This window comes from Pelecanus crispus, chromosome 11 (genome assembly GCF_030463565.1).
Source record: "Pelecanus crispus isolate bPelCri1 chromosome 11, bPelCri1.pri, whole genome shotgun sequence".
NCBI lineage: Eukaryota > Metazoa > Chordata > Aves > Pelecaniformes > Pelecanidae > Pelecanus > Pelecanus crispus.
In genome coordinates this window covers 20,112,100-20,400,457 of record NC_134653.1, presented here as the reverse complement: position 1 = coordinate 20,400,457, position 288,358 = coordinate 20,112,100, and the positions used below count along the sequence as shown (strand labels likewise).

General features: G+C 47.3%; 5 protein-coding genes across 9 annotated transcripts; 2 read left to right on the top strand and 3 right to left on the bottom strand.

Moving 5' to 3' along the window:
* Positions 1–95,301: 95,301 nt before the first annotated feature.
* Positions 95,302–121,267, top strand: LOC104037678 (uncharacterized). The gene is made up of 9 exons (XM_075718924.1): positions 95,302–95,447; positions 96,991–97,189; positions 98,514–98,585; positions 98,847–98,874; positions 101,357–101,831; positions 104,118–104,448; positions 116,491–116,620; positions 119,078–119,206; positions 121,242–121,267. Exons 1-9 carry the CDS (start codon positions 95,302–95,304, stop codon positions 121,265–121,267), a joined length of 1,536 nt encoding a protein of 511 aa, XP_075575039.1.
* A 4,128-nt stretch (positions 121,268–125,395) lies between these two features.
* On the bottom strand, positions 125,396–138,038 carry ROGDI (rogdi atypical leucine zipper). The gene is made up of 11 exons (XM_075719000.1): positions 137,997–138,038; positions 135,575–135,646; positions 134,133–134,215; positions 132,711–132,765; positions 132,089–132,169; positions 129,543–129,638; positions 128,138–128,236; positions 127,540–127,653; positions 126,735–126,784; positions 126,066–126,192; positions 125,396–125,503 (listed from the first exon to the last, which is right to left on the bottom strand). Exons 1-11 carry the CDS (start codon positions 138,036–138,038, stop codon positions 125,462–125,464), a joined length of 861 nt encoding a protein of 286 aa, XP_075575115.1. The 3' UTR covers positions 125,396–125,461.
* A 1,292-nt stretch (positions 138,039–139,330) lies between these two features.
* GLYR1 (glyoxylate reductase 1 homolog) lies at positions 139,331–166,663 on the bottom strand. 5 transcript variants are annotated; one of them, XM_075718284.1, is made up of 16 exons: positions 166,614–166,663; positions 164,376–164,412; positions 163,121–163,200; positions 155,390–155,528; positions 154,553–154,795; positions 151,442–151,528; positions 150,460–150,516; positions 149,305–149,355; positions 149,109–149,182; positions 147,202–147,301; positions 145,928–146,038; positions 145,527–145,628; positions 144,280–144,442; positions 143,675–143,854; positions 143,057–143,181; positions 139,331–142,743 (listed from the first exon to the last, which is right to left on the bottom strand). In XM_075718284.1, exons 1-16 carry the CDS (start codon positions 166,649–166,651, stop codon positions 142,669–142,671), a joined length of 1,662 nt encoding a protein of 553 aa, XP_075574399.1. In that variant the 5' UTR covers positions 166,652–166,663; the 3' UTR covers positions 139,331–142,668. The 5 variants fall into 5 exon arrangements, with proteins under 5 accessions (XP_075574399.1, XP_075574400.1, XP_075574401.1 ...); XM_075718285.1 differs by having other exon boundaries at positions 145,928–146,020; XM_075718286.1 differs by lacking the exon at positions 149,305–149,355.
* Positions 166,664–168,922: 2,259 nt separating this feature from the next.
* On the top strand, positions 168,923–171,009 carry MRPS34 (mitochondrial ribosomal protein S34). Its single transcript, XM_009491741.2, has 3 exons — positions 168,923–169,240; positions 169,368–169,410; positions 170,288–171,009. The coding sequence occupies exons 1-3, from the start codon at positions 168,923–168,925 to the stop codon at positions 170,563–170,565; spliced, it is 639 nt and encodes a 212-aa protein (XP_009490016.2). The 3' UTR covers positions 170,566–171,009.
* Positions 171,010–175,037: 4,028 nt separating this feature from the next.
* Positions 175,038–271,283, bottom strand: MAPK8IP3 (mitogen-activated protein kinase 8 interacting protein 3). Its single transcript, XM_075719241.1, is given in 32 exon segments — positions 175,038–176,653; positions 177,224–177,367; positions 177,655–177,834; positions 179,714–179,752; positions 181,167–181,280; positions 181,406–181,577; positions 182,422–182,570; positions 184,593–184,660; positions 185,203–185,283; positions 185,562–185,680; positions 186,448–186,641; positions 187,230–187,415; positions 187,823–187,988; positions 188,898–189,059; positions 190,535–190,630; positions 191,481–191,607; positions 193,232–193,402; positions 193,880–193,936; positions 194,551–194,681; positions 196,987–197,068; positions 198,637–198,789; positions 199,760–199,817; positions 202,347–202,364; positions 203,739–203,750; positions 207,975–208,093; positions 210,777–210,879; positions 213,599–213,845; positions 219,171–219,315; positions 230,946–231,037; positions 231,787–231,857; positions 232,771–232,891; positions 270,966–271,283. Coding segments are annotated over 32 exon segments (4,017 nt in total). The 3' UTR covers positions 175,038–176,531.
* Positions 271,284–288,358: the final 17,075 nt, after the last annotated feature.

The following is a 288,358-nucleotide window of genomic DNA, read 5'->3' as shown; positions in this document are numbered from 1 at the left end:
TTGTTGAAATCGTACATCGAAGTCTAATGTCTAAGTCACCTCCAGCGATTACTCCGCAGGCCTATGGTGCGGGAGAAATGCTGCAAGGTTTTTAATATTTGAGTGGGGCTCTGCCGACCCTGAGAGAGCGAAAGAGCGAGAGATTCTGGGGACCCTATAGGAGGTAAGGCAATAGGAGAGCGCCGGTGTAGGTGTGGCTGTGAAAGCTCAGCTATGGGAAGGTGAGGACCACCGACAGCTTTAGGCCCTGAGACCCATGGTGCGGGAGAAATCCCTCAACGTTCGTGAAGATTTCCGTGACGCTGAGGCAATTCTGAAAGAGATTGAGAGAGAAAGTATCGGGACCATATAGGAAGTATGGCCATGGCAGAGCCCCGATTTTTGTACCTGTGCAAGCTCAGCCAAGGGAAGGTGAGGACCACCAACAGCATTAGGCCCTTAGACCTATGGTGTGGGAGAAATCCCTCAACGTTTGTAGTATTTCAGTGGGGCCGTTCCGATCCTGACAGAAATAGAGAGAGCGTTTGGACCACAGAGGAAGTAGGGCCACGGCAGAGCCCCACTCGTTGTGCAGCTGTGAAAGCTCAGCCAAGGGAAGGTGAGGAAGAGTAACAGCTTGAGGCCCTCAGTCCTACTCTGTGGGAGGAATCCCTCAAAGTTTGTAATAGTGCCAGTGGGGCTGTGCCAACCTTGAGAGAGCGAGAGCAAGCGAGACTTTGGGGTCCCTGTAGTAAATAAGGCAATGGCAGTACGCCAGTGTTTGTGGGGCTGTGCAAGCTCAGCCAAGGGACGGTGAGGCCCACCAGCAGTGTGAAGCTCTTACAGCTGCTATATCGTGGGAGAAATCGGTCAGCGTTTGTCAGTGTTCTGAGGCAACCCTGAGAGAAATAGGAAGTATTGGCACCCGGACTCTGCCGAGTTGAGATACATTTTTCTACTCTTTACGCACTGGGCGAACACAGCGCGGATGTGTCAGTGGCGCTGTGAAAGCGCAGGCAAGGAGCGGTGAGGAGTGGCAAGAGCATTACGCCCTTCCATCTGTGGTGTGGTAGAAACCGCAGTATATTTGCGATTGCGGAGCGGAGCTCTGCTGAGTGTGAGCTCGGGAGACACGGTATTAGGACACTAAGGGACGGGGGGGGGGCAAGCACAGAGCTGGGGAGTTTTCCAGGCTACGAATGCGCAGTGAAGGGACCGTGATTACCAGCGACCACATTAAGAACTGACAACTACGGTGTGGGAGAAAGCGCAAGACGTTTGCAATTTCCGAGCAGGGCTCTTCCAAGAGTGAGACACGGTATTAGGACGGTTATGAGCAGAGGGAAGCGCAGAGCTGCGGTGTTTTCGAGGCTGTCAAAGCACAGCGCAGGGAATGTGATGATCACCAGGGACAACGTTAAGAACCTAACGCCTACGGTGTGGGAGAAGTTGCTGGGCGTTTGCGGTACGGGAATCAGAGCTCTGCCGAGACGGTGTTGCACTGGATAGACGCGGGGCAGGCGCAGAGCGGCAGTGGTAGTGGGGCTGTGAAAGCGCAGGCAAAGAGCGGTGAGGACTGGCAAGAGCATTAAGCGCTTACAGCTACGGTGCGGGAGTAATCGCGGGGCGATCGCAACTTTCTACCGGGGCCCTGCCAAGAGCGAGAGCGAGCTGTCACTGTAGTGGAGAGAAACAAGGCAATAGCAGAGAGCCTGTGTTGCAGGGGCACTGAACGCTCAGCTAAAGGAAAGTGAGGACCGGCAACAGCATTAAGCCCTTACTTCAGCTACGGTGTGGGAGAAGTGGCTGGGCTTTTCCGATTTGGGAGCAGGGCTCTGCCGAGTGTGAGATCGGGAGACACGCTGTTAGGACGCTTTGGAGCAGGGGCAAGCAGAGGGCCGCGTTGATTTCGAGGCTGTGAATGCGCGGAGCAGGGAGCGTAAGGGCCAGCGACAGCATTGAGAACACCTAACGTGTGGGAAGAAATTGCTGGACGTTGGCAATTTTCTAACGGGACTCTGCCGAGTGTAAGACACACTGCTCCTCTCGGTAGGCACAGGGCAACCTTCGAGCGCCAGTGTTAGTAGGGCTGCGAAAGCGCAGGCAAGTAGCGGTGAGAACTGGCAAGAGCAGTATCGGAGCTAAGCGCTAACAGCTGTGGTGTGGGGGGAGAGATCAGTGGACGGTTGCCATTTTCCACCAGGGCTCTTCCAATAGTGAGACAGAGAGACGGTATTAGGACTCTTCGGAGCAGGGGCTGCGGCGTTTTAGAGTCTGTGAAAGCGCAGCGGAGGGAAGGTGTCTATCAGCAACAAGATAAAGAGCAGTAACAGTGAGGATGTGGGAGAAATCGCTGGTCGTCTGCGTTTTCGGAGCAGGGCTCTGCCGAGTGGTGAGAGACGTTGTTGCACCAGGGTAGGCGCAGGGCAGGCGCAGAGCGGCAGCGTTAGCGCGGCTGTGAAAGCGCAGGCAAGGAGCGGTGAGGACTGGCAAGAGCGTTAAGCGCTTACAGCTACGGTGTGGGAGAAATGCCGGGACGTTTGCAATTATCTACCAGGGCACTGCCAAGAGTGAGACAGAGAGGCACAGCAAGCAGAGAGCTGCGGTGTTTTGGAGGCTGGGAATGCCCTTGGCGCTTAATGCTCCTGCCAGTCCTCACCGCTCCTCACTAGCAAGTAAGGAGCAAGTCAGTGTTTCACCGCCACGCTAACACTGCCGCTCTGCTCTCGCCCCGCGCCTACCCAGTGCAACGATGTCTCACTCTCGGCAGAGCCCTTCTCCGATACTGCTAGCGTCCAGCGATTTCTCCCACACCGTAGGTTTTAGTTCTTTATCTTGTCGCTGGTAATCACATTCCCTTCGCTGCGCCTCGGAAAGGCCGCTGCTCTGTGCTGCCCCTGCTCCTAAGAGACCTTCCAACGTGCCTCTCTGTCTCACTCTCGGCGGTGCCCTGGCAGAAAATTGCAAACGTCCCGGCATTTCTCCCACACCGTAGCTGTAAGCGCTTAACGCTCTTGCCAGTCTTCACCGCTCCTTGCCTGCGCTTTCACAGCCGCGCTAACACTGCCGCTCTGCGCCCGCCCTGCGCCTACCCAGTGCAACAATAGCTGTCACGCTCGGCAGAGCCCTACTCCGACACCACAAGTCCAGCGATTTTTTCCTAAACCGTAGGTGTCCGTTTCTAATATTATCGCTGATAAACACGCTCCCTTCGGTGTGCATTCTCTGCCTCGAAAACTCCGCAGCTCTCTGCCTTGCCCCTGCTCCTCCTTGGTGTCCTAATAGAGCGCCTCCCGATCTCACACTCGGCAGAGCCCTGCTCCCAAAGCGCAGCTGTCCGGCCTTTTCTCCTACCGCGTAGCTCTAAGGGCTTAATGCTGTCGCGGGTCCTCGCCTTCGTTTAGCTGAACATTCAGTGCCCCTGCAACACCGGCTTTCTGCTATTGCCTCGCCTCTCTTCACCGCAGTGATAGCTCGCTCTCGCTCTTGGCAGAGTCCTAGTAGACAATTGCAAACGCCCAGCGATTTCTCCCACGCCGTAGCTGTAAGCGCTTACTGTTCCTGCCAGTCCGCTCCGCTCCTCGCCTGCGCTTTCACCGCCCCACTACCGCTGCCGCTCTTACTCTTGCTCTGTGCCTACCCAGTGGAACAATGTGTCTTACAGTCGGCAGAGTCCTGGTAGAAAATTGCAAACGCCCAGCGATTTCTCCCACATGCTAGGTGTTAGTTCGTAATCTCCTCGCTGGTAATCACATTCCCTAAGCTGCGCATTCACAGCCTTGAAAACGCCGCACGCAGCTCTGCACTTGCCTCTGTTCCTAAGCGTCCTAACACCGGTGTCTCTCGATCTCACGCTCGGCAGAGCCCTGCTCCGAAATCGCAAATACCCAGCCTCTTCTCCTACACCACAGCTTTAGGGCTTAAAGCTGTGGCTGCTCCTCACGCTCCGCCGGTTGAGCTTTCTCAGCCCCAACAAACACTGGTGCTCTGCTATTACCTTAACGTCCTATAGGGTCCCCCAAAATCTCTCTCTCTCTTTCGCTCCGAGCACCGTCGCAGCACCACTCAAACGTTACAAAGGTTGAGGGATTTCTCCCACACCAGAGGTGTGAGGGCCTAATGCTGCTGCTTGTCCTCAGCTTCCCTTGGCTGAGCTTTCGCAGCCCCACAAACACCGGCGCTTTCCTATTCCCTTACCTCATACAAGGTCCCACGCGCTCTCTCTTCTCTCTCGCTCTGTCTCATGGTTGGCCACAGCCCCACAGAAATATTGCAAACCTTGAGGGATTTCTCCCACACAATAGCCTTGGCGACCTAATGCTCTTGCTCGTCCTCACCTTTCCGGTGGCTGGGATTTCACAGCCCCACAAGCACCGGCATTCTCCTGTTGACTTCCCTCCTATAGGGTCCCCGAAGAAGCTCGCTCTTTTGCTCTGAGGACCGTTACAGCCCCACTCCGGTCTCACAAACGTTTAAGGATTTCTCCCCCACCGCAGATCTAAGGACCTGGTGCTCTGCCCAATTTGCCTTGCCTCCTATATCGCCCCCACACCGTCTCTCTCTCTCTCTGTCTCTCTCTCTCTCTCTCTGTTTGTGGGTCTTGTCAAAGCTGAGCCAAGGGAAGGTGAGTACCAGCAACATCATTGCGCCCTTAGACCTTGTTGCGTCAAGAGGGCTTTGGAAGGTACCCGCTTCATCGTTGTAAGTCCGGTCGCGTTCAGTACACTGGACTACCACGATTACGGATGCACGGATAACGTAGGCACCTTTCGTCTAGTCGTGCTGCATGAACTACCACGGCCACACGTGAAGCGTCCGGTCGCGTTCAATGACCACTATCACGGCTAGACCAATAAATCAAAGCAATTTATTAAAGCAACAGGCACACAGGTTCTTTGGATTACCGGTGGTAAATACACTGACTGCAAGGCACATGCAAATACCAAAGCTTTGGGTCACACAGATGCATCAAAAGACATAAAGGCGCCTCTATGGAGGTTTCTACATTTCCCGGGGAGGCACTTGGTATAACCAAGTATTAGATTCTTACCCAAAGGCGTCCCGATGGGGGTAAGAGAGGCTCAGCCCGTCGACTGATCCCAGAGGTCAGAGTAGCACGCGATGGTATCTTCCCTAACATCCCCTCTCTCTTAGGCTAATTTATACTATTTTTTCCAATTTCCGGCGGAGCTTGAGGGACTCTAGTCATGCATACTTTGTTATGATTGGTGTAAAACTTTCTCGCTTCGTTTTAAAGGCTTGGAAAAAGTCAAAGCGCAGGCTCAGTGAGGAGTGGTCTCACCTTAGAGGCGGGTAGTTTTTGGGATGGAGGTGGGTTTTGGTATTATAATGATATTAACATGAGCAAAGTTCACCAAAAGGACAGCATCTTGTCAAAATCATGACAGCTCGTTGGCTCGGCGTAGCAATTACGCGGCTTATCGGTGCCGCGGCACTCCTCCGAGTTCCCTGATGGCAGAGCTTGGCCGCGATGTCTCCGCACCACTCCGCTCCCTGGGCAACTCCTCTTAGAGTCAGCACACCAGGCTCCCCTGGGGTTGCCGACACCCAAGGTTGCAGGCTTAGGGAACTTCCTGTGGAACAGATGCCGGCTGCATTCCACCTGGAAAGCTTCTTCAATGCTGTGCCTTTTGTTGAAATCGTACATCGAAGTCTAATGTCTAAGTCACCTCCAGCGATTACTCCGCAGGCCTATGGTGCGGGAGAAATGCTGCAAGGTTTTTAATATTTGAGTGGGGCTCTGCCGACCCTGAGAGAGCGAAAGAGCGAGAGATTCTGGGGACCCTATAGGAGGTAAGGCAATAGGAGAGCGCCGGTGTAGGTGTGGCTGTGAAAGCTCAGCTATGGGAAGGTGAGGACCACCGACAGCTTTAGGCCCTGAGACCCATGGTGCGGGAGAAATCCCTCAACGTTCGTGAAGATTTCCGTGACGCTGAGGCAATTCTGAAAGAGATTGAGAGAGAAAGTATCGGGACCATATAGGAAGTATGGCCATGGCAGAGCCCCGATTTTTGTACCTGTGCAAGCTCAGCCAAGGGAAGGTGAGGACCACCAACAGCATTAGGCCCTTAGACCTATGGTGTGGGAGAAATCCCTCAACGTTTGTAGTATTTCAGTGGGGCCGTTCCGATCCTGACAGAAATAGAGAGAGCGTTTGGACCACAGAGGAAGTAGGGCCACGGCAGAGCCCCACTCGTTGTGCAGCTGTGAAAGCTCAGCCAAGGGAAGGTGAGGAAGAGTAACAGCTTGAGGCCCTCAGTCCTACTCTGTGGGAGGAATCCCTCAAAGTTTGTAATAGTGCCAGTGGGGCTGTGCCAACCTTGAGAGAGCGAGAGCAAGCGAGACTTTGGGGTCCCTGTAGTAAATAAGGCAATGGCAGTACGCCAGTGTTTGTGGGGCTGTGCAAGCTCAGCCAAGGGACGGTGAGGCCCACCAGCAGTGTGAAGCTCTTACAGCTGCTATATCGTGGGAGAAATCGGTCAGCGTTTGTCAGTGTTCTGAGGCAACCCTGAGAGAAATAGGAAGTATTGGCACCCGGACTCTGCCGAGTTGAGATACATTTTTCTACTCTTTACGCACTGGGCGAACACAGCGCGGATGTGTCAGTGGCGCTGTGAAAGCGCAGGCAAGGAGCGGTGAGGAGTGGCAAGAGCATTACGCCCTTCCATCTGTGGTGTGGTAGAAACCGCAGTATATTTGCGATTGCGGAGCGGAGCTCTGCTGAGTGTGAGCTCGGGAGACACGGTATTAGGACACTAAGGGACGGGGGGGGGGCAAGCACAGAGCTGGGGAGTTTTCCAGGCTACGAATGCGCAGTGAAGGGACCGTGATTACCAGCGACCACATTAAGAACTGACAACTACGGTGTGGGAGAAAGCGCAAGACGTTTGCAATTTCCGAGCAGGGCTCTTCCAAGAGTGAGACACGGTATTAGGACGGTTATGAGCAGAGGGAAGCGCAGAGCTGCGGTGTTTTCGAGGCTGTCAAAGCACAGCGCAGGGAATGTGATGATCACCAGGGACAACGTTAAGAACCTAACGCCTACGGTGTGGGAGAAGTTGCTGGGCGTTTGCGGTACGGGAATCAGAGCTCTGCCGAGACGGTGTTGCACTGGATAGACGCGGGGCAGGCGCAGAGCGGCAGTGGTAGTGGGGCTGTGAAAGCGCAGGCAAAGAGCGGTGAGGACTGGCAAGAGCATTAAGCGCTTACAGCTACGGTGCGGGAGTAATCGCGGGGCGATCGCAACTTTCTACCGGGGCCCTGCCAAGAGCGAGAGCGAGCTGTCACTGTAGTGGAGAGAAACAAGGCAATAGCAGAGAGCCTGTGTTGCAGGGGCACTGAACGCTCAGCTAAAGGAAAGTGAGGACCGGCAACAGCATTAAGCCCTTACTTCAGCTACGGTGTGGGAGAAGTGGCTGGGCTTTTCCGATTTGGGAGCAGGGCTCTGCCGAGTGTGAGATCGGGAGACACGCTGTTAGGACGCTTTGGAGCAGGGGCAAGCAGAGGGCCGCGTTGATGTCGAGGCTGTGAATGCGCGGAGCAGGGAGCGTAAGGGCCAGCGACAGCATTGAGAACACCTAACGTGTGGGAAGAAATTGCTGGACGTTGGCAATTTTCTAACGGGACTCTGCCGAGTGTAAGACACACTGCTCCTCTCGGTAGGCACAGGGCAACCTTCGAGCGCCAGTGTTAGTAGGGCTGCGAAAGCGCAGGCAAGTAGCGGTGAGAACTGGCAAGAGCAGTATCGGAGCTAAGCGCTAACAGCTGTGGTGTGGGGGGAGAGATCAGTGGACGGTTGCCATTTTCCACCAGGGCTCTTCCAATAGTGAGACAGAGAGACGGTATTAGGACTCTTCGGAGCAGGGGCTGCGGCGTTTTAGAGTCTGTGAAAGCGCAGCGGAGGGAAGGTGTCTATCAGCAACAAGATAAAGAGCAGTAACAGTGAGGATGTGGGAGAAATCGCTGGTCGTCTGCGTTTTCGGAGCAGGGCTCTGCCGAGTGGTGAGAGACGTTGTTGCACCAGGGTAGGCGCAGGGCAGGCGCAGAGCGGCAGCGTTAGCGCGGCTGTGAAAGCGCAGGCAAGGAGCGGTGAGGACTGGCAAGAGCGTTAAGCGCTTACAGCTACGGTGTGGGAGAAATGCCGGGACGTTTGCAATTATCTACCAGGGCACTGCCAAGAGTGAGACAGAGAGGCACAGCAAGCAGAGAGCTGCGGTGTTTTGGAGGCTGGGAATGCCCTTGGCGCTTAATGCTCCTGCCAGTCCTCACCGCTCCTCACTAGCAAGTAAGGAGCAAGTCAGTGTTTCACCGCCACGCTAACACTGCCGCTCTGCTCTCGCCCCGCGCCTACCCAGTGCAACGATGTCTCACTCTCGGCAGAGCCCTTCTCCGATACTGCTAGCGTCCAGCGATTTCTCCCACACCGTAGGTTTTAGTTCTTTATCTTGTCGCTGGTAATCACATTCCCTTCGCTGCGCCTCGGAAAGGCCGCTGCTCTGTGCTGCCCCTGCTCCTAAGAGACCTTCCAACGTGCCTCTCTGTCTCACTCTCGGCGGTGCCCTGGCAGAAAATTGCAAACGTCCCGGCATTTCTCCCACACCGTAGCTGTAAGCGCTTAACGCTCTTGCCAGTCTTCACCGCTCCTTGCCTGCGCTTTCACAGCCGCGCTAACACTGCCGCTCTGCGCCCGCCCTGCGCCTACCCAGTGCAACAATAGCTGTCACGCTCGGCAGAGCCCTACTCCGACACCACAAGTCCAGCGATTTTTTCCTAAACCGTAGGTGTCCGTTTCTAATATTATCGCTGATAAACACGCTCCCTTCGGTGTGCATTCTCTGCCTCGAAAACTCCGCAGCTCTCTGCCTTGCCCCTGCTCCTCCTTGGTGTCCTAATAGAGCGCCTCCCGATCTCACACTCGGCAGAGCCCTGCTCCCAAAGCGCAGCTGTCCGGCCTTTTCTCCTACCGCGTAGCTCTAAGGGCTTAATGCTGTCGCGGGTCCTCGCCTTCGTTTAGCTGAACATTCAGTGCCCCTGCAACACCGGCTTTCTGCTATTGCCTCGCCTCTCTTCACCGCAGTGATAGCTCGCTCTCGCTCTTGGCAGAGTCCTAGTAGACAATTGCAAACGCCCAGCGATTTCTCCCACGCCGTAGCTGTAAGCGCTTACTGTTCCTGCCAGTCCGCTCCGCTCCTCGCCTGCGCTTTCACCGCCCCACTACCGCTGCCGCTCTTACTCTTGCTCTGTGCCTACCCAGTGGAACAATGTGTCTTACAGTCGGCAGAGTCCTGGTAGAAAATTGCAAACGCCCAGCGATTTCTCCCACATGCTAGGTGTTAGTTCGTAATCTCCTCGCTGGTAATCACATTCCCTAAGCTGCGCATTCACAGCCTTGAAAACGCCGCACGCAGCTCTGCACTTGCCTCTGTTCCTAAGCGTCCTAACACCGGTGTCTCTCGATCTCACGCTCGGCAGAGCCCTGCTCCGAAATCGCAAATACCCAGCCTCTTCTCCTACACCACAGCTTTAGGGCTTAAAGCTGTGGCTGCTCCTCACGCTCCGCCGGTTGAGCTTTCTCAGCCCCAACAAACACTGGTGCTCTGCTATTACCTTAACGTCCTATAGGGTCCCCCAAAATCTCTCTCTCTCTTTCGCTCCGAGCACCGTCGCAGCACCACTCAAACGTTACAAAGGTTGAGGGATTTCTCCCACACCAGAGGTGTGAGGGCCTAATGCTGCTGCTTGTCCTCAGCTTCCCTTGGCTGAGCTTTCGCAGCCCCACAAACACCGGCGCTTTCCTATTCCCTTACCTCATACAAGGTCCCACGCGCTCTCTCTTCTCTCTCGCTCTGTCTCATGGTTGGCCACAGCCCCACAGAAATATTGCAAACCTTGAGGGATTTCTCCCACACAATAGCCTTGGCGACCTAATGCTCTTGCTCGTCCTCACCTTTCCGGTGGCTGGGATTTCACAGCCCCACAAGCACCGGCATTCTCCTGTTGACTTCCCTCCTATAGGGTCCCCGAAGAAGCTCGCTCTTTTGCTCTGAGGACCGTTACAGCCCCACTCCGGTCTCACAAACGTTTAAGGATTTCTCCCCCACCGCAGATCTAAGGACCTGGTGCTCTGCCCAATTTGCCTTGCCTCCTATATCGCCCCCACACCGTCTCTCTCTCTCTCTGTCTCTCTCTCTCTCTCTCTGTTTGTGGGTCTTGTCAAAGCTGAGCCAAGGGAAGGTGAGTACCAGCAACATCATTGCGCCCTTAGACCTTGTTGCGTCAAGAGGGCTTTGGAAGGTACCCGCTTCATCGTTGTAAGTCCGGTCGCGTTCAGTACACTGGACTACCACGATTACGGATGCACGGATAACGTAGGCACCTTTCGTCTAGTCGTGCTGCATGAACTACCACGGCCACACGTGAAGCGTCCGGTCGCGTTCAATGACCACTATCACGGCTAGACCAATAAATCAAAGCAATTTATTAAAGCAACAGGCACACAGGTTCTTTGGATTACCGGTGGTAAATACACTGACTGCAAGGCACATGCAAATACCAAAGCTTTGGGTCACACAGATGCATCAAAAGACATAAAGGCGCCTCTATGGAGGTTTCTACATTTCCCGGGGAGGCACTTGGTATAACCAAGTATTAGATTCTTACCCAAAGGCGTCCCGATGGGGGTAAGAGAGGCTCAGCCCGTCGACTGATCCCAGAGGTCAGAGTAGCACGCGATGGTATCTTCCCTAACATCCCCTCTCTCTTAGGCTAATTTATACTATTTTTTCCAATTTCCGGCGGAGCTTGAGGGACTCTAGTCATGCATACTTTGTTATGATTGGTGTAAAACTTTCTCGCTTCGTTTTAAAGGCTTGGAAAAAGTCAAAGCGCAGGCTCAGTGAGGAGTGGTCTCACCTTAGAGGCGGGTAGTTTTTGGGATGGAGGTGGGTTTTGGTATTATAATGATATTAACATGAGCAAAGTTCACCAAAAGGACAGCATCTTGTCAAAATCATGACAGCTCGTTGGCTCGGCGTAGCAATTACGCGGCTTATCGGTGCCGCGGCACTCCTCCGAGTTCCCTGATGGCAGAGCTTGGCCGCGATGTCTCCGCACCACTCCGCTCCCTGGGCAACTCCTCTTAGAGTCAGCACACCAGGCTCCCCTGGGGTTGCCGACACCCAAGGTTGCAGGCTTAGGGAACTTCCTGTGGAACAGATGCCGGCTGCATTCCACCTGGAAAGCTTCTTCAATGCTGTGCCTTTTGTTGAAATCGTACATCGAAGTCTAATGTCTAAGTCACCTCCAGCGATTACTCCGCAGGCCTATGGTGCGGGAGAAATGCTGCAAGGTTTTTAATATTTGAGTGGGGCTCTGCCGACCCTGAGAGAGCGAAAGAGCGAGAGATTCTGGGGACCCTATAGGAGGTAAGGCAATAGGAGAGCGCCGGTGTAGGTGTGGCTGTGAAAGCTCAGCTATGGGAAGGTGAGGACCACCGACAGCTTTAGGCCCTGAGACCCATGGTGCGGGAGAAATCCCTCAACGTTCGTGAAGATTTCCGTGACGCTGAGGCAATTCTGAAAGAGATTGAGAGAGAAAGTATCGGGACCATATAGGAAGTATGGCCATGGCAGAGCCCCGATTTTTGTACCTGTGCAAGCTCAGCCAAGGGAAGGTGAGGACCACCAACAGCATTAGGCCCTTAGACCTATGGTGTGGGAGAAATCCCTCAACGTTTGTAGTATTTCAGTGGGGCCGTTCCGATCCTGACAGAAATAGAGAGAGCGTTTGGACCACAGAGGAAGTAGGGCCACGGCAGAGCCCCACTCGTTGTGCAGCTGTGAAAGCTCAGCCAAGGGAAGGTGAGGAAGAGTAACAGCTTGAGGCCCTCAGTCCTACTCTGTGGGAGGAATCCCTCAAAGTTTGTAATAGTGCCAGTGGGGCTGTGCCAACCTTGAGAGAGCGAGAGCAAGCGAGACTTTGGGGTCCCTGTAGTAAATAAGGCAATGGCAGTACGCCAGTGTTTGTGGGGCTGTGCAAGCTCAGCCAAGGGACGGTGAGGCCCACCAGCAGTGTGAAGCTCTTACAGCTGCTATATCGTGGGAGAAATCGGTCAGCGTTTGTCAGTGTTCTGAGGCAACCCTGAGAGAAATAGGAAGTATTGGCACCCGGACTCTGCCGAGTTGAGATACATTTTTCTACTCTTTACGCACTGGGCGAACACAGCGCGGATGTGTCAGTGGCGCTGTGAAAGCGCAGGCAAGGAGCGGTGAGGAGTGGCAAGAGCATTACGCCCTTCCATCTGTGGTGTGGTAGAAACCGCAGTATATTTGCGATTGCGGAGCGGAGCTCTGCTGAGTGTGAGCTCGGGAGACACGGTATTAGGACACTAAGGGACGGGGGGGGGGCAAGCACAGAGCTGGGGAGTTTTCCAGGCTACGAATGCGCAGTGAAGGGACCGTGATTACCAGCGACCACATTAAGAACTGACAACTACGGTGTGGGAGAAAGCGCAAGACGTTTGCAATTTCCGAGCAGGGCTCTTCCAAGAGTGAGACACGGTATTAGGACGGTTATGAGCAGAGGGAAGCGCAGAGCTGCGGTGTTTTCGAGGCTGTCAAAGCACAGCGCAGGGAATGTGATGATCACCAGGGACAACGTTAAGAACCTAACGCCTACGGTGTGGGAGAAGTTGCTGGGCGTTTGCGGTACGGGAATCAGAGCTCTGCCGAGACGGTGTTGCACTGGATAGACGCGGGGCAGGCGCAGAGCGGCAGTGGTAGTGGGGCTGTGAAAGCGCAGGCAAAGAGCGGTGAGGACTGGCAAGAGCATTAAGCGCTTACAGCTACGGTGCGGGAGTAATCGCGGGGCGATCGCAACTTTCTACCGGGGCCCTGCCAAGAGCGAGAGCGAGCTGTCACTGTAGTGGAGAGAAACAAGGCAATAGCAGAGAGCCTGTGTTGCAGGGGCACTGAACGCTCAGCTAAAGGAAAGTGAGGACCGGCAACAGCATTAAGCCCTTACTTCAGCTACGGTGTGGGAGAAGTGGCTGGGCTTTTCCGATTTGGGAGCAGGGCTCTGCCGAGTGTGAGATCGGGAGACACGCTGTTAGGACGCTTTGGAGCAGGGGCAAGCAGAGGGCCGCGTTGATTTCGAGGCTGTGAATGCGCGGAGCAGGGAGCGTAAGGGCCAGCGACAGCATTGAGAACACCTAACGTGTGGGAAGAAATTGCTGGACGTTGGCAATTTTCTAACGGGACTCTGCCGAGTGTAAGACACACTGCTCCTCTCGGTAGGCACAGGGCAACCTTCGAGCGCCAGTGTTAGTAGGGCTGCGAAAGCGCAGGCAAGTAGCGGTGAGAACTGGCAAGAGCAGTATCGGAGCTAAGCGCTAACAGCTGTGGTGTGGGGGGAGAGATCAGTGGACGGTTGCCATTTTCCACCAGGGCTCTTCCAATAGTGAGACAGAGAGACGGTATTAGGACTCTTCGGAGCAGGGGCTGCGGCGTTTTAGAGTCTGTGAAAGCGCAGCGGAGGGAAGGTGTCTATCAGCAACAAGATAAAGAGCAGTAACAGTGAGGATGTGGGAGAAATCGCTGGTCGTCTGCGTTTTCGGAGCAGGGCTCTGCTGAGTGGTGAGAGACGTTGTTGCACCAGGGTAGGCGCAGGGCAGGCGCAGAGCGGCAGCGTTAGCGCGGCTGTGAAAGCGCAGGCAAGGAGCGGTGAGGACTGGCAAGAGCGTTAAGCGCTTACAGCTACGGTGTGGGAGAAATGCCGGGACGTTTGCAATTATCTACCAGGGCACTGCCAAGAGTGAGACAGAGAGGCACAGCAAGCAGAGAGCTGCGGTGTTTTGGAGGCTGGGAATGCCCTTGGCGCTTAATGCTCCTGCCAGTCCTCACCGCTCCTCACTAGCAAGTAAGGAGCAAGTCAGTGTTTCACCGCCACGCTAACACTGCCGCTCTGCTCTCGCCCCGCGCCTACCCAGTGCAACGATGTCTCACTCTCGGCAGAGCCCTTCTCCGATACTGCTAGCGTCCAGCGATTTCTCCCACACCGTAGGTTTTAGTTCTTTATCTTGTCGCTGGTAATCACATTCCCTTCGCTGCGCCTCGGAAAGGCCGCTGCTCTGTGCTGCCCCTGCTCCTAAGAGACCTTCCAACGTGCCTCTCTGTCTCACTCTCGGCGGTGCCCTGGCAGAAAATTGCAAACGTCCCGGCATTTCTCCCACACCGTAGCTGTAAGCGCTTAACGCTCTTGCCAGTCTTCACCGCTCCTTGCCTGCGCTTTCACAGCCGCGCTAACACTGCCGCTCTGCGCCCGCCCTGCGCCTACCCAGTGCAACAATAGCTGTCACGCTCGGCAGAGCCCTACTCCGACACCACAAGTCCAGCGATTTTTTCCTAAACCGTAGGTGTCCGTTTCTAATATTATCGCTGATAAACACGCTCCCTTCGGTGTGCATTCTCTGCCTCGAAAACTCCGCAGCTCTCTGCCTTGCCCCTGCTCCTCCTTGGTGTCCTAATAGAGCGCCTCCCGATCTCACACTCGGCAGAGCCCTGCTCCCAAAGCGCAGCTGTCCGGCCTTTTCTCCTACCGCGTAGCTCTAAGGGCTTAATGCTGTCGCGGGTCCTCGCCTTCGTTTAGCTGAACATTCAGTGCCCCTGCAACACCGGCTTTCTGCTATTGCCTCGCCTCTCTTCACCGCAGTGATAGCTCGCTCTCGCTCTTGGCAGAGTCCTAGTAGACAATTGCAAACGCCCAGCGATTTCTCCCACGCCGTAGCTGTAAGCGCTTACTGTTCCTGCCAGTCCGCTCCGCTCCTCGCCTGCGCTTTCACCGCCCCACTACCGCTGCCGCTCTTACTCTTGCTCTGTGCCTACCCAGTGGAGCAATGTGTCTTACAGTCGGCAGAGTCCTGGTAGAAAATTGCAAACGCCCAGCGATTTCTCCCACATGCTAGGTGTTAGTTCGTAATCTCCTCGCTGGTAATCACATTCCCTAAGCTGCGCATTCACAGCCTTGAAAACGCCGCACGCAGCTCTGCACTTGCCTCTGTTCCTAAGCGTCCTAACACCGGTGTCTCTCGATCTCACGCTCGGCAGAGCCCTGCTCCGAAATCGCAAATACCCAGCCTCTTCTCCTACACCACAGCTTTAGGGCTTAAAGCTGTGGCTGCTCCTCACGCTCCGCCGGTTGAGCTTTCTCAGCCCCAACAAACACTGGTGCTCTGCTATTACCTTAACGTCCTATAGGGTCCCCCAAAATCTCTCTCTCTCTTTCGCTCCGAGCACCGTCGCAGCACCACTCAAACGTTACAAAGGTTGAGGGATTTCTCCCACACCAGAGGTGTGAGGGCCTAATGCTGCTGCTTGTCCTCAGCTTCCCTTGGCTGAGCTTTCGCAGCCCCACAAACACCGGCGCTTTCCTATTCCCTTACCTCATACAAGGTCCCACGCGCTCTCTCTTCTCTCTCGCTCTGTCTCATGGTTGGCCACAGCCCCACAGAAATATTGCAAACCTTGAGGGATTTCTCCCACACAATAGCCTTGGCGACCTAATGCTCTTGCTCGTCCTCACCTTTCCGGTGGCTGGGATTTCACAGCCCCACAAGCACCGGCATTCTCCTGTTGACTTCCCTCCTATAGGGTCCCCGAAGAAGCTCGCTCTTTTGCTCTGAGGACCGTTACAGCCCCACTCCGGTCTCACAAACGTTTAAGGATTTCTCCCCCACCGCAGATCTAAGGACCTGGTGCTCTGCCCAATTTGCCTTGCCTCCTATATCGCCCCCACACCGTCTCTCTCTCTCTCTGTCTCTCTCTCTCTCTCTCTGTTTGTGGGTCTTGTCAAAGCTGAGCCAAGGGAAGGTGAGTACCAGCAACATCATTGCGCCCTTAGACCTTGTTGCGTCAAGAGGGCTTTGGAAGGTACCCGCTTCATCGTTGTAAGTCCGGTCGCGTTCAGTACACTGGACTACCACGATTACGGATGCACGGATAACGTAGGCACCTTTCGTCTAGTCGTGCTGCATGAACTACCACGGCCACACGTGAAGCGTCCGGTCGCGTTCAATGACCACTATCACGGCTAGACCAATAAATCAAAGCAATTTATTAAAGCAACAGGCACACAGGTTCTTTGGATTACCGGTGGTAAATACACTGACTGCAAGGCACATGCAAATACCAAAGCTTTGGGTCACACAGATGCATCAAAAGACATAAAGGCGCCTCTATGGAGGTTTCTACATTTCCCGGGGAGGCACTTGGTATAACCAAGTATTAGATTCTTACCCAAAGGCGTCCCGATGGGGGTAAGAGAGGCTCAGCCCGTCGACTGATCCCAGAGGTCAGAGTAGCACGCGATGGTATCTTCCCTAACATCCCCTCTCTCTTAGGCTAATTTATACTATTTTTTCCAATTTCCGGCGGAGCTTGAGGGACTCTAGTCATGCATACTTTGTTATGATTGGTGTAAAACTTTCTCGCTTCGTTTTAAAGGCTTGGAAAAAGTCAAAGCGCAGGCTCAGTGAGGAGTGGTCTCACCTTAGAGGCGGGTAGTTTTTGGGATGGAGGTGGGTTTTGGTATTATAATGATATTAACATGAGCAAAGTTCACCAAAAGGACAGCATCTTGTCAAAATCATGACAGCTCGTTGGCTCGGCGTAGCAATTACGCGGCTTATCGGTGCCGCGGCACTCCTCCGAGTTCCCTGATGGCAGAGCTTGGCCGCGATGTCTCCGCACCACTCCGCTCCCTGGGCAACTCCTCTTAGAGTCAGCACACCAGGCTCCCCTGGGGTTGCCGACACCCAAGGTTGCAGGCTTAGGGAACTTCCTGTGGAACAGATGCCGGCTGCATTCCACCTGGAAAGCTTCTTCAATGCTGTGCCTTTTGTTGAAATCGTACATCGAAGTCTAATGTCTAAGTCACCTCCAGCGATTACTCCGCAGGCCTATGGTGCGGGAGAAATGCTGCAAGGTTTTTAATATTTGAGTGGGGCTCTGCCGACCCTGAGAGAGCGAAAGAGCGAGAGATTCTGGGGACCCTATAGGAGGTAAGGCAATAGGAGAGCGCCGGTGTAGGTGTGGCTGTGAAAGCTCAGCTATGGGAAGGTGAGGACCACCGACAGCTTTAGGCCCTGAGACCCATGGTGCGGGAGAAATCCCTCAACGTTCGTGAAGATTTCCGTGACGCTGAGGCAATTCTGAAAGAGATTGAGAGAGAAAGTATCGGGACCATATAGGAAGTATGGCCATGGCAGAGCCCCGATTTTTGTACCTGTGCAAGCTCAGCCAAGGGAAGGTGAGGACCACCAACAGCATTAGGCCCTTAGACCTATGGTGTGGGAGAAATCCCTCAACGTTTGTAGTATTTCAGTGGGGCCGTTCCGATCCTGACAGAAATAGAGAGAGCGTTTGGACCACAGAGGAAGTAGGGCCACGGCAGAGCCCCACTCGTTGTGCAGCTGTGAAAGCTCAGCCAAGGGAAGGTGAGGAAGAGTAACAGCTTGAGGCCCTCAGTCCTACTCTGTGGGAGGAATCCCTCAAAGTTTGTAATAGTGCCAGTGGGGCTGTGCCAACCTTGAGAGAGCGAGAGCAAGCGAGACTTTGGGGTCCCTGTAGTAAATAAGGCAATGGCAGTACGCCAGTGTTTGTGGGGCTGTGCAAGCTCAGCCAAGGGACGGTGAGGCCCACCAGCAGTGTGAAGCTCTTACAGCTGCTATATCGTGGGAGAAATCGGTCAGCGTTTGTCAGTGTTCTGAGGCAACCCTGAGAGAAATAGGAAGTATTGGCACCCGGACTCTGCCGAGTTGAGATACATTTTTCTACTCTTTACGCACTGGGCGAACACAGCGCGGATGTGTCAGTGGCGCTGTGAAAGCGCAGGCAAGGAGCGGTGAGGAGTGGCAAGAGCATTACGCCCTTCCATCTGTGGTGTGGTAGAAACCGCAGTATATTTGCGATTGCGGAGCGGAGCTCTGCTGAGTGTGAGCTCGGGAGACACGGTATTAGGACACTAAGGGACGGGGGGGGGGCAAGCACAGAGCTGGGGAGTTTTCCAGGCTACGAATGCGCAGTGAAGGGACCGTGATTACCAGCGACCACATTAAGAACTGACAACTACGGTGTGGGAGAAAGCGCAAGACGTTTGCAATTTCCGAGCAGGGCTCTTCCAAGAGTGAGACACGGTATTAGGACGGTTATGAGCAGAGGGAAGCGCAGAGCTGCGGTGTTTTCGAGGCTGTCAAAGCACAGCGCAGGGAATGTGATGATCACCAGGGACAACGTTAAGAACCTAACGCCTACGGTGTGGGAGAAGTTGCTGGGCGTTTGCGGTACGGGAATCAGAGCTCTGCCGAGACGGTGTTGCACTGGATAGACGCGGGGCAGGCGCAGAGCGGCAGTGGTAGTGGGGCTGTGAAAGCGCAGGCAAAGAGCGGTGAGGACTGGCAAGAGCATTAAGCGCTTACAGCTACGGTGCGGGAGTAATCGCGGGGCGATCGCAACTTTCTACCGGGGCCCTGCCAAGAGCGAGAGCGAGCTGTCACTGTAGTGGAGAGAAACAAGGCAATAGCAGAGAGCCTGTGTTGCAGGGGCACTGAACGCTCAGCTAAAGGAAAGTGAGGACCGGCAACAGCATTAAGCCCTTACTTCAGCTACGGTGTGGGAGAAGTGGCTGGGCTTTTCCGATTTGGGAGCAGGGCTCTGCCGAGTGTGAGATCGGGAGACACGCTGTTAGGACGCTTTGGAGCAGGGGCAAGCAGAGGGCCGCGTTGATGTCGAGGCTGTGAATGCGCGGAGCAGGGAGCGTAAGGGCCAGCGACAGCATTGAGAACACCTAACGTGTGGGAAGAAATTGCTGGACGTTGGCAATTTTCTAACGGGACTCTGCCGAGTGTAAGACACACTGCTCCTCTCGGTAGGCACAGGGCAACCTTCGAGCGCCAGTGTTAGTAGGGCTGCGAAAGCGCAGGCAAGTAGCAGTGAGAACTGGCAAGAGCAGTATCGGAGCTAAGCGCTAACAGCTGTGGTGTGGGGGGAGAGATCAGTGGACGGTTGCCATTTTCCACCAGGGCTCTTCCAATAGTGAGACAGAGAGACGGTATTAGGACTCTTCGGAGCAGGGGCTGCGGCGTTTTAGAGTCTGTGAAAGCGCAGCGGAGGGAAGGTGTCTATCAGCAACAAGATAAAGAGCAGTAACAGTGAGGATGTGGGAGAAATCGCTGGTCGTCTGCGTTTTCGGAGCAGGGCTCTGCCGAGTGGTGAGAGACGTTGTTGCACCAGGGTAGGCGCAGGGCAGGCGCAGAGCGGCAGCGTTAGCGCGGCTGTGAAAGCGCAGGCAAGGAGCGGTGAGGACTGGCAAGAGCGTTAAGCGCTTACAGCTACGGTGTGGGAGAAATGCCGGGACGTTTGCAATTATCTACCAGGGCACTGCCAAGAGTGAGACAGAGAGGCACAGCAAGCAGAGAGCTGCGGTGTTTTGGAGGCTGGGAATGCCCTTGGCGCTTAATGCTCCTGCCAGTCCTCACCGCTCCTCACTAGCAAGTAAGGAGCAAGTCAGTGTTTCACCGCCACGCTAACACTGCCGCTCTGCTCTCGCCCCGCGCCTACCCAGTGCAACGATGTCTCACTCTCGGCAGAGCCCTTCTCCGATACTGCTAGCGTCCAGCGATTTCTCCCACACCGTAGGTTTTAGTTCTTTATCTTGTCGCTGGTAATCACATTCCCTTCGCTGCGCCTCGGAAAGGCCGCTGCTCTGTGCTGCCCCTGCTCCTAAGAGACCTTCCAACGTGCCTCTCTGTCTCACTCTCGGCGGTGCCCTGGCAGAAAATTGCAAACGTCCCGGCATTTCTCCCACACCGTAGCTGTAAGCGCTTAACGCTCTTGCCAGTCTTCACCGCTCCTTGCCTGCGCTTTCACAGCCGCGCTAACACTGCCGCTCTGCGCCCGCCCTGCGCCTACCCAGTGCAACAATAGCTGTCACGCTCGGCAGAGCCCTACTCCGACACCACAAGTCCAGCGATTTTTTCCTAAACCGTAGGTGTCCGTTTCTAATATTATCGCTGATAAACACGCTCCCTTCGGTGTGCATTCTCTGCCTCGAAAACTCCACAGCTCTCTGCCTTGCCCCTGCTCCTCCTTGGTGTCCTAATAGAGCGCCTCCCGATCTCACACTCGGCAGAGCCCTGCTCCCAAAGCGCAGCTGTCCGGCCTTTTCTCCTACCGCGTAGCTCTAAGGGCTTAATGCTGTCGCGGGTCCTCGCCTTCGTTTAGCTGAACATTCAGTGCCCCTGCAACACCGGCTTTCTGCTATTGCCTCGCCTCTCTTCACCGCAGTGATAGCTCGCTCTCGCTCTTGGCAGAGTCCTAGTAGACAATTGCAAACGCCCAGCGATTTCTCCCACGCCGTAGCTGTAAGCGCTTACTGTTCCTGCCAGTCCGCTCCGCTCCTCGCCTGCGCTTTCACCGCCCCACTACCGCTGCCGCTCTTACTCTTGCTCTGTGCCTACCCAGTGGAACAATGTGTCTTACAGTCGGCAGAGTCCTGGTAGAAAATTGCAAACGCCCAGCGATTTCTCCCACATGCTAGGTGTTAGTTCGTAATCTCCTCGCTGGTAATCACATTCCCTAAGCTGCGCATTCACAGCCTTGAAAACGCCGCACGCAGCTCTGCACTTGCCTCTGTTCCTAAGCGTCCTAACACCGGTGTCTCTCGATCTCACGCTCGGCAGAGCCCTGCTCCGAAATCGCAAATACCCAGCCTCTTCTCCTACACCACAGCTTTAGGGCTTAAAGCTGTGGCTGCTCCTCACGCTCCGCCGGTTGAGCTTTCTCAGCCCCAACAAACACTGGTGCTCTGCTATTACCTTAACGTCCTATAGGGTCCCCCAAAATCTCTCTCTCTCTTTCGCTCCGAGCACCGTCGCAGCACCACTCAAACGTTACAAAGGTTGAGGGATTTCTCCCACACCAGAGGTGTGAGGGCCTAATGCTGCTGCTTGTCCTCAGCTTCCCTTGGCTGAGCTTTCGCAGCCCCACAAACACCGGCGCTTTCCTATTCCCTTACCTCATACAAGGTCCCACGCGCTCTCTCTTCTCTCTCGCTCTGTCTCATGGTTGGCCACAGCCCCACAGAAATATTGCAAACCTTGAGGGATTTCTCCCACACAATAGCCTTGGCGACCTAATGCTCTTGCTCGTCCTCACCTTTCCGGTGGCTGGGATTTCACAGCCCCACAAGCACCGGCATTCTCCTGTTGACTTCCCTCCTATAGGGTCCCCGAAGAAGCTCGCTCTTTTGCTCTGAGGACCGTTACAGCCCCACTCCGGTCTCACAAACGTTTAAGGATTTCTCCCCCACCGCAGATCTAAGGACCTGGTGCTCTGCCCAATTTGCCTTGCCTCCTATATCGCCCCCACACCGTCTCTCTCTCTCTCTCTCTCTCTGTTTGTGGGTCTTGTCAAAGCTGAGCCAAGGGAAGGTGAGTACCAGCAACATCATTGCGCCCTTAGACCTTGTTGCGTCAAGAGGGCTTTGGAAGGTACCCGCTTCATCGTTGTAAGTCCGGTCGCGTTCAGTACACTGGACTACCACGATTACGGATGCACGGATAACGTAGGCACCTTTCGTCTAGTCGTGCTGCATGAACTACCACGGCCACACGTGAAGCGTCCGGTCGCGTTCAATGACCACTATCACGGCTAGACCAATAAATCAAAGCAATTTATTAAAGCAACAGGCACACAGGTTCTTTGGATTACCGGTGGTAAATACACTGACTGCAAGGCACATGCAAATACCAAAGCTTTGGGTCACACAGATGCATCAAAAGACATAAAGGCGCCTCTATGGAGGTTTCTACATTTCCCGGGGAGGCACTTGGTATAACCAAGTATTAGATTCTTACCCAAAGGCGTCCCGATGGGGGTAAGAGAGGCTCAGCCCGTCGACTGATCCCAGAGGTCAGAGTAGCACGCGATGGTATCTTCCCTAACATCCCCTCTCTCTTAGGCTAATTTATACTATTTTTTCCAATTTCCGGCGGAGCTTGAGGGACTCTAGTCATGCATACTTTGTTATGATTGGTGTAAAACTTTCTCGCTTCGTTTTAAAGGCTTGGAAAAAGTCAAAGCGCAGGCTCAGAGTGAGGAGTGGTCTCACCTTAGAGGCGGGTAGTTTTTGGGATGGAGGTGGGTTTTGGTATTATAATGATATTAACATGAGCAAAGTTCACCAAAAGGACAGCATCTTGTCAAAATCATGACAGCTCGTTGGCTCGGCGTAGCAATTACGCGGCTTATCGGTGCCGCGGCACTCCTCCGAGTTCCCTGATGGCAGAGCTTGGCCGCGATGTCTCCGCACCACTCCGCTCCCTGGGCAACTCCTCTTAGAGTCAGCACACCAGGCTCCCCTGGGGTTGCCGACACCCAAGGTTGCAGGCTTAGGGAACTTCCTGTGGAACAGATGCCGGCTGCATTCCACCTGGAAAGCTTCTTCAATGCTGTGCCTTTTGTTGAAATCGTACATCGAAGTCTAATGTCTAAGTCACCTCCAGCGATTACTCCGCAGGCCTATGGTGCGGGAGAAATGCTGCAAGGTTTTTAATATTTGAGTGGGGCTCTGCCGACCCTGAGAGAGCGAAAGAGCGAGAGATTCTGGGGACCCTATAGGAGGTAAGGCAATAGGAGAGCGCCGGTGTAGGTGTGGCTGTGAAAGCTCAGCTATGGGAAGGTGAGGACCACCGACAGCTTTAGGCCCTGAGACCCATGGTGCGGGAGAAATCCCTCAACGTTCGTGAAGATTTCCGTGACGCTGAGGCAATTCTGAAAGAGATCGAGAGAGAAAGTATCGGGACCATATAGGAAGTATGGCCATGGCAGAGCCCCGATTTTTGTACCTGTGCAAGCTCAGCCAAGGGAAGGTGAGGACCACCAACAGCATTAGGCCCTTAGACCTATGGTGTGGGAGAAATCCCTCAACGTTTGTAGTATTTCAGTGGGGCCGTTCCGATCCTGACAGAAATAGAGAGAGCGTTTGGACCACAGAGGAAGTAGGGCCACGGCAGAGCCCCACTCGTTGTGCAGCTGTGAAAGCTCAGCCAAGGGAAGGTGAGGAAGAGTAACAGCTTGAGGCCCTCAGTCCTACTCTGTGGGAGGAATCCCTCAAAGTTTGTAATAGTGCCAGTGGGGCTGTGCCAACCTTGAGAGAGCGAGAGCAAGCGAGACTTTGGGGTCCCTGTAGTAAATAAGGCAATGGCAGTACGCCAGTGTTTGTGGGGCTGTGCAAGCTCAGCCAAGGGACGGTGAGGCCCACCAGCAGTGTGAAGCTCTTACAGCTGCTATATCGTGGGAGAAATCGGTCAGCGTTTGTCAGTGTTCTGAGGCAACCCTGAGAGAAATAGGAAGTATTGGCACCCGGACTCTGCCGAGTTGAGATACATTTTTCTACTCTTTACGCACTGGGCGAACACAGCGCGGATGTGTTAGTGGCGCTGTGAAAGCGCAGGCAAGGAGCGGTGAGGAGTGGCAAGAGCATTACGCCCTTCCATCTGTGGTGTGGTAGAAACCGCAGTATATTTGCGATTGCGGAGCGGAGCTCTGCTGAGTGTGAGCTCGGGAGACACGGTATTAGGACACCAAGGGACGGGGGGGGGGCAAGCACAGAGCTGGGGAGTTTTCCAGGCTACGAATGCGCAGTGAAGGGACCGTGATTACCAGCGACCACATTAAGAACTGACAACTACGGTGTGGGAGAAAGCGCAAGACGTTTGCAATTTCCGAGCAGGGCTCTTCCAAGAGTGAGACACGGTATTAGGACGGTTATGAGCAGAGGGAAGCGCAGAGCTGCGGTGTTTTCGAGGCTGTCAAAGCACAGCGCAGGGAATGTGATGATCACCAGGGACAACGTTAAGAACCTAACGCCTACGGTGTGGGAGAAGTTGCTGGGCGTTTGCGGTACGGGAATCAGAGCTCTGCCGAGACGGTGTTGCACTGGATAGACGCGGGGCAGGCGCAGAGCGGCAGTGGTAGTGGGGCTGTGAAAGCGCAGGCAAAGAGCGGTGAGGACTGGCAAGAGCATTAAGCGCTTACAGCTACGGTGCGGGAGTAATCGCGGGGCGATCGCAACTTTCTACCGGGGCCCTGCCAAGAGCGAGAGCGAGCTGTCACTGTAGTGGAGAGAAACAAGGCAATAGCAGAGAGCCTGTGTTGCAGGGGCACTGAACGCTCAGCTAAAGGAAAGTGAGGACCGGCAACAGCATTAAGCCCTTACTTCAGCTACGGTGTGGGAGAAGTGGCTGGGCTTTTCCGATTTGGGAGCAGGGCTCTGCCGAGTGTGAGATCGGGAGACACGCTGTTAGGACGCTTTGGAGCAGGGGCAAGCAGAGGGCCGCGTTGATGTCGAGGCTGTGAATGCGCGGAGCAGGGAGCGTAAGGGCCAGCGACAGCATTGAGAACACCTAACGTGTGGGAAGAAATTGCTGGACGTTGGCAATTTTCTAACGGGACTCTGCCGAGTGTAAGACACACTGCTCCTCTCGGTAGGCACAGGGCAACCTTCGAGCGCCAGTGTTAGTAGGGCTGCGAAAGCGCAGGCAAGTAGCGGTGAGAACTGGCAAGAGCAGTATCGGAGCTAAGCGCTAACAGCTGTGGTGTGGGGGGAGAGATCAGTGGACGGTTGCCATTTTCCACCAGGGCTCTTCCAATAGTGAGACAGAGAGACGGTATTAGGACTCTTCGGAGCAGGGGCTGCGGCGTTTTAGAGTCTGTGAAAGCGCAGCGGAGGGAAGGTGTCTATCAGCAACAAGATAAAGAGCAGTAACAGTGAGGATGTGGGAGAAATCGCTGGTCGTCTGCGTTTTCGGAGCAGGGCTCTGCCGAGTGGTGAGAGACGTTGTTGCACCAGGGTAGGCGCAGGGCAGGCGCAGAGCGGCAGCGTTAGCGCGGCTGTGAAAGCGCAGGCAAGGAGCGGTGAGGACTGGCAAGAGCGTTAAGCGCTTACAGCTACGGTGTGGGAGAAATGCCGGGACGTTTGCAATTATCTACCAGGGCACTGCCAAGAGTGAGACAGAGAGGCACAGCAAGCAGAGAGCTGCGGTGTTTTGGAGGCTGGGAATGCCCTTGGCGCTTAATGCTCCTGCCAGTCCTCACCGCTCCTCACTAGCAAGTAAGGAGCAAGTCACTGTTTCACCGCCACGCTAACACTGCCGCTCTGCTCTCGCCCCGCGCCTACCCAGTGCAACGATGTCTCACTCTCGGCAGAGCCCTTCTCCGATACTGCTAGCGTCCAGCGATTTCTCCCACACCGTAGGTTTTAGTTCTTTATCTTGTCGCTGGTAATCACATTCCCTTCGCTGCGCCTCGGAAAGGCCGCTGCTCTGTGCTGCCCCTGCTCCTAAGAGACCTTCCAACGTGCCTCTCTGTCTCACTCTCGGCGGTGCCCTGGCAGAAAATTGCAAACGTCCCGGCATTTCTCCCACACCGTAGCTGTAAGCGCTTAACGCTCTTGCCAGTCTTCACCGCTCCTTGCCTGCGCTTTCACAGCCGCGCTAACACTGCCGCTCTGCGCCCGCCCTGCGCCTACCCAGTGCAACAATAGCTGTCACGCTCGGCAGAGCCCTACTCCGACACCACAAGTCCAGCGATTTTTTCCTAAACCGTAGGTGTCCGTTTCTAATATTATCGCTGATAAACACGCTCCCTTCGGTGTGCATTCTCTGCCTCGAAAACTCCGCAGCTCTCTGCCTTGCCCCTGCTCCTCCTTGGTGTCCTAATAGAGCGCCTCCCGATCTCACACTCGGCAGAGCCCTGCTCCCAAAGCGCAGCTGTCCGGCCTTTTCTCCTACCGCGTAGCTCTAAGGGCTTAATGCTGTCGCGGGTCCTCGCCTTCGTTTAGCTGAACATTCAGTGCCCCTGCAACACCGGCTTTCTGCTATTGCCTCGCCTCTCTTCACCGCAGTGATAGCTCGCTCTCGCTCTTGGCAGAGTCCTAGTAGACAATTGCAAACGCCCAGCGATTTCTCCCACGCCGTAGCTGTAAGCGCTTACTGTTCCTGCCAGTCCGCTCCGCTCCTCGCCTGCGCTTTCACCGCCCCACTACCGCTGCCGCTCTTACTCTTGCTCTGTGCCTACCCAGTGGAACAATGTGTCTTACAGTCGGCAGAGTCCTGGTAGAAAATTGCAAACGCCCAGCGATTTCTCCCACATGCTAGGTGGTAGTTCGTAATCTCCTCGCTGGTAATCACATTCCCTAAGCTGCGCATTCACAGCCTTGAAAACGCCGCACGCAGCTCTGCACTTGCCTCTGTTCCTAAGCGTCCTAACACCGGTGTCTCTCGATCTCACGCTCGGCAGAGCCCTGCTCCGAAATCGCAAATACCCAGCCTCTTCTCCTACACCACAGCTTTAGGGCTTAAAGCTGTGGCTGCTCCTCACGCTCCGCCGGTTGAGCTTTCTCAGCCCCAACAAACACTGGTGCTCTGCTATTACCTTAACGTCCTATAGGGTCCCCCAAAATCTCTCTCTCTCTTTCGCTCCGAGCACCGTCGCAGCACCACTCAAACGTTACAAAGGTTGAGGGATTTCTCCCACACCAGAGGTGTGAGGGCCTAATGCTGCTGCTTGTCCTCAGCTTCCCTTGGCTGAGCTTTCGCAGCCCCACAAACACCGGCGCTTTCCTATTCCCTTACCTCATACAAGGTCCCACGCGCTCTCTCTTCTCTCTCGCTCTGTCTCATGGTTGGCCACAGCCCCACAGAAATATTGCAAACCTTGAGGGATTTCTCCCACACAATAGCCTTGGCGACCTAATGCTCTTGCTCGTCCTCACCTTTCCGGTGGCTGGGATTTCACAGCCCCACAAGCACCGGCATTCTCCTGTTGACTTCCCTCCTATAGGGTCCCCGAAGAAGCTCGCTCTTTTGCTCTGAGGACCGTTACAGCCCCACTCCGGTCTCACAAACGTTTAAGGATTTCTCCCCCACCGCAGATCTAAGGACCTGGTGCTCTGCCCAATTTGCCTTGCCTCCTATATCGCCCCCACACCGTCTCTCTCTCTCTCTCTCTCTCTCCGTTTGTGGGTCTTGTCAAAGCTGAGCCAAGGGAAGGTGAGTACCAGCAACATCATTGCGCCCTTAGACCTTGTTGCGTCAAGAGGGCTTTGGAAGGTACCCGCTTCATCGTTGTAAGTCCGGTCGCGTTCAGTACACTGGACTACCACGATTACGGATGCACGGATAACGTAGGCACCTTTCGTCTAGTCGTGCTGCATGAACTACCACGGCCACACGTGAAGCGTCCGGTCGCGTTCAATGACCACTATCACGGCTAGACCAATAAATCAAAGCAATTTATTAAAGCAACAGGCACACAGGTTCTTTGGATTACCGGTGGTAAATACACTGACTGCAAGGCACATGCAAATACCAAAGCTTTGGGTCACACAGATGCATCAAAAGACATAAAGGCGCCTCTATGGAGCTTTCTACATTTCCCGGGGAGGCACTTGGTATAACCAAGTATTAGATTCTTACCCAAAGGCGTCCCGATGGGGGTAAGAGAGGCTCAGCCCGTCGACTGATCCCAGAGGTCAGAGTAGCACGCGATGGTATCTTCCCTAACATCCCCTCTCTCTTAGGCTAATTTATACTATTTTTTCCAATTTCCGGCGGAGCTTGAGGGACTCTAGTCATGCATACTTTGTTATGATTGGTGTAAAACTTTCTCGCTTCGTTTTAAAGGCTTGGAAAAAGTCAAAGCGCAGGCTCAGTGAGGAGTGGTCTCACCTTAGAGGCGGGTAGTTTTTGGGATGGAGGTGGGTTTTGGTATTATAATGATATTAACATGAGCAAAGTTCACCAAAAGGACAGCATCTTGTCAAAATCATGACAGCTCGTTGGCTCGGCGTAGCAATTACGCGGCTTATCGGTGCCGCGGCACTCCTCCGAGTTCCCTGATGGCAGAGCTTGGCCGCGATGTCTCCGCACCACTCCGCTCCCTGGGCAACTCCTCTTAGAGTCAGCACACCAGGCTCCCCTGGGGTTGCCGACACCCAAGGTTGCAGGCTTAGGGAACTTCCTGTGGAACAGATGCCGGCTGCATTCCACCTGGAAAGCTTCTTCAATGCTGTGCCTTTTGTTGAAATCGTACATCGAAGTCTAATGTCTAAGTCACCTCCAGCGATTACTCCGCAGGCCTATGGTGCGGGAGAAATGCTGCAAGGTTTTTAATATTTGAGTGGGGCTCTGCCGACCCTGAGAGAGCGAAAGAGCGAGAGATTCTGGGGACCCTATAGGAGGTAAGGCAATAGGAGAGCGCCGGTGTAGGTGTGGCTGTGAAAGCTCAGCTATGGGAAGGTGAGGACCACCGACAGCTTTAGGCCCTGAGACCCATGGTGCGGGAGAAATCCCTCAACGTTCGTGAAGATTTCCGTGACGCTGAGGCAATTCTGAAAGAGATTGAGAGAGAAAGTATCGGGACCATATAGGAAGTATGGCCATGGCAGAGCCCCGATTTTTGTACCTGTGCAAGCTCAGCCAAGGGAAGGTGAGGACCACCAACAGCATTAGGCCCTTAGACCTATGGTGTGGGAGAAATCCCTCAACGTTTGTAGTATTTCAGTGGGGCCGTTCCGATCCTGACAGAAATAGAGAGAGCGTTTGGACCACAGAGGAAGTAGGGCCACGGCAGAGCCCCACTCGTTGTGCAGCTGTGAAAGCTCAGCCAAGGGAAGGTGAGGAAGAGTAACAGCTTGAGGCCCTCAGTCCTACTCTGTGGGAGGAATCCCTCAAAGTTTGTAATAGTGCCAGTGGGGCTGTGCCAACCTTGAGAGAGCGAGAGCAAGCGAGACTTTGGGGTCCCTGTAGTAAATAAGGCAATGGCAGTACGCCAGTGTTTGTGGGGCTGTGCAAGCTCAGCCAAGGGACGGTGAGGCCCACCAGCAGTGTGAAGCTCTTACAGCTGCTATATCGTGGGAGAAATCGGTCAGCGTTTGTCAGTGTTCTGAGGCAACCCTGAGAGAAATAGGAAGTATTGGCACCCGGACTCTGCCGAGTTGAGATACATTTTTCTACTCTTTACGCACTGGGCGAACACAGCGCGGATGTGTCAGTGGCGCTGTGAAAGCGCAGGCAAGGAGCGGTGAGGAGTGGCAAGAGCATTACGCCCTTCCATCTGTGGTGTGGTAGAAACCGCAGTATATTTGCGATTGCGGAGCGGAGCTCTGCTGAGTGTGAGCTCGGGAGACACGGTATTAGGACACCAAGGGACGGGGGGGGGGCAAGCACAGAGCTGGGGAGTTTTCCAGGCTACGAATGCGCAGTGAAGGGACCGTGATTACCAGCGACCACATTAAGAACTGACAACTACGGTGTGGGAGAAAGCGCAAGACGTTTGCAATTTCCGAGCAGGGCTCTTCCAAGAGTGAGACACGGTATTAGGACGGTTATGAGCAGAGGGAAGCGCAGAGCTGCGGTGTTTTCGAGGCTGTCAAAGCACAGCGCAGGGAATGTGATGATCACCAGGGACAACGTTAAGAACCTAACGCCTACGGTGTGGGAGAAGTTGCTGGGCGTTTGCGGTACGGGAATCAGAGCTCTGCCGAGACGGTGTTGCACTGGATAGACGCGGGGCAGGCGCAGAGCGGCAGTGGTAGTGGGGCTGTGAAAGCGCAGGCAAAGAGCGGTGAGGACTGGCAAGAGCATTAAGCGCTTACAGCTACGGTGCGGGAGTAATCGCGGGGCGATCGCAACTTTCTACCGGGGCCCTGCCAAGAGCGAGAGCGAGCTGTCACTGTAGTGGAGAGAAACAAGGCAATAGCAGAGAGCCTGTGTTGCAGGGGCACTGAACGCTCAGCTAAAGGAAAGTGAGGACCGGCAACAGCATTAAGCCCTTACTTCAGCTACGGTGTGGGAGAAGTGGCTGGGCTTTTCCGATTTGGGAGCAGGGCTCTGCCGAGTGTGAGATCGGGAGACACGCTGTTAGGACGCTTTGGAGCAGGGGCAAGCAGAGGGCCGCGTTGATGTCGAGGCTGTGAATGCGCGGAGCAGGGAGCGTAAGGGCCAGCGACAGCATTGAGAACACCTAACGTGTGGGAAGAAATTGCTGGACGTTGGCAATTTTCTAACGGGACTCTGCCGAGTGTAAGACACACTGCTCCTCTCGGTAGGCACAGGGCAACCTTCGAGCGCCAGTGTTAGTAGGGCTGCGAAAGCGCAGGCAAGTAGCGGTGAGAACTGGCAAGAGCAGTATCGGAGCTAAGCGCTAACAGCTGTGGTGTGGGGGGGAGAGATCAGTGGACGGTTGCCATTTTCCACCAGGGCTCTTCCAATAGTGAGACAGAGAGACGGTATTAGGACTCTTCGGAGCAGGGGCTGCGGCGTTTTAGAGTCTGTGAAAGCGCAGCGGAGGGAAGGTGTCTATCAGCAACAAGATAAAGAGCAGTAACAGTGAGGATGTGGGAGAAATCGCTGGTCGTCTGCGTTTTCGGAGCAGGGCTCTGCCGAGTGGTGAGAGACGTTGTTGCACCAGGGTAGGCGCAGGGCAGGCGCAGAGCGGCAGCGTTAGCGCGGCTGTGAAAGCGCAGGCAAGGAGCGGTGAGGACTGGCAAGAGCGTTAAGCGCTTACAGCTACGGTGTGGGAGAAATGCCGGGACGTTTGCAATTATCTACCAGGGCACTGCCAAGAGTGAGACAGAGAGGCACAGCAAGCAGAGAGCTGCGGTGTTTTGGAGGCTGGGAATGCCCTTGGCGCTTAATGCTCCTGCCAGTCCTCACCGCTCCTCACTAGCAAGTAAGGAGCAAGTCACTGTTTCACCGCCACGCTAACACTGCCGCTCTGCTCTCGCCCCGCGCCTACCCAGTGCAACGATGTCTCACTCTCGGCAGAGCCCTTCTCCGATACTGCTAGCGTCCAGCGATTTCTCCCACACCGTAGGTTTTAGTTCTTTATCTTGTCGCTGGTAATCACATTCCCTTCGCTGCGCCTCGGAAAGGCCGCTGCTCTGTGCTGCCCCTGCTCCTAAGAGACCTTCCAACGTGCCTCTCTGTCTCACTCTCGGCGGTGCCCTGGCAGAAAATTGCAAACGTCCCGGCATTTCTCCCACACCGTAGCTGTAAGCGCTTAACGCTCTTGCCAGTCTTCACCGCTCCTTGCCTGCGCTTTCACAGCCGCGCTAACACTGCCGCTCTGCGCCCGCCCTGCGCCTACCCAGTGCAACAATAGCTGTCACGCTCGGCAGAGCCCTACTCCGACACCACAAGTCCAGCGATTTTTTCCTAAACCGTAGGTGTCCGTTTCTAATATTATCGCTGATAAACACGCTCCCTTCGGTGTGCATTCTCTGCCTCGAAAACTCCGCAGCTCTCTGCCTTGCCCCTGCTCCTCCTTGGTGTCCTAATAGAGCGCCTCCCGATCTCACACTCGGCAGAGCCCTGCTCCCAAAGCGCAGCTGTCCGGCCTTTTCTCCTACCGCGTAGCTCTAAGGGCTTAATGCTGTCGCGGGTCCTCGCCTTCGTTTAGCTGAACATTCAGTGCCCCTGCAACACCGGCTTTCTGCTATTGCCTCGCCTCTCTTCACCGCAGTGATAGCTCGCTCTCGCTCTTGGCAGAGTCCTAGTAGACAATTGCAAACGCCCAGCGATTTCTCCCACGCCGTAGCTGTAAGCGCTTACTGTTCCTGCCAGTCCGCTCCGCTCCTCGCCTGCGCTTTCACCGCCCCACTACCGCTGCCGCTCTTACTCTTGCTCTGTGCCTACCCAGTGGAACAATGTGTCTTACAGTCGGCAGAGTCCTGGTAGAAAATTGCAAACGCCCAGCGATTTCTCCCACATGCTAGGTGGTAGTTCGTAATCTCCTCGCTGGTAATCACATTCCCTAAGCTGCGCATTCACAGCCTTGAAAACGCCGCACGCAGCTCTGCACTTGCCTCTGTTCCTAAGCGTCCTAACACCGGTGTCTCTCGATCTCACGCTCGGCAGAGCCCTGCTCCGAAATCGCAAATACCCAGCCTCTTCTCCTACACCACAGCTTTAGGGCTTAAAGCTGTGGCTGCTCCTCACGCTCCGCCGGTTGAGCTTTCTCAGCCCCAACAAACACTGGTGCTCTGCTATTACCTTAACGTCCTATAGGGTCCCCCAAAATCTCTCTCTCTCTTTCGCTCCGAGCACCGTCGCAGCACCACTCAAACGTTACAAAGGTTGAGGGATTTCTCCCACACCAGAGGTGTGAGGGCCTAATGCTGCTGCTTGTCCTCAGCTTCCCTTGGCTGAGCTTTCGCAGCCCCACAAACACCGGCGCTTTCCTATTCCCTTACCTCATACAAGGTCCCACGCGCTCTCTCTTCTCTCTCGCTCTGTCTCATGGTTGGCCACAGCCCCACAGAAATATTGCAAACCTTGAGGGATTTCTCCCACACAATAGCCTTGGCGACCTAATGCTCTTGCTCGTCCTCACCTTTCCGGTGGCTGGGATTTCACAGCCCCACAAGCACCGGCATTCTCCTGTTGACTTCCCTCCTATAGGGTCCCCGAAGAAGCTCGCTCTTTTGCTCTGAGGACCGTTACAGCCCCACTCCGGTCTCACAAACGTTTAAGGATTTCTCCCCCACCGCAGATCTAAGGACCTGGTGCTCTGCCCAATTTGCCTTGCCTCCTATATCGCCCCCACACCGTCTCTCTCTCTCTCTGTCTCTCTCTCTCTCTCTCTCTCTGTTTGTGGGTCTTGTCAAAGCTGAGCCAAGGGAAGGTGAGTACCAGCAACATCATTGCGCCCTTAGACCTTGTTGCGTCAAGAGGGCTTTGGAAGGTACCCGCTTCATCGTTGTAAGTCCGGTCGCGTTCAGTACACTGGACTACCACGATTACGGATGCACGGATAACGTAGGCACCTTTCGTCTAGTCGTGCTGCATGAACTACCACGGCCACACGTGAAGCGTCCGGTCGCGTTCAATGACCACTATCACGGCTAGACCAATAAATCAAAGCAATTTATTAAAGCAACAGGCACACAGGTTCTTTGGATTACCGGTGGTAAATACACTGACTGCAAGGCACATGCAAATACCAAAGCTTTGGGTCACACAGATGCATCAAAAGACATAAAGGCGCCTCTATGGAGGTTTCTACATTTCCCGGGGAGGCACTTGGTATAACCAAGTATTAGATTCTTACCCAAAGGCGTCCCGATGGGGGTAAGAGAGGCTCAGCCCGTCGACTGATCCCAGAGGTCAGAGTAGCACGCGATGGTATCTTCCCTAACATCCCCTCTCTCTTAGGCTAATTTATACTATTTTTTCCAATTTCCGGCGGAGCTTGAGGGACTCTAGTCATGCATACTTTGTTATGATTGGTGTAAAACTTTCTCGCTTCGTTTTAAAGGCTTGGAAAAAGTCAAAGCGCAGGCTCAGTGAGGAGTGGTCTCACCTTAGAGGCGGGTAGTTTTTGGGATGGAGGTGGGTTTTGGTATTATAATGATATTAACATGAGCAAAGTTCACCAAAAGGACAGCATCTTGTCAAAATCATGACAGCTCGTTGGCTCGGCGTAGCAATTACGCGGCTTATCGGTGCCGCGGCACTCCTCCGAGTTCCCTGATGGCAGAGCTTGGCCGCGATGTCTCCGCACCACTCCGCTCCCTGGGCAACTCCTCTTAGAGTCAGCACACCAGGCTCCCCTGGGGTTGCCGACACCCAAGGTTGCAGGCTTAGGGAACTTCCTGTGGAACAGATGCCGGCTGCATTCCACCTGGAAAGCTTCTTCAATGCTGTGCCTTTTGTTGAAATCGTACATCGAAGTCTAATGTCTAAGTCACCTCCAGCGATTACTCCGCAGGCCTATGGTGCGGGAGAAATGCTGCAAGGTTTTTAATATTTGAGTGGGGCTCTGCCGACCCTGAGAGAGCGAAAGAGCGAGAGATTCTGGGGACCCTATAGGAGGTAAGGCAATAGGAGAGCGCCGGTGTAGGTGTGGCTGTGAAAGCTCAGCTATGGGAAGGTGAGGACCACCGACAGCTTTAGGCCCTGAGACCCATGGTGCGGGAGAAATCCCTCAACGTTCGTGAAGATTTCCGTGACGCTGAGGCAATTCTGAAAGAGATCGAGAGAGAAAGTATCGGGACCATATAGGAAGTATGGCCATGGCAGAGCCCCGATTTTTGTACCTGTGCAAGCTCAGCCAAGGGAAGGTGAGGACCACCAACAGCATTAGGCCCTTAGACCTATGGTGTGGGAGAAATCCCTCAACGTTTGTAGTATTTCAGTGGGGCCGTTCCGATCCTGACAGAAATAGAGAGAGCGTTTGGACCACAGAGGAAGTAGGGCCACGGCAGAGCCCCACTCGTTGTGCAGCTGTGAAAGCTCAGCCAAGGGAAGGTGAGGAAGAGTAACAGCTTGAGGCCCTCAGTCCTACTCTGTGGGAGGAATCCCTCAAAGTTTGTAATAGTGCCAGTGGGGCTGTGCCAACCTTGAGAGAGCGAGAGCAAGCGAGACTTTGGGGTCCCTGTAGTAAATAAGGCAATGGCAGTACGCCAGTGTTTGTGGGGCTGTGCAAGCTCAGCCAAGGGACGGTGAGGCCCACCAGCAGTGTGAAGCTCTTACAGCTGCTATATCGTGGGAGAAATCGGTCAGCGTTTGTCAGTGTTCTGAGGCAACCCTGAGAGAAATAGGAAGTATTGGCACCCGGACTCTGCCGAGTTGAGATACATTTTTCTACTCTTTACGCACTGGGCGAACACAGCGCGGATGTGTTAGTGGCGCTGTGAAAGCGCAGGCAAGGAGCGGTGAGGAGTGGCAAGAGCATTACGCCCTTCCATCTGTGGTGTGGTAGAAACCGCAGTATATTTGCGATTGCGGAGCGGAGCTCTGCTGAGTGTGAGCTCGGGAGACACGGTATTAGGACACCAAGGGACGGGGGGGGGGCAAGCACAGAGCTGGGGAGTTTTCCAGGCTACGAATGCGCAGTGAAGGGACCGTGATTACCAGCGACCACATTAAGAACTGACAACTACGGTGTGGGAGAAAGCGCAAGACGTTTGCAATTTCCGAGCAGGGCTCTTCCAAGAGTGAGACACGGTATTAGGACGGTTATGAGCAGAGGGAAGCGCAGAGCTGCGGTGTTTTCGAGGCTGTCAAAGCACAGCGCAGGGAATGTGATGATCACCAGGGACAACGTTAAGAACCTAACGCCTACGGTGTGGGAGAAGTTGCTGGGCGTTTGCGGTACGGGAATCAGAGCTCTGCCGAGACGGTGTTGCACTGGATAGACGCGGGGCAGGCGCAGAGCGGCAGTGGTAGTGGGGCTGTGAAAGCGCAGGCAAAGAGCGGTGAGGACTGGCAAGAGCATTAAGCGCTTACAGCTACGGTGCGGGAGTAATCGCGGGGCGATCGCAACTTTCTACCGGGGCCCTGCCAAGAGCGAGAGCGAGCTGTCACTGTAGTGGAGAGAAACAAGGCAATAGCAGAGAGCCTGTGTTGCAGGGGCACTGAACGCTCAGCTAAAGGAAAGTGAGGACCGGCAACAGCATTAAGCCCTTACTTCAGCTACGGTGTGGGAGAAGTGGCTGGGCTTTTCCGATTTGGGAGCAGGGCTCTGCCGAGTGTGAGATCGGGAGACACGCTGTTAGGACGCTTTGGAGCAGGGGCAAGCAGAGGGCCGCGTTGATGTCGAGGCTGTGAATGCGCGGAGCAGGGAGCGTAAGGGCCAGCGACAGCATTGAGAACACCTAACGTGTGGGAAGAAATTGCTGGACGTTGGCAATTTTCTAACGGGACTCTGCCGAGTGTAAGACACACTGCTCCTCTCGGTAGGCACAGGGCAACCTTCGAGCGCCAGTGTTAGTAGGGCTGCGAAAGCGCAGGCAAGTAGCGGTGAGAACTGGCAAGAGCAGTATCGGAGCTAAGCGCTAACAGCTGTGGTGTGGGGGGAGAGATCAGTGGACGGTTGCCATTTTCCACCAGGGCTCTTCCAATAGTGAGACAGAGAGACGGTATTAGGACTCTTCGGAGCAGGGGCTGCGGCGTTTTAGAGTCTGTGAAAGCGCAGCGGAGGGAAGGTGTCTATCAGCAACAAGATAAAGAGCAGTAACAGTGAGGATGTGGGAGAAATCGCTGGTCGTCTGCGTTTTCGGAGCAGGGCTCTGCCGAGTGGTGAGAGACGTTGTTGCACCAGGGTAGGCGCAGGGCAGGCGCAGAGCGGCAGCGTTAGCGCGGCTGTGAAAGCGCAGGCAAGGAGCGGTGAGGACTGGCAAGAGCGTTAAGCGCTTACAGCTACGGTGTGGGAGAAATGCCGGGACGTTTGCAATTATCTACCAGGGCACTGCCAAGAGTGAGACAGAGAGGCACAGCAAGCAGAGAGCTGCGGTGTTTTGGAGGCTGGGAATGCCCTTGGCGCTTAATGCTCCTGCCAGTCCTCACCGCTCCTCACTAGCAAGTAAGGAGCAAGTCAGTGTTTCACCGCCACGCTAACACTGCCGCTCTGCTCTCGCCCCGCGCCTACCCAGTGCAACGATGTCTCACTCTCGGCAGAGCCCTTCTCCGATACTGCTAGCGTCCAGCGATTTCTCCCACACCGTAGGTTTTAGTTCTTTATCTTGTCGCTGGTAATCACATTCCCTTCGCTGCGCCTCGGAAAGGCCGCTGCTCTGTGCTGCCCCTGCTCCTAAGAGACCTTCCAACGTGCCTCTCTGTCTCACTCTCGGCGGTGCCCTGGCAGAAAATTGCAAACGTCCCGGCATTTCTCCCACACCGTAGCTGTAAGCGCTTAACGCTCTTGCCAGTCTTCACCGCTCCTTGCCTGCGCTTTCACAGCCGCGCTAACACTGCCGCTCTGCGCCCGCCCTGCGCCTACCCAGTGCAACAATAGCTGTCACGCTCGGCAGAGCCCTACTCCGACACCACAAGTCCAGCGATTTTTTCCTAAACCGTAGGTGTCCGTCTCTAATATTATCGCTGATAAACACGCTCCCTTCGGTGTGCATTCTCTGCCTCGAAAACTCCGCAGCTCTCTGCCTTGCCCCTGCTCCTCCTTGGTGTCCTAATAGAGCGCCTCCCGATCTCACACTCGGCAGAGCCCTGCTCCCAAAGCGCAGCTGTCCGGCCTTTTCTCCTACCGCGTAGCTCTAAGGGCTTAATGCTGTCGCGGGTCCTCGCCTTCGTTTAGCTGAACATTCAGTGCCCCTGCAACACCGGCTTTCTGCTATTGCCTCGCCTCTCTTCACCGCAGTGATAGCTCGCTCTCGCTCTTGGCAGAGTCCTAGTAGACAATTGCAAACGCCCAGCGATTTCTCCCACGCCGTAGCTGTAAGCGCTTACTGTTCCTGCCAGTCCGCTCCGCTCCTCGCCTGCGCTTTCACCGCCCCACTACCGCTGCCGCTCTTACTCTTGCTCTGTGCCTACCCAGTGGAACAATGTGTCTTACAGTCGGCAGAGTCCTGGTAGAAAATTGCAAACGCCCAGCGATTTCTCCCACATGCTAGGTGGTAGTTCGTAATCTCCTCGCTGGTAATCACATTCCCTAAGCTGCGCATTCACAGCCTTGAAAACGCCGCACGCAGCTCTGCACTTGCCTCTGTTCCTAAGCGTCCTAACACCGGTGTCTCTCGATCTCACGCTCGGCAGAGCCCTGCTCCGAAATCGCAAATACCCAGCCTCTTCTCCTACACCACAGCTTTAGGGCTTAAAGCTGTGGCTGCTCCTCACGCTCCGCCGGTTGAGCTTTCTCAGCCCCAACAAACACTGGTGCTCTGCTATTACCTTAACGTCCTATAGGGTCCCCCAAAATCTCTCTCTCTCTTTCGCTCCGAGCACCGTCGCAGCACCACTCAAACGTTACAAAGGTTGAGGGATTTCTCCCACACCAGAGGTGTGAGGGCCTAATGCTGCTGCTTGTCCTCAGCTTCCCTTGGCTGAGCTTTCGCAGCCCCACAAACACCGGCGCTTTCCTATTCCCTTACCTCATACAAGGTCCCACGCGCTCTCTCTTCTCTCTCGCTCTGTCTCATGGTTGGCCACAGCCCCACAGAAATATTGCAAACCTTGAGGGATTTCTCCCACACAATAGCCTTGGCGACCTAATGCTCTTGCTCGTCCTCACCTTTCCGGTGGCTGGGATTTCACAGCCCCACAAGCACCGGCATTCTCCTGTTGACTTCCCTCCTATAGGGTCCCCGAAGAAGCTCGCTCTTTTGCTCTGAGGACCGTTACAGCCCCACTCCGGTCTCACAAACGTTTAAGGATTTCTCCCCCACCGCAGGATCTAAGGACCTGGTGCTCTGCCCAATTTGCCTTGCCTCCTATATCGCCCCCACACCGTCTCTCTCTCTCTCTGTCTCTCTCTCTCTCTCTCTCTCTGTTTGTGGGTCTTGTCAAAGCTGAGCCAAGGGAAGGTGAGTACCAGCAACATCATTGCGCCCTTAGACCTTGTTGCGTCAAGAGGGCTTTGGAAGGTACCCGCTTCATCGTTGTAAGTCCGGTCGCGTTCAGTACACTGGACTACCACGATTACGGATGCACGGATAACGTAGGCACCTTTCGTCTAGTCGTGCTGCGTGAACTACCACGGCCACACGTGAAGCGTCCGGTCGCGTTCAATGACCACTATCACGGCTAGACCAATAAATCAAAGCAATTTATTAAAGCAACAGGCACACAGGTTCTTTGGATTACCGGTGGTAAATACACTGACTGCAAGGCACATGCAAATACCAAAGCTTTGGGTCACACAGATGCATCAAAAGACATAAAGGCGCCTCTATGGAGGTTTCTACATTTCCCGGGGAGGCACTTGGTATAACCAAGTATTAGATTCTTACCCAAAGGCGTCCCGATGGGGGTAAGAGAGGCTCAGCCCGTCGACTGATCCCAGAGGTCAGAGTAGCACGCGATGGTATCTTCCCTAACATCCCCTCTCTCTTAGGCTAATTTATACTATTTTTTCCAATTTCCGGCGGAGCTTGAGGGACTCTAGTCATGCATACTTTGTTATGATTGGTGTAAAACTTTCTCGCTTCGTTTTAAAGGCTTGGAAAAAGTCAAAGCGCAGGCTCAGTGAGGAGTGGTCTCACCTTAGAGGCGGGTAGTTTTTGGGATGGAGGTGGGTTTTGGTATTATAATGATATTAACATGAGCAAAGTTCACCAAAAGGACAGCATCTTGTCAAAATCATGACAGCTCGTTGGCTCGGCGTAGCAATTACGCGGCTTATCGGTGCCGCGGCACTCCTCCGAGTTCCCTGATGGCAGAGCTTGGCCGCGATGTCTCCGCACCACTCCGCTCCCTGGGCAACTCCTCTTAGAGTCAGCACACCAGGCTCCCCTGGGGTTGCCGACACCCAAGGTTGCAGGCTTAGGGAACTTCCTGTGGAACAGATGCCGGCTGCATTCCACCTGGAAAGCTTCTTCAATGCTGTGCCTTTTGTTGAAATCGTACATCGAAGTCTAATGTCTAAGTCACCTCCAGCGATTACTCCGCAGGCCTATGGTGCGGGAGAAATGCTGCAAGGTTTTTAATATTTGAGTGGGGCTCTGCCGACCCTGAGAGAGCGAAAGAGCGAGAGATTCTGGGGACCCTATAGGAGGTAAGGCAATAGGAGAGCGCCGGTGTAGGTGTGGCTGTGAAAGCTCAGCTATGGGAAGGTGAGGACCACCGACAGCTTTAGGCCCTGAGACCCATGGTGCGGGAGAAATCCCTCAACGTTCGTGAAGATTTCCGTGACGCTGAGGCAATTCTGAAAGAGATCGAGAGAGAAAGTATCGGGACCATATAGGAAGTATGGCCATGGCAGAGCCCCGATTTTTGTACCTGTGCAAGCTCAGCCAAGGGAAGGTGAGGACCACCAACAGCATTAGGCCCTTAGACCTATGGTGTGGGAGAAATCCCTCAACGTTTGTAGTATTTCAGTGGGGCCGTTCCGATCCTGACAGAAATAGAGAGAGCGTTTGGACCACAGAGGAAGTAGGGCCACGGCAGAGCCCCACTCGTTGTGCAGCTGTGAAAGCTCAGCCAAGGGAAGGTGAGGAAGAGTAACAGCTTGAGGCCCTCAGTCCTACTCTGTGGGAGGAATCCCTCAAAGTTTGTAATAGTGCCAGTGGGGCTGTGCCAACCTTGAGAGAGCGAGAGCAAGCGAGACTTTGGGGTCCCTGTAGTAAATAAGGCAATGGCAGTACGCCAGTGTTTGTGGGGCTGTGCAAGCTCAGCCAAGGGACGGTGAGGCCCACCAGCAGTGTGAAGCTCTTACAGCTGCTATATCGTGGGAGAAATCGGTCAGCGTTTGTCAGTGTTCTGAGGCAACCCTGAGAGAAATAGGAAGTATTGGCACCCGGACTCTGCCGAGTTGAGATACATTTTTCTACTCTTTACGCACTGGGCGAACACAGCGCGGATGTGTTAGTGGCGCTGTGAAAGCGCAGGCAAGGAGCGGTGAGGAGTGGCAAGAGCATTACGCCCTTCCATCTGTGGTGTGGTAGAAACCGCAGTATATTTGCGATTGCGGAGCGGAGCTCTGCTGAGTGTGAGCTCGGGAGACACGGTATTAGGACACCAAGGGACGGGGGGGGGGGCAAGCACAGAGCTGGGGAGTTTTCCAGGCTACGAATGCGCAGTGAAGGGACCGTGATTACCAGCGACCACATTAAGAACTGACAACTACGGTGTGGGAGAAAGCGCAAGACGTTTGCAATTTCCGAGCAGGGCTCTTCCAAGAGTGAGACACGGTATTAGGACGGTTATGAGCAGAGGGAAGCGCAGAGCTGCGGTGTTTTCGAGGCTGTCAAAGCACAGCGCAGGGAATGTGATGATCACCAGGGACAACGTTAAGAACCTAACGCCTACGGTGTGGGAGAAGTTGCTGGGCGTTTGCGGTACGGGAATCAGAGCTCTGCCGAGACGGTGTTGCACTGGATAGACGCGGGGCAGGCGCAGAGCGGCAGTGGTAGTGGGGCTGTGAAAGCGCAGGCAAAGAGCGGTGAGGACTGGCAAGAGCATTAAGCGCTTACAGCTACGGTGCGGGAGTAATCGCGGGGCGATCGCAACTTTCTACCGGGGCCCTGCCAAGAGCGAGAGCGAGCTGTCACTGTAGTGGAGAGAAACAAGGCAATAGCAGAGAGCCTGTGTTGCAGGGGCACTGAACGCTCAGCTAAAGGAAAGTGAGGACCGGCAACAGCATTAAGCCCTTACTTCAGCTACGGTGTGGGAGAAGTGGCTGGGCTTTTCCGATTTGGGAGCAGGGCTCTGCCGAGTGTGAGATCGGGAGACACGCTGTTAGGACGCTTTGGAGCAGGGGCAAGCAGAGGGCCGCGTTGATGTCGAGGCTGTGAATGCGCGGAGCAGGGAGCGTAAGGGCCAGCGACAGCATTGAGAACACCTAACGTGTGGGAAGAAATTGCTGGACGTTGGCAATTTTCTAACGGGACTCTGCCGAGTGTAAGACACACTGCTCCTCTCGGTAGGCACAGGGCAACCTTCGAGCGCCAGTGTTAGTAGGGCTGCGAAAGCGCAGGCAAGTAGCGGTGAGAACTGGCAAGAGCAGTATCGGAGCTAAGCGCTAACAGCTGTGGTGTGGGGGGAGAGATCAGTGGACGGTTGCCATTTTCCACCAGGGCTCTTCCAATAGTGAGACAGAGAGACGGTATTAGGACTCTTCGGAGCAGGGGCTGCGGCGTTTTAGAGTCTGTGAAAGCGCAGCGGAGGGAAGGTGTCTATCAGCAACAAGATAAAGAGCAGTAACAGTGAGGATGTGGGAGAAATCGCTGGTCGTCTGCGTTTTCGGAGCAGGGCTCTGCCGAGTGGTGAGAGACGTTGTTGCACCAGGGTAGGCGCAGGGCAGGCGCAGAGCGGCAGCGTTAGCGCGGCTGTGAAAGCGCAGGCAAGGAGCGGTGAGGACTGGCAAGAGCGTTAAGCGCTTACAGCTACGGTGTGGGAGAAATGCCGGGACGTTTGCAATTATCTACCAGGGCACTGCCAAGAGTGAGACAGAGAGGCACAGCAAGCAGAGAGCTGCGGTGTTTTGGAGGCTGGGAATGCCCTTGGCGCTTAATGCTCCTGCCAGTCCTCACCGCTCCTCACTAGCAAGTAAGGAGCAAGTCAGTGTTTCACCGCCACGCTAACACTGCCGCTCTGCTCTCGCCCCGCGCCTACCCAGTGCAACGATGTCTCACTCTCGGCAGAGCCCTTCTCCGATACTGCTAGCGTCCAGCGATTTCTCCCACACCGTAGGTTTTAGTTCTTTATCTTGTCGCTGGTAATCACATTCCCTTCGCTGCGCCTCGGAAAGGCCGCTGCTCTGTGCTGCCCCTGCTCCTAAGAGACCTTCCAACGTGCCTCTCTGTCTCACTCTCGGCGGTGCCCTGGCAGAAAATTGCAAACGTCCCGGCATTTCTCCCACACCGTAGCTGTAAGCGCTTAACGCTCTTGCCAGTCTTCACCGCTCCTTGCCTGCGCTTTCACAGCCGCGCTAACGCTGCCGCTCTGCGCCCGCCCTGCGCCTACCCAGTGCAACAATAGCTGTCACGCTCGGCAGAGCCCTACTCCGACACCACAAGTCCAGCGATTTTTTCCTAAACCGTAGGTGTCCGTTTCTAATATTATCGCTGATAAACACGCTCCCTTCGGTGTGCATTCTCTGCCTCGAAAACTCCGCAGCTCTCTGCCTTGCCCCTGCTCCTCCTTGGTGTCCTAATAGAGCGCCTCCCGATCTCACACTCGGCAGAGCCCTGCTCCCAAAGCGCAGCTGTCCGGCCTTTTCTCCTACCGCGTAGCTCTAAGGGCTTAATGCTGTCGCGGGTCCTCGCCTTCGTTTAGCTGAACATTCAGTGCCCCTGCAACACCGGCTTTCTGCTATTGCCTCGCCTCTCTTCACCGCAGTGATAGCTCGCTCTCGCTCTTGGCAGAGTCCTAGTAGACAATTGCAAACGCCCAGCGATTTCTCCCACGCCGTAGCTGTAAGCGCTTACTGTTCCTGCCAGTCCGCTCCGCTCCTCGCCTGCGCTTTCACCGCCCCACTACCGCTGCCGCTCTTACTCTTGCTCTGTGCCTACCCAGTGGAACAATGTGTCTTACAGTCGGCAGAGTCCTGGTAGAAAATTGCAAACGCCCAGCGATTTCTCCCACATGCTAGGTGTTAGTTCGTAATCTCCTCGCTGGTAATCACATTCCCTAAGCTGCGCATTCACAGCCTTGAAAACGCCGCACGCAGCTCTGCACTTGCCTCTGTTCCTAAGCGTCCTAACACCGGTGTCTCTCGATCTCACGCTCGGCAGAGCCCTGCTCCGAAATCGCAAATACCCAGCCTCTTCTCCTACACCACAGCTTTAGGGCTTAAAGCTGTGGCTGCTCCTCACGCTCCGCCGGTTGAGCTTTCTCAGCCCCAACAAACACTGGTGCTCTGCTATTACCTTAACGTCCTATAGGGTCCCCCAAAATCTCTCTCTCTCTTTCGCTCCGAGCACCGTCGCAGCACCACTCAAACGTTACAAAGGTTGAGGGATTTCTCCCACACCAGAGGTGTGAGGGCCTAATGCTGCTGCTTGTCCTCAGCTTCCCTTGGCTGAGCTTTCGCAGCCCCACAAACACCGGCGCTTTCCTATTCCCTTACCTCATACAAGGTCCCACGCGCTCTCTCTTCTCTCTCGCTCTGTCTCATGGTTGGCCACAGCCCCACAGAAATATTGCAAACCTTGAGGGATTTCTCCCACACAATAGCCTTGGCGACCTAATGCTCTTGCTCGTCCTCACCTTTCCGGTGGCTGGGATTTCACAGCCCCACAAGCACCGGCATTCTCCTGTTGACTTCCCTCCTATAGGGTCCCCGAAGAAGCTCGCTCTTTTGCTCTGAGGACCGTTACAGCCCCACTCCGGTCTCACAAACGTTTAAGGATTTCTCCCCCACCGCAGATCTAAGGACCTGGTGCTCTGCCCAATTTGCCTTGCCTCCTATATCGCCCCCACACCGTCTCTCTCTCTCTCTGTCTCTCTCTCTCTCTCTCTCTCCGTTTGTGGGTCTTGTCAAAGCTGAGCCAAGGGAAGGTGAGTACCAGCAACATCATTGCGCCCTTAGACCTTGTTGCGTCAAGAGGGCTTTGGAAGGTACCCGCTTCATCGTTGTAAGTCCGGTCGCGTTCAGTACACTGGACTACCACGATTACGGATGCACGGATAACGTAGGCACCTTTCGTCTAGTCGTGCTGCATGAACTACCACGGCCACACGTGAAGCGTCCGGTCGCGTTCAATGACCACTATCACGGCTAGACCAATAAATCAAAGCAATTTATTAAAGCAACAGGCACACAGGTTCTTTGGATTACCGGTGGTAAATACACTGACTGCAAGGCACATGCAAATACCAAAGCTTTGGGTCACACAGATGCATCAAAAGACATAAAGGCGCCTCTATGGAGGTTTCTACATTTCCCGGGGAGGCACTTGGTATAACCAAGTATTAGATTCTTACCCAAAGGCGTCCCGATGGGGGTAAGAGAGGCTCAGCCCGTCGACTGATCCCAGAGGTCAGAGTAGCACGCGATGGTATCTTCCCTAACATCCCCTCTCTCTTAGGCTAATTTATACTATTTTTTCCAATTTCCGGCGGAGCTTGAGGGACTCTAGTCATGCATACTTTGTTATGATTGGTGTAAAACTTTCTCGCTTCGTTTTAAAGGCTTGGAAAAAGTCAAAGCGCAGGCTCAGTGAGGAGTGGTCTCACCTTAGAGGCGGGTAGTTTTTGGGATGGAGGTGGGTTTTGGTATTATAATGATATTAACATGAGCAAAGTTCACCAAAAGGACAGCATCTTGTCAAAATCATGACAGCTCGTTGGCTCGGCGTAGCAATTACGCGGCTTATCGGTGCCGCGGCACTCCTCCGAGTTCCCTGATGGCAGAGCTTGGCCGCGATGTCTCCGCACCACTCCGCTCCCTGGGCAACTCCTCTTAGAGTCAGCACACCAGGCTCCCCTGGGGTTGCCGACACCCAAGGTTGCAGGCTTAGGGAACTTCCTGTGGAACAGATGCCGGCTGCATTCCACCTGGAAAGCTTCTTCAATGCTGTGCCTTTTGTTGAAATCGTACATCGAAGTCTAATGTCTAAGTCACCTCCAGCGATTACTCCGCAGGCCTATGGTGCGGGAGAAATGCTGCAAGGTTTTTAATATTTGAGTGGGGCTCTGCCGACCCTGAGAGAGCGAAAGAGCGAGAGATTCTGGGGACCCTATAGGAGGTAAGGCAATAGGAGAGCGCCGGTGTAGGTGTGGCTGTGAAAGCTCAGCTATGGGAAGGTGAGGACCACCGACAGCTTTAGGCCCTGAGACCCATGGTGCGGGAGAAATCCCTCAACGTTCGTGAAGATTTCCGTGACGCTGAGGCAATTCTGAAAGAGATCGAGAGAGAAAGTATCGGGACCATATAGGAAGTATGGCCATGGCAGAGCCCCGATTTTTGTACCTGTGCAAGCTCAGCCAAGGGAAGGTGAGGACCACCAACAGCATTAGGCCCTTAGACCTATGGTGTGGGAGAAATCCCTCAACGTTTGTAGTATTTCAGTGGGGCCGTTCCGATCCTGACAGAAATAGAGAGAGCGTTTGGACCACAGAGGAAGTAGGGCCACGGCAGAGCCCCACTCGTTGTGCAGCTGTGAAAGCTCAGCCAAGGGAAGGTGAGGAAGAGTAACAGCTTGAGGCCCTCAGTCCTACTCTGTGGGAGGAATCCCTCAAAGTTTGTAATAGTGCCAGTGGGGCTGTGCCAACCTTGAGAGAGCGAGAGCAAGCGAGACTTTGGGGTCCCTGTAGTAAATAAGGCAATGGCAGTACGCCAGTGTTTGTGGGGCTGTGCAAGCTCAGCCAAGGGACGGTGAGGCCCACCAGCAGTGTGAAGCTCTTACAGCTGCTATATCGTGGGAGAAATCGGTCAGCGTTTGTCAGTGTTCTGAGGCAACCCTGAGAGAAATAGGAAGTATTGGCACCCGGACTCTGCCGAGTTGAGATACATTTTTCTACTCTTTACGCACTGGGCGAACACAGCGCGGATGTGTTAGTGGCGCTGTGAAAGCGCAGGCAAGGAGCGGTGAGGAGTGGCAAGAGCATTACGCCCTTCCATCTGTGGTGTGGTAGAAACCGCAGTATATTTGCGATTGCGGAGCGGAGCTCTGCTGAGTGTGAGCTCGGGAGACACGGTATTAGGACACCAAGGGACGGGGGGGGGGCAAGCACAGAGCTGGGGAGTTTTCCAGGCTACGAATGCGCAGTGAAGGGACCGTGATTACCAGCGACCACATTAAGAACTGACAACTACGGTGTGGGAGAAAGCGCAAGACGTTTGCAATTTCCGAGCAGGGCTCTTCCAAGAGTGAGACACGGTATTAGGACGGTTATGAGCAGAGGGAAGCGCAGAGCTGCGGTGTTTTCGAGGCTGTCAAAGCACAGCGCAGGGAATGTGATGATCACCAGGGACAACGTTAAGAACCTAACGCCTACGGTGTGGGAGAAGTTGCTGGGCGTTTGCGGTACGGGAATCAGAGCTCTGCCGAGACGGTGTTGCACTGGATAGACGCGGGGCAGGCGCAGAGCGGCAGTGGTAGTGGGGCTGTGAAAGCGCAGGCAAAGAGCGGTGAGGACTGGCAAGAGCATTAAGCGCTTACAGCTACGGTGCGGGAGTAATCGCGGGGCGATCGCAACTTTCTACCGGGGCCCTGCCAAGAGCGAGAGCGAGCTGTCACTGTAGTGGAGAGAAACAAGGCAATAGCAGAGAGCCTGTGTTGCAGGGGCACTGAACGCTCAGCTAAAGGAAAGTGAGGACCGGCAACAGCATTAAGCCCTTACTTCAGCTACGGTGTGGGAGAAGTGGCTGGGCTTTTCCGATTTGGGAGCAGGGCTCTGCCGAGTGTGAGATCGGGAGACACGCTGTTAGGACGCTTTGGAGCAGGGGCAAGCAGAGGGCCGCGTTGATGTCGAGGCTGTGAATGCGCGGAGCAGGGAGCGTAAGGGCCAGCGACAGCATTGAGAACACCTAACGTGTGGGAAGAAATTGCTGGACGTTGGCAATTTTCTAACGGGACTCTGCCGAGTGTAAGACACACTGCTCCTCTCGGTAGGCACAGGGCAACCTTCGAGCGCCAGTGTTAGTAGGGCTGCGAAAGCGCAGGCAAGTAGCGGTGAGAACTGGCAAGAGCAGTATCGGAGCTAAGCGCTAACAGCTGTGGTGTGGGGGGAGAGATCAGTGGACGGTTGCCATTTTCCACCAGGGCTCTTCCAATAGTGAGACAGAGAGACGGTATTAGGACTCTTCGGAGCAGGGGCTGCGGCGTTTTAGAGTCTGTGAAAGCGCAGCGGAGGGAAGGTGTCTATCAGCAACAAGATAAAGAGCAGTAACAGTGAGGATGTGGGAGAAATCGCTGGTCGTCTGCGTTTTCGGAGCAGGGCTCTGCCGAGTGGTGAGAGACGTTGTTGCACCAGGGTAGGCGCAGGGCAGGCGCAGAGCGGCAGCGTTAGCGCGGCTGTGAAAGCGCAGGCAAGGAGCGGTGAGGACTGGCAAGAGCGTTAAGCGCTTACAGCTACGGTGTGGGAGAAATGCCGGGACGTTTGCAATTATCTACCAGGGCACTGCCAAGAGTGAGACAGAGAGGCACAGCAAGCAGAGAGCTGCGGTGTTTTGGAGGCTGGGAATGCCCTTGGCGCTTAATGCTCCTGCCAGTCCTCACCGCTCCTCACTAGCAAGTAAGGAGCAAGTCAGTGTTTCACCGCCACGCTAACACTGCCGCTCTGCTCTCGCCCCGCGCCTACCCAGTGCAACGATGTCTCACTCTCGGCAGAGCCCTTCTCCGATACTGCTAGCGTCCAGCGATTTCTCCCACACCGTAGGTTTTAGTTCTTTATCTTGTCGCTGGTAATCACATTCCCTTCGCTGCGCCTCGGAAAGGCCGCTGCTCTGTGCTGCCCCTGCTCCTAAGAGACCTTCCAACGTGCCTCTCTGTCTCACTCTCGGCGGTGCCCTGGCAGAAAATTGCAAACGTCCCGGCATTTCTCCCACACCGTAGCTGTAAGCGCTTAACGCTCTTGCCAGTCTTCACCGCTCCTTGCCTGCGCTTTCACAGCCGCGCTAACACTGCCGCTCTGCGCCCGCCCTGCGCCTACCCAGTGCAACAATAGCTGTCACGCTCGGCAGAGCCCTACTCCGACACCACAAGTCCAGCGATTTTTTCCTAAACCGTAGGTGTCCGTCTCTAATATTATCGCTGATAAACACGCTCCCTTCGGTGTGCATTCTCTGCCTCGAAAACTCCGCAGCTCTCTGCCTTGCCCCTGCTCCTCCTTGGTGTCCTAATAGAGCGCCTCCCGATCTCACACTCGGCAGAGCCCTGCTCCCAAAGCGCAGCTGTCCGGCCTTTTCTCCTACCGCGTAGCTCTAAGGGCTTAATGCTGTCGCGGGTCCTCGCCTTCGTTTAGCTGAACATTCAGTGCCCCTGCAACACCGGCTTTCTGCTATTGCCTCGCCTCTCTTCACCGCAGTGATAGCTCGCTCTCGCTCTTGGCAGAGTCCTAGTAGACAATTGCAAACGCCCAGCGATTTCTCCCACGCCGTAGCTGTAAGCGCTTACTGTTCCTGCCAGTCCGCTCCGCTCCTCGCCTGCGCTTTCACCGCCCCACTACCGCTGCCGCTCTTACTCTTGCTCTGTGCCTACCCAGTGGAACAATGTGTCTTACAGTCGGCAGAGTCCTGGTAGAAAATTGCAAACGCCCAGCGATTTCTCCCACATGCTTAGGTGGTAGTTCGTAATCTCCTCGCTGGTAATCACATTCCCTAAGCTGCGCATTCACAGCCTTGAAAACGCCGCACGCAGCTCTGCACTTGCCTCTGTTCCTAAGCGTCCTAACACCGGTGTCTCTCGATCTCACGCTCGGCAGAGCCCTGCTCCGAAATCGCAAATACCCAGCCTCTTCTCCTACACCACAGCTTTAGGGCTTAAAGCTGTGGCTGCTCCTCACGCTCCGCCGGTTGAGCTTTCTCAGCCCCAACAAACACTGGTGCTCTGCTATTACCTTAACGTCCTATAGGGTCCCCCAAAATCTCTCTCTCTCTTTCGCTCCGAGCACCGTCGCAGCACCACTCAAACGTTACAAAGGTTGAGGGATTTCTCCCACACCAGAGGTGTGAGGGCCTAATGCTGCTGCTTGTCCTCAGCTTCCCTTGGCTGAGCTTTCGCAGCCCCACAAACACCGGCGCTTTCCTATTCCCTTACCTCATACAAGGTCCCACGCGCTCTCTCTTCTCTCTCGCTCTGTCTCATGGTTGGCCACAGCCCCACAGAAATATTGCAAACCTTGAGGGATTTCTCCCACACAATAGCCTTGGCGACCTAATGCTCTTGCTCGTCCTCACCTTTCCGGTGGCTGGGATTTCACAGCCCCACAAGCACCGGCATTCTCCTGTTGACTTCCCTCCTATAGGGTCCCCGAAGAAGCTCGCTCTTTTGCTCTGAGGACCGTTACAGCCCCACTCCGGTCTCACAAACGTTTAAGGATTTCTCCCCCACCGCAGATCTAAGGACCTGGTGCTCTGCCCAATTTGCCTTGCCTCCTATATCGCCCCCACACCGTCTCTCTCTCTCTCTGTCTCTCTCTCTCTCTCTCTCTCTGTTTGTGGGTCTTGTCAAAGCTGAGCCAAGGGAAGGTGAGTACCAGCAACATCATTGCGCCCTTAGACCTTGTTGCGTCAAGAGGGCTTTGGAAGGTACCCGCTTCATCGTTGTAAGTCCGGTCGCGTTCAGTACACTGGACTACCACGATTACGGATGCACGGATAACGTAGGCACCTTTCGTCTAGTCGTGCTGCGTGAACTACCACGGCCACACGTGAAGCGTCCGGTCGCGTTCAATGACCACTATCACGGCTAGACCAATAAATCAAAGCAATTTATTAAAGCAACAGGCACACAGGTTCTTTGGATTACCGGTGGTAAATACACTGACTGCAAGGCACATGCAAATACCAAAGCTTTGGGTCACACAGATGCATCAAAAGACATAAAGGCGCCTCTATGGAGGTTTCTACATTTCCCGGGGAGGCACTTGGTATAACCAAGTATTAGATTCTTACCCAAAGGCGTCCCGATGGGGGTAAGAGAGGCTCAGCCCGTCGACTGATCCCAGAGGTCAGAGTAGCACGCGATGGTATCTTCCCTAACATCCCCTCTCTCTTAGGCTAATTTATACTATTTTTTCCAATTTCCGGCGGAGCTTGAGGGACTCTAGTCATGCATACTTTGTTATGATTGGTGTAAAACTTTCTCGCTTCGTTTTAAAGGCTTGGAAAAAGTCAAAGCGCAGGCTCAGTGAGGAGTGGTCTCACCTTAGAGGCGGGTAGTTTTTGGGATGGAGGTGGGTTTTGGTATTATAATGATATTAACATGAGCAAAGTTCACCAAAAGGACAGCATCTTGTCAAAATCATGACAGCTCGTTGGCTCGGCGTAGCAATTACGCGGCTTATCGGTGCCGCGGCACTCCTCCGAGTTCCCTGATGGCAGAGCTTGGCCGCGATGTCTCCGCACCACTCCGCTCCCTGGGCAACTCCTCTTAGAGTCAGCACACCAGGCTCCCCTGGGGTTGCCGACACCCAAGGTTGCAGGCTTAGGGAACTTCCTGTGGAACAGATGCCGGCTGCATTCCACCTGGAAAGCTTCTTCAATGCTGTGCCTTTTGTTGAAATCGTACATCGAAGTCTAATGTCTAAGTCACCTCCAGCGATTACTCCGCAGGCCTATGGTGCGGGAGAAATGCTGCAAGGTTTTTAATATTTGAGTGGGGCTCTGCCGACCCTGAGAGAGCGAAAGAGCGAGAGATTCTGGGGACCCTATAGGAGGTAAGGCAATAGGAGAGCGCCGGTGTAGGTGTGGCTGTGAAAGCTCAGCTATGGGAAGGTGAGGACCACCGACAGCTTTAGGCCCTGAGACCCATGGTGCGGGAGAAATCCCTCAACGTTCGTGAAGATTTCCGTGACGCTGAGGCAATTCTGAAAGAGATCGAGAGAGAAAGTATCGGGACCATATAGGAAGTATGGCCATGGCAGAGCCCCGATTTTTGTACCTGTGCAAGCTCAGCCAAGGGAAGGTGAGGACCACCAACAGCATTAGGCCCTTAGACCTATGGTGTGGGAGAAATCCCTCAACGTTTGTAGTATTTCAGTGGGGCCGTTCCGATCCTGACAGAAATAGAGAGAGCGTTTGGACCACAGAGGAAGTAGGGCCACGGCAGAGCCCCACTCGTTGTGCAGCTGTGAAAGCTCAGCCAAGGGAAGGTGAGGAAGAGTAACAGCTTGAGGCCCTCAGTCCTACTCTGTGGGAGGAATCCCTCAAAGTTTGTAATAGTGCCAGTGGGGCTGTGCCAACCTTGAGAGAGCGAGAGCAAGCGAGACTTTGGGGTCCCTGTAGTAAATAAGGCAATGGCAGTACGCCAGTGTTTGTGGGGCTGTGCAAGCTCAGCCAAGGGACGGTGAGGCCCACCAGCAGTGTGAAGCTCTTACAGCTGCTATATCGTGGGAGAAATCGGTCAGCGTTTGTCAGTGTTCTGAGGCAACCCTGAGAGAAATAGGAAGTATTGGCACCCGGACTCTGCCGAGTTGAGATACATTTTTCTACTCTTTACGCACTGGGCGAACACAGCGCGGATGTGTTAGTGGCGCTGTGAAAGCGCAGGCAAGGAGCGGTGAGGAGTGGCAAGAGCATTACGCCCTTCCATCTGTGGTGTGGTAGAAACCGCAGTATATTTGCGATTGCGGAGCGGAGCTCTGCTGAGTGTGAGCTCGGGAGACACGGTATTAGGACACCAAGGGACGGGGGGGGGGGCAAGCACAGAGCTGGGGAGTTTTCCAGGCTACGAATGCGCAGTGAAGGGACCGTGATTACCAGCGACCACATTAAGAACTGACAACTACGGTGTGGGAGAAAGCGCAAGACGTTTGCAATTTCCGAGCAGGGCTCTTCCAAGAGTGAGACACGGTATTAGGACGGTTATGAGCAGAGGGAAGCGCAGAGCTGCGGTGTTTTCGAGGCTGTCAAAGCACAGCGCAGGGAATGTGATGATCACCAGGGACAACGTTAAGAACCTAACGCCTACGGTGTGGGAGAAGTTGCTGGGCGTTTGCGGTACGGGAATCAGAGCTCTGCCGAGACGGTGTTGCACTGGATAGACGCGGGGCAGGCGCAGAGCGGCAGTGGTAGTGGGGCTGTGAAAGCGCAGGCAAAGAGCGGTGAGGACTGGCAAGAGCATTAAGCGCTTACAGCTACGGTGCGGGAGTAATCGCGGGGCGATCGCAACTTTCTACCGGGGCCCTGCCAAGAGCGAGAGCGAGCTGTCACTGTAGTGGAGAGAAACAAGGCAATAGCAGAGAGCCTGTGTTGCAGGGGCACTGAACGCTCAGCTAAAGGAAAGTGAGGACCGGCAACAGCATTAAGCCCTTACTTCAGCTACGGTGTGGGAGAAGTGGCTGGGCTTTTCCGATTTGGGAGCAGGGCTCTGCCGAGTGTGAGATCGGGAGACACGCTGTTAGGACGCTTTGGAGCAGGGGCAAGCAGAGGGCCGCGTTGATGTCGAGGCTGTGAATGCGCGGAGCAGGGAGCGTAAGGGCCAGCGACAGCATTGAGAACACCTAACGTGTGGGAAGAAATTGCTGGACGTTGGCAATTTTCTAACGGGACTCTGCCGAGTGTAAGACACACTGCTCCTCTCGGTAGGCACAGGGCAACCTTCGAGCGCCAGTGTTAGTAGGGCTGCGAAAGCGCAGGCAAGTAGCGGTGAGAACTGGCAAGAGCAGTATCGGAGCTAAGCGCTAACAGCTGTGGTGTGGGGGGAGAGATCAGTGGACGGTTGCCATTTTCCACCAGGGCTCTTCCAATAGTGAGACAGAGAGACGGTATTAGGACTCTTCGGAGCAGGGGCTGCGGCGTTTTAGAGTCTGTGAAAGCGCAGCGGAGGGAAGGTGTCTATCAGCAACAAGATAAAGAGCAGTAACAGTGAGGATGTGGGAGAAATCGCTGGTCGTCTGCGTTTTCGGAGCAGGGCTCTGCCGAGTGGTGAGAGACGTTGTTGCACCAGGGTAGGCGCAGGGCAGGCGCAGAGCGGCAGCGTTAGCGCGGCTGTGAAAGCGCAGGCAAGGAGCGGTGAGGACTGGCAAGAGCGTTAAGCGCTTACAGCTACGGTGTGGGAGAAATGCCGGGACGTTTGCAATTATCTACCAGGGCACTGCCAAGAGTGAGACAGAGAGGCACAGCAAGCAGAGAGCTGCGGTGTTTTGGAGGCTGGGAATGCCCTTGGCGCTTAATGCTCCTGCCAGTCCTCACCGCTCCTCACTAGCAAGTAAGGAGCAAGTCAGTGTTTCACCGCCACGCTAACACTGCCGCTCTGCTCTCGCCCCGCGCCTACCCAGTGCAACGATGTCTCACTCTCGGCAGAGCCCTTCTCCGATACTGCTAGCGTCCAGCGATTTCTCCCACACCGTAGGTTTTAGTTCTTTATCTTGTCGCTGGTAATCACATTCCCTTCGCTGCGCCTCGGAAAGGCCGCTGCTCTGTGCTGCCCCTGCTCCTAAGAGACCTTCCAACGTGCCTCTCTGTCTCACTCTCGGCGGTGCCCTGGCAGAAAATTGCAAACGTCCCGGCATTTCTCCCACACCGTAGCTGTAAGCGCTTAACGCTCTTGCCAGTCTTCACCGCTCCTTGCCTGCGCTTTCACAGCCGCGCTAACGCTGCCGCTCTGCGCCCGCCCTGCGCCTACCCAGTGCAACAATAGCTGTCACGCTCGGCAGAGCCCTACTCCGACACCACAAGTCCAGCGATTTTTTCCTAAACCGTAGGTGTCCGTTTCTAATATTATCGCTGATAAACACGCTCCCTTCGGTGTGCATTCTCTGCCTCGAAAACTCCGCAGCTCTCTGCCTTGCCCCTGCTCCTCCTTGGTGTCCTAATAGAGCGCCTCCCGATCTCACACTCGGCAGAGCCCTGCTCCCAAAGCGCAGCTGTCCGGCCTTTTCTCCTACCGCGTAGCTCTAAGGGCTTAATGCTGTCGCGGGTCCTCGCCTTCGTTTAGCTGAACATTCAGTGCCCCTGCAACACCGGCTTTCTGCTATTGCCTCGCCTCTCTTCACCGCAGTGATAGCTCGCTCTCGCTCTTGGCAGAGTCCTAGTAGACAATTGCAAACGCCCAGCGATTTCTCCCACGCCGTAGCTGTAAGCGCTTACTGTTCCTGCCAGTCCGCTCCGCTCCTCGCCTGCGCTTTCACCGCCCCACTACCGCTGCCGCTCTTACTCTTGCTCTGTGCCTACCCAGTGGAACAATGTGTCTTACAGTCGGCAGAGTCCTGGTAGAAAATTGCAAACGCCCAGCGATTTCTCCCACATGCTAGGTGTTAGTTCGTAATCTCCTCGCTGGTAATCACATTCCCTAAGCTGCGCATTCACAGCCTTGAAAACGCCGCACGCAGCTCTGCACTTGCCTCTGTTCCTAAGCGTCCTAACACCGGTGTCTCTCGATCTCACGCTCGGCAGAGCCCTGCTCCGAAATCGCAAATACCCAGCCTCTTCTCCTACACCACAGCTTTAGGGCTTAAAGCTGTGGCTGCTCCTCACGCTCCGCCGGTTGAGCTTTCTCAGCCCCAACAAACACTGGTGCTCTGCTATTACCTTAACGTCCTATAGGGTCCCCCAAAATCTCTCTCTCTCTTTCGCTCCGAGCACCGTCGCAGCACCACTCAAACGTTACAAAGGTTGAGGGATTTCTCCCACACCAGAGGTGTGAGGGCCTAATGCTGCTGCTTGTCCTCAGCTTCCCTTGGCTGAGCTTTCGCAGCCCCACAAACACCGGCGCTTTCCTATTCCCTTACCTCATACAAGGTCCCACGCGCTCTCTCTTCTCTCTCGCTCTGTCTCATGGTTGGCCACAGCCCCACAGAAATATTGCAAACCTTGAGGGATTTCTCCCACACAATAGCCTTGGCGACCTAATGCTCTTGCTCGTCCTCACCTTTCCGGTGGCTGGGATTTCACAGCCCCACAAGCACCGGCATTCTCCTGTTGACTTCCCTCCTATAGGGTCCCCGAAGAAGCTCGCTCTTTTGCTCTGAGGACCGTTACAGCCCCACTCCGGTCTCACAAACGTTTAAGGATTTCTCCCCCACCGCAGATCTAAGGACCTGGTGCTCTGCCCAATTTGCCTTGCCTCCTATATCGCCCCCACACCGTCTCTCTCTCTCTCTGTCTCTCTCTCTCTCTCTCTCTCCGTTTGTGGGTCTTGTCAAAGCTGAGCCAAGGGAAGGTGAGTACCAGCAACATCATTGCGCCCTTAGACCTTGTTGCGTCAAGAGGGCTTTGGAAGGTACCCGCTTCATCGTTGTAAGTCCGGTCGCGTTCAGTACACTGGACTACCACGATTACGGATGCACGGATAACGTAGGCACCTTTCGTCTAGTCGTGCTGCATGAACTACCACGGCCACACGTGAAGCGTCCGGTCGCGTTCAATGACCACTATCACGGCTAGACCAATAAATCAAAGCAATTTATTAAAGCAACAGGCACACAGGTTCTTTGGATTACCGGTGGTAAATACACTGACTGCAAGGCACATGCAAATACCAAAGCTTTGGGTCACACAGATGCATCAAAAGACATAAAGGCGCCTCTATGGAGGTTTCTACATTTCCCGGGGAGGCACTTGGTATAACCAAGTATTAGATTCTTACCCAAAGGCGTCCCGATGGGGGTAAGAGAGGCTCAGCCCGTCGACTGATCCCAGAGGTCAGAGTAGCACGCGATGGTATCTTCCCTAACATCCCCTCTCTCTTAGGCTAATTTATACTATTTTTTCCAATTTCCGGCGGAGCTTGAGGGACTCTAGTCATGCATACTTTGTTATGATTGGTGTAAAACTTTCTCGCTTCGTTTTAAAGGCTTGGAAAAAGTCAAAGCGCAGGCTCAGTGAGGAGTGGTCTCACCTTAGAGGCGGGTAGTTTTTGGGATGGAGGTGGGTTTTGGTATTATAATGATATTAACATGAGCAAAGTTCACCAAAAGGACAGCATCTTGTCAAAATCATGACAGCTCGTTGGCTCGGCGTAGCAATTACGCGGCTTATCGGTGCCGCGGCACTCCTCCGAGTTCCCTGATGGCAGAGCTTGGCCGCGATGTCTCCGCACCACTCCGCTCCCTGGGCAACTCCTCTTAGAGTCAGCACACCAGGCTCCCCTGGGGTTGCCGACACCCAAGGTTGCAGGCTTAGGGAACTTCCTGTGGAACAGATGCCGGCTGCATTCCACCTGGAAAGCTTCTTCAATGCTGTGCCTTTTGTTGAAATCGTACATCGAAGTCTAATGTCTAAGTCACCTCCAGCGATTACTCCGCAGGCCTATGGTGCGGGAGAAATGCTGCAAGGTTTTTAATATTTGAGTGGGGCTCTGCCGACCCTGAGAGAGCGAAAGAGCGAGAGATTCTGGGGACCCTATAGGAGGTAAGGCAATAGGAGAGCGCCGGTGTAGGTGTGGCTGTGAAAGCTCAGCTATGGGAAGGTGAGGACCACCGACAGCTTTAGGCCCTGAGACCCATGGTGCGGGAGAAATCCCTCAACGTTCGTGAAGATTTCCGTGACGCTGAGGCAATTCTGAAAGAGATTGAGAGAGAAAGTATCGGGACCATATAGGAAGTATGGCCATGGCAGAGCCCCGATTTTTGTACCTGTGCAAGCTCAGCCAAGGGAAGGTGAGGACCACCAACAGCATTAGGCCCTTAGACCTATGGTGTGGGAGAAATCCCTCAACGTTTGTAGTATTTCAGTGGGGCTGTTCCGAGCGTCCTCTCCACCTGCAGCTGTTTCTGGACTGGCGGGAGTTTGAGAGAGTTCTGAGGCTGTTAGGAGGATAAGCAAGCATAGAGTCCCAGTGCCTGTGGGGCTGTGAAAGCTCAGCCAAGTGAATGTGAGGGCCAGCAACAGCTTTCCGTCCTACCACCTTTGGTGTCGGAGAAATCGCTGGACGTTTGCAATTTTCGGGCTGGGCTCTGGCGAAAGTGAGATTGAGAGTGAGAGAGAGTGCTAGGACCGTTAGGAGGCAAAGGCCATCACAGAGCCCCGGTGTTTGTTGGGCTGTGGAAGTGTTGCCAAAGGAAGGTGAGGACCAGCAACAGCTTTCAGTCATGCGACTTACATGAGTGCTCTATCCTGGTGAGATACGGGCTGCTTTAGGGAGAAGGGAGCCACAAGAGGAGATACTCTTCTTCAGTGAGAGATGTCATTGGAGATATTTAGTCTTCTTCCTGGCTTCAACATCAATACTACCCTGGAGCTGGGAAATGTTTCATGACAAAAGCTTCATCAAAACTGCAGTATGATTAAGGTAACCATCCCCAACTTGACCACCTCCCTCAACAAGCTCCCTGACCTCTCCGATTACAGGGCAGAGGGCATCTGCACCAAGGAGTGAGTGGTAGCGGTGATGCTGGGAGACAGCGAGGACACCATCCCCGATGTCTCCAACATCTCTGATGTCCCCAACGACCCTGACAGCACCACCTTGCTCAACCAGCTTCCCAGCTTCTTGGAGTACAGGGTGGAGAGCGACTGCCCTGAGGGCCAAGTGGCTGCAGAGGCGCTGGGGGGACGCTGACCCCTCCTGGAGGGGAGGGGGCGATGTCCCCCTTGCTGGACCCCAAGAGGAAGCAGGGCAGCGGTCCTCCCCACCTGGCTGCCAGAGAGTCCTGGGGACCCTTCTCAGGAGAGTCCTATGGAGACTTCAAAGGAGAGTCCCCTGAAGGCTTGCTTAGAGAGTCCTCTGAAGCATCCCCTGGAGAGTCCCCTGCTGAGCCCCCTGAGGATCCTGCTGCTGAGTTCTCTGGCCAGCCCCCCCAGCATCATCCACCACCCATGGCCCAACCAGTGGAGGAGGCACTGCAGAGGCAGCCCCAGGTGGTTTTGACTTGCTTTCCACTGCTGCTGGGTGTCATCTCCTGCCAGGTGGTGCCCAGATTGGGCAAGGTGGGTGGCAAGCAGGCCAAGAGCCCCACGCAGGCCAGCACCCTCAAGATGCAAGAGACCTCCCCACAGGACAACAGAAAATGGTAGTGTGCCACATGGCAAAACACTCAAAAACCCGGTGGGACGGGAAGCCAGACAGGGATGGCGTGGCAGTGGGCGGCAGCAGGAGCAGTGGGCAACAAATGGGCGGCAGCAAGCATAGGGCATCTGAGGACACCAATGTGCTCACCTTGGTGCTCAAGCGACCCAGAAGCCCTGGGGACACTGGGGGGCAAAGCACCCCGTGCCTGCCACCCACTCGCCCACCTCGACGGCAGCTGATTGAGAAGGTGCGGAGCACGGATCCCCGCAACATGTGACCCCAGGACAGGCTGCTGCGATCAAACATACAGGCAAAAACGCTGCAGGGGCTGAGGTTGCCCTGCACCGCCCTGAAGGTGCACTTGCTGAAATCCATCCAGAGTCTCCACCCACCAGGGCAAAGAGTGAAGGTGGTTCAGGCTGGTGTGCCAACTGCCCAACCTGGAGCCCCAAGCCCAGCCCCAGCATGTCCCACAGGGTCCCCAAGCCCCTGCTGGTGACCCCGAGACCCAGCGCGGGGCTGGCTGCTTCTAAGCCCCTGGCTGATGGCAAGAAGGAAACGGCAACAGCAGCAGCATTGAGCAGCAAGGCACGCAGTGGGGCTTCTGCCAAACCTAAGCAGCCGAGCTGGCTGTGTCTGTCACCCACGGGGGTCCAAACCCCACGGGAGGGGCTGCTGCAGCAGCTGCACATACCGCTGCAGCTGCTGTGCCCTCCCGCTGACTCCGAGCTATCACTCGGGCCCTGGGGGGGCCTCACAGCTGCACACACCCCACTGGAGGAGCAGGAGGGGTTGGTCCCCATCGCACCTGAGCCACGGCCCAAGCAGGAGCGCATGAAGAAGCTGAACAAGGAGGAGCAGGAGCAGGAGCAGGCAGCCCTGCAGATGTCATTGGGCCAGCTGCGGTTTTTTGTGCAGAGGGAGATCGACATGGAGATAGCCAATGAGTATGGCTACCCATAACCTACTGGTCCAGCACCATCCCCTGTAGCACCCATGCGCAGAGGAGATCCAGAGGCAGAGACCTGCATCCACCTGCTCCAGCCCCAGACCTCTCCCAGATCCCCATTTCTTGCTTAATTAAAAGTGCTGGCTGTTAGCTTTGCAGCGCCTCTCTCTGCCTGCGGTCATTTGCACAGTGGGAGGGAGGGTGGGGGTGCTTAAAGCAGCCCCTGCCCACCCCGTGGGTTGCTAAGCTGGGCTGGGGATGGCCACTGAGAGGATGTGTGGATGGGGCATCAATCCGGGTGGCAGGTGCCGATGGGAGAAACCACGTTGATTAGCATCAATGCCGGGAGGATGGAGGCCTCCATCGCTGCCCCAGTACTGGCATCACCAGCCCGTTACCAGCATCACCATCACTGCCCCAGCATCAGCATCACTGCAGGCGAGCTGGATCTGGCCCTGAGAAGGGGCCATGGCTGCCCCGGGGGGCCAGGCAGGGACTGGCTGAGCGCAGAAAACTCAGCTTGCACCTGGCCAATGTGCAGGCATCACTGGCCAGGGCTCGCATGCTGAGATCCCAGAGCTGGCGCTGCACCAGCTGCCCAGCTTGCTCTGCCCCCTCTTCGGCCTCATCCGGTGCTGCCTGGACCTCATCCAGCAAAACCCCCTGCCCACAGCTGAGCCCCGAGCCAGTGTCACAAAAAATCTGCAACCAGCCCGTGTCGACCGAGGCGAGAAGCTGCAATGCAAAGTATAGAATTACAGGCGCAAATATTTTTTCATGTGCATGCTCTGTCCCAGCCCCATTGGGGCACCCTGAATGTGCCTTTACACAGGGTTCTTATATCCTTCAATCGTTCAGGTACAAGATGACTTGACTAATCACTAGCACCCACACTACCGATTACTAATCATAGTCAAACTTTGCAAAGCAACTCTAGTTTTGCAGCATTCTTGCTGCTTATCTATTGATCCAGATGCCCCTGGAGTCAGTCTTGCTAGAGTTACTGATCTATGATGCCAGACAATGCTGGGAGGCTTTCAAAGACGTGTCCAAAGGGGCTAGGATGCTGCTATTATCTTGGTTGACCTGGGGTATCCTTTATCTTTCACTGGCAGCTCTAAGCTTCCCAGAAGCAAAGTCCTTCTTTCCAGGGCTGGGCCATCCTTTTGTTTCTTTTACTTCGGCATGAAGAGTACCAAAGTCTGCAGTAAAACTCCACTACCTACCTCATCACATTACAGTGTATCACATGAACTCATCATATATGTATCTCTCTCTACAAACAAAGTTAATACACTTTCATATTCTAAAGACCGGTTGATTAAATGCTTAGGGAAGGGAATTTTCACAACGTGCCCTGTGGGTCCCACCAGCCAGGGTCCCAAAATGCCAGTACCAGGGTGACGGAGCGCCAGCAAAGATGCTGTCTGGGGAGGATCAGTCCCCTTTAGTGATTACATTTGCTGCTGCAAATCAGAAATCCCCCTGCAGCACTCAGGGCATTTCAGCGTCCCCGCAGAGCCGTCCCATGGCATTTCATCTCGCTTGATCCCTGCCGTTCCCGAGACCGACATGGCTGACCAGCAGCCCTGTGCCCCAGGACTACAGTTCCCGGCATGCCCCAGAAACCAACATGGCCGCCTGGCAGACCCATGCCCCAAGACTACAGCTCCCGGCATGCCGCTCCCTCCTGCTGTCTGACCCTGCAGGGACACTGTCCCCCTGCGCGGCCCCGCCCCCCCGCAGGCCCCACGGCCGCCTTCCTGGGGCAGCCCCGGCCCCCGAGTCCCGGTGGAGCAGGGAGGAGGAAGAGAGAGGGATAGAGCGGCAGAGAGGGGTGGGGCAGGATGGTGGGGTGGCCAGAGAGGGACGGGAGATGGACAGAGGGGTGGGAGCAAGACAGAGGGACGGTGGGAACACGGAATGAGCTTGGCAGGGAGTGGAGAAAGAAAACCCCTGGTGAGGAACGGCCCCGGGGACAGGGAGAAGGGGACAGAGGGGAAGCGGCCTGGGGGCGGCCAGGAACATGGTGATGAGTGGTGGGACAGAGGGACAGAGAGAGCAGAGGAGGGCAGGAAGGAGGAAGGACAGACAGATGGACAACGCGGGCAGGGCGACGGAGCAGGACAGAGGGAAAAGGATGAGAGGAAAAGGAAGGAGAGAGGAAAAGGGAGAGGCAGGGACCGAGAGAGAGCAGGACACAGAGGAGAGAAGCAAAAGATCTGCAACACAGTCAGTACTATAAACTAGCAGCTAACTGCCTCATCTCTGAAAAGATGTGAAAACTGCAGTTCATAACCGTACAAGCAGCTGCACAAGGCGGGGCCTGCTACTGCCCCATCACCTACTCAGCTATCAGTGCCATCAGAAGTGTCACAGCAAGGTGACTTCTCATACCCAATAAGCTACTCAGGAACATGTGACATCGCAAGCACCTGCAGAGCAGAAGCGTCCTCACTTTAACACCCTGGATTTTTGCCCTCCACCTCCATCTCCCATCCAGCTCTGGAGCCCTCAGCACAAGAAGGACATGGAACTGTTGGAGCAGGTCCAGAACAGGGCCACAACAATCATCTGAGGGCTGGAGCACCTCTCCTATGAGGACAGGCTGAGAGAGTTGGGCTTGTTCAGCCTGGAGAAGCGAAGGCTGCGGGGAGACCTTATTGCAGCCTTTCAGTACTTAAAGGGGGCCTATAGGAAAGATGGGGACAATCTTTTTAGCAAGGCCTGTTGTGGCAGGACAAGGAGTAATGGTTTTAAACTAAAGGAGAGTAGATTTAGACTGGATATAGGGAAGAAATTTTTTACAGTGAGGGTGGTGAAACACTGGAATGGGTTGCCCAGAGAGGTAGTGGAGGCCCCATCCCTAGAAACATTCAAGGTCAGGTTGGATGGGGCTCTGAGCAACCTGATCTAGTTGAAGCTGTCCCTGCTCACTGCAGGGGGGTTGGGCTAGATGACCTCTAAAGGTCCCTTCCAACCCAAAGCATTCTATGATTCTATGATCTCCCCATGCTCTCAGAGAGAGCTCCCAGGCACCTTTCTCACCCATCCACTACCGCCCAATGCCTGTGTCTGTGTTTGTGTGGCAGATGTTACCTCAGAAGCATTGTCGCAGCCAGGTTTCCTGCATCTCCTTCTCTTCTTCCTCTGCTGTCATCATGACGGCGCCAGCTGTCTGATGCACTTTTTGACCTCATGGGCCCTCTTGTCCTGCCTCCCTTCTGCTGTTAAATCCTGTTCCTGCAAGAGAAGTGACAACCAGTTGGTGTCCCCTCTCTGGCACCTTACCTGCATCTTCCTGAGCTGTACAGCTGGTGGGAACTTGTCACCATCAGCCCTGGCTGTGCTTGAAGTCTTCTCCTGGCACAGGTGCAGCTCTGGGTGTGCTTGGTGTGTACCATGTTTCCTGAAGGAGAACAACAACACTCAGAGTTACTCCTGGGCAGTGTCCAGCTGGAAAGAGCTGATTTCAAGGCAGGTTTGCCGCAGGTTCTGCGGCTGGTCCAGGGGCGCTCCCTGTCCCCCAGCTCAGCCACAGGTCCCACATCTGGCTCCTTCCATCAGGATTTTAGAAAGCCTGTTCCCAGCTGTGAGCGCCAGGCCAAGGGCATGGGGCAGAAACAGCCCCCACCCCTGAGGGCCCTAGCCCCCAGCTGGACTCTGTCCCCAAACCACTAAAACTTCCAAACAGGCTGTAACTAAACTGTCTTCAGCTTTAAGAAAAGAAACTGTATGCTCCCAGATTCAGTTGTCTGACTAAGACTGTCAGAGGGCGGTTTGGGCTTCAGCTCCAGAACAAAAGAATTTCCATTACAGAGTCTCAGCCACCACATCCATGATGGTCGTCACTGACCCACAAAAGCTGCGTTGTACAAAATCTTACAGCTAATTAAAATTATCCTCTCCTCCCCAAATCTTTGTTCTTCTCATACCCTCAGACTACCACGGGAGTAATCATACAATTATTCTGTAATTACCACCAATACAAAACCTCTCCAAAGCATTATTCCCTGATGTGACAGACAGCACTGTTGATAAGGGAGAACCATCACTAACCACGCACCCACCTGTTAGTCCTTTTGCCTCTAGAGGTGACTGAGCGCATCTACATGGATATCTCTGCCTGACCAGAGAAGACCGGCCCCAAATATAATAGCTTACATTGTCTTGGCTCTAGAGGAATTTACGATAGTGATACAAACAAGTTTAAGAGAAAGCAGGATAGCGGAAGAAGCAGAAAATGTGATATGTCTCACCCACCTCTAATTTCAGAGGAAGTTTCAGGGGTGGTTTTTTTGTGTTTGGGTTTTTTTATTTTTGATCACTGCACAGCACAAGTGAAAAACACAGACCTGCGTTTTAAGAACTGTAAACGACCAGAATAAAACTATCCAGGCTATGTAATTACACTTCTTTGCAGGATACATCAGTCTTTTTTTTTTTAATTTCAATGGAGAGCTTTACGTTAAAATCACTAAACTCTGATATGGAAATAGCAAAACATCATCTGTAAATCTTTGAAAAGAACACTACACTGAAGGAAAACTGTTCATATAAACTGTAAATGACATGTTTCTGCTGTCAAAGGTTATAAGGCTTTTGAGTATCTTTGCTGTCGTCTTTGTCTTCACTTTCTTCTGATGACATTGTAACTACTGTACCTCAACAAAATATTAAACTGATCAAGCACTCTTGCAAGTTATATGAAATCCAAAATACCCTACTGTACAGGTTTTGGCTGGGATAGTTAAATTTCGTCACAGTAGTTTGTATGGGGATATGTTTTGGATTTGTGCTGAAAACAGTGTTGATAACACACTGATGTTTTGGTTACTGCTGAGCAGTGCTTACACAGAGTCAAGGCCTTTTCTGTTCCTCAGTGAGTAGGTTGGAGGTGCACAGAAAGTTGGGAGGAGACACACCCCGGAAAGCTGATTCCAACTGACCAAAGGAATATTCCATACCATAAGACATCGTGTGCAGCAATAAAACTGGAGGGGAGGGTGACAGGGGGGCTACTGCTCAGGTACCAGCTAACCATCAGTCGGTTGGTGGTGAGCAATTGTTTCCATTTGCATCGCTTGTTTTTCTTGGGTTTTATTTTCCTCTCTCTGTTTGTTTTCTTCTTTTTCAACCCCATCCCACCAGTTTTTGTTATTACCATCATGCTAATGACACAATAGATCCTGCCAAACCTACAACCTGCAAAACCTGAAGACCAACTTATGCAAGACATGCCCCAGAAATTACAATCAGCACAGAGAAGCGTATGTATCTATCTTGTCCTGTCCTTACCAAAACTGCTAGGTGACCTTTCATCAGCCTCAGTGACTAACAGCAGGCAAAACTCTCTCATCTGGCTTAGCTCAGATGCAGCTCCTAGGAAAACAGCTATTTCAGAAAGTCATGCCTTGTTATTTTTGGAAAGTGTTTCAAGGAAATGTTTTTAATACTCTGGAATGGTAAGATTAAGCATGGTAATCTCACTCCAAGTTCTAGCTCTGCCACAGATTACATTTTTTTTCCCCCCTCCTTTAACCAAAAGGGTGGCACTTCTTTCTGAATGAAAGATGAGTTACATGGGTTATACAGCCAGCCCACGGAAAACTGAGAAATGCGTCTGTGACCGCTTCCATCCCCATTCCTTGGTACTCCCAAACCGCTTTCACACTCTTTTCCTCGTCAGCAGTCAGGTCTTACACAGTCTGTGCAACACATACATGAGGATGACTTCGCCAGGTATTGCCCAAATCATCTCCTATTTGAGTTCTGATTGGCTCAACTACTGCCACAGCCTTTTCTGTCTTTACGTGCAGTCTTGCCCCATTCTGACCCACTCAGAAAGCTCCTACAAGGATCATCTCACTCACTGCCTTAATCACAACTAACAGTCTCCTTAACACCCTGAAGTTTTTTCCCTCACTTCACACATACAGTTAATATGGCCTTTCATGACTTAGCCTCCTCCCTCATGTTATTTCCCACTGAGTACCACAACAACAGCAACTAATTACAGGCCCTGAGAGCTGCTTCCACCGACTGTCACCTGCTACACGCCAACAGCAACAGCACTGTCTTCTCCCATGCCCATCTCCGTGCTTGGGAGGAGTTGTTCACACACCCCTGGCTTGTGTGTGTATTGTATATCAGACCCTTGCAGCCTGAAAATCCTTGCTGTGCTGCTCAAGGCCATGAAAACTGTCATGCTATGGATATACCCGCATCACTGTTCCTCATTCTGAGTGACACCGCCCATTGCTGTGTATTCCCACCTGCCCACAGCCATATGTTGTTTTCAATCTTGTAAGCATTTTGGAAAAGCACTTTTTTTTTTTTTTTTAAATACCTGCTTTGACCTCACTACAGTATAGGCTCAGAGTCCATGACTATGGCTGGTAAAGTCTGCAGCAATACAGAATTGTGTAGGGATGAAAAATACCCAGTAGTTCAGCTTATTTCAATTGCTTAAGCCAAGGCTTTTGGCTAGACCACAGTCAATAAAATTTAAAACCAGAACTAACTTGCATTTGCTCCTTGATTGGCACCTCTTTCATCAGTTCTTTGTATTTCTTTAGTTCCTGGGGAGTACGTATCAAGATTTTCCTGTTTAAAAGAAACAAGAAAGATCAGTCACAAATACGCAGAGAACCTGCCATTCACATACATGGTGCCCACACAGTAGCATTATCAAGGTGCTGCATATACACAAAAGATTAAATTAGTGCACAGGGGAGGAGAGAGCAGGAACAGCACTCGGGCACCCATGATTAGTAACAAGAATTTCTGCTCTGAACTGGGGCTTAGTCAAAGTGCAAGTACAGTACTGATCCAGACACAAAACTGAGCGTATCACTTAATCCCAGGTGCCACATACACTGTACCTTCTTCCATTGTCTCCTGACGATGAATTGTTTTCCAGGGTCTTCTATCTCATTGCAGCTAGATAACTGAACTCTGGCTCAGGGCTGACTGGGGGAACTTCTCAGTGCTTTAACTTTCCTTCGGGCTTGGTACGAGCACAAGGCTTCATCCCTTTGGCTTGGCCCCCAGCAGAAGGTGGGCCAGGGGCAGGTTTGCAAGTGATTTGATGGAATGGAGCTTGTACACCTACCAGAGATTAAAACCCAAGCAAAGAAAAAGCCCAGAGAAACTGTGTTAGAGAGTAGCAGAAAGAAACGTCAGGGCTGATCACTGTTTAACACACAGGGTTTGGAATTTTGGAGACTGGAGCTCCCAACAGACTCAGCTCTTTGAATGGAAACATCCTTTAACTTTTGATCCTGACAGAAATATTATAGACTGCCCCCATCTCTATTTTGCAGTTGCCTGAAACATTTGCTTGTCCATGTTCTGTGCTTACAAAATATGTTTAATCTGCAAAACAGTCACTACTACAAACCAGCAGCCAAATGCCTCCTCTCTCAAAGATGTGAAAACTGCAGTTAAAGACAACACAGGTACCATGACAAGCCTTCCGGTCTGGGTTACATTTTAAAAAGCAAGGTCTTCTGAACCTCTGTTTTCCCAGCTGCTGCCAACAGCTGGAGAAAGGATCTGGTTTTGATCAGCTGGATGATCAATGCTAACTACCAAAATCCAGTACAGGACATTACAACTCAGGCTTCAGATTTTGAGCCCAACCCAAAGGACTGAATAACCTCTCTCCTGCCATTAGGCTGACTGTAGTATTGCACATCCCCTGGTTTCTCAAGCTCTTCCCCAGCAGTCTCCTCCTGGCCACTCTGCTATAGGCCGCTATATGGTCTCAGGGAACCCCATATTCTGGACCCACTTTGGCATCTCCCGTCAATGAGGATACAGAGATGCTCTTCTAGCACACTGTGCTCCTCTCACCTGTTCTGGTCTCTCTGCATTGGCCTTTCCTTATCTCCAGACACTGGTTTTGACCTTCAGTCAGATCTCCACTGCCTGTAAAATGCCCCTGTTTCAAGGAAATCATAGAATCATAGAATCATAGAATAGTTTGGGTTGGAAGGGACCTTTAAAGGTCATCTAGTCCAATCACCCCCGCAATGAGCAGGGACATCTTCAACTAGATCAGGTTGTTCAGAGTTCCGTCCAGTCTGACCTTGAATGTTTTCAGAGATGGGGCCTCCACTACCTCTCTGGGCAACCCATTCCAGTGTCTCACCACACTCATCATAAAAAATGATCCTTATATATCATCTGAATCAACCCTCTTTTAGTTTAAAACCATTACCCCTTGTCCTGTTGCAACAGGCCCTGCTAAAAAGTTCGTCCCCATCTTTCTTACAAGCCCCCTTTAAGTACTGAAAGGCTGCAATAAGGTCTTCCCGGGGCCTTCTCTTCTCCAGACTGAACAACCCCAACTCTCTTAGCCTGTCTTCATAGCAGAGGTGCTCCAGCCCTCTGATCATCTTTGTGGCCCTCCTCAGGACCCGCTCCAACAGGTTCATGTCCTTCTTATGCTGGGGGCCCCAGAGCTGAATGCAGTATTCCAGGTGGGGTCTCATCAGAGCAGAGCAGAGCAGAGGGGCAGAGTTACTTCTCTACATGTGCTGTCCACGCTTCTTCTGATGCAACCCAGGATACAGTTGGCTTTCTGGGCTGTGAGCGCACATTGCCCACTCATGTCCAATTTTTCATCCACCAGTGTCCCCAAGTCCTTCTTCACAAGCTGCTGCCAATCCCTTCATCACTCAGTCTGTATTTATACCAGGGGTTGCCCCAACCCAGGTGCAGGACCCTGCACCCCTGCCTTCTTGGCCCTCATAAGGGCCACTTCTCAAGCTTGTCCAGGTCCCTCGGATTGCATCCCATCCCTCAGGTGTGTCAACCGCACCACTTATCTTGGTGTCATCTGTAAACTTGCTGAGGGTGCGCTCAATCCCACTGTCTATGTCACTGATGAAGACATTAAACAGTACTGGTCCCAATACAGGCACCCAAGGAACACCACTTGTCACCGATCTCCATCCAGACATTGAGCCATTGACCACTACCCTCTGGATGTGACCATTCAACCAATTCCTCATCCACCCAACAGTCCATCCATCAAATCCATATCTTTCCAATTTAGAGAGAAGGATGTTGTGGGGCACCATGTCAAAGGCATTACAGAAGTCCAGATAGACAACATCCTCAGCTATTCCCTTGCCCACTCATGTAGTCACTCCACCATAGAAGGCCATTAGGTTGGTCAGGCAGGGCTTGCCCTTCGTGGAGCCATGCTGGCTGTCTTGAATCACCTCCCAGTCCTCCATGTGCCTTAGGATAGCTTCTAGGAGGATCTATTCCATGTGTTCCATGATCTTCCCAGGCTCAGAAGTGAGGCTGACAGGTCGCTAGTTCCCAGGTTTAGTGGTGGACTTGGTAATGTTAGGTTAATGGCTGGACTGGATGATCTTAAAGGTCTTTTCCAACCTAAACTATTCTATGATTCTAAGATGACCACGTCCTCCTGATCCTTGTCTCTTATGGGAACTTGTGTCTGGCAACCAATGCAGAAAATGGCAGTGTGATCACAAAAACATCAAGGCTTGATGCCTTGATGCCCAGAGGCAGGTGGGATGAGATTTGCTGTTGTTCTGCAGTGAAGCACAGCACAAAGAAAACCTGGTGATGTTTAAGCATTGACAATTTTACTGGGCTTTCTCTGCCTTATGCAGACCTCTTGGCTGTTAACATGCCAAACTTCCCAGCCCCCTGGGTTTCAAGATGGCTTATGTTGCCTTGGACTAGAGTATCAGTTAACACCTGCGCTGCCAAACCCTCATACACCTAAGCATGCTCCTCACAGCTCCATACTGCTGTACCCTGTGGGAAGTGAGGCTCAGGGTAAGCAGTGCTGCACAGATATGTGCTGGAAGGCAGCACAACACGAATATATGTATGAGACTGGGCGGGGGGAAAGGTGGAGTATCAGCACTGGGAAACATGATGCCAGTTCAGTGTCTGCAGCAGGATCTGGGCAGCCACAGTACTGAGCAGCAACTCTGGAGACCATGAGGCAACAGGTACCCTCACTCCCACAACCCACTCTAGATGACATCCCCCTTCTTGCATCCTTGCCCTTCCTTTCCCCTCCAGCTTTCCAGATGATGGGAGTCATCCTCTGAGAGCAAGACAAGAGAAAGTGCCCATCGCGAATGCAGGTTTGTGAATCCTACTGATTATGTTAATTTATCATGAATGAGTGACTTTACACAGTTTGATTTAGTAGCAGTTTAGAAGTTACTTGTGGCAAATTGCAGGATTTGATTGTGATATTTTAATAGCACTCAGTCATCAGTGATTAACAAAGTGATCAGACAAAATTGATCAAAGCAGCGACTTAGATATTCGAAGATGGCAAGGTTCACTCTATTACTACATGGAAGTGCATAAAGAAAAATTAAGTTACACTGAGTTGGAATGATTCACAGAGAGATTGTGTATGCAGGGGATAAGGAGGACCCTCCTTTTGAGTCACGAGGTTCAGAACAGACCCCCTTTCTTTCTAAGCTCCTTTTCAGAGAGGAGTCTAGGTGCAGCCAGGTCCAATCGTAGTCTCAGACTTGGTCAACGGTTTATAGGAATAAGGATAATGCAGCAGTATAAGACTCACTTTGTAATTAAAGCATACATCTGCAGACTGCTTAAACTGATTCACACGTGCATACACACAGACACAGACACAGACACACACACACATATATGGTATACTTGTTAAAAATTCCCCTCGAGTTCAGTGAAATATTCACATCAAATGTCTTGGCATTTCTCAACGGGCGAGGGCTGAGCCTCAAGGAGTGAAGGGTTTCAGCCCAGGCTCCACTGTCGGTCTTTGGCAATGGGCCTCCGATTTTAGCAAACTTTCAGAGTTTGCTAGCTCTGAGAGGCGTCCCGCTCAGAGGGAGGTGCTGGTGCAGCCAGCTGCAGTCCAGGAGAGCTCAAAGGGCCTTACTTAGGACTGCTGTTTTGTAGGATCGTGAGATGATTGGCTTTAGTCACTGTAAATCTCCATCCGAGCCACAGTCTGGGTCGGTAATTACTGTTAATTTATCATGAATGAGTGACTTTACACAGTTTGATTTAGTAGCAGTTTAGAAGTTACTTGTGGCAAATTGCAGGATTTGATTGTGATATTTTAATAGCACTCAGTCTATTTCACTCTATTTCAGTCTATTTCTACTCTGTTTCAAGGCTGTCAGAGGTAGCTGATCGTTCTTACTCCCCGCTTCAACCGTGTAGGAGTTTTTGATAAAGACAAGGCTGCTCTCCGCTTCAACCATGTAGGAGTTTCTGGTACAATTAAGGGGTGCCTAACTGACCAACTCACTACACAAGGTCGCGGTCTGGCAGGAATTCCTGAGATCATGAAGCTGTTGAAGAGAGAAAAGGCGGGGGGGATACACCACCACAGCCCCTTGCTGAACAGTCACCATTTGCTCTACTGAAACCACTCCAGGTCTGCACACAAGGACATATGGCAGTGGCAGCAGTTCACTCCCGTTCTGCTCCCTACATACCCCTTTGATGACTTGAATGAAGCCTGCTCCCGGGATCTTCCTTGTGCCCATACCAGCCTCCTTGAAGAAGTTGACTATCAGCCACTTCTGTTTGCGGAGGAGGTTATGCAGCATGAGAAGACCCTGGGTCGCACAAAGAAAGGGGATGCCACCCTTGCCCCAGGGCCGACGGCTCTCTGGTGGTGAGCACTGAAAAAGGTTAGAAAACACCCTGAGAGCACCCTTACCCAGAGTCATCGTGCCAGGAGGTGTGACACCATCTGGGGTAAAGCAGCATAACTCGACTGATCTGTTCTTCTCTCTCTAGTCTTCCCTTTCTTCTGAGGGTTTCCGTCAGCAGGGTTTGCTCCTGAGTTCTTGCAGATGCAAACAGAAACCCTTCTGTTATGGCCTAGGAACTAACTCACCCATGAGCTGTTTTTCAGAAAGGGCTACAGTTACTTGTCTGACGCAAGCAATGCCCAGAGTTTCTGATGCACCTCCTGAGCAGAGAGATACAAAAAAGGGATTGCTAAGACTCAGAGTAACTCATATCATTTAAGAACCCACAACAGGCAACTGAATATGAAAATGAGCACAAAGAAAGGGGTCTTTTCTGAATCATTGTCTATTTCTTTTTCATGTCCATATTTTCCTCACCACAGGGAGGAAACACATATTCTGCAGCCCCTGCAGTCACATACAGTTCTGCGGGACAGAGGGGAGAAGACAGTAGAGAGACCTGAACAGGGAATTTTCAAATCTGTGAAGAATCAAGCAGAAACAGTTACGAAGTGTAGCATCAGTTTACAGACATTTAAACCTGGTGGAGCTGAGTAGTATCATATAATCATAGAATTGTTTAGGTTAGAAAAGACCTTTAAGATCATCCAGTCCAACCATTAACCTAACACTACCAGGTCCACCACTAAACCAATTAAGGGTAGAGTAATAATTGATTTGATGTTTCCTGGCTTGGTGGCTAGATTATTCTTTAGTGAAAGTAGAACTAGAATGGAATCATTAAGGTTAGAAAGGACCTCTAAGATCATCAGTCCAACCATCAACCCAACACCACCATGCCTACTAAACCATGTCCCAAAATGCCATGTCTACACATTTTTTGAACGCCTCCGGGGATGATGACTCTGCCACCTCTCTGGGCAGCCTGTTCCAATGCTTGAAGTAGTAGTAGTAGAAGTGAGTATTACAGAGAACTAGAGGGAAGCACTGCAATCAAAAGGGTAAGCAACGCAGACAGGTCTAACCACACATTTTCACCTGATTCACCTTAAACAAAAGAGGCTTGGGATCCCCATTGCCCACTTCACCCCGGAACAGTCCCATTCCCCATCTGAAAGCTACTGTGTGCCTGGCTGACAACAGACACAATCCACACAGAGAGCAATGAGAATAAAAATCCACAGTGAGAGCTAAATGCTGCACTTTCCTTGGTGACGCTTCCTTGGAAAAAATACATTTAAAAAAACCCAACCAAACAAACCTGTTACTGCAAGAACCAGGAAGAAAATATCCCTGATAGGTTGACTTGAACTTCCCAGCTGTGGTAAAACCATTCACCCTCTGTACCTCGCTTTCCCAAGAGCTGGCAGCACAGCTTGGGTGGGGGGAAAGGCACATATCAGACCTTGGGACCAAGAGAGGGGCACAAGCATCTGCCAAGGGAACTGCATCCAACCAGGAGCACTCCCACTTGCTTCTCTGACAGCAAAGCCCCAGTGCGTGCTCTCACCAGGAGGGAAAAACAACTTCCATGTCTGGAAATCCCCACTTATGAAAGGCTGTCAACAGAGATGGGGTTGTCCATGAGCACGAGACCCACACGAAGGCCTGGGGACAGCAAAGGCATCTGGTCTGCCCCCACCAGAGCACACCTGTTCCAAAGCCTGGAGACGCCTGTTGGAGAGGAGGCCACTCTACCTCCCCCTGCCCTGTGGACATGAAACACTGACCTCCAGCTGTTAGGGCTTGGGCTGGTGGCCCTCAGGGCAGCAGCAGCAGGAACCACTCTGACGCTGGTTGTGGGGTTGTCCCTGGGGCTGAGCACTCAGGCCCACGGCTGGTGAATTGGGCCATGGTGGGGCCCATGGGCAGTGAGGTCTCCAGGTCCCTCCCCCCAGGCCCATCCGCACTGGGAGATACCTGCTCCAGTGACAGCCACAGCCCATCTCACCCATTTCTCCTCAGGCTTCTGGGCCTCTGCCTCCTCCGCCCCCGCCTCAGGCCAGCTGTCACTGACAGGGGACCTCTGGCTCCACTGATTGGCTCAGCTGTGGCCAATGGCGCAGCTGTTGCCAGGCTGGCACAGGCAGTCAGGGCATCCTCTCACAGAGCCACCCTGTGCCAGCTGCCCCCTTGACACCGGAGCTGCTCCTCAGCCAGCCGGGACACTGGGCCTGTGGAGAGATGGCCTTCAAGAAGGGCCATTTCACCTGGAGCTGTTCTCTCAGCTGCACAAGGTGTGTGCACAACTCTGCCGTCCCTAAGTACTCTCGTGGGGTCTGGGCCCGCTCAGGGAGGAAGGAGAGGGTAGGGGAGGGGACAGGACAGGACAGGAGGGGAGCTGCCAGGAGGGGAGCTTCCCTGGAATTGCTCTGGACTGGCAAGTCTCCGAAAATGTGGGTCTGTGTGCTGCCAGCCACAGCCCTGGGCAGCAGGAGCTCTATGACCAGAGCCACTCGCATCGGCCAGGCCAGCACCTGGCAGGAGACAGGGCTCCATCCCCAGTCACACCGCCCATGCTGAGCCCAGCACCTAGGGCCTTCCTCAGGCTTTGCCTTCCCCCGGCCAGTGAGGAGGAGAGACACCCTGTCCTGGCGTGGCCCAGGGCATCTTCCTATGGCCAGAAGGATGGACAGAGCCCCGTTGCTCTCCCCACAAGGGCTGACGACAGAAGCTGTCCTTCGCTTCTGTCCTGGGGATCCCCAGTGCCAGCAGGCCCCACAGAGCTTCATGGCCAAGCAAATGCCGGTGCGCCAGGGGCTTCTGGGGCTCAGGGAAGCTTCAGGCATCTCCGAAGCCGAGTTGCAGCTGCCGCTTTGCTTCTGCAGATGCAGTTATTTGGTACCCCCTTAGTGGTCAAAAGTGTTTCTCTTCATGGCACATGGACTAGACAGAAACCACTTCCCTGTTAGTCCGGGAGGACTTCAGGAAAACGAGGAAGTCAAAGCATGCACACAGGTATGAAGACAGTGAAAAGGAGCTATATTAAGGTTTTTCTGCTGTTTCACATCTGAACTCAGATATTGGTGTGCATCCCAGCACCAAAGTCAAGTTTTTTTCCTCCAAGCTGCACAGCTTTTCACCAGCAGAAGTGAGTTGGGCTGAGCTGGCCTTCAGGATAACTTGGCTCCTTTTTTTTAATTGTGTGCCTACACTTTTGGGTTTTTTCCAGCAATTTCTTTCTTTCTCCCCCTGTCCCCCCCAGTTCCATCCTCTTTCAAAGGTAATTATGATTTGACTTTCTGGACAGATCATTGAGTAGGTAGACACACAGTATAAGTATAGGCTGGTCTCTACCTCCAGAGCTGTAGGCTGAGCTATTCTACCTTTGAAGGCTAGATAGATACGGGCTATGGGTAGAGTTACTGTTTGCCAGTTATTATTTCTTTTGGGGTCCTGTGACAATGATGGTAAGGTTGTCAGCATGCAGGCAGCAGTTAAAACTACCACTGAAAGAGTTTTGATGGCAGATGCTGTTCTGTGCGTTTCATTTTCAATAATCATGTCACTGAGCTGGAATTATTTCAATGCGATTAGGTGGCGGGGATCTTCTTGCACTGGTCATCTGTTTCGGGAGTACGTCCTGACAGCCTTTGTCATCCAGAGCTTTCCCATCTGTTCCTGAGAGGAGTGATGGCCACGATGTGGAACGACTCCTGTGAGTAATGGCTTCACCAGTAGGCTTGTATTTAGTGAATCCCCATGGACAAATGTGTGTAGCAGGTGCTCCATCCAAGAACTTTTATGTGCTGACACTCTAGAGTGAATTTGGAGGTGTTTCCTCCTCCTCCTTCTCTTCCTTCCCCTCCTCCTCCTCTTCCTCCTCCTCCTCCTCCTCCTTCTCCTACTCCTCCTCCTCCTCCTCCTCCTCTTCCTCCTCTTCCTCTTCCCTGTTCTTCCTCCTCCTTTTCCTCCCCCTCCTGCTCCTTCTCCTCTGGTTCATCATTGTCGTCGTCCTCCTCCTGTTCTTCCTCCTCCTTCTCCTGTTCTTCTTTGTCTTGTTCTTCCTCCTCCTCCTGTTCACCCTATTCCTGTTCTTCCTCCTCCTCCTCCTTCTTCCTCCTCCTCCTCCTTCCTCCTCCTCCTCCTTTTCCCCCTCATCCTCCTTCTCGTCTTTCTCCTCCTCCTGTTGCTATTCCTCCTCCTCCTGTTCTTCTGCCTCCTTTTCTTCCTCCTCCTGTTATTCTTGTTCCTCCTCGTGTTCTCATTTCTCCTCATCCTCATCCTCCTTTTCTTTCTCCTCCTTTTTTCTCCCTCCTTGTCCTTTTCTTTATTCTCCTCCTCTTTATCCTGTTCTTCCTCCTCTTCCTCCACCTTCTCTTCTTTCCTCTCTTCCTCATGTTCCTCCTCCCGTTCTTGCTGTTCTTCCTCCTCTTCCTTCTCTCCCTGTTCTTCCTCCTCCTCTCCCTTCTTCTCCTGTTTCTCTTCCCCTTGTTCCTCCTCCTGCTCGTCTTCCTCCTCCTGTTTATTCTCTTCCTCCATTTCTTCCTCCTCTACCTCCTGTTCTTCCTTCTCCTCCTCTTGTCCTTCCTTTTTTTCCTTTTTATGTTCCTCCTTGTACTCCTCTGCTTCCTGCTCTTGTTCTTCCTGTTCTTTTTCTTTCTCATATTCTTCATCCTGTTCTTCCTATGGTTCTTCCTCCTGCTCCTGTTCTTTTTCTTTCTCCTCCTTTTTGTCTTCATCTGGTTCTTCCTCCACCTCTTCTTCCTCTTCCGTGTTCTTCTTCTCTTTCTCCTCCTTCTCCTCATACGCCTCTGTATGTTTATCCTCTGCATGTTCATCCTCCTCCTTCTTGTTCGTCGTAGTCCTTCTCCTTATACCCCTCCTCATCCTCGTCCTCGTCCTCGTCCTTGTCCTCCTCCTCCTCCTCCAACTCATCCTCCTCCTATTTCCTTCTGGTTTTCTTCCTCTGCTTCCTGTTATTCTGTTATTCTGTTTACCCTCCTGTTCTTTATCCTCCTCTTCCTATTCCTTTGGTTCTTTTTCCACCTTCTCCTCTTCTGCTTCCTCCTCTTCCTTCTCCTTCTCCTCCTACTCTTCTTAATTTTCTTCATCTTATTCCTCCTCCTCCTCTTCTTCTTTCTCTTTCCTCTCATCCTCCCGTCCCCCCTCCTTTTTTTTTCCTTCTCCTTCTTCTAGAAGAAGACCTCTTCTTATTCCTGTTGCTTTTCCTATTTCTTCTCCTCTCTTCCTCTTCCACCTCCTCTTCTTCCTCCTCTTGTTCATTTCTCATCTTTCTTCGCCTCGTCCTGTTCCTTTTCATCCTCGTCCTATTTTTTCCTCCTCCTTATTCCTCATCCTCATCTTCTTTCTTGTGTTCCTCCTTCTCCTCCTCCTCCTCCTTCACCTTTTCCTCCAACTTCTCTTCATCTATTTCCTTTTGTTTATCCTCATCTTTTTCTTGCACTTTCTCCTTGACAATTGTATGAGGTTCAACAAGGCTCAGTGCTGGGTCCTGTACTTGGGTCACAACAACCCCATGCAATGCTACAGGCATGGGGAAGAGTGGCTGGAAAGCTCCCTGGCAGGAAAGGACTTGGGACTGCTGGTCAACAGCTGGCTGAATATGAGCCAGCAGTGTGCCCAGGTGGCCAAGAAGGCCACTAGCATCCTGGCTTGTATCAGGAATAGTGTGGCCAGCAGGACTAGAGAAGTAAGGCCCCTCACTATGAGAAAGACATTGAGGTGCTGGAGTGTGTCCAAAGAAGAGCAACAAAGCTGGTGAAAGGTCTAGAGAACAAGACTTACAAGGAGCAGCTGAGGGAACTGGGGTGGTTTCGTCTGGAGAAAAGGAGGCTGACAGGAGACCTTATCACTCCCTACAACTACCTGAAAGGAGGTTGTAGTGAGGTGAGTTTCTTTTCCCAAGTCACAACCAGGGGGATGAGAGGAAATGGCCTCAAGTTGCACCAGGGGAGGTTTAGACTGGATATTAGGAAAAATTTCTTCACTGAAAGGGTTATCGAGCATTGGAACAGGCTGCCCAGGGTTGAGTCACCATCCCTGGATGTATTTAAAAGAAATGTAGAGGTGGTGCTTAGGGACCTGGTTTAGTGTTGGACTTGGTAGTTTTAGGTTAGCGGTTGGACTCAATGATCTTAAGGGTCTTTGCCAACCTAAAGGATTCTGATTCCATGAATTTATGCAAAATGAAGCTTACAGAGGGTGGAAACAAGGACAGGTATGTCTGAGCATCCAGGGATGAAGTCAGGAAAGCTAAAGCCCAAATGGAATTGAATCTGGCCAGGGATGTCAAAGACAGCAAGACAATCTTCTTAAGTACGCAGGAGACAAAAAGCAGACTAGGGAAAATGTGGGCCCATTGGTCAACGAGACAGGGGACCTGGGTACACAGGACATGGAAAAAGCTGGGGTACCGAATGCCACCTTTGCCTCAGTCTTTACCAGCGAGACCAGCCTTCAGGAATCCCAGGTCCCAGAGACCAGGTGGAAAGGTTGGAGCAAGGAAGATGTACCCTTGGTGGAAGAGGATCGGGTCAGGGAATACTTGTGAAACAATAAATATGCAGTTCTGAATATATCTCTCACGACTATTTGTGTACTCTTCCATATTTTATTATTATTTTATTTTATTTTTATTACATTTTCTTAATATGCTGTCACTTGTCGTAAGTCTCAGTTGTCTGTTTTGTCTCTCTAAAGTGTCTAGTTACAGACAAAGTCATACTGTGATTTTTATTTTTATTATTAAATGTTATCAAACTGTGATGCACTTATTATTCATTAGTCCTGCATCAGGAGAGCAGTGGGGAACCTGTATTAAATACAGTTCTTCTGAATAATCTGTCCGGTTGATACAAGCTGTGTTGTTCAGAGATGTCTAATGTTTGACCTTTGGGTTTTTTTAAAGATAAAAAGCACTTGCCCCACCGTAAATATATAGCATGCAAAATTTATATAGTATATAAATACAGCAAAGTTAAAATGGATTTTTACTTGAGTTTTACTTGAATTATTTAACATGCAACGTCATGTAAATTGACAGCTTTCAGTGTGTTTGATACTCATGAAATCAGATCTTCCTTTCAGTGGTAGGTGAGAAGATGCTGTCAGTGTGACCCAGAGAAGATAAGTAACTTGGGAGTTCAACTGCCTAAGCAAGAACGCAGAAGGCTTTCTCTTTTGAAGTTAAAACCTTCCAAAACCAGGCAACGGGTTGGAAGCTCAGCAGTAGCTTTTTACTGTGTGTGGCACCAAAAAAAAAAAAGGAGCAAGGTTAATGTTTTATACTGAAAGTAGTGTTTTAGTACGTGGAGAACACCATAAAGCCAAACCGTAAGTGTACCCTGCCTAATGTTCCTATGGCAACAGTTACGTGAAGTTACATAAAGTAACATGACAACGAAACCACACACCTTTCCTGTATCTGGCTCTTTTTCCCTCTTTTGTCCTTTGGCACCAAGTTTTGGTGTCTTCTCTTTCGTCTGGTGTATAACTCCAGCATAAATGTATGAAAGGAGTTTACATGTTGACTGCTTGTACCTCAGTTAAGAGCTCCAGAAGCAACAACTGCTTGAACTAGCTAATAAGCAGTAAATGGAGGGAGGGCAGTTCGTGACAGCTTCAGATTAGAGCTATGGAGAAGCAGACTGGGCAACTGCAGCAGTGTTAGCTATTTCTAATTGGGGGCGGTCTAATTAATCTGCTTGAGGAACAGAGATCCAATTTCACACCCCCTCCCCCCCACTTTACATTTCACTGAAACTCATGGAAGGGAACTGACAAAATACCTCCTTAATTTAGGGTGGCTCTCAAGGGAAACCAGCTCTTAATGGAATAAAACTCATAGTTGTAGCATACTTTACTGAAACAATCTATTTTGCAGTTGAAGGTTTGTCTCTCTGAAAATTCAAACCTGATAATTTAAATTAAGTGTGCCTAAAGGTAGGGAAAAGAGGCTTTTCAGCTTACAACAGCAGTTATAACACATGCTGTAAAATTGAATCTTAATCTCTAAAATGAAAAAAAAAAAAAATATCAGCAATTGCCTCCCATGTATTCTTGGTAAATGAGGAACTAAACAATAGTACAGTTTCGCACTTTATTTTTGAGAAAATCTCCAGATTTAAATAACAGGTCTTAATGATAAATGAAAACATTAATATTGCAGTGGATTTACATAGAACATCACATTTTTAACAATGATTGATACAGAGTATTTGTCATGGAAACCTCTGGTGTACACCAAGTAATACTTATATCAGTGCATACCTGTACAGTATTTACATTTTATATTTAAACTCTAGCTAGAACCATTTTCCAAGAAAATATAGAAATGAAACTGGTAAGCCACAAGTCTTAATTTGTAGCATTTGGTCTACAACAGACCTAGCTTTTCCAGCAAGTATATGTAATATATCTTAAACATACGCATTTTTTCTAATGTATGAAGCATTACAAATGCTGCTCAGTTTACAAAGGGTCAGTTTTGTACCAGTTTGAAACAGTTCAAAATGTTAAGTGATGTAGAGCTTATTTTGTCAGAATATTGTAAAATTTAAGTTAGTCCTGCTGAGCTTAAGTATTACATACAGTTCTCTCCCTAGATTGCCCTGGCAATGTGGCTGATGTCAGTGGCCAAATGATTTAGACATTGAGTGAAGCCATACACATGGCAGAAGCAGCAGTGGCTCTTGCTGGCCCCTGTAGTGGTAAAGGGCAATGTTAAAAACAAAAAGCTGAAGAATTGTGCAAGTTTCAGTGCAACAGGAAGGGAGAAGTCTGTTGTCCCCAGAGGACTTTTCCTCAGCATGGCCAAACCATAACAGATACTGCTTTAGGCCACCGAGCAGCTAGTCTGAGTAGCTACCCCTGGACTTGGAGCCCAGTAAAAAAGGGAAAGGTTGAGTGATTTTTCTTCACCCTCATGGGTAGTACCTGATTTGGCTAAAATTTTCTCACGCCACTTTGTTTTACTGGCCTTGTGGCCAGTGGAAATTTTGGGCCAGTTTCACTCCCTGTTAATACTGTTACAAAGAACATTTGAAATCAAATATTATCACACACAAGAATGCTATTCTATTAGCTTAGGTAATTTAAATAGATATATTGAGCGCCACAAAGCTGTTTAAGGTGTTGCATTTTAATGCTAAGAAATAATATAGTTCCTGCTATAATATCCTCAGTTACATGTTACTCTAAATAATTATTTCTGCTGGTTGTAAGAATTTCAAACGAAATACAGCAAATGAACTCTCAAGGCATTTCCTTCATGCTTATAGGAAGACATCCTCACTGGGTTAAATAATTAGATTTTCTTGAAGGTGGTATTTCAGAAGATCAGAATTGATACAAAAGTGCTTCATTAATGCTTTTGTAATCTCACATTTCTCCAGAAATACTTTGTTTGCTGCTTTTCACCTTTATGTTCATTAGTACCACTGATTCTAGCTTATTACTGTTTGCATTACAAATCTGCTTGTCCAAAGCTAGAACTGATGTATGCATCGCTTGAAAACAAAACTTGAAGTTGTGGAACAGAAGATTCAAAACAAGTGGTGTTAGCAGTTCTGTAATCATGCTGCTTTGCAAGCATGGGACATACAACTTCTTTGGTTTCTATGAAGAGTTTAAATGTGTCCCATTAAGCAAAAATGTCCCCACACTGATACTTACTCAGGGATTCTACCTCCTTTGGTTGAGTTTTACTCCCTTGAAAGTACTCGGATTTGAACGTTCATCCAAGTAGACTGCAATTCCACACACTTTGGGGAAAATCTAAGATGTAAAAGAGTATACTTTGTTCTTCTCCTCTTGGCCTTTTATGCAAACGTGCAATAAAGTAAAACATTCACAGGCTGACACCCCATGCAAAACAAGGCAAATTAGTAAGACAGGAATAATGAAACAGACTCTCCCTTACAGTTAAAAGGAGATTTGAAACAGATCAACTTAATAAGTCTGTGTTTTTGCCAGTGCAGCACAGTTCCCCATAATGTATCCAGAGATGCTTCTGTAACTCCAACAAGCAAAATTGCTTTGACAAAGTATTGGGTCGCCAAAGCATTCATTGGCACAGTAGGCACGGCTCAGGTTCAGCAAGTTTTGTGAAAAACGGAGCACTAACAGAAGCAGTAGGGTCCAAAAGATCACTTTTCCCCCCACTGTGGAATAAGGGGCTTTATGTTAAGAATGGTATGCGCGCTATCAATAGAAGAGTTGTAGTACAATCTGCCACAGCAGTTGACATGTTACTGAAAGGCTATCGGTAGGACTGCAGAAAGATCTTCCACAAATTACAGAAAAAAAGGAGACATGTGCGTGGGGGAGTTTAGTTGCAGTAGGTAATCGACGTGTAAGTTTTTTTTTTTTTAAAGGAAAAATAAGGATGTCTATTCATTTTTTCGATTTCAACTGCTGAAGCACAGATCTGAAAAATCACCTTTAAGAATGCTATAAAAATACTGGACTTTTCTGTATGTCCAAAGCTTGTTATCAAGCAAAGGAATGAATCCTGCTTGCCTAACTATCTAGGGCTGTATCCTACAGAAAGATTTCACCTTCCTGGTTTTTCCCTTTAAAATCATGAAATGCATGTGAAATTATTTGGGGGTGTTTTCACATGCAAAGCCTAAACTCATGCAAGCCCTGCCATCTTACTCCTTTAGTAGTAACTTAGTGTTAATTAAACTACAACATATATGAAACATAAGAAGGATGTTACTATACAAAAAGCAGATTAAACTAGTCATTAAATCTTACTGCTTATTGTGAGCGTATGAGCAGACAGGAATGAGTTTTAGCCTACTGCCAAATATCAAACCACATATGTACTTGGTGTCATGTCTACAGACTCAAACCTTTGCTGTTGGGACCTGCATATATTTCAGTGCATATCAACCAAACCCTTTGGCACAACTAGTTAACAATGTAGCTGCCAGTGTACCGCTGAGTTGCATTTCTGAAGAAGAAGAAAAACTATTTCCATAAAGGTAGGGGAAGTGAATCCTGAATGAAAGCTTCAATCAGCTGTTAATTTACTGCAAAACACACAAGACTTGAGGACTGATATTGAGATTGTGGGGTTTCTGCTTACAGAAAAATTCAGTGCTAATATTAGTCTTATAATCACTCCTTTTACGGGAAATGCGCCGAAGAACAGGTATAGGACATCTTGCTATTAGCCTCTAATTCCTTCCCTCCCAACCCAAGTAAACTGGAGTTGTAAATAATATAAGTGAAAACAAGGCTTCCATGTTTTCACTTGAAATAAGCTCCAATATAATCATCCTCTGGGATTTGAAGCTTACTTCAAATTATACACTAATAACTATTTACCCTGAAAGGTCTTACCAAGTTTTTATGTCATAGTAAAGTGTGTGTGTGTGTTCAGGCTAACCAGTAGCATCATCTAGCATCAAATGTAATGGCTTGCCCAGTTCTAGAAAAACAATTCAGCAGGAGAGAGGATGAAACAAACAGGCAAATAGAGGCAAAAATCACAGAGGCAGATTAAACTGAACAAAGGCGTTTCTCATAAACTGTGATATCATGTCAAGACACAATAAAAAAAATCACGTAATAACCATGTATTTAAAAGAAGTCCTGCTTATAATTTAAGGCAGAAACAACAGACTTAAAACACACACCTCCTAGAACAATATGAAGTGCCAAATAGTAAATGACAGTGAAGTTTGCTGAATTTTTTCCTGACAACATCCCCTCTCTTTGGAAAAGCCAGATTCTCACCTATACCAAACCTATAATTGTGTACTGTCTTTGGGGTTTCAGAGGCACTGAATTACTCTTTGAATTTATGATTGACACAAAGTCTCTGCCCCCACAAATGTCTGGAAATGCACCGACTCGGCCTCCCATTAGTCTAACTCCTTTCATCTTCAACGCAGGCCCCTACATAATTAAAAATACAGGTCAGCAACAAATGCTGTTTAATCCATCATACTCCCTTAAACGAGTGGAATTAGCAGTGCAGACTAATATCTCTGTAATCAAACCTACCTGCTCACCATTCCTGAATACATCTTATGCAGGATGGTCAGCATGGTTACGCAAACGGACTCCCATCTCTCCAACACGATCAAGGAGAGATGTGACCGGTGCCTTGGGAAGGGGAGTAGGAGTCTTGAACAGCATAGATGCTGAAATACTTGCTAATAAATTAGCCACAGTAACCAGTGACTTAAGTGCATTGAAACACCCGTTACAATCTTCCCTTTCAGCTCTGGGAACCAACCAATGGCTCTTATAAGACATGATGCCTCAGTGCGGAAAGGTAAATAAGAAAGACCACCAGTTGATTGTAGATGCACTTGGCATTGCCCAAAATAATGTTTCTCTAGCTCATTTGTATCCAAGCCCAACTGTGGATGCAATCAATAGTAGCTGCAATAATACGGGAAGGTGAGGCAGGCACCTTGCCCACTGAAATTCGAAAAGTCATTTGGGATAATGCAACTGAATTTGAGAGAAAATTCCAGTCCTGGTGGCATCCAGTTAATTTCACTTATAACCCTACTGACAGCAAAGTCACCGCTTTTGTTTTAACAGTACATGATGCTTCGGTATACACCATATACCCAATCATCGCGTTAGGGTTGAATCACAATGGTACCATACTCTATCCTTTAGAGCATAGAGTATGGGCCCAACGAAATGGGAACAAATGGCAAACTGTTGATGTCAATGCATGCATTGTACGAGAACAGCAAGGATTCATTTGTGAGAGTAATGCCATCAAGGCTCAAGACATTTGTCTTGACACTGAACGAAATGTTTGTCATTTTGAAATACAACCCAATGAAGCCCCTGAAACCGTACTAGTATATGTTGGGAAAGGATGTGTTTGTATGAGAACCCTCTGTGATTTTTTGTTAGTAGATGACATTACTGTAGATATGAGCAATTACTCAAATATTTGTGTTTGTAACTTCACTAAAATTGTAGGATGTGACTTCAATTATTCAGCTCCTGTTACGTCTTATGAACTGCTACGATCTAACTATACATTGTATCAAGATTTACTACCTACTCCTATTGGAATGAATCTCACATTGGTGAGGAAACTGTTGCAACATGATGACCTGGACCAATTGCTAAAACACATCCGAAGAAATGGACACAGAACTCTCATCACTGTTCATCATGATGCTGAGGAAATCTACCATGTTTTGGAAAGAGTGAAGAAAGACGGAGAACACCATTGGTGGGACACTCTATTCAGATGGTCACCAACCGCAACAGGAGTTCTAAATAGGATGCTTCACCCTGTAGTTGTTTTACTAATGCTTGCTGTATTGTGTCTTATTTTAACCATTGCTTTATATTTTAAGCTTTGGATTATGATGAGACATTTGTCTCATCTAGTATCCCCACAAGATATGTATATACTCGACGATCCTCACTACCAAAAACATATGTGATGCACCCAATACATTCCAAATATCGTGAAGCTTGAGTGACTATAGTCACGGGGTGGATTATGTGGAGTAATTGCTGGAGGTGACTTAGACATCAGACTTAGATTGACAATTTCAAGAAAGGCACAGCATTGAAGAAGCTTTCCGGGTGGAATGCAGCTGGATGCAAGGAATCTATCCCACAGGAAGTTCCTTAAGCCTGCGACCTTGGGTATCAGCAACATCAGGGGAGCCTGGTGGGCTGGCTCTAAGGAGAGTTGCCAGAGGAAGGAGTGGTGTGGAGATACCATGGCCCTGCTCTGAGATAAGGAACTCAGAAGAGCACCATGGCACTGATAATCTGCATAATCGATGCCCTGAGCCGACAAGCTGTCATGATTTTGACAAAATGCTGTCCTTTTGGTAAACTTTGCTCATTTTAATATCATTATAATACTAGAACACACTCCCATCCCAAAAACTACCCGCCTCTAAGGTGAGACCACTCCTCACTGAGCCTGCGCTCTGAATTTTTCTGAGCCTGTACCTTTAAAACGAAGCAAGAAAGTTTTACACCAATCGTAACAAAAGTATGTATGACTAGAGTCCCTCAAGTTCCACCTGATGTGTAAAAATACTATAAATTGGCCTAAGAGAGAGGAAATGTTAGGGAAGATACCATCGCGTGCTACTCTGACCTCTGGGATCAATTGAAGGGCTGAGCCTCTCTTCCCCCCCATCGGGACGCCTTTGGGTAAGAATCTAATACTTGGTTATACCAAGTACCTCCCCGGGAAACTTAGAAACCTCTATAGAGTCACCCTTATGTCTTTTGATGCATCGGTATTGTCCAAAGCTTTGATATTTTTATGTGCCTTGCAGTCAGTGAATTTATCACCGGTAATCCAAAGAACCTTTGTGTCTGTTGCTTTAATAAATTGCTTTGATTTATTGGTCTAGCATGATAGCAGTCATTGAACGCGACCAGACGCTTCACGTGTGGCCGTGGTAGTTCATGCAGCACGACTCGACGAAAGGTGCTTATGTTATCCGTGCATCCGTAATCGTAATAGTCCAGTGTACTGAACACGACCGGACTTACAACGATGAAGTGGGTACCTTCCAAAGCCTCTCTTGACGCAACACAGCACTCACGTGAGTCACAGAAATAGAGCCTAAGTCCCTGCTGCACCAAGCTATGAATTACTCTTCTCTTCCAGAAATGTATCCCCTAATCAGTCACGTAATGCCTAACCCTGCTGTGGGAGGTGCTGCTGCTCCCATGGGTGCAGGCGCTGCAGCTCCCATGCCAGTCTTGCATGTGTACTCTCAGCAACCCTGGAATCCAGGAGATTTAGCACTTTGGGGAAGTAAAATGCCATGTCTTCAAGAGGATGCTGATAGATGTGCTCCACTCTTCCAGCATCTCTACAGGGCACAATCCTTCATATTCTGATGTTCAAATACTTTTGAAAGAATTATTTAGAGCAGACAGGAGAGAGAGGATGTGTGAAAAGGATGCTGAACTGACTTGACAAGGCCAGAGGGGGACACCAGCCATTCCCAGCTGCTGATCCCCATTATGATTATAATACAGCAGGTGACATGGCAAACCAGCAAACCATGTGTTGGAACTTAATAGAGGCAATCAGAGCATGTGGGGAAATGGGCACAAATTGTCCTAAAGTGCAAGAATATCAAGAATGACTAGATAAGCACCCCACTGACTTCTGGGCCAGGCTGACACAAACCCTCCTAAAACACAGGGGAATGACAGAGCAGGATTTTAATGAGGCATTGACTGCTAGTATATCTGTGGACCAAGCCACCTCTCTCATTCGTAACTATTTTAAGGATCACATGATGGGGTGGCAAGGAGAAAATTTGCAAAAAATCTGAGCATTGCAATATTCATTTTTGATGGTAGAGATGAAAAGAAGAAATACAAGCTAGAGAAGGTAAGGACAAAGGAGAGACAGCAAGAGGCTAGTCTGCTTGCAGCAGCAATTGTTCAAGGAAGGCAACAGCGAGGCCAAGGCAGAGGGTGGAGACCACCAGGGCATCAGGGAGATTGGCAGAAAGATAGGGGGAGAGGAGCTGACAACAGATTAGGTATGATTGGAACTATTGTGGTAACTACTGTGGGGAGCAAGACACTGCAAAAGAGAATGTCCCATGAGGCCAAGGGGGCCCCGCGGACCCGGATTTGCAAAAGATCAGATGAATATTCCCGAACAGCAATGACAGGAGGAAGGGGACTCAGAAGAACCTCAGGGTACATACGGGTTTTGAACTATTAAACTAAATCACAAGGGTCAAATTGTGGGAAAAATAGAAGTCAAGGAAATACCTTTTCTAGTGGACACAGGAGCCACTATGTTGCTTTTGATTTTCAAACCTAAGGACCAATTCCACATTGGGCAAAATACTTCACTGTAATTGATTTAACAGCTGCGTTCTTTAGTATTCCTATAGCAGAAGACAGACAGCATCTGCGGTATTTACATGGAAAGGCCAAGAACTAACATGGACCTGCTTGTCCCATGAGTTCACTGGGTCTCCTGTGATATTCTCCCATTTGCTTAAAGATGACTTGAAAGATACTATATTACCTGGAAGTTCTATACTTGTACAATATGTAGATGATTTGTTATTTGCCAGCAAGACATACGAAGATTGCTTGGAAGATACTATTTGTCTCATAGAGGCAACTTTAGCACAAAAAGGTCACCATGCATCTCTTTCTAAGCTTCAGCTGTGTCAGCAGGAAGTAAAATATTTAGTATTTATATTAAAAGAAGGACAAAGATTAGTAGACCCATGTCCTGGTTTTGGCTGGAATACAGTTAATTTTCTTCCTAGTAGCAGGCATAGTACTGTGTTTTGGATTTAGTAGGAGAAGAATGTTGATAACACACTGATGTTTTAGTTGTTGCTAAGTACTGCTTATGCTAGTCAAGGACTTTTCAGCTTCCCATGCTCTGACAGGTGCACAAGAAACTGGGAGGGGGCACAGCCAGAATAGTTGATCCAAACTGACCAAAGGGCTATTCCATACCATATGATGTCATGCTCAGTATATAAACTGGGGGGGGTTGGCCAGGGAGCAGCGATCACTGCTCGGGAACTGTCTGGGTATCGGTCAGTGGGTGGTGAGCAATTGCATTGTGCATCACTTGCTTTGTATATTATTATTATTATTATCATCATTATTATATTGTTATTGTTATCATTACTATTTTACTTTATTTCAGTTATTAAACTGTTCTTATCTCAACCCAGGAGTGTTTCTCACTCCTACTCTTCCAATTCTCTCCCCCATCCCATCGGGGTAGGGAGAGTGAGCGAGCGGCTGCGTGGTGCTCAGTTGCTGGCTGCGGCTAAACCACGACAACCCAGAAGGGGTCCAGGCTATTGTAGAAATACCTCGACCAGTAACAAAGAAACAACTGCAATGATTTTTAGGTGCAGCAGGATACTGCAGACCCAGGATACCAGGGTTAGGGGAGTTGAGTAAGCCATTGACAGAAGTGACCAAGGCAGAGAAAGTGGAGCCTATAGGGTGGGGTCCAGAGAGAGAAAAGGCTTTCCAAGCTATAAAAGGCACTTTAGCTTCTGCTACAGCACTGGGATTGCCGGATTACTCAGAGTCCTTTGAAATATTTGTGCATGAGAACAAAGGAGTAGCCAGCAGAGTGAGTCCTTACTCAAAAGCTAGGTCCACATTGCTGCCCTCGGGCTTATTACTCAACTCAGCTGGATCCTGTAGCAGCAGGGAATAATTCCTGTGTTAAAGAAATAGCAGCAACAGCGACTATCATAGAAAGCAGCAGACCATTAGTTCTGGGTCACCCAACAACCGTGTATGTCCCGCATGACGTAGAATAAATTATTAAATAACATGCTACACAAGCATTATCCCCACAAAGAGCACATTGTTATGAATTAACGATTTTAAATGCAGATACTATTACGTTAAAAAGATGTAACATTTTGAATCCAGCAACTTTACTGCCTCTTCCCTCTGATGGTGAGCCACATCATGATTGTGCTAAGGTAGTGTTTCACTCCAGCTGCCTACAGGAACATCTGCAGGGTCAACCTCTAGGGAACTCAGATCTAACCCTGTTCATCGATGGATCTTCATACTACATGAATGGAAAATGACACATGGACTATGCAGTGGTGAGAAACTTGGAGGTACTTGAAGCAGAACCTCTACAGCCCTCAGTGAGTACGCAAGGGGCTGAATTAACTGCATTAGCAAGATCAGCCTGGTGGGGATGTAATCAGTGGGTAACTATTTATAATGGCTCTAAATATGCCTTTGGAGTGTGTCATGCAACGGGTATGCTATGGAAAGAATGAGGATTCCTTACCTAGATGGGGAAAAATATTTATAATGGACCGAAATCCAAATGCCGTTGGAAGCTATTAAGCTTCCAAGGGATGTTGCTGTAGTACACTGTCCAGCTCAGAATAAAGGATCCAGCAAAATTGAAAGGAATAATGAACTGGCAGGTAGAGCAGCTAAAAGCTGCTGCTATATAAGTGTACCACCATAACAACTCCCTCTACCAATGACTGGCCAGATATCAATAATCCAGCCCAAATATATGCAGAGGTCACTCAGGAAGAACAGGCTTGATGGGAAAATTGAGAGGCTGTGAAAGATGAAGCTAGAATTTGGACTACTGTAGGAAAACCCGTTTTTACCAAGAAAATATTTAATGACTTTAGCTAGGTGGTTTCATGATGAAATACATGGAAGGATGACAGCAGTTGTTAACCACAGTGAGAAAATGTTGGCAGCCGCCAGAATACATATGGCAGTAAAAAGGATTGTGAGTTTTTGTCCCACATGTTGAAAGTTTTCTGATGCAAAACCCAAACAGGAGGTTGGAGGATGACCATGGACATACTTCCCATTCCAAGACTGCAGACTGATTATGCTGACGTGCCTCCTGTGAGCGGATTTAAGCACCTGCTGGTAATCATGAATCAACTCTCAGGATGGGTGGAAGCTTTTCCCACCAGGAAAGCTGATACTGTGGGAGTCAAAGCACTCTTCTGGGAAATCATTCTCAGATACAGAATACCTGAAAGCATAGAATCCCACAGGGGTTCTCATTTTTTCAGCAGGAATACTAAACAATATCTATAACAGTTTAGGAATACAGTGACAACTGCATGTTCCATATCATCCGCAGTCCTCAGGACAGGTGAAAAGAATGAATAGGTCTCTCAAAAATAAAATCGCTCAAACCTGTAGTCAGGTAGGTCTGACATCACCAAAATGGGCTCAACCCTGTATCAACAACCCCATTCTGTGAGAGTTATTCTCAAAACTGTGTTAGTACAATACCTTTCTTTACTGCTTTTACTAATACCCACCGCTCTTAGTTATAAGGAACACATCCTCACACTCTAAATCATGGAATCACAGAATGGTTTGGCTTGGAAGGGACTGTTAAAGACCATCTACTTCCAGCCCCCCTGCCATGGACAAGGACATCTTCCACTAGATCAGGCTGATCAAAGCCCTGTCCAAACTGACCTTGAATGCTTCCTATCATAGGGCATCCACAGCTTCACTGGGCAACTTGTTCCATTGTCTCACCACCCTCATAGTAAAGAATTTCTTCCTTGTATCTAATCTAGATCCACCCTCTGTCAGTTTAAAACCATTACCCCTTGTCCTATCAATTCGGGCCCTGATAAGAAGTCTCTCTCCATCTTTGTGTATTGAAAGGCCTCAAGAAGGTCTCCCTGGAGCCTTCTCTTCTCCAGGCTGAACAACCCCAACTCTCTCAGCCTTTTGTCATGGGAGAGGTTCTTCCAGCCCTTGGATCATTTTCATGGCCCTCCTCAGGACCTGCTCTAACAGGTCCATGTCTTTCTTGTGCTAGGACCCCCAGAGGCTGACACAGTACCCCAGGTGTGGTCTCATAAGAGCAGAGCAGAGGGGGAGAATCACCTCCCTGGACCTGCTGGCCATGCTTCTTCTGATGCAGCCCCGGATGCAATTGAGTTTCTGGGCTGCAAGCACACTGTGGTGGTTTTACCCTAGCTGGGTGCCAAGTGATCACCAAAGCCGCTCTATCACTCCCCTTCTCAACTGGACAGGGGAGAGAAAATATAATGAAAAAACTCACAGGTTGAGGTAAGGACAGGAAGATCACTCAGCAATTACCATCATGGGCAAAACAGACTCAGCTTGGGGAAAATCAGTTTAATTTACTGCCAATCAAAACTGAGTAGGAGAGAGGAGTGAGAACATGTGTAGGGTCATGAGAAATAAAACCAAATCTTAAAACACCTTCCTTTTTCCCGGGCTCAACTTCACTCCTGGTTTTCTCTACCTCCTCCCCGCTCAGCAGCATAGGGGGATAGGGAAGATGGGGAATGGCAGCTGAGGTCAGTTCATCACACATTGTCTCTGCTGCTTCTTCCTTCTCAGGGGAGGACTCCTCACACTCTTCCCCTGCTCCAGTGTGGGGTCCCTTCCACGGGAGACAGTCGTCCATGGGCTTCTCCAATGTGGATCCTTCCCATGGGCTGCAGTTCTTCATGAACTGCTCCAACATGGGTCCCTTCCACGGGGTGCAGTCCTTCAGGAACAGACTGCTCCAACCTGGGTCCCCCACAGGTACACAGGTCCTGCCAGGAGCCTGCTCCAGCGTGGGCTTCCCATGGGGTCACAGCCTCCTTTGGGCACATCCACCTACTCCGGTGTGGGGTCCTCCTTGGGCTGCAGGTAGATATATGCTCCACCGTGGACCTCCACGGGCTGCAGAGCGACAGCCTGCATCACCATGGTCTTCACCACACGCTGCAGGGGAATCTCTGCTCTGGCGCCTGGAGCACCTCCTCCCCCTCCTTCTTCACTGACCTTGGTGTCTGCATCGTTATTCCCCTCACACAGTCTCACTCCTCACTCCAGCTGCAGTTTGTGTCCCGGTGGGTTTTTTTTTGTTTGTTTCCCCTTCTTAAATATGTTATCACAGAGGTGCTACCACTGTCGCTGATTGGCTCAGCCTTGGCCAGCAGCAGGTCTGTCTTGGAGCTGGCTGGCATTGGCTCTGTCGGACATGGGGGAAGCTTCTAGCAGCTTCTCAAAGAAGCCACCCCTGTAGTCGTCCCCCCCCACTACCAAAGCCTTGCCATGTAAACCCAATACACACGCATTGTCATCTCATGTCCAGTTTTTCATCCACCAGTATCCCCAATTCCTTCTCCACAGCGCTGCTCTCAATCCATTCATCCCCCAGTTTGTGCTGATATTGGGTATTGCCCTAACCCAGGTGCAGGACCTTGCACTTGGTCTTGTTGAACTTCATGAGGTTCACATGGGCCCACTTCTCAAGCCAGTCAAGGTCCCTCTGGGTGGCATCCCTTCCCTCTAGCTTACCAGCTGCACCACTCAGCTTTGTGTCATCCACAAACTTGCTGTGGGTGCACTCAATCCCACTGCCTAAGTCGTTGATGAAGATATTGAACCGCATTGGTCCCAGTACAGACCCCTGAGGGACACCACTTGCCATTGGTCTCCATTTGGACATAGATCTGTTGACTGCAACACTTTGGATGTGGCCATCCAGCCAATTCCTTATCCATCTAATAGTCCATCCAACAAATCCGTATCTCTCCAATTCAGGGGCAAGAATGTGGTGGGGGACTGAAGCAGGGACCTTAAAGAAGTCCAGGTAGATGACATCAGTTGTTCTTCCCTTGTCCACTGATGCAGTCATTCCATCGTAGAAGGTCACCAGATTAGTCCGGCAACATAATGCAAAGGATTATGGACCATCAGGCCCTGCACAGAGCAGGTGGCAGCCATTGGCAGCAAGAAGGGAGAACTGTCATGCTTTCAAGCCCATTGCTGAAGGGCACCTTTTTTTCATCAAGCACAAGCCAAAAACAATGAATGCTAATAGAATGTGCGGCTCACAACAAGTATGTCATTCAGTGCTGTATTTCCTGCGTATATTACCACATGAAATATTTCTGGTCTGTCCCCACTAGAATATCATGGCTAGCAGATGGGCTGCATGACTGCACTGGCTGGTCCCCTTAACTTCAGTGGTGAGGAGACTAGCAGACAACTTCAGGCAGACAATGCATTTTTCCTAGCAACTGCCACTGAGCTGAGTGGAAAGATCTGAGCCCACAGTCTTTGAGGGTAAACTCAAAAGTATGTCTTTGAAAGGGAACTCTTCCTGCTTAGCAGGATGTTGAATATTTTTTAGAAGCTCACCATAAAAATGGTATTTTTTAATGTCACCCGTGATCTGATGCAAAATCATTCACTCAAAGCTGGAATGTTCTTACTTAGTCTTACTGTGTATTACTTGTTAGGCATTTTCATTGCCAATGGCATCAGCAAATTTATGGACCCCAAGCCTTAGCCCTACCTTGGCTTCTTCTGGGATCTTGGACTGAGTACACAGTTTTCCCTCTGTCAGGGTTAGGAAGCTGTTCAGAAGAGGGGCCAAGACCCTGCAAAGAGAAGATCCAGGCATGCTAAAAGCATCAGGTGTTGTCATAATAACAACAGGAAGTTAAACTATATTGTGTGCTAGATGTATTCTGGAGGAATGGAAAGCTAGCAACCCCATTATTGTTAGCCTCGTATAGCTATCTGCAATACAAACACAAAGGTAACTTTATCGCTGACCTGGAGCTGGTGATGGAGGGCACCCTCAAGTTCATACCCAATATAAAACCAGAGGGACCAGTCCCTACATGCAAGGGCAGGGGTGCCATCCAGGGTGACTGGGACAGCAGGGAGGGACCCTGTGCAGGTCATGGGCTGCCCCAGCAGTGGTGCTGAAGGGCTTGGGAGCAGCACTGGGGAGAAGGCACTGGGTGCAGGTGAGCAGCAAGCAGAGCAGGGCCCTGTTGTGCACCCAGGCAGCAGTAAGGGTGGCAGCAAGGGCCTGGGGCAGTGTGAGCAGGAGGGGCGAGTTAAAAAAATAGGGACAGGGAGACAGACAGAGAGGGATGGAGAAAGAAGAAAATAGCCACAGGATCTATGGCAAAGAGAAAGGAAGGAAAAAAAATAAGGGGGCACAGGGAGCAGGACAGAGGGACAGTGATAAAAGGAAAGGGACAGGTAGAATGGTAGAGAAAGAGATGGACTTGGGAGAACGACAGGGAGAAGGAGCAGGACACAAGAACAGACAGAAGAGAAGAGGTGCAGGGAAGCAAAAAAAAAATTACAGCACTGAGGGGAAGGAGGCTGGGAGGCAGGGAGAGACTGGGATGAAGAGGTGTTCAAGAAATGGGTAGACATGGCACTTCGGGACATGGTTTAGTGGGCATGGTGGTGTTGGGTTGATGGTTGGACTGATGATCTTAGAGGTCCTTTCCAACCTTAATGATTCCGAGTTTTACTTTCATTAAAAATAATCCAGCCACCAAGCCAGGAAACATGAAACTAATTATTACTCTACCTTTAATTGGTTTAGCGGTGGACTTGGTAGTCTTAGGTTAATGGCTGGACTGGATGATCTTAAAGGTCTTTTCCAACCTAAACGATTCTATGATTCTAAGAAGACAGGGACACAGCCCCAAGGGCCTGGGACTTACCACAGCTCCTTTTTTTGGTGCTGCCAGGAGAATTTTACAGTTCAGACACTTTTTTCTCTGACCTCTCTCTCCCCTTTCCTCTTCTGTAGCTCTGGTCGCTTGACTGTCAGCCACCAAGGCGATATATTGGTGTCTTGTAATATGAGGTTTCCTAGATACATAGCTTCATGTGCACACAGTACATGGCTGTACCATACTTTTGGTTACATATACAGACCCTGCAGTGGCTACTGGTGATCTGGTCTGATGAGAACTACTAAGAGGGACCCTTCCTCACCTGGAGAGACAGGCTGCCTCTTATCTGCAGCTGGAGCAGTTTCTGCCTGGATCCCCTTCATTTCATTCTCCAGCTGCTCTACCTTTTCCTGGTCTGTTGAACTTCAGCAGCTCCCACCCAGAGCCGGTCAGTGTCCACTTGTCCCCCATGACCAGCATTGAACTGCGGTAACAATTCACGGCCTCTGGGTGGCAGCAGTGAGCGAGCCAGGGTCACCGCGTCTGCGCTCCCCGGCCACTGCAGTAGCGCCGTTTCCTTGCCGAGACGCCGCGGCGCGCATGCGCGGCACCCGACTTGCAGCACCAAGTTTTGGTCACTAGGAAGCAGCAGTGAGCGAGAGCGCGACTTTGCACATGCGCAGCCCTGACTGGCAGGACCGACTTCCGCTCGTGGGGGCAGGGCCAGAGCGGCGAGCCAAGTACACGTGGGCAGCACTGCGCCGCAGTGCTACCGCTCGCTCGCCTGGTGGGCGGTGCCACCGCGCATGTGCCTTACATGCGCTGCAGTACTGCATTTCCTTGAACGGGCGCAGCATGAGTACCACAGAAAATGCCACAAAGCTGGCAGGAAGGTACAACTCCCGGCATGCGGTGGGGAGCAAGACAGAGAGATGGAGCAAGAAAAGCTAGGGATGGAGAGAGGGACAGAGAGAGCAACAGGGACCAGGACTGAGGGATAGAGAAAGACAGGGAATGGGAGCGGGATGCAGTATAACGGCAATAACAGTGGTACTGTCATCCACCTATGAGAATACCTTGGTGTCTTAAAGCTCTTAAAATACAAGGCCTTATAGATACATAGTGTGAGCCACACAAAATACATGGATATACTGTACTTACTTTTGGTTACACATACAGAGCCTGTGTTATATGTTGGTGATGTGGTCTGCTGAGGATAGGGATGGGGAGCCAAACAGAAATAGAGAGAAGAAGAAGGACAAGGAGGAGGAAAGAGAGGGACAGGGAGAGGAGACAGTGAGATGGAGAAAGAAACATAAGGATGGGGAGCAGGACAGAGGAATGGAGAATAAGAGGAGCAGGGAACTGGACCAAGCTCTGGGGCTACTCTAGAGCACATGCTCCAGAAACTCCACAGCCACGTCCATCACCACCTTCTAACCCTCTATGCCAGGGAAATGGCACCTTGCCACCCCTACCACCCTGCACAGGCACCAGGGGAAGGTGCCTCCCTGCAGGGACTGAGAGTCTGGGCAGTGAGGGGGCAGGAGGGAGGGCAGGCAGGAGGCTGGGACAGGGCTTGCAGCAGGCAGAGCAGCAGCACAGGGTGCCCAGGAGATGAGGCCAGGCCTGGTCTTGAGGGGCCATGGTGGCCACCACATGTGGCAAGCCCCTGCCCCTGGACCCTGATCAAACGTGCCCAGCAGCACGGAGCTGGGAACAGAAGACATTTTATTCAGAGTTCACCCTGCAGGCTCAGGGAGGCCAAGTCCTGCAGCAGCTTCAGGGTTCGTGAGGGACTTCTGTCAGGAGGGCAGCAAGCCCCCCGCTGACTAAGGCCAGGGTCTGCCCTAGTCAGGATGCCAGGCAGGCATAGCTCTGCACCGGTAACACCCACAGCCACATGCGGTAGAAGGGGTTGTGTTGTGAGCTGTGGAGCACTGCAGCACCTGGCACCAAACTGACAGCCAGCTGCAGGTAGGCAGAGAACAGGCAGAGGGTCCTGGGGACAATGCCAGGAAAACCCGCCCCAGGGAGTTCCCATCTGCCAAAGCCCCCAGCCGGCTAGCAGCTCCCCAGCAGCCTGGGCCCACCAGCCCAGCTGGAGCAGGCATCCAGCCCATCCCACCCATCATGGCAGCCCAAGTGCCAGCCCTGGGATGCAGGGGACCCGAGGAGACAGTTGCTGCAGCCAGAAAGTGATGCTGCATCTCCTCGCCAGCACATCCCTCTCCTGTGGTCCAACAGAGAGTGGGGACACATCTTGGGTCCTGGACCACTGGTGATGACTCCAGCATGGGGGCTCTGCATGGGACTGCACAATGACCCTCTGCCTCCATCCTACACAGGCACACAGCCCAGGCCTTGGCCAGGTGCTGTGAGGACCCTTCTTGCTGGTGAGACCCTGCCAGTTGGGGCAGGGCTGGCATGGGCTCGCCCCCTTACCAGCTGCACTTCTACCACCTCTGGCAGCACAGGCACCTCAGCCTCTTGCTCCATCTGCAGCTTACTGCAGGCAAAAGGCTGGATGAGTACAGACAGACAGACTCCATTATACCTCCCCCGGGGCCAGGACAGGAGTCTCCTGTCATACCTCCTGCTGCATAGACCCCTGCACACCATTCCCCAGTGGCACCATTGCTCTGGGTGCTGCAGTGGCCCAAGCACACCACAGTGGCCACAGGGAGCAGGGAGCAAAGAGGAATAGCCATGAGGGTGCCTGAGTGCTCCCCGGGAGAGGGGCTGGGGCTGGGGACAGCCCTGCCATGACCCTGTGGCTGCCAGGGGCTTGCTGCTGTGCCCTGGCAGCCTGAAATATGTGTGCGTCCCCTAGGAGTTGGTGCCTCCCTGAGTTCCCTTAGGACCATCCAGCCTCTGCCCAGTGCTCAAGATCCCCCCGGGGGAGCTGCTGGGGGGGCTCCAGCTGCCCCTCTGATCCCCAGAAACCCCTGGAGCCTTCCCTGGTGCCTGCTTGGAACAGGGGAGTGGTGGCTGGTGCTGAGGGATGTGCGTGTGGATGAAAGTACCTGTGCAGGTGTGTTGGGGGTTGTGTGTGCAAGGCGAGGTGTATGTCAGGTTGTGCTCAGTGTCAGCGTTCAAGAGGCTTAGTGCTTGCTTGTGGATTTTATAAGTGTGTGCTTTGGGGGGAGTGTGCATGTGGTGTGAGTGCTGAGTGTGTTCGGGGGGGAGGGGAGCATGTGTTGCAGGGTGCAAGTGTTCACACATGGGTGTGCTAGTGTGTGACGTGTGTTACTGCCAGTGTTGCATGTATGTGTCTATACACGTGCATGCGTCCGGGAGCGTGTGCATGCATAAAGTGTGTGTATGTGTCCAGGGATGCGCTGGGCAGGGGCGGAGCCGCCGCCGACAGCGGGTTCTGCCCGAGCGGCACAGGCAGCAGGAGCGGCACTGGGCAGCGGCGCCGGCAGCGGGAGCAGAAGTGGTACCAGCAGCAGCAGCGGTACCGGCTGCAGCAGCACCGGCAGCGGACAGCTGCCCTCAGCTGGGAGATCGGCGGCGCAGGCCGGGGCCAGGTAGAGTCCCGCCGGCGCGGGCGGAGCGCTGAGTCCAGCCGGTGTCCCATGGCGGGCAGAGCGGCTGGGAGCGGAGCGGGGAGATGGGCACCGGCGGGGCGGGGGCCGGCGGACCCTGCGCCAATCTGAGCCGCTGCCTCTTGCGGGCACGGCAGGGGTGAACTGGGCAGGGCGGCGAGGGGAGCGGTTCCAGGGGGGCAGGCAGCCTCAACGGGGTGCCGGCAGCCGTGCCTTGCTGCGGGACGGGACAGCGCTCGGGCTGCCCGACCCTGCCCGGTGGCGGGGGGCGGGGGGCTGTGGCCCGGCTGGGCACAGGCGGGGTGGGGTGCCTGGCAGGGTACTGGAGGGCAGCGGTAGCTCCCAGGCTGAGCCCCCGAGCTAGCCAAGAAAGGGGGCCGGGGGGGTGGGGGGAGGGGGCTCTGCCTTGTCCCCACGCAGAGCAAATGAGGCGCCTGACTGCAGCTTTGCTGCGCAAATGGGAAAGTGGAGGCACTCTACAGCGATGGCAGCAGCAGAACGAGCTGGCTTCCGAGCCCCCTGAAACAGGGAGTTCAAACTGCCTGCTCCCTGTCATCCCTCTCCTCTCCCTGCTCCTGTCTGGCCAGACCAGTAGGGTCTGTGTTGTGTCCCATCCCCCACCCCCAGCACTGCTGTGTCTGTCCCCTTACCTGCCTCCTCCTGCCCTTCTTGGCCTTCCCTTGACACAGGAACTGACTATGCTGGCTCACAGGCATCCCTGCCATGACCTGCTGCCTGCCCCCACCAAGGCTCTGTGTTGGTCCTTCGGTTACCCCAACCAGATGGGTACTGGGAACGATCCTCTCTTTGCTCATTAGAAAAATCAGGTGTCTTGAGTCTCAGCTTTGCCACTGATTGGGTTCTTAACCCTGGGAATATTACCTCCTCCGTCACATCGCCTTTGCCCCTGCTAACCCTAAGTAGCAGATGTGGGAGTGGAACACTTGCCCATGTTTGCCATTTTCCTTCTGCTCAGAGCAGCTGTCCCTCTTGCTGCTAGTCAAGGCTATTCAGAAACAAGTGAAACTCAGCAGCATTGTCATAAACCTGTTCACAAAATGGTAGGGTGTAAAATGGTTGCAAAATGCCTCCAAGGGACAACAAAGCCATGGGGGTGAGTGGCAGCTTCCTGAGAAGATGCTAAATAGGGATTGGGAGACATCCCACTCTGCTAGAGATGCTCTGAATAACTCCATGAGAGTCTTTTAGCATCCTAGTGCCCCAGCATCAGTGTCACAGTTTGTATATGTCACTTAAGACACCATGCTTTCACTCTGTGCCTGTTCTATCACTGTCCTGTCTGCAGGCAGGACTATGTGCGGAGCGGTGGATCAGAGCTAATCCAGAGGAGATAAAGATTTGCTTCTCTGCTGCATTGGTGAGTTCCCTGTTCCAACCAGTTACAAAGCCACCTCTTCATGCTCGCTTGTGTCTCAACCCCCATCTGTAAAGAGGACTGAAGCACTACTTTGACTTTATGTAGATGGGTCATGGGCCATGGGCGACCAGGGAGAACCTCAAAGCTGTGGCAAGGGTACAATTACCAGCCTGCCACCACATCCTTCCTCGCACTCTGCTCCTGGCCACTGGCTGTCCCTGAAAAGAACTCACCAAGCTCCCTGAATTCCCGTTCCTACAGGTTCAAGAAATAAGCTTGGAGCTGAGTGGTAAATGACAACAGTAGTGACTCCCTGACAGCCAGAAACAGTTTTTCCAAGTAAAGCATGAGCTGCTCACATGCACATCAAGGGATGTCAAATTTGGACTGCAACCACGCTATGTGACGTGCCAGTACTCCAAAGTGATTTCATTGCAGGTCACACCAGTGAGGGGGACGTTTGCAAGGTTGCGTTCCTTGATTTGCAGGCGGGTGTGCAGGTATTCTCTGTCTTTTTGCGCTCTTTAGAGCAGCCTTTGAGGAGGGCTGACTAGCAGCTTGTCTGCCTTGCAAGAGAGAGGAAAGAAAGGACACTTGGCAATGAGAAAGATGGGGGGGAGGTGCAGGATGAAGCAGCCAGAGACTCTACCAGGCAACACAGGCACTGTCTGGGTGGATGATAAGATGAAGTTCATTTCTGGCTGAGCTGTCAGCTCTTCTCCAGCTTTGCTAATACCTTTCTCAGCCCCATGGAAGAAGGATCTCAGTGCCACATGGGGTATAATCCCAAGCGCAGCCTAAGCCACTGCAATCAACTAGAGGTAAGAATAAAACACCAGTGGCAGCCTGAGTTGCTCTCCCCTGCATACAGGGAAGCTTCCTGGTCCCAGAGGAGTTAGGCAGCATGAAAAGAGACCAAGGCCCTCAACCAGGCTCTGGCACTAGACCCTCTGGCAGGCTCCCATCCACCTATCTCTCCCACTCCTGCCAGGGCCTCTGTAAGCTCCCTGCTTCCCACACATCCATACTGCATGGGATACTCTCTTCTTCAGGTGGCTGCAGGAGGACTTTTGCCTGTACTGAGAGCTGACACTGCCATTTGAATTGGCTTTGTTCAGACACCGAGGCAGAGCTAGCAAAAATAAGTAGCGTGCATGTCAGTACTGACCATCCCAGCTTTCCAGAGGAAAGCTCCATCCTTCTGCCGCACAAGCAGCATTCATGGAGCTCAAGATTACTAGAAAACAGAAGAGTCTAAGCCACACATAAAATTTCTGTGCTGCACCTGCCACAAGGTAAGTTCACACTCAGAGCAACTGAAGCCATCCCTCTGAAATCCCCTCTGCTTTGGGATGGGTAGGTACTATGGGAGCAATCCACATGTTCACAAATGGTGCAGTGACCTTTTAGGTCCCAGAGAAGAGAGTCCAGCTCCCAGGTAGCAGCATGAGCTTCCTGCTGCCTGGACAGAGGAGAGGCTGCCATGCCAAGTGGGGTATTTGACCCATTCCAACTGTTGGGCAGTGCACAACAGGCCAACCAAAAGACTGCATCCTGCTTCCTAGACTTTATGAGCCTTTGGCACTTGCCTCTGGGGATACTTGCAACTGTACAGGAATGGTGTCATTACAGCTGTGGTAGCGTTGAACAGGTCTCAGTGTGATTCCAGGCAGCTTGCTGGCATCCCCAAATCTGCACTGATACCAGGAACACTTGCAGCCAGGGACCCATGCTCACACGACCCTTGCAGTGCTTCTGCTTCAGGCACTTGCACTGCTAGTGCTCCCCAGGGAGCACTTGCTAATTCCCCAGCCTGAAAGAGAATGCACAGGCTAGAGGTTGGTTTCTTGCACAAACTCTGTGATCTCCATGCTCATGGTAAGCCCGCCATGGGCCACACACTCTGGTCACCACAGCACATCCCTACAAACACTGCAGAGGGGAGAAGAACCCAAACCATGTGTTTATTCCAGGGAAGCTGTGCCTGTATCTGTATGTGATATTCCCCCAGCTCCAGAACTCTGAAACATGCAGACAGATTTCTATGCCTGTGACAGAAAAACTGGTGTTTCCACGCCCAATCTCCCCTTCTGCTTTCAGTCCAAATGCTTATTTTGGGGGCAGGGGAATGATACAAAAAGTCCAAGTCCTGGGGAGAGCTGCCCTGTGAGACTTAGAAAGGGAATGTATATCTGGGTCACTGAACCAAAGCAGGAGTGGTCCCATCAGAGCTGTCCCCCTCAGAAAGTCCCCACCTAGGCACAACATGGAGCTGTGTAGTAGCTGTCACTGCCAAAAGTATTTCCAGTCCTGTGCCTAATGTGCAAGGTGTATTCTATGAGCATGTACCAAAAGAGCTGGGAGCAGGGGAGGACTAAAACTCTGCATGTCAGTATCGGGGGAGCAAACAGCTTGTCCAGCTGGTTGGTTTGGGGCTAGAGCCCCGTTGCTGGGAATGAATGTCACACCCCTCCTCCTATCACCTGCACCAGCTGGGAGGTGGAGATCGTGGCTCCATTCTCCCACAGAGGAGGAAGCTGGGGACAGATGCCACCCTCTCCTCTCCCCCAAACCTCACCTACAGCATCATCAGTCCAAGGCAACATCTGAACATGGGCTGCAGATTCATTCCAGGGCCAGAATGGGGGAACAGGGCATCCCTTACCACCAACCTAACCCCACCTGTCCTCCAGGCCAGCAGTGTCCAGAGGAACCTGCTGAAAAGCATGTGGGTCACAGAGCTGAAAACGGGGCTCTGTATCTCCTGTGAGCCAACAGGCCCATCAGCCAAGCTAACAGGCTAAGCAGTGTTTCTCCAGTCTCTCACATCTTTCCCTGTGTCACCCCAGGCTCCAACGTCTCACGACACAGAATAACAGAGCACAAGGACTTCGTGAGCTTGGCTGGGTACCAGAACTCCTCCAACAGTTACCAGTTCAGCCCTGCAAGTGTCATTGTCCCTGTGGTCTTCTCCCTCATCTTCCTCCTGGGCACAGTGGGCAATAGCCTGGTGCTGGCAGTACCGCTGTGCAATGGGCAAATGGGCCACAACACTACTGACCTCTTCATTCTCAGCCTCAGCCTGGCTGACTTCTTCTTCATTGCCTTCTGCGTGCCTTTCCAGGCCACCATCTACTCCCTTGAGGGCTGGGTCTTCGGCTCCTTCATCTGCAAGTCTGTCCACTTCTTCATCTACCTCACCATGTATGCTAGCAGCTTTACTCTGGCTGCCATCTCTGTGGACAGGTAACAGTCTAAAGATGCCCTTGGGCTGGGGAATGAGGGCAGTCTCAGAAGCTGGGCTGAGTGAGGGCATGGGAAGATCATGGCCCACCACCTTTAGGCAGATGGTTCAAACCCCAGTGGTATTGATCCATGCCAAAGGCAGTTTGGGGACCAGTTGTGTCTCCCTTGCACACTACCCCAAGCAGCACTTTCAGATGTCTCAAGTGCAAAGCTGGTGCTGCTCCTGTCTGCGCTTTCTTGCAGGAAAGACCTGCCTTGTGGTTAGAGCACTTGAGACCCAAGCTCAGCTCCCCACTGTACCATAGACTCCCACTGAGAGCCACCTAGCTCTGTATTAGAGATAGCACTCAGAGCGTAATAGCTATCCCCAAGCAACCATTTCACAAAAGCATCATGGGCAGGCAGCATGGTAAACAGAGGGCACTGTAAGGAGAAGCCACATAAATATCCAAAGGAGATCCCAGTCCTGCAGCAAACACATCTCTCATTCCCCAGGGACTGCCAGCCCAGCACAAAACCTGTCATCTAGCAATTCCTGTTCCCCACTGCCCCCAGCCCTCCTGCACCCTGTGCAGAAAGGCACCCACACCATGAGCTGAGTCCCTTCTTGGGAGGTCACTCAGGATACTCTGGCCCCAATTGGTGCCACCTACATTGTTCCCAAGGGGTCTGTAATGCAACTGTGCCAGCTGCCCCACTTCTGACCGGGCCCACACTTATGGTCCAGGATGAGGAAGAAGTCCCCACTGGGGTAAGCTCCAGCCTTGACTGCCACAGGAAACATGTCCTAGCCTGTCTTGCTTCTTGTGTTTGCTTCCAAGGTACCAAGACAAGATGGGGGCAAACAGCCCTCTGCAATGAGGATGTTCACAGCACTGCAGGCAGAAGGAAATTTCAGTACTAGGGATTATCTGGTATGGGTTAAATCCCAGCAAAAAGTATGGTTGGGCTACTCTTCCAGCCCCCTTTCACTTTGTCCTGCTCCCAGGTGTCAACTGCAGAAACAGGCACCTGGACTCAAACAGTGATCTGACACTTTAGCAATTCACCCACTCTGAGATGCCAGCATCCCCAGGCTGGGGTGAGGGGGTCATGCGGAATCCCTGACAAAAATATCCAAATCCTCTGGGATTCCAGTGGGTACACAGTTTGGCTGTTGTCACGAGGAAGACCCGAGATTTCTCATGGTCTAAGCCTCTTGCTTCCCTTCACCTACATCATGTGAGTGCAGTCTGCCTTTCTAGCCAGCTCAGAAACAGGGACCATATCTCAAAAAAAGGGACATTTTGGCAAGGTGCTAATGCCTGTGTTCTCCCCTTTTCTGGTGGCACTTGTGCGCTGTAGTGAAGTGCTCCACTCAAGAGATGGCTGCATTTCAGTGTGACATGAAGCGATTCTCGCAGAGCTGCTGCAGCTTTCAGGATAACAGGACAGGCAAGCAACAAGGATTTTGTCACATATGTGACCCTTCACACCAACTGCATGTCTTATCACCTGCTCTGCTGGCCTTACAGAGCATCCTTCTGTGGATGCTGGCAGGCTGAGGCTGTAGCAGTTCCACTCTTGTCTGTGCTGACAGCTCCTCTCCATCCCTTACCCACAGGCACCAAGCCACCTTCTCTCCTTGCTGACATCTACATCTTTGCCCTATGGTGTTGCCTGGAGGTGGGGGAGCAGAGCTGGTCATCACACCCTCTCTGTCTACTGTTGCTGGAGGGAGCAGACAGACTACCACTGCCTGCTTTGGGCTGGCCTGAGAAAGCAGACAGTACCAAAAGGCAAGGGCCCACCTGGTCCCTTTGGTGGAGGCAGCCACAGCTCCAGTGAGCAAATCTCCCCCTCCGCCAGGCTAATCTGAAAGCAAGAGAAGGCTGGAAATATGCCCTCAGTGGGCAGGAGCCTGCATGGTGCCCATCACCCAGTGAAGCTTCCCCAGGTCTTGAATCCTCAGTTCAGACCTCTTTCTGCTGGATAAATTCTGCCAAGCAGTGGATATCAGCATGGTCTCCACAGCACCATCTCTCTGGCCCTAGCTCATGAATGTAACCCACCCCATCATGTACGGAGGCATGAGCCAGCCTAAGCCTGTGGGAGGAGAAGCTTCTTGCTAGAAAGGGAAAAGCTGCTTTGCCCAGGACTGTATCTCAAAGAGGGTGTGAGATAACATGTAGGGCCACTGCTCAGGGAACTTCAGGAGAATGAAGGAAACTCTTGTTCCTGGAGTTTATGTGGCCAGACAGAGCTTGGCTGAAATCTCAGTGCTGGTTGCTTTGCTCTCCCCTCCAGGTACCTGTCCATCTGCTATCCGCTGCGCTCTCGGGAGCTGAGGACCCCCCACAATGTGGTAGCTGCCATGGCTGTGATCTGGGGCCTCTCCGTGGTCTTTGCTGGGCCCTACCTAAGCTACTATGACCTGACTGAGTGGGAGTCCAACTACATCTGCATGCCTGGCTGGGAGGAGTGGAGACACAAGGTCATGGACACCAGCACATTTGCCTTCAGCTATGTCATCCCAGTGCTGGTCATCAGCCTCTCCTACATGAGGACCATCACATACCTGTGGACAGCAGTGGACCCCCTGGAGGACATATCAGAGTCCAGGAAGGCCAAGCAGAAGGTAACACATTTTACACAGCACCCCCAAATTCAATCCTCAGGTATGGAGCAATTGCAGTAAGGTGAGCTCCATGATGACGAAGCTTGATTGCTAGTAAGCAGGGACTTACCTGTTAGCTCAGCAATTAGAACCAAATCGACACTGACCCAGAGAGGAAGGGGATGCTTCCTTCCTTGGGGCATCCCATGAAAAGATTTAAACCCTGCCAACCCCTGTGGCCCCAAGTGCATCTCTCCAGAGCTCAATCACCTGCACAAAGTCAGATCCCCATTGTGAGTCCAGGCACATGGACCACCAGCCAGCTCTACGTGGGGTTGTGTCTGGGTGCCAGCTATGGGCCAAACCCCACATGGGGCTGTGGGTCCCAGGGGTCCAGGTGCCAGCAACTGCAGAGACCTGTCCTGAGTGTGGCAGGGGATGACTAGCAAACCTCTGGTCAGAGTAGCCAGCAAATAGGACAGGCAGAGTTGTGAAAGGGGTGTTCCAAGCATCGAGCTCTAAAAACAAGATTATAAATAATTTTGAGCTGAGGGTACCAGCAAAGATGCCCCCTCCTATCTGTGCTAGTCTGTCTGTGGCTGTATCTGTGCATATTTGTGCTCATTCCTGTACAGATTCCTCTTGGTTTTACCAACTATTAAGTTATTTTCTACTTGTCTTCTGGTCATTCAGTGTCTGTGAGTCTGTCTGTATGTGTGTGCAATTTGATTTAGAGCTGTTTGTCAGTCTGTGTGATTCGATTTAAACCCCATCTCTGTGTGCAACCCTGCTCTAAGTTTTGGGTGACCCTTGCCATTCTCAAATCTTTAACTCTGTCTCTATTTTGATTGTAACAAATTCCATTGAGTTGCTCTGTTAAATTGGCTGATGCTTAAGTGCTGTTAAGAGTTATATAACCCAATTTCGTGATATATCTCAAAAATACTAATAAATCTTAAATTGCTGCTAAATCAAAGTCGTGTAAAAGTCATATTCGTGACAACTGCTTGCAATGCCTTCATCACCTCTCTCTTTGCCTGCAAGTCTCACTCTTTGGTTTGAAGGCTCAAATCAAATCAGGAGGTCTCAGACTTGACTCTCTGCTGCCAGGACGGCACTTCCAGCTCTGGCCTAAGCACCTCACTGCCAGGAGAGATCATCACCTTTCAGTGGATTTTGGACCATGCTTTATCCCTGTGTTTGTTTCTCCTGTATCATTCCCACATTAGCAGAGGGAGAATTATCTTTCCATTGTGCAAGTAGTCTATGAGAGGATTCATCTCCCAAAGAACTGTTCACAATCCCAGTTCAGTTCCCACCAGGAAAGGACATGCAGAAAGGTGACCATATTAGTAGCCATCTAATAGACTGATGCATTGTAATCAATTCATGCCAACAACTTTGACACATCAGAAATATTTTCCATTAGGGAGTATTCTCCATTAACAGAATTACTTCATCCTGTGCTCAAGCCGTCTCATCAACTGCTCTTGCCCAAAAACCAGAAACAGAAGACACTTGACAACAACGGAGAGACCTCACAAATTAGAGCAGCAGAACCTGGGCAGAATACACAATGCAGGAATATGTGAGCACAAACCCCTGTGCAAGGCCCATGTGAGCAGGCTGAAGGCTCTCCCACGTCACATCTCCCCAGTGCCTGCCAGTGCCACTGCCTCTGAAAACCGCCCACTGGATGTCTGAGCAAACGGACTGCACCCCTTAGCACAGTCCCACACTGCAGGGAGCTCTGCTAGCAGCAGCCCAGACCCCTGCACTCCTAGCCTGGCACACAGCCTGCCCCCAGCGCAGTCAGACACGTGGATGCCATGCCAGAGCACAGCCTGCACAAAGGCTGGAGACAGAGCAAGCTGTTTGCAGATTTTCTAATATTAGAACATTACACAGCTTGCTTCTAATGAAGTGTTCATCCTGACTTTGTGCTAGACAGCAAAATCCTGGTACTGTGTCCTGTATGGCTTCCTGCCCACAACACCTACCCATGTGCTTCCTGCTCGCACTAATGACTCCCAGCTGGCTGTTGCCCCAGAAAATAGCTAAATATAGAATAAGACAATCTTAGCTTAAATTTTTCCCAAATGTTTGGTGCTGTTTTAAATTAAGCCACTTGCATCTTTTCCTTGATGATTTTAGTGAAAAAGCGTTCCTGCAGAGAGATGATTTTAAAGCAGGGGAAGAGCTAAATGCACAGTTAAAACAACATGAGTTTTTCCCCTGAGCTTTGACTCCACCATGAGCTGCCGCTGTTGCGTACAGGACCCAGTACTGAGAAGGAGCAACCCCACTTGAACACCGCAGCTTGGTGATACTTATACTACCTGACAGCTGGCAGCACACTCCTGAAGGTTCTCATTGGCCCTCAAACCCAAGGAGCAGCAAGCAACTCTGCACAGCAGAACCAGCAAGGAGCGCAGGTTTGCTCTCACCAGGGAAAACTACACTTCAACAGTTTCCTTTACCCTTCTGCCATAAGCTGAAGAACTGCAACATCAAAACCATCTCTCAGCACAATGCTCCCATGACAAGCTATGCCTTTGAGGTGGGGAGAAGGCCCAGAGATGAAAAAGAGATTGCTACAGAAGAGCTGGGACTTAAGACCACATGTTCAAAACCCTATTTCAGTGGTTCAGAAGCACTGCCCTGCTCCCTGACATACAACTTGCATTGCCCCAAAGGCCCTTGGTCACGCTGACAACTTCAGCATTGTTGAAAATCAAATCAGAGCCTGATTTGAGAGCTGATGCTGACAGATATATGCATATAAAGGTCAGACCTCCTGATGCTCTTTAGAGAGGCAAGGAGAGAAAGCTCCTCCTTTCTCCCTGGGAAAGAGCTATGAGCCGAAAGCAGCACCTACCCTTGTGCAACCCCTAGCCCCACAGAACCATCTCAGCTCAGGGACTTGAAACTCTCCTCAGAAGCGCTCAGCTGCTGCACTGATCACAGGGTTAAATGTACTTTACTACATCTTCCCCTTTGATAGGAAGAGTCCCCTTAGTTCCTGTAAGTGCTGGATCAGGCCTGTTTATTGCCTTCAAGCAGACAGACCCAGTGGACCAGCTGCTTGCCCAGGCTTAAGCAACAGCATCCCCTTTTGACTTGCTTAGGACAAGTTAGTGGCATGGGACAAAGCTGTTCCCTTCCAGTGACACAAATACTCCCTGGGATGGGAATCTCTACCTTCACCATGCATCAATACCAAGCACCAGCTTGCCCACAAGCCACTCTGACACAGCTCACCCCACTTGCTCCACGGAGCTTGTTACTAGTCAAGTCCTCTGAGAGAGAGCATCCCCATTAGCTCAGGATGCTCTGCTGCCCCAGGGCTCCTTTGGGATCACAGCTACCTTCCTCCAGAAGACAGCATCTGTCACTCAGCCCCACAGGGCATTGCAAACATCTCCATAAGTGAAGCAGAGTTAAAGGCAGAAAGGCTTACTCCAAGAACGGTACAGGATTTTCAGGACTGCAGGTACTCACAGTGTAAGTCCTTCCAGGTTCCTCCCCGCCAGCGACTGCAGGAGTGTCCCAGGCCATAGCAAACTACACTTTGGACTCTTTTGTGGAGGGGGAAAAAACAAGACAAGACCCAAAACAATGCAGCCCTAGGACAGCTAAGACAAAGTTACAGTTACCTACCTCCACACTTCTGCAAGCTCTTCAGCCCTATTGCTCACAGATGAGCTTGTAAAAACTTGCCAGAGGGCTGTTCTGCATTCAGAAGTTATATCAACACATCACTTTTCCTAAGAAGGGGGTCACAATATCTACAGTCATCACTCAAAAGGTTTAAGGCTTACCTGTAGCAATGCAGAGCTCTGCTTGACCAGCCCCAGCCTGGGACTCTACCCCAGGCAAGGACAGGCAGCATCATGGGTCCATTACCTCCTCCCATCCTACACCACTCAGCACACAGAGCCTCCCAGCAAGGGCTGTGTTTCCCAATTAAGGGTAGACTAGACTAAACCATGTCCCAAAGTGCCACATTTACCCATTTTTTGAACACTTCCAGGGATGGTGACTCCACCACCTCTCTGGGTAGCCTATTCCAATGCTTCACTACCCTTTCCATGAAGAAATTTTTCCTAATATCCAATCTAAACCTCCCCTGATGCAACTTGAGGACATTTAAAGTAGTTACTTAGGAGAAGAGACCAACACCCACCTCACTACAACCTCCTTTCAGGTAGTTGTAGAGAGCAATAAGGTCTCCCCTCGGCCTCCTCTTCTCTAGGCTAAACAATCCCAGTTCCCTCAGCCACTCCTCATAAGACTTGCTCTCTACACCCTTCACCAGCTTCGTTGCCCTTCTCTGGACACGCTCCAGCAATGTCTTTCTTGTACTGAGGGGCCCAAAACTGGACACAGTATTCAAGGCGCGGCCTCACCAGTGCCAAGTACACGGGGACAATCACTTCCCTGCTCCTGCTGGCCACACTATTCCTGATACAAGCCAGGATGCTGTTGGCCTTCTTGGCCACCTGGGCACACTGCTGGCTCATGTTCAGCCGGCTGTCGACCAACACCCCCAGGTCCTTTTCAGCCAGGCAGCTTTCCAGCCACTCTTCCCCAAACCTGTAGTGTGGCATGGGGTTGTTGTGACGGAAGTGCAGGACCCAGCACTTGGCCTTGTTGAACCTCATACAGTTGGCCTTGGCCCATTGGTGCAGCCTGGCCAGGTCCGTCTGCAGGGCCATCCTACGCTTGAGCAGATCGACTCTCCCATCCAGTTTGGTGTCATCTGCAAACTTACTGAGGGTGCACTCAATCCCCTCATCCAGATCATTGATTAAGATGTTAAACAAGACTGGCCCCAAAACTGAGCCCTGGAGAACACCACTCGGGACTGGTCACCAGCTGGACTTAACTCCATTCACTACAACTCTCTGGGCTCAGGCACCCAACCAGTTTTTTACGCAGTGAAGACTATGCCCGTCTAAGCCATGAGCCGCCAGCTTCCTAAGGAGAATGCTATGTGAGACAGTGTCAAAGGCTTTACTGAAGTCCAGGTAGATGACATCCACAGCCTTTCCTTCATCCACCAGGTGGGTCACCAGGTCACAGATCAGGTTGGTCAAGCAGGACCTGCCTTTCATGAACCCATGCTGGCTGGGCCTGATCCCCTGGTTGACCTGCACATGCCTGTTGAGCGCACTCAATATGAACCGCTCCATAATCTTCCCCGGCACCGAGGTCAGGCTGACAGGCCCCAGATCCTCTTTCTGGCCCGTCTTGTAGATGTGCATCACATTGGCAAGCCTCCAGTCATCAGGGACCTCCCCTGTTAACCAGGATGGCTGATAGATGATGGAGAGTGGCTTGGTAAGCTCCTCTGCCAGCTCCATCAGTACTCTCGGGTGGATCCCATCTGGCCTCATAGACTTGTGCTTCCTGAGTGTCCTCTTCTGGGACCAAATTGGATGGGCATGACCTTTGAGACCCTCCACCAGCACATGCCAAGATCCCTCCAGCAGTGCCTATGGCAGCACTACCTAAGCACCACTCAGGTCATTACCAAGTCTGCAGCTGCCTTTCCTGGTTTTTCCACTACTAGTCCTTCCATATACATATATGTGTGTATATATATAGGGAGCAAGGGGGATGGGTACGGAGCTGAGGGAAGCAAGGGGATCCAGCTCTGCTGGTGGAGGAGATCGCAAGCACAGCAGCCCCCCGAGCAGGCGCCACCAGAGAGAGCGGAGCACACTCCCATCCCTGGCTGGCTCTGGAGCAAGTGGGGAGCAGCTGGGCTCTGCCTCAGCAAAAGTCAGCATGTTTGCCCAAAGAGAGAGCATCAGGCAGGTGCAGGGTGCAACTGGGTCCAGCTGCAAAGGAAATGGGTTTGTGAATTAACCGCAGCACTAGATAATGGCAGAGAGCAAGTGAACCAACACACAGGGCTCCTGTGAGCAAAAGTGAAATGAGACTGCTCAGCAACTGGTCATCCCCTAGTTCCAGTGACACAAACCCTAAAACCACTCAGGAGCAGCAGTGTCCTGGCCTTGGGACAATTGCTTATCCTGGACAAGGAGTGGCGTGGGATTGCAGCTCTCCAGCACCTCATCCCGGCTGGCTTGGGAAGGACTTTGCTAGGAGAACTGGATTTTCCAAGGTATCTTTTCCTCTGATTAATTTAAAACAGAGTGAATAAGAGATTCTTGAGCAGCATTTAACACATGCAGCTGTGAATCCCCCTGTCTTGCCAACTCCTGAAACAGCCACTGCATCACAGGAAATTTCTGCTCTGAGTGGCAATGCTAGGATGCTCTGCCTGCAGTTTCCTAAATTAATGCACTGCATGAGCAGATTATATATCACACTTAAGCTTGACAGAGCAGCGTTCAGTCTTAGAAGACCTGTCAATTGTTTTGGTGTGCAGAAGTGTGAGGTGAGTATATTTATTATAGTGCAGCAGAAAAACTTAAACGTAGTTAGATGTGTAACCTGAAGACATCACTCATTTCCTCTGCACAGGGAGTCCTTACTGGCACCAGATCAACAGAGGGAAAGAACTGAAACAGAAAAATATAATAATTGGATTTTTTTTCAGGATGTTTTACTGTTGGCTAAAAAATACACAGTTCCACAGTCAGGAGACTTACCTGATGAAACATGAAAAACCAAGGGGAAAGAAAACACTCCACAAAACAGATTGGTTAGGAGAGAAATGAAAGCAGTTAAGCATGAACTGCTCCCCAACCAATGTATAATAAATAACCAAAGCTAGAAAACTGATAAGGAAAGGAAGGAGATTGCTATAACCAACACCAGTACATTTAGGAGCTGCAGTACTAGCACAGATAGGACAGAAAATTTAATGAATATTTCTGTTCCCTCTTGGCCAGTGGACATAATGTGTTCCTATCACGGGATGCTGAAATACTCCCCAGCAGTGATGAAACCTGGCAATCAACAGAATCCCTGAAACAGGCTTTTATCAGCAGAACCAGAAAACTTGCATCTAAATTCTCTAGGAACTCTCAGGCCAGCCAACACTGGCTTTCAGTAAATCTTCAAACTCTTCGGAAAGTCTCAGGGCTGGCAGAGAGATTTGCAAAAGGAACCAGGAGGCCGCAAGTCACTATACAGCCATCAGCCTGATGCCAACTCAGGAAAATAATGGAAAAGCTGAAATGGGATTCATTAATTAATATGTCATGTGATGGTAGGACAGAGCTTTTACAAATGTCTTCTTACATAAAATACCCATTTGCACTGAAAAATACCAAGTGACTTTCATGAGAGCTATTTTCTGGAACCCCACTTTGACTGGCACTGTCTACCAGACCATCGCTGAATGCTTGATTAACACACCAGAAAAATACAAAATCAGAATAATGCACACTAAGTGGGTTAAAACCCCGTTAAAATGTCTGTATCACAGACAAAAAAGGAGAATCATTGCTGAGTGAGTACTGCTAGTGATGTGGGATCCTTCATCATCCATCTGGTTTGGCAGGCTGGGAGAAGGCAAGCATCTGGCATTTCAATCTGGCTGAATATTGCCTGTTGTGCTAAGAAAAAAAAAAAAAGAAAAGCCCCATTTGCAGGCTGGGATCTCAGACGTAGCTGGAAATGGAAGTGGCAAACACTCAGGCTGGAACCAAAGCATGCATTTCTTTCACCAGGCAAGATGATAGTCTTTAGAATTGGCAGCAAATCCTCCACCCCAACAGTGGAAATGTTCAAGCTCAGGTCAAAGGCTTTCTCAAAGAAAAGCTAAAGGTCAGCCCAATGATGGGGCTTGCAGGAGCTTGTGCGGTCCTAGGTTTGCAGAGAAGCAGGGCATGCTGTCTGATCACCCAGGCTCTCTGGGGTGAGCTTAGGGCTAGAAATACCCTCTGATGGGCAGCTCACCTGAGCACAAAGTCACCAAGTGGCTCCCTTGGCCCCTCCCATGCATTGGTATGAGTGTTTGTATTCTCCCCCTGTCTTCTTCACTCATGATATCTGACTCCTTACATGGGATTTGACCCCCAAATCTGTGTCGCTAGTGTGGGCTGACCATGCTGATAACCTAAGTGACATTGCCCACACCACTACAAAGTACATAGAGCCTGGAGATCTACTTAAAGAAGGAGAAATTGCTCTCGTATCTATTGTGCACTTCCAAATACCCAGCAGTCACAGCTGCTGAAAGCACAACACGCTCTCCAGGGAATGCCCTGCAAGAGGGAGTCCCAGTCCCAAAGTTTAGTGGGGAAGAGGGCAGCTCAGGGACAGTGAGAGCAGCTGGACCAGCAGTGGGAATGCAGCCAAGGGGGAGCAGAATGAGCATAATGGGGAGATGCAGCAAGATGCTGAGTGATTTTGGTGCTCAAGAGCCAAGAACCACCTCCCACACTGGCTCCAGCATTTTGGAGACCATGTTTTCTCTGGGACAACAAATTATTTTTGCACCCAGAGGCATGTGAGGCACAATCTCTCCATTTTCACCAGCTGCTTAACCCATTGCCCAAATCTGGGGAGGAAGTGGACGTCTCCAGGGGATTACAACCCACCACACTTTTGGGAATGGTGTAACTGAGGGACCTGCAGTGGAGACCAAGGTGGTTAGGAGACTACGGCTGCCACAGCAAGCAGCCATCTAGGTATAAATTGCAAGGACTAACAAATGAGGCATGTTCAGTGAGTCTCTGCATGAAAAGTGCAGGTACCTGGTTTTGAAGCATTCCTATCTGCTGCGGCTTCATCACAGCCCCTGGCTGATGGAAAGGAATATTAGTCTGTGGGTCCTTGTGGAATGGTGCATCTATCTCTTTTTCAGACGTCCCCAGACACAGGTATTACCTAGAAGACTGCCCAAGCTTTCAAGGACTCAGTGCCACATCTACACACAGCCTCACCCACTGCACATGGCTCCCTGGCCTATTAATGCAAGGACAGCAGCAGGACCAGCCAGCAATCCTTCCAGATCACTAGACAGCAAAGAAATCTTACTGTGCTGAGGTCTGAGCCTCTCCAACAGAGTCTCTCCCACTCTAAGTGTGCACCAAGGATCTTCACTGTTCCTCAGCTTCTCTCTTAACAAAAAAATAGCACCCATAACAGTCCCCTACCCACTTCACATGGGGGCTTGTAAGGTCTTGTTAACATTCCCTATAGTCCTTTTGAACACTAATGATTTTCTTGAGTCAGAACTCAGTCTGGAAACAGGTGTGCTTTATTAAAAACAGAAGGCAGCAGGTGATTGTCAAACCATAGAAGCAAGAAATCAATGCCTAATACTTTACTTAGTGCATGCTCTGTCAGAGCATTCCCCACCCAAACAGACACTGCCTCTCACCAGCCGCCCCAAAAAGCTGCAGACACCCAAGCACTCTTGGCAGGCTTTGCAGTAGGCCTTCCCTCTTGAACCAGCTCTTCCACTACTTTAACACTACCTTCTTGGCTTGCTGAAATGCCAGCTTGCTGAAATCCCTCCTGTCTAAGCCATAGATTGAGGATGCAGCCCAGCACTGTCATACTCAGGCTGAGCACCTACGGATTCATGTATTCTGCCAGGACTGAATGTTTAGAGGAACAAAGCCAACGCACATCTCAGCCCCACACCTCTCTCCTTCTGATGCCAGCAGGGTGCCCTTGTGCACAGGCCTATTGCTGATCAATGCTCCCTGGGAGCAGGGTATACTGGGCTCTTCCTAGCTCCCAGTCCCCAGGGATGCACATGCATCCTCCCCTGTATCCTGAAGCTGATTACACAGCCCTGCCATGATGCCTCCATCCACTGGACTGCTCTACAAGAAGCAAGCAGGGACAGTCTCCTGGAAATGAGCAACAAACTGAGATTTCCCTCACCAGTGCCCCACCCCAGGAATGAGAGCCAGGTCCTGAAAATGGGGGACACTATCAGCTCTGCTAGAGCAAACACCTTGAGACCTGGGCATCAGCTCTGCCAAGCAAGTCGCCTTCAGAAGCAGGAGGCCATGCATCAACCTCTGCACCACCTCCTCCCTGAGGATCAGGGACATGGGACCAGATAGGCATGAAACTATAGCTCACTGTGATTCTACGGAGCAAAAACCTGACTGTCAAATCAGGTTGTCTGCTGCCATTTCAGGTAACACAAGCATTGTCAAGCCTCGGGTGTGTATGAGCAAAATCCTTGTCTCAGCCCCCAGGCTTTCTATGAGGAGGCACAGACCCCATCCCAGGCATCACGGAAGACTATGCCCAGGCAGTGCAGCTGCTAGCATTCGGCTCCGTGGCAGGCAGAGCCCCTGTATACCTGTCCTCATCGGCACCAGACCAGCACACACTGCTGGGAAATACCATCCTGCTTGCACTTCCATGGCACCAGAGCTGTTCTGACCCCACGCTGCCTTCCTGAGGAGCGTGCCATCCATCTCCAGCTGCCTGGGATGCACACCCAGAAAAATCATGCCCAAACCATTTTCAACACCTTTAACTAAGGCTATGACAGTTACCACCAGCTGAACATGGCAGCCCTTGTAAACTGGAGCCAAAGCTTCAGCTAACCTCACAACATCTCAGGACTGCTCAACTTGGCTCTAAACCCACATCTTCACCTCACACAACTCATCCTGACATATCCTTGTTCCATTGGGATGGCTTGTTCTAGGAAACTACTTTTGCTATGTGATTTTTTGTTGTTTTTGTTGTGCAAAAATGAAAAGCAACTCTCGGTATTAGACATTGCTGTCTGTGAGCAGCATTCCCTCAGGACTACTGTACTACTCAGTAATATGCACAAGGTTCTTATAAGGAACAGATTTTTATGGCCTCAGTGAAGAGCATTGTGGTCTGAATTTCAAAATTAGTTTTTCACCTTTTAATGCAAAACATGGAACATCAGTAAAGGCAGAAAACATTGTCAAGAAAGGGGAAAATAAATTGCAGCAGGTCCTGTGTGTGCTGCTCTCTGACCCTGCAAGAGACAGGACATGGGGGTACAAGAGCCGACCAGCTGGAGCAGGGCCTCCAGCCTGGCCAGCGGTGTTATGCTGATGATGATCCCAACCAGCACTAGAAAAAGCCCCTCCTCGGGAGCTGCTTTAGGACAGCTTCAAAAGCAGAGAGCCAGGGCCTGGAGAAGACCTCTGCCCAGGTACCTCACCCCCAGTACAGTGGGGACCACATAAATAGAAATCATGTCAGCAGCATGGTGGGAATCAAAAGTGACTGCGTTTGGTGGAGGCAGGTGGGGAACACTGCGGAGAGGTGTGCCCCTGGCCTCCACAAGCCTTTGGGGTGGCTGGGCTGCTCCAACTGATGGCAATGCCTCCAGCCAGGCCCCTAATAACACCAGCCCAGGGGGAAAAAGTGCAATTTCCTCAACCACCTGCCACCGCCTGGCTGTTCCCTGCCAGCCTCCCCCAGCCTGCTAGCTCTGGCTGGTCCCCAGGCCAGGCCTGTCCCAGCAATAGTAGCAGGACCATGGGGCCCAGAGCTGCTGCTGAAGGGTGAGGATTGCTACCTGCTGGGCTTATCTCTGAAACCAGGGTCTGCAGCCCCTGCTCCAGCAGCGCAGGGCTGTGGCAGAAAGGAGCCAACAGCAGAGTTTGCTGGGACTTGAACTGCTTTCCTCCAGAGGTACAAAGAAAAGGTGGCACAGTCTATGCAGAGCTCTCTCCCACCATGCACCCAGGCTCCTTTATTTCCTCTTGGGATGCTGGTAATTGCAATCCATCCTCACATTGCCAGACTCATCGGCCTGGTCCCTGCTACCCCAGGCTGGAGGACTACACCGGTGAAGCATGGTGTCAAATGCTCACTCCAGGGCCATAAGCTGTGCTGGTTTTGACCTGTGCCCAACTCCCCCCTGTGCAGTCCTCCCAGTGACTGCTCTAATAAAGACACTTAGACTCTGGAAGGGCATTTCTGCATCCACAGAGCAGGTTGGGGGCAAGTGTTTGAGCCAGGCAGGTGCAAGCACCTCCCAGTGAGGGCTGTGGGTCACTGCTGGTGCCACAGAGGGGTGACAGCAGCAGAAATGGCGTGTGCAAGGGCTCCTGAGCCTCCACGCTGGGCAGGATGTCACCTCCTGGTTCCTCATCCTCCTTGTTGCCCACTACAATTCAGGAGACAAGAGCCCTGCCTGGCTTGGAGCTCCCTGTGCCCAGGGGCCAGCAGGCAGCTGGTGGCCAGATGCCTGGAAAGGGCTATCTGCAACCAGGCCAGGAATGGGGACAGGACTTCCACTCCACAATAGGTAGGTCCTAGAGGGCCTATCCTTCTTGCCCTGACCCACCCCATGAAATCTTTGCCAGTGCTGGCAGAGGACAGCTGGAGGGAGTCTGGTTTGCTGATGGGCCAGGAATGAGGGGAGCTCTGCAGCTGGTGCCCCCTTCCTCAGCTGGGTCCCAAGGACCTACCCTGGCAGGCATACACCCACTGATCTGGGTAGAGGGGTTATCCACCACCGCAGCATCCTCTGAAAGACTCTTCTTTAAGACCATGTGCCTGGTCAATAGTGACAAGGGCTGGAAGATCATTTTTAGGTCATCAGGGATTTGCTGCCCCTTGGCATATACACACAGACATCCTTACATAGGGAGTGTGAGTACAGCTACACTCCCTTTATGTAGAAGTTAATTCAGCAAGAAAAAGGGGAAGCAAATAGGATGCAACCACATAAAGGGAAAATGAGTCAGGCCAGCAGTGAGACATCCTCACAAAACCTACGCAGGAGGGCTAGGCTGATTCGCAGCCTGTGAGATGAAGAGCAGGCATGATCACACTGTGCACCCCTGAACTATATAGTATCATAGAGTATCCTGAAAGCTGGAAGGGACCCATAAGGATCATTGAGTCCAACTCCCTGCTCTTTGCAGGACTACCAGTTTAAAAAATGATCATAATTCAGAAAAAAATAGACTCATTCTACAATATGGTAGTTAAGTGATTTGCCTCAAGCTGATATTACTGTTCATTTTTAACAGTTGTTATTAACAACTTGTGGAAAATAAATTTTCAGTATTCCATTTCTTTCAGTCAGTTGTGTTGCTCTTTTGTTTCACTCAGATGAGACAATGAAAGTAGCGTGCCTTATGGTTCAATCACTTTCCACTTTCTGATTCCCTTTCACCAACATACCTTTTGCTTCTCTGTGTGGGTGTTGTGGATCTGTCATATCTCAGCCCTTCCAATCCCACAGTCTGGGCAGAGAAAAGCAAGGCAGGAGCATCTGGAGGCCAGGTAGAGCAGAGGGGCCTGGAGCCACACAAACAGGTAGCCCAGGCACCACCGGAGGAGGAAGCCGAGCGCTGGGCTGGAGAGGTTTTCTTCTGGAGCAGCTCCTCTAGAACCCACAGGGACTACCCATGTGCTCAGGGAAGGGCAGTGCAATGGTTGGCAATGAGGGACCCCACATGCTGCCTGTGACCAGTTCTCCAGGGCCGCAACCTCACAGCCCCCTGGCATGGCTGCAAGCCTTCCCATTCCTCCCCGCACCACGCTGTGATGCACTGCAGGAGAGCATAATCACAGTGCGTCAGAGCCGAGCATCCACATCGTCCCCTCCCAGGCCCCCAGCTCACCCTGTCACTCCTGACCATGCCTGCAGCTGAGAGGCTGAGAATGGACAGCTTGACCCCAAGGAAAGGGCCACCTTCTGGGGTGCCACTGTGGAACCAAGACAGGCCTGGCATCAGGCTCCCCTCTCCTCTGGCTGAGCCGGGAGGCAAGCTGGGCCAGGCCTCCAGGCCCTGCAGCCTTTGAACCCTGCGGGAGAGCTGGGGACCCACCTTCCCATGGGGCTGGCACCTGCATCTTCACAGCCAGGAAGCCGGGCCCTGGAGCGGGCCTTGTCCTGAGCACCACACAGCTGCCAGAGGGTTTTCTCCTGCTGCTCCCCTGCCAGCCCCTGTGCCTCCCTGCCTGGTGGTAGGTGCTGTCCAGGGATGAGGTGGGGGCCGGGCCGTGGCAGCCAGCTCTGCCCTGGGCGCCCAGAAAGGGGACATGGGATAGATCTAGTGCACAGGCAGCAGGGTAAGACCAAACCTGGCTAACAAGGAAATGTGACTTTGAGCAAGGGCGGGGCTTGGCCGCAATGCTGCGCCATTCCCTTCTCCTCCTGGGTGCCCCAGGCATGGCCCACCCCTCACTCTGAGGCATCAGGCGAGGGAACCCCAAGCCAAGGCCCAGCTCTCCTGCCCTATCCTCCCTGCAGGCAGGGCCCCACTGCCCTGGCAGCTACAGGTGCGCAGAGGTCGGTACCTCTTTGCTGCCTTCTCCACCCATCCCTCCTGTAGCAGAGGCATCCCAGGCTTCTGAAAAGCTGGAAGCCCTTCCCATTGCCATGCACTCACCCAGCTCTGCAGGCTGGGTCCCACTTCTCCCTCCAGCTGACCAGGCCTGTGGGAGAGAGCAGGGTACCACACTGACTCAACAGCCTGCATCTACAGCACTTACATGAAATCAGGGCAGCTTTCTCCTGACAGAAGAAGTCTTGCCAAGCTCTTGCTCTAGCCTGGGCACAGTGTTCCCTACCCTCCAAGGCCAGCTGTCAGGGTTAGAAGGATCACCCTGTCCCCAGGTGATGGCCAGTGTCCTCCAGTGAGAGACCAGCAGTACTTGGCTGCATTTCTCTTCCAGTCCCCTCTGCTAGCAGGGGCTGTCCTGCTGCCCAGTAGGTGCAATGGTCAGCCACCTGGTCACCTCTGAGCAGAAATTGAGATGACGAGCCAAAGCCCAGGCCTGGAAAATGAGATCCACAACTTCCTGAGCCAGCTGGCAAGAAAAAGGTTCTTTGAGACCGAGTGGGACATTGCTGCCTTTGCCATCTTCATCTTCGTGGGTGAGTGCATAGCTCAGCATGAGGCACGTGCCAGACAGCTTCTCTTGATGCTGGGCTCAGCAGGTAGCTGCCCTAACCCCAGCAACTCAATGCAGCCTCCCAGCAGCACAGCCCTGGAGGAAGAATGGCAGAGTGCAGCCACTCCATTTACATTCAGCCAGGCAAGGGCAGCAACACCAGCAAAGATACAGGGGCCTGGAGGAAACATTCCCCATGTAACCTCCCCTGGTTGCAAGACCACTTTCTTAACCACACCATGACTTTGCCTAATGCTAGCACAGTTCCAACCACCCTGGGCTCCGAGGGTGTTTGTGGGGTTGTCATGCCCTGTGTGATGTACAGCACTTCACGCAAAGTGCTGCTACGCTAAAAGGGGGAAAAAGGGGAGCAGACAGACAAGAGGGTACTTGCTGAAATGCAGGGTGCTAACAGGGAGACACAGAGGCTGATGCTTATGTAACTGCTCACTTTTCTCCAGGGACTGTGCTTCTGCTGCTGCTCCTGGTGCTTATCTGCTGCTGCAGCTGTGACTCCCCAAAACAATGCAAGGTGATAAAACCCAGCCCGCTCACCCAAGAATGACATGGGACACACAGGAGCTCCCAAGGCTGAGATCCATCCTGCAGTATCTGTGTTGCTTGTCGAAATGGGGGGGCAGGGGAAGAAAGCAGGCAGAACACTGGACAGACCCTGTGTCTGTCCCACCCCCTGTGGAGACACACTCATGGCTTAGGACAAACACAGCCCAGCCACCAAGGGGGGGAGAGAAAGCAGGTTGGATGTGCTTGAGCAGGCACAGATGTGCCCAGGACCTTTGCACTGTTCTGGGAGGGGAGGGAAGTGGCTCCTGGGCTTGAGCACAGACAAAAGCATGGAGACTATTTTAATTTGTGTGTTCATGTGTATGCAAACTCCTTCCTCTCCTCTTTACAATGACACATCCTTTTCCAAAACAACTAGATTCCCAGAAGGAAAGTGGGCATAGACAACATGGCAATGGAGCCCTAAACCCTCCTCCACCTCACAGCTGGACAGAAAAACTCTTCCTGCTTCTTCCCTCCGGTGCACCTACAAATCGGACTGTCTTCACCATGAGTGCCAAGAGCTGCCCAGCCACTTCCATCCTCCTTACAACCTTAGCAACTGCCCTTCCTATTCTCTGTACGTAGATGAATGCGAACCCCTTGCATGGTACCTGCAATACCATCCTAGGCCAATACACCCAATTGAGTCAGTCCACACCACAATCCCTGTAAGATACAGTACCTTAATGCAGACTTTTCAGCTACAAGCCACAGTTCATCCTCAGCTACTGAAACCAAGAGAACAGGTGCTCCCCCATGCAGAGCCAGCAGTCATGGGAACTACCAGGGAGTGAGGGCAAGGAGAAAGTAGGAGAAATTTATTGTTTCCCTCCAGCTAGAGGCTGGATCCTTTTCCAGGCTCACCAAAACATGCTGTGTGAGCATCCTCACACTAAGATCCCTTCTGGGGTGACTGAATGGGGAGTCCCAGTGATGCTTCTTTTTAGGGTTTTGGGCTCCAGCCCTTCCGTTACAGGCTTAATTTCCATCAGGACTGAAAGCAAAACATAGCACTGTCCCTGGCTGTGAAGGTCCATTAAAAGAGGCAGCACAAGGCTCTGAAGATGCTTCAAAGCACAGCCACAGCTTCTGGGAACCCTTTTAGTCTGAACCCTGCAGAGACATTTGGAGGATGTCATCAGTGAGCCATCTTCCTTTATGTGCTGCATCAACTTTAGAAACAGTTTGCCTCACTCTTCCCAGGGGACACAAAAGCATGTGAAGATGAAACTGCTCTGTGCAAGGATGCAGTGGCTCCCTCCTCCCTATGGCCTTTGCAGAGGATGCTTGGGGCACCAAAGAGAAAGCTTGTTCTTCATCCTGAAGATTAGCAATGCCACCAATTTGAAAAACATCACCCCCTCACCTAGCATCCTTACAGTCCCAGGCAGAGCCAGGTTTTCAACTGGTATAGTCCCTCTGCTTTAGGGTGATACTCTGTGTCCCCATAGGTGATCCCATGATGGGGCAAGGGTGACCCTTTTTGCTGGGCCACATACAGAACAAGAAAGGTCCGATTCTGTCCTGAGAACACTGACTCCAGAAGGCGGCACCCTGAAGGACAGCCAAGCACCTACTCATGAATGGGAGTGGTGGTACATGCCCTTCCAATGTTTCCACCATAGCTGGAAGGCAGGATGAGACCAGGGATGTTAGATGCAATTCCAAGCAAGTCCTGGCAGTGGCAATACTTGAGCAGACTGGCATCAGCACACAGAAATACCTTTAGTTTCAACTTCAACTCCAAGAAAAAAATTATTATATCTTTACAAACATTTAGCCTTAGCTGAGCTCAGCATGAAGACGTTCTTGTCTGCTCAGTGCTGAGATTCTGGGAAGAGTAGCATGGGCTTCTGCTTGCTGTCTGTCACTACTCTGTGGACAATGCAGAAATAGCTGCTCAGGTTGAGACAGACTAGAGGCAGCCATAAAATAAACTTTCTTCATTGATCTTTCAGTCTGTGTTCTGCTCTATCACTAGCTTGCTGCAGTGCTGTGGTTGAAAGCTGCCCAGCAAACGTCTTCTCCATCTTAGTTCAGGCAACTCTAATTCCTTTTCGAAGGGCATGTAGAAGCTCAGCAGCAGAGGCCCATGGATCAGTGTCTTCTGTGGTTCCAGAACCAGCAGCACCCAGGCACCAGCAACTCAACTGCTAGACCCATCAAAAGCAGGCTGCCAGTGGATCTAAGCAGCAGACCTCTATCCCCTGAAGACTAAGTAGTGATTCTGTGGGCAAAAGGAAAAAAGAAAGGCACCACCAGGAAAGGTTTTGCTCATGAGAACTATAGCTTCCCCAAAGGAAGCTAAAAAGAGAGAATAAAAACCCAGCCCAGGAAAAGGCAGTCTGATTATTTCATTCTGTTCCAGCTGCACAGCAGCATTCATCAGTGCATGTACCAATCAAAAGCCCTTGCAGTACTGCAAAGCAGCCCAAACATCACACACACCTTGTACTGCCAAGTGCTTGCCAAAGATTATGGCCCACAGCATGTTTGAGTTGCATTTGCAAAGGGATGGGTGGGCTGCCAGTAGCTATCCCAGTACCAACTTCACTGGGCTGCAAAAGCAGAGCCCTTAGGGCCTTGTAAATTTTCTTCTGCACTCAGAGGTTTAGTGGGGAAAAGAGACTGTTAAGTCTTTAAATTGGTGGACCCTTGTTTTATCTTTCAAATCATGGGGTACCAACCAGGGCTCTGGGCCAGCCTCTCCTGTTGAATTCCACCTACCTTGCTGTTACCCTGTTCTGTAACAGTAACCTAGGCAGTCTCCTGTAGCAAGTACCACTGCCACCCAGCAGTCCTCACGACTCAGCCACTGTGCAGAGCTGGAATCAGGACAGGTATTCCATTTTGCACACTCCCATCCTCCAGAACTGAAGACGACTATTTTCATCAGAAGAAAACAACACACACTGGGTTGCATGTTATATCCCTATCAGCAGGAAGCCAAGTTGGAGAGGATGTGGCAACATTGATTGGACTGCACACACTAGTGTGAATTAAAAAAGGAGCCTCTTCCATACACAGGGAGGGTTAAAGAAGAGCACAGACCACTCCAGAGAGGTTATTAACTATAATAATATTCTCATCCAAGAAGCTGTCAATGGTGAGCAGTTCCACACATGCACAATCACTTTCTAAGCAGAGAATGGTCTGGGACAGATCAAGAGTTGGTAAACACATACCCAGGGTCATGACCGCAGCTAGTCATAAGGCTAATTGACTGGAATCAGTAATGAGTCTGCTATTGCATCAGCCCATCCAGGCCTCTCTACCTTCCACTTTTCATTGCTTACTAACAAACACATTGTCCTGGTTTCGGCTGGAATAGAGTTAATTTTCTTCCTAGTAGCAGGCATAGTGCTGTGTTTTGGATTTAGTAGGAGAATAATGTTGATAACACACTGATGTTTTAGTTGTTGCTAAGTACTGCTTATGCTAGTCAAGGACTTTTCAGCTTCCCATGCTCTGACAGGTACACAAGAAACTGGGAGGGGGCACAGCCAGAACAGTTGATGCAAACTGACCAAAGGGCTATTCCATACCATATGATGTCATGCTCAGTATATAAACTGGGGGGGGTTGGCCGGGGAGCAGCGATCACTGCTCGGGAACTGTCTGGGTATCGGTCGGCAGGTGGTGAGCAATTGCATTGTGCATCACTTGCTTTGTGTATCATTAGTATTATTATTATCATTATTATACTGTTACTATTGACATTACTATTTTACTTTATTTCAATTATGAAACTGTTCTTATCTCAACCCAGGAGTGTTTCTCACTCTTACTCCTCCGATTCTCTCCCCCATCCCATCGGGGTAGGGGGAGTGAGCGAGCGGCTGCGTGGTGCTTAGTTGCCGGCTGGGGCTAAACCACGACAAACATTCATCAGTCACAGCCCGATACTCATTTGTAGGCTCTGTTACTGCCTGCAACCTGTAATATTAGCATGCATTAGACCAAGCAGAGCATCAAGTCCTCAGAGAAGGAGGCTGCAGCAGTAACAAGGCTGGCACTAACCCACTCAAGATCCCAGGGATCTCACAAAGGAACAGAAAGGGAGGTTGCAGACAAGGTAGGCCACACATACCCAGAGCAGAGGTCTATGCAGAAAAAAAAAAAACAAAGCAACATATCTATTTCTAGTCTCCATCCTTGGAGCTATTCAAAAGCCACCTGGACATGGTCCTGGGAGACTGGCTTTGGGTGGCCCTGCGTGAGCAGGGGAACTGGACCAGATAGACCCCAGAGGTCCTCTTCCAACCTCAACCATTCTGTGATCTCTCCCTTTTGAGCACAGCCCTCTGGATAGTACTTGACAACCATGCTGTCAAGATAGGCTCCAATGGCCCTGACGTTTTGTAGGGAACATGGTGAGCCTGCATTCTTCACCTCAGCACACATGTAGGCTCCTGGGTAAGGTACTCCAGTGAGGAAAGCCAGCAGAAACACAGGCTAGACAGGGCTAGCTGGAGCCATGCAGGAAACAGGTGATGCTTCCTCACCACTTGACAGCCAGCTCCATGAGCCAGCCCAACCCAGCCTCAGTATCTACAGCCTCTTCCAAACACAACCATCAAGGAAGTTTGGAAAAGTACTTCAGGTAGTACTCAGGTGTCAGACAGCACTGGGCTGATGCTACACAAACCAGGCCCAGCCTTCGAAGAGCTGCCCAGCTCTGCCCTCAGAGACCATTACTGTCCTCCCAGTAAGGCAAACAGTAATTCAGCATGCATAAGAACAGCCACTCACTTCTAAGAGAGCACATAATCTTTGATACTCTTTCATTCTCAGCACTGACAGCCCACAGGAGCATGGCAGGTCTGAGGATCTTTATTTCACAGTTATCAATGGCTAGAGGGACAAGTTACATACTGTAGCATCCATAGGTAGGCAGCAAATCGTAGTAACAATGTGGTACTCACTTTGGGTTTAATGACAGGATGTGAGACTGCACAGCTGTGCTCAAGATACCGAGGCAGCTCCAAAGGCTAGCAGTGAAAACAAGATACTAAACCTGGAAAAAACCAACTGGCCCAACTAGGGCTTAGGAAAAAAAAAAAAAAATTATCACATTGATGCCAGGGAAAAGAAGAGTTCAAACAGCAGCAATTAAAAATATTCCCAAAGGGGAATCAATAACATAGGCATGGACAAAACAGACAGGAGAGGGAGAAGCTCAGGGCTGGTCATAACCACAGCTGGACCAAATCACAGCAACACATTTCACTACATGGAGCAGCATGCCCTACACTTTTTGTGGTATGTTCAATTAGTCTGCTTTCATCCCTTCCCAGCCAGCTCACAGTCCAGCAGTTAGTACAGCACTGTGTGCAAATACAGTTAGAGAGTGGTCCACAGCTCCCCATCCCTTGTAACGGACTAGTGCAATTCATCAGAGGCTTGGAAAGTGTAAACCACACAACCCACATGAGAACAAAGACAGATGGAAGCTCTCACCAACCACACAGCATTGCTTGGTGCCCCGCTTATGCAGCAGTCCCAGACAAGGCTACTAAAGTTGTGTCTGGATACACTGACCCTACCCTATGGAGGGCCACGTGGCAGTGAACCACAGCACTCCTCATGCTGACCTGGACTCAGCTGGCATGTTGAAAACAAACAGGAAGACAGTGGAAGTACTCTAAGGACTTGGACACTCCACAGAGAATTAATATGGCCTGTAGTTCCAGTAACTGGAGAAAACAGAGATCTGGAAAGCAAGAAGAAAAGCAGGTAAGTTCCTGTATCCCATGGGCCATAGAAGAAAGAGTATAATGTGTGTATGAAGATTGAGCTTTACAGCATTACATACTCCAGCACTGCACTGCAAAAGGGCAGATTTGCTGCTACTGTCACTGAAGAGGCTTGGAGCACAAAGTTACTTGCTCAAGGTGGCAGCCAGGTCAGCTGCAGAGCTGGAACTGAATACTGGTCTACTGGAATCTAGTTTGCTGAGGTCTCCATGCTTCCTCTCCAGCACCCAGGCGTTTCCTCACATCCAGCTCATGACTGAGAACACAACAGTGTCTACCTGCTCCTCTCCATCTAGTCACCAGTTCAGCAAACACATCTGCCACACTACTACGCTTATCCCTGATGGCTGTCTGCTAGCCAGTGCCAGCCAGCTCCCTGGCTCCAGAGCACTGACTCATCACTTATTTTCAGTTTATATGTAAGTTGTACAGAATAACATCACATCAGATTTTTAGGAGATCCGAGGTCCTCTCAAAATCCAGAGTTAAAAACAAAGCCCCTTCTCTAAGGCCATTTACCTTGTCCTTCAGTTGCTGGCAAAGCTGCAGTGAAACTGTGAAGAAGACAAGGGCATCGTTTAACCATGGTACAACACATTCCACTTTATGGACATGGCTGACTTCATACCGCTGGTTGCCAAACTCACTGGAGTAGGGGAAAAAAGAGCACAGCTTCACACACAACAGCACAGAACACAAAACGCAACTGTCCTCCATTCTCACAAAAGAGATCACTATGATTTCTACTACATTTAAAACAGCACCTGGTAAAGTTATAGAATACAAACTCTCAGTCTACCTCTGATCAGATTTAGAGTTAAGCTAAATCTAATAGGGTTAAGGTAGAAGCTTTACCACCTTCCAGAGAGGCACAAAGGCAGGAAATGCAGATGGCCATGCCAATAACCTAATGTGCATTTTGGTCGACAACTCATCTCTAGACAAACTCATGGCACTGTATGGGTGGGCTGTATCCTGAAACGTCACGTCTTTGGGCCTTTATGGCCAAGTCATTAAAGAAACACTATTATGGGCACCTGTGCATTCACAGGCACAGCCACAGCAAGCGACTCAGTCCAGCTTCTCCTCTTAACAGATGCCACAATCAAAACTGCATACAGCCATTTGGATCTCATCCTCAGCATACTCCTACACCTGTTACACAGCCCTCGTAGTGACTGTACTTACAACATGGCTCCAGGGTTGTGTAAAATGGACCCTCCAGCAGGCTTGAAGTTCTAGAGGAGAAGGAAAAGGTCATTAGGATTTTGACACAGTAAACAAACTACTCAGAAGGAGGACATTTAAGGTTTGCACTTTCAGTAGCCTGACATCAAGAAATGCCTATACTGTATCTGCCTGAATACTCCATTCATATAGAATCCATGTCATTTGATCCCTTCCTGCTCCTTCATGAAAAAAAATTCCACACAGTGGCTGAGTCCAACGTAGCTCCAAATTTTAGCACCACAAAAACAAGATGAGAAGATCCAGAAGAAACAAAAGATAGGCTTCAGGAAAAATATCCTTATGGAAGGACTGCATTTCCTAAAGCTTAAGGGTTTAGTTCTGTTTTTACAGGACATCAAGATGACCTAAATGCAACAGGTGAAACAGAAAAGTATTCATCAAAACTCCATTTAGAAAACCCAAGATGCTACTTCAATGTAAACTGGATTAATACAATTATGCCCTTCCAAAATTACGCAAAATTATCAAACTATATTGTAAAGATAAAGCATTACTTGGCAAAAAATAGTTACTGGCTTCCTCCAGAGCACTGGTATTTTCTTCTGGACTAAGAGGCCATGCCCCAAACTAGATTTAAAGCCAGTGTTCTGTCTGCAGCAGATCTAAACACAGACACCAGTTACAGTAATTTCTGCATTATCTTATGCATATAACATTGTACCATGTAGCAGTGCAATCTCCTCCTCACAGTGGGACATAGGGAGAGGTAAATAAACAAGGCTCAAGAGATAGTAGGCATCACCTTGGTTGTGCTGAGCTGCAGCACATGGAGTTGGTAGACAGTCAGGCACAGCTTATTCAGGTTAATATAGAAATTCACAAGGATGTCTGGAGGCAGAGCAGGGGTGAACATTTTCTGGTGAAAAAATAAGCAGTTTCTTTGTCAGTGAAAGGACCATTATTTCTAATGCTGGGAAATCACTACCTTTTTCTAAGGCATACTACAGTTACCCCATAGTGAGAGGACATTAGAAAAGAAACAAAGACCGAGCAGCTTGCAGGCAATGGTTGTTCCTCCTGCTGCACTTGATCAAATGGTGTGTGCATGACAGTGGCAAAAGAGGATGGAGAAGCATTCAAAAGGGCAAATCATCCCTGACAAGATTCCCAGGGAAGAGGACAAAACTCAACTCTCTGAGAACCAGAGTCCTCATGCCCAAGTCATCTGCTTTCCCACAGGAAGATACAAAGCAGCCAAAAACGCTCAGGGTTTGCACCTACTTCAGTGCTCTCTGCCTCAGGAGACACTTCAGGAATCCACTTCCACCAGGATGCAGCACAGTATCCTAACTGTTGCATGCTGCCAGACTGTATGGAGATCTAGACCACCACATACTTACTGTGAGACCACTGGAGGCAATCTCTGGTAGAGTCAGAGTGGCTGGAGTGGTAAGCCTATTTCGGGCTCTTGACAGCTGTAACATCACAGCATCCATAAGCTACAAGATAACGTACAGTACACTGCTGAGTGGCAATCCCTGGACGGCTCTGGATAGCATGCTGCAGAATCCCACAGCCTTTTGCAAGTTTTACAACAACCACCACCACCGCCCCCCCACCCCCCCCGACTCTTCCAGGAATTCAGGGACATATTGGCTCCCACATAAATGCAGTTTAACTGTTACCACCATCACAGACATTTATAAGACAGGCCAGGGAGTGTTTAATACCATGGACTGAAGAGAGAACAGCTATTCATTGGAAGAATAAGAAGAGAACATGAGATCAATTACTGGTGCCACGGAAACATCAACAAATTCATCATCAGCTCTTCTGAAGAGCAGGCATTAAGGAAAAACAACAAGCTGTGTTCTAGTCTTCCCCTCTCCCACAACAGGGTACAACAACTGCTGAATGCCCTCTCTCCCCTGTTCATAACCATCTATGAGCTAGGGCACTAGAGAAAAGAACCAGCTCATTGTGAGTCCAATCCTGCCAGAAACCACAGTTCAAAGGCTCTACTCAGGCAGACTTCCTTTTCCAGAAAAAAAGTGGGAAGCAACATATGTCTGTTACAGAGCTCATGACTGCTAAGATGAAGGCATTTTGTATAATGACTAATTTCTCTCTCCTACTTCCACCCAAAAATAAAAAGGAAATAGTTTTATTACCTAGCTTCTTCCTATTAGCAGCCCTTGCCCATGTGGAGACTAAAAAATGTTTAGCTTTCTCATGTTTGATATTGTGATGGATTCTAATGAGTAAGTCGAAACTCCAGTAGCTTCAAAGAGCATTTCCAAGCAGAGGGCTGGGCTTTATTGCCACGCAGCTGCTGGTCTGTATCAGACCGCATCAACTACTACTAGCAAGTGAGAAATCACTTTCAAATCATCAGTAAATCACAAGTACTAACTGTAATGTTTTGTTTGCTGATGACTGCCTCATTTCTTCTCTCACCAAAAGCACTGACTGACAAGGAAGAGCATGAGCTCTGTAACCACATCACCCAAAAAAGATCAAGGGAGATGTTCCCAGAATATCATTGCTGTGCAACAGGGCACTGACTGGTCAGATTACCATTCACCATGATGTATAACCCTGTTACTGATGCTAAACTGGTATAGATTCATATAAAATATAAGGTCACATGGATACTCCTTGACACAGGTATATATAGGTACAGCTGGAGAATCCATTTCCAGTGAGAGACTCAAGACAGCAATGTGCATTAACTGTGTTTAAAACCACAAATGGAGGGAAGAAAAATGCATGTTCCTACCCAAGCAGAGAGGGCTTTCTCCTCACCTTGAGAACCTCCGAGCCTGTTTTGAACTGGTAGTTTACATCTCTGTTCGTAAGCAGGTAAATGGCTTGGTTAACATGGTTTCTAGCATCCTGAATCTGCAAAGGTACAAATGCAGCCCTATTAAAGAAACACTCTCTATAAAATACACTAGGAAGTAGAGGTTTCCCTGATTATCCGGTTGGCCCTAAGAAAATGGTGACTTCTCAAATGCTAAGGCCATTTGTCTCTGAGTACCAGACACTCACTAACACAAATCTACCACTGCTGCCCAGATGCATTATTGGGTTCTTCACTCAAGGACTGGAGATGCAAAACAGTCTGAGAGCTACAACCTGGACTGTCAATAAAAATACTGCTGCTGCCCTGAAGGAACAGTGACATCAGGCACTCTCATCCTGGGAGGACTCTGATCATGACTGTTCAGGTAGGAATTTGCACTGTTGATGGTATACAGCAGTCAGGTCTAGCAACATGAATAATGATTTTTTCCTTGGGAACTATTAGAGCTAAAACCAATAAGATAAATTACATCAATAGCAGCAATGAGCAGCAAACATTGATTTCTAATATAGCATCTCTGGCAGTATTCCAGAGTCCTTCTAAACTATAATTGTTGGGGTTGAAAGTTATCTCCAGCATCAAGAAGCTGCCATTGCACCACTTGTGTGGAACTTGACCAGACTCAGGACACAGCTAGCTCAAGTCCCTCTCAAGCAAGACCACTTGCAGCCAGGAGACAATTATCAAAGCAAGGTTGATAGGTGTATCCCAGTGCTTTAATGGGAGCAAGGACAAAACAGAGGAAGAAGAAAATGGCCTTGGGAGAAAGAGATTTGTGTTCAGTTCCAGGCAGCAGCAGGAAAACTGAAAAAAAGCAAAGGGGTAAATCAGAGGGTACAACAAATGAAAAAGGTAAGCAGGGAAGCCTGTATGAGAGGTGGCTGCTGGGAGATGGATAACACAGCTTGGGATATTTGTAGTTTGATACATCTATACCGCTCCCCAGCAAACCCAGACCCTCCCATCTCAGCCTTGTAGAGACCTCCCTGGCATACATCTGGGCACTGGTTCCTTCTCATCCAGAGCTCAGGGGTAACAGAACAGCCCTGGTCTTAGAAAGCACAAGGCACTAGATGCTACAGAGAGAAGAGAGAGATGGTAAAGTCCACTGTGAGACTACAGAGAGACTCTGCAGGTACTTGGGCTATGGCATCTCCAAACATCACCAGCTCCAGCCTTTACATCTCCCAGATGCTTTTGAGCAAGCTAAGTGGTTCCTGGCAGCATTACCCAACCCAGCAATACCAGTCCTGCTATTATAAGGACTTGCTTCATTCCTATTCCCCCTTGATTTTGCTCTGCTTTCTAATCAAGTTCTTCAAAACTCGAGTGCCTGCAACTTGTGTTCCTCAAAAATGTGCCTATACTACAATTTCTTACCAGTGACTTGGCTTTGCACAGAGAAACAAAACTCCAGCTGGCACCACTCACTAGGGGAAGAAATTCACAATACTTTGAGATGCTCATTTTTAATTCACAGAGGACAAAGATCTCCACATAATCACTGTAAATGCTTCTGCACAGAGTCCTTTAGGGACTCACGTTCCACATCTGAACAACTTTAGAACACAAAACTCTTCCAAGTAAATAAAGGAAGGTGTTTTCCATAAAAACTGGTAGAAGCCTATCAACCAGGCAGCAGTACAAAACACCCACAAAATAGGATGCACTGCTGAGTGTTATCACAAAAACTTCCTTGCCTTGTTGTGAGGCATAAATAAACTCAGTAAGTTTGGCTTTAAAATCTCAAGTACACAATTTTCTAGATTTCTACAAAGTTACCACATAGAGCTTTCACTCTGCTGCCAAAGCAGCCGTTGGAAACTGCACTCAAGACCATATGCACTGATCACCTAGAAAACTCTGAGCCATGGCGTAGTGAAGCACATGGAATACATCTTTCTCCAACCTACTCAGCTATGACAAGGCAGGTGTGGGAAACTATGTCTTCAAGATCAGGCACTAGAGCAGGCCCTGAAACCAGGTATCTCCCAGCAAAATGGTGTGAAAGAGATTCAATGTTCTGGATAGCCACATGCCTTCAACTCCTTAACTGAGAGAACTCAGCTGTGCTACAAGAGCACAATGCAGTGAGATTTGTTCTCAGCATAAAGAAATGCTTCCATAAGAGAATGAGAGCAAGCTACTCAAAGCCTCTGAAGTTGCTCTTTGTCGTGCTAGCCTGGGTTTTACAAGCAGACACAAGGCCAGTACTGCACAGGCACCCCAGGCACTCCTTTTAAAGGATAATCATACTGCTATGCAGACAGCCTTCAGCATGCTGGTGTTTCAGGAACAAGCAGAACCCACCTCTCTCTCCTAGCACCACAACTGAATTTAATTGCATCTGTTTCCTCCCTTAGCTTTTACTACTGGAGCTAATGTAGGATGGACATAACCTTCTCTCTTGGAAAGTGAGGGGCTACAGCTAGTGCTTGGAGAGTGCAGGTGCTACAGAGGGTCAGGCATCTAAAGTTAACAGTACCTGCTGCAATTTCCACTGCTTGTCTTCCCGAAATGCAAAGTGCAGGAGCTGATTATTTCTGGGCATTTTCAGATTAATGTCCTTGAAGAGAGAAACAAACGTGAGAGCAAGCAATGCCCATATGCAGAACATTGAGACTGCCAGTCTCACTCCATTCTGTCTCCCAGATCATCTTGGCAAGCTGCTTTCAGCAGTCCTGGCACAGCCAGAACCTCAGTCCTCCTACAGGAAGATGTTAATACAAAGGATAAGTTGAAAGGCATTTAGTAAATCTGGATCCAGACAGGACACACAACCTCATCTCAGAAGGCCCCCAAGGAAATTTGGTATTACACAACACAGGTGGTAAAGGCAAGAAATCCCCATGAAAGTCGACTCCACCACTCACCACAGAATGTGTGTGTTTGCGTTTGTGTGTTGGGGGGGAGGTTTAGATGCTGGATCTTGACAAATTTCAACAGCTGCTGAAACGTTAAGGATTTAAAGCCTATTAGGGAAGACTGACAAGGAATACTTATTGATCACTGATAAAGCATAATAAGAATGACCTCTCCCTTGAGGTCATCAAAGCATAATAAGGATGACTCCCACTCCTTGATGGTAGTGCAAAGCAAGTACTCACAGCTTGACACAGGGCATCTCCCTGCAGCGTCAACACACCTTTCACCTGGTCTGTGCTGGAATGAGAAGAAAGATCTAGGCAACACAAGTCACAGGAGGCAAGAGACACCTACTCAAACTGCCAACCCGTTACTGCCCCTCCCTGTTGCATGTAGCTAGCCAAGTTCCCCTCTTTCCAGGGGTCAGCTGGGGGATGCAGATGCACTCTACACACACTTTCAAGTCCCCAGCTCTTGGCCTGCGGCCAGCTGCTGTCATATTCTTTATGAGCCACCTCACCCTAACTGCCCTGCCTAAAACATAATGTTCATTTCTGATTCCATGCTTCTTACATGTATTACTATCAACAATTTGGTTGCTGTTACAAACAGCTCTAGCAGACACAAACACAAATTAGACAAATTACTGACATTGGAGTGCTACATGATTCATATGGGAGTTGAAACCTACACACCTCACCCTGCCCCCCCAACAAGAAAAAAACCCCTAAACATACAAAAAAAACCCCACCCCAAACCCTTTAAAAGGTCCTGCAAGATGGCTCACATCTATGAGGAGCAGTGGGGGAAGACTGAAGCACCTGGGCCTTCTAGAACTCAGTTTAGCCATACCTTATATTTTAATACACTAGAAAGAGACTCTTTAGATCAACACTTTTTAAGATCCACCTTGCAACAACAATGAATGAAAACTAGAATCAACTTTAATACTTTAAGATCTGAAGAGTGCAACCTTCAAACCCAATACAGAATCATTGCATCATCCTATAAAATGCTCACCATGCTGCTTCTAAAGACTAAGGTCTCCTACTTTGCAACAAGCTTGTGACCTCTGCCAGAGTGCAGCTATTCGGACCAAGGCCTATGCTGAAGATCAAAAAATGGACAGCTATTTCAGAATAATTGCACTTCCATAGCACCTTCTGCACAAGTCCTGGTTTGCTCTTGTGAAGTAGATTTATTATTGCTATTTTAGGGAGATTAGGACAAAGGTTAAGATTTGTCCACAGTCAGAGTCAGAAACTGAGCCAAGAATCAGAAAATTGCCCTTTGGCAAAACTGCTGACAGCAGCACACTGATGCAACGCACCAGCGCACGGTTGGGAATCAATGGCTGTATTATAGATGTCAGTAGGAAACGGCACAAGTCTAGCTAAGGCAGCCCCTAGAACATGGTTAGACTGTTACGTTAACCTGCCACAAGAGTTTGTTCATTTGTTTTCCTTAAGGTGAAATCTGACATTAAAAAAAACCCCTTTACTCTGGGGATGCTGTAGAGACCTTTGCTGCAGACGCTCAAGGCACAGTGCCCTTTGCTACACATGGAAGCCCCCAGCACAAACACAGGCATCACTGTGAGCGGCAGCCCTCACTGGAGCGGCCTGGCAGAGTAGCAGCGACCCACTCACCCCATGACCACTTACCCCAATGTGCTCAGCACGAAGTTCTCCTGCTTGACGGCTCCTCCCGAGCCACTCACAGGCAGGGTGAACCGGTGAGAGGCCTCCTGACCAAGAGAGGACATAGTGAGTGCTGGAGCATCCACCTGGGCGCAGCGCACCACAAGCAAGGAAAAAGAGCAGAATGCAGATGCTGGCAAGTGGCTGAACGCAGAGCAGTCACCTTTGCAAGCCTCCCACAACCCACCTAGCAGAGCACATGGATGTTCCCTCATCCTCCTGCAGGACAGGCACAGCCCAGAAGACTCAGTGCACACAGCTCATGGTGAAAGGCATTGGAAATCCCGTGCTCCAGCTCCACACTCCAGAGCCAGGTGAGGTGGACAATGCCCAGAGCGGTTGCCAAGTTGTCCACAGCAGGAGTGGCACTCCACACAGCCCAGCCCTGCCTGCCCTCGGGCACTATGGGGCTGCCCCTTTCTCCGTGCACTCGCTGCCCTGGGCTGCACAGTGCAAGCACCTCCGGTCCCTTACCCACATGGGAAGTCTGGAGAGAAAACCAGCACTCCTGACTGGTTATACTGGCTGATGACTGTCCTTTAATCACACTTCACCCTTAAAACTATTACAAATTCTTCAAAACAGTTACTATATATACAGATACTGCAGGTTATTGTTACCTGCTACTGAGCCATGTCCTTGGTCAGCACTACGGCACTCCTACCTCCTCTGGCACCCGCCCTCACCTCCACATTTTTGCCCCTGTCCTTGCATCACCCACTAACCCTCATGGAAACCTCAGAGTGTTAAGGGGCTGGGCCTGTTGAAAACTAACCTAGCAGGAGAGTGGTGAACTCTTGTGCACACAATCCCCTTTGGCCAGTTCACCACCTGGCTACCTAGAAAGAGCTGAACCTGGCAGCCCACGCTCAGGCTGGCAAAAGGTGCTGCAGGCCTGGTTCAGCTGAACACTTCACGCCTCTGGAAGGGACAGGTACCAGCAGAGAGGTGTATGTATCAAGGGAAGGATGTTTTTTAATGAAGAGAGTGCATGCTACTAATTACTGCACAAGTAGTAGCTTGTCAGCTAAAGGCTATCATGCTCGTTTCCACCACCATATGACAGAGTTATAGGCAGATCCAGATTCTCTGTTCCAGAAAATATTCACAACTTGGGCAAATGCCTGGAAGACAGGTCTGGGTGCCGCCATGTACCTTTTCAAAGCAGCTCTCTCTCAGAAAAGAGGGTCAAGAACAGAGCAATCTAGGGGAAGTCAGCTTTATTGTGAGTCCTTGACACCAGAGGGCAAGCAAACGCTTGGGACAGTACTGGACACGTGTGATGGACCTTTCTATGCACCTTCTACCAGGAATTCTTTCCTCCACAGGAAATATACTACCATTTCTCACATGGGAGAGCAAACAAACCCACAACACAAAAAACAGATGGAGCAAATTAACCTTACCTTCAAAATATCCTGCAGCTGTTTCAAAGCAGCATGGACCTCTTCTTGTAAAAGCCATTTAAATTCTTCTTCCTACATTGTGGAAAGATAGCAGTGGAAGCATTAGAAGTCAAACACTGGAAATAAATCTCTCAGACACATATGAAAATTATTTAAGTTCTAAATATACTGGTATGTCCGTGCTGTTTACATCACATGCTAATAGGAGAAGAAAAAGATTTCTTCCTGATTTGTTGAAAGGCCTTACTCTCCACTTCTCCACCCCAGCCAAATGAATTGTCCTCATTCTCGTTTTGACTTTGTTTAATAAAGCAGCATTCATAAAAATCACTGTGCCAATAATTGCAGAATTAGGAAAGAACAGGCAGCACGGGATGTGAATTTCAAAGCAAAGTACAGATCCTGCCGCTTCAAAATCTGGGGCATCTTTTTAAGCTGCTGGAGTGGGCCGACCTTGGCTGGCTGCCAGACACTCACCCAGCCTTTCCCACTCCCCCCCCACAATAGGATAGGGGGAAGAAATAAGATTAAAAGCTCGTGGGTCAAGATAAAGACAGAGATTCCTTACCAATTACCATCACGGGCAAAAGAAACTCAACTCACAGACAAATTTATTGCTAATTAGATGGTGAGAAACAAAGACAAAACCTAAAATGCTCCTCCTTCCCCCGCAGTGGCATTTTACCAAGCAACAGCAGCCTAAAAATAAAGCAAGCTAAACTGAAAAGTGAGTGCGGGGAGAGAAAGGCTGAGGACTCCCAATCATTTGGGCAAATTCAGTAACAAACAAGTTCAGATCTGATGACACACCGCCTCAGGCTTCAATTAGTTGTCTGGTACAGGGAAGTCTGTATAAAGCAGATCCTCAAACCACAGCCAAGCATTCCTGTTAAACCACAAGACCCCATCAGAGAAGTGGGAACAGAAGCAAGCAAGGGACAAAGAAGAGATTGACACTTGCTACCTTGTAAGGGAGGAGAAATTTTCCACGTGGAAAATACTGGAACAAATTGAATGTGTTGCCTACAGAAAAATTGGAAAGGTGTGATCAACTCAGAAATTTAAGCCTGTGCTTCTCCACTAGACAGTTCTTGTTCACCATGAGAAACACAAAATAACTACTCACTAATGTGTCATTACCTTATGCAAGAGTTATCTGAACAAAGAGTAGGACAAGGACAGTTTTGTTTCAACAAATATTCACCCAAAACAGGTACACACAACAAACCTAGATAGGATTCTCTGTTATCCTTCAAACCAGCGTGGGTGCAGGACCACTGACTTTCACCATTTAATCCTGTTTTGAGTTTCTGGGAATAATATTGACATATTAGATTCCTTACTCTTTCGTTCTCGGTAACACTCACTCTCCTCCAGGGTCCCAAAGGAACAGAAATCATTAAGTAAAGCAGATGCCTTTAGTGCCTCCACCACCCCACTGCTGTCATGCAGATGTTTCTACTTCAAATCGTCATTGGTGTCTTTCATCCCCCTAGTAACAGCAAAAGATCTTCCCCCCGTATTAATTTCAGATTAAGTCAAGTTCATTCACCATATCTGGGCACTACACATTGTATTTTTGAGGAATGCTAGCCATATCATTCCAAATCACATCAATTTTAGAAAAAACTGGTTTTCACATGTGGCTTTCTGCCTAGCTCAGATGCAGCTCTAAAATTCCCTGCCTAGATAGGAAGCTTTCACTACTTCTTGCAGCTCACATCCCCAGAGACATCTGCAATGTCAGCTGGTCTGTATCTTTCCTACCTTTATCAAGCCAACAAGGCTGCTTTGACATGCCTGCCTGCTTGCCATTTGTTAGGTCTGGTCTTTCATCAAGCAGCATGTTAGACTGACTATGAAAAAATCAAGGTCATGTAACACATTTCATTGTTTACCATAAGCAGGAGTGCCTCCGGCAATGACCTGCTCTGGAGTCACCCGAGACCAATGCAAGGAGTACCGTCAATCGCAAGGCACCCTCATGCTGCTCAGGGGGAGAACACTAAAGCGAAGACGGCTAGAGCAGCTAAAGGGGGAGTCTGGAGGAGATCACAGCCTGCTGGGTGGCCGCGGCCTGAGGGCAGCACCGCAACGGAGCCCGGCGCTGGCCCGAAAGCCTGTCCCAGCCGCACGGCCGGCCACTTAGGCACCACCCTGCGGGCCCGCCGCGCTGCCCGAGCAGCTGCCCCACGGCCCACACAGCGGTGACGAGGTGGCCCTCACACAGAACCTCAGCCCAGGCGCGAGGAGCAGGGAACGGCCTCGCCGCCGCCTGGTGGCCGCAGCTCCCCGCCCGGGCCCAGCCAGCCGAAACAGGCCTGCGGGGGTCCCGGCAGGGCCACCACCGCCCGGGGCCAGGCCACTGCCGCTCGCCACGGCAACGGCGAACCCTCCGCCCGACTCGCCCCTCCCGACTCACCAGCACCGCCCGCTCCGCGGCACTTGCCATCGCCGCCGCCATCCCGCCAGCCGCCGCCGGCACCACCCCCTCGCGGCGCCCTCGGCCGCCCCAATTGGCTACCGGCGCCACCCTCAGCCCGCCCACGGCGGCACGGCCTCCGCCCGGCAACGCAGGCGAGACAGCGTCTGATTGGGCAGCACGGCCCTCCCTTCGCAATCGAGGAGTGGCGAGGGCGGTGCCAGAAAGGCGAGACGTCACGCGGGCGGGAGCTGGCTGCGGGTGGCGCTAGAAGAGGGAGGCCGCAGGGGGTACAGACGGGAGCACAGAGCACGGCCTCCGGGAGTACTTGGTCTTACCACGTATGATCAAGCACTGCCCGGCCATCACTCGCATACCCCACACGTCACTGCACAATAGCTGACTGCATACCGGTGAAGATAAAACCGAGCTACATGCAAGAATCTTCAAGAATAGGTAAAGACTTGGAAGTCTTGACAGTTTCTTCTCAAAATTTTGAAATTGAAATAAATTTATACTAAAAGTCTTTGCATTGAACTTGGTGGGTTCCTTTTCACATTGGGTGTACTGCAGGTGAAAGGTAGCCAAGCAAACAGCATCATCTTCTTCACCGCATCAGCAAGGTGTGTTTTGGAAAGGAATGCATTATTCATTCACAGAGCAGGTAAAGCTTCCAGTAGTGCCAGTTCCTGCTGTGAGCAACTCTGATTCAGTGACCTTACTCCATCACTTTCTGCATTGTTTTTAATCATAGTGCTAAAACTGAGTTTCTCCTTACTTTAGCAGCTGTAATTTTTTTAACTAATCACTACTAGCCCATTATGCCTCAGTACATGAACATCTACTACTATTCAACAGCAAACACTGCCTGAATCATCAAAAAGCAATATTCTGCAGCTTGCAAACACTTCAGTTAAGGGATCTTGTCTCAGAAAACCCCAAACACTAGAAGGAAGGATACTCCAGACAGAGCAACTGGGCCACCAGGCTCCCAACACCTAGACAACACAAGAAGTCATCAACACCAGAAAGTTCCTGGACCTCCATCTCTCAGGATTGTTTGCTTTAAAACTAAGCCTTCATCCTCCTCTCAGTCCAGATGCACACAGCCCTCTGCATGCGGAGGCTGGAATTTATCCAAATTCATCCTTCGTAGCACCTCACTGACAAGATCAGGCTTCTGCAATGACCAAAATGCTCTCAGGCATACTGCTGTTTTTTGGCAACTCTGATTTTTTTAATGTTTTGAGGAACACACGTATTTCTTTAATGCCACAATACAGGTCTGATAGGCTTTAGAAACTACCACAAGAACATTGTGTTACCAAGAAAGGTTTTATTCTTTTTGCCAGTAGCTTTGTTAATTGCACAAAAAATCTTTTTGTTTTGCCATTTAAACATTTTCACACATCCTATTCTGAATGACGTTAATTAAAAACAAGGCAAAAAATAAAAATTCACAACCTTAATTAACTATAGGATCTATCATTGAGGAAAAAAAGAAACTGGTTTTCTTACAAGCTTTTCACAAGTGTCACATTTTCTCTTTAAAAAGGGGGGAGTCAAAAAAAGCAAATTGCTAAAACAGAAATCCTCATAAAAAGGAACTTTACAGAATTGTCAACAATATTAAGACAACATTGACTAGCCAGTTTTATTAGAGCATCTCTCAATCCACAGCTTCCCCGCCTTCCCTCCCCCAAATCTCAGGCCTAGGAACAGATTAAGATCCATGTTCAGAGGCTACAGACATAAATACAACAATCCATGTGAGACTGACATGAGTCCATCTCAAACAGCATTTGAAACAGTCCGGTATTCACCATTTCCATCCCTCTTCCTCACTTCGCATCCACTTCAGAGCCCTCTGTCTCCTCCTGTTCCTCCCTGGCATACCTGTGATTGTACAGTTGGCTGGGTACACCGCATCCTCCAGCCACTCTACATCCACCTACCTCACCAAAAAGCTGCAGTCAGACTTTCCCAGGATAAATTACAGTGTTTAACTAGTCTGCACCTGCCACTCCCACATAAATAACAACCTCCATTTTGAGAACTACAGTATTTCTGGAAAACAAAACCTGCAGCAGTGAGTTGCCTAGGGAGTGGTTCTCCCTCTTGCAAATACAGTTCTTTGAATTCACTATGAAATAGATATCACAGGACTTGAGAGCTCCTTTTGTATTCTCACTCTATCCAGAAGCACCACAAAGTAAAAGAAGAGGCAGATCCTCCATTATCTTTGTCAGACCCATTCACCTTCACTCTGGCCCGAGACCTCTGCAGGGACAGGCTGGGGACGCTGCTGCACTGGTTCAACACAGTTCCACTCTCAACTGGACCCGAGACAGTATCTCCTTCTTCCAAAAGATTGCTTACACTATAAAACTTGTGATCTTATCTCCTGCCCCCAAAAACACAATTTGCCCCAGATGCCCTCAATACACAATTCATGCAAGTGATTTCTTAACTGTGGCATGTTTAACCAAGGACTTCTGATGCTAACAGCCAAGTTCTTCTGGGAACAGCCCCAGTGTGTCAAAAGCAGGCTAGTGGCTGGTTATCCTGGGTAGTTATATGTGCCTTTAACATGAGTATCTACATGCAGGATGACAGTTGCACTGCCAAAGAAACATGTATGTGTAACTAGTAATGTTCACATATACCACTGACAAACAGGCAAAGTGATGTCTAACAGATCTATTACTAGATGTTGACCACAGGACATAATGCATAACACAATATTAGCCCACAAAAAAGTGATCACAGGAGGTGAAATATTCAACAAAGTAACATTTACAGCATTAGGTGTTAGATGTCACACTTTGTAATGAGTATCTGATAGCTCCTTTGTTTCTTAGCAAGATGCCCCTGAACCATATGCACATGCTGCACATAGCAGGATTGGTAAGAAATCCTAACCCACAGGAAAACTTCCGTACACAGCCATTTAATTTCTAGAAAAATAAGATGGTGGGAGGGGCAGACCTCACAGATTTCAAGGAACATGGTCTAATTTGAATTTGCCTTCTTTCCTTTCAGAATCCCAACCCAAGGGAGGAGATTGTACCACTGAGAAGTGATTTTTGGCCAATAAAGGTTCTTAGTGGAATTTTACTAACTCTCACATCTAAAATGCAAGAACCCTCCTAAAAAGCTAATACTGAGAACAATTTAAAAAAAGAAAAAAACCAAACCAACACACCAAACCCCACACACTGTGCATTTTTAGAGAGACAGGCATCATCTGGACTCTGGGTTGCTCTGCTACCAACACTGAGAGCACCTCTGCTCTCTAGCCTTGGCATCTGCAGTTTAAGTCCCACATTTCTAGACTAAAGCTCAGCAGTGGTCTTAACCTCCCACTTTATTTACTAGTCTTTCTAGAAGTTGGTATCTGGCCACAAGCAGAGTCACAGGTACAGGGAAAAGTCTCATGCTGTGCTAGTGTTGTACCCAGAGTAGTAACATGAAGAACATGTATGGAAAATCTGACATGTATAAAGATCACTAATCAGTACACAAAAGTATCCCTGTGAGGTAGGTAATCATCACCCACCTTTAAAGATGGGCAAACAGGCTAAGAGATATGATGACCATGAAAAGGCCAGAGAGAGAGCATGGAAAGGAGCTCAGCATTCACAATCTCTTGGCTCTACGATCATTCTCTTCGCCCCTTTCAGACTCATAACTCTGCTTGCGACACTGCTACAATCCAAGACACCTTTGTAATTATTGACTACAAGAGTTAAAAAAAAAAAAAAAAAGGCAAGAAGTAAAGCAACATAAGCTAAGGCCAGGAGCAACTCTAAGATTTGTTCCTTCCCCAAATAAAATATCTCTGGCCCAGTTTTAGGCTACATGTTTCTCTTGCAGTTTTCTATGCAATCGTGTTGATCTCCAGTGCTGTTTGTGGGATGGGCAGCTGTGATTAGCCATTTAGGAGGCTCATTTACACTGGCATTCTCAGTAAGGTTTGTGTTCCCTAAGCTATTGTTGTCTGTACAGGGGAAGACATGGATGCAATCTGTTGTTCTTAAGAGTACACTCAATTCCTCCATCAAGGTGCTGGGGAGGTGGAAGTTTAAAAGAAACAGAATCAAGACAGTGTTGCATGCAACCCCCATTACCTTCTGGAACTGCCATTCTCCTCCATGGGAGGTGCTTTGTTCTCTAACAGTGGCCGATTAACAGGAATGCTCCTCCCCTTACTTGGGACCAAGGACTTTAGTGATATTCACAGGTAGATGGGATGTATGTCACCTGTCCCCTTGATGCAGAGTCCAACACACGCATTATTTCACAGCAAAGGAGAAAAGGAATCATTAGAAATGGCATCTTGGACAAGCTTACAAAGAGGAAAATAAAAGCAGCCAAGCAGCAGATTTCTGGCAGAGTTGCCTCAGAGCTTCTGAACAAGCCGCCACTGTTCTGTTCCATGACTGTCAGTGCATGGCATGGATTTTTCTAATTAGACTGCAACAATCCGAGCCCCCTCCTCCCCCCCTTCTGCCACCAGGGGAAGGCTCACCGCAGCAGCTGCCTCCGTGGCAGATCTCAAAGTCTGTGTATAAAAGGAAATGGAGAGACAGAGATGGACTGGTCCAGAGTTAAAACCCAGTATCATAATATTAATCAATAATCATAGTATTAATAGTAAGAACTGTGCAGCCTAGTGGATGTAGGCCCTGTACACTGCAGACATGTCGTTGTCTGATTGGTCCAATGCTTTTGCTCGTTTATAGACCTAGAGAAGAGAAATTAGAAAGTTACTTTGCTGACCATTGCAAACCAGGGAACTGCATAGTATGTCAAGCAGTTAGAGCAGCGCAGATCAGAACACACCAGTTCTTGTTGAGGCCATCTGTGTTTACTGATGTGACATTCTAAGGGCTTCTACAATCAGAACAAATACAATTCCATGCTAGTCAAAATATATTTCAGTTGCTGTTCCCTTGTCTTAGAGATGACCTAATTCTTAGATTTTTGTCTCTTGTTGACAAATGGCTCTATTGAAGAAATGTTGAGTAACACATATCTGAACACTGAACAGCTCTCACCTCGTTGGCAGCAGCTGCCATGGGAGTTGGGTGGTTGACAGAATCGCCCAGTGCAATAGCTAATCTAAGATCCTTCTGTATGTATTTCAAGTAGAAATCAGGCTTAAAGTTTCCTTGCAAGATATCTGCCGAGAGGAAGGCATGCAAAAAATAAGCATGAAAAAAGTAAATTAAGCCCACACTGCAAGGGCATGCAATTCAACACCAAACTTCCCTTTCCCATGCTGATCACCAGGAACACTGCTTTTAGGTCTTCTGCTTCTCTGCTCTCTATCTTCATCTGGCCACAGCAGATAATGTCACTGTTGCCCACTGACAAAATGAGCTCAGATTTCCAAGCAGCTTGCCCTGCATTTCACTTATTACCCTGCCCCAATGAAATCCTCACCGTAAACTCAAGTCCTAAGCAGGCTGTAAACAATGCAGAACTCAGGGTAGATTCTCAGAAGCCCTGGCTATGAAGGGGAAGGAATGGAACTCAGCTCTTCATTTCCAGAATGCTTAAAATACCCAGAACCCCATGAGAAGGGACAGTTATTTTCTCCCTTCTGCCATTATCTGAAATGCTGCTAGGTTGTGGCAAATATCCTATAATAAAACAATGTAAGAGAACTTTACTTTGGCACTTCTGGTCCAGGAAGATGCTGGCAAGTTGTCCCTGATTGAGGATATCCAGAAGGGTCTGCTGGGACTGGCCAGTCACTTGAGCCAAAGTCAGTCCTTCTGCTATCGTTGCCATGAAGCTGCCTTGGACCATGTTCACAATCAGCATCATCTTGGCAGCATTGCCTACTTCACCTGGGAGTGAGACATACCATTGGGCATTCCTCCAGAAGAGATATAGCAGCCTTGCTCCCCCATCCCACACAGTATTAACACTACTAGACTCTTTGTATCAAGCACTTGGCAGCTTTCCCTTCCCCTGAAAAACTTCAGAAAACTTACCCATTTTCCAAGAACTCAAAGGAAGGGAGAAATCATAACAAAGTATGATTTAAAATAAAAAGCATCACAGATCCTCCAAAATGAGCCAGTATTCAGAAAAGAAAACTTAGGCTGGAGGCTCTGTAACTAGCCAAGTTCCAGAAGAGCAGGCCAGTTTCCCCATACTGCCCAAGGAGACAAGAAACAGATGACACATATACCTCTCAGACCCCTTGCTGGAATTCCCAGTCCTTGTGCTGACTAAGAAACTGCTATCAGGCCCTTCCTGTTTCAATTACCTAGAAAAAAAGAGGTCTTCCCCATCGCTTGGAAACAGCTACTGCAGTCCTCATATAAACCCCTGTCGCCTGCTGCGAGGATCACAAGCATCCCATCATTAGATAGCTGCTGATTTCCTGAGACTGGTGCTTCCAAAAAGCGACCACCCCGGGACACTATCACCTGGAAAAAGAGCATCTCTAGTTAGCTGTGCATGGACAGCATGCACTGATGCTGAGTAGGCAGCACAGCAAGAACACTGTTTAGGCATTCCTGTCCCTGAGGGCAGAATTTTAAAGCAGAACAAATAGCTCAGACATAAACAGGAGAGGAAAGCACTAACATGTGTTGCACTGCATCCTGCAAAAGGTACTCAAGACCAAAAGTTGCCCTCACACTACAGCACTACTTTCCTGCACCCATCACTACTGTGCATGTTTTAAGCAGTGGAACTTACGTGCTTTTGCCATGGCACCCTGTAATGGCCAAGGAACCAGTGCTGAAGTTGTACTCGTGGTGTAGGAATCTCAGAAGATTGATTGTTACGGTATTTTCCCCCCTTTTCCCCAAAGAGGAAAGGCCTTTGACAGATCTCTTCAGCCAGATGTTTACTAATATGTATGAGTCTTCATTCTCCGAATTCATGTTACACACTACTGCATCACCAATATATCTGCTTAAAACTTCACCAAAACTAGGTCCCCTTCCTTGTGCGACCACACACACTGCCTTTAGCATAGAGGATAACAATCAAGATGCCAAAGAGGAAATCAAAGATACCACATCAGAAATAATCAGAAAGCTTCTACAGAAATCCTTTCTATAATAATATTTCTACAGAATGAAACATGAAGGCATTCTTTTTCCCCAACCAGCACATTTAAAATAAGCAGATTATGCATTTTATCAATTTAAGGGTAGTTATTAATCCAGACAGTGCTTTCTCCTCCAGTTTGCTACCAAATACCAATCTGGCTATAAATACTTAAGGGATAAAATTTTGACTGTTTGCATTGGTGCCAGCTAACAGCCTTGCCAAATCTACAGGCTTTGTTGTTATCACCAGGGAACATCTCATCCAACTTTGTTTGCTGGTCAAGATTTGAGTTTATTTTGTCTTATTTGCCTGGTGCTTGAGCGTCTCCTAAAAGAAGCCCAAAAATATTCAGAAGCATATTTATTATCAACAGCTTACTGCTTGAAGCAAGAAGAACTGCAGTACTGCTGCTGAATCACAGATGTTAGAAGTCCAGTTCAATGTGATTACCTGGGCCAGCTCTGTGACTGTATCTGCATCCACAGTGGACATATCCACATAACACTTCCCTGGGCGAATCCCCTGCAACACTCCACTCGGACCAAGTACCAGCTGTGGGGAACAGAAGAGTGGTAAAGCAATAGGGTGTCTGCAAAGAAACTTCAATCCTGCAGCTGTCCAAGCAAGCCTGGCACTGCAGTGGTAGACTCCTAGAGAGATATCAAAACCTACCCCCCAGGGCTTATTTTTTAAGTAGTATGATTTTTGTTGGGACATTTATTTTTACACAGCTGCACTGCCCAGCATCTACAATGATCCAGGCTACCATGGTTAGTAGGAATCAGAACTGGCATTCAGTGACTGTATCTTGTAGTCTAGCTGGTGGACAAAAAATAAGAGCTAATCCTTACATCCTTTGCTGCTTTTGGATCTGATACACAGGCAAAGGTGATGTCACAGGTGGAGACAACTTCAGCGGGGGTTCTTCCCAGCCGTGCCCCCTCCTGGATGAACAAATCACACTGCAAAAGTCACAAATCCAAACGTAAGAAAAATTAAACACAGAGCAAATGGGTTCTCTAGCATTTTGCTGAAACAAACTCTGCTGCTGGACCAACTCAAAAAGAGTCAGGCGTATTAATTACACAGCAACTGGGTTGTCTTCTGCTGGTTTGTCACCCTCACACACAAGGGGCTCTTTTGCAGCTTCTCTGAAACCCCAAGTGAAGAACTTCAAAAGAAAGACATAGGAAAAGAGAACACTTAGCTGAAATGATAAGAAATTCAATGTTGTGGGTTTTGGATGAGGGGAAAAAATTTCTAAACAGACATAGCAAAAGGTGTTTACTGGACAGTAAACAAGAATATGCACAGCTGAGACGTGTTTTAGCAGGCTGCTGCTTCAAAATCTCAGCTCCTTCTTATCCTATCTCCTCATACCATCCATGTTTTGCAGTTAAAAAAAAATCTTTTAATCCCTTTTAATAAAGTAACCATGGTGCCCTTCTTGCCTTTGATATTCCACAATATCATCTGAATACCACATCTCCCCCAGTTACCTACTTTTCCTCCTCCACTACAAAGGATAATGCTGGCTAGAATCTAAGTGCAATATAAGCTCCATTTTCACTTTGAATACACCTATAAAACCCTTCTCATCCTGGTCTTATGACAGCAGGTTTTCAACAGAACCTTTGTTACCACAACATGTACAGCACAATGGATGTGTAGATGAAACTGTGGTTAAGCAGTGCATCTTACCACACCATTCCTAGGATCAGCTCCCCAGCACTTGGTCTTTTTGTCCAGCTCCATGACACAATGACTTGGCTATTTACATCAGCAGTATTTCCAGAGGCACTTTACATTACATTCCTCAACACATATACAAGTTTGTAATTTTTTTGGCAACTCTCCCATCTCATACAACATGGCAATGGGGTGGGGACTGTTCACATAAGAGTGACCATACCAGGACAGACTACAGCTTCATCTAGTAAAAACTGGCCACCAACAAGCACCTAGGAAATAATAATAGAACAAGGTGGCAAGCATATAATTATGTTTCTTTGGCATCCTCTTGCAGGCACCACTGCTTGGTGACTCCAGACCTCCCTGAGCTAGAGGTGGTAACTACATGTTTAGAAAAGGTTAAGTATCATCTGTACCTTAAGCACATGCCTACCTTTTCAGCAGTCCGGTTCCAGACAGTGACAGTGTGACCCATCTTCAGTAAATTGGAGACAATGCCACTTCCCATCAGGCCAAGTCCCAGAAATCCTATCCTGAGGGGAAGAGATAAACATTAATGCAACAGAAAGCAATTGGTGTCAGCCTCTTGTGGTCTTGGAAATGAAGAGCAAACCCCAGAGAATCACCAGCAAAAAAGATGTCAAAACTACAACAAAAATCAAACGTTCCACTGCAGCCACAGCTAGAATGGGCAGATACTGAATTTTAAAAGCAAGCTGGTATTTATTTTGCTTACCAAGCATCCCTAACAATTTCCTGAAGTCTTCAGTCTGCTTCAGAAGACTACCTAAATATTACATGTTTGGGTGGTGTGGGGTTTTTTTTGTTTGTTTGGGTGGAGTTGTTTGTTTTATTAAAAATGCTGCTCTTGTGCTTTCTGTTGCCAGCCATTGCCTTATTGAAGATAAAGGGAACATTCAGAGATCGTCAGGTGCTCTCTAATTAATCTTCTGATTTTTAAACTGTCACATGTACAATGACTTACTTAGACTATTGAATGATACATTACAATCTTTATTTTAATAAAGCCCAGCAAGGACTACTGAGCTAAGCATCATGCACAGACCAAAGACCTAGTCCCTGCTCTACAGCTGTGATTTTGGACAGACACAGAAAGAAAGGAACTCATAGGCCAGTACAGGTCACCATGAGCAACAAATACAATAGTCCCAGATAGAGCTGCCTTCCCCCATGTCCCCCCACCCACAAAGCTGGCAAGTTTTGCTCCCCCCTTCAAAAAAAGACAACACGCTAACAAGTTCCATCCCTACAGTTACCTGCAACAGGAATTCCTTTGCAGGTATTGCTGCAAGGATACTTTTATACATCATGCACCTAGCTTCATACCAAAACCACAATTCTAGTATGAGATTCTGAAGTGTTCAGTTACACATCTGATGTAACTTCACAATGAAATCTGCCTGGCAACTCACCAGTTAATTCTTCAGAATTAGCCACACTACAGATACACTGTGGCTTTTGCAAGCCACCTGCACTCTCCCAGCTAGCCATGCTGCCTTTTGTTAGAGCAAACTGATTTAGACAGGTCAGAGCGAATCACTATAGGCTCCTTAAACAGACCAAACAAGGTCCACCTGTTTTCAAGTCTCTAAAACACAGGAGATATTCTTTCTCTCCCAACCCACCTCCGAGCCACACTCTCCTGAGAGACTGCTTTACCTGAAAAGCTTCATTGTTATATTGGTTCCCCTGGAGTACAGCTGAGAACTGACATCCCATGAGAACGACCCCAACAGCAAACAGCAAGCTGTGGCCTGAACTCAATTTGAACAGAACGGAAGTTACAGAGTGAAACAGGAAGCTCAAGTTAGGCTTCTCTCACTCTAGAAAGGAGAAGGGGGACGTTAGAAGAAACCAGAAAGCTCACGTGCTACACAGCAAAGCTCTTGTGCTGGGAGAACATGCCTCCCTCTTCCTCTTGTCTTCTACATGCTCAGGAAAGCGATTAAACAACCCCAGTCAACTGCCAGGCACTACTGGAGAAAGATACCCTTTTATCTTTCTGCTACTTAATGTTCTGCAGTATGCCCTACAGGAAAAGGGCAACTGCAGAAAAGCCCTGAATTGCAAATGTATCCAGGCCAGACCTTATTCTGAATTTTTCTACTGTACAGCCCCTGTTTGTTTATAGCTGCCTCTCCCCCCCCCCCCCCCCCCCCCCCCCCAACTCAGAGTTTCACACAAGGACAGAGGAGATCTGTAGTTAGACGAAAACGTTAGGTTTATTTATTCTCAGTGACAAGCTGGATAATGGCTGCGTGTATGAGCTGGGAAGGAGAAAAAGGAAGGGAAATGGCTGAAGTGCGTTGGAGATCTTACTTTTTGTCTGTTGGTGTGATACTGCCATTGACTGCTGTGCTGTCTGCTGCCTGGATGGAGGTTGATCCTGTTTCCTGGGGAGTGGGGGCAGGGGAAGGGGGAAAAAGAAAAAAAAAAAATAGAGTGCACAGCTCTGAAGGAACTGCAAGTCCTCACAACAACATGGAAAATCCATCAAAACCAAGATTTGACTTACCTCTTCACAAACCTTCAGCTTCTTTGTGATGGCCTGATAGCAGACAGCTGGCTGTATGGAGAAGACAAAGCATTCAGGGGGAAGGACAGTGCTGATTTGCTCTGCTGAGCAAACTCACCATATCCTTGTTACATAGAAACAGGCAGCTCACCCACCCACTACCATCTGCAAAGCAGGAGAACTCTCAGGCTTCCCTCAATGGGAAAAAATAAAACCAAAAACCTATTGCAACATACTAAGCTCTTCCTTTCCCACCCTGCTCCGGCAGTTCAGCCTGTCTTTTGATACAGGTACTACAAACTCCTTTCTGTAGTTCATATGACAGGCTCCTCTAGAGGTAAGGATCCAGGGCAACCCTACTGTCATATTTGGCCCAAAGAAAACAGAGATGTCTAAAGCCTGCCATAGAGCACCTTGCCTCATGTCTATGCTCAGTATGTCAATGCAGCTGTGGAAGCAAAACCATGTTAATATGAGAAGGCACATGGCTTTCAACAAATGTTAAGGTGAAGGTTGCTCCTTCCCATGGTGCTTATTGTGAGCTTTTCTAGATTAAAACTGTTAGCTGCTCTTAATCCATCTGGCTCTGCCCAGATCCTCAGCTAGATATAAATCCTTTTTCATTTAATTTGATCTTTCCTTTTCCTCCTGATGTTCACTGCTGAAGATAAAATCCTGCAAGGCTTCTGACTCTCAGGAGATAAACTGGCTATATTTTACACGGAGCTTTTCTGGTCCTGGAAATTCTCCTGCCATATTCATTTGATTGACAAGTTCATCCAGATGAAGGAACTGGTAAGACAACCATCAAAGACAATCAAACAGGGTTTTTAAACAGAAAAACAGCTTTTCCTACCCCTCAGTGTTCAATCTACAGAATTTACTACAACAGATCTGTCAAATCCTGGTGCTAGATAATCTTTAATTACTTTCATTTTAATAACTATTCACTGTACTCAATGCTAAGTAATTCTAAACCTTAAGGTTACAAAGTAATTGAACTACAAGATTGCACAGGAGAATCTAATTGCTGCTAGCCCCCAAAGAACAGAATTTCACAGCTCTTTACACATACTCCTTGCACTCAGTCCCAACAAAGGGCAGGATGCCAAGCTAGATGGACCAGCAGAATGATCCTGTCTGCCAAATCCTCACCTTCTCTGTCTGGCTCAGCAGGAAGTGATGAAAGTGTGGATCACTGTCCTTCACAGGCTACAAAGAGAGAAAGTACAGGCTCAGAAACATTCCCAGAGAGTCACTGAGCAACCACAGCACAATTTTCTTGTTCTCCCAAGCCACATGAGAACACTAGCTTAAGGTGGAAAATATAAAATGTATCAGCTCTTTCAAGCAGCCTGTTTCAATTAAGCAGTTTACATTGTGTTTCTTCTCAAAACCAAAGCCATACAAGTCAAATTCCTCATTTTTGGACATCTGTAGGAAAACCAAAGATTATGAGCAAGATTAGCTTGGGAGGAAGAGATCTCATATCCTGCTTCCTCCCCTTCCCAAGGGAATGAAAACACTTATTTTCCAGCTTCCAAGGAACTCCTTAAAACAGCATTCTGGGAATTGGCTGGAGATTACACCTAGCACTGTCACATGCTAGGCAAACCCATATTAACAGCAACAAGGACTGTAGGCCCATGTATCTCACCTCCCTGGTGAGCATCATACGCACTAGTCTAGAGTCACGCTGCTCTTACTCCACTTTACTGACCACTTACTTATTTATGCACAAAAATGAAAGGTTTCCAAAAGCTGTTTATGACGGAAAACAAATTAAACCACCCCATATGATAGTATTCAGGCAGGGAGACACTATCCACATCTCTGGTTTTGGGAAGCCAGTCCCAGGAATACTTTTGAAACACGAAGTCCAAAAATGAGTGCAGCAAGTTAAGTGTGAATCTGCAAATGGTTCCACAAAGACTGAAAACTCATTTTCCAGCATAATTCTTAACTGCCCAGGATATTGTCTAGCTTTGTTACACTACAAAATGACAGAACGAGAGCATCTTATTTTGCTCCTACAGGAGGAAGAGAGTATCTCGCTATTTTACAGCCCAGATAACAGGTTCTAGATTTGTTTCCACAAACTCAGTTCCTAGATCGCATATGTTGTACAGTTTCTCACCTCACTGACACCTGGCGGCCATTTAAATCCAGCCACTGTTCCAGTCATCACTCTCTTCACTGTACTTGACTCTGGAATTGTGAGGTCCTGAGAATATAGAAGGAGGATCATAAAGAGCTTACAACCTGGCTCAGTGGGTGGCCACAGCATGTTGATCATACGAGCACATATACAGAGTTTTGAAAAGCACTACAAATGCCTTCCACTTTACATGCCTTTCCATGAAGAGTTCATATTTAAAAACACAGTGTTTTATCAACACAGGTGAGGTGAAGAAAACATGAACTGCCAACAAAGGAATTAAACCACACTTATGGCTTCTGGAGAATCCATTCTTCATATGTAAGAGGAATCATTACACTTGTGTAATCATGCAAATAGCAGAGAAGCAAATGAACACACTTGATCCAGCATCTTCCTCTGGTGGATGCAAAACACTAAACAAATGGGTGAAGAACATGACTACAGACAGAGGTCTGAACTCTTCTAATCCTCCACTGTCATAAAAAAACCCAGTAGCCTACCTGTTAACAGAAGAACCTTCAAAGCATGAGGCTGACAGTCACATCTGCTCAAGTTTGCAGAATCCATGAGACAGAAACCGATATGTGGACTGCCCCATTCACTCAACATGTCCTGATTTGTAATGTCATGATAATACTTAACACACTGGATTTTTTACTGTTGAGCAGATTAAAATTTATCTTTCTTATTTCCCCAAGATATGCAGGTTAAAATAGGTGTTTATGCTATAGGCATATAGGTCTTTATGCTATATGAAGACAACGAGCAGGGCTTCTGCATAGTATGTGTTATCTTCCTGAAATGAGGGTTCAGAGATGGAACCACATCGTCTCCACTCCAAAAGTACTTCCTGAAAATGCACAATATACCTTGGCGTCCACGCAGAACCACAAGAGAAGTGCACTGTTTGCAAAAAAGGTAAGAGCAAGACTCCTGGAGGTAACCCAGACTGATGCAACTGTTTCATCTGTTAGCAGGGACAACTCAGATCAGTCTCCAACCTTAAAGGGTCATTTCAGTCTAGGGAGAGCCTTGTACACTAAAATTCTCTCCTTAGAGACCATGCTGCTGTTTCAACTGGTAAAACACGGATGAAGCCTGCTGTGATACCTATGAAGTCATGTTGGTCCCTTGAAAATATTCATATAAGCTTAAAAATGAGTATTTGAATGATCATGTATGCCTACAGAGCATTTCTAGATAGACCACACCTCAGCAACAACTGGATCTTTGGATTTTGTGCATCCTTATTACTTGGAAAGCTAGAATTTGGACTGATGGGGCCAAAACCCCAAATCCCAACACTGCAGTAATTCGGAATAGTGACATAAATGTTTTCTACCCTAGGGCTAAGAATTTGTGGAAACTGTGAGAAGCAGGCAAGAAGACAAAAAGATTTTAAAATTATTTCACAGGCTGAAAAATAGTATGAAGGCAGTACTGTTATATTTTCATGGCAATTTCTTTAATTGTCAGTACATTACTTTCCAGAAGCTATAAGGCTACTTTCCTACATTAGCCTGCATATTTTCATGCTCTGTGGCCAGACGTTTATCATATAGCTGGCCACCTCTTTGTGATAAGCTGTTTAAAACCGCTCTGCTTGCAATTTTCCAGTAAAATAATTTTTACCACCACAATTAACTCACTCAAAGCACTCTGATGCCCTGAGGTAGCTAATACAGTAAAACCTAAGCACGCAATGTGTCAGCACGATCAGAATTCTCCCAGCCATTAGTTTTGATCAATTTTGCAATGAATCTAGCTCAAAGACACAAAAGCATTTTGCAAGTGGAAAAAAAGGCCCCATGGCTTATTGTAACAGAAATATGTGAAGATATAACATGCTCATAGCAAGACACTTTGAAAGGTCAGAATATGTTGATGCAGGAAGACACTTTACCAGCAGTCAAGTCACAAGTTCTGTAATTATTAGTAAGAATTCACAAATACGCATCCATTCCTCCCCTCCTCCAACTCCCCCCAGAAGAAGAAACTCATGGGCTCTGTTGTACAGCTTGATTTAACAGAAGCTGGCTCTAAAAAAAAACCAGCCAGTATTTCCTTCATAGCTAATATCTGAGATGATCAGCTTCATTTTACTACATCAAGAAACAGTTTGCTGTTCAACCAGCAAAGGTCAATCCATTCACAATTTTGGAGGTCAAAGACTACCATCTTGATGTGCATCCTGAAGTGCACTGAAAGCAAAGATTGTGAAGTACAGCATAACGTGATCCCTTTGAAACACAAGCGAGCAAGCAGGCTGCCGCATGGTATATCAGCTGAAGTCTCCCAATGGTCTTCAGGTGATGTCTCCGATGGAGCATGTGCATTGTAATAATCTACTGAAATAATCATCCATTTGGAAAAGGAAGATCTGGACCACAACAGTGAGTTCCACAATAAATAAAAGTCTGGAACTCTAGATGAGGGTAGACAAAGTATTGGTGGCTATCGTTGCTCCCACAACATCCAGAAATAACAGGGAAGTAATGGGGATAAAATAATAATGCTCCAAGGTTGGACCTTTATAATGGAGGATGGAAATATATCCTGTAGCATAGAAGCTGAAATGAATACAACTAATTCTTCTGGTAGATTCCCCAGGCTACAAGAGTTTCTTCTTTAAGCCCTAGCCCTTAAGAATACTCCACCCTCTGTAAGTACCGAGGGTGAAGTTGAGTGACTACTAATCACTTAATCATACAAAGTAGATGTGATGGGAGAAGTCGGGAATCAGATGAAGACCCACATCTCTTCACTAATCCTTCCCACACAAACTAAACTTGAAGGATGGCAAGATGAAATGTGAAGTCTCATGATACAGCTCTCAAACCCCTCTCAAAGATATGAATAGAGCTACTCAAAATAACTAACTGGTAAAAATTACAGGAAGAAGCAACAATATGCTTCCCAAAGGTATCAGGCAGCCAAGTGGTCTAGAAGTAGTAACATGGAACAGCTTAAAAAAAAAATCTGATACTAAATGGACTCTTTCTGCTGGCCTGTTAGTCAAGGTGCCAGTCAACCCTAGAGTCCATCTGCAAAGTCCACAGGGCACTGGCAGACATGCACAACACAAACCTTCTCATCCTTTGGTGGACGCCCCCGCTTTCGAGGGCTCTGATCCTGGGCTCTTTTCAAAGGTGATTTTGATCCTCTCTCTGACGATACAGAAGAGACCCTCTTTTTTCCTTCCCCTGTGCCCTTCTTCAACTTCCCTTCAGACAAACTGGCTTTGCGTTTCTCTTCACCAGCAGACTGCTTGCCTCTTTCTTCACTGGAATTACGCCGATTCTTCTCTTCATTGGAGTTATGGGAAGACGCCTGAGAGATTACAGAATAGAAGATGGTAAGGAAAGAAGAGAAGAGCTGGAATTATCTTCATGCAAAACCAAGGATGCAATGGACCCTGTGCTGATTACTATCAAGCAAAACAACAGCACAGTAACTTGAAAACTAAGTATCTGTTAGCCCTTTGAAGTTGGTGAGTGAAGTTCTTGGTTAGTTCTCCTGCAAAAACACATCAGTTTAAGTAAGCAGTAACAGAACAGGCCACTTGAAGACTTGCTGCGAGTGCATGCACATATATGCACTTCCAATATACTAGAGACAAGATTAGTAGATAATCAAATTCTATCCCAAGACTTAAGACTGATTTATCAAATCATCATAAGCAGATCAATTAGCCTCTTCAGTTTCTCCATCAGTTTAACAACACTTTTTTTCCTACCAAACAAGACTGAATGGGAAAGAAGAGAGGATAGGGGGAGGAAAAAAAAAAAAAAAAAAAAAAGGAATGAAAACAAACCCCTCCTCAACTTGCCAGAGGCAACAAACTCCTTTCACATAAAAATGCATCTGACCATCATTCATGCCAGGACTTGTTTTGATGCACATAGTAAAAAAGAACCCGCTCACCTGGTCCTTGCCTTTGGTTTTTCTAAGGAACTCCTCTACAGCATCCACAGCTTGCTGGAAGCGCTTACCCTTGTTAATCTTTATCATTTCCTCTTTGTGAGGGTGATAAGGCTTCAGCTGCTCCACTTTGATCCAAGCACTGAAAAAACAACAACAAAAAATGAGTTATATTCTCCAAACAGCAATTTTCTCAACCATCCCACTTTTAGAAACACAGACATACACTTTTTTCCTCTGCAGCAACTGATGTAGCAGCCCAAACTTAACTGCTTCCTACAACCAGAAGGGCTGTGATTTCTGCATTCACTGAGAACTTTCTTCTGGCACTTTTACTTGGTTTCTCTCTCAAGTTTTAGATCCCCTCATGCTAGCAGTGCTCTGCTCTAAGCATTATTCATATTCTCTATCAGCAAGACAGCTTTTGGATGTGATCATAGGCGCTTGTTTAGAACAAAGGCAGTCTAGCAGCTGCTCTTGTATCACCAGGAGGAACACCCACAATCATGTCTCCACATAAGGTAGCCAATAATATGAATCTGCTCGAGAGGTTGTTGAAAGCAGAGGCCACATAACAATTCTAAGCCATCAACCCCTTGTTCAAACACGCTGTGGACACACAAGTGTCAGCAAAAACTGGAGAAAAAACCCCAAATTCCATATCTCACAATAGAGCTGACCACAAATAAAGTGAGTGCATACACCACAGCTCATTGCTGAACATATTTCTGATGTACCTTGATACTCTGCACAGAAACAACATTTTCACTCTTGAGGAAAAAGAACTGTTTTCTTCACTGTTAATATTTTAGGATAACTAGTACAGTAGCAGAGTATTAACCTGACTGCAACCTTATGAGGAAACTCAAATGACTTCCCTGTTTCCTTTGCTGCTAAATAGGACTTCTTGATATTTACCAGTTAAATGGTCAAGTACAGGGTGACAACTCCACTTTCCTTCAGGTTGACAAGCTATTCCACCACTCCTTCACTGCAGCTTAGGGGAGTTCCTTTGCTTTCAACATTTCTTGTGGCTCTCACAGAGATTAGACTACCTTCCTCTCTCACCAAATTCAAGCCCAGGCTTACCAGCCACAAAGCTATTACCATCCTACTGAGAGCAGGCCTGTGTAAGTTTTAGAAGAGCTCTTCTTGAGCTAGCATGGCCAAAAGTGCTTCTTAGCATACAGCAGTCCAGCACACAGCAAACACCAGTCAAACCGATTTTCTCTGGTCCCAAAACATCTCTGTGTTACAAACACTGACTAGCCATGACTATAGGTTTTAAATATCCTCCAGTGTGGTCTAGCTCCTTCAAGCAGGTGAAGTGGTCTAATAGCTGCCTTTTCAGACACTGTAAGCATCATGTCATACAGCTAAACTGAACATAAAGGTGAAAATAATAATAATAATAATAATAATAATAATAATAATAATAATAATAATAATGCTTTGCTGGATCTTGTTTGTTCTCTCTTCATGAAGCAGTAAAGCCCAGTAAACTCTTTAAAACTTCATGGAGATCCTGCTCTTCACTGGCATTCGCCATTGTTTGTAGTCAGGAATCAACATGCTTAAGGCAGACTGAAACTTTTTGGGTCACATTTGGAGAGATGAGGCCTCCTGCTAGAACTGACTGCAAAAAAACCACTAGCATCCTTTCCACGCCGCCAGTAGAGCATACACCATGATTCCACCATGTCCTGGAAGCAGAAGCCAGTACTCTTTTGCACGGAAAGCTGAATCCTTTTGCTTAGTTTATATCTTCTTCATAATAAGTGACTTGATGTAATATAACGAGTCAAATTATTACTTTCAGACTAGAGCCGGCCATCCAGCAGCTATTCAGAGAATCCCTCCTAGCTGCCCAGGCTTTATAGTGAAACATATCTTAAAATTCTCTTAATATTATAAAGCTCTTCTCTGTGGCACACAGTGGCAAAGCATCCTTAGGTACTAGACAACATCAGCTCATGAGAAGCCTTTCCATTATGTATATAAAGGAAACAAAATTTTGGAGTACATTATAATAAAGCATGTTATACGTTGTTGCCAGATTTGAACTTCTAAATAAAAATAACTTCTTTTCTATGACGGCATTCTCTTCGGTTTGTGCACATCCTATCCCTCCTCACTGCATATGTTCATTAGCTTCCTTTCTCATTACTTGTCCTTTGGTATAGAGAAAAGCACAAAGCTTTCTGGCTCCTGGCTTCAAAGGTACATCTTGGCACTTGTGATATCCCAGGACAAAGAGCTAGAGATCTCAGAGACAAACTAATAAGTGAAAAACAGTCTTAAAATGCTGCCGCAGGGTTAAAAGTACATTTTTTTAAAAAAAGAAAAAAAAAAATTAAAAAAACCCAGTCTTTCCTTTCCAGTTCATCCTTTCTGTGTCACCTACCTGGACAACCTTCTATAAGATACAAACATGTCTTTTGACACCAGATGTCCATAAAGCATTTGTGTGCAAGGTTTCAAATACTTGAAAACGAAAGAACTTTCCACCAAACAAAATCATTCACGTTTATACACAAGATCTCTCTCTGTTAAGTGATAACCTCAAAGCCAATGAATGCCAATATTTAGGTAAGAGGTCTCTAGGATGCAACATATAAAAGGAACTACTATTTCTCTCCTGACTCAGCAATGAATTAATGCCCTAGAAAAACATTAGTGACATTACATTACTGAAGATGTCATATTTAAGATGAAATAGTATTCATAGTGCTGCACAGAGTCATCTGGTATCTGTAAAGAATAGGCTAAATGGAAAGGGAAAAGATGAAAAAGAGATACATGTTAGTAATGGGTTTCTCTGCTCATTTCTCCATACCATGACTCATCCCCTCCAAAATATCATTCTTATAAAACCGCTATTCATGTAAAATCCATGTTATATTCATGAACAATAATCAAAACTTAGAATGCTTGTAGAGCATAGGCAAGTACAAATGTGACCTGGAGCTGCATGGAAAACAGTGGCACAGAAGAGATGCAATCAGAGACAACAGATTCAAATCCATGATACGTGCTTAGCACAGGCAAGGAGACCTTAAAACCCCCAACTTTCTAGCCACTCTCTTTCAGTCTAAAGATATCAATCCCTAATGATAAATTGGAGAAATGAAACTGGAGGAATATCCACAAATACTCACTTTTTGCAAGCCTTACAGTTAGGTATTGAAAACAGTGGCACTATATCTCCAAATTTCTATTACTTACTACAGTCTGGGAAAAATTTCATTAAGTTTTACGCTATAGTAGTATGCTAAATGCCAACACAACCAATTCTGAAAGTCAGAAGACAATTGCTTGGTTATTTACAAGCCCAGTGTGTGCAAGCACACAGAGAAATCAAGATGGATCTCCAGCTGTTAAAAGGGAATGCCCCAATTTTCATCAGTAAAACAACTCAAACGGCTGAACCCTGGAATTTGATGTGTAAACTTCTTACTGGAAAAAAAAAATACAAAAATTACTACACTAGATTAGGATAAATGTCTACACAGCTAAAAGGAGGGGATACTTAGCAAAAGAAAACAAGCAGCAGGGCAATACTGAAAGAAATTCTAAGTATTAGATTTTTCAAATTTGTTCAATAGAAAAATTTTTTGCAGAGTAATTACACACCCAAAGATATCAGTAAGAGGTGGAAAAGTTTTGACTATAGTAATTTTCAGCTATGGCACTCTGCCCACAGACATGTCTAACAACATTCCAGCTGGCTCTGCTATACAGCAGTTTGGCTAGAGCAACATGGAGCTCTGCATGGGATAATCTCGTTAACTGAGAAACACCAGCAATGTAAACTAACCCTCTCTGTCAGCTTAGCCTATACCCTTTGGCTCCTCAGATTGCCAAAGAGTACATGTCCAACACCTGGCAAACTTTAAGCAAGTGTTTTCTGATGTCAGGACCTGAAAGAACATTTTAAAAAGACTACATCCAGAATTTCAATCTCCTTCAAAACCAGGGAGAACAGTGGCAGAAGAAGAGGGTAGGTGTTTGCATCCCAACATGATACGGAGGATGGGAAGGCAATGAGTGCTCTGCTAAAATCACTGTGCCTGATGGAAATAGGCTGCAGATTATTATACTTATCTTGGATTGCAAGCTTCCTCCAATTTTTCTTCATATATCAAGTCAGGAAGTGCCCCTTGACCTCACATTTAGTGAAACTATTTAGTTTTGTACTGATGCTTCAAAAAAGTGCTATGAGTAAGAATGGACTGCTCCAGCTTCCTATTAAGACTTTGATATACATGACTTGCAAGACCATTTGGCTATTATAGAATATCTAAGCGGGGGAAGAGGGTGGGATGGGACGTGAATGCATGTGTTTGTACACACATCTCTGATGACTGCAGGACTCTCCCTAGTACTTCTATGAAACATAGAAGAATGATACCTTCAAAACAATTTTTTTTTTTTTTTAGTTTTGGCAATGTCATAATGAATTCCCAAGCAGGCCATGAAATGTAAGAATATTTTGAACTGGATGAAGCACACCAAGAAAGACTTGTAGGCTATGGGCCTGCCAGTCTATTAGTTCTAACTACTAAAAGCAATAAATGCACATATATAGCAATGTGTAAGTTCTTACATTGCAGTACTTGTCTACTGGAATGATCTACAAAGATTTTCTATGACAAGACTGTAGCTTGGGAAATAAAAGGGGATCTTAAACTATCTGAAAAGCACAGTTAGAAACACAGATAAGAGGTCAAAGTTCCAGTGCTATTTAGAAAGACTAAATTAAAATTGTTGTTTATACTCCCATAATTTGACATTGTTACATGCTTGCCAGGTCTATGGCAGGAAACATCAATTCTTCTTGACTTTAGATAAAGAATCCTTTAAATGTGACTTATTCTGAGAAGAGACACTCAGAACTCCTAGGCAGACTAGAAAAATCTCCTTGTCAATTTGGAGAACAAGTTAATAAGAGACATTACATGAGCATGTGCATCACAATTAAGGCAATCACTTAGAAAAGGACATGGATATTATATGACTACTGTGAACATCAAGGTGGCTTTCACTGTGGTAAAGCACAGGTGTACTTCACAGTTTAAACGAATAAGCAAACTCTTCTTCCATGGGCAGAGAACCTGTATCTTCCAGAAAACCTATTACTTTGAAAGTGACAGAAGCAACTAACTCCACTAACACAATAAAGAGCACAGAGCTCAGTAGAAACTTTATCAAAAGCCAGGTCTTGGAGCACAGTCTAAATGCACTCATGCTCTCATTTTTATGTCTTTGGCCAAAACTACTTACAACCCTCCAGTTAATGTACTTCCTTAGTCACTGCAGCACAACACAGGGCCAGTAAGTATTAGTATTCAACTCACAAGTAAAGAAAAATGCATTTTCTTCTGTGCTGTATCCTAAGGTATTCAGGATTTCACAAATAACTAAAGCCTACCTATACACTACACCAAAACCACTTCCAAACTCATCAGTACGTTTTTATTCACCCATTCACTCCCCTCAGATGCATGCACACCAGTTCTTATGTCTAAGCAGCTTTCTCCTTAATCTTTGGTATGGCAAACTGGAGCCATTAAGTCAGGAGGAAACAATTTTTAACTAGCCTGAAATGGTGGCATTTCTGGCCACAGCAGTCACCTGGGAATCCTCAGAAGATGATAACAAGTCTGAGATTGCCTACCTATCAACAAACTGGCTGGCAATCACCCTCAGAAGTTTGAGAGAGGGATTCTACCCAGCAACTAGCATCACCTTCACCTTACACATACTAGACAATAGGCAAATATCCAGATCCTCACCTGTTAAACCTTGACAGAATAAGGCAATAACAGAAGAGCTGTAAAAATGGATCAGTGGTATGGTAATGTCACCTTACAAAGTTCAAAGTGGCAGAAAGAGTGTAGTGCTAGAAAACAGAAGCAACATCCACTAGAATATCACTACGAGTCAGTGCACTCATCACACCATGGACTACAGTCAGTGATGGAGCTTTGCATCCTCCTATTCGTCATGCTGTTCGTTATGCATAGGAGTGACATTTTGTCAGTTAAGTATTTCCACTTACTGTTTATACACACCTAGAAAAAAGTATTTGCAAAACACATTAATTTACTTGCACAAAATGCTCTTCATGCTCACATTTTAAGTGAAATAATTTAAATTTTTCCTGATTTGGTTTGTTGATTATGCTCAAAGATAAGGATTTTCTCAAGCAGCACACTTGTTAGAACAGCACATTTCTAACTAGCACACTCTTTTAAATTTCCAAGTCAGGACAGAACAGGCACAAAAGCTTCTCTCTCTTCTGTCTATCAGTATTATTTTAAAAGAAGAACAAAGGGGACAATATTTATTTCTATTTAATTTTCAGGTAGGGTATGCCAGTCAAAGCAAGCAAATTTCTAAATCATGATTATCTAGCAGGAAATTATTAAATTTCACAAGTTGGAGACAGGGGCAGGGAAGGGGAGACACAACGAGCACACTACTTTACTGTGCCAGACGACTGGATGTTCCCTAGACAGAGCTCTAGAATCATGTAATAAATCCTGATTATTTTGCAGCTCTGAACTCTTTATTTGCAATCATGCTGCTAATCTCAGCTACAGTACACCAGACATATGACCACTTTTTCCAAACTTGTCTTAATACAAAACAACTCTGTATTTGATTCAATAACATGAAATACAAGACTTGAGAACAATCAGGATAGAAATAGTCAGTCTCCTCAACTTTTAGAACTCGATTAGCTCAAATAACCATGTTTAACAACAATGCCACCACAAAAAAACCCCACACTCTGCCCTCAAATCAACCTTCATCTGCCTTACATCACTAGAGATCCAACAAATGTTTCTATTAGTATGCAGCATTTGCTTCTCCATCAAGTTCAGATCTCAGTTCTTAATGGAAAATTATTTTTAAATATTGAGCAAAAATAATTTAGCAGTCAAAAATAATTTCCTTAAGAAACATCCATTAAATGGTCTCAGTTCTTGTTACCTTTTTTCCCCAAAAAGTGTTTTCTAGTCTTCTGCAGGTATTTGTAATTTTCTCCCTTACTGCATTGACTTAATGTAAAATAGCAGAAAATAAAGGGAAAAATGGAAAAATTAGCAAAATAATTTTCAGTTTCATGAAATACCCAAGTTCTCAGGTTTTGGGTTTTTTTTTCCGGTTTGTAAGTATCTAAGTCTAAGACAACTGTGATTTTGTATGCATGTTTGGAATCAATAAATTCTACCTTACAAAAAGGTAGTCTACAACAGTTTTGGCTTTCCTATACTGTAAAGTATTCCCAAAGCACAGCAAGAATGTTTTCAGTCATCGGGTATGACTGTATATTCTTTTACCAATGGCAAGTATATAGCTCTTTTATTTTTCTGGCAGCAAAACAAATGAATAATCTTAGCTGTACCTTTCTCATACACGGTTACATGCTAAAATCTAACCCAGTCATGTCACACCTACTCCTCTAAAAATGGCAAGCTACCAAGAACTTTCCTTCACAGTTGCAACTAAAATCCTAACATTATTGAGTACGTAAGTCTTTACAGTCTTCATACACCCACATAAGCAGCTACAGGATGGAATAAGAGTTGATTTTTTTTGTGGGTGTAGATCAAAGACAATTCTTTGCAAAGCTACACTGCACTGTGTTAGTAAGTATTTCTTCCATGAAAGATCCACATTATATGGCACAGTATTTTGACCAGATGAAAACAAGCAGGTACATACTGATCTTCTGTTCCAAAAAACTTCACAAAGAAGCACTTTTTTCCACGAGGTTTCTTCAGATCTTTAGGTGGATTAACAATCTGAAGGTGATTAGAAGTGAAAGTTAAAAAGCACGTAATGAAAATTTATACTCTGTGATTTTACTGTCACATGTTACAGCTATTGTAGATTTTTTTTTTTTATCTGACTAGGAAAAGAACTTGAATCTACCATAAGCCTTTCAAGTAAGTATGTATTTCCTTAGCGATGGGTATGCTGCAGGAGAGTGAAAAAGTACCCGAACTCCAGGATACACCATTACATTCTTAGTGAGGTTTTCTTCTCCCTATCCCCAACAGATAAACTAGGAATCTTTTTTAAAATTTAGAAAGCCAAATGGCATTAATAAAAGTTTGTTCCACTTAGGTAACTTAAAATTTACATTTAAAACTGCATCTTTACTCCCAGAATAGATTGCTTATAAAGTTTAAAATATTAGTAAAGAGAAAAGCTGTCATTCAGTTACGCAGGTGACACCTGAAAGACTGCAGGGGAGCCTGGACTTAACTCGATCCAATAACTAGAGTGAAACCAAACGTTTATGGTTGTCAGTCACATTGACAACACTTTTCCCTGCCGCATGATGTTATCCCAGCATGCTTAGTCCTCATACCGACACCAAAAATAAAACCAAAGTTCTTTCAGAGAAGTAGAAATAATAAACATGGCACATATAATTCATTTTTTAAAAATCTTTTTGGCCTTTCATCATAAAAAAAAAAAAACAAACCAGAAGGGAAAGTTTAACTACTCCCTACCCCCAGAATTATTACTCAAAAAACATAGCTCTAAAACAGTGTCTTGAGAAGCCATACTCTTTATTTCTATTATTTAACACAATGCATTTAACCAATTTACTATGGGAGGAAAGAAACCTGTCTTGCAGAAAGTGATATGGATTAAATAACTAAATCTGGGAAACACAATCAGTTCCAGAGCTGGACTAACTGCTCTCTGTTGCTTTTCATTCCATCTGAACTAACAGCTGTTAGTGACAGACTAAACTTCTATATCAAATAAAGCCCTGAACTGGTTCACAGTTCAGATTTGTGCGCATGTATTTAAAAAACAAAAAACAACAACAAAAACCCCCCAATATTAATCTTTAACTGAAATGCTTTCAGGCACAGCTTTCTCTGTGCAGAAGCAAAAAGCAAAACCAAACAAACAAAAACCAAGAAAGCAATAATGAAAACAAAAACAAACCAAACCTCACCTTTCCTGGCCATGGAGGATATCGGCCCAGCTTCCCCCTAGAGAAGAAGAAAGTATTAGGCACTAGAACCAGAGAAAAAACAACTATCCCATGTCTACCTTTTTGCATTACATCATATTTGTCACATTAAGCGAGTTGCAACTTACAGTCAAAACCTACCGTGAAAGGCAAGATGCCCAGTTGACTCACAAGCATTATATTGTTAGATACCTGCACCTAAACTAAGCCTCTAAACAGTCTGCATGAACTTGCTGGACTACCAGAATTTAAGTTAGCAGAATAGCAGCAGCATAGCTACTGCCTGGAAGATACAGTGATATAGTGATTATTACTCTTGTAAGACTGGATACTCCTTCACAAGGAACTGAAAAAAGTATTGATGCACGCAATCAAACCAAAGTTCAGGTTGGTAACTTATGTCCATCCGGACAGAACAGTCTAGTGAGCAGAGCACCCATCAATTTCCAGCTCAGAGAGCTGAGATTCTTAGAAGTTCTCAGAGAAAAGCATTAATGGCAGCACCCCCTGAACAGGTGTTCCATTATCACTTTCTTCAGGTGCTTGCCACCACAGTAAGATGTGCTAAAGATATAAAAAAAGCCATAAGAAAGGCAGAAAAGTTTATTTCCTACGCTTGCAAATGTTTCCATTATGAAAACTACACAAAACTATTTCTTCACAGAGGAGGAAGAGAAAGATTAGTCTTAGCCCTCAGCATGGTGGCTTTATCTTACCCTTGCCACTTACTTGGGCTGCAGTACTCTCACAAAACTTTATCAGTCATCATCTTGCAAGAGACTGGCAAAGAACCTGTGGAGCTCACCAGCTCCTGAACCAAAAATTCTCAGCAAGTGGCATTGTAGTCCCTCCTGAGACAGCAATGCTACACAGACAATTCAGTAGCGATGGTCAGGCAGAAACACTGCCAAGAGCTGTAACCGCATCTCATATTCGATGCTTCCATTCTTGTACTGAACAAGACATTCATCAAAGCCTTTCATATGTTACTGTCTTATTGTTACAGTTCTTCTGCAATGGCTCTAGGGATAGCACCTGTCTAGGCTGTCATGTAGAAAACTAAAGCTGGATAATCTGCATTCCAACACCGAGAGTAGTGCACTCCCCAAATCCTTGTTTGTAAAAAAGAAATTTGCTAAAAGGAACCAATCTTTACTTACTTTGCTATATAAATTAGACAACTTCACAGGACTGTCAATTTTTCGGATGAGAAACTGCAGTTGTCACAGCCTGGAGCACACGCTTCTTTTTATCTGGGATATAAATATAAATGCATGCACTTGCGTGTTGGGGATTAGCTATTTCTTGCAAGCCCTAGCAGGACACCCTAGCCTATCAAGTACAGTAGAGCCTAAGCACTTAAAAATCAGTACTTACAGGGCTTGATGGAATCCCCTCAGTTCTCCTGATCAGGAAATACAAAATCACAGCTCTCTGACTATTTGAGCTTAAAACTAGACTGACAAGTGGAACCAGCCTCTGTAAGCTTCAACAGGGACATTCTAACCTGCAAAAACCTGCTGTTTTCCCGGACTGTTGTGTTGCTTCATTAAAGCACTGCCAAGAAATTGTATCGTTGCTCTCCCTAAACATGTATTAACTTATTTATGTCCCTTCTCACCCCACTTGGGAGGAGACCGTATTTCCAACCGAGCCCCGCAATGATGGCCCCTCTGTCCCGCTCCCCTCACCCCCCTCCATCTTACAGAGGTTCTTCTATGCGCCGCCTCCCGTTAGCCTCCGGTGCCGGCCCGGCTAAGAACCAGGCCTGCCTCCCCTCCACCCGCTCCAGCCCAGTCCTGTGGCCCCCAGACTGCCTCCCGCTCCCGCCCCCGCCCCTCCTGACAGCGCCCCCGAGGGACGGCGGCGCGAGACCCGCTGCCCGGGCCGCGGCCCCGCCGCCGCCTGCCCTGCCAAGCCCCTCCCCTCCCTCCCCGCAGCCGCATCTTAGGAGTCCCCCGCGGCTACGGGGTGACAGCGGTCAGCCCGGCCCGTCTCGGCTCCCGCCGCGCCGTGCTCCCCCGGGCCGGGCACGGCACAGCCCCGCCGCCGCCCCGCCTTGCGCCTCCAACTGCCACAGGCAGAGCCTCAGCCTCGTTCCGCAAGAGGTGTCTGCGCCGCCATCCACCACCGCCGCCCGTCCACCACCGCCGCCCGCCCAGCGCCCCCGGCCGCCGCCCCACTCTGCTCCGCCACCGCCCGGCCTGCACCGCCACTCACCACACCAGGTCTCCGAGCCTCAGACTCACGGCCGCCATCTTACCGACAGAGCAACCAGCCGCACAGCGCAAGGCCTGCCGGGACAGGACGGCACCCCGCCGCGGGGGAGGGGGGCAGCAGGGATTGGGCAGCCCCCATCACGTGGGCGGGCGGGCTGTCACCGGCTGTTCCCCCGAGGCGTGACTGCGTCTGCGGCGCTGATTGGACGCGCGGGATGGTGATGAGGTCGGGCTCTCGCGGGGAGGGAGCCGGCCTAGGGCGGCGGCAGCGGCGGCGGCGCAGCGAGGCGTGCCCCGGCCCCGGCCCCGGCCCCGGCCCCGGCCCCGGCCCCGGCCCCGGCCCCGGCCCCAAGAGGCCTCTCACCGGTTCGTCTTGGCCGCCAGTGGCTCGGGAGGAGCCGTCAAGCAGGAGAACTTTGTGCTGAGCACATCGGGGTAAGTGGTCATGGCGGTCAGTGGGCCGCTGCTGCTCTGCCAGGGCGTTCCGGTGGGGGCCGCCGCTCCCAGCGATGCCTGTGTTTGTGCCGGGGGCTTCCGTGTGTAGCAAAGGGCACTGTGCCTTGAGCGTCTGCAGCAAAGGTCTCTACAGCACCCCCAGAGTAAAGGGGTTTTCTTTAATGTCAGATTTCGCCTTAAGGAAAAATAAACGAAGGATCCTGTTGCTACCCAAGACAACTTGCTGTCGGGATGCTGACTCTTCAGGGTGTCTGGATACCAGAAGACATTTGCGACCTGCACTTGTACCTCCTAGTGACCCCCATTAGGCCAAATTAGGAGGTGGTAGGTTTTAGAACATGGTTTGCACTCACTCTCCTGCTGTACCAGCCAGGAGATGCTGTCTCTAGTCGACTGTTGTAGGGTTGCACCAGTTTTTCCTGATGACTTTCTGTGTTTGGTGTTGCCCTTCCTTTCTGTGCGTCTCTAAGCCAATTTCACAGTTTCTCAAGCATTCTTGTGTCCTCTTCCACTTTATGCCCCCTCAGAAACCTGAACGTAGGTGCCTGAAAGGGCACAAGCTTGATAACTGTGCTGCATAGCCCTAGATAGGAGCTACCCACTCTGCACCCTGTAATAAGTGGTTTAATTGCTGTGCTTTTTCTCCCAAATTTGGGTGGATTGAGGTCGAGTATCTTATTCTAAACTGGTGTTTGTCAGCTTAATCAGTTATGTTCTCCTTGTTACAACTCCCCTGTCCTTTTTCAAGAGAGATGCACCATATTAGGAGAAAAAGTCCTATTTTAAGAGCATTAACAGCCTTTAGAGTGGGTTTTACTTGTCTTGTTGTGTAGCACACACCCCCTGACCCCACTTTTCCTCCACACATTGATCTTAGCTGCTGACAAAAACTGGTTTCTGTATGCCGGAATGCCTTCAGTAAAGGACTCTACAGCAATACTGGAATGGATGTTTCTTTTCAATATAAGATATGGGTTTAAAAAGAAAAGAACCCTTTCCCCTGACAGGTTTAATTTACCAGTCTGTAGTCAAAATCCAGGGGCTAATATAGCTGGACCTACACAGTTTTCTACTCCTTAAATCTGTGCTGCAGGCAGCAGTTCCTGCCCATGCAGCCATGTTGTGTTGGCACTCTATGGTTGGAGCAGTTTGTGCAAGGGGGAGTTTGTCTCATCCCAGGGAACAGCGTTACGAGACCCGGCTTCTGCTCTTGGCTCAGCTTCTGACTCTAACCTCGGGCAGACCTTCAACATTGCTTTAAAACCTACGTGAGTGATTTACTCTCTGGCTTTGAAAGTTCCCTTCTCCAGGGCCTGAAATAGGTGAATCTGTTCAAATAGATTTTGCTACGCCAGGCTTTCAGTTACTAAGATCCATCTCAACAACCAAAACGTGCTGATCCAACAGGGCTGCCCAGCGTCAGGGCATTGCTGAGCTATGCCTTCCGAAAGCCCAGGTATTTCTGCCGTGACTCACGCCACAACCAACAGCGAGAGGCCTGCTGGCACCTACGAACGAGTTTTACCGGCAGGTGCGGGCAGGCATCCCGTGTCCGTGCCGGGCTGCGCCTCGGGCCGTTGCCTGTAGGAGCTGTTTTGAGAGCAGCCAAACTGCTGAGCGGTCGAAGCCGGCACGGCCCGGCCCGGCCGGAGCCCGGCAGAAGGGCGGCGGGGCGGCCACACCGGGGCAAGGAGCGGCTTAGGCAGCCCGCGGCGAGCCCCCCCGGGCGGCTGGGCCGCGGCACTAGCGTTCCGCCGCGGCACCGGAGCCGGGCGGGGCGGCTTCCGGGCGACACGGGAAGCGGCTGGTGGTGGCGGGGTCCTGGCCGAGTGCTGCGCGCTGTCGGCCGGCGCCATGGCCCGCAAGAAGCTGCACCGGCCCATTGCCGCCATGGCCAAGAAGATCCGCGAGTACCGGGCACTGAAGAACCGGCCGCGGGAGTCGCAGCGCTTCGCCCTGGACTATGAGACCATGCGGCGGCCCCTGACGGAGAAGCGGCTGCCGGTGCGGGCCTGGGAGGACGTGCGGAGCGAGAACCGGCTCTTCGCGCTGCTCTGCCGCCTGCCGCACTTCGGGGTGGGCCGCACCGTCACCCGCAAGTCCTGGCTGTGGGCGCACGACGAGCCCTGCTACTGGGTCATCACCAAGGTGAAGGCGGACTACACGGCCGAGGTAACCGCCCTCCCCACCCGGCTCCCTGAGGGGCTGCGGGGGCGCCGGCCCCCAGATCCGCTCCCCGACGCTGGCCGCCGCCGTCTCACCACTTACTGCCCTCAACAGGTTCTTGTTTTCTTTGCAGAACATGGATCACGGAAGAGCTTGGGGCTACCTGACCTTCAGAGGTAAAACCGACTTGTTTCCTACCTACGAGGTTCGGAGAGAGCATCTGTAGGCAGGACCAGAGAGAAACATGGCGGGGGGTATGGGAGGGTGGGACAGCTGCAGGAAAACCACAGCCTTCCTACTTGGGAAATTTGTTTTACTCAGATCTGCTGATAAGAAAAAAAGTTCTCCATGGTTTAGTTTCAAATGCTGGGATCTAGCCCTCACAGAATGCATTTTTAAGGAACATTATGGGAGAGCCAGTGTAGGCTGACCGTGGGGAAAGACAGTGCACTAACAGGGCATTAGATGAGGTGACAGACTATTTGGAGACTTCAAAAGCAAGACAGAATAAACACGAGGGTATTCCAGGTAAAATCATCAGTAAAACAGGAGTGATGGCAAGTAAATTTATGTTAATGGGATTTTAAATTAATGCTTGCAGTTGAGTGAGTGAATTTCCCTTTTTAAAGCAGCTTTGTATTAGGTATATGATTATCGCTTACTAGAGTTTCTGAAACATTTCTCATTCAAAGGTTTTAAAGTTGTTGGGTATTTTTAACGTTGAATTTCCTAGGGAACTTTAATTACTGTAGAGAGAAATTACTTTTGTTCCTTAGACATGGAAACTGAACCAGAGAGAGATGAAGTGACATTTTAAATTAAGAGAATTGGAATGACTTGCCTGTAGTCCTTTCAGCCTGTTTCTGTTTTGATTTCCAAGGACAGAAGGGGGATCCCATAGTATAGCAGGGAAGATACTGTCCGATCCTTTGAAAACTTCCTCTACTATTGCCTGTTGTAGCATCTTTGATACTGGAGAGCTGACACCTGCTGCATTTCCCAGAGGGAGTTTGTTGTCCATAGCGTTGCCCACCAGTGTTCATCTTTTCTCAGGCAAAACTGAAGAAGAAGTGAGAGAAATTGACAAAGTCATGTACCATGACTGGCGTATGGTGCCCAAGCATGAGGAGGAAGCCTTCAAGAAATTCATCCCAGTGCCAGAGGAGACCATTCGGTACCTTCCGTATCCACCTCTGCTCCGAGCCATGATCCTTGCGCAGTGGCAGAAAGAGGGAAAACCAATCACAGAAGAGCCAATGATTGATCTGGAGAAGATCATGGCCTCTCCCCTTCAGGGTGCAAAGAAAAAAGCTACAGAGACACCAGTATAAAGACTTGTTCTATGTTGTGAGTGTCCCACGTGCTCTCACAGTGTGTTAGAAGCACGTCCTCTTACAGAAGACCCCCTTGTCCACTGTGGTATGATGTGTCCAGGTTTCCTAGCTTTCTCTCCAGCCCTGTACAGTCACCTCATTTGAAAGATGCAGATACATTCAGATTTTTTTTTCATAATTTTGGTCTCAGTCAGCAGAAGAACCTTCTTGGTTCCCTGTATAGTCTCTGAATCCATAGCTCCTGTCATCCAGCTACAATTCTTTGGAGCACAGTTTCCTCTGCAATTTTCTGCATGAAAATTAGGTTTTTAAGAATATTTTTCAGATAATTTGGGTCCTACATAAATCACAGAAAAATGACAGAATATCATGTTATTTCACAGAGCTGTGTACAAATGTATCTACTAATGAAAATAAATGTTTTCTTATTTCTGCAGCACAGTTCTAAGAAAACCTGGTATTTTTTTCAGTGCATGGAGGTCATCATGAGGTCCAAATGCAGAGTGATTAGCTTACCAAATACAGGCACAACATTGGATTCCTCTTAACCACTCCAGAATCATGTGGGTTACTTATATATGATGGCAATGAACATCATGGGAGTAACACAACTTGACTTTGGATCCTAAGCTTATCCAAAGCTATCCATCTCTTATTATCAGAGATGGCTGTCAGGACGTAGAAATCATTTTAATTCTGGTGATGCAAAGCATACAGGCTCTTACTATTTGAAGCTAATCGCAAATTACCACCTGTTCCAGTGCAGCATGTTCTAGTGAACATTACAAAAATGCAACTCCTTAGTGCAGTTCTTGGCATTTCATTTTCTCTTGCGGTGGCTGTGGATTCTGCTGCTGTGTCAAGAACTGTTGGAGGGTCTAGTCTGGGTGTGGGTGGAGGGGGCACAAGAACTGTTCTGGTCTGTAACCCCACAGATCAGCTTTCTGCAGAAACAGCTATTTAGTTTTTTTGTCTGCTGTAGTAGGTAGTCAAGAGGTGCTGTTCCATTTGCTGCAGCATCCTGAAATAACGAGTAGCCTGAAGTGATTTACTGAGGAAAAGCAAAAACTTGGACTCTCTGCCCTGCCCAGTGTGCATGGCAGGCCTGGATGGGACAGGGGAACATGTGGCCTCAACCACCAGGAGAAAGGCCGGCATCAGGCAGGAGCAAATGAATCAACATTGGCTGCCTGGACTTCCATGGGGTTCCTCGTCAGAGGCTCCGATGGGATAAGAGGGAAGGTTTTTCTCATGAGTTAAAAGCTGGTCCTATGACAAGGCATAAAGGCAGGGAAGAGCTGGGCTCTTGTCCCTCTGTTGTAGCAGGAGCGCTGCAGGGCACATGCCAGGGCTGGTTCACTGGCTTCAGAAGCAATGGGAGAGTCCAGGGGAGGGAAAATCCAGAGTGTTGCTAAAGGCACAAATAGTTTGAGGCTGTGAGACTTCTCGCTGCAGCTGATGGAAAACAGCTTTTCTGGTTTCCATAGCATCTGCTGCTGGGTGCTGGGCTGAGCTGGTACATTACTGTCCTTACCATGATTGAGGTGCTACTGAACCAGCACACAAACCGAGGACGAGTGAGGTGGGAAAGGAGGCGTAGATGTGAGTTAGATGGGACAAGTAGGACAGTCTAGTCCTCTGTCCTGCACAGCCAGGAGCTGAACACAACACCAGCACAGGCAGTGCCCTCCCTGGTGGGGCCCTGGCCCACGGAGTCTGACTACAGTGGGCAGAGCCAAGTGCTGGTAACAGGGTCCACCAACAGCCCCAGACAAGACAAGAAATGACCCACAACCAGGGTCCACCCAGGGAACCCAGCCAGGAGCAAAAGCAGATGGAGATAATACACTGTAAGGCACAGAATGATACAACGGCTTGGGTTGGAAAGGACCTTTGAAGATCATCTGGTCCAAACCCCCAAGTCCAAGGAGTCCATCTAGGAGCAGCTGGAGACAGGCACAGCTGCAGCATGGGTCAGGCAAAGACTGAAGGCCCCAGCCAGTGCTTGGATGTCACTCCTGGGCCATGAGTGGGAAGGGCCCATGTATGCATGGGGGCCCAGGTGGGGCTGATCAGGACAATCATGGCCTGCTGGAGACCTCAAGGGCCTTAACACTTGCCGGGGAGGAGAGAAGGAGGAGGGAATTGTCTTCACACAGAGCCCTAGGCAGCCTGAGAGCCTTGTCCAGTTGTGAAGGTCCCCTTCTGGAAAGCTGCACAGCCCCAGTTTGCCATGTGTTGGATTCAATGCCTAGAACATGCTGGGAGCTCTGCCAGGACTCTCAAACCTGTGCATTAACCTCCTGGATCATTTAACAGCATGGAGGTGGTTGCTGAAGGATGACAGTAGTGAGCCTCTTCCTCAGCCATCCAGGTGGGTGCCAGACATGGCTGCACTTCACCCAGTGCCTTGCTCAAACTGCTCCTGCCCGTATCGAAGGGTGCAGCCCCAGGGGTGTGGACAGGTCCCAGGGCCTGTTTCCACACCTTGATGTTGAGGTGCTTCTACTTAACCCAGGTGGCATTGCCTGGTGTACTTCACCCTGCCTGCACAGGACCGCAGTGCAGGTGTTAGTCATGGAGCTGCTCAGGGCAGAAGCTGCTCCTGGCATAAGGAAATGTCTCCCTTGTCTTATTGCTATATACAGCCCTTGAATTAATGCAGGTCTACAAAATAAATATTAATGTGTCTAAGTGCTGCTGGGACTAAGAGGAACTTGCTTCCTGCAGTGCTGAATGTCACTGATTCCTATGGGACTTTGTGAAGTACCACCCTGTATTGACAGGGGACATCACTGGCAAATTGAGTGTTGAAAGCTGGGCCTGATGTGTTAACCCTGGCAGCTCACCTGAAGGGGGACATCATGAGGACAGCTGCAGCTAGCCAGCAGCTGAACGGTTCTCTTTTCGGCGTTTTATTTCTGACTCTGCGAGAAGCTACAGATTGCACTGTGACTTGCAGGACCAGCCCCTTCTGCTCTGATCCAGTGAGCAATCCACATCTCATTTTTTGCCACTCGGTTGCTCAATGGTGAACACTTGAGCTGCCATTCCCACCCTTTTAAGTGTCTTGCTGTTATTAAAGACTGAGCAGAAATCCCAGTGCCTTTACAGGAATAAGACACCCTGCAGTTGCTGATGTTAACACATTTATTACATACAGAACAGATATGGTTTGCTGTTTGATAGCATAGGAGACAAAGCAAGGGAATGTATTCATACAGCAGTCTCTTTACAGAATGCCATCTTCAGAACAAATAGCGGAGTTTACAGGCCTTAAGACACTTTTTAAAATCCTTTTGTAACATACAAGATACTTTACATACATCACAGTGGAGATATGACAGGGAAGTGTGCTGAAGCCAGTCAGTTCTCACCTTGCTGCCCAGCAGCCACCAAATGCCCACAGGAGCTGACAGCAGAGGCTGGTTCTACTTAGTTGTATCTACCCCTCTTAGACATGTGCTTCTCTTGGAGGAAAGCATGCACTGACCTGGAAAGGAATGTGTGGTAGAGGCCTGAGACTGGTTTCCTTATGTTACTAGGGCCCAGTGGGTGACAGGAGGCTGAGTACTGTCACTTTGACTGCTAGAGGTAAGAACATTGCAATTCTGTATTTTCCTATGATAGAGCCAAGGAACTGGGCCTACAATGGCTTTTTTTTTTCCCCTTCAGTTAGCCCAAATTAAGAAGTTTACCTGGCCCTAACCGATGAACTGTTACATGTCTGTGGAATCTGTGGTCTAAATGTTGATCTTGTTAACTTTAATGCACTCTGTGTTGTGATCCAAAGAGCTCTTCCTAGCAGAAAGCATTTTGGGAAAGTGAACGAGAAGTCTGGCATGGTCAGCGGTGCCCTGGTGAAATGTCCATGGTGAAAGGTCCCCCCACATGCAGGTGGAAGCTCCAAGCATCCCTTAGCCAAATGCCAGCCACAGAGCCTGGTGTGCCAATGGCTGGAGGACACCGTCCAGCTGGTTTCCTACCTCAGCTAAGAGTGGTGTGGGTGCATGCATCACCAGCACTGCTCACAGGCAGTGTGGGCACCAGTGTGGGTCCGTACTTTGGTGGCTGAGGCCTCTGTTCTCCACAGATGTCCTCTTGCCCCAGCCTTTTCTGAACTGTGGATCCAAAAATCGTTTCAGTGCTGCTGCATCAGGACAGATGCCACATGTTAGAGCTTACCCTGGGAATACTGCATCCCTGCAGTACATGAGTAGCTTTAGACCACAAGCCTTGGGGGCAGCCTGGTCCATGGCAAGAAGCACAGGACACAGCTGGGAGCTTCCCAGAAGATGGAGGCTTCCCCCCGCTGCCCCCATAACACCGCACTGGCACAAGGACATCCCTATGAACCCCAGAGTGCCACACAGCTCAGGGAAAAAACAACATGACAACCAGGAGTTTCCAAATTCATCACTAATAGTTATTATTATATTATAGAGCTACTTGCTCTGGTCCTGCACATCCATGGGGCAGCGTTCAAAGGAAACAGAACCTGTCCCTGTGGAGACAGGACTGTTTCCACTGTAAGAAAGGGAGGACAAACCATTGCCTCTGCATCTGGAGCTGCCATGTTCTGCATCTGGAGCTCAAAACTGCTCTCCCTGGCCCCATTCTTTGCTGCGTCTCTTGTAAGCAGGATGCAAATTTGCAATCCCTCAACACTGCTTACACAAGGAGGGCCATCAGAATTTTTCTCGGGGGTTGTCAGTTCTTTTCAGGAGTCAGAAATTTCCAGCTTTTCAAACTACTTGGTAACAGTCAGTACTTGTGATGTTAGGTAAAAGAGGTTGAGAGATCTAGCCTCAATTCCTTTTTCTGTGTGACCTCTGGTGAGACGCAGCCTTTCTATACCTTGACTGCACAGTCTTTCCTAACCGACAGCCACAGTTGTGAAGGAAAACAGCTGTCTCCTCCAGCAGTTCCCAGGATGGAGACATAGCCATGAGTCAAGGTAATCTCAATGTGTTAATGCAGAATTCAAAGCAGACCAACATCATCTGCCCTCACCTGTGTTTTATAAGCCAACAAATGCTATGCAGAGATAGCTTTCTCCTGAACCTTTCAGAATGAACTCAAGAGTTCTTGTCTGCCTGGCATTTTTGGAAGGGGGAGTTAAAAGTAATGCTGCCTTTTCTGCTCTTAAAAATGCAAGGTTCCACTACCCCTTTGCTACCAAAGTTTCCAAAGGCCCTGTGGCCTCCATGATCAAACACCTGTCTCCCATCTGAGGCTACCAAACAATCCTCTCTGGACACACACAGTCACCCAGCACACAACTACTGAGACAGCAGCAGCAGCAGAGGAGACTTTCCGTCTGCAAGTATGGAGGATGTGTTCCCCACAGTAATGGCACTGCTGCCTTCTCCAGCCAAACAGCAGAAGTGCTGCCCAAACCCTGACACTCCTTTTTATTGAGGGTTCCTTGGACCTGGCTGCTCTCAGCCCATGGGACATTATTCTGTGCTTAAGGGTGGATAAGGTGGACAGTCCACTGGTGAACTAGAAAGGATTTCTGCTAGGGTGCTGTAGAAGTTGTGATTCACCATCACTGCTTTGGGAAGGGATGTCAGGGGGACATACTTCTCATGCAGGTGGGAGTGAGGCAACCTGCCAGAGAACCTGGAGCCACCACCCATCCAGCTGCCAGCTCCCAAGCGCTGGGCAAAGGCTTTGCACAGTTCTAGCTCCAAGCTTCACTTCATTGATGCACTGCCATTTCTCTCCTTGTAGATGCCAGCTCCAGAGCAGAACAATAATCCAACCACGCAGAAAGCGCACGGGCCCAAGATAAAAGCTGCAAGTTCAGAGGTTAGAAGGGGGTCACAGTCCGAGGCAGGAGCCGTTGCAGTTGTCTGGGGTCGGTTTCCAGCAGTAGGTAAAATGCAGGCGTTCTGTATGTACATCTTGGCATTCAGGCAGGAGGAGGGACACTTACATTGGTAGGAAAGGAGAAATTCTCACTCAGGAATGTATGATACCTGCCACACAATAATGTGGCTCCTTTCAGCCTTGGAAAGTACTGGCTTCACCTGGGTGGCATCTCCTGCATTCTCCTCTGTCTCATCATCTTCTCCATCCCCTGAAGAGAGAAAACAGAGAGTAAAAAAGGCAAGAAAGAAAATCCCAAATTGCAGTGCTCTGGAATGCTTCCAAAGAGGTTAATATCCCTGTTACAGTCTCGGCAGTCTGATGACAGCATGAGCTGAGACCTTCCTTTATGCCTGGAGAACATTTAGCAACACGATGCTTTTCTGAAGCAGGACTGTATGAATGGAACAAACTGTCTCCAGCAGAAGGAAAAAAATCACCCTTCCTTTTGGGGAAGCCAGTGTTTACAACACAGAGCGCCCTCGAGCAGCACAGGTGACCACAGTGGGGCAGCAATGTTTGGAGCCAGTGACACAGATTGTTTTATTCTTTCCAGGGCCATTAATGCAGACTGCATGGCACTGCAGGCACCGGCAGGGGAAGGGTTTGGCAGCCTTGTGCTGTGCAAGGAAAATGCTTGCTATATGCCTCACAGCCAGAGGCAGGAGAAACAGAGAGCATTGCTTTTCAGATTTCACTCCCCACAGCAGTGATCCCTCTCTCCATGACCACGGCCCTGCACCCCCTCCCATTCCAGATGCCTCCCACCACAGGCACTCACCGATCCGGAAATCAATGTACCCTTCTCCTCCACTCAGCACCAGGACGTTCTTCAGCTTCTGCCCCTCAGTCTCTGTGGCTGCTGTGCTGGGATTCTCCGAAGGGCTGTCCAACACACTCCCATTCAGGGTTGCTAGGACATTGCCTGGGAGAGGACAGAGGTGCTGTCAGTGCCTCTGCTCAGACCCCGTGCAGTTAACACACACATACACACACACACACACACACACAAAGACAACTGGGCAGGCCAATTCCTTCTGCTGGTGAAATCTGTAAGTCACTGCAATTTAAATTACTGATATCTGAGCCACAGTGATCTGCAAGCACTAGAAATGGCATGGACAGCCATCTGCTGCAGATCAGCTCAAGCTCCTGTTGCAGAATGGATGGCAGGACAAGACCCACACAAGGAAGGGCTGTGCTCATCCTTACCTGGCACAGAGACAAAGAACTTGACAGCATCACGGTGGCCATGGAAACAGAGCTGTGCCTGAGCCATGGAGCAGTAGGGAATGAAACTGCTGGCAGATTTGTCACTGTTGTCATCACCGTACACGTGGATGACCCCACCAGAACGGCTGCCCTCTCCAGAGGTTGGTGAGGTCTTGTTGGCTGGGAACAGGGAAGAGAAATATTGTCAGCAATGGCTTTGAGTCCCATTTACAGAAGGGACTCAATCAAAGAGAAAATGCATGAGCCATGAAGGAAAACCTTTAAAGGTGCAGGTCTCTTTAAAGGTCTTGTGTATGTGATGGAGGAGACCACACTAGTCTATACAGTCCCTCTCTCTTAAGCTGGTAACAATCCACTCATGATAACAAACGACATTTTCTCACCAAATCTAGTATTTGGCTACTAATGAGGCACACATCCCTGCAGGTGCTGGGCAAGAGTGACCCTGGGTCAAGCTAGACAAGGTCTCTGAGGTGTCCCAGTGAAGCCTCTTCACCAGCAGCAATCCTGTCGAGGCTCCAGAAATCACCTACTGTCCTAGGATCAACCTTGGTCTTTTGTACCTGGCAGGGCATCCAAAGGTGTCCACTGTACCCATGAGAAATTAAGGGCACCTGGAGAATTACTGCTGTTTTCTGGATTGGTGAAGTTGCTTGGTTTCCAAGTTAAGTCCTTCTTTCATGCCAAGCCGTGAGCACACAGGCTGCCGAAAGCAGTCTCTGGGTCTGGTGAAGGCCTCTCAGCCCAGTAAATGTCACAGCAGTGGACTGAGGTCCTTCCTTAGTCCTTGATTTAGCTGTGACACCAGAAGATTGGCTACTCAAGTAACAAACATCTGAAAGACGTTCACCACCATCCACAGCTTCTAAGGATTTCAAGGTGGGCTCAGGAGCCTGCATCTTTCATGTCCAGGCTCCGAGAATGTGAATGCTTCCACTCATGAAGGAACAGAGACCAGTGCTCAGAGCTCAGGATGGGAGATGCTTCCCTTCTGCATGTACCCACATCAGTAAAACAGAAACAGCACTAAAATCAGAAGGCTTTCACTTTCTGTGAGAAAACTGAATTGCTTGCTTACTTATCTGTAGTTCTGTATTTTGGCTTGGGCTGGATTTCAATTATTAAGTGACTTGGACAAAGGAGACTTTTGCCTATCAGGCTCAAGCCAGGATGGCGAGACAAGTTCAAATATTTTGATGGAAGAATGAGAATCAGTGTGTGCAGGGGTAAGGTCCCCAAGACAAAGGTTCTCTGCATGTCTGTGCTTTGGTTTGCTGTGAGCAGCTATAACTGGATGAACTCATCTAATTGACAGACAGGGCTGGCACTAGAACTTCTTCTCACTCAGTATCTGGCTTCTTACTGCAACCAGTATCAGATGCTTTAAAAAGAGGAGACACACATTGGTAATGCTTATGGACAGCCACAGAAATGTCTTACAATAAGAAAAAAATACTCCTTTCTGACCCTGGAGAGGCTAAAGTAAGCAAAAATTTGAACTCAGACCCTGCCTTAACTGGCACAAAACCAAACAATTCTTAATGTTTATCGAAGTCCCCTCTCATTAAAAGTCTTGGTTGATTACTTCCAGCTGGCAGGTGCCAGAGCACCTGCTGCCATTGGCCTGGAACTGATGAGAGAAGCATCCTTGGAAAACCAAGGATGACCAAGGAAGACCTTGGAAGAAGAGTCTACTCCTGCTTCCTGGAATTCTCTGACTGAATGAACCTTTACAGTCCCCCTCTCAAACCTGGCCTACCACAATAAGGGAACTACTGATGAAGAATAAAGTACTCTTGACACAAAAAAAAACAGACGGATGGCAGATGAGAGGATGAAAATGTTTTTAGCCATGGGAAATGAGGATATTTACATTACTGTCTCTGGTTGCTTTTCTCAGATCAACTTAAAATGAAAGAGTGACGAGGAAAAATGGATGGAGAGAGCTGAATGGCAGGATGGAAGGGTGGGAAAGTGACTGTAAAGGTGAATGGGTGCAAAAGGAGTGAAAGCTGAAGGAAGGAGGCAATGGACTTACCCCGGAGCCCAAGGAGTTGGCCTCGGTGGAGGACTACAGCTAGGCACAGGCAAGGAGTGGGAACACAGATGGGCATGGGAAGAGACAGGCAGGATGGGAGAGAAGAAAAAGGTGATTACTGGGAGAAAATTCAGGGAGCAACAGAAATGTACAAAATCTAGAGAAACTGCAACAGCAGCTACAGGCTCAGATAAGTTTATACCAACACTGTTCTTGCTCACTTTGCTCTTATCTTACAAGGACAAATGTAGTATCTGAGATGGGAGAGGAATCATGGTCACAAGGATCCATTGCTAAAGTTTCTAGTGAGACCTTACTGCTTACCACATTTTTACAGAAACACCAAAAGATAATGCAACTGGTTTACAACAGGGAACAAGTTTAACTTAGAATTAGGAGAGCAGCCCCAAGAAAGAATGGGCTATAAAACAGGGATTCAGAAATGAGACCGAGATTGCAATGCACAAAGATAACTGTGTCACTGGCTTCCTGGTGTCAGCCCTGGGCGTATCCAGCTCCACCAGCCTTGGAGGAGACTGTCTCAGCCCCGACTTCCAGGAGGATTACAACAGGTTTGCTCCTCTTATACAAGAGCCATTTGCTTCTCAGGTTTCCTGCTAGCAGTGGTGAGAAAATGTAAATTTGGTTGCTTTCTGTTGAAAGGAACTGCACCTACTCCGGCATTACAATCTGGAAGAGACCTTCAAAATTAGATGCTGACTGGCAGGTACAGAACAGGATTTACTAAGAGCTTCAAATAAACTTCCAGCTCTAGAGATGCACATATTAACTACTACTGCTGGGTCTCCTCACCAGGTTGGATTTGGCGTAGGATACTGATTTCTACTTGACTGATAAAGCTGAACCCTAATTTGAGTAAATGAAGCTTTTCTAAGGTGAGTTTCTGGAAAATACTGTTATGGAGCCATTCAGATGTCTATGCCAAAACAAAATTTCCAGGGAGATCTTCCTGGTGACTTCTCATACCATGGCCTCCTTTTGGAGACTTACTACAATTCCCAAAGCTTTGTTTCACCTGCTTTCCAGTAGCTACATAATCAGTTCACATCAGCCTGCTCTGTCAAGGTCATGCTCAAAAAAGAAGACTGTACGGATGGTAGAGATGTCATTGGTCCCCCAAGAAGGAAATGGCCTCAACTGAACTGAAAGGGACAATAATAAATACCTACTGGGTTTTAAACACGTTAAATCCATTCAACCGAACACTTAATTCCTTAATATGGAAGAGTTAAACCAAGTTCAGGGTTGCTCATACTCAGGGCTCTTTTCTCTGAACACTGCTATGATCAAAGGTGTGTCAGGTTCAGAGTAAAAATGTCCAGAAAGTATTAAGCCTGCCAGAGTCATCCACCATGCTGCACAAATAACACTCAAAAGTGTTCTTTTTTTAGGGGGGGGGAATGCAGAAGTATCTCCAATAAATGTCACTTACTCTCAGTCAATGGAATGGAGATGACGACACCGTTCCCTGTCCCTACCCAGAGGCGGTTGCCAGCAATGAGCAGGGCTGTAATCCGCACAAACGAGAACCCCAGCTTTCCAGTGCCTAGTAAGCATGCATAAGAATTGGAGAGTCAGTTATGACTTTGGGCAAGGTCTGCTAATGAATTTTGACTTATCTCTGGTCTCAGTAAGCAACAGACCATTTACTGACAGTCCCTACTGCCTCACCTAGCATTTTGCTGACGTAAGGCTCAATGTCAACATCTTGCAGATGTTGATGGCTGTGGGCATGGTAAAGTCTCAGAGTGGAGTCCAGGCGGATAGAAACCCATACTCCATCTCCAATCCATGCCAGCTGTCGCACCTGACTCTCCCGCCGAGGGTGGGCATCAAAGGATTTCTGAAATGCCAAATAGATGGACCAATGTGAGTTCACAAAAGGCTTACAGTTATCTACACATAGACTCCCTTTTCCTCAACTGAGATCACTTGTTTGGGTTTCAAAAGTCTTGGAGAAAATGTGTTAATGCCAGCTGACCTCCAAAGTTCACTACAGTATACAGAAAATCCCTCGCTTGAAATGATGAGTTATATAGCAGCTGTACAGAGATTGTGGTCTTTGCAGACCACTTCAGGAGCAAGAACATTTAGAAACCAAGAGCTTTCAATATGCCTGGTAGAAAAGGAAAACACACAACTCCAGTATAAATTCCAAAGGTCAAACTGCCTTGGCTCACTGATGTGAACTTCAGATTCAGCGCTTCTTCTCCCTCTGATTAGAATGATTCCAAGCACTGTTAAACAGGTTTGTACCAACACCACTGTATTGAATTTCAACCAAAAGGTTCTAAACATCATTTTTTGATTAGGCAAGTGGGATTACTGGGGCTTGCTAACTGTACTCTTCCTTTGTGCCACAATGCCTACAGATGGAGAAGTCTTAGACCATCTACGAAGGGCAGCTGTAAAGCACCCACGGACATTTGTACAGTATGTGGCCTCATGGACTCACTAGTAAAGGCAAAGAAAGTGCTAAGGATTTAAGCTCTGCAAAGGGAGATGAAGGAATAAATACCCCCCTGACAGACTGGGTGATAACATGACTTGGACTGACAGTTTGGGTCCTACAGTCAGCAATGACAATACAAAGGTTCTGCCTTTCCATACACTGCAGCAGAAAACAGCTGTTAAGAATAAATACAACACAAGCATGTGCACGCATACACACACATTTGCTCTCTTACCTCAATCTGCATTGTCTTAGGCTGGATAACATGGATTTTGTTCTTGTAGCCACACCAGACTCTATCATACACAACAGCCATGCAGCGGATGGAATGGTGAGTGTGACCAAGGTCCATTAGGTGGTAATTACTGAGATCCCACTGACCATCTAAGGTGAAAAACAAGCGTGGAAAGAGGCATCTCCTTCATGACACATCAGTATACAATAGAATCGTCTACCTTTTCATGTACATCTAGGAATACAGGCTTAACTAATACTCAAATGCTCATTTTGCTTATGTCTGTGAACTTCCCATGAATCCACATGTCATGGTTTAACCCCAGCTAGCAACCAGGCCCCACACAGCTGCTCGCTCTCTCCCCCCAGTGGGAGGGGGGAGAGAATTGGAAGAGTAGAAGTGAGAACACTTTTGGGTTCAGATAAAGACAGTTTAATAGTTAAAGCAAAAGCCGTGCACACAAGCAAAGCAAAACAAGGAATTCATTCACTACTTCCCATCGGCAGGCAGGTGTTCAGCCTCCTCCACCATGCATAACAGTTACTTGGGAAGACAAACACCATCACTCTGAACATCCCCCCTTCCTTCTTCTTCCCCCAGCTTTATATGCTGAGCATGACGTCATATGGTACAGAATATCCCTTTGGTCAGCTGGGGTCAGCTGTCCCAGCTTTGTCCCATACCAACTTCTTGTGTAAACCCAGCCTACTTCACTGGTAGGGTGGTATGAGGGGCAGAAAAGGCCTTGACTTTGTGTAAGCACAGCTCGACAGTAACTAAAACATCCCTGTGTTATCAACACTGTTTCCAGCACAAATCCAAAACATAGACCCATACTAAGCTACTATGAAGAAAATTAACTCTATCCCAGCCAAAACCAGCACACCACAATACTACTTTGGACACAGCTTTATACTTACAAAACACATGACAGTAAAGTTTAGTTTGGTGGGCTGAAAGCTCTCCAAATCAGGCTAATTTAAACATCCTTTTATTGTAATGAAGTGAACAGGCTTCTCTAACAAGTACAACAAAAACAGCACAGGAAGAAAACAGCCTAACAAGACTATGCAGAAACTTAAAAGGAAATGGACTGTACAGTCTTTGTGGTGAGGCTTCCTCATATCACAGACAACATAATTTCCCCAAAGTGTCAAATCCAGGATAAGGAATCAACCTCCATTCTCTCATGCTTATTTTGTAACTAACCAGGCAGATACTGTGTCCTTCACAGACAGGTGGCCTCTATGTCATGAAGCCTTATCCTATTTCTGACAGGAACAAATTTATGTGTCAGTGGTCAGGCTTGAACTCATTACAAAGTCTGAATCAAAATTTAGATTGCATAAAACCAGAAATCTCTGTATTTCAGCTTGCTGGATAAACTGCTACTCAATGAATAACTAAGTTCTTAACATGCAAACATTAGTCACAGTTAGCAAATTCCCATGTGTATTCAGGTATGAGCACAGCTCAGAAACTGCTCAAGTCATAGGGAAGCAAAACCTACAACAGTGAAGAGGACAAGAAATACAGAATTCAAAAAATATCTTGAAGTGACAAGATTAAGGCACGTCACATTACTCAGACATCTCTTTTTTGCAACAAGAAAAACTGACCAAGTGTAATGCAAAGGTGCCATTTGTTTGGAATTTCCAGACTTCCAGAGAATCCCAGCTCTGCCTGCTCTGTATGCAGTGATCAATTCCACTGCTTATACAGAGTCCAGCTGCTCCGGGAAGTGGCAGGCCTATGTGCTACTGCACAGATGATCTGCTCAGGTACAGCCTGAGCTGTGTGGAGCTCCCTGTGCATGCCCTGTTACAGCTGATTTGTGAATGCACAGTAACACTGATATGGCCCAAATGCATTAAACTTACCAAGCATGCCTCAAACAACTGCACAGCATATGTAGTCCTAAAAGTGTTGTATTTACTCCATACGTGCTACACAGTGCACACACATTTTTGTTCAGAAAAGCTCAGGAAATGGTGTTAAGTATGCCTTAGATGTTTTAGGATAAGGATTACATGTGTATAACAGCTATACATTTTAACTGTATGTTTGTACTCTGGCAAGCCAGCACCTTTCCTTCTCAACTCAGAATAGCATTTAACCCATTGCTAGTCTTTCGGCCACGTGTGGTTTTCTTTTATTACATTGATTCTTACCTTCTCCTCGGTGGAATATGGCTAGTGTTCCATCTGCCAGAGCAACAAGGACTCTCCCTTTTACATGCCTGAAATCACAGAAAAGTAAATACTTAGAAAAATCTGTAGAATTAAGTGACTAACAAATCTTTCCTGACATCCACGCACACCATCTTTATGTTCTCTCTACAATTCCTATTCAGTTTAGCACTTGTGGGAACATCCTGCAAGGGACAAGGGTCATACCTCTTACCTTCTTTGTAGTAAGATCATCCATAAATTTCCTGTTGAGGTTAACTTCTCCTTCACACTACAAACTCCATCAATTTCAACAAATTCCAGCTAATTTACACTTCAGTGAAATTTTGTCTTTCTCCTCCCCCCTTATTTCCTCCTGATACTGTTAATCTCATTTAGTATCTTGTTCATTGAATTGGGTCAGGTCTGCAGTTGAGCAGGAAAATGGCTCAGTGTGAGGCTTTCCAATAACAAAAATTTTAGGAAACTTTCCTCACAAACCAATGAACTTAGAAGAGCAAAGAAAAAGATGACTGACAAAGAGCTGCTACTTCTAAAATATCGTTTAGGCACTGAACCTTCTCCTTCAGCATTCCTTGCCACGCACACTTACACTAGACTCAGTACAGAGTCCTTCAGCTTTATCGAGTGCAGACACTTCTTCCAGTTGGAAACAGCTGAGTGCACATAGAGCCTGTGAGAAAGGACAAATTGTAGAGGGTTAGCAGCAAGGCCCCACACCTTCAGCCTGAGTAGGCTTGAGTCTTTTCTTCTGGTAGGAAAGGTGGAGGTTAGGTAAGAAAGTGAGGTTAAATTCCTGTGTCCATGATGAGCTGAGGGCTCAGAACAACAATGAGCAATGAAAACCTACTCCAGAAACAAGTAGTGAATTAAAGGTGTGGGGACATGAAAAGTGGAGCCTAGAGGAGAACAGAGGTGACAGAGGGATCTGCCAGCCCAAGGGAAACCTACCAGCCGTTCTGTGCTCCCAGCCACATGGTGGGGGCAGCACTGGTGCAAGACCCAGCAGCATCCCCATTCAACTCCTGATCTGGCAGTGTTGTGCTTGACTCTGTCTTCAGCTGCCCATTCTCCCTGAAGAGGCACAATAACGTTTGTTAGAGGCTTTAGTAGCAGCAATGCACAGAATGCCCATCTACACTCACAGTCTGGCATTCACAAGGAGATATGGACACTTGTATACACAAATCACTTCCTTCTCTTCAGTGTTTTTTAATTGCTTGATTTCTGAATCTGCAATTTGCAAAACTTCCTTTTTTCCCCACCAATACAAGTAGCAAGTACTTCAAATCTACAGAACTTAACTTAGTGTTTGGAAGTACTATTACATAAACACTATTTTCTCTGTTCATTTCCAACTTAGAACAACTTGGTCATTTAGGAACAATTCTATCCAAGACTCCTCAGGCCATAACATCAGACTCAATTGTCTTAAGAATTTTTGGTTGGTGAATATGCTTTCTTCGTTATCTTTACAGCACATTAAAGGTATTACTAGAATAAATCAATCATCATTTTTACACATGAATCAATAAGCTCCTTCAGTAAGAACATTAAGTGTACATGTACTTTGGAAGATCTGTCTTAACAGCAGGTCTAAATTCATATTGAGAGATCACATATTTGCACTTAAACAGCTGACACAGTCTGCTGCAGGCTGAACCATGTTTATTTTCATTTCATTTCTTTCTCTCCCTATCATCCCATCTGTAGTACTATTTGGGCACAAAACTGAAAAAAGTTTGACACTTTATCAGAAGATCAGGCTGGTTCTCATATCAAAAAGCTTATGAAAACAGAGCTGATAAATAACTGAACTGACTCTTTGGCCCCAGACTGCCTACCCGTTCTGCCTAAGAGGTGCCGGTGCAGGGACTGGATCTGTAAACACATGCTCCGTGAGGGGCCCAGGCCGGGCCTGAGCAGGCTCTCCCTCACTTGTACCATTCTCTGGTACCTCCGTAGCTTCTGTTGCCTCCTCAGTAGACTGGGACTGGTTGATCTTCCCATTGCAGACAGCAGCCACCTCATCTAAAAGACAAAGTGTGAGATGTACTGGAGAATGAGCTGGTAAGTTACCTATACAGAAATCAGGCTGTGCCAAATTCAATCCAGCCCTGAGCCTGCACCACAGACAGCAGCTCATCCAGTGTTTTCTGCTTGGATGGGGAACAGAGGCTATTTTAAATTGAGGCACAATCTGTGACTAGCAAAACATCAGAAGTTCTCCAGGGCTGCCCACTGCAGTATAGAGTCAGCAAGGGCATCACTATGGTTTTCATATGGACTTAACTGACTTCACAAGAAGACATGGTTCAGAGCTGAAAGCAATGACAACAGAAGCAGTTGTAGCAGGGCAAACATTATCACCTGTCCAAAATACTCTGGTATATGACCCTTGCAACCAGGCTGCAGGATGTGGATCACTCAGAGAGAAAAGGAGCACTCTAAAGAGAAATGTACCAAAAGGGCCTTTGGTCTTCCTGTACCACATTATGAAACTTCTTGAGGCCTCTGAAGTACTTAACTCAGGACAGGAGGATGCAGCTCTCAGACCGTAAGCTCATATGGGACTAGCTATAATTGGACTGCCATTCAGTTTTATGTCCCAAAACTCACTCTGTCCCTTGTCCAGCACAGGTGTGTCACCACGCGAGGAACAGTTGCTTCGTGGCACATTGCAGCGGGTCGCACAGCCCACCAGAGTGATTCCTGCCAAGACACCATCTGTTCCAGACGACTCTTCAGGATTTACATCTCCCTCCAGAAAGATCTCGCCTGGAGGATAATCACTCTCACTGGCCGCTGAAGGGCAAAGAACAGATTCTCCCATAAATCTAGCTGTCACTGCTGGTTTAAATTTAGCAGTACTCCTGAGGTAACCATCAGTCAACATCATGGTGAATCCCCTCATCCCTAGCATCAACATCCAGGCCAGCTACAGAGCCCTCCCAAACCTGGGCAAGGCTCACTCTTGCTCCCAAGAACCATCCTTTACGTGCCAAAGGAACCACTTCATAAAGGTTCAACAGTGAGGGATCTCCATGGAAAGGTACTACAAGAAGGCAAGATCTGAGTTACAGTTTTCAGGGACAATTCCAGAATGCAGCAGCGTCCATGGGTTATTCTGAAGTGAGGACGCTACGTTTGTGACTCCTCAGTGGGGCAGGTGACCCTGTGCAGATCACAGCCAGTGCCTGGGCTCCACTTACCAGGGATGCTGGAGATGCAGAGCACATGAGCGTTGCAGACAGTGAACTGGTCCACCACTGTGCCAGGCTGATTGGCATCAATAATTACAACTTTACTTGTTGACAGCGTACTGGTGAGGATCCAGACACGACTGGACGTGGCATCCATTTCATGAAGCTCCTTTGCCTTCAGGAGAACAATCACACAGGCAGAATCAGTGCTCCTCTCAGATCAGACTGAGTGTATTAGTGCTTGGCAACATTTACTCACGCAAAGGCCACAATGCCGGCCTCCAAGAGCCAAGTCTTCCTAGCTGATGCAAATAAACAATATGGGCTAAGCAAATTTCGTTCACATTGCTGCACTAGTATCTGGAACACTGGCCAAAGGGCCTATCTGGCTCCCTAGGGTAAGAGGAGTTTGGCCATTAATTTCTCTTCTGAGATGTCTGACTAATGTATCACCAAACATTCACTTTAGACAGAACACCATGGAGCTGGGATGCACTCAACCTACCAGCTTAAATAAGCTGATCTTAGAAGACTATAAGGCAGCAGTGCAAGACAGCTGGGGGAAAAAAACCCCACGAACCAGAAAGGATAAAACATTCTATTATTATCTGCAAATTACAGCTTGGTTCTTAAAAAAAAACCCAAACCCTTAAGACTATTAAAAAACAGAGCTGGAATAGATCTCAAGAGCTTCAACTTCTGAACCAAAGGGACTCATGGACTCTCCTATGTCTATGCTCTTTTTAACAAAGCTTTGCCTGAATTTCTTTATTTGTTTTTTAATTTACAGTGATGAGGACTCCATAATCTTCCTAGCAATCTCATCAAGTACTTAATTACCCTTATTATTAGGATTTTTTTCAAAATTACAAACATTTCAAAAGCAGAATTTGGAAAATTTTATCCCAAACCACACAGAAAGTTACTGAAGAGCCAGAACACCACAACCACAAATGATGCCTCAGAAGTACAAGTTAGAGCATTATATAGCATGGTACAAAGGTATTGAGAGAGGCGGGCATGTCAGGGATGGAATGAGAAAAAACACCAGAGGGGAAAAAAAAAATCCATTTTCTTTTCTGACCTTTTTCTTTTCAGGAGATGTATGGTTACTTTTGTTGTTGTCTCCTTCCACTTCCCTATCACAGGTGAGGGGATCACGTCCAGGATCTAGTTTCTGCCCATTCCCAGGCTCCTGCTCCAAAGGTCTCCATCCTGTGAGGTTGACTCCAGCTGCACACCACAGCTAAGTAACAGAAACAGGAATCTTAAACTAAGAATTCTGGAGGCTCCAGGGTCTCTTGAAATTCAGGCACCTTTGTAGAGAACTGTGGACACATGTCAACCACCTAAAATATTCAGTTGGAAATAAAAGATCTTGTTGATTTCTACTAGAAGACATAGTCAGATTTGATGGAGGTAGGATAAAGATTCTCTGAAACCTAACAAAAATCACTGTTTTTTAACAGATGTTCAACAGATTTAAAGAAAATAAAGATAATAAATCAGGTGCATAACTGAAAACAGGCTTCTGAAATGTCCTCAGTTTTTCTGACTCTGGGGTTCCTAAGTCATTGTAGCAAAGCAAGAAGGACATGGCAGATGTTCCTAGCTCAGGGTACAATAAGCATGACTGCTTAACCAAAATTGACAGTGACTGCTTGGCTGAGGATATGCATTCAGTGCACTCCTGTTCCCTAGTCCCCCTCGCACCCCTTGCACTCTTCTGCTTCCTCACACACTCCTTTGCTCAAAAATCAGTGTTTGTCTGATCTCAGAGAGCTATTTAAAGAACTAAGACAGCAAAAAATGAAGTTAAAAAAAAAAAAAGGAAAAAAAATCTGCTGGTTTAGCTCCCTACTTAACAAATGTAGAGGGAAACAAGCACACTGCATATTTGCTGAAATCCAATTTAGCTAACCTCCTATGAGCTATTTCCAGGTAGTTTTTTAGCAGAATGCTGGGAACAGGACTACAGAAACAAATACTGGATTTATCCAAAATCATAAAGGAAAGATGCTGAACTGAGTATTATCCAAAGATCACACCAACCTTCTAGAAACAACAGTGTTAAGAATTTTCTTACAACTTAACATCAGAATGACATCTAAAAATCAGCTCTGAATGAAGTTCATGACAAACTGCCTATTTCAAAACAACTAGTTATAGCAGATAAATGTGCTACCTGCAGAAAGATGACCATGTATTCTCACCCACAATTCTACTCAAAATATTCTAGTCTTGATAGACATAGCTTCACAAAAATCTGCTCTAGATAATTTTGGCCTATTACCAAATTACCTATTAATCTTGGTCAACAGTGGAATCTAAAACAGGGTGATGAAATGCATTTTTACTTTCACCTGCTCGTTTTCATAAATTTTTATATTGTTTTGTATTACAGCGTCTTAGCAAAAGCCTTTTAAGCATAAAATGTTGTTGATATAAGTTGTCTCAGAAAAGCATAAGATGTAAGACAGAAGCATGGGACCTGGCAACCAGAATCAGCTGAGAATTATGTCCTTACAGAGAGAAGTACTTTTCCCTACATACACTAGAAACCACCATTTAAAAAAAGGAAGCGGATAATAGAATTTGGAATATATAATGTAAAAAACCCACAGATTGTTGTAAAAATTGCACATCTAGTGACCAAAATTCTTTGCTTATTCCATGTCCCCTTTGTCCTCTGGACTGGAATTGTATGCAGAGACAACGTACCTTCATGGTTGGGTCTTTCTCTACTAGTGGGCGACAATATACAGGCACGGGGACGTTCTTCATGCGAGTGTCTTCCTGACCACCATTGGGACTCAGCTGTGGGGGAAGAGAAGACGAAAAAGACAGTACAAAGCTGTAAACACCAGGCTATGGTAAGAGACATGTAACCAGTATGGCAGAACCGAACTTCTTATCTTCACAGGTTGGTGCTGCTGAGGCTTCACCTCACATCTTGTATGGAACAGAGTCCCTGCAGGGATGGGAACAGCTTACCCAAGAGACTGCCTCTTTCACCATGATACGGTGCCCCAGTTATGGCCAACAGAGGCTATACGCTGCACTGCTGATGGAGAAAGTGTTGTTAATGGATGGTCCCTGCAAAGAAGTCAGAACACTGGCATTCCCTTCCACCATGGCCTGAAACTCATCCACTTTCAAGCCATACTGCAATACCCCTTCGTTTCAGGTGGTCTTTGACCAGGACCAGTTAAATAGGTCATAGGTCAACAAATGAGGCTGATGGTATTTGATTTTGTGTTACTGCTGGGGAGAAGTGGGAGCAAACTGCAGTGCATTTGTTTTTTATACTAAATGACTGGTAAAGTTCTCAGAGTATAAATGAAGTATCTAATGTTCAAGCCCAATTATAATAACAAAGGAAATAAAAACAAGTACTGGGCTCTGGACAAAGATGATTAACTACTTTTGGTTAGGTTCTTTTAGCACCTTCATGCAGAAGAATGCCCTCTCCATTGACTTTGGTGGAGATACACAAAAGATTAATTTAATCTGTGCCTACAATTATCAGAAATAAAACATGCATATGATACCTCTAAATGAAACAGTTAAAGACTAAGGCTAAGGTTACCAATGGGGGAGTTAGGTATTCACTGGTTTCACTGTGGGGGACAATGTCCCCTCAGCCTGTCCAGAGAGTGGTCCCTACCTGCTTGTACTTGGCAGGGAGGCTCCAGCCGCAGGCCTGCAATCTCCCATCATCATTCCGCACATGCTCCCGGACCTGGCGGTACTGCTCCCGTTTCTGCTCACGACGTGCTGAGGACGTACAGTCACTAAGGAGAGAAGCAACAGCATTACTTCTCAATCTATGGCTGAAAACAGAAGCTGAAGGTTAAGGGAGTGTCGCCACAGTAGGGGGAGGAAACACAAAGCAAACCAATCCATCTTTGCAAACAGATGCAGGAAATCAGAGAGAGAAAAACCCTGTTAAGAAGCAGACATAGGCATCCCTAATCTCTAACTCCCTGTTACCTGAGCAATGTGGCAGGCCAAATCATTGTCATTTCCACTTCAGTGCATCAAGAGCCCTTCAGAAACAGGGAATCAACCTTCCATAAGACCTATGAATGTATGAGATTACACCAGTTTTTGCTTAGCTCTTACAATTTACTGGTCTAATGTCTCCATCAGGAAGGTATTTTGAGTTCTTCCCTTCTTCCTTATAGTCAACTATTTTTTTTTTCTGTCCACTTTAAAGCTTTCTCTGCTGACAAGGAAAATGTGCACTAACTGCTATTGAAACTGCTGGTTTCAAAAGAACAACTCCAGCTTTGCACTGGCAAAGGTTAAAAGAAAAATTGATCTGTGAGCTCTTAAGATATGTTTTAATACAAACAAAGGCTGTTTGAATATCAGTTCCAGCTCTCAACAGGTTTTTAAAGTATCATTCCAAGCTACAAACATCATCAGCAAGAAAATCCAATCCTAAACAAAAACCCCTACACATACACACATAATGACATATGTACTTAAACCAAAAACAACCCCCTGATAAAACAAAACTCTTCCCTGCACATGCTTCCTCCCCTGGGGAGAGGATGAGAGAACAAACAGCTTCTGACAGCGGTTAGTCACATCGTTTAATGTACTGCTGAAAAGCAGTCAGACACCACTCAGTGACTATGATACTGTAATCAAATAAAAAGAACAGGATAAAGGCAGTGGGTATCTATAAAATACAAATTTACTCTTCTAAAGACAATCTAGCACCTTTCCAACAGATCCTTCTTATTGCACAAGTTATAATACTTTACCATCACATTCTCCAAAGTCCTTCCACAAAAACATACCACATATGAAACTGTACAACCTCGTAAATGGTAGAACACATGCATTTTGAAGTCAGGTAAACCACAGAGTTTTTTCTCTTCATGTCAGAGACATAAAAGATAGGGAGAACACTGCAGTAGCAACATTTAGAGGCTCTTTTTTAGCATGGTTAAGATCAAATACTGTAACCTAAACGTGCTGTTCAGAGAACTTTTGTCTTCCCCTAAACTCTGTGTCAACAGCATTGGGCAAGACACTCCATCCTGCTGTCCCAATGCTGCCATCACACTCTACCACAACAGCCCTACTTCATTCCATTGCACAGTCTGCAAACAAAGAGTGCAGAACTAGGGTTGAGGCCAACTCAAGCCTGCAGTGGTCCCTGCTGAGATGAACCATCATGGCCTAGAAAGCCATGGCAGGAATACGTTTGGGAGGACAAAGTTTGCTGAGCCCATCCACATGGTAACTGATGAGTGAAAGATCAGGGAGATAATCCACAAGAGACAGAAACATATTAACACCACACAGACTTCTTTTAAAGTGGAAAACAGCTTATTTTAAGAAAAGCTGCTATTTGGGAGAGCTGCAGAGGGAACCTGGCTGGGCACACAGCATGCAACTCACTCTTCAGGGAAGAACTCCAGCGTGCGGCTGCCGGAGGAGATCTGGCACATGGTGTGACTGCGCCGCTGGCTGAACCCTGCTGCTGTTGGAGACTTGTAGTGGATGTTCACAGATGGGTAGGTCCTCTTTGCTGGTGGGGGACTCGAGGAAGAGCTGAACAGACGGCTGAAGCTAGGGACAGAAAAAGGCCAACAAATATGAGAAAAGGTGCCTGGGGAGACAACACACCATAGATTCACAACAGGGGAAGCAAGATGCAGTCAGGGGCTGTAAGCCCTTCATGAAACCTGCACTACTTCAAACATAGAGCTAAGTGTTCAGTTTGATTGACATAAGTTGGTTTTAGCTTCCAGAAACGGATACCTTCTGAAAACAACCCTTTATTAAAACTGATTGTGAGTGTATGTATGTTTCCATTCCAGGGTACTCGTGAACTTTTTCAGCTTGTAAAACAAAACCAATGCGGATGTTCAGATCTGATTCTAATTTCACTAAGGACAAAGGAAGCTCTTGAAGGCAAAAGGGTTCAGCTAACAACACTTTCAGCTGACATTTCATTAATGTCAGAGCCTATTAAGTTGCCGTCTAAAGTAAAAATAGTAACACTTCCCCTTTTCTTAATCTTACACAAACCACCAAAGAACTTACAACTGCCAAATGGTGGATTTCTTCTTCTCCTGGACAGATGGGTGCTCACGGGAAGCTCTAAGGACAAACACAGCAGAAGCAAGTTAATTTCAGCATCTCTTAGCCAAGTTTCTGCCAACCAGCAGGCCATTTTCATCAAGAAAGCCATGTCAAAATTCAGAATTCATTCTAACATGTTACAAAACACAACAGAGGAAGTGACATGCACTGGTCTTCAATGGAAGCACACTCAACCACTTTGTGTTTCAATGTTGACATGAAGTGCAAGTAAGTGGGTTCAAATCGAAGTTTTACAACTCTCTGCAACATTATCATTGCCAAAGTACAGTCCAGTAACTACAAACCCCAGTATTACATTCACTTCCAGCCATAGCCTTTAGAATTCATTAGTTAGAAGCAACACTCTTCCCTACAGCTTCTCCTAGCTTACACAAGAAACAAGCAAGACAAACAACTGCCCAGTGTCTCCAAATAACAACGGCAACTCGAGATTTGCAGCCCAGGTCCAGGAATAAGAGAGAAAGAATTAGATATTAGAAGAGAAGCATCTACAGTTTGGAAAACTTTCAGCACTTCTCAACCCATATCTTGGTAGGGGTTCCATCGACCACAAGGTCAAACATGGCCAGGTTCTGTCCTAAATAGGAATGGTCACCAACACCCAGTCTCACCTGATCATCTCTGTCCACCTGACAGCCTCCTGGAGCTCCATCAACCTTTCTTTGTATTGATTGCGCTCCATCAGAACCCTGGCCATTTCCACACGGGTGAAGCGACGGCGCTGAGCTATGGGAATGTTGTCCTGCAGAGGGGAGGAGCACTGCTTCAGCCAACAAAAGATGGAAGGGGATTGATGTTAGTACAGGGCAAGTCAGGAGGCAGAAAGACATATTTGCTAGCTCTCCTCCTGTTCTGTTTGATTACCCCCTGATTTCCCCATACGAGGTGCTAATTCTAGACAAGGTATCTCCAAACTATGGCCCATGGACCTCTGGGGTGTTCTGCAAACTCATGGAAATTATAATTAGAACCACCACCAAATTGAAAACCCCACCCAGGGACTACTGCCAACAAGGTGCTTTGATAGTCTGCAAGGAATTATGAGAGTTGACAGTGGCCTGTTGGTCCAGAAAGTTTGGAAACCAAAGTTTTAGTCCATTAGCAAATCCAGTCACAAGCAGCAGAGAGCACCACGTAATGCCACCTGCCCCCTCACGAGGACTAGGAAGGAGGCATTCTGTTAGTACACACTAATAAAGGTGGAGGGCACAAGAAACTAAAGAAAAGCCTTTTCCTCTTTGGTGACACAACTTGGCCTTCCAATGAGGGCACATGCGGCTTTGGGTTAGGAGGCAACAGGAACGAGATTCTGTTCGTCTCTTTTGAGGAGTGGAAAATGAAAACAACATGGCTAAGTTGGGGAAAGTATCTGCCCAAAAACAAATCATAAGGATTTTGGGAACTCATTACTAGGGTAGTGGCACTGGGTTGTGCCTAGACTGTGGCAATTCCCAAGCTCGGCCTGGCTGGTGAGTACTGCTGAATAGCACAAATTAACCAAGCCCCTCTCCAGCCTCCCTGGACTTGGAATAAACTGTATGACCAGTCAAAACAAGAAGTGTACAAATGAAAAGGAATTTTACAAACTTTTTTTTTTAAATTTAAAAAACCAGGCCTTCTGTCAGTTCAGCTTAAAAGAAATCCAATCCTCTTCAGCATTTCACAAGCACAACTTGAAAATTTTCCTACCCACCCAAATTCTCAACAGACCAAGTTCGCCCCAGTTGAGTCAAGAGACTTGAATTCAACCTGCTCCAATACCTTTTACAAAGTAAGAACACAGTAATATTGAAGTGTATCTAATTCCCTGTCCTAGCAGAGTGATGTTTACAAGGAAAATCTCTGTTACTGCTTTGGTTTGCATTTTTTTTTTTTTTTCTGTCTGTCTTTTTTTGCTGTAACAGGCAGTACTGGCTTATGTAAAAGAACTAACAAGAAAAACAATGCCGCAAGATTAAGATTACAGAAGTAATAAAAGAAGGCAGCTACTGCTACAAAGCTGTCTGTATAACCTGGATTTCACTGTGCAATGTCCTCATGTCTTATAGCTTCACTGCCAACATGGAGACAAGCTCTTCTGGAGAAGCCTGACTAACACAAGACCCTGAGAGAAACCACACTGCACACTAGACTGTAATTCAAAATTAGGGAGAACCAGTGTCCTGGTTTCGGCTGGGATAGAGTTAAATTTTCTTCCTAGTAGCTGGCATAGTGCTGTGTTTTGGATTTAGAATGAGAAGAATGTTGATAACACACTGATGTTTTAGTTGTTGCTGAGTACTGCTTATGCTAGTCAAGGACTTTCCAGCTTCCCATGCTCTGACAGGTACACAAGAAACTGGGAGGGGGCACAGCCAGAATAGTTGATCCAAACTGACCAAAGGGCTATTCCATACCATATGTCGTCATGCTCAGTATATAAACTGGGGGGGGTTGGCCGGGGAGCAGCAATCACTGCTCGGGAACTGTCTGGGTATTGGTCGGCAGGTGGTGTGCAATTGCATTGTGCATAATTTGCTTTGTATATTATTATTACTGTTATTATTATATTGTTGTTATTACTACTACTATTTTACTTTATTTTATTTCAATTATTAAACTGTTCTTATCTCAACCCGGGAATTTTCTCACTCTTACTCCTCTGATTCTCTTCCCCATCCCACCAGGGCAGGGGGAGTGAGCAAGCGGCTGCGTGGTGCTTCGTTGCTGGCTGGGGTTAAACCACAACAACCAGATAAAATGGGAAGGTGCTGTGCAGGGCACTGCTGTAGCACCATTCTGCAGAAACCACATCGTGCACGGTATTACCACTGTGTTGGCTGCTCACCTTTGCCAAACTATGGTTTGAAAGTCATATGAAGAGGTAATCTCATGGCATCTGTCTATTAGCAATGCTTGTTAGGAACAACCCACATGCAGTTCATCAGCTTTGCCCTCACTGTTAACGAAGGCAGATCAATCTGCATCTCAGGACTCATACATATGAAGTAATATAGAGTAAGTATATAAACCCCTTTCCCCACAGGCATTTTAGTAATGTAATATACCAATTCTGTACAGAGATAGCTGCTTACATCCTCCACCTCCTCTTTGGGTTCTCGTCGGGCAACAATTGCTTCAGATTTCACTCTAGGAAACAGGAAGAAAGGCATCAAACCAGCAAGTGATACCATGGCTGGCCCTGAGGTGTTTTGGGAGGACAACCATCTATGGGAAGGTCTGTCTGCATGCATCACAAGGAAATGTTTTTAAACTGCGAGCTAAGTGTACAAATTATGAGATGCTTCTCTGATATTTTTCCGTCTCTCTTGCAGCATGTTACTGTGAACAGCTTCACCAACATTACCCCATTTCTTTGGAACATTTGATGTAAGCATCGAAATACTGACCACTGGAACAGTCTATCCCATTTCTATTTCAAAGCCATAATCTATGTTCTAATGCTTGATGAGATCTTAGCCATGGGAAAACTGAGCTATTATCAGCAGTGAAAATGCTGGCTTAAGTTCTTCTTCTGGGCTGCTTCTGTTTTCAACACAGTAAAAAAAGCCTCTAATGTGAAGGACAGCTTGCCATAATGGTAAAGAAGAGAACACCAAATCCGTGTTAATAAAATACTTAAAGTATTTATCTGAATGCTTTTAATTTCTTTAAACTCCATACTGATGTGCAGTCCTGCAGTCCCATTTGAATTACAAGCACTTTTATTAACAGCAAAGACACTGTGGAAGAAAAATGCTGCATCCATCTACTAAAAAGGCACACTTGCCAGTTGAAAGTCCCTGTCCCTACTGTATATTAAATATATTATGTATATTATTAGAGACTCAAAAGGGGATTTTAAAAAAAACAGACCTATTTCCACTGCTCCTGAAACACCTTTCATTTCAGACATTTTGAACAACAAAGAGACCAGTCTGTGTTATTCTTGGTGACTCTGTGGTCAGATTACAGAGGCAATGTTCCAGATTCCAGCTGCAAAATAAAGACTGTTCTCTGAATTGAGATGCCACAGTGCAATGTACAGCTAGTCAAAATGTAATGTTGCTTTGAGCCCTGTGGGGCATCTTTAGTTTTATGGATGTGAAATCATCACAGGCTTTGCTAGGCTTTGGTTTCTCTAGTTTGAGGGGAAAATAAGAAGTGGGATCTCTCCAAATGCTATCTGCCCAGGACTTTAAAATCTCTTCTGCCTCTTCTTCTCATTCTTAACATGAACAATGAAACAATTAACAATACTGGCATTTAAACATTGTTTGTGGGAATCTGTATTAGCTCTTTCATTAAATGAATGGGCATTCATTCCTCTCAGAGTTGTCTTGGCTGCTGCAAGGATCAAGCTCTTGACAGTTTCCTTCAAAACTATTGGTTTTGAACCCCCCCCCCTTTTTTTTTTTAATTGCAAATTGAAACTCTGAATGCTTCACCCCAGGGACCCCTGCTGCAGAAGGCTGCTGCAGAATCCTAGTCCTGGGGAGGAAAATTCTGCGGGTTTTCTAAGGTTCAATAACCCATTTCAATCCAATAAAAACAACATAACACTAAAAGTATCTCAGCCACCTACCATCACCCCTGAAGTGCTCTGTAAGGTACGTTTGAACTCCAATGCTAACCTCCATGACAGTAACACCAACAGAGTAGGTGGGTTTATCACTCATGTCCTCCCACCTTTCTGGGGCAGGGTGTGAATCACTCACCTTTTGAGCTCCTCCTCCAGCTCCTTGACTCTGGTTTCCATTTTGGCTTTGGCCTGCTTTGTTGCTTCGAGCTCTCCCTTCAGCACTTCTTGCTCTCCAGACAGCTGGTCCACCTTGGCAATCAAATCATTCTTCACAACGTTCAAAGCATTTCTTAAAGGTGTGAAAGGGATAATTAGCAAAAATGCCCCAAACCAGCAGCTGTCTGTAAGAGAGACCTGAAACTAAAGTCACAGGCACTACAAAGACAGTTGAAACAAGTTTATTTGAACAATTCAGTCCAGCTATAACTCATGGAAGAGTAGATTTTGGCAAGAAGGAGCTGCAGAAGAACACAGAAATCACCATAATTGGTCAGGATGTGGTTTGTCCAGTCCTGTACCCTGACTGACAGACCAACATCTCCTTAAGAAGATGGCAGAATACTGCAGAAAGCAGGTGTAGGTGTATCACCTGCATAAGGTTCAAATCTATTTTTAACAGAATGCAGATCTGAAACACATCTTTCAGAACTGCTGTTACCTGTAATTGTGGATGATGGTGATATAAATAAGCATTTCCAATCAGCTCCAAAATATCTTAACATCTTTAAAATCAGCAGCTTCCTATCATAGTAAGTTCTCCAACTCTCCCCTTGGGAGTACTTTGCCTTCCTCTTCCTGGCTGCTTAGTTTTAGTATCTGGTTTGCCAGCCTTTCTCAAAAAGTAAGTCCATTACATTGTCTGCTTCTCCTTTACCAACTGTTAAATCTTTGAAAACTCTTCTCAATAGTAAGAAAATTTTCTTTCCAAATAGTAATAAACAGCAATATCCTCACAGAGGCTCAGACCCACATCTAGATTCCCACTGTAGTTAATTAAAAGCTTGAAGTTGATTTCAATTGGGATCAGACCATGCCCAGAGACTTCACCCAAGTGCCTGCAGAAAGGAAACAGGAAAGTTGCTCAGAAGAGCAATTCCTCTTCTACAACTGAAGGAACAACAAGTATTCAAGAGAACCCATTAGATAAACGAGAAAGTCCCTGTGAGGCCAGAGTTCTGGCCAAGACCTACTTCAAGATGACATTTCATTTATAACTAGGCAGGCAGTTCAGAGCATGCACAGAGTACACAGTCCCTTACTTGGTCTCCAGTAGCTGCGAGTTCTCCAACAGCAGATTCCCCACTTCTTTGCCCATTCCTGAAAAGAAAGGCCAGGCAGTTTTCACCTGCTCTACTAGAAATATGAAGCTTGTGTGGCACTGCCTGACTCATGCTTGAGGAAGAGAAATCACTTTTATTAGGCTTCCCTAGACTTCTGTGTCCTGCTGTGAAGAGTGGAGTGCCTCTTGCTGGAAGACCATGCAGCACAAGGAAAGACACCCATGTGTCCTTCTGTAAAGAGCCCAAATGCAGACCTATCTTCTTACCCCAACTTTCACAGACTCCCTTGAGAGGGACAGAGAGGAGAGCTTCACTAACACCAGTTAGGGGAAGTCAAGTCAGTAACTCCAGGTTCACCCACGAGCTATTGCAACCATTTTTTTTCATCACTCATACAGAAAGAAGGTTCATGGGTTTTTCACAGAGGGCAGCAGAACACTGTCCAAATTGCTGGCCACATCTGCACATCAGTGATTTTCTTTCTTTCTTTCTTAGTATAAGCCAAATTTCTCAGTACAAATTTCTCAGTACAGATTTGGGATCATGGTTGTGACCAGTTTCATGCACATGAAAGGCTTTCCATTATCAGCCTTCCAACCAGAGCAATTTAACAGGACTTTAGATTGTCCATTGTTCTATCTACCTTTAAGAGTTTTCTCAGAGATGTTTAAAATCTGAAATCTCAGTCCCATCACTTAAGACCCACACTCAAGAGAACATCTACATCAGACACACTGCACTTGCACTTGGGCATCGATGTATGACAACTGCAATATGCAGATCGGGTTGCAAGCACTTTGAAAAATCTGGGGCTAAGAGCGAGGGTCAAATTCAGTATTTCATAAAACCAAATGGAAAGGAATGTAGGGACCAAAAGCACATCTGGATTGCTTCCTGCTGCAAGGGACTTGCTGGCTCCCAGGGTCAGCTTCTATCTTACAGTGGGGAATAGAGGCCACCTGAGAGGTAAAGGCAAAAAGACCTCTGCCTGTCAGGGGACAGTGCTGAAGGTTGCAGCTCGTTTCTCACCACAGCTCCCAGAGCATGAAGAAGTCTCACAACCATCAGTGTTTGTGCTGACGTGCTCCTTGTCCTGCCCTCTGAACTACCTCTTCCTTTACAGCAAAGACATCAACAGTTTTCATGATCTGTTATTTGCTGAGTAATTAATATTTGCAATAAAATAAAAACAACACAAACTTGAAGTAAATGGAAGTTCTAGAGAAACATGGTAGCATACAAGAAGTGAGAACACATCACAACACTCCAACATACAGATCCTCTTTCCACAGTTAAATGGTATGAATTTATGATGGCAAAAGCAAATTCCCAGCAAGAATGAGTAAGAAGCAGTGTTTTCAAATAACTTTTGAAAAATTAGTAGACAGATAATTAATCACTTTGATGTTTCAGGCAATGTGTTCTTTGGATGCTGTGTCAAAGAATATTGCAAACAGCAAAAAAGTGAGAGACACTAACTGCAGTGTAAACAGAAGTGTATTTTTAGTTTGGTAAGGTGTATGACCTATAGCCCTTTCTTTTGCAGCGTGCTGTATGTTGATTGGAAGACCAAGTCGTCATCTGTTTATTAAATTATTTTCTTGTTCCTTTTTATTGATTCTACAAACGATCAAATAAATATTTAGCCAGTAAGACATTAAAATGGCACAAGGACGTTACAAGTGCTGAGGGACATCAAGGGAAATATTTCATTCTCAGTTTTTTTGGAATAAATCTTTTTTCTTCGCATTCTTGAGTCATCTATCCCTCTCTGCAGCTGTTTTTGGGAGATAAAGGAACTCTGGTGAAGAGGGTGAGCTATCATGCCAGAACTAAAAGCCATGCAGTGTCCCATCCATCAGTATCCTCACCACAGCTTCTACCTTATTTGTATCTAACACAGTCACGGCCCAATGCTTTAACCAGAAAGAGGTCTGAAGTGTTAGTCTTGCAATAAAGAAATGGATGAAGCCATCCCAGAGCCACAGAATTGACACTATGAGATAACCTTACACAAGCTGTAATAGGAAAGCCCTGCTCATGGGGAAAAAAAAACTACTGTGCAGTGACTAGAAGGAGATCTCTTCAACCCTTTGTGGCATGGAGCAAAGGGAAGAGAGGTCTGGACAGAGCCCTGTCTAACAGAGCCCACCCTACTCTGCCTACCACCCATAGCCAGGCAAATAGTGTGAAGCATCAAAGTGGATAATCAACTACAAGAAACAGAGCAGAATCCCCAGGCCAGCACTACTGACCAGCTGCATCCTGCTTCTTGGAGAGGTGATACCACCATCACAAAAAAAACAAACCAAGGGAAAGCAAGACATATGGAGGGATGTTGAGTGAATGGAAGAAATTTAGGAAAAAATGCACATTAAAAATGAAAGGAAGAAAGGAAGAAAGGAAGACAGGAAGAAAGGAAGACAGGAAGAAAGGAAGAAAGGAAGAAAGGAAGAAAGGAAGAAAGGAAGAAAGGAAGAAAGGAAGAAAGGAAGAAAGGAAGAAAGGAAGAAAGGAAGAAAGGAAGAAAGGAAGAAAGGAAGAAGAAAAAAGGCCTTCGCCTTACCAAAGAAATCATCCCGTACTATGAGAGCCATCCCATAGGAGAAAGGGAACAGAAAGAGATGGGGACAAAGGGGAAGAAAGGAAGAGAAAAAAAGCAGCCATTAAGTACCAGTCTGTAAATAGCAAACAGAGCAGCTCATTAGCATATGTACATCTGTGTGTGGTGCCAGTATATGTGATGCTCAGTAGTAACTAATCCACACCTTGTTATCTGCAGCCTGGCCTAACAGGGATTTTGAACCTGAGATATCAGGACAAGCTTGAGATACGTTCATCTGTGTCTTCCATCTTCATCATTTCCCCTGCACCACACGTCTTTGGGTGTCCCATCCCCACAACAAAGGTAGTTCAACACACATTATGAATAGGGTGAGGGAAGGACACAGGCAGGAGGAAAAACAAAAGGGGGGTGGATATCAAAGATCTCATCTGGCCTTTTTGCACAGGCCCAAATCCACCTCCACACTGCCACAATTCCAACTCAACTTCAGCAGGACATTTTCTGAGAAAGGACCACAAAAAGTGGCTTACAGTAAGAAGTCTGAACTAAAAGAAAGGATGATGCCATCCCTTTCTTTTGTAACCTCACAGAGCCAACACCAAGAGGTGCCAGGCAAAGGAACATGACAGAGCTCATCGCCACACAGCATTATGCTATCGCGCTGCGTAAGGCACCTGCCTTTACTACAGGGAAAACTTCATCCAATTTGCACTGAAATCAAGAGAAATCCCCTTGACTTCATCTGAAATTGCAGCAGGGCCCAAGTGCATGTTATCGAAAGGTGTGAACCTTCTGATGACAGAGCATGGCCCTAAGGTAGTGAGTCTCCTTCACCAAAACAAGGCCAGAAAGGCAAAGCTTCAGTGAAAGACAGAGGCTTTGCCACTCTAATCCATCAAGAAAGTGTCTTTAATGTCACCACAGCTATTCCAGAAGAGGGCCAGTATGCATCAACTAACCCACAGCAGCCATCATGCACATGGAGGGATTCCTCACAGCATGGTTCACTGAGAGGAGGGTGGGAACCTAATTCAGCCCTGTGCCCACCTGAGCTCTGCTTGAAGCACAGCACCCCTCCTGACAGAAAAAAAAAACCACTTTGAGCCCCAAGACCTTGAGTGACAGACCAGTGTAACACAGTGGAGCAAACCTGCAGAAAGCCACACAAGAAAAGCTTATTGAAACTCAGCAGGCATGTGAGCACAGAGCAGGGATGTTCTGCCCAGGGACCCACCAGTGCAAGGCAACCAAGCGAGGCAAAGGTAGGAGAAGTCCGCAAAGCCAACCGTGTTTGGACAAGAGCAGGGGAGTATCACACGTGTATACCATGTCATTCAACCTCAACAAGGAAGAAAGAAACAAGAAAGGAAACTGAGCAGAGGAGATACACACCTGAGAACTCCCCTATGGGCCATGTCCAGCGAAGCACAGAGAGACAAGGGAAAAAAGGAAGTGAAAAAAGGATCAATCAGTGACTGAAATCAATAAAATAAAAATTTTGTTCAAAAAAAATTAACAATGATTCAGCCATTTCAATGTCAAAAGGCATGAAATAGTAAGGACAGGGCCTGCCATGACTGTAGATGGCATGACTCTACATACAGGACATAAAAAAAAATTCAAGGGAAAGTAACCCGTGGTACAACTTCAACCACATGCCTCAGCTACCCCCACTTTTCCAGACATGAATCTCAGGCAATCGCATCTTCCTGGACTGGATAAACCTTTATTTTCACTTTATTGAGTCATGTACCACTAAATGCAGAACAGCTAGTTCCCACTACCTTCTCATTTCCCCTCCCTTTGTGATTTTAGCAGCTAGATTTTCTGATAATAAATGTGTTCTTCAACGACACTTCAGCTTGCAAAAGACAATTAGTTGCATTTAAAAAACTTTTTCTTTTCTTTTTTACAGTGCGGCGCTGGAACTCAGTTTGATAATCCCATTTCAACTTCTGTACAAAAAACTTACCACTAATATGGCTGAAATTCTGTCTTCACCACAAAACCCCTGTTATTTGAAGGAAGGTTTTAATGTCCAAAGCAAACACAGTTGGGCATCCTAAAACTGAAAGGACGGACCTGCCCATAGCACACAACCAAACTGCTAGCGCTCCTTCGTGTCTAGAAACTCTTGGGATAGTGAAGAGCAGGAAGAGGGAGATAGAAGAAGGGGGAGCCTACTCAGGATTGGGAAGTAAGAACCTGAGATTAACAAGTGAATATGCAGGAAAACAGTCAACTAGTGTTCCTCAGACTGTAGTGAGAAAGAAGGGTCTACAATTACCACTAGTAAATAATTGTTCTCATTCCACATTTTTCTCCAGAATACTTCCTATACAAACTCATGTATGTAAAGCAGTATTAGAGGCGGGGGGGGGGGGGGGGGGGGGGGGGGGGGGGCGCACATATTTTATTTATTATTTTATATTTAAAAATTGCAATGAAGAGTGCCAATTTTGTACCAAGAGATGCTGTCCACTTTGCAGATATAAAGAAAGAACGAGTGAGATTTTCCATTCAAGAAACAGACTTGCCTGCCAGCTACTGCTCAAGGGTAATTTCTGTAAGATCCTTCTATTTTAAAGTCCTCTTTAATGAGATTTCCCTTTCTTTAAGAAATTGAGTCCAAAAGGAGAGAGTATTCTTTGAAGATTGATTGCCAAGTTTTGAGAGAGGCTACAGGAAATATTCAAATTTCACTTAGGTGGGGTAAACTTCATTACTTCTTTTGATTTACAGAGAGAAGTGAGCTCCAAATACGACCCAGAAAGAGAGAGACCTCTTTCAGTTTGTGGATCTTGTTTCTTACATCCCGTCGATAAAGCACAATTTCCTCTGTGGCTCTTCAGACTCAAAGGTACAACAGGAAAAGAGAACAATTTATCTAACAAAATAAGGCAAAATTTTGATCATGTTGATAGACTTGTCAGTACTAAAATCTAGCCTTTTGCTTCCACCTTTAAGAGACTTTCTTAGTGCTTTCTATTGCGCAAAGCCAAAAAACCAAAAGTACTAATCTCATTTCTTGGACAGAGGCATGACCTCTAAGATCTCTCTCTACCGTCTTCCCTTTGTACAATCCTGGCAACATGTGTGGCCATTTTAAAGAACACTTTTATGTGGACAGAGTCAGTAGCCAGAACTCAACAAAAGTAATCCTAGATTAACCTTTTTCACCAGGAACTCACAGAACTACCTGATTTCATCACAGCCCATCTCCCAGGTTTGAAAAGGAACGGGGAGAAGCCTTCCTGTTCTGCTAGCCTGCTGTGTGATCACCTGCAAGAGTTTAACTGCTCTGCTCAAACCAAAAAATTGTCCCAGCATAGAAATGTACTATTCATAAGCCACCACTATGTGGTCTTCATAAGCCACACTTACATGGGCACTATTCAACAAAGTCTCTGTACATTTTTATTACAAGTGGTAACTGCCAAGCAACAGATGTCTCACAACCCAAAATCAAGTACTGGTCTTTGGGCAGCCTTATTATTGGAAGAGGTGAACACCTTTGACTTTAACTGAAACTGTGGTGATCAACCTTGCAAGGTTCAGGCAACTAAAATCTTTGTCCCTTTGAAAACAACAGTTTGGATTTCGCACTGATCACTGGGTCAGACTACAGGGTAATCCAACAGGGAAGTGGATTCCTAGAAGGCAGGCTTCCAGAAGTGGGAAATAGGTTGTCTGAAGCAGTTCATACATCAAGCAAATAATTTACCGGAATAGTAACTCTTAGAAGCTAATGATCCCTGATGCCCCAGCCATTTTGGGGAGAGAAGGAAAGCAGCAGTTGGCACAGTGATTAGTGGAAGATAGCCATATAACCAACCACACACTCTCCTAGATAAGGAAGCACCTAAGGACCAAGATAAAATAGATGGGCAAGGGTAAGATTGTGAGTGTTTTTAATGCTTTGATTCTGCTAGGAAGAGATTTCCCAATAACATATGGGAGCTGGCTAACCAAAATCCATTCTACAGCAGGTAAATGAAGGTTTAACCATCACATGTAGTTCCTATTGTCATCTTCACTGTAAGCAGAAGTCCCAGCCTTTCTGCAATGACTGCTAACATCCAGGTGATTCCCAAACCCAGAAATCTTGCTCTTCCTTCTAAATCCTTAATTTTGTAAGTATCTGCACATGTTGGCTCTGATTGCAGGCAAAGAAAGCCTGTGCTTTCATCTTGACTCTTCTGTAGATTTTTTTCTTCCAGCAATCTTGAGTTGGAGGTGAAACAATAGACGTTTTAACACTTCAGGCAATGGTCATCAATCCATACATGAGAGCTCTCTTGCACGTTGCAGGGCTAGCACAATGCTTTTAAAAAAACCCTATCCATATCAAAAAGGTATTGCAAGCATTCTGATAATAGTCTGGAACACATTCTTACATTCCAGTCACACTATTCCTTATAATAGTAACAATTTCACAGATTTTTGTCTTTGATAAAGCAAGAAGTATTGCATTAACCTCCTTTCAAGTCTTCAGTCCACATCTTCACGGTTAAGTCTTCAGTGAATAGGGTAAAATCTATCCTCTCTGCAGAAACATACCCTTTTAGAGGGTCCTAATACAAGACTCATATTCAAAGGTAATACAATTATCTTCCTAATTTAATTTCTGCGAAGGTGAGCTGCTGCAGATCTGTGACATGATTCAGTTCATCCTGTTCTGGACATATATACAGAACCAAACTTACAAGATTATCCATAAGCAGCTCTTACATCAGTAATCACCAGAAAGGAAATGTACACTTTCAGATCAGATCTCTTGCTACTAAATGCATAAAAGGCATATTGTTGGAGTCCTCATGTCTCCTAAGGTTCCTTAAATCAAGCAGTAAAATGGAAAGCAAGCTACACAGTTACAAACTTCATCAGCTGCCTGTGTTGTCTAAGTATTCAAAGACCACTCATATTGTCCTGATTCAGGAAAACAGCCAGCAGGACTTAAGAACATGCTTAAATTCTGTCATGAATTAAGGTCTAGATACTCAAGAGTCCAACACCAAAAAGTATGGCAAGGGCTCAGACTGCTACCTGAGGCAAAGCTGCTTCTCTGACTGCTTCAAAGTCCTGGCCAGGAAATAACCAGACTTCAGATATTACAAGATAAAAAGCGAATTACTACATCTCTTTGACTGACTATAAAAGGATAAAATCTACAACACAGACCATAATATTTCCTTATCATTTAAACTTCAAAAACTTAACAAAAGGAGTTACTTTCTTGCAAATTTCAAACAAACTCTTGATTCCAAGTGAAGCTGCTAGTTTGTAAAATTACTGAGGGGTGGGGGTGGAATTTGGGGGAGGAAGCAGAAGCAGCAAATTTTGTCTTTGAGCTGTTTGTGCAGGAGAAACCTATAGAAAAATAACTTATGGACATAAAGACAACCCAAATAAAAGTTACCCAACAGTTTAAGTTATTTTCTAAGTAAGTATTACTGTACTGCAGGTACGTATTTCAGTCACATAATGTCTCAATGTCCATGCCATTCTTTTAAAAGCTAAACATCTAAGTTCTGGAAAAAAAAAAAAAGATAATTTAAGTGCTTCTAGAAGCTTAATATAGTTGTCATTGTACCACAGAAAACATAATGGTTCTAAACAAGTTTTTACCTAGCAGATCTGCTCCTTCATCAACATCTCCGATAACTTCAGACCCTGCTGTGGAAAGTTCATGATACAGAGAGTCTGTGTTGATGCCAAATGCTTTGTTCACAATCCCCTGTGTTGGGCTGTTTTGGGAAGAAAAAAAAAAAAAACACAAGGACTCTTGTTACTTGGCAACATTTAAGCTAGAACATTTCTCTCTGAAATACTGAGCATCCCAGACCATTGTGATCAAAACCCTGAGAGCACACTACACCTGTTCACCATGGGCTGATTCAGGAAATGTACCGAGTAGAGAAAGAAGCATGTTTTATTCCCTATATCAAGGATAAGGACCTATCATGCACAACCTCAAAGCTCACCCAGCTGACTTCCTTTTAAATCATAATAGTTAATGACTATTCAATATTTGATAGAAAAATTTTGACTCACAGAAGCTCTGAGCTCTGACTTTCCAGACTCTGCAAGGATTCCCACAATCCCATCAATTTAGGTATCAACCTTAGATAGCAGTAAGGTCAGATAAGGACTCAGATGCTGAAAACAGCAATGGCCTTTTTTCTTCACCAACTGGTAATTAAATCAGCCTGAAGGATTACTTTCTTCTTTGCGTGAGTCTATGCACTGAAATGCTTCTTCACATGTCAGCAAAATGTATTTCATTAAAGGTAAATCAAAGCTAATGTTTTCAAATCATATCGTACAGGAGCACATTTACACCTCTTAGTGTCTTTGGTATCATCAAGGATCTTCTTGCATTTCTTGACAGTCTCATGGCTCAAACAGAAAATAGCTGTTACAGGAGGTGAGGGTGAGGCAGCCTCTGGGATTGTCATTGCCTACTCTAAAAAATGGTCTTAATGTGGGTATAAACACTTTCAATTGCCCTGCCTTGTACGAAGGGAATCAGCCAGCATGAAGAGAGTCTGTGCAATTTTTCCAGCAGTCTAACAGAAAGGTCAGTACCACTGGAGATTATCTCAAATTGTGTAGCTTCATTCTTAGATAAATCGAGTCTTGGTGGTAAAGCCTGGAGGTCACAAAAGGGGTGCAGTAGCTGTCTCTGATATTGCAGTTACAGCACATTGCAGAGAAAAGGAAAAAAATTGTCGTTTTTTTCATTTACAGAAAAATTACAGCTATCCAGACATCTGAGAGCACTGAGGAGTTACAAATGGGTGTGTGACTGCACCAGAATTAATCAGGTCAGGCAGGCTGATGGACAGCACAAGTGACAAGAAGCAACCAGCACTCAGTGTCTGACCTGAAGACGCAAATCAGCTTGAACCTACCTTTTCAGCACTCAACTTTCAGAAGCTGTATAGCTCTCAAAAGCATTCTGCTTTTAAAGCAGCAAGTACGCTGTTCAGCAGCTCCAGAGTTAGCTTGTGTCTCCTGTATTCTCACTACCTGTCTCTCATTCTCACTACCTGGATCAGAGATCACTGCCTGAAGAGCTCCCAGTGCAGCAATCCTCTCTGTTCCGTTCTTTTCCTTGGGTTTGACCAATTTTCGGTCTGATCTCATCAGTCACTTTTGTCTTTCCCACACAGAGTTGTTTTGGCTACCTAGATTCCTCCTGCACCTGACCCTAAAAATTGTCTATGCATCCTACATATTCTGAGGGGAGCTTAACTGGATGCGGTTTCACAGTTGAGAAATGCATCTGTTACTGCTGCTCATACCCTTCTCAATGAAGGCACTCAACAGGGGGAATCCAGTCCAGATTTGGACCATTAGAAAATCGTGCCTTTACTTTGTCAGGGTATTATCTTCTGCATACCTGTGAGAGCTAGGGGGTTATTTTTGCTGGTGTAGTGCCAAATTACCTGCTGGATGAGGGTAAAAATTAATGAATCCTGTAAAATTAACCACCAGACCTTAGTAAAAATTGATCAAGGTACCTAGACTAATAATTCTAGACTAATACATGCCTCACAGAAATGTGGTTCCAAAATTAATAGCCTTTGGGGAGCCTCCTATTTAGCACAAAACCAGTGATGGATAGGAACCAGAGCAGCAGAGTAGTTCAGTAAAAGTCTGCTAATTCAGAGGACTCTGTCAAGTTCCTGAGTGCTTTGATGGATCAAAATTGCTCTGACAAGTCTCACCAGGGACCCATACCCACCCACTGGTCCAAGGGCTCCCTTTAATCTCAGGCCTGCACCTTAGGTCCTTCTCTAAGCTACACTGTAGGGGTACCTGTCTTTGGCCCTGTCTCCTGCTGCTCATGGGTAGCACCAGGACCTAATTTATCCTTTGCCTAAAGGATAATTTGCCTTGTCTGGGGCTGCTGATGGAGCTCGTTACCAGCGCTCCGCTCAGAACCTGCGGGACTGGGATGGCTGGGGTTACTCCTGCTTGTCCTCCCTCATGGAGCAGCCCTGCTCTTGCTCTTGAAACACTTGAAAAAATTAAAACTGAAAAAAGCTTGCTGTTTTAAAACTGAATTCAGAACTGATCTCTTATCAGACAAATGCATCTTTTCCCTCTTCCTGATAGCTTAAACCCATGTCCCCTTTGCCTGTCTTAAACCTTTTGTTGTTCCACCTCTCTGTTTCCCTGATACTGCAAGGAAAACAAGACCAGCTCTTGGTCAGCTGGACAGATCATTCTGCAGATTACCAGCAGACACCTGCCTTCTCTGGAGAACTTTGAGGGGTCAGGACCCCTCATATTTGCACTAGGCATAATATATGGACTTTCTCAAACAGCTACATCTTGAACTCAGTGTGAGCCACAGCATTCATTCCTCACTCCTCATAAAACCAAGTGAAAGAGCATACAGTGAAAAGTCACAATCAATACCTGTTACCAGTGCGTTCCAGGCGGGGGTCTTGACACATATCCAGCTCTGGAGTAGAGTCTATAATGTCCTGAACATCGGACCACTCATCACTGCTGCCCATTCCTAGGTGAGACAATACATATGATCTATAGGATCAGGACTTTCACAGGATGGTGCTCCTTGAAGGGACTCTTGCAACTTTGAATATCAAGGTTTCAAAACTTCATGGTGTCATTTTCAAAGTCTTAAAATAGGAACAGAAATTGGCTGATCATCTGGAGTCACAAATGCACCAGTGCTGGGAAGGTGCCCTCACAATTCCAGAGCACGAAGACCATAAGCACTCCTCCCTGCCACCGTACCAGAGTGTCACCAAGGTCATTGGCCTGAATCCTCATTAAAATGCGATAACCAGAAATACTTCATCCATTAAAATAAATTCCAAATAAACTTTTTATCTATCAGTAAAAACTCTTCAATCACCATGCAGCTTTAGTGGAGATCGAAGACAACACAGCAATTTTCTGTATAGCTTCACAGATATTACTGTAGTTATGAATTGGCACTATTTAGTTTTAATAGAAATAATTTTTCAATACAAATTCTCAAGTCTGCAACTGGTTTAGGTACCCATTACAGTGAAATTTCACTTAAAAACTGATACATGAAATCTACGCTGGTTTCTGTATAATCTACAGCCTGAAGTCTGTATTTAAAGAATTAGGAACTTCCTCCTCTTGTCAAGTCACATTTATTGGATACCAAACTGTTCAAAAGCTCAGAATTGCACCTATTCTAAACAAACAATATGAACACAGTGTCTGTTCACACAAGAAATTCTTGAAGTATTAAAGACCTCATTTGTAAACTACATTAGTCCCTCAACAGTGTTAGATGTGAAATTTTTGCCCTTTCCAAATGGACTCAGTAGCCAAATATACAAAGCCCATAACAACTTCAGTGTTGGTTTTATTCTTTTAGGCTGGCATTGTGCACCAGCTGGCAACAAATGCCATGTCTGAAGATAAAGTGTGATGTGTATCTGTTGCCAAAGTAGGCATCCATACACCAGTGGTTCTCAAGCTCACAGAAACAGGGGCTTCCTTTTTTTTTTTCCCTCTTTTTCAAGCTGGGAAGCTTTTCTGCAAGTACCTTTGAGCACCTTTTTTTGGTAGTTCAGCTCTAAGGCATCTGCATCACTGACAGACATTTTAATTACAGCTGTATAAAATACATAATTAAAATTCAAATATCTGTGTTTATCCTCAGCATGGAGATCTGATTTTGCATTACATGTGAGAGACAGCTGAAAGTTTGAATATGCAGAGCATATAGGAAAGATACTTCTGCCTTGAGTGGATTCCACAACATGATACTTCCACCAAGAAGAAAGCAGCTTTCACGTGCACAATGACTTCAGCACACTAGAGAAGAGAGAAAACTTTGACCCAAGAAAGCTGTTGATGGTAAACAAGCTTGTAAAGCAGCAACTGTAAAAAATAAGGGGAATTATTTATAGGGCATTCAAACTACTGACATCCGTGCTCAATTTCTCCAATACCAATGCTTATACTGACTTGCCTTGGCCAGGATCACAGAACAGATCACAATTTAACAGCAAGCTATGCAGAAGCCATATGCTTTCATGGAGAACTACACTAGTTTCTGGCAGATTGACATCTGTGACCCTGGGACCCCCTCAGCTGCTAATATCAATACCGAATGGAACTCAGCCATGACAATCCTCGTTCAAATGCTACAACAAAGGATGTTACATGTTGTTTTACAGTCTTAATTTGTTAGGAACCAGTTTGTGAATGCTAGCAGAGGAATTTGCGCTGTATTACTTAGGAAAAAGGATTATTATCTGGTTCAGATGCTAACCTTGGAGACCTACGCTCATCCCTGTGCTCCTCAACAGACTTTCCTTACAATCTTCAGCTAGTTTTATAGTCCTTTTGTATGTAAGTTCATGACCTGTAAAACAGACCACTTTTAATTTCTGAAGGCTGCTCCAAGTCTAAATACAATACAGGCTGGAAGTTGCTCAGATACTACATTTGCACAGCTATATTAAAAAGCACAGAAAGGGGCTTTTATCATGTTATTACACCATTTTCTTTACTTAAACAGCCTGGTGCTAAAGGTTTAGGCAATGGCTTTCCTGACAAGAAATCGTTAATTAAAATTACTAAAGAATGCTGGGAAGTGGAGAGAAAAGAACTGTAACTTCCAAAGATTTGGGGGGTTTCTTATATAAGCAATAAGACTAAAAGAAAACAGCTTATTTAGATGAGAAAAATAGCTGGATATAATTGCTATTTTTAAACACATCAAGGTGTGGGATAAACACATCGAAGGGAAAAAAATTATTTAACCTGACTGACAAATTTGGCATATGAACAATTGGATATAAAATACTTACAAATAAATCCGGAGAGAAAACTAAATGGAAGCTTGTAACTATTATATTGATGAGGTCCAGAAACAGCTGTCCAAAAGCTCAGTTAGACGAAGACGGGACCTAACTGTACATGAAAGAGGTTCTATGACATGGATGAATGCAATTGCAGGGGACTGAACTCGATAACCTATTCCTATCCTGTTTATTTGTGAAACTATTCATATTACTGATGTTTTAAAAATTTGCTACCCAGAAAACTGCTAACATCCAATTAGGCCTGTCTTGCTTATGTATCTTACTAAGTGAGGCTACCTCTAATTCTATACTTAGGAAGCTGATTACTCCTCAGCCTCTCAGCCTCTTCCTGTAACAGAGGGACACAAGCACTGGGAAGTCAATTGCTTTAATGACCAAGTACCCAAGCTCCAGCTTCCATACCTATGCTGACATTCCTCATCTCCTGTGTGACCTGGACCTCCATGTTCCGGCTGTTCCGCTTTTCTCGTGCCCTCTTATTGCTCTTGGTCGTGCCATTGTATTCACTGATGGGTTGGATGCTCTCGTTCAAGGGTGTGACGGCAGCAGAGGGCACAGATGATGTGGGAGTGTTGGACTTGGTTCCAGTGGTGCTCGGTGTGGCAGCTGCTGAGGACTGCCCAGATTCAGACATTTCATCTTGGGGGCCCTATGGCAATTCCAGGGTAGGAGAAGAACAAAAAGCAAAAAGCACAGCTATACATTGCAATTAATCTCCCATTTGTTGGTGTACGGCTGCCTTAAAGCATTATGGAGAATGAGTCTTGCTCGCTGTACCAGCTACATGTCCAGCACTTGCTGGTGACACTAGGCACTGCAACCACAATGAAGCAGTGAGTTCTCATGCTGAACTCAGCAAGCAAATCCCACCTGTGAAAGGACTGATATCCTTCCTCCGTTACTACTAAACATTGTTCTTCACAAGTCACATCAGTATGTGATCTCTTCATCACGCATCACAGGAAAGCTGGCCTCATCATAAGTGAAAAGCACCTGCAGCTCACACTGACTACAGTGGAAGCTGAAGGGCTTTGGCACTTGCGGCAAGCCAGGCCAGCATTTCCCAAGACCGGAAGGCAACATGGATATTGCTTGGGAAGGGTGTGAAGTGGCCTCTTAGAGGTCTTGGATGATGTCATTTCTGTAAGCCATCAACACAACCTGGATGAGAGAACAGCAAAGTGGTTTTGACACTAAACTGCAGAAGCAAAGCGGATACCAAGCTGGGATGGTCTGACTTTGCTAGCGCAGGAGACCTGTGTCCCCATACCACCTTATGCAGAAGCTAGCTAGGCATGGGTCCAGCTTGACAACACAGTAGAAACAGGTGTGGTCTCCCCACTTCCAAATGACAGGACAACAAGACCCAAGAATTCAAAAATCAGAAGCTGACAAATTAACATAGGAGATGAATTCCCAGTCTGAAATGCACACAAATGGCTCTCAGTTTTGCAGACATTACAGCCCCATTTCTTGTAATACCACCTCTTGAAAAACATGGGAGGCTTTCAAGGCTCTGTCAGGATTTTATATGGTGACCCTTGTTTGTCAATTAAAACAGCACTGCTTCACAGCCAGACAATTAACATCTTGACCAATACTGTGATCACTCCCAGACCCAAATGAGATCTCCCCATTCTTCATGGCAGCCCACTCTAATTACTGCCCGCAGGGACATGAGAAAATTAATGTCGAGAGTTATATGTGATAATGAGTTGCAATTAGGTGCAGTCACATTCAGCATCTGCACATCCAGACCCAGCTTTAAGCTTTACTACTTGTCTCTCCCCTCCTGTGCAAGTACTAGAAAGATCCTCATTCTGCTCAGAGGCTGCTCTGAGCCTCCCAACCTTGGATCTATGACACTGTTTCACTTCACTAATTTGGAAGTCTAGGTCTCTTGTTCTAATAATAACTTTAAAATATACAAAAAAACCTCAAAATGGCATGAGAGAGAAGACTGAAAAAAATGGTGACTTAACCCTTTGCAGCCATTTTTTTTTTCTTTAAATCTAGAATCTTATTAAGATCTTCCTTTAATTAGACTGGCCTCTATACGCTTACCTTAAAATACCCTGCTGTACATTGCACTGTGGAATTCAAAGGTCTTACATTGCATCCGTGCATTTATATTGGAAATTTAAGATTTTTTAAAACTGCGTTACCATTAAATACGATCCACATTTTGTATGCAGTCTCTGCACTGTCAGTCCAAACAGCACCCACATTCCCACATGGACATTCAAATCATCTCCCTGCACATTTGCTGATTTTAGCATCAAGACTGAGATGGAGACTTTTCACTTAGGCTGCTACATGTGAAAACCACACTTCACACCTCTATTTCATACTCCTGTTTCAGGAGCTACTTTCCTAATATGTAAAGAAAAAAAAAAAAACCAAACCAAGTTTTTGACAACAAATACGATCCAGTAAGCCTTGTACTACTACCTCTGCCGTTTGCTTGCTGTGCTTTCTAATGTACAAAGGGACAGAGTATCAAGTGTAAAGTTCAACCATAAAACCTCAGACAAAAAAGCCCACACAAAAAAATTCTGTTGGATGAAAGGATTCAGAGACGTTCTTGTACCCACTATAAGTCTATAAACATAACCAAAGTCCACGAGCATCTTAGCACTCTAAAAGAGACACCCAGGTGGGTCCACATGTCATTCCTTGTTCTTAGGAACTAGATGTCATTCAGAAAGCCTGTATCATCAGTGTCTATAAGGTGATATTTGTATCAAAGATATCCTGTAATTTCTTGTTTATTGACATAATCTGCCCCTCACTCAGAACACACCAGTGAGTAATTACCCTGGTCTTTCACTTACTCTTTGGTTATACACCTGAGTTTTGTATTTACCTAGAAGATGTACTTTACCAACCTACCAGCCTCCATTAGAGAAATTCCTTCCAAATGTAAATACTGCTAAGGCGCTCCTCTTCACAGTCCAGGAAGATCTGTTTAATCTCTGCTGGTATCTTCCTTCTATTGCCCTGACTGCTTCATTAATGCTAAGTATTCCACTAAGTGTATGGCTCTCCTCTACAGTGTAGGAGGCATTCTCCATAACCCATAGCTCACCCAAAGAATACTCTCCACAACCACCACTTACCTACAGCCATACCTGTCAACCTCCTAAACATCAAATGTGTAGTAGTGACCTCCAAAATGCATTGCAAAGGCCCAACATTCATAGCAGTCATATGTCACCATAAGAAGCCACAATTGTGTGGTTGTAACACTGAAAGCATAGTACATAAAAACAAAAATGTTAAGGACTTTCATCTCCGAAATATTATATAAAATAAATGTGTAACTGAATGTAAAAATAAAATAATATAACGACAGCAACTAAAACAGAAAATAGTAATAATAAATATACAAGGACATTTAAAATATAACTACAGTATGGCCCCATGAAGAAGGAAAACTAGTCAGAAGAGTCAGGATATACATACTGGGAAGGCAAGTCATGTGTGTGCAGTTGATGTCAGTGAAATATCAGAGATGCTGAAGAAGAGCTGAGGAGTGCATGAGCAGTACTGCTAAGATTTCAGTCATGCAAAATATTTAAGAAATAGCATTCCAGTCAGAGAGTGTGCAAGAAGCTTGCAGGAGGAAAATCTCCATTCCAAACTGCAAATCTAGTAAGTCAGTCAATCACATCCTTTAATTATTCACAGGTTTGCTCCATACTCTTAGGAAATCCTCCATGACACACTACCCCATCCAACTCTTCCACAGCCCAGGCTCTCTAACTCCACCCTACCGGCTAGCCTCCTTAAACCCAGCATCCCACTTCTGAGTTTCCCTAACGAGCACCAACACAAACCCCAGCACTACCCATCAGATACATTTGGAGTAGCACACTACTACTTCTGCACAAAGCTTTCTTGTAATCAGATTTTTTTGCCTGATACCACCACAACTAAATCACTAAGAGATACAGTCAGTAATCCTCCATTACCTGAACTTGGACATCAAAGCTTCCTATTTATCTGGGTTCCTGCTGCATTCTCCTGCATTCTCCTCCTCCTCTTACTGATAACCTGGGTCATCAGTGAGATCCACTCAACATTTTTCAGAAGTTCTGCAATGATACTGCTTAAAGAATTATGCCTTAGCAAGTCTGTGGAAGATGGATCTAACACCAATGTCCTCCCAGCTCTTCTCTAAAAACTAACCCCTGCCACACATGCCTGATCACTAGAGACCTCAACGGCATGTTCACACCATAGTGTGCAGCACTGCCTGGAAGTGCCAAGGAATAAACTGTTTCCAGAACCAGAAATGCGTTGGTCTCTGTGCATCTTGGTTGCTGTCTGTGTCCTTGCAGCAGTGTTGTGTTGGCACAGCACTAGTCTGAAGAAACACATTCACATTCTATCTTCATTTCCACCATCCTTAATTACATTATTGCACTGTGTTGCTACTCCCTAATTCCAGACAAAGCTCTCCAGAAATGACTGTAGCACCTGACTGGCATTCTCCAAGTTGCTACGTTTCCCAAACTTCTGTGCCTCTAACACTACAGCAAGGGTTGGGTTCCAAGAACAGTCTCCATCCTATCCAAAGATCTTGCTTTTGGATTTCCAACTTCCACAGTGACAGAGGGCTGATGAAGTACTACGGTTTGTGCTGTGCTAGGCCTGGCTATTTTACGAAGGTAGTATTAAAAAAGGGAAGTTGCTGCTTTGTTTTCTGCATAAATTCTGAATTTGTCTAAATTTCTTGTGCTATGCATCAGCAGAGCCCCTCAGGCCAAAGTACCATTAATGTAATCTGGAGACATGCAGAATGGGTAAAAGTTGGGTTTTTTCTTTCTTTGTTTTTTTGCTCCTCTTTGCCTTTACTGCCTTAATGTATTTTACAGGATCAGTGATTTACAACTTCTAAAAAGGAGACCAGTCCTTCAATGTGACATATAAAACACCCGATGTTCTACAAATTCCAGGCAGTGAGAAAGTAAATTTTATCAGACACTTTTAAAGCAAACCAGAAGCTCTGTAAGGTACTGGTTCACATACTGTAAGCTGTGCCGGGTAGATGCACCACTGGCTCTTTGGCCTGTCACCAGGAATTTGTGGAACATCATTCAAAGAGAGGAATTTGGTGGGATACTGAGCACAAAGACTTTGAGAAGTCTACAGGTACAGCTCATGGGAAATGTGTAGTCTAAACTGTAAACAACTGCAGTGAGCTGTCGGCTAAGAGTACAACATCTGGGTCTTTGGGCTCAGACCAGCCTCTGAATGGCAAAACAGAGCACCACAAGCAACAGGCAGAACCATGCAGCTGCTTCAGCGCAGTTGCAATGCTGTGAGGTTTTTGGCAAGCCCCAGTGCAGAAGGCAGCGCATTGAAGGTGACAAGTGTATTGAAGGTAGACAATGCAAGTCTAGAGCAATGACTAGATATACGAGGAACTCAAGACCTTTAAGCACAGTGCAAGACTTGGGCATCCAGAGAGGATGAGGAGCCCTTTTTACTGCAGCCAGGAAGGCCAGAACAGCGACCAGTCAAAAAGGACAAACACTGGAGAGCAAGCGCAACCCAATGCCTGGTCCCAGCTGAGGTGCAAAACCACTCCTCTTATCAAGGGGGAGGGAGGGGAAAGGTTCCACCATTTGCTCTCCCAAATAAGCTATAAAAAAGTGAAGGATTTGTTTTCCCTAAATCCCTAACTGCCTCCCCACATATTCCTTTCAACTTGGGGCCAGCCAAGTAAAGGAGATTATCACTGAGACAAGAAGCATGAGGAGCTGTGTCAAATCCCTCCTGCACCATATGCCAGATCTGCAAAAGAATATCCTCCCACCTACAGCACAGCTACCAAGGGAGCAAACACACAGCAGGGAGAGGCTGCAAAGGGTTATGGACACAGATTGGTCTCCATCTTAATGAAAACGTGGGATGCTATTGACAGTGGGAGAGTTGGAAACCCTTGCTCCATGATGGTCTATAAAACCTTGTAGCTGGAGTTGGACTGCAGCTGGCCGAGGTCACTCAGGTGCCAGTGGTCCAGTGTTGGGACGATCTTGGCCCCTATCTGCCCACGTACCATGCCATCCGCGAGGGGGAAGACATTCAGAGAGTTAGGACGTTCCTTCCTGCTAAACAGAGAAACAGAAAGAGAGGGGAAACCAATCTGTTAGCCGTTTACAAGGTTCTTATAGAAAAGAAACAGCACACTAGCTTATGTGAAATATTAGTCACTAGAAATTGAATTGCACTCCTTCCCCTCATGTAGCAGCTGTATGAACTCCCAACTCCCACACCTCCATGGTGTTGTCTACTCAGACGCATGGTGTCTACTGCTAGAGCCATACATCTTCCTGGGGAGACTCTAAGAGGGAGGGGGTCAAGTGACCACAACAGGCACAACTTGACTTGTCCATCAGTATGAAACATTTTGCAGGAATGCAAAAGTGCAGGGAATCATCAGCCAATTTAAGTCGATGTATCTTCTGAGAAACAAAGGGACTGTGGGAAAACAAGCCACAGCAAACAACCCTCACAGCAAAAAAAAAAAAAGCTTCCATAGATCCTAGAGATGTCATTGCTGGGTCAGGAAAGAGGCTTTTAAGTAAGAGTCATCTACATGGCACTTCTGTACATTCCACCCCAAATCTGGTTAGCTCCAACAGCAAAAATCGGAGGGTTTTGGATCACTTCCAATACTAAGGAAGAAAAATAGCACTTGTACTCTCTGATCCCCTCTCCATATCCATATTACAATGCACTCAAAATTCAGAAATTAAACAAAGGTATAAATGAATGCATCGTTCATATTGCCAGATGTCTGTAATTACGATTTCTTCATCCTCTTTCCAGGAATTGCAGGTGACTAGCAAGCTGTGGGTTTCATTTTGAATATAAAAGCTGGCACAGGTTTTGAGACCAAGTTCCAGTGGGAGAAAATCTAGAGCAAGCAGTAGAGGTGGAAAATGCTGCAGCAGCATGCCAAAACCGGCAACTGATTTTGTGCCACAGAAGCAGGCCTGCAGGAACAGAGCACACATCCATTTAGGAGATATCCGCAGCAGCCTCTGCTAGCTGGACTCCAATGGCCCTGCAGAGATGAACTAAGCTGGTCCTCTGTGTAACCTGCACCCACAAGGGTTCAATGATTCAAAAGCCTCAACTTGACCTACTTTTGTATGAGGCTTCCACTTATTAGTGCAGGGTGATGAAACCCACCCTTCTGTACACCAGTATTAATAGCAGTAGACCTTCATGTGCCTTTCTTTAATGATCATCAGCACTGGTCTGATGACCAGGCTAGGCAACAATCACAACCACCTCACCTGTGACTGTGGGCGAAAGGACTACAGCAGGACCTAAGGACCTCGGGGACATATGCAAACACACCAACACAGGAGATGGTGCATGAACCAGCTCATTTATCAAGGAAGGAGTTGGAAGTGTCTAGCAGAGGAGACAATGTTTGTGGAGAAAACCAAAATGCCCAACCTTCCCATTCTCAGCACTGCCCAGCCAACACACTGTGCCACACCGCTGTGTCAGTGTTGCTTGTGCTGAGGAATAATCGCTTGCTGTGGCCTACCTTGGAAAGGCAGAAGGAGCAGAAAGGTGTTTCCAGTGTAGCCCAGCAAGGAGATCTGGGACACACTTTTCCTAAGAATCTGTATTAAAATCCTCTCCTGAAGTTCCTAAAGACTCATACATGGAAGTTTCATAGACAAACCCTCTTACAAAGGTAGCATGTAACTGGATTTTAGAAGAACACAGATCATTGACACAACCCGATTAACCTTACTTTCTTTTATAGAGAAGATGCAATTATCTTTCAACAGATTCAAAACCAGATTCATATATGATAGGGATTATCAGTTTCCTTGTAGCCTTTCCACTCAAAAGGCATCTTGGTGCTTGTTACTTTTAAATATTAACAATCACTGAAGGTTTACAAAGAACATTCCACTGCTATTTGTCTAAATACCGATTTATGACCTCTGTCCTGCCATTTACACCTGCTCCTAGTAGGTCATGATGCCAAAGTACATTTACCTGTCTGTCTTCCTGCGTTTACCTCTCTTTATCCTACTGCTATCATTCCAAGACCCTAAAAGTTTCCAAACAGCTGTGTTTTAACTTTCTAAATAACATACTAGGGAAATTTTTCCCCTAATATGAAATGTTCACCCCTGGCACTGTACTGATCTAAGCGCCACAAAAAATATAGTCAGTTATATATAAGAGATTATGAAGAGAATCAGAACTGGAAATTAGAACTTTATGCCACAAAGACAGAAGATTCCTAATTTTACAGTTAAAGAAATAACTCAAGGGTACCAAAGAGTCTACTGCAAAAGAATCATTCTTTTCAGGGAGGAAAACAAATTAGGCCATTTTTTGAGCTGCTTTAACCCTTAGTTTCGTATCTTTCCTCTTCTTCAGTTTAGAATGATGGTCTTAAGGGAGTCATGCTTCACAGGTGTATGTAGCTGGAGAAAATTTCATAGAAACATAGAATCGTTTAGGCTGGAAAAGACCTTTAAGATCATCCAGTCCAACCATTAACCTAACATTATCAAGTCCACCACTAAACCAATTCAGGGTAGAGTAGCAATTTCATGTTTCCTGGCTTGGTGGCTGGATTACTTTTAATGAAAGTAAAAACTAGGAATCATTAATATTGGAAAGGACCTCTAAGATCATCAGTCCAATCATCAACTCAACACTACCATGCCCACTAAACCATGTCCCAAAGTGCCACATCTACAGACCTTGGAGATAGAGATTTTTCTTCCTGTTGCTAACTTCAAGAAGTCAAAAACATGTCTTTTATCTGCTAGATACTCTATAGTCATAGATTGGTCTTTGAATGCCTTCTGTGCAATAAATGTCTTTTTTATCATAGAATCGTTTAGGTTGGAAAAGACCTTTAACATCATCCAGTCCAACCATTAACCTACACTACCAAGTCCACACTAAACCAATCAAGGGTAGACTAGACTAAACCATGTCCCAGAGTGCCACATTTACCCATTTTTTGAACACTTCCAGGGATGGTGACTCCACCACCTCTCTGGGCAGCCTGTTCCAATGCTTCACTACCCTTTCCGTGAAGAAATTTTTCCTAATATCCAATCTAAACCTCCCCTGACGCAGCTTGAGCCCATTTCCTCTCGTCCTATCGCTAACTACTTGGGAGAAGAGACCAACACCCACCTCAATACAACCTCCTTTCAGGTAGTTGTAGAGAGCAATAAGGTCTCCCCTCGGCCTCCTCTTCTCCAGGCTAAACAACCCCAGTTCCCTCAGCCACTCCTCATAAGACTTGTGCTCCAGACCCTTCACCAGCTTCACTGCCCTTCTCTGGACACACTCCAGCACCTCAGTGTCCTTCTTGTACTGAGGGGACCAAAACTGGACACAGTATTCCAGGTGCGGCCTCACCAGTGCCAAGTACACGGGGACAATCACTTCCCTGCTCCTGCTGGCCACACTATTCCTGATACAAGCCAGGATGCTGTTGGCCTTCTTGGCCACCTGGGCACACTGCTGGCTCATGTTCAGCCGGCTGTCGACCAACACCCCCAGGTCCTTTTCAGGACCTTTTCAGCCAGGCGGCTTTCCAGCCACTCTTCCCCAAGCCTGTAGTGTGGCATGGGGTTCTTGTGACCGAAGTGCAGGACCCGGCACTTGGCCTTGTTGAACCTCATACAGTTGGTCTCAGCCCATTGGTCCAGCCTGTCCAGGTCCCTCTGCAGGGCCATCCTACCCTCCAGCAGATCCGACACTCCCATCCAGTTTGGTGTCATCTAGAAACTTACTGAGGGGGCACTCAATCCCCTCATCCAGATCATTGATAAAGATGTTAAACAAGGCTGGCCCCAAAACGGAGCCCTGGGGAACACCACTCATGACCAGTCGCCAACTGGATTTAACTCCATTCACTACAACTCTCTGGGCTCAGGCACCCAACCAGTTTTTTACCTAGTGAAGAGTATGCCTGTCCAAGCGATGAGCTGCCAGCTTCCTAAGGAGAATGTTATGGGAGACCGTGTCAAAGGCATTACTAAAGTCCAGGTAAATGACATCCACAGCCTCTCCTTCATCCACCAGGCGGGTCACCAGATCGTAGAAGGAGATCAGGTTGGTCAAGCAGGACCTGCCTTTCATGAACCCATGCTGGCTGAGCCTGATCCCCTGGTTGGCCTGCACATGCTTGTTGAGTTCACTCAATATGAACTGCTCCATAATCTTCCCTGGCACCGAGGTCAGGCTGACAGGCCTGTAGTTCCCCGGATCCTCCTTCCGCCCCTTCTTGCAGACGGGCGTCACATTGGCAAGCCTCCAGTCATCAGGGACCTCCCCTGTTAACCAGGACTGCTGACAGATGATGGAAAGTGGCTTGGTGAGCTCCTCTGCCAGCTCCCTCAATACTCTCGGGTGGATCCCATCCAGCCCCATGGACTTGTGAGTGTCCAGGTGACATAGCAGGTCATTAACTGTTTCCTCCTGGACTACGGGGGCTCCATTCTGCTCCCCGTCCCTGTCTTCCAGCTCAGGGGGCTGAATACCCTGGGGATAACTGGTCTGGCTATTAAAGACTGAGGCAAAGAAGGCATTAAGTACCTCAGCCTTTTCCTCATCCTTGGTGGCAGTGTTCCCCCCCACATCCAGCAAAGGATGGAGATTCTCCTTGGCTCTCTTTTTGTTGTTAATGTATTTGTAAAACAATTTTTTATTATCTTTTACAACAGTGGCCAGATTGAGTTCTTGTTGGGCTTTTTGCCTTTCTAATTTCCTCTCTGCATGACCTAATGAGATCCATGTACTCTTCTTGAGTTGCCTGCCCCTTCTTCCAATGGTGATAGACTTTCCTTTTTTCCCTGAGTCCCCGCAAAAGCTCCCTGTTCAGCCAGGCCAGTCGTCTTCCCCGCCGGTTCATCTTATGGCACACGGGGCAGCCCGCTCCTGTGCCTTTAGGACTTCCTTCTTGAAGAAGGCCCAGCCTTCCTGGACCCCTTTGCCTTTCAGGACTGTCTCCCAAGGGACTTTCCCAACCACTGTTTCCCAACCAGGCCAAATCTGCCCGCTGGAAGTCCATGGTAACAGTTTTGCTGCCCCTCCTCCTTATGTCACCAAGAATCGAAAACGCTATCATATCATGGTCGCTAAGCCCAAGATGGCCACCAACCATGACATCTCCTACGAGTTCTTCTCTGTTTGTAAACAGCAAGTCATTCCTTCCAAAACAAGTGGTGCAGTCAGAGTATCTAACAACATGCTGTAATATAATTGCTTTTGTGACTATGCTGGGATGGCCTGATGTAACTCACTGGCAGCACTGAGAAATAAGAGCCATTCCAAACACACGCTGAGAGATACATTAAATTATACCTCCTCTTTAGGTAATCTCTACCAGATTTCTTTTGGGAACCTGTAACTTATGTCTACATTCATACACAAACACATGCACATTTAACATGCAAGGAGATACAGCACCCCATTGAATGTACAGGGAACACATGAACTTCACAGTCCCTGCTAAACAGAGAGCAGAAGTACAAAGTCCCCGTAGCATCAGAAGCTGTAGGATCTTCAGGAAAGGATTTTAACGTAGATTGTTAGGAAATTTCCTTGCTGAGTTTTGCTGGAAACACCTTCCAGCCTCTTCTGAACCTCCCAGGGAAGGGGAAAGAGCAAACACTACATAAAAGCTAACTTCAGCTTTGCAGTCCTGGGGTTGGCTACCAGTCTTCAAAGAACTTTAGAGTATCCTCAGGTTTGGTCTAAATTTTGAGTGCTGGAGTAATCTTCATATACCCAATTCTTTCCAGTACAGGGCGACTCTTAACAGTTGGTTAATTCCACCTTGCGTTAGTTACAAGGTGAACAGCAAACTCTTCTCTAAAGGTTTGCAGTAGCCAAAACCTGTGATCAGGATGCTCTACAAGTAACATCTTATAAAAGATAACAAAACTACAATTTGTTTGCCAGCATTTAAAGATGAGAACTGCTTTCTTTGCAGGCTCCGGGCACAGAACTGGCTGCCCAGTCCAAAGTCAGAAGTGCCTTCGGAGAGCTACTAACAGTGACATGCATTTTCTGCCCTGCTCAGAAAATATGCATGCCTTGTACTCCATAGTAAAATAAGAGAGAAAAGATGACTTTTTAAAACATTCTGGGACTTGAAGTGTAAACGTCCAATCACAGAGGACTGATCCTGTTTTGGGACCGAACTTCTGTGTCTTCTGCATTCAAGTACACAAGCTTCTTCCTGATGTGTTATACCAGCAGCTTGGTGGCTCTCTCTGCCTCACCCAAATGAGCAAGTCTAACACAGGTGCCAGTAGACACAGAGGGCAAACATGCTGGTACAGTACATTCCCAGCATCACACTTGCCACTCAACAGCAACCTCCAAAACTAGGATTAACAAAGTTAAGGTGCAGCAATAGGATTACCTTTTCCTCCATGACTGGCGATGACTGCAGTGACAAACATAACAGCCAAAACAGAGCAGCAACCACACAAAAAGCGAGACAAGAAAACAACCATTAGAGAGCAAAGGTCATGCAAACATGCAGCCCTACAACAGACACTGGGTGTGCATGCACTGTAATCCACACCACGTGGAAGTGTGCACTGTACTCATTACCCGTCTTGGATGGCAGTAGATACACTCACACCCCCCCCCCCCCCCAACTGTTCTTGCACAAACTCCTCCCAAGTGACAGGCAAACATACTTGGTGTACTTACGGTCTTATGTAAACATGCACCCCTATGCAGTCTAACACACCCAAGCACATCCACAGATGAAAACAAATAAATGCACTCAAATTTGTGTGACAGGCCACAAGAAATTATGCCTGTGTCCCCCCCCAGTGCACATAGATACACAAACACTGGTGTTCACCCCCACCCAGCTGTGCAGTGACACAAAACCACACATCTGACCCAAGTCCTTGTGCACAAGCATATACAAACACAGAGCTACACACACACACACACACAAACAGTGCAAAGCTTGAAATGAAGGAAAAAGTCCCATTTCCCACTGGTGGTTCCTACAAACTCAGATCATAGCCCCATCAGGGGCTTTCATAGACATAAACTGTTTCTCTTTCTTTTTCTCCAAGCAGACTAGCAATATGCCACACTTAAAAGGGTAAAAGACTAATTTCTCTAATATGAAGAGGCCATTCTTGATGAAAATTTTGCTCTTCATCCCAGAGAATGGCAGTTTTGCAGATGTAACCAGTAACACTTTTCACTGTGCATCTGTTTCACGGAATAGTAACATAAAGCCACAATTACTATTAGTTTATTTGTAAGTTAGGGAAGGAAAATCTCATTAAAATCAATTTCTACCATGCAGTCCAACCCAAATTTGGCAGGTGCATATAGGAACCACCCTTTATAAGAGAGAGGCCCTAAGCATGCTTTTGCCTGTGGTACTTTTATATTTTACTGTGTAAGTACTTCTACAGATATATTCTTGTTTACAGAAGGATAAGTGGGAAGGGAAACAAGCCTAACACACTTATCCCATTTCAGCTGTAACACTAGGATCAGACCATGTTCTGGGAGCTCACTGTGGATGTCCAGACTGTGAGGAGGAGAGGAGAAGGAAGAAAAATAGACTGATAAGGGAGATTTTATGAACAGCACACCACCTACAAACTACTGTTTCTTTTTACACCATGTCTCCTCTTGCTTTCCACACCCCTCATGCCTGTCTCTTTTGCCTAGGAAGGCTGACATCTATCTTTTGATTTTTTTTTTTCCCCAATAGATTTTTGTATTTTAGACAACCCAATTTTAGCCAGACACCAAACACTGTATTCTGTAATTATCCTAAACCACTCTCTGTTGTGAGACTAATTTACTGTTTTGCTGAAAATAGAGCACAGAGATAACTCACTGCACAGACCACTCAACAACTAGTTACTCAAGCCTTTAGTTGCTCTTCTCTAGAAGAAATACTGTAAGATATTCTTTTCTGAAAGGACTACTTGACGGTCAGAAGAGAAAGGGTAAATAGTCCCCCTTGATTCACATACAACTGTGTCTTTCCTTCCTTTATGTAAGACTGTGGTAGAGTATAAAAATCTTACCAACTGATTCAGAACAAATAAAGGATCTTTCTTTGAAATACCAGTATCTTCCAGCTGCAAGTTATTCTTGTAACCAAGGCTACAGAAGTTATCTTTAATTATTATGGGAGGTAATGAAATAGCAATAGACAGTATCGGAAAAAATTCTTCACTGAGGGGGTGGTCAAGCAAGGAACAAGCTCCCCATGGAAGTGGTCACACCTCCAAGCTTATCAGTGTTCAAGAAGTGTTTCAGCAATGCTCCTAGATATATGGTTTAACCTTTAGGTTGCCCTGCATGGGGTCGGGAGTTGGACTCAGTGATCCTCATGGGTCTCTTCCAGCTCAGGATATTGTATGACTCTAAGGCTGCAGGGAATCTGGAAGGAGTCCCAGGCTAGTTACCAATATTTCTGAAGATTCATGTCTTTTACTAGTCCCTTTCCATCCTTCAAGCCTCTTTCATTGACAAGGTGGGCTTGCGTCTCTTTTTCTCTCCCTTTTTCTTTCTCACAATACACAGTCAAAACTTTGGCAATTTGAATTCAGTCTTTTCCAGAGCAGTCCAATGAAGCAACAGGGAGCCACAGCAGACAGAGGGTATTTACACGTCCTATGCCAAGACCTCAAATTTCCTTTCTATTACATTACCCCAAAACCAACTGACATTCTGGTATTTAAGTGTTACAGACCTAAATATAAGTTACTAAAATATCCTCATTTATTCTTCCTTTATTCTTAATATATTCCTTTATTCTTAATTTCAAATAATTTTACTCTTTCTTCATCTCCAAATTTTGCTCAATGGTCTTCTTTTGCATTTCATAGAATGCTTTGGGTTGGAAGGGACCTTTAGAGGTCATCTAGCCCAATCCCCCTGCAGTGAGCAGGGACAGCTTTAACTAGATCAGGTTGCTCAGAGCCCCATCCAACCTGACCTTGAATGTTTCTAGGGATGGGGCCTCCACTACCTCTCTGGGCAACCTGTTCCAGTGCTTCACCACGCTCATTGTAAAAAACTTCTTCCTTATATCCAGTCTAAATCTACCCTCCTTTAGTTTAAAACCATTACTCCTTGTCCTGTCACAACAAGCCTTGCTAAAAAGGTTGCCCCCATCGTTCCTATAGGCCGCCTTTAAGTACTGAAAGGCTGCAACAAGGTGTCCCTGCAGCCTTCTCTTCTCCAGGCTGAACAACCCCAACTCCCTCAGTCTGTCCTCGTAGGAGAGGTGCTCCAGCCCTCGGATCATTTCTGTGGCCCTCCTCTGGACCCGCTCCAACAGGTCCATGTCCTTCTTGTGCTGAGGGTCAGAGCTGGACACAGTACTCCAGGCGGGGTCTCAGCAGAGCAGAGTAGAGGGGCAGAATAACCTCCCTCAACCTGCTGGCTACACTTCTTTTGATGCAGCCCAGGATACGGTTGACATTGTTGTCTCATGTCCAGCTTTTCATCCACCAGTACCCCCAAGTCCTTCTCTGCAGGGCTGCTCTCAATCCCTTCATCCCCAAGCCTGCGTTGATATCAGGGGTTGCCCTGTCCCAGGTGCATGACCTTGCACTTGGCCTTGTTGAACCTCATGAGGTTCACACAGGCCCACCCCTCCAGCTTGTCCAGGTCCCTTTGGATGACATCTCGTCCCTCAGGTGTGTCAACTGCACCACTCAGCTTGGTGTTGTCTGCAAACTTGCTGAGGGTGCACTCGATACCGTCTATGTCACTGATGAAGATGTTAAACAGCACTGGTCCCAGTACGGACCCCTGAGGGACACCACTTGTCACTGGTCTCCATTTGGACATCGAGCTGTTGACCACTACCCTCTGGATGTGACCATCCAACCAATTCTTTATCCACCAAACAGTCCACCCATCAAATCCGTATGTTCCCAATTTAGTGAGAAGGATGTTGTGAGGGACTGTGTCAAAGGCTTTACAGAAGTCCAAATAGATGACATCTGTTGCTTTTCCCTTGTCCACTGATGCAGTCACTCCTTCATAGAAAGCCACTAGGTTGGTCAGGCAGGACTTGCCCTTGGTGAAGCCGTGCTGGCTGTCTCAAATCACCTCCCTGTCCTCCATGTGCTTTAGCATAGCTTCTAGAAGATCTGTTGCATGATCTTCCCATGCACAGAGACGAGGCTGAAAGATCGGTAGTTCCCAGGGTCCTCCTTTCTTCCCTTTTTAAAAATGGGCACAACATTTCCCTTCTTCCAGTCACCAGGGACTTCACCTGACTGCCATGACTTTTCAAATATTATGGAGAGTGGCTTGGCAACTACATCGGCCAATTCCCTCAGGACTCTGGGATGCATCATCCCAGATTTCATCATCCTTACCAGATGATACTTCAAAAACCTTCATGGCTTTCCAGTTATCTGTTTTCCCAGTATTTTCATCTCTGTGTCTTTGCCCATGCTGCCCTTTGTGTATAGTTTGACATGCCACCCCCCACTCCTTTTCTTAGCCTACTGCTTCCTGCACCTAGCAGGCACTCTTTTCCAAGTATTTCCATGCAGCTGGTACTGTCTCTGTCTATTTTTCAGACCAACAGCTCCCACGGCTTGTGGTCAGCATGTATGCAAAACCTTTTAACATTCCTCAAAGCCAGAAGAAATTAAAAAGTTAAAAAAAGACAGGCAAGGACAACAGAAAGTTTTAATCTCCTGTAGCATATTACTTGGTTAATAACGTTCCCCTGGGAAACACTGGTTTAGTTTAAAACTTCCTGGGTTAGACAGTGTCACTATAGTGTTAATCATCTCATTAGCATGTGATGATTAACACAAATAGCAATATGCCACAGAAAACATCAGTTTAATGGCTGAGTGACTTAATAGATTATGCTTAATCTGAGTAGATTATGTGTTATATGATCTATTACTTCTCTAACCAGTATTTATGGAACATTACTTCTACTTCTCACCCTGTGGGCAATGTTACTGGTATACAGTATCATCAGAGAGAAAGCATTTGGTTCCTTCACATACCAGTTAAAACCAGATGTATCTGTACTGAAATCAATGTAATTGCAACTTTAGTGCTTTAAATTTGTTCTAAGACTACAAAAGACTAGTTCGTCTATATACTGAACTTTCCTACCACTGCCTTCTTTAAGCAAAGGCTGGTTCTTACTGGTTTGGTGCTCTAAAAATGGGGGGGGGGTGGGGTGGGCAGGGAGGGAGGAAAATCAGTTTCTTGGGCTGGTTGGGTAGGTCTATCGGGTGAGTGACTTACGGAAAGCTTCCCTTGAAGGAACAGGGAAAAAGAAATCTTATAATGGCTAACACATTTAATTGCTATGGTTTTGCTGGCTATCACACATACAAAGACACACACACACACACACACAAATGCTTAATATTTGACACCTCCATCCATTTTATAGATAAACCTTTTACATGCCACCTGAGAATACAAACATATTTTTCCAGAGGCCCCCCATCAATAGCAGTGTGACAAAGCCTAAGCTTTGTAACAGAACACATAAAGCTCCTTGTCATCAAGCCTTAGAAAACATACCCACAACTCACCCACAACCCATTACAAAAAAGCTTCAACTACAATCCGTGCGCACAGGGAAAGATCCTGCTTCTGGTTTCTCCCTCTCAAATACATGCACTCAGTTTGTAAGTTCCCGGATGGCATACATTACATGGAAACGTTATGGCCCTACCTTCTCCCAGGTAGACTGCTCTCAGTTTGATTATTTCCCCCAACTTGCTGCATCTTGGATCGCTCAATGTGTTCCACATAGGTCTGGATCATCTGTGAGAAGAGAAAAATCCATGAGCCAAGAAGGAAAGACTTATTTTCTGCTTTTGTTTGATCTTCTCCAGCATCCATTTCCAATTCCCTTTCTTTTTTTGCACATCTCCTGGTCTTTGCTCGTCTTCTAATCTGATGATGTAAGTGAATAGACTAATCTGACAGAAATTCTGACAGCAAATAGTGTTGGAAATGACCTAAGCTTAACCTCATAACAGAAAAGCCATGAGAGAGCATATCCAAAAATAATGCAAGATGTCTCCTGGAGGCTTGTTGGCAGTAGGAGATGAGGTAGTGGGCACTGTTCACGGAATCACAGAACAGTTGAGGTTCGAAGGAACCTCCTGGGGTCCACTGGGTCCAACGTCCCTGCTCAAACAGGGCCACCTAGAGTAGGTTGCCCAGGACAATGTCCAGGTGGCTTTTGAATAGCTCCAAGGATGGAGACTCCACCACATCTCTGGGCAACCTGTGCCAGTGCTCATCACCCTCACAGTAAAGAAGTTTTTACTCATGTTCAGAGGGAGCCTTCTGTGTTCCAGTTTCTGCCAGTTGCCTCCAGTCTTGTCACTGAGCACCACTGAAAAGAGCCTGGCTCCATCCTCTTTACACTCTCCATTCAGATATTTCAGATGTTCCTGAAGTTCAGAAGCTCTAGTCATCACTAGTATTGTACAGCTGAATTCTTTGACATGACTTTTCATATAGGCTATGAGTTCATTTATTTAGAAATAGAGATGACATCCTACCTCTGTGTGACGCTGATGTAGAGCATTATACTCTTTCTTCATTTCTGATTCACGTTCCTCCAGTCGTGAAACTACCAAGAGAAGATTCCAACCATCAGCTAACACACATCAGGCTCTCAAAAGAAATTAGAAGTCTCAAGGCATATTTTGTTAGAAATTAATTTATACCTACCGAACAAAACAAACCCAAACAGAATAATGCACATTGTGGGATCTGGTCTTCATTACAAACTCAATTCATGGGTATCTGCATGTTCCCAAAAAGAGCAGACCAAATAGTGCAATAAGAGGCAGAGTTCTTCAGCAGTAGCTTGGTGCCCCGTAACTGTCCTAGTTTGACAACAATTTAAATTGTCCTCTGGGATGAGTGCCTCTGGCTATTTGAGGAGCTGGATTACTGGACAAAACACCAATGAATTCTAAGGGGAACCTCAGCCAGCAAAACATGGCTGCACATGTTAAGGAAGAATTTGTAAAAATAAACAGACAAACAAATAAATGTCATGATAGTTTATATGAGAAAAAAATGGGAGGTTCTATTCAGGGACAAGGAGAAACTAGAAACCAGATTCTGAAGCTTCACCAATGGCCCAAATCTCACATCTGGAGAAACTGAGCATGCCCCACACAAGAGAAGCAATGAAGCCTCTACTAAGTTAGCGTGGATACATCCCATCCTTTAGAAGGCTCAGAATTTTATACCAAAGTAAGGGAAAACCAGACATTTCAGGCTTTGCATAAATTACAATAAAAAAACCAAAAAGTATGAAGAATATTTTCAAAGTAGAATCATAGAATGCTTTGGGTTGGAAGGGACCTTGAGAGATCATCGAGTCTAACCCCCCTGCAGTAAGCAGGGATTGAACTTGTGAACTTGGCGTTATTAGCACCATGTTCTAACCAACTGAGCTAACCCGGCTGGTAGCAGTATATGTGTGCAGAAGGCAAAGTGTATAATCATGTCTGGTGTACAACTTTGCTTACTCTGATCTGCATAGTTTTTGGTCTTCAGCTCCAGCTGTCGAGTCTGAAATTCAAGGTGTTCCACTTGGATTTGTAGTTCTTTCTTCTCCTGCTCCAGTGCATCTTCAAACTCTATAAACTTCTGAACAGGGAAGAAGCAGAGAAGGAGGCACAGATGAGGAATAAATGTAAAATGTGTTTGTCCTATATGACTTTTCTTCTCCTCACAAAAAAAGAAAAATTGAGAGACCATAAAGTACCAAATAGGAAATAAGAATTTTTAAGTACTGTAATTAGTCCAATAGCATTTAATCAAGCTGAAGAGACTATTTTATATGAGAAAGTATGAGCTATATTTAATGTATAACTAATACATAAACTGTAGTCCAACATGAGTAATGTAAACCAGTGTAACTCTGTCATCTTCAGCAACATTGTTCTTCCTCATGCCAGGATGAATTTTGATTCCTGCTAATTTGATATCAGAGAAGACAAATTCTATTTCTATGGTCATATATTTAGAAATACATATGTCAGAAACTTTCAGACCAATTCTTCCATTTGTGCAGCTTCACCTATAATTCACATGGTAGGTAAGTTTTGCAGAAACGTGCAAGTGTTGTAGAAAACTTATCCCCAACTCTGGGCAGCTGAGAGCAACCTCTGCACCCAGAGACGGTGACCTGCCCAAGCAGCAAACTTGAGAAGGGCTCTGTGGTACACAGGAGCCAAGGGAAGGAGGAGGGAAACAGGTGGAGGAGGAGATTCTTGCAGCACAATTTAACAAATTTATACCTAGCATGAAAAAGCTTGGCTAGCTGCTCTTGGCAAAGAAGGGAAAGAAGGGATCACTGCTGCTAACTCTCATTAGCAACAACAAAGTGGCAGCTGTGCACATAGTAGTGTCGACTCCTGCACAAGACATTGGGCTGAAGGAAAGATTTTTACAGATATACTCATTTCATGATGAAAACACAACAGAAAAATACCTAATTTAAGGTTATTATTTCTGTAAAATGTCACCTGGGAGCTTTAGTCATTCTCTGCATTGGATACTAGCAGGCACAGCAAAGAAAAGTAAAACATTTGAAACATTCAATTTAGCTCCACTGTAGTGAATTGATATTACACATTACTCTTGCTAAGAGCTGTAGTCACAGTTGCTTTCATGAAATATTTAAACTAAACAGGGTCCCTGGGAAGTGAATAGCACCTTCAAATCTCTGAACATACTTATGCAAGCCTGGTTCTTGTGCTATACGTGGTTACGAGAGCTTTTCTGCACAAAACACACAAAACATACCCATACACAGTAAGGACCAATAATCCGTACTTCTGGACTCAGAAACTGAGCTGGTTCTAGTAACACCCCTGACACAAACTTGTGGAAAAATCCATAAGGCTCAGAAAACATTTGCTCTGTTAACCATGTACACCCTCCCCACAGCAAACCAAGCCTAAAGCGCAGTCTCACCATACTTACAATGGTGTAGGATACTAAAGCTATCTCACTAGCTTCAGAACAAGTCCTATTCTGGCCTTACGAACCCCAAAATTTGAGTCTTGTTACATTACTCTTAAACAGCTACATCCAAGGAAGCTAAACCAAGAGAGTCATCTGCATCAACCAGTCCAGTAATTAAAACACAAACCCATCAGCTGAGTGGCAAGAGCATGATTGGGGCTGGGAGCAGCCCGGGGTTCAGAGCTGCAGAGGAAGAGAGAGAGCAGGAAACAAAGCCGAGATGGCTTTAATCTACCTTTAAGGTATTTCTAGAACAAGAGGAGCCTGCAAGAGGCAACTTGGGGCTATGAGGAGCTCACAAGGGTGCTCTGCTCCTGGCCCTGCCTCTCTTCCTCTCCATCTGTTTGCAAAACGCTCCTTAGGTCGAGCTCTAACAGATTCACCAGCACATGCATATTGGCTGGCTGAAAAATCTCCTCTTTATAAAAGTATGAATACTGAGGAAGAAAAGCCTTCTCTCACCCTCCTCTGTACTCTGCACAGGGGAAAGTATTGCTCTCTGCAAATAAAGTCACTCAAGAGGGCACAGCAATTTCAATTTAACAAAGTAAAGCCTCATTATACTCTAAAAGAGACAGACTCTGGTGAAAATCATTTTGGAGTAAGAATGCCAGGAAAATGAATGCATTTAAATGCACGGTAAGATTATTTTTTTAAATTCTTCACATGAAACAACATGCACAGTATTTGACTGCATTCTCAGAATAAGCCCTGTGCACATTTCCTATTACTTTTACTGGAATAGTTAGCGGTGACGCTGGAGCCATCATTATGTTCATGAACTGGATTTCTCTCTGTAGATGACTGAAAGGCTACATCATTTATTATTCTTGCAGACTTTTAAAACTGTTCAGTAAATTCATCTGAACCATGAGTCAGTTTTCATTCCTACATACCTGTATTTATAGAAACAATCAAACGCATTTTAGCCACATCTCATTTTCCTGCACTGGGTGTTCTGCAGTGCCTTTAATCTTTAACTGGGCTCTTAACTTTCTTTTCCTTCCTGCCCAAATTTATTGCAATCAGAGTTTTCTCCCCCCGCCCCCGTTGTTTTCCAGCAGTATTCTCTAGAAATATCAGAAACACTAATACCTTTCTTCCACTATAAAGAAGTCATCTCAGAGGCTAAACTTCTTAATTACATTTTAAGACTGTACAAGGTTTTAGACTTTTAAGTAAGCATTTCTTCTCTGAGACGTCAATGAAACATTGAAATCCTGTAGTCACTCACAAATATCCAGCAATCTGTTTTATGGATTTTGAGAAATTTCTAAAGCAATCTGCTTTGTAAATTTTCATATTTATTCCTGAAACATTTTCCAGAATAAAAATATAATTTCAGAATGAGTAAAAGGGGAAAAAAAAATTCTAACCGACACAGCTACACTGAGCAACAGACCTACAGAAGCAGCAGTTTAACTTGCTCCATTTGTAGGACTGATTGAAGCTACACCAACAAAAGAGCTATTTTCCTGGCATAATCTCCATCTCCTTGCAGGATTTTGCTAGAACCACTCTGCTAAAACTCTATTGACGAACCCTTTTAATTACAGCCAAGGGCTAAATCCCCATCACATTGCACTGGTTCAGCTTTTGCTATCCTATTGGCTCGAGATGCCTCCTGCTCCTAGTTCTCCATCCAAGAGCATGCCATCCAGGCCAGGCAGGAATGAGGTTTTTAGCAGCAATAAAAACGAAAAGACTTTAAGGAAAGTCTGTTTCTCCCTCTGTACTTGGCACTGGCAAGGCCATACCTCAAATGCTGTGTCCAGTTTTGGCCCCCCCACTACAAGACAGACATTTAGGTGCTGGAGCATGTCCAAAGATGAGCAACAAAGCTGGTGAAGGGTCTAGAGCACAAGGCCTATGAGGGGCAGCTGAGAGAACTGGGGTTGTTTAGCTTGGAGAAAAGGAGGTTCAGGGGAGACCTTATCGCTCTCTACAACTACCTGAAAGGAGGTTGTAGTGAGGTGGTTGTCAGTCTCTTCTCCCAGGTAACAAGTGCTAGGATGAGAGGAAATGGTCTCAAGTTGTGCCAGGGGAGGTTTAGATTGCGTATTAGCAAAAACTTCTATTTTTGGTTTATCAAGCATTGGAACAGGCTGCCCAGGGAAATGGTTGAGTCCCCATCCCTGGAGGTATTTAAAAGATGTACAGATGTGGCACTTAGGGATATGGCTTAGTGGTGCACTTGGTAGTGTTAGGTGTTAATGGCTGGACTTGATGATCTTAAAGGTCTTTTCCAACCTAAATGATTCTATGATTCTATGAAAACATTCACAGATTTCTCGACAGTAAATCAGGAAGCAAAAGAAGGTACAAGCCCAATTTTATCCCCACTATGTAGGTCATCTTTAATAGATTCCTGAATTTGCTACTGCTGTTTTGGTTTAATTCAGAGGAAACCGATCAAAAGATTGGCTTTCTACAAATATGGCTCAGTCTTCTTATTCAGTCCTGTCTATTTTGCAGCCTAAAAGTAATCAAAGAAACAGACAAGTAGAAATCAATTGACCTTTTGGAGAAGAGAGACACATGGAGACAGCAATATTAAAAATTAATATTACCCTAAGTATTCTCAGGGAAGAACACCATTTCAGACAAATGTATTGCAATATATCCTGTCCTGTCTGCTGAAGAGATCGAACAATGACATTTGTGCGCAGGGACCCAAGGGCTCTTTACTACCCCTGTCTGTGAAGCACCTTTTAGCTGCTCCTGCATCAGAAGGCATCTCACTCGAGGTGAGATGCATCCTGTGCATCAGAAGGTCCAAAGGGCTGAGAGCAGGAAAAGTCCCAGATCCAGAGAGAAGGGAACAGCCACACCACTGGGATGAGAAGGAGAGGTTTCACTGGCAGGGCAATCCCTGAAGAAAGCGTGCTCCTGACTGAGAAGACAGCTTAGCACACACTGTCACTACTGCTAACCCTTTATGGTACAAGTGAGCTCTCAGCAGGGTATTCAAACAGGCTTTATTTTTTTCCAATAAGCCAGCAGCAGCAATTTCATATAGCATCCACGGAAGAGCCTTACTAGCCATAAAAAGCAGCAGAGATTGAAATGACCTTGCTCAGGAATATAGAATAGAATCATAGAATCGTTTAGGTTGGAAAAGACCTTTAAGATCATCCAGTCCAACCATCAACCTACACCACCAAGTCCACACTAAACCAATCAAGGATAGACGAGACTAAACTATGTCCGAAGTGCCACATCTACCCGTTTTTTGAACACTTCCAGGGATGGTGACTCCACCACCTCTCTGGGCAGCCTGGTCCAATGCTTCACTACCCTTTCCATGAAGAAATTTTTCCTAATATCCAACCTAAACCTCCTCTGACACAGCTTGAGCCCATTTCCTCTCGTCCTATCGCTAACTACTTGGGAGAAGAGACCAACACCCACCTCACTACAACAATATGAGCACATCCACAAGCACAACTAAACAGTGCCAGGAGTTTGGGGAAAACAGGCACTTCAGGTATATTTGTATTACTCTTGTGAACAACAGCCTCCAGAGACAGAGACAGCAGAGACAGCACTTTGTCTACAGCATGATACTGTGCAATCCATGGCCCTCAAGTTGCAGCTTGTGGACCACGGTATATGGCTGTGGATGGCCCAGCCAAGCAGCACTGCCTGGGATGGCTACGGTCTCTCTCCTGCCCTAACTCAACCTGCCAGGCGCATCCCCTAGCACACAGCGAATCCCCGTACCACATGGTGCTCTCTGCACCAACCCTTGCCTTCCCACGTTGCTAGAAACTCATACCAAGGCAGAAGAAACAGAAAACACAAACTGAATAAAGTATTTTAATTCTTTTTTTATTAACCAGACTCACAGAGGCAGGTATGCTTTAAAACCAAGCACATATTATTGAGTGAATGCAGCTCAGTAAATAAACATCCATAGGCAGTTCACATTTTCCATTTCTTTGGGAGGGGCGGAGCGGGGGGCAAGCCTGGCCCTACTGAAGCTGTGGGAATGTCCTCAGTAACTTGAAGAGGACCAAGATTTCACCCCGACCTTTTAAACCTCCTAACAATAAACAGGTGGAAGGGACACTAACTCCTAAGTCACCTTCCCATCTGAACATTTTCTGCCTGTAATATTTACAAAAAGCACTAAACCCAGTTATATTAGAAAAAGAATCCCTCTGGTTTACTCGTTTCTTGCATTTTTCATCTAAGTCTGTGCACAGCCAATCCTATCTAAAAGCTGCACAAATGTTTGATGCACAAAGATGAAGCTTCAGGTCTCTGTGGGTGCTAACTAAAATCAGCAAGCCTTCATAAGGGAAAAGAATATTCACATGAATCAAATTCATACTTCTGGCCTCAGAAATAGTACAAATTCCAATGACTTACTGAAAGCAGGTACTGCAGATATTACTCTTGCTTCATTATAAACTTAAATATTTAACAGGATAACAGTGGGCCAAAAAAAAAAAAAAATCCAAACAAAACCAAACAGCATAGCCTTAGAGTCCTTTTAAAGACATCTTAAAATAACTGAGATACACTATGTACAAAAAACTCTGCTGCAAATTACAATGCCCAGGGTACTAACTTTAAAAACTGAAATGCAAATTTGCTGACTGCATTCTTTCACTTTAGCACTGCCAAGAGGCAAAAAAAAATACGGTGCTGGCGAAGAATCACAGGCTTAACTTGCTGCTATGAGCTGCCCTTGATTTCAAGGGGTTTCTCATTTGCAGAGCCAGGTGCTGCAACTGATTTTCTCTGATGGTTTCACTGCATGGAGCTCAGTTCAGACCCACGCCTCAGTGATTTCACAGCTCACAGCTCCATCTTTATGGAGATGCAGTAAAGACATTTAGAAAACAGAAATAAAAAGGACCAGATAATTCCACTGATGGTTAAGAAAAAGTACTTTTTTCTTTTTTTGGTGGATCCCACTATGACAAAGTAGATGGGTGCACTGTAAGAAGAAACAGCCCACACTCCTAGTAGTTCTCAATAGCGAGGCTGACCACAATGTTAATATTTTTATTATTTTTATCATTTTTACTATTTTTTCCAGAGCCTCTATGCTTGCTTTCAAAGAATAATTTCTGAATATGAACAGTTACAGTTAAACAGTTAATCCTCAGTGATGTAAGAAAACTGGAGTATGAAACTGCTATATATAAAAATTAGTCACACGGATTTTTATCTGCTAGCCTCTATCCCCAGATTTCAAGCAGCATAACTGGTCTGTAATAACCCAGGATTATGACAAACAACAATGGCTCACACACTAGTCTTTACAGGGAAAATATCTAGCATAAAATCATCTTAGGGCGCAAGAATGAGTATTCCTCTGAAAAGCAGGGGTACAATGCAGATCGCTTGGCTTCCTGTTTTACTGCCTTTTGCAAAGGAAGAAAATGACTAAAAATAGTAGCATATAATCAGGAATCATCACATCACATCAGTGACAAATCAAGCAGAGAGCCAGAGGTGCACATATATGCAGAAATCTTATTACATGGCCTTAATCTGTGGTGGCTGGTAGCATGTGCAATGGTATTGCACATCAAAGGGAGCATTGGGGGTTCAGTCTCAGACCCATCCCCTCGCCCCTTTGCTTGCAGGAGATGGCAGTGCTGTGAGTGCAAAAGCAGCACTGCATGAGGCGAGGAATACGCACCTCAGAGACATCTGCTAGGAAACAGAGGTCTGTTGGTGAAGTGGGGAAGGGCTCATGCTGCACACAACTTCCCAGGGGAGGTCACCTCACCTGCAGGAAGCCCACAGATGAGGGAGGCAACACTGATTGTGTAGTCCACCTCACAGCTTCTTGGCAGCACCTAATTAGGTTGGCAATTTAGGGAGTTGTGTTGACAGTATTTTGTCTTAGAAAGCCACAATGAAGAAAAGAGGCCAACTCCTGGCTATTTAAATCTGACCTGTTCAAAACCAAGCCTCCAGCCCCATTATCAGGCCCGCTGCCGATGAGTTTACATGCTACTCAAGGTGAAGACCTTGTTCTGCTCTATTAACAGGAACCATTTCACTCAACAGCAGCTTCAGGAAGAGAGATTAATTCCTTACAAAACAGATGTCTACCACCTAGTATTTGACACTGAAATCAGCAAGTCACACTTTCTTATTGTAGCTCCTGTACAGGCAATGGCCACAAGATGGATACCAACAATGCCAGAGGAACAGCGTGTTAAATCTTTTCACTTTGACAATCAGAAAAAGGATCTTTAAATTAAGCCAATTCTCAGAATTACAGTGGTCATCAGCAAAATGCTCCCTCAGGAAATACCTTCCATTTCAATACTCGGTACTGCTTCTCACGTTATGAGCCAGCCTACGTTGATGCAGCTGCTTTTTTAGAAGAGCATTAAAGAGCTGTGTAAAAATCAACAAATAGTTAGAAATCTCAAACTATGAATAGATGTTCAGATTTTTATCCCTGTAGGCATTTATATAAAGTCATTTATTTAGCAAAGCTCAAGTAGAAGAAATTGAGTCTTGTCTACCCTACATCAATGTTAACTTGACTCCACTGCATGAAAACATTCCTAGTTTCTATCAAGAAGTATAGACATATTTAGTGTTTCCCTTGTGAAAACAAAGGTTTTGTAAATATTTTAAGCCATTCTCCCTCGCTGGTCTCAACAGCTGAAATGCACCCTCACACAAATAGAAAAATACGGCCATCCTCCCACACACAGTGATAAAAGCATACCTAAATTTCCAATGTGTTGTATCTAATGACATGAATTTTAGAAATGTTTTGGCTCCCTGAGAGCAGAGTTTCACTAACAGGTAAAAAGGGACCCCTTGTATTTCACCTAATAATCACTCATCTTGCTCTTCAGTGTCCCAAGGTGACAGATCCATGGGTTTGAGGGTGCTCAGAGCAATGCTCACCCTTTCTCCTGAAAAGCCCTTGCCTTCAGAAGACCCTTCTCCAGGTGACCCAGGTCAATCCCAGCCACAGCATCTAAAAAGCGAACCCCAGATACCTGGATCCAGCAGCCTGGATGCTCCCCAGCAGTACTGACGTGCAGTGAAACCCCAAGGTATCTATAATCCATACAAAAGAGACCCCAAACAGGAACTGTGCCACAACAAAATATGCAATCAGTAAGTCTAAATTCTAATAACAGCCCATATCTTCTCCATCTCAGAAGGATCTTAGTTACCGCAAACAAGAAGATGCTTTCTCAAGTATTAATTTTATGACACAGTTCGAAAGACCAAACTGTAACACTCCCACAAGTGCAACCAACAGCAGTCCACAAGCTGAAAAGAAGTTCAGCTGCAACTGTGAAATGAAGCAATCAACAACTTAAAACCCCTGACTACACCACACTTTTTAAAACTCACAGATAATTAATTTAACAGCTCAATTTTCATGCTGGTTCAAAATCTTATCCTGCACTTATCACAAAACTCAGCAAATCACAACTGTGTTCTCCAGTGTCTCTTGTAGTGTGTGGGTTCCCCATTTCTGGTGTGTTTGGCAATTATGCAATCACATTTGTGACAGCGGTGACATAAAAACGCTTACATTTTCACTACAGAGCTTGGCCTGAAGTTCAAACCATATCCACAGTACAACTTAAGTTACACATCAGCCTTGGGACCAGGAGGTGTTTTATATTAGGAATGCATGATTATATTAATAACTCTATACTGAATACTTGATACATAACACTGATTCACATGAAGATGCTTACACATAAATATGCATTTAATATGGAAAAGTAAGTATCAGCCTTCCTAGGATGAGGTCTCCAACCTCAAATAAATGTGACAGTGAACAAGGCCATATATTAGAAAGGCCAAAATGTCATAAAAGAGAACAAGCCCTTCCACCTCTTTCCTATTTTTTATGACACATTATAATGTCACTTTAAGTGTATTTTTAACTTAGTTTTTAGAGTTTCTTAGTCCAGAAGGCCACACAGCACACAGTTTCATGATGGAAAGATGTGTGTGTCTGAATCTTTGCCATCCTCTTGAAAGACAAATGCACTCCTGAAGGAATATTTCCATCTCCATAAAACAATACAACCTTCTAGTGAAATAACATTTCCTTCACATCTACAGACCTTGGAGATAGAGATTTTTCTTCCTGTTGCTAACTTCAAGAAGTCAAAAACATGTCTTTTATCTGCTAGATACTCTATAGTCATAGATTGGTCTTTGAATGCCTTCTGTGCAATAAATGTCTTTTTTATCATAGAATCGTTTAGGTTGGAAAAGACCTTTAACATCATCCAGTCCAACCATTAACCTACACTACCAAGTCCACACTAAACCAATCAAGGGTAGACTAGACTAAACCATGTCCCAGAGTGCCACATTTACCCATTTTTTGAACACTTCCAGGGATGGTGACTCCACCACCTCTCTGGGCAGCCTGTTCCAATGCTTCACTACCCTTTCCGTGAAGAAATTTTTCCTAATATCCAATCTAAACCTCCCCTGACGCAGCTTGAGCCCATTTCCTCTCGTCCTATCGCTAACTACTTGGGAGAAGAGACCAACACCCACCTCAATACAACCTCCTTTCAGGTAGTTGTAGAGAGCAATAAGGTCTCCCCTCGGCCTCCTCTTCTCCAGGCTAAACAACCCCAGTTCCCTCAGCCACTCCTCATAAGACTTGTGCTCCAGACCCTTCACCAGCTTCACTGCCCTTCTCTGGACACACTCCAGCACCTCAGTGTCCTTCTTGTACTGAGGGGACCAAAACTGGACACAGTATTCCAGGTGCGGCCTCACCAGTGCCAAGTACACGGGGACAATCACTTCCCTGCTCCTGCTGGCCACACTATTCCTGATACAAGCCAGGATGCTGTTGGCCTTCTTGGCCACCTGGGCACACTGCTGGCTCATGTTCAGCCGGCTGTCGACCAACACCCCCAGGTCCTTTTCAGGACCTTTTCAGCCAGGCGGCTTTCCAGCCACTCTTCCCCAAGCCTGTAGTGTGGCATGGGGTTCTTGTGACCGAAGTGCAGGACCCGGCACTTGGCCTTGTTGAACCTCATACAGTTGGTCTCAGCCCATTGGTCCAGCCTGTCCAGGTCCCTCTGCAGGGCCATCCTACCCTCCAGCAGATCCGACACTCCCATCCAGTTTGGTGTCATCTAGAAACTTACTGAGGGGGCACTCAATCCCCTCATCCAGATCATTGATAAAGATGTTAAACAAGGCTGGCCCCAAAACGGAGCCCTGGGGAACACCACTCATGACCAGTCGCCAACTGGATTTAACTCCATTCACTACAACTCTCTGGGCTCAGGCACCCAACCAGTTTTTTACCTAGTGAAGAGTATGCCTGTCCAAGCGATGAGCTGCCAGCTTCCTAAGGAGAATGTTATGGGAGACCGTGTCAAAGGCATTACTAAAGTCCAGGTAAATGACATCCACAGCCTCTCCTTCATCCACCAGGCGGGTCACCAGATCGTAGAAGGAGATCAGGTTGGTCAAGCAGGACCTGCCTTTCATGAACCCATGCTGGCTGAGCCTGATCCCCTGGTTGGCCTGCACATGCTTGTTGAGTTCACTCAATATGAACTGCTCCATAATCTTCCCTGGCACCGAGGTCAGGCTGACAGGCCTGTAGTTCCCCGGATCCTCCTTCCGCCCCTTCTTGCAGACGGGCGTCACATTGGCAAGCCTCCAGTCATCAGGGACCTCCCCTGTTAACCAGGACTGCTGACAGATGATGGAAAGTGGCTTGGTGAGCTCCTCCGTCAGCTCCCTCAGTACTCTCGGGTGAATACCCTGGGGATAACTGGTCTGGCTATTAAAGACTGAGGCAAAGAAGGCATTAAGTACCTCAGCCTTTTCCTCATCCTTGGTGGCAGTGTTCCCCCCCCACATCCAGCAAAGGATGGAGATTCTCCTTGGCTCTCTTTTTGTTGTTAATGTATTTGTAAAACAATTTTTTATTATCTTTTACAACAGTGGCCAGATTTGAGTTCTTGTTGGGCTTTTTGCCTTTCTAATTTCCTCTCTGCATGACCTAATGAGATCCATGTACTCTTCTTGAGTTGCCTGCCCCTTCTTCCAATGGTGGTAGACATTCCTTTTTTCCCTGAGTCCCCGCAAAAGCTCCCTGTTCAGCCAGGCCAGTCGTCTTCCCCGCCGGTTCATCTTACGGCACACGGGGCAGCCCGCTCCTGTGCCTTTAGGACTTCCTTCTTGAAGAAGGCCCAGCCTTCCTGGACCCCTTTGCCTTTCAGGACTGTCTCCCAAGGGACTTTCCCAACCAGCGTCCTGAACAGGCCAAAGTCTGCCCTCCAGAAGTCCATGGTAGCAGTTTTGCTGCCCCTCCTCTTTACATCGCCAAGAATCGAGAACTCTGTCATATCGTGGTCACTAAGCCCAAGATGGCCGCCGACCATGACATCTCCCACAAGCCCTTCTCTGTTAGTAAACAGCAGGTCAAGTGAGGCACCTCCCCTGGTAGGCTCGCTTACCAGCTGCGTCAGAAAGTTATCCTCCACACACTCTAGGAACTTCCGACACTGTTGCCTCTCTGCTGTGTTGTATTTCCAGCAGATGTCCGGCAAGTTGAAGTCCCCCACAAGAACAAGGGCTGGCAATTGCGAGACTTCTGCCAGCCACTTGTAGAACGCTTCATCTATCTCTACATCCTGGTTGGGTGGTCTATAGCAGACTCCCAACAGGACATCCGCCTTGTTGGCCTTCCTGTCCTGGTTTCAGCTGGGATAGAGTTAATTTTCTTCCTAGTAGCAGGCACAGTGCTGTGTTTTGGATTTAGTAGGAGAAGAATGTTGATAACACACCAATGTTTTAGTTGTTGCTAAGTACTGCTTATGCTAGTCAAGGACTTTTTCAGCTTCCCATGCTCTGCCAGGTGCACAAGAAACTGGGAGGGGGCACAGCCAGAATAGTTGACCCAAACTGACCAAAGGGCTATTCCATACCATATGACATCATGCTCAGTATATAAACTGGGGGGGGGGTTGGCCGGGGAGCAGCGATCACTGCTCGGGAACTGTCTGGGTATCGGTCGGCGGGTGGTGAGCAATTGCATTGTGCATCACTTGCTTTGTATATCATTATTATTATTATTATTTTATTGTTACTATTATCATTACTATTTTACTTTATTTCAATTATTAAACTGTTCTTATCTCAACCCAGGAGTGTTTCTCACTCTTACTCCTCCGATTCTCTCCCCCATCCCATCGGGGTAGGGGAGTGAGCGAGCGGCTGCATGGTGCTTAGTTGCTGGCTCGGGCTAAACCACGACAGTCCTTTCTGGCACCCAACGTGGGGCTCGAAGTGTTTGAGATAATAACAGATTAACCAGAGTGTGTTAAGAAATCCATTAGCAGTTGCTGGTCACAATATTAGTTCATCTGATCTGCACCATGCTCCTTTTTTTGCTGTACATGTTAAAGATTGGTGTTGGTTTTTTTAGTTTGTTGTGCTCTGCAGTGATTAGTGATGTTTTGCCTGGGAGATTTGTTATTACAACACTGACCTTGAGCACTATTTTGTATCTTGGGTTTGTACTGAAGCCATTACTGTACTTCGGGTATCACCTTATGGAGAGGATTAGCAATTATACCTCTTCCTCTGAGAGGTTTTTTGTGGAGGAAATACAAAAGAGTACCTTCGCTACCTTCTTCTATGATGTTTCCTCCTTCATTACAGTAACTTTTCAGTATCTTGAACATCCTTGGGTAGTTAAGATACATCTATTGCTATTTCTTGGGAATACTGTTTTGGTTTTGATGAAGGTTAGTAAGCAATTTAAGAATATCATCCAGAGATCTGCCCCAAGGCTGGAGAGTTATGAGTGGCAAGGTGTGTGGGATAGTATGGGCAAGTACCTAGGGCAGTGGGCACCTCCAGTGTTTTGGAACTTCACCCCTGAACAAGTGCAGAATCCTGAAGAACTAGGAAAGTATTTGGAAAAAGTATGTTGTCACCCTGGCAACTCCAGAGAGACACAAATCATTGCAACATGCTGGGGACTGGCCCATGCCTATCGAGCCGTGGTCAACACTATTCAGAACCCTCAAGGGAAAGAGAAGGTCTCTGAATCTGATGACAAGATGACAGGCACTGCGGCTACTCCAACCCCCACCACAGGCACTGCAACTACTCCAACCCCAGTAACAGGCACCGTGGCTAAACCAGAGAACCAACCCACGCCGGTATCAGTTGCCCCCATACAGAAGAAAAAATACACAAGAAAATCAGCTCGTTTAGTAAGGGATGAAGATGAACCAGCGCCATCACGAGAACCAGAGGAGGAAGAACCCATAAAGGAGATGGTAACTACTCGATCCCTATCCCTGAGTGAGCTGCGAGATATGCAAAAAGATTTCAGTCGTCATCCAGGCGAGCATATCATCATCTGGCTGCTCCGATGCTGGGATAACGGGGCCAGCAGCCTGGATTTAGAGGGTAAGGAAGCCAAACAGCTGGGATCCCTTTCCAGGGAAGGGGGCATTAACAAAGCAATTGGAAAAGGGGCAAAAACGTTCAGCCTCTGGAGGCGACTTCTGTCAAGCGTGAAGGAAAGGTATCCCTTCAAGGAGGATGTTTTATACCGCCCAAGCAAATGGACCACCGCAGAGAAGGGTATCCAGTACCTGAGGGAATTAGGCGTGCTGGAGGTGACTTATAGTGTGACCTGAATGATGAGCAGTTACCCAAAGATCCAGATGAAGTCAGGTGCACACAACCCATGTGGCGGAAGGTGGTACGGAGCGCACCAGCATTGTATTCCAACTCCTTGGCAATACTGGCCTGGAAAGATGACGAGGCACCAACGGTGCATGAAGTGGCTAGACAACTCCAGGAATATGAAGAAAGTATCTCTTCCTCCCTATGGGCCTGTGTCTCAGCTGTGGAAAAACTGTCCTGAGAGTTCTAACAACTCAGAGAGGATATGTCCTACTCCCCACCTGTACAGACCAGTATCTCAGCCATTAGGAGTCAACGTCCTTACGCTCAAGAGAGAGGATGGAGAGCATACACACCATGGGGCACCCTGTGGTTTTACCTGCGTGATCACAGAGAGGACATGAGGAAGTGGGATGGAAAACCCACCTCAACCTTAGAGGCACGGGTGCGTGAGTTGCAAGGAAAAACTATTACACAAGGCAGTTCTCTCAGGAAAATTGCAGCTCCAGTTTCCAGTGAGCAGTTCCCCAGACAGAGTAAGAGGGCTAATTTTACTTCCGACCTTGATCAGGGGACTTTTGATTCACATTTACAGGAAGTGAACAGCGAATACTGTGACCAGTGTTAGAGGGGCCCTGCCTCCAGCCAGGTGGAGGAAAGGGACAAACGGCTTTACTGGACTGTGTGGATTCGATGGCCTGGAACGTCAGACCCACAGGAGTATAAGGCTCTAGTGGACACTGGTGCACAGTGCATGCTAATGCCATCAACCTATAGAGGGGCAGAACCCATTTGTATTTCTGGAGTGACAGGGGGATCCCAACAGCTAACTGTACTGGAAGCTGATGTGAGCCTAACTGGGAATGAGTGGCAAAAGCACCCCATTGTGACTGGCCCAGATGCTCCGTGCATCCTTGGCATAGACTACCTCAGGAGAGGGTATTTCAAGGACCCAAAAGGGTACCGGTGGGCTTTTGGTATAGCTGCTTTGGAGACAGAGGAAATTAAACAGTTGTCCACCTTGCCCGGTCTCTCAGAGGACCCTTCGATTGTAGGGTTGCTGAAGGTTGAGGAACAACAGGTGCCGATTGCTACCACAACTCTGCACAGGCGGCAATATCGCACCAACCGAGACTCCCTGATTCCCATCCATAACCTGATTCGTCGACTGGAGAGCCAGGGAGTAATCAGCAAGACTCGCTCACCCTTTAACAGTCCCATATGGCCAGTGCAAAAGTCTAATGGTGAGTGGAGACTAACAGTGGACTATCGTGGCCTGAACGAAGTCACACCGCCGCTGAGTGCTGCCGTGCTGGACATGCTAGAACTTCAATATGAACTGGAGTCAAAGGCAGCCAACTGGTATGCCACAATTGATATTGCTAATGCATTTTTCTCAATCCCTTTGGCAGCAGAGTGCAGGCCACAGTTTGCTTTTACCTGGAGGGGTGTTCAGTATGCTTGGAATCAGCTGCCCCAGGGGTGGAAGCACAGCCCCACCATTTGCCATGGACTGATCCAGACAGCACTGGAACAGGGTGAAGCTCCAGAACATCTGCAGTACATTGATGACATCATTGTGTGGGGCAATACAGCAGAAGTAGTTTTTGAGAGGGGAAAGAAAATAGTCCAAATCCTTCTGAAGGCCGGTTTTGCCATAAAACAAAGTAAGGTCAAGGGACCTCCACAGGAGATCCAGTTTTTAGGAATAAAATGGCAAGATGGACGTCATCAGATCCCAATGGATGTGATCAACAAAATAACAGTTATGTCCCCACCAACTAGCAAAAAGGAAACACAAGCCTTAGGCGTTGTGGGTTTTTGGAGAATGCATATTCCAAATTACAGCCAGATCGTAAGCCCTCTCTATCAAGTGACCCGGAAGAAGAATGATTTCAAATGGGGCCCTGAACAACAACAAGCCTTTGAACAAATTAAACAGGAGATAGTTCATGCAGTAGCCCTTGGGCCAGTCCAGGCAGGGCAGGATATTAAAAATGTGTTCTACACCGTAGCCGGGGAGAATGGCCCTACCTGGAGCCTCTGGCAGAAAGCACCAGGGGAGACTCGAGGTCGACCCCTAGGGTTTTGGAGTCGGGGATACAGAGGATCCGAAGCCCGCTATACTCCAACTGAGAAAGAGATATTGGCAGCATATGAAGAGGTTCAAGCTGCTTCAGAAGTGGTTGGTACTGAAGCACAGCTCCTGCTGGCACCCCGACTGCCGGTGCTGGGCTGGATGTTCAAAGGGAGGGTGCCCTCTACACATCATGCAACTGATGCTACGTGGAGTAAGTGGGTTGCACTAATCACACAAAAGGCTCGAATAGGAAACCCCAGTTGCCCAGGAATCTTGGAAGTGATCATGGACTGGCCAGAACGCAAAAATTTTGGAGTATCACCAGAGGAGGCGGTGACACGTGCCAAGGAAGCCCCACTATATAATAAATTGCCAGAAAATGAAAAGCAATATGCCCTGTTCACTGATGGGTCCTGTCGTCTTGTGGGAAAGCATCGGAGGTGGAAAGCTGCTGTATGGAGTCCTATACAAAAAGTTGCAGAAGCTGCTGAAGGAGAAGGGGAGTCAAGTCAGTTTGCAGAGGTGAAAACCATCCAGCTGGCTTTAGATATTGCTGAACGAGAACAGTGGCCAGTACTTTATACTGACTCATGGATGGTGGCAAATGCCCTGTGGGGGTGGTTGCAGCAATGGAAACAGAACAACTGGCAGCGCAGATGCAAACCCATCTGGGCTGCTGCATTGTGGCAAGATATCGCTGCCTGGGTAGAGAACCTGGTTGTAAAAGTTCGTCACGTAGATGCTCACGTACCCAAGAGTCGGGCCACTGAAGAACATCAAAACAACCAGCAAGTAGATCAGGCTGCTAAGATTGAAGTGCCTCAGGTGGATCTAGACTGGCAACATAAGGGTGAACTATTTATAGCTCGGTGGGCCCATGACGCCTCAGGCCATCAAGGAAGGGATGCAACGTATAAATGGGCCCGTGATCGAGGGGTGGACTTAACTATGGACAGTATTGCACAGGTTATTCATGAATGTGAAACATGTGCTGCAATCAAACAAGCCAAGCGGTTCAAGCCCCTTGGGTATAGTGAACGATGGCTAAAATATAAATATGGGGAGACCTGGCAGATTGATTATATCACACTCCCACAAACCCGCCAAGGCAAGTGCTATGTGCTTACCATGGCGGAAGCAACCACCGGATGGCTGGAAACATATCCTGTGCCCCATGCCACCGCCCGGAACACCATCCTGGGCCTTGAAAAGCAAGTCCTGTGGCGACATGGCGCCCCAGAAAGAATTGAGTCAGACAATGGGACTCATTTCCGAAACAACCTCATAGACACCTGGGCCAAAGAGCACGGCATTGAGTGGGTATATCACATCCCTTACCATGCACCAGCCTCTGGGAAAATCCAATGATACAATGGACTGTTAAAGACTACCCTGAGAGCAATGGGTGGTGGGACATTCAAACATTGGGATACACATTTGGCAAAAGCCACCTGGTTAGTCAACATTAGGGGATCTGCCAATCGAGCTGGCCCTGCCCAATCAAAACTTTTACGTACTGCAGAAGGAGATGAAGTCCCTGTAGTGCACATAAAAAATATGCTGGGGAAGACAGTCTGGGTGACCTCCCCCTCTGGCAAAGGCAGGCCCATTCGTTGGATTGCTTTTGCTCAAGGACCTGGGTGCACTTGGTGGGTGATGTGAAAGGATGGGGAAGTCCAATGTGTACCCCAAGGAAATCTGATTTTGGGTGAAAATAGTCAATAAACTGAATTGTATTATGTTAATTGCTATATAATACTGTATGTTATCTCTTAACTGTATGTTAATATAGTAATAATGTTATTATAATAATAGAGTATGTTAAGTATATAATACTGTATGTTATGGTTGCTATATGCCACATCAATGGTATTACAGTAAGAATTGCCCCCCTTAATGAAAATGAACTTTGATGAAACCGTGTTGGAATGAGAACTGGCTTCACATGCAGCAATCCAACACTGCACACCACCTCTCCTGCTCTGAAAGACTGTGATGACAGATGGAACCCAAAGTCATGGACTAATTGAACTCAATGGACATTTTAGAGGGATGGCCCATAGACGAAGGGAATGACATCTGTGTGTATATATCAAGATAGGGAAAGTGGTAGTGATTAATTAGAACACACTGGAAAAGGGAGGCCCTGTGCATGATGTAAATGGTATAGAATAAGAGGTGGATACTGTCCTGGTTTCAGCTGGGATAGAGTTAATTTTCTTCCTAGTAGCAGGCACAGTGCTGTGTTTTGGATTTAGTAGGAGAAGAATGTTGATAACACACCAATGTTTTAGTTGTTGCTAAGTACTGCTTATGCTAGTCAAGGACTTTTCAGCTTCCCATGCTCTGCCAGGTGCACAAGAAACTGGGAGGGGGCACAGCCAGAATAGTTGATCCAAACTGACCAAAGGGCTATTCCATACCATGTGACGTCATGCTCAGTATATAAACTGGGGGGGGTTGGCCGGGGAGCCGCAATCGCTGCTCGGGAACTGTCTGGGTATTGGTCGGCGGGTGGTGAGCAATTGCATTGTGCATCACTTGCTTTGTATATCATCATTATTATTATTATTTTATTGTTACTATTATCATTACTATTTTACTTTATTTCAATTATAAACTGTTCTTATCTCAACCCAGGAGTGTTTCTCACTCTTACTCCTCCGATTCTCTCCCCCATCCCATCGGGGTAGGGGAGTGAGCGAGCGGCTGCGTGGTGCTTAGTTGCTGGCTCGGGCTAAACCACGACACTTCCCCCTCATCCTTACCCATAAGCACTCAACCTTATCATCACCACTGTTGAGCTCTATACAGTCAAAACATTCCCTAACATACAGAGCCACCCCACCGCCTCTCCTTCCTTGCCGATCCCTTCTGAAGAGCTTATAGCCATCCAGTGCAGCACTCCAGTCATGAGAGTCGTTCCACCACGTTTCTGTGATGGTGACTATGTCATAGCCATCCTGCTGCACAAGGGCTTCCAGCTCCTCCTGTTTGTTGCCCATACTATGTGCATTGGTGTAGATGCACTTGAGACGGGCTACCGATTTCGCCCCCAATGTTGCCATGCCGACCCTGGGCTCCTCACTAGCGGGCCCGTTTATATCCCCTTCCCCCTTCAAACCTAGTTTAAAGCCCTCTCAATGAGTCCCGCCAACTCATGGGCGAGGATCCTTTTCCCCTTTGGAGACAGCTGATCTCCATCAGCCGCCAGCAGGCCCGGTGCCATGTAAACCTCCCCATGATCGAAAAACCCAAAATTCCACCGATGGCACCAGCCTCTGAGCCACCTGTTAATCAGGTGAGTTTTCCCATTCCTTTCAGCACTCTTAACTGCCACTGACAGGATTGAGGAAAACACTACCTGCGCTCCCGATCCTGTGACTAATTGCCCCAGTGCCCTGAAGTCCCTCTTCATTGCTTTAGGACTTCTCTCTGCAATCTCATCACTGCCAACCTGTACAACCAGCAACGGGTAATAAGCGGAGGGCCTTACGAGGTCAGGGAGTTTCCTAGCAATGTCCCTAACCCCGGCCCCAGGGAGGCAGCAGACTTCCCTGTGGGATGGGTCCGGACAGCAGATTGGGCCCTCAGTTCCCCACAGGAGGGAATCACCCACCACAATTACCCCCCTTTTTTTCTTAACAGGGGCAGTCGTAATCCATGGGGTCGACTGACTGGCCCTCAGCAACCCCCTGGCTGGACCTTCACCTTCACCTCCCTCCCCGCTTGCCTGGCCCTGAACTTCCAGAGCCCCATATCTGTTACGTAAGGGCAGATGGGAAGGTGAGGGAGGCCGGAAGGGGATTCGCCTGCCTCCCCGGGCACGGACCTGTTTCCATTCCCCCCCGTCTCTTGGATCCCCTCCTTCTGCTTGCCGGCAAGAGAGCAGGGGATCCTCCGCTCCTTGTGGGCCCTCCACCTGCTTCCTTGGCCCCAGGGACGGTAGGACATGGCTCCACCAGTCTATCTCCCTTTCTCACTCCCTGATACTCCTCAGCCTTTCCACCTCCTCCTTCAGCTCTGCCACCAGGCTGAGGAGATCATCTACCTGGTCACAGCGAAGACATTTGCCGTCTCCGCTGCCCTCTGGTACAAGCGACAGGCTCAGGCACTCCCTGCAGCCGGTGACCTGGACGGCTGCATGTTTGTGACGGAGCTCTGTCTGGGTTGCCGCATTCCTTCTGGCAGAGGCTTTCGGGCGAGTGGTAACCATAGCTGCCAGGTATTCTCCTGGGAGGACGATGACCACTGCCTGAGTTTCCCTTTGGAACTAGGAGTGGGGGCACTTGGCCTTCCCCGCACGCCCTGACCACGCAAACCGCCGCGCAAACTGACGTGCCACACCCTGTTTGACCGTCCTGTTAGCCGTGCTCCTGGTCACTTGCGCTCCCTGGGTGCTGCTTTTATAGGTGGGGAGTTTGGCCGCCGTCACTCCTGGCCCCACCCACGCCGTGTCAGAGCTGTTGCACGTCAGCAGCTCACCCTTTCCTGCTCTTCCCCGCTCTAGGCGGGGGGCTGGGCTGCCCGCTCTCGCCCTGCGCTTTCTGCCGCCTTAGCAAGGGTGCCCCGGCACGAGTGTCCACTCCGGAGCCCTTCGCCTTGGTGACTGTCGATTTATGCAAAGATTACCATCTCCTGTATTCCTATTCCAAGGGATCTCAGCATTTTTTCAAAGGAAGATCACTTTTCTCTTAAGATGCTCTCTGTGAAGTAGGCCTGGTGAGGCCTGGTGAGCACAGCCACGAGAGGCAGAGGGGACCCTCCTACACCCTCAACCCTGCTCCAGCTCTGCCCAAGACACACAGTTCGCCCGTCCTGCTGCTCACACCTCCTGGTGGGACTAACAACTTGCTTGGGACAGAAGATGCAGTGGAGGAAAGGGGTGCACAAAGAAGGCACGGGCTGCTAGCAGAGTTCTTCTTGAAACTGCCTTGAGAACAGCCTTGTCCCATATTTCCATTGGCAAGCACAGCTAACAGGAAAGGAGGCGTGACTGTGAAGTCTGGCAGATGACACAATACCAGGAGGTTCCATCAGCACTAAAAAGAACCAAACTATCACAGGGGAAGAACTGGATGATGCTGAAGACCAGAGCAATACTGAACAGCACACGAGTGCAAGGGCACACACATAGGGACAGCCATTTCTGCTGCGATGAGGAGGGGCAAGAGGAAGGAGCTCATGACAAAATGATTAGTTAATCAGGCCCCATGATGACGTGCTCTGGGCCAGATGCAACAGCAGCATGAGGAGGGCAGAGAGGAGACGGACATTCTGCCACCTCCTGCCACTCCATGTCACAGAGACTGCACTGGACCATGCTAACGAAAGTGACAGCCCTCAGATAAATCTTATTACTAGGACTTTGAAAAAGGCATGTAACACTGGGACACTGCCGGGAGAGTATTCACGCCACCATATGAAGCACTGGTAAGATGTACGTGGAAAACCACCCATTATTCCTCCTACCTCTCAGGGAGGATCAACCCAAGCACAAGATGTGGCTAAGTGTTACTCAAGGGAGAGGGGTACGAGGGAATCTGTAAAACAAGACTAGGCTGGCCACATGACACACAGGCACCTCCATGCTAGTAGGATGTGCGCCACAGGCCAGCTCGCTCGCCTTCTTCAGGGAGTGAACAGAGAGCTTGGCTCCAACACCTAGCAAAGTGAGACCAAGACAAGACAGGATCAGTTTCCATTAACACAGCAAAGACATAAATATTTGATAGAGGGAGGACTTACTAATAGTAAAGGACAATGCTGGCACAAGACCAAACCACTAAAACCAGGCCATGAATTTAAAAAAAAAAAAACCTTCCACTGCAATTTAGAAGAAGGTTACCTTTCAGAAGAGTCGAGGCAGGAAATTTAACTAATGACTTTAAGACAAAGCTTGATATAGCTATAAAACAGATTATCTAACTCAATTGCCTGCAATACCAAGGGACTGGACATGCTAACTAAAGAAGCCCCTTCCAGTGTTACTGTCCTAAGCTTTTAATTAAGAGTGGGTGTCTTTCTAAGAACGCTAGAGGCAAAACAGTTACAGTCTTGGTGCAAAAATTACCATGTGGTAAGAAGTCCATAGGGCTCAAGCCTGGAGTAACTCAACTTAAACCAAGACACTTCCCAGCGCTATAATTACATATACATATAGCTACATATGTATTTAATACTAATATTGTCTTATATGTGCATGTGTATAAACAGATAGTAATAGATCATTGAGTATTAAAACAACAGGTTGAGCGGATGCTGGATGCCCATCACATCATGACGTACACAGACCTCCTGCTTCACACACTGCTTCCACAACAGGCTGTACAATGAAAGCTGGACACGTGGACAGAGGCATTCTCAGTAAAATTATATGGTAAATACTAGTTTAAAATAACCTTCCTTATTTCAAGAGAGTAGATGTTAGTTTTCTCCCAAATCATAGAGATCATCATACACAAGTGCAGCAAGTGGAGAGAACCCAACAACCACTATCCAAACCCTTGCCTCCCTGTTTTTTTTCTTTCTTTCTATATTTTTTAATGTATGACATTGCATTATTGAAGTCACAGTTTTCTGCTTCCTGCATGGCTCAGCACGAGCCTCCATTCAGGGAGATAAAAGATATTGATGCACTGTTTTTAAATGTTGAACAGAAACACAGCACAGACAACAACGGATAATTAAACAAATATTAATGAAACAAGCACTTTTAAAAGAAAAAAAAATCAAAATTATGCAAGCTAGTGATGTAAACTTTTCCTTTGTGAGGACTAAAATGTATTTGTATGTAATTTTTGTATCTGGAATTATGGTGCAAATTATGTGGCAATTTCGATCCAACTCAGGCTACATACCACAAAAGCCACTCAGCTGAAGGAATGAAAAGGAAAGGAACCAGGGAGGTGAGACTAAGGTGGGGCTGGTAAAATGTAGGCCATGTTTCAAATAACTGAAATTACAAAGATGCTACAATTGCATTTAATGCTGCTACAAAAGGTGGCCATGATGAAAAATTGTGTTAAATCATGTAACTATCCCAAAAAGTGCTTAAATCATTATTCTACAGATTTAAAAAATTGTAACAAAGTGAGTAGAAGATTCGCCAAAGACCACCATGCAAGTGAGATGCAAGCAGCCATCGAGACTCCAGCAGAATGGGTAGCAGGCTGGTGGGAAAGGCAAGGTCCACTGCCCGCATGCCCATGGCAGGGCCCTAGAATAGGGGTACAGCCCCCACTGAAGCCATAGACACAAAGGAAGGAATGAAGCTGACAGCCATCACCAGATGGACAACCTCAACACCATGGCCGTAATCACTGTGGCAGTCAATGGAGCCTACGATGTCCCTGAAGCTGAACGAGTGGCATGTGTTCTGCTGGACTGTGCCCTCCAGGGAGAGGACAACTAGTGAAACCCGAAACCCCCTGCAGCCCTGGTAGGCACCTGCAGCCAGGCCACCACAAACTCTATCTGCTCCATGCAAATCCAGAGGCACCACAGGACTCTGCCGAGGTACCATGCTGGGAAACTCCTTCGAAGCAGACTTCTGCAGTTATGCTAGTAAGTAGAGGAGATTTCTGGAGGCAGAAGGCACCTAGTACAAGGTATATACAAATCAGTCAATAAAAACAACATTTTAGTTTAAATTGAATGTGCTTTTAAACATAAATGCTCAGAGATTGAATGTGAAAGTACAGTAGTATGTGTTGAACGCTTTTATGTTCAAATCACAAATTAGAATACTATTTCTCTAACAAAGTCTTTCACTATTTTCTAATAAAATGAGAATGTGGTAAGAAGTATGACTAATATAATTTTTTAAGCATATGTGTGTAAATACTGTACCTCCTTATTTTATATATACATAGAGCCAAATTGCATCAAACCAGCGAGACACAACTTGTCTTTAAAAGACTACAGAAAAGCACAAAGTGATAAACAACAAAAATATATAATTTAGAGTGGGAAATCTCTATTTAAATAACTAAAATCAGTTACTGGAGCTTATTTTCAGTCACTCTGGTGTACTAAGGATAAAACTAATACCAAATCCAATCTAAGTACACCCAACACACCTTAAAAACAAAGCTTTGTGTGTGCAAAGCTACCAAGCCACACACTCTTCATGTAGCGCTAACACTGGAGAAGAAAAATTCCTTGTGCAAGAAGAGCCTATTAAGCATTACACAAAAGTGAAGACGCCAGCTGCTGTGGCCATCCTTCTGTATTTCTCTCAACACTTTTTTTTAATCCTTATTCCATGAACCTCTCTTTCATCTTAAAGGAAAGGGTATTTCTAGCAGATATGTGTCATACTGTAGGGTACCGCACCTTCACTATCTAAATGAAAAAAATAAATGTATCGGTAGCTGCTCAGATCTTCATAGGAAGCAATCCCGAGGTGTCTCAAAGCTGTACAGAACTTTCACCAATCTAGCAATACTCTCCTGAAATATTAAGCAGATGTAGTATCCATGTCTGTTATTATAACTTACAAAATAGAACATTTCTGCTTCCACAGCAGTGGGGTCGGAATTTAACCCTCCTATTGAAGGTAGGGCTAATTTCTTTTCTAGTGGAGCTTCAGATGAGCTTTATATCTAGATTTGGGAAGGTCAAATTTAGACCATGTGGAGAAAGACATCAGAAACACTCTATTATACCCAGTATAAATCAGTGGATATTTCACTAACAACAAAAAAAAAATTCCATGGGGAGAATATTGAAACTCAGGAACAATGAATGTAGTGAAATGGGAAGGCAGACCCAGACAGAGGCAGTCAATTAATGCCATCATCACCATGAAATATAAAACTCCTTAAGATTTAGTAAGAAAACCACTACTTAATGTATCAGTTACTTGAAAAATCTCTTAGCTCTGAAACCACTCACTCTGATTTTAGCTCTGATACTCTGAAACACAATCTGTACAGTTTCCTTAAGTAATGCTGGAGGAGAACATATGCACCAAAATAAATGCTGAGAGCACCAGATTCCTCTTCATTTTATTACCACAAGCAGCTCTACAATGAATGCCACCAACTCTGCCAACCCACTCCTCAACCTAGGGAGGTTTCTCCTGAAAACAGACTGCAGCTCTAAAGCAGAGAGACCCAGAACTCAGTACACGAGATGTGCCATGTGAGTAATGAGCAACTTTCACCATGTTCTAGTCCTGTGCAGACAGACATGCGCATCTGCACACACCACACACCTCTTGCCTTACTCCCCATCTCCACTTGCTGTGACACACTGCAAGACACAACGTATTTTACAATGATTAACAACTAAATAAAAAACATAGAGGATTCTGTTTTAGCTCAACCAAACCATGTATTTGGATTATTTTCCAAATATATGATTGGTGAAAGCAAGCTGTAAAATATCCTGAAACGACGCCTCTCTCCATAGTGGGAAGGGGAAGGTACTTCTCCATAACTGCATTCTTCTAAATGTGTTGTACATCATGTTGTATACTTCTTCCGAAAGTGGTGTTCATAAATGTGTTGCAAATGAGCCCTTTCAGTCCTTTTTCAAGCACAGAATCCCAGAACCAAAAATTTCAGACAGACTCTGAAAAAGAGGGCAAAAAGTTAACATGCCTCTGGGCCATATACCTTGAAAATACCCAATCATTAACAGATTAGTTAATTTTCCTATTTTAAATTAGGATTTACAATTACAATGTACAATTGTCTTGTGGAAGAAACTCAGCATGTGTCCGACAGGAAAACCCTTCCATAAAACACTGCAGATGGAAGGGCAGGCAAGCCTGTTTTGATGCTGCTATGTTGCTTCCCCTCTCCAGGGGGATGAGCAGGTCTGCTCTAGCACTGAGAGGCAACTAACATTCACGCCACAAAGCGGAGTGGCTGAGGTTAGGATGGCCAAGCCGCAGGTAGAATGGGAAAGAAAAATAAGAGCCTGAAACTGTTTTTGTCAGACCCAGTTGAGCATTGCATCCTTCCTTGAGCAGGCCCCTTCCAATCAGGGCACTGGGAGAGAAGGCAGACAGCAGCAGCTGTCCACGACCAGTGGAGACCACATCACCATTCACCAGCTCAGGAGCAAAAGATCCAATGCTTCCCGTTGATACCTGAACTAAAGCAATCTGTCCTGCAAAGTAAGACACAGCTCCAAGTACATAATTCTGGACACCTTGCAGCCCAACAGGCTGTGAAACGAACTGCAGACAAACAGCATACCACACCCAATGCATCAGTTTGGAAGGTTGACCACCTCCTTGAAGAGAAGAAGGGAGTTTCTACCACAAAATACAGAAGAATTGCAGTGTTTGTCGTGACCCACACGTGGCATCCCTGGACATGCAGATCAGGTGTCAATCTTCCTGACATCAACGTGCAACCTTAGACTGATGGGCTATCTATTTGAAAGACTGGACTAGAACTGAAATCGATGTTGTTCGAGAAGCAGACAGATGAAATGGCAGCCCTGCACATATCTGCTGGTCCTCACACAGCAGTAAGCAAGGGCTGGACACACTCAGCGTGACACAGGCTGAGCCTATGAGGCTCGCACACATAACATGATGTAAGTATCTGAGTACCATGGTGCAGTCTCCTGGAAATGCCAAGCAGGTTCCCACTGGGAAAGGCAGGAGAGGGTCCAATCGGCTACTTAGACATCAGTTACCGCCTGAAGTCAATGCAGAGCAGCCAGCACCTGGCTAGCACTCCCCATGTGAGCTCCAGGACTGCGCAGGAGGACTATGCAGAAGGACATAAGAACATTCTGCACACAAACTTTTCATGGGGAGAAGATCAAAAAAGTAGAGTGTCCTGGTTTTGGCTGGGATAGAGTTAATTTTCTTCCTAGTAGCAGGCACAGTGCTGTGTTTTGGATTTAGTAGGAGAAGAATGTTGATAACACACTGATGTTTTAGTTGTTGCTATGTACTGCTTATGCTAGCCAAGGACTTTTCAGCTTCCCATGCTCTGCCAGGTGCACAAGAAACTGGGAGGGGGCACAGCCAGAATAGTTGACCCAAACTGACCAAAGGGCTATTCCATACCATATGACATCATGCTCAGTATATAAACTGGGGGAGGCTGGCCAGGGAGCCGCGATTGCTGCTCGGGAACTATCTGGGTATCGGTCAGCGGGTGGTGAGCAATTGCATTGTGCATCACTTGCTTTGTTTATTATTATTATTATTATGTTATTATTATCATTACTATTTTACCTTATTTCAATTATTAAACTGTTCTTATCTCAACCCAGGAGTGTTTCTCACTCTTACTCCTCCGATTCTCTCCCTCATCCCATCGGGGTAGGGGGAGTGAGCGAGCGGCTGCATGGTGCTTAGTTGCTGGCTGGGGCTAAACCACAACACAGAGGGAAGAACAAACTGCTTCTGCATTTCTAAGAGCATTTTTTTCCTCTGCCTAACCCCAAAGCATTACATCTTCTATTTTAGCTCTTAGTCTGCATTTGATCCACTTGGTATCCCTCCATCACACCAGCTTGGCTTCTCACCAGCAGAAGGATATATCTGTCTCCTGCATCTAAAAATCAGCGCTGACTAGTCCACCACCAAGATAGACACCATGGAAGCCAAGGTCCCAGGAACAGACCAGCACATTCGGCATCTTTCAGGACACCGCACTGCTGCCAGCCTGGGTTTCATCCGTGCTGTCACCCCCGGTCCGCACCCTATCATGTGCTGACTTGCCTTACTCCTGATAGAGTGATGCACAAAGAAGGAAGCAAATAAAAAAGGGCAGACTGCCATAATACTAGAATCATACTGTGGAGAGGGAAGAGAGTGGTTGCTGCTTTCACACCTTTGCAGAGGGTCTCTTCCCTGGTGTCACGTTGACAGGGGCAGGGGCAGGACAGGAACCAGTCTAGAACTGCAGCAAACCCTCCTTCTGCTTGCAGAGGCAGCTCTCAACGCTCACATGAGTAGAGAAAAGGCACCATTTCATTATTTCCCAGCAAATGCCTCTACTTCACCTTCAGGGGAAGGAAAGAATTATGTCTATCACTGTTACTTGCATTAATATCGATCCTAGTCCTCCATCAGGAGAAAAGCAACAGGATGTTAAATCTTTGACTTACAATCCTATTTAGTTTTATTGCTACAATTTTTTGTAAGGAAAGGCATGCTCAGAATCTAAAGATTACCATCCTTCCCATGGTGGATGTGCTGATCACAGGTCAAAGCAGTGACAAGGTTGTCACTGTTGGTAAGGATGGCTAGTAGGTTTATTTTACCATTTAAGAGGGAAAGTAGAACATTAGAATCATTAAAACTAACACTGTCTACTTAGATATGAATTTGAAACACAGGGGTCTTCAGAAACATTTTTTGCTGTTGCTTACTTTTTAAATATATGGAGTTAATTTTATTATCTTCCATTGTTGAGTTTTAATCATAATCTGCAATATTGTGATCAATTCTGACTCACATTCAAGTGACATCACTGACAAAAGACATAGAAGACAAATGAGAAAAGATTATTAATATCCCAATGATTTAAGGTTTGTCTCACCCAGAAGACATGGCATCACTTTACAGATGCTCACACTTGTGTTGCTTTTTACTTCTGAAATGGATATATCTTGGAACCTTACAACAGGTAAGGAGGAAAGTATCATAAATACGAAATCTAACATTTGCATGCTCAGTAGAAAAAAATAATTACAAATATCACAGTACTTTTCATGAAAATGAAGAATCTAGTTTCTCTGGGACCAACAGCTTTTGTAAATCAAGACAATTGCAAAAGAGGACTCAAGGTAAATTGGAAGAACCCTCTAATAACAACACAGATTCCGCTGCTCATTCTGTTGGTGAAATCTCACAGTGCCCACAGGCTCCAGGAATGGACAAAGAGGATTCTGAAGAATATACAGACAGATCTTGTACACAGACAGCTGTGCAGTAAATCTGCGTTTCATGCTTTCCAGTTACTTTCAACTGCATATAGTGGAAAGGATCCACGCAATAATCAAAGCCTTTCTTTATCTGGTATCTGCTGTTCCCAAATGCTTTTCTCCTTCGATGCTATGAGGTCACCATCAAGCTGCAGAAACTCCCAGCTATTTGTGAGGTCAGGTTTCAGGGTGGGGAAACAGAAAGTGCCTTCCCAAGCTGTGATTCATTTCACAGAGAAAGAAAATACAAGACAGAAAGGGAAAAAGTGCCCACAGTGGAGAACACCAGAGGCCGGAGCACAGAGCATCACTTTTATCAGCCTTCCGCACCATCATCTTAAAGGGAATTAGTGTAGGAGGGAGGGACAATATTTAAAGTATCCCTTAACAAACTGGAGGGAGGGGGTGATTTTCAGAAACCTTTCTGTTGTTTGAGATGCAGACAGGAGCTAGTGAACTTGCAATATTGCTATGCAGCTGGAGAGCTCTTTAAGTACCTGTCGTGGTTTAGCCCCAGCCAGCAACTAAGCACCACGCAGCCGCCTGCTCACTCCCCCTACCCCAATGGGATGGGGGAGAGAATCGGAGGAGTAAGAGTGAGAAACACTCCTGGGTTGAGATAAGAACAGTTTAATAATTGAAATAAAGTAAAAGAGTAATGATAATAATAACATAATAATAATGGTAATAACAATAATAATATACAAAGCAAGTCATGCACAATGCAATTGCTCACCACCCGCCGACCAATACCCAGACAGTTCCCGAGCAGCGATCGCTGCTCCCCGGCCAATCCCCCCCAGTTTATATACTGAGCATGACGTCATATGGTATGGAATAGCCCTTTGGTCGGTTTGGATCAACTATTCTGGCTGTGCCCCCTCCCAGTTTCTTGTGCTCCTGGCAGAGCATGGGAAGCTGAAAAGTCCTTGACTAGCATAAGCAGTACTCAGCAACAACTAAAAACATCAGCGTGTTATCAACATTCTTCTCCTACTAAATCCAAAACACAGCACTGTGCCTGCTACTAGGAAGAAAATTAACTCTATCCCAGCCAAAACCAGGACAGTACCTCAAGCCACACAGAAACCTGGGGCAACTACAGTCCATGCCTCACAAATGACAATCACTTCCCGAAGTGCTGCCCACTGACTTCCAAACAAAACACCAGAGGCATGTCCAACTATTACATAAAAATGAAATACTGGTAAGTGAACATGCTTATCATGTAAAATAACAATGTAAATAGCAAGCCATACAGAGGAAGCGATGGTCAGGCCAACATGCCATCAGAACACGAAGATGTTGGGGTTTTTTGGGAGTGGGAAAGGATGACACCAAGGTGTCTCTTGAACACAAGTCCCGCAGTGGCAATGCCAGCAAAGGGCTTTTACAGTCACGTGCTTTTTGGGTCCTGCACCTAGGGAATCACAACCCCAGGCACCAGTATATGCTGGGGGAACCCAGCTGGAAAGCAGCTTGGCAGAAAACTGGGGATCCTGGTGGACACCAAGTTGAACACAAGCCAGCAATGTCCTTGTGGCAAAGGCGGCAAATGGTGTCCTCAGCTATTGCCAGCAGGTCGAGGAGGTGATCCTTCACCTTTATTCAACACGGGTGAGGCCACACCAGAAGTGCTGTGCGCAGTGCTGGGCTCTCCAGTACAAGAGAGACAGGGACATACTGGAGAATCATAGAATCATAGAATCATTTAGGTTGGAAAAGACCTTTAAGATCATCCAGTCCAACCATTAACGTAACATTACCAAGTCCACCACTAAACCAATTCAGCGTAGAGTAGCAATTTCATGTTTCCTGGCTTGGTGGCTGCATTATTTTTTAATCAAAGTAAAAACTAGGAATCATTAAGGTTGGAAAGGATCTCTAACATCATCAGTCCAACCATCAGCCCAACACCACATGTCCACTAAACCATGTCCCAAAGTGCGACATCTACCCGTTTTTTGAACACTTCCACGGATGGTGACTCCACCACCTCTCTGGGCAGCCTGTTCCAATGCTTCACTACCCTTTCCGTGAAGAAATGTTTCCTAATATCCAATCTAAACCTCCCCTGATGCAGCTTGAGCCCATTTCCTCTCATCCTATCACTAACTACTTGGGAGAAGAGACCAACACCCACCTCACTACAGCCTCCTTTCAGGTAGTTGTAGAGAGCAATAAGGTCTCCCCTCAGCCTCCTTTTCTCCAGGCTAAACAACCCCAGTTCCCTCAGCCACTCCTCATAAGACTTTTGCTCCAGACCCTTCACCAGCTTCACTGCCCTTCTCTGGACACACTCCAGCACCTCAGTGTCCTTCTTGTACTGAGGGGACCAAAACTGGACACAGTATTCCAGGTGCGGCCTCACCAGTGCCAAGTACACGGGGACAATCACTTCCCTGCTCCTGCTGGCCACACTATTCCTGATACAAGCCAGGATGCTGTTGGCCTTCTTGGCCACCTGGGCACACTGCTGGCTCATGTTCAGCCGGCTGTCAACCAACACCTCCAGGTCCTTTTCCACCGGGCAGCTTTCCACCCACTCTTCCCCAAGCCTGTAGGGTTGCATGGAGTTGTTGTGACCCAAGTGCAGGACCTGGCACTTGGCCTTGTTGAACCTCATACAATTGGCCTTGGCCCATTGGTCCAGCCTGTCCAGATCCCTCTGTAGAGCCTTTCTACTCTCAAGCAGATCAATACTGCTGCCCAACATGGTGTCATCTGCAAACTTACTGAGGGGGCACTTGATCCCCTCATCCAGGTCATTGATAAAGACATTAAACAGAACTGGCCCCAATACTGAGCCCTGGGGAACACCACTTGTGACTGGCTGCTGACTGGATTTAACTCTATTCACCACAACTCTCTGGGCTTGGCCATCCAGCCAGCTTTTTACCCAGTGAAGTGTGTACCCGTCCAAGCCGTGAGGAGCCAATTTCTCCAGGAGAGTGCTGTAGGAAATGGCGTCAAAGGCTTTACTGAAGTCTAGATAGATAATATCCACAGCCTTTCCTTCATCCACTAAGCAGGTCACCTTGTCACAGAAGGAGATCAGGTTAGCCAAGCAGGACCTGCCTTTCATGAACCCATGCTGGCTGGGCCTGATCCCCTGATGCCTGTTGAACGTACCCAAGATGAACCGCTCCATAATCTTCCCTGGCACCGAGGTCAGGCTGACAGGCCTGTAGTTCCCTGGATCCTCCTTCCGTCCCTTCTTGCAGACGGGCATCACATTGGCAAGCCTCCAGTCATCAGGGACCTCCCCTGTTAACCAGGACTGCTGACAGATGATGGAAAGTGGCTTGGAAAGCTCCTCCGTCAGCTCCCTCAGTACTCTCGGGTGGATCCCATCTGGCCCCATAGACTTGTGAGCGTAGCAGGTCATTAACTGCTTCCTCCTGGACTACAGGGGCTCCATTCTGCTCCCCGTCCCTGTCTTCCAGCTCAGGGGGCTGAATACCCTGGGGATGACCGGTCTGGCTATTAAAGACTGAGGCAAAGAAGGCATTAAGTACCTCAGCCTTTTCCTCATCCTTGGTGGCAGTGTTCCCCCCCCACATCCAGCAAAGGATGGAGATTCTCCTTGGCTCTCTTTTTGTTGTTAATGTATTTGTAAAACAATTTTTTATTATCTTTTACAACAGTGGCCAGATTTGAGTTCTTGTTGGGCTTTTTGCCTTTCTAATTTCCTCTCTGCATGACCTAATGAGATCCATGTACTCTTCTTGAGTTGCCTGCCCCTTCTTCCAATGGTGATAGACTTTCCTTTTTTCCCTGAGTCCCCGCAAAAGCTCCCTGTTCAGCCAGGCCAGTCGTCTTCCCCGCCGGTTCATCTTATGGCACACGGGGCAGCCCGCTCCTGTGCCTTTAGGACTTCCTTCTTGAAGAAGGCCCAGCCTTCCTGGACCCCTTTGCCTTTCAGGACTGTCTCCCAAGGGACTTTCCCAACCACTGTCCTGAACAGGCCAAAGTCTGCCCGCTGGAAGTCCATGGCCCGCCTCCTCACTTGGCCACGAATCGAAAGAAAAGAGAGAAAGATATACCTGCCCCAGACCCACGTACCACCTGTCCTGCTGCCTGCTACTGACTGACCTGCACACTAGCAAGCTCTGCCTGTCTCTACTCCAGGCAGGACCTTCATTTAGCCTTTTTCTTTTTCGCTTTTCACAAAAAAAAAAAAAAAATAAATAAATAAATTATAACTAGCTGTCCTGGTTTTGGCTGGCTGGGATAGAGTTAATTTTCTTCCTAGTAGCAGGCACAGTGCTGTGTTTTGGATTTAGTAGGAGAAGAATGTTGGTAACACACTGATGTTGTAGTTGTTGCTAAGCACTGCTTATGCTAGTCAAGGACTTTTCAGCTTCCCATGCTCTGACAGGTGCACAAGAAACTGGGAGGGGGCACAGCCAGAATAGTTGATCCAAACTGGCTAAAGGGCTATTCCATACCATATGACATCATGCTCAGTATATAAACTGGCGGGAATTGGCCAGGGGGCAGCGATCACTGCTCAGGGACTGGCTGGGCATCAGTCAGTGGGTGGTGAGCAGCTGCATCACTTCCCCCCCTCCCCGCCCCGGGTTTTGTTTTCTCTCTCTTGTTGTTCTCCTTTTCATTACAATTTTTATTACTATTATTATTTTATTTTAATTATTAAACTGTTCTTACCTCAACCCACAACTTTCTTACTTTTGCCCTTCCAATTCTCTCCCCCATCCCACCAGGGGGGTGGTGAGTGAGCGGCTGTATGGTGCTTGGTTGCTGACAGGGGCTAAACCACGACACTAGCCCTTTTTTTTTTCTTTTTTTTACAAATATGGCTGAAAGTAGTCACCTAGTCTTCCTAAGTTATTGGGGGTTACTGCCTAACAGAGTGATCACATATGCTTCATTTCCTTAAGAAATCAAATTAAAAACAATACTTAGCCAGTAAAAATAAATAAATACCATGTGTTAGTATACACCACCACAAATACCAGGGCCACAAAGGTGGTAAATAGACTGGAGCATCCTTCACAGGAGGAGAGGCTGAGAGACCTGGGGCTGTTCAGCCTGGAGAAGAGATGGCTCAGGGAGATCTTATCAGTGTGTTTAAGTACCTGCTGGGAGGGAGTGAGGACAACGGAGCCAGACTCTTCTCTGGACAAGAGGCAACAGGCACAAATTAAACCACATGAAATTCCAGCTGAACGCAAGGAAGCACTTGTTTAGTGTGAGGGCGCTCAAACACAGGGACAGGTTGCCCAGAGAGGTTGTAGAGTCTCCATCTGTGGAGATGCTCAGACTCTGACCTGACAACCTGCTCCCGTTGACCCTTCCAGAGCAGAGGGTGTTGGACTAGATGATCTCAGGAGGCCCCTGCCAAATTAAACAATCCTGTGATTCTGCTGTCCTGGTTTCAGCTGGGATAGAGTTAATTTTCTTCCCAGTAGCACGCATAGTACTGTGTTTTGGATTTAGTAGGAGAAGAATGTTGATAACATGCTGATGTTTTTAGTTGTTGCTGAGTACTGCTTATGCTAGTCAAGGACTTTTCAGCTTCCCATGCTCTGCCAGGAGCACAAGAAACTGGGAGGGGGCACAGCCAGAATAGTTGATCCAAACTGACCAAAGGGCTATTCCATACCATGTGACGTCATGCTCAGTATATAAACTGGGGAGGGTTGGCCGGAGAGCCGCAGTCGCTGCTCGGGAACTGTCTGGGTATCGGTTGGCGGGTGGTGAGCAATTGCATTGTGCATCACTTGCTTTGTATATCATTATTATTATTATCATCATTATTATACTGTTAGTATTAGCATTACTCTTTTACTTTATTTCAATTATTAAACTGTTCTTATCTCAACCCAGGAGTTTTTCTCACTCTCACCCCTCCGATTCTCTCCCCCATCCCATTGGGGTAGGGGGAGTGAGCAAGCGGCTGCGTGGTGCTGAGTTGCTGGCTGGGGCTAAACCATGACATCCGCGAAACACCATACCATGCAAGCTGTATGAACATTACCCTATGTTCATACACAATATGAAACAGATGGAACAAAACAAAAACACTGAAAAGCTGGTGCAATCCCACATCTTCAGTAGCTTGGAGGTCACAAATAACTGAAACGTTGTATACCAAGCCCTGTAATCACACAGACTGACAGCACTGCCTCATTTCAAGGAATTACTATTTTCAATCCACTTGCCTAGGTGCTTTTGCTGTCCAATAGAACAAGTGGAAAATACGGACTCACTCTGCAGCCCAAATGTTTAGAAAATAAAGCAATAATTTGCTTTTGGCAAAGATGATTTTAAAAGATAATATACAGAATCATCTTAGAGAAAGAGACAGAAGAGTACTGAGAAGGAAAGCTTTCCTTTATGGCCTTCAGTGGAAGTGACATGGAAGTTGTTAGAAACAGTCCTGATTTAACAGAACATACCTATAGAGTCTGTCTGTGCACAATTTCTGCATGAAGATGAAACAGCAAGATTTGATGGTTGTGCAGCAGTGGTAACAACACAATACAACACACATTTTTATGCCAGATAACAATGCCTACTTGTGGTTTCAGTTACTTTGAAATTAGTATACTAATATAAAGTAATTATAACTCAGGGTCTTTTGACACAATAATGCAAGAGAAGAACAGATCGGTTTTTCATCTCCAATTCCCAACTTTATGTGTTGTACTTAGCACTCATACGCAGAGATGAATCAAGACTGAGGTCAAATCCCATTCCCAGAGGAGGATCCTCCCACTTAATAGTGAAGATCTCACACCAAGACTTGAGGTGCAGTACAGGAGGATGAATGCTGCTTGAGATGTGGGATGTACCTTCCCTGGTTACTATGGGCACTGCTACAGAACAGCAATCCACATTCTGGTGGGAAAAACATTTTTCTATTTTTTGATCCTTTACAATTATCTGGTGGACAGCAGAATTCTCTGTAATACATAGATTTTCACTTCCATAACATGTAATTTACTGTGTAGTAGGCAGCATATGGGAAACAGGTAAGTTATGTACTTTTTTTGTTATATGCAGAGGGAAGTAACAGCCATATATTCCATAAATGACATCGTAACAGGGATTACGTAGAGGCAGAATACTCGTTTGTTCTCCTAAAAAGCACATTATATATTCCTCTTGTTACAACAAGTCTCCTTGCAGACACTTTTTTCCCCACTTACATTGAGCTGTGCATAAGGATGACAGAGTATCATCATCATCATCGGTGCTTTTGAAATCTCAGGAAATAGCATCCTGCTATGGTTCCTGAGTTTCCTTGCCAGGAATGTAACTGTTGTCACTACATTTGCTTCCAGAAAACACATCCCGTATCTAATAAGTCAAGAATATAAATCCACCCAAGTCCAAAGATGCAAGATCATTCCAATTGGACTCTTCTATTCCCCATTTGTAGTCCAATTTTTTTTCCCCATAAATAGTACACTTATAAAAAATTTTATTTCTCAGAAGCTGCAAAATACTGTCTCTATGCAACATTTAATAACTAAAGTCTCATGTACTCTGAATCATTTTTCAATCCCTACATGCATTCAAAATAATTTTAATAACTTATCTGTTAGTCCATTAATACATAATTAAAACTCAGGACTAAAACTTTAATTGACCAGCTCTCACTTTCAATATTAGTAATGGACCACAAGTATCCTCCTCATCAAGTTAGCAAGATTCTTGAACATGATTATTAACAAGAACACATCTGTGAAAATAGCACATGGTGCTTTACATTGTTCTCCAGTTCATTCATAAAGCTATTTAATTAATTACCCCTTATCAAATCAGAACTTGATTCCTAGTAAGACTACTGAATCTTAAATCTTCTGCACTTTCTTAGTCTAAAATATAGAAAAAACTCTACTTTTTAAGAAGTTGTGTAGTGAATCGAGGATGATGGGGTGGTGATGGACTATTTCCACCACCGATGCTTTATTCCAGTTTGCAGACTATCACTTCAAGAGGCTAAACAGCAAACCCTATGGTTCACAGTCCTCATTTACGGCTGAAAAGATGCTCTTGATGTCAGCAGAGACAGATGCAGATGTAGGAAGAAGACAGAGTGAAGTCACCTCCCCTCTCTGTTTTGTCTACATCTGAGTCTTTGTAAACCAAGGATTTTCATTCCTTTCCATCACAGGGGTTTGTTCTTCTCATGATCCACTTTCAAATCCTCCCCCCCAGCTGAGCAGCTCTGACATGGCTCTCATGGGAGAGAATCCATACTCGAAGAAACTGCAGATACTAACTTGGAAAACTATTTTACTACGGTTCAAGGTGTAGTCTTGGTAAAAACAAGTTGCAAAAATCAGATGCTATACACTAAAGGTAGTTTCTTGCTCCAACTAAATAGCTTACTGCTGACACTGAAAAAGCTGTATGGCTGCACAGAAATTATCAATTTTACAAAGTATTTTTTAAACCATAGATTAGCATAAATGTCAAGTCCTCTATGTGTTGTTGGCATTCCAAAGTGAATTCTTCAAATCCACGGGATTGCAGCTATTTTTGTTTAGTCTTTTTCTCTCCGCTTTTACAGGGGCGGATCAGCCGCAGAGGCACCTGCCCGCCCGGCTCCGCGGTGCTGCGGACGGCTCCGGGCCGGGCCGGACCAGGCCGTCCGCCCGGCGGCCTGGCCGGGCCTGGGGATGGGATGCCGCCGCAGGGAGGAAGGGGGGCGTGCAGCGGCAGCCCCGCAGGAAGGGACACGTCTCGCAAGGCCCGGGCCCGCACCCGCGCCAGCCGCCCGCGCTCCCCTTCTAGAAGGTACCGCCGGGCCGCTGCCCCGGGGCTCCCCCGCCACCCCAGCCTTCCCGCCCCGCCCCGGGCCCGCCGTGAGGGACCCGCCGGCGGCGGCCGATCGAGGAGACGGAACCGAAGCCTGCGAGTAGGCGGCCCCGCCACAGGCCCGATAAGCCCCGCGGCCTCGCCCCCCCAGCCCCGCCGCACCCCCCACCGTGGGCCCTGCCCGCCCGTCAGCCGCAGCGGGGCCGCGGCGCGGTGCCCCCGCCCGGCAGGCGGCCAAGATGGTCGCGGGGCGGCGTCGCTCACCTCCTCGGCCTGCTTGCGCAGCGCCTTCTCCCGCTCGTACTGCGTGAGGAGCTGCTCGTTGTCCTCCCGCAGCAGCTCCAGCTCCACCTCGTGCTCCTGATTGTCGGTGAGCACCGAGTCCAGGTTCTCCAACACCGTCACCACCAGCGGCATCAGCTCCTTCACCACCTCCTCGTCGTAGCAGTGGATCAGCCGCTCGAACTCGCGGTAGATGCTGTTGGCGAGGCCCGAGACCCGCTCCGACATCACCGACCCCGAGCAGTAATCGTCGCCCGGGTACCCCCCCACGCCCCCATCGTCCAGCTGGATCTCCAGCATCCTGCCGGCCCGACAGCCACGCACTCCGCTCCGCTCTCCTGCTGCCGAGGCCGCCACCGCCACCGCCGCCAGGCTCTACCCGCCCTCGCCCCGCCCGCCGCGTCACGGGCCCCGGGACCGTCCGGGGCGGAGCGCGGCGGCACCGCCCCGGGAGGCCGGAGCCGCCCCCGGGCGGTGACGGAGAGACGACAGTACAGGGCCGCGGGGCGGCCACGCCGTTTCTCCTGCGGACACCCGTGGCCGTGCGGGGACAGCAGCTCCCAGCACGCCAACAGATTTCCTACTGGGGAGACGCTAACCCCCTCCGCGAACGGCACCTGCCCATCTGAGCCATCCCCCACGCGTGGCACACACCGCTCTGCTGTGGGGGTACATTGAGATCAAACACACCCGCGGCCAGTTTCTTCCCCCAAGACCTGTGGCCAGACAAAGGATGGCTGTGAAGAGTCAGCTGCACATAGGGGCTCCATACAATGCACAAGATCATCATGCATGACACCCCAGCACTGCAGAGCATCACACAACAGAGGTACCAAGAGCATGAACAAAATACAGCAAAGCTGCAAAGTCACACTGCATGCTGGAAAGCCATCTTCTCTGGGACCCACATTAAAGACTTAACCAAATGTAGCTCTGTGCTTTGCTCTGCTTGGTTCATCCTAACTGAAATCCAAACCCCAGTCTCCACATCCTGATCTGGACCCCAAAACCAAAGGATTCAGGGAAAATAAGTTGTCCCAGGACTGGGTATGTTAACAAGCTACAAAGTGGAGAGACCTTCCAAGTAAATGGTCCAAAGGTCACAAATGAGTCAATTCTTTCGTATTCACACTCTCAGATTCTCCATCATCTAACAAAAACATAAGAAGCATTATCTAAACTGGATGTTGTTCAATCTGAGGCCTGATCTAGAAGGACTCTTTTCTGAGGGAGGGGGACAACTTCCAGCCAGAAGAGTGCTAGAACCTAATTTTGCAACCCAATTATTAATGCAAAACCTCCAAACACATTCAGACTTGCAAGTCTCTTCCTAGTATCTATGAAAATCAGGGCACTCCTTTGCTCCATACATGTCAGTTGCTTCACTTTAGCTACTCAATTATGTTGCCAAGATAAGGCAGCTACAGTCACTACAGTGAAAAGAGACAAGAACCTATTCAGGCAGGGATGAATTGACAGATAAAACCAGAGGTCAAAACTAGCCATCTGAAGTCCTAAAAAAAATCCGGACCTGAGCCCTTGAAAGTAGCAGCACAATCACAGAACTTCATCAATATATTTCTACAAGCAGCAGCATGCTCCCCAATATGGGAAGCAGACTCCGGCACCCACAGCATATATTACAAAAGGCAAATCAATGCATACAATACTCATTTATGTAATACATTTGTACAGAGCCTAACAATGGGGTGGAAATGGGAAAAAATGCTTCAAAATGCCTATGTTACCAGCATCCCCCAGTTCTCACTGCTGTGATATCGTGGTTTAACCCCAGCTGGCAACTAAGCCCCACACAGCTGCTCACTCACTCCCCCCCAGTGGGATGGGGGAGAGAATTGGAAGAGAAAAATTGTGGGTTGAGATAAAGACAGTTTAATGAGTAAAGCAAAAGCTGTGCACACAAGCAAAGCAAAACAAGGAATTCATTCACTACTTCCCATCAGCAAGCAGGTGTTCAGCCATCTCCAGGAAAGCAGGGCTCCACCATGCATAACGGTTACTTGGGAAGACAAACACCATCACTCTGAACATCCCCCCTTCCTTCTTCTTCCCCCAGCTTTATATGCTGAGGATGATGTCATATGGTATAGAATATCCCTTTGGTCAGTTGGGGTCAGCTGTCCCAGCTGTGTCCCCTTCCAACCTCTTGTGCACCCCCAGCCTACTCACTGGTGGGGTGGTGTGAGGAGCAGAAAAGGCCTTGACCTTGTGTAAGCACTGCTCAGCAATAACAAAAACATCCCTGAATTATCAACACTCTTTCCAGCACAAATCCAAAACATAGCCTCATACGAGCTACTATGAACAAAATTAACTCTACCCCAGCCAAAACCAGCATGTGATAAGAACATTTCATTACATTGTTATTCATCTCAATGCCCTTTTGCAAAATATCCTTGTGAATAACCTACTTGTGAGTGATACTGCTTTTCACATTCTTAGCTGAGAGAGTAGAGATATTCTGAAATATCAAGGACATACTTTACTATTCTTAACAAAGAAAAGGCAAATAAATTCTTTACATATATCTGAAATTCAAAAGCTTCTCATTTAGGCATTCTAATTAGAAATGAAAATGGTTTACAAGCTAGGGAAGTGATTTGCATCACTGGAAGAAATAAGCATGGACAAATGAGAAAAAGAGATTTATTAATTAGCCAAGCTGTTACTGCCTTAAAAAAATAAAAAATCAAGCCCTAAAAAGATTTAATTATATGCAAAATAATTGTTCAATCACCTTATGACAGAAATATTCAAATAAAGTATCTCTAAAGTTCTCTGAAGGATTATTTCCTTCCACTTTCAGGGGGTTTCCAACTAATTGAAGTTTAAGTCTAAACCAAAACTGTTGGAGGTTTATGGTGATAGTTGCCATTTCTCATTTTCTAAACAAAATATTTCAAAGTTACAGGGCAAATTTATGTGTAGAAAATATGACCAAATCATTCTTCAGGAGTTAAACTTTCCTTTGTAGCACCCCAAATTCCACTCCTCTGGTACTCAACTGCCTTTCACCAGTGTTCACTTTTGTCTCTTTTAGGGGTGCAGAACAGCCCCAAGAACTCATCAGCCAGAAGAACAAATGGACAAACCTATATTGCAGTAGGATTTCTGGTATTAGGGATGCATTTTTTCATCACTGGGGCAACACTTCAGCCTCAGCCTAATGAGCAGATGCAGGACTTCATGTTAATTGTACTCATTTGTGTTAGTTGCATATGTATTAACACCAGGAAACTACAGTGTGGCTACATTTCAGGTGCCATTCATCCAAGTGCAGTCTTACTTCTTCCTCCTCCTCAGATTTCTACAAGTCAAGAATAGACACTTAAAAAAACCCCAATTATTGGACAACTTAGGTGTTTAGGCTCTTGGAACATACACATTTTACTGTCCCTTTACAGTTATAGCACTTTTCCTGAAGAATCAATTTGTATTTTGTACAGTGTTTTTAAAAAAAAATTAGAAGAAAAATGGCCAAAGAGAGGCCAAGAGAACTATACAGTCCATTCACTACAAGGAAATATTTTCAGTTTGGGTGGTAAAAGGAGGAGACCAAACAACTGCTTAAATTAACAGCTTAAAATCAGAAATAAGTTTTCAGATTTGGTGTTGTTTATTAAAGGCTGAAAAACTTGGATAAAAAAGACCATTTTACAACACCATTGAAATCTGCATTTTGCAATACAGCTGTGTTTACACTAAACCAAGATAATTTAAAAAGTCTGTTTTGTAGACAAGCAATACTTTACAGCAGTAAAGGGTTGTTTGTATCTTCTATCTGCCTTTAAGAGTTTACATCGTTAGAGTCCCGAATACTGGAATTTATTACACAAACTGAACAATCCAAAGTATATATAGTCTTTCTGAATTTCAACTGGGTAAGACTACAACAAACAGTGTAAACACCATGATAAAAAAAGGGATATGCCCCAAAGTTATACATGATTGTGTGGTTCAGGGGAGAATTCAATGGTTCAGTCACCTAGAATATCATCCCAGATATTAGTGGTTGTTATTAGGCATGGGAATAAAATCTGTATGATAGAAAACAACATGGAACATTTTGCTCACAGATGAACTGAGACGCCCACTTGCATTTCTACAGATGTATTATAAAACAAGTTTCCCTATCTAACAACACCAAATAAGCATACCCAATGTAACCTTCTGATTCTGGTGATTCATACTGTCCTCTAAACACAGGAAAACAATGTTTAATCTGAATCTCCAACTTGCTTATTAAATACCTAGAAAAGAATTATCCACTAAACACTTATATATATGCAATAAGTACTAAATCAGATAAATCCAACTGTTTTTTCAGAAACTGTCAGATGTAGTGAAGAAATATGTACTACTTTCAAATAGGTCCTCACTTAAAAAGATACAATAGTGTAATTCTGATCTCAAACTTTTTCGTGAAAAAGAAGATTTAAAATTGCATAAATGAGTGCCCTTGTGTTTTTGTAAACCGTCCAATTTAACATAGTTTTATGTGTGCTTAAATGTTCCTTTCATCAGAGTTTATAGATAAATCTGTTGAGTCAGCATGTGGGGGGGGGGGGAGTGAAATGGAAGATTAAAGTGAATTGCTTACGTTCACAGAAGAGAAACAAGATCATCCTGGTTATAATGTAATCAAAGAATTGCCCACAGTACCAACTGGAAAATGTTTCTGTAGCCCATGCAAACTAAACAGAGCTTAAGGTGGATGAAATTCTCATAAAATCTATATGATAGAGAACAACATGGAACATTGTGCTCACAGATGAACTGAGACGCCCACTTGCATTTCTACAGATGTATTATAAAACAAGTTTCCCTATCTAACAACACCAAATAAGCATACCCAATGTAACAGGGTCATTTTTTTATCATTAATAGTAAATAAGATACCATCTTGTCCTGGTTTTGGCTGGGATAGAGTTAATTTTCTTCCTAGTAGCAGGCATAGTGCTGTGTTTTGGATTTAGTAGGAGAAGAATGTTGATAACACACCGATGTTTCAGTTGTTGCTGAGTACTGCTTATGCTAGTCAAGGGCTTTTCAGCTTCCCATGCTCTGCCAGGAGCACAAGAAACTGGGAGGGGGCACAGCCAGAATAGTTGATCCAAACTGACCAAAGGGCTATTCCATACCATATGACATCATGCTCAGTATATAAACTGGGGGGGGTTGGCCGGGGAGCCGCAATCGCTGCTCGGGAACTGTCTGGGTATCGGTTGGCGGGTGGTGAGCAATTGCATTGTGCATCACTTGCTTTGTTTATTATTATTATTATTATTATTATTATTATTATTATTATTATTATTATTATTATTATTATTATTGTGTTATTGTTATCATTACTATTTTACTTTATTTCAATTATTAAACTGTTCTTATCTCAACCCAGGAGTGTTTCTCACTCTTACTCCTCCGATTCTCTCCCTCATCCCATCGGGGTAGGGGGAGTGAGCAAGCGGCTGCATGGTGCTTAGTTGCTGGCTGGGACTAAACCATGACACATCTAAAACTCCAAGTACAAGCCACAACAGCAGCATACTAAACACTAGGCAAAGAAAGGGAGTAAGGTAAAAAATGGCCCCATTCAGAACAATGTTGTGATCTAGGAAAAGAAAATCTAGAAAAATGTCTTGCAAAAACACGGGCAATTCGGATTTTTCCCATACAACAAATGAAAACTAAATACTAAGGCAGTCAGTTGTACACAGCAGCATATGTATGGGCATATTCGATTGCACCAGACTGTGTTCAGTGTTGGGCCCCTCAATACAAGAAAGACATTGAGGTGCTGGAGTGTGTCCAAAGACGAGCAATGAAGCTGGTGAAGAGTCTAGAGCACAAGCCCTATGAGGAGTGGCTGAGGGAACTGGTGTTGTTTAGCCTAGAGAAGAGAAGGCAGAGGGAAGACCTCATCACTCTCTACAACTACCTGAAAGGAGGTTGCAGTGAGGTGGGTGTCAGTCTCTTCTCCCAGGTAACAAGTGAGAGGACAACAGGAAATGGTCTCAAGTTGCACCAGGGGAGGTTTAGATTGGATACTAGGAAAAATTTCTTCACCAAAAAAGTTGTCAGGCATTGGAACAGGCTGCCCAGGGAAGTGGTTGAGTCACCATCCCTGAAGGTATTTAAAAGATGTGTAGCTGCAGTGCTTAGGGACATGGTTTAGTGGTAGACTCGACAGTGTTAGGTTAATGGATGGACTGGATGATCTTAAGAGTATTGGCCGACCTAAATAATTCTATGATTCTGTACAGAATCATAGAATCATAGAATCATTTAGGTTGGAAAAGACCTTTAAGATCATCCAGTCCAACCATTAACCTACACCACCAAGTCCACACTAAACCAATCAAGGGTAGACTAGACTAAACCATGTCCCAAAGTGCCACATCTACCCATTTTTTGAACACTTCCACGGATGGTGACTCCACCACCTCCCTGGGCAGCCTGTTGCAATGCTTCAATACCCTTTCCGTGAAGAAATTTTTCCTAATATCCAATCTAAACCTCCCCTGATGCAGCTTGAGCCCATTTCCTCTCATGCTATCGCTAACTACTTGGGAGAAGAGACCAACACCCACCTCACTACAGCCTCCTTTCAGGTAGTTGTAGAGAGCAATAAGGTCTCCCCTTGGCCTCCTCTTCTCCAGGCTAAACAACCCCAGTTCCCTCAGCCACTCCTCATAAGACTTGTGCTCCGGACCCTTCACCAGCTTCACTGCCCTTCTCTGGACACACTCCAGCACCTCAATGTCTTTCTTGTATTGAGGGGACCAAAACTGGACACAGTATTCCAGGTATGGCCTCACCAGTGCCAAGTACACGGGGACAATCACTTCCCTGCTCCTGCTGGCCACACTATTCCTGATACAAGCCAGGATGCTGTTGGCCTTCTTGGCTACCTGGGCACACTGCTGGCTCATGTTCAGCCGGCTGTCAACCAGCACCCCCAGGTCCTTTTTGGCCAGGCAGCTTTCCAGCCACTCTTTTCCAAGCCTGTAGGTTTGCATGGGGTTTTTGTGACTGAAGTGCAGGACCCGGCACTTGGCCTTGTTGAACCTCATACAGCTGGCCTCGGCCCATCAATCCAGGTCTCTCTGCAGGGCCATCCTACCCTCAAGCAGATCGATACTCCCACCCAGTTTGGTGTCATCTACAAACTTACTGAGGGCGCACTCAATCCCCCAATCGAGCAGATCGACACTCCCACCCAGTTTGCTGTCATCTGCAAACTTACTGAGGGTGCACTCAATCCCCTCATCCAGATTGTTGATAAAGATGTTAAACAAGGCTGGCCCCAAAACTGAGCCCTGGGGAACACCACTCGTGACTGGTTGCCAGCTGGACTTAACTCCATTCACTACAACTCTCTGGGCTCAGGCACCCAACCAGTTTTTTACCTAGTGAAGAGTATGCCCATCCAAGCCATGAGCCGCCAGCTTCCTAAGGAGAATGTTATGGGAGACCGTGTCAAAGGCATTACTAAAGTCCAGGTAAATGACATCCACAGCCTCTCCTTCATCCACCAGGCGGGTCACCAGGTCATAAAAGGAGATCAGGTTAGCCAGGCAGGACCTGCCTTTCATGAACCCATGCTGGCTGGGCCTGGTCCCCTGGTTGATCTGCACACACCTGTTGAGTTCAGTCAATATGAACTGCTCCATAATCTTCCCTGGCACCGAGGTCAGGCTGACAGGCCTGTAGTTCCCCGGATCCTCCTTCCGTCCCTTCTTGTAAATGGGTGTCACATTGGTAAGCCTCCAGTCATCAGGGACCTCCCCTGTTAACCAGGACTGCTGACAGATGATGGAAAGTGGCTTGGTGAGCTCCTCTGCCAGCTCCCTCAATACTCTCGGGTGGATCCCATCTGGCCCCATAGACTTGTGAGCATCCAGGTGGCGTAGCAGGTCGTTAACTGCTTCCTCCTGGACTACGGGGGCTCCATTCTGGTCCCCATCCCTGTCTTTCAGCTCAGGGGGCTGAGTACCCTGGGGATAACTGGTCTGGCTATTAAAGGCTGAGGCAAAGAAGGCATTAAGTACCTCAGCCTTTTCCTCATCCCTGGTGGCAGTGTTCCCGCCCACATCCAGCAAAGGATGGAGATTCTTCTTGGCTCTCCTTTTATTGTTGATGTACTTATAAAAACATTTTTTATTATCTTTTACAACAGTGGCCAGATTGAGTTCTAGCTGGGCTTTTGCTTTTCTAATTTCCTCTCTGCATGACCTAATGAGATCCATGTACTCTTCTTGAGTTGCCTGCCCCTTCTTCCAATGGTGGTAGACTTTCCTTTTTTCCCTGAGTCTCCACAAAAGCTCCCTGTTCAGCCACGCTGATCGTCTTCCCCGCTGGTTTGTCTTATGGCACAGGAGGACAGCCCACTCCTGCGCCCTTAAGACTTCCTTCTTGAAGAAGGCCCAGCCTTCCTGGACCCCTTTGCCTTTCAGGACTGTCTCCCAAGGGACTTTCCCAACCACTGTTTCCCAACCAGGCCAAAGTCTGCCCTCCAGAAGTCCATGGTAGCAGTTTTGCTGCCCCTCCTCTTTACATCGCCAAGAATCGAGAACTCTGTCATATCGTGGTCACTAAGCCCAAGACGGCCACTAACCACGACATCTCCCACACACGCCCTTCTCTGTTAGTAAACAGCAGGTCAAGTGAGGCACCTCCCCTGGTAGGCTCGCTTACCAGCTGCGTCAGAAAGTTATCCGCCACACACTCTAGGAACTTCCGACACTGTTGCCTCTCTGCTGCGTTGTATTTCCAGCAGATGTCCGACAAGTTGAAGTCCCTCACAAGAACAAGGGCTGGCAATTGCGAGACTTCTGCCAGCCGCTTGTAGAACGCTTCATCTATCTCTACATCCTGGTTGGGTGGTCTATAGCAGACTCCCAATGACATCCACCTTGTTGGCCTTCCCCCTCATCCTTACCCATAAGCACTCGACCTTATCATCACCACCATCCTGCAAGCAGAAGAAATACCAAACTGAGTTGGATTACAGTGATATGCATATTAATGAATTATGTAAGAAATATCTGCCTTTGGTATGTATGAGTCCACAGCTCCATAGCAACATACTCAGTAACTCCTCTTTTACAAACGCTAATCAGGTCTTACACTTTCTTGTGAATAGTGACTCTAGTTTAGAGATGGGAAAAACTGAGACAGAAGCGTTAAATGGGGCATGTAGGGAAGGACTGCTAGAGCTGGGATTAGAGCAAAGGAGCTTTTGAGGGCTAAATGCAGATCCAGAGTCTGCATTTGACCTGTGTTTTCATCTTTCTACGGCTGTGTGAAGCACTGCCATGGCCAACAGTCTGCCTTGTTGCACTGACGCTTCCTGCCTGTAATAGAGTTATAAAGGTAAGGCAAATGCCAAAAAGGTTGTACTTTGATAGGGACCAGCTATTCCCTTCTGCAGCACAGCCACTGAAAACCACAGCAGGCAAACCTTGGAGCACTAAGCCAGATCTTGGGCTCAGCTGATCTTAGACTGTGAAGTTCGAGTAGGAAGGCAGCAGAAAGCCATTTTCTCTGTACTGAGTCCAACCTGGCAAGATAGACAAATGAGGTGTTGATTTGTGAAAAGGCTCCCAACATACACATTTGATTTAGAGCTCTTGAAGAAGAGTGTAATTTCAAATTCATCATTAGCAATGACCCTAAAAGCTTCATATTATGCAAAGGGAAAGAACTTTAAACATACCCAGAAAGCATAACTGCAATGGGAATATGATATCTTATCAGTAATTAACAGTTTTAAGTCTTATGACTGTTTCATCCTATGTTATGTCATTACAGCTAACTATATTGCTAGTATACTATAGATTCATTGCATGACAGCTTTTAGACAGCTGCATTTATAGCAAAAAACCTGTTTGTTTCCCAGAAAAGGAGAACTGACAGAGAAAGAACAGAACAGAACAGAACAGAACAGAACAGAACAGAATAGAATAGAATAGAATAGAATAGAATAGAATAGAATAAAGGTAGGGTAGGGTAGGAGTAGGGTGGGGTAGGGTAGGAGTAGTTCACTTGGGAAGGACCTACAATGATTGAGTCTGAAGTGTAATTAGTTATGGGATGGATCACCAATAAATCATGAGGCATCTGAAAGTAACAGGTAAAAAGAGAGAGAAACAAGGCAGGTAAAGGGTGAGAGAAGGCTTATTCACCAATTTATTTTGGTTCATTCTTCATTACATCGAACTTCTAATTTCATGTAATCTAGACTGTATGTAAAAAACATTTATAAAGTTTTCTGGCGTTTTGCCCATATACGTAAGAAACTATAACAATGGGAGTGACATGAATAAACCCATTAATAGCCTGATGAGTTCATCATATTACCCACACTTCTTGACTATAATCTCAAAAGGTCCAGCAGGCATCCTGGAGGTGAAGTGATCTGAACTTAATTACATTCTCCTTTCTACAAACGACAGCTTGTTCAAGTCCTATGTCATTGTTAAAGCTCCTACTGAAAAAGACAGGTGATTGCCTTAAGTTAAATTATACATTAAAATATACATTCCTGTATTTATAAATCCATAAATAATTTAAAGTCTAGAGATGAGTCAAGAAACTGCAGAAATGCTAGGTGCTGCCACATGTGAGAAAGAGTAAAAATTACCACTTCAAAATGAAAGATGGCAAGGAAAAATACTTGCTTATTCTATCCCTCTTGGGTTTTTTATTGTATCTAGTGTAGGAACTTATCTATGATTCAAATTGTTATTTGCTTAGCACTAACAATATGCTAAAAAATAATTGTTCTATAGATATAACTGCAAGGTCCCTTTCCTAAAGAATTTACTTTTCCAAGTAGATAATATAAAGAAAACACACGAGGAGTGACAACGGATAGAAACGCTGAGACTAAGCAAGTAAAATCAGGATTGTTTTTTAATAACCATGCAATCTCCAGTTAGCCTTTTTTTTTTCCTTTGGACAGTTGGAACTTTGCTATGTGAAAGAATAAATGTTTTTAGGTTTTTATCTTGATGGCACATGGCCAAGAAAAATATTAAATTGTTTTTCATGGCTAGAGTTTACCTTCAAATAATATTCAGCTGAAATCCAAGGTGTTGTTCCTGTAGAAAATTATGGCATCATAGTACCAATATGACAGTTGTGGCAGAGGTAAGATTTCTGTAAACCAGACTTTCTTCACAAGTGATTATTCTTGTTTAAAAACACCTGTACAGCAGAAACTACTTGTGCTTCCGTTCTATAAGACAGTATCTGGAGAGTTGACTGGCAAAATTTAGCTGCAGGTATGGGATTGTATAAAACCTTTTTAAAGAGGTTTATCTCTGTCTAGCATAAGAACTCTTTAGTGGTATTCCTTTTAAGTTTAAAAGGAATGCTTGATTTGGCTTCAAATACTTTAATGAAGTTCCATAAGCATTTTAAAGACAATGTTTATGGAAAACCACAGAAAACCCTATATAACAACAACCGATGCACATATAGCTCATCTCCTACTACAGAAGCTTCTTCCATACTTGTTATGGTCAGGAAAAAAAAAATATTCTGGTAGTTTTACAAAACCTCATTCACCCAGTAATTTCTGAACTGTGGTAATGACTTGTGCTTTGTCAAAGAATGTATGTGACGGAGATACTCAGCCTTCATTTTTAAATAAACAATCTACCACATTTCTTGGAAATCCTAAGCAGTATTTCTAGCTTTAATATTTTTATTTTTAATTTACAGCCACAGGATCTTAATATACCTTCTACAGGACTCAGGAGCTGTCTCAAATCAGACATCATTCTTTGGAAGGTACTTACAGACCACAGACCCTTGTATTTCTTTTTGTTCAATTCTCTTCTAACTGAAGAAAACTGTGTGTAGTTTTCTACATTATTACACAGAGTTTCTATTAATTAAATGGACTGTAAAAAAAAGGTGGATAAAACTACATATTGGATACCTTCACAACCACGAAATTTTTGTATAGACTAGCTGTGTACATCTACTCACCCTTCTGAGCACTCCATCATTGTTTTGCAAATAATACTCTCATTTAGACAAAATTTAATTAACTGCTTTGATGTAGTGCTTTGCTCTCTGTAACCAATGGAGAAACAGGTGCACCAGTTCATCCTCTTTAATCTTTTGCATTTCTTCAGTAGTGTAAATGGCACTAATATAAATATGCACAAGAAAAAAAAAGCATTTTCAATCAAGGAGCAGTAGACAAGATTGTGCAAATACCAAACAAGATCTCAGACAGTTCTTAGGGACCATGTAATGTGATCGATTCCCTATCTGATCCTAATGGCTAATCAAGGAGGCATTTTGAAGGTTCTGGCAGAACTGTAACGAGAGCCTTAGTCTTCAGAGGATGGTGGAGAGAAAAGGAGGAAGTCAGGCCTTGCAGGAAAGCTCGGGAGGGTTTTGTTTAGCATTCATAAAACGTTAGTAAAAGCAACTTCCATTCAGGGTGAAATCCCTGAGATCTGCCAACATGGATTTCTGCATCCCTGAAGCCAACTCCTCTTCTTTTTTGTATTCTATTTTATTTGAGTTCTTTAAAGAACGTAAGAAAGCACTGTGATTTTGTCTTTGAAATGCTTCAGGTAATTATATTTTTGACAATACTTTCATTAAAACACAGGTTTGTAAAATCTGACACAATTTTCTTCCCATCTGCTGGTTTGCTAAATTTTGAAGTGCGCTACTCATTGCTGCGATGATATGGTTTAGCAACAGAAAAGTTACTTTCTCCTCTACCTCCCTTCACTGCACTTCAGAAGCATTTTCAGGACACAGTTTTAAAAATGACATCTTTGCCTAAAGCAAATGTCTTTGTATACAGTTCTTCAAAGTTAGCATGTACCCAGTTATTATGTATCTTTTGATCTGTCACAATAAACTGCTTAACTTGTGCACTAAATAACTTGTCCCCCGTACTCACAACTGAATTTCACTTGAGAGCTCTGCAATACATCAGGAAATGATATGCAAAAAATATAGCATTTCCTTAAGATGGTATTGTGCTAATTACCAAACCACTGATTACAGTGGTGATCTGCCCTAAGGATCTGTAGGATCAGAGTTCCATCTTCCATCTCTGTATTTTTTTAATTCTTACAGAAACATTGAATCATTTAGGTTTGAAAAGACCTTTAAGATCATTGAGTTCAACTGTATTCTCATTGCTTTATTACTGATATCCAAGTGTGCTTTTCAGGGGAGATGATAATTACATTCACAGTTAATATTAACACCACAAATGCATGCAAAGTGCAAGTTCAGGGTTGGTTTTTTTTCTACTAACTTGCATGTGGACTTTATTACTTTTTTCTTCCATATTAAATCAATGAGTAGACCTTGAACTGAAGGCAAAAAAGATTTCCTGAACGAGGCCAGGATGTCCTGGCCTGCTGATCTCAGACCTTTTACTCCCTGCCCTATAAAGCATAGAGAGGAAAAAAAAAACCACAAACCACAAACAAGCTACATTATATGAAAATCATGGCCACTGAAAGGAAGGGTATCTCATGGTAAATTAAGAAAAGAGTAGAAGTGTAGTAAAATGTGCAGAAGCTCATGATGTTTTCAGAAACACCAGCTACTGTTAAATGTTTTATAGTAGCCCTTCTGTACCTGATATCCTTCTATGCCAGTGAGAGACAGAGAGAAACATGAAGGGAGTAGGATGGGAGATTTCAAGTGTCAGTTTTGACACATATATTCTGTAACAGCATGCTGCTTTCTTCCCATGTCCTGGACCTTAGCCCCAGTCCCACTTCTACTCCTGTGCTTTCAGCTGACAAACTGCAGGTGCAGGGACATGCCTGGGAAGGGACAATCTTTTCAAGCAGAAAAGGGCACACAGCTTAGTGCCTAGAAGATTTACATCAACTCCCCTGTTTCTTTCCATTTGCTTTTTATAAAGTAGGAGAGATACTCTTGCAAAGCCTCTAGAAACCTAAGCTACATTTAAGAGACCTTCAGTACAAATTTAAGGTGACAGGCAGATGCTCAGATATGGCAGTAAGAGATGCAGTAGAAGTACCAAAAGAGTCAGGTTGCCTTTATTAGTGGTTCAGCAAAGAGGGAATGTTCTGCCTCTGTGACAAGTGCAAAGAATATAATTAACTAACAGTACTCCTTAGTTTAGTGCCATATTAAATCCATGGTGGGTTTTAAGGTCTGTCCTGAACCCATGGGAAGGATGGCTTCTAAGCTAGCTAGAACAAACTTCAGCAAATGGAGCAGTAATGCTGGGGAAGGTTACATTATTAATTATATTAAAGAGCTCTCTTGCAACAGCAGGGCATTACAGAAAAAAAAAGGAATAGCTCATCCCTCAGACACCGCAGTAAGCAAAGACATAGAACTGTGGGTCTTCCTGCCATTGTAAACCCTCCTCCTCCCCCCTGCCCACCCCGTGCATCGGGGATTTTCCGCCTTTCCAGCCACTCAGCCTCAGCAGTGGGCAACACACATCATCTGGTGACGGAGCCTCTGACAGCATCAGCAGCAAAAAGGCATTTCAGACCTTGGCAGCAGAACAACCTCTGGGGACCCAGCGAGCCTGAGAGAAGACACTGGCTGGTCAGTAAGAAAAATACACAGTCATGGGAAGCATATGGCAACATACATTAAACGATTACATATTAATGCTCCTGCTTCCTGTTTTCAGAAGAAATACACAACTTATTGCAAAATGAAGTATAACACCTGAAAAATTAAAAGCGCTTGCCTGCCTGAAAATGTTGTACTTACTACAGCTATACTTTTACCTGACTGTTTATGACTGAAGAGATAACAAAAAATACGGTATCTTTTCTTTTAAAAAAGTTTCAATGCAACTTGTCACAAAACCAATTTCACTGTTTTCTCTCATGTAAGGCAATCACTTGGAAACAGAATGTAAATAATGACACATGCTTTAATAAGTGTTAAACTCAAAGAGCTGCCCACAATACTTGAGGAGTCCCTGAGGCTGAGAACTTGGTGATGAAAAATCCAGATAAACAAGAGGAAACATATACCAGAAGAGACTGCCTGTTCTAAGATAGCAAATTGAAGCTGTAAAATCAGAAAAACTGGCACAAGAACTTCAAGGGCAGGAGTAGGACTTCATACTATTTTCAGCAAGCTTTCTGAAAAACTGAATTACCATTATCTGTGTAGGTTTTTATGACAGGACTAAAACCAGGGCTTCTGAGAGCTTCAGGAAATAACAAAAGCTCTGTAGTTTTGGAATAAATTTACAGTCAAGGCAAAATGTTATGATGATACATTTCTGGATGCACAGGTGTAGGAACCAGGTAATAGTTCAAATAAAAATCAGAATGACTGAACACCTACAAATGCAAGTTAAGATGAATGGAATTTGACAAAATATAAGAAACCTAATAGACAGGAGACAATATTAAAATCATAGATACACTTAACAAGGTAGAACCTAAGGCAAACCTTGAGTCAACCAGCTACCCACAACTGTGCTCCAGACCTTACTTACAAAGCCATCATGGATCCTCTACATTAAAGGTTTCTTCAAGGATGGTCTCCATAGGTTGTATTCATAATCTCCATCTTACTTGTTAGCTAACTGATTTTTCTTACCAGATATTAATTATCTTCCTTGAAGCAGTAGTGGAAAAAGAGCTCTCCTCCTGCTCTCCTCTGTCTGAATTGGTCTGGTTCTTGCCCCGTAAGCATTGTGAGTAGATGAGGTTTCTAACACACTGCTACTTCTTCAGTTTTAAATTTTTTGGATCTTCCTACTCCGTTTGCGACATAAGCCTACACCTCTTCTACTACATAAAGACTTCTTACTGAATAGAAGATGGAAATAACAACAGCCTTCAGGTTCGGTGTTCCCAAATGATTTCTGGATCATAGATTTTTAATTGGTCATGTCTATTAGTTCTGATTCTCTTCTAGGAAGCTCTGAGCAACAGCAGAGACATGAGAGTTGCTGACGTACAGATTCAGCAGGGAAGTATTTCACCTGGCCATGTTCAGAAAGTTATCTTTAACTGACAAGACATCTAAAGTATTTTTATGTCTGTCCCTTTCCTCCCTAAAGACAGCCTAAAGGTTCTTCTAGGCACGAGTAACCTGAGTCTGCACAAACATTCATGCCACCATTGCAAATCCCTCACAAGTATTTGACTTCACCATCACTAGTCCTATATACTAATTCTTGCTAAGGCTCATGAATCAAACACACTTCCAAGCTCTACTCCAGACCATTTATGAGCTGGAGCTAAAAGGGGGGAAAAAGAGTAAAATTCAAAAGGTGAATTAATTCTAACACATCAAATTCAGATAGCCTGTTAGACAAAGATTGAAAGGAGAGAGGGGGGAATATTTCATGTGTGGAAAATATCTATTATATATGTCCATATATATAACATGGAATATTATGAAATATATATAATTTTATCTATAAATTTCCATATATACACACACATGTATACAGAAAATATTTCTCATAAAGAGAGAGAGAGAAAGAGAGAGAATCATAGAATCGTTTAGGTTGGAAAAGACCTTTAAGATCATCCAGTCCAACCATTAACCTAACATTACCAAGTCCACCACTAAACCAATTCAGCATAGAGTAGCAATTTCATGTTTCCTGGCTTGGTGGCTGCATTATTTTTTAATCAAAGTAAAAACTAGGAATCGTTAAAGTTGGAAAGGATCTCTAAGATCATCAGTCCAACCATCAGCCCAACACCACCATGCCCACTAAACCATGTCCCAAAGTGCGACATCTACCCATTTTTTGAACACTTCCAGGGATGGTGACTCCACCACCTCTCTGGGCAGCCTGTTGCAATGCTTCACTACCCTTTCCATGAAGAAATGTTTCCTAATATCCAATCTAAACCTCCCCTGACGCAGCTTGAGCCCATTTCCTCTCGTCCTATCGCTAACTACTTGGGGGAAGAGACCAACACCCACCTCACTACAGCCTCCTTTCAGGTAGTTGTAGAGAGCAATAAGGTCTCCCCTCGGCCTCCTCTTCTCCAGGCTAAACAATCCCAGTTCCCTCAGCCGCTCCTTTTAAGATTTGTGCTCCAGACCCTTCACCAGCTTCATTGCCCTTCTCTGAACACGCTCCAGCACCTCAATGTCTTTCTTGTATTGAGGGGACCAAAACTGGACACAGTATTCCAGGTGCGGCCTCACCAGTGCCGAGTATAGGGGGACAATCACTTCCCTGCTCCTGATACAAGCCAGGATGCTGTTGTCCTTCTTGGCCACCTGGGCACACTGCTGGCTCATGTTCAGCCGGCTGTCAACCAGCACCCCCAGGTCCTTTTTGGCCAGGCAGCTTTCCAGCCACTCTTCCCCAAGCCTGTAGCATT

Bases quoted from the DNA above. Each gene is read 5' to 3' on its own strand.
- LOC104037678 (XM_075718924.1), top strand. From the start codon at position 95,302: ATGGTGGCCACCACATGTGGCAAGCCCCTGCCCCTGGACCCTGATCAA. The intron at 98,875-101,356 runs GTAAATGACAAC...ATCTCCTGTGAG, and splicing joins AATAAGCTTGGAGCTGAGTG to CCAACAGGCCCATCAGCCAA. The intron at 104,449-116,490 runs GTAACACATTTT...ACTACAATTCAG, and splicing joins CCAGGAAGGCCAAGCAGAAG to GAGACAAGAGCCCTGCCTGG.
- ROGDI (XM_075719000.1), bottom strand. From the start codon at position 138,038: ATGGCGGCGGCGATGGCAAGTGCCGCGGAGCGGGCGGTGCTG. The intron at 132,170-132,710 runs GTGAGTACTTGC...TCTCTCTTCAAG, and splicing joins GAGATGCCCTGTGTCAAGCT to GACATTAATCTGAAAATGCC. The intron at 129,639-132,088 runs GTACTGTTAACT...GTACCTTTGCAG, and splicing joins AGCAGTGGAAATTGCAGCAG to ATTCAGGATGCTAGAAACCA.
- GLYR1 (XM_075718284.1), bottom strand. From the start codon at position 166,651: ATGGCGGCCGTGAGTCTGAGGCTCGGAGACCTGGTGTG. The intron at 154,796-155,389 runs GTGAGCGGGTTC...GTAATCTCTCAG, and splicing joins AAACCAAAGGCAAGGACCAG to GCGTCTTCCCATAACTCCAA. The intron at 149,183-149,304 runs GTAAGTCAAATC...CCCACTCCCCAG, and splicing joins AGCTGAAGGTTTGTGAAGAG to GAAACAGGATCAACCTCCAT.
- MRPS34 (XM_009491741.2), top strand. From the start codon at position 168,923: ATGGCCCGCAAGAAGCTGCACCGGCCCATTGCCGCCATGGCCAAGAAG. The intron at 169,241-169,367 runs GTAACCGCCCTC...TTTTCTTTGCAG, and splicing joins AGGCGGACTACACGGCCGAG to AACATGGATCACGGAAGAGC. The intron at 169,411-170,287 runs GTAAAACCGACT...ATCTTTTCTCAG, and splicing joins GGGCTACCTGACCTTCAGAG to GCAAAACTGAAGAAGAAGTG.